The sequence below is a fragment of the Strigops habroptila genome, chromosome 7 (assembly GCF_004027225.2).
Source record: "Strigops habroptila isolate Jane chromosome 7, bStrHab1.2.pri, whole genome shotgun sequence".
Lineage (NCBI taxonomy): Eukaryota > Metazoa > Chordata > Aves > Psittaciformes > Psittacidae > Strigops > Strigops habroptila.
Genome location: NC_044283.2, coordinates 31,353,555 through 31,588,027, shown reverse-complemented (window position 1 = coordinate 31,588,027; position 234,473 = coordinate 31,353,555). Strand labels below are relative to the sequence as shown.

Here is a 234,473-nt window from a genome sequence, read left to right as displayed (position 1 = left end):
TGAGCAGTGAAGGAGCCTTATATGCTACAGCATTTGTTTTCCTAGAATGTCTGGTATGCATTGACAGAGCTGAGGTACTGCAGTCTAGCCTAATGCTTTCCAGTGGAGACTTCTCTTCAGCTCTACTGCCTACTTACAGCCCACCTCTCCCCACCATTCCCAAAACTGTTACTCCTGACACCAATTCTCAGACCCCTTTTACGAGCATAACATTTTGTTCTGTCAAAGCTACTCCTTGCTGTTAGCAAACTGGTGTACCCAGAAAGGGGAATCGAACCACAGCTTCCCAGGGCTGTGAACATTCCTATCATGTTCCTCTAGTTTACTAAAGTCAAAAAGCTCATTAGCTCAAAAAGAATGAAAATACAGCTTTTGCTTCAGTGTAGGTTCTCTTTAGCAGTTGTAAAAGAGGAGAAAGAGCAGAAAAAGTATCCAAGGAAGTATTCTGTGTCTAAATTTTCAAAATTTCCACTTCTATCTTTTAATTGTCTATTAAAAGGTCAACTTAGAAAGCAAAAAACAGAGCTATTCAAACCCAGGAAGTACTTTGAAATGAATATGAGCATATGCTTGCTGTTTTCTCAGAGTAGGTCTGAGAATTGGGAAATCGGCAAGGTTTCAAGCATTCAGCCAAAATCCATATACGTGTGTGTATGCTCAGAGAGAGGAAAGTTACTGTTTTCTGTTTGTTAAAGTGCTCATTCAAAGAGAATGTAACACTTCACACTGATAGTGGCTCTTTGATACTTAATTGGGGTGGGGTGTGTTGAATACATAGTGTTCATCCAAAAATCATCTTTTCCAAGTACCTGAGGGCCATCTTAACCTTTGTTTAGTGCAGGATGAGATCCACCTTCTCATTGCTACATCTTCAGTTAACTAAGACATTTCTCCTTAACCCTGCCTTAACATTAAAAAGATTGCATTAGAAACATAATTTTGATTTCCAAACATTTATTAAACAACCCTTGGACCAAATGTGTATGTTTGTTTGTTTGCAGAAAAAACAAAATATGGCCTTTGCAAAAAAAAAAAATCCCCGTAGCTCACTTTTTCCCATCCTTCAGCAATGCAAAAGTACACTTACAATGTGTGTAAGTTTCTTTTACTTGTCTCCTATAGAATCTAAACTTCTTTCCTCTCTTCTGTTCATTCTCTTCTTAATGACAATGAGATCTTTAATCTTGCCTGTTAGTCGTGTTTGCATACCTGTGAATGCCTGGCTGAAGGAACCTGGGTAGCTCTGAGGTTCTGCAGAAGTTCAGCAAAGGCTCTGAGCAGCAAAGTGGTGTAGTAAGGCACCTAAAATGGCAGTTGGGTCTCTAAATCTATTGCGAGAATCAGCGTCCAACCTAGTTTATAAACAGGCTGTACTGAAATATTTAATGAATATATCACCCAACACTGTGGGCAGGAAGATAAGTAGATTCCTCTTAAAAGCATCTGGTTCTCACAAATGATTACCTGATTTTTAGTGCATCAAGCTTTGTTGTCCCTGCAAAAGGTCCCAAATAATTTTCAATCCATGGAGGCTCATGTAAGTGCAAGATTATCTTGCCACAGGAGCCACCAGGCTGGTACTTTCTGCAACATGATAGTTCATATTAAATTAGCTAAACAAAGTCAAGTGACATTCGAGCAGAAAGGCTTTTATGTTAGTTATATCCTGCACTAGATGGTGCTCTGTACATTTATTTTTTACTCAATACCCTGCTTGTAAACTAGTATAAACATTTGTCGTGATTAGGTTAATTATTAAATGATAGAAAACAAGTCAAAAATGTTTAAGTGAATGTAGTCCTCAACTCACTTTTGAAATCATACATGAGTTCCTAAGGTTACCTAAACCCTATGGAAATTCACAGCTTCTAATTATCTTGAGGTATGGCACATTTAAGCAGTTAAATTGTGGCCTCTTTAAAGAGCCTTGCATTACAACACTAGTTCGTAACTTCTGCTGATTAGCAAACAGAAACAAAACTGTGCAAGTTCCCAACACTACCTCAAGTAACATATCTCCACTACTGTATTCCTGCTATGGTTCCTCTACTGCTCTTTCCTGATAGGATCTCATTCTATTTTTCACAACTACCCTGAAATTCAAGGGAACTTTACTGCAGTGAGGCCCATCTCTGTATCATAACACAAATAAAAAAGCATTTGAATGCTTCTCATCATCAAGAAACTGAGATTTTGTGAGCACTTATGGCACCAGCAGGATGAAATGAGTGCTTATGGCATAGTGAATTCACTGCAGGGAGAGCCGGAAATCCCTTTCCTGCCAAGATGCCATACCCCCATCTGGGAAAAGCACCCTTCCTGGAATTGCTGCGTTATTCATGTGGTACTCAGCAACTGTAAAATTCATGCTGCATTTCATTACTAGAAAGTCTTGCAAGTCTCCCTCTTTAGGCTAGTATCTAAGTTTGAATTACAGCTGCTTGCAAGATGCACAAACATTTTATCTTGTGATGAAGAGGATTTTAATGATTGTAATGCACCTCCTTATTTTCTAAAAACTTCAAATGACTCATCTTAAAGATCCTGTGGAAGTTTTTGAAATAAGATTAATTCAAATTATTCCCATCCTGTGTCACTGAATCCTCTCTACCTCTGTTATGCAGCATACTTAATTAAAGATGTCATCACAGTTCTTATCTGTTCCTCTTACTGAGACTTTCTAACAGGAGCTTAACAGCTTCTGAGTTGGTTTCATTATCCCTCTGAGTACAGAAAAAAAGAAAACAGAAATATCACATCCATCTGGAAGAGCACAAGTCACTCTTAACCTAAAATTTCTAAGCAAAAAGTTCTAGAGTATTGAAGGAAGGGAAGGGCTTCCTTTTTGTGTTTACACAGCTTGGGAAAAAAAATCATTAATAACACAACTTGAAAGAAAAAGTCATTAATATTTGCAGTCCATGACAGTAACTTTAAATTCTACTTTATATTTCTCTTTAAGTCCCCAACACTAAACTAAAGCTCTTGAGCCTCTAAACCTGGCATAAAAGTTTCATATATAAGATACTAATTGGACACTTTCCCAGCTATGTAATTCTCAACTTCCTTCTTTTCTCTCCCCAAAGGAATGAACAAGATTTATCTCATGCAAGCCCACTGAGTCCAGTAAAGTCACATCGGGAATGAATTAAGCATGTCATTTGCTCTTCAAGCAGATCATTTATATTGTATCCCAAAAAACCCCCAGTTTTAACAACAAATCCTTTCTATTATTCTACTTTGTCATTAAGAAGGTATCAGCTGTATTCATTATATAGCATTCTATAGGGAGTGTAGCCCTGTAAGTCTGTATGTGCTCTGTAATTCATCATATACTAATGATCAGCAACCTTCTCCTGTGTTACCAGAACAACAAAACCAGCTGTGCTTGTGTACACCTAGAGCTGGAAAGGGCTAGAGCTAGCAAGCAAGGAAGAGGTTGCCCAGGGCATCTCAGACTTACGTGATGCATGCGATAAGAGGCTATACATCCTGGCAGGGACGTTGGAACTAGATGATCTTTAAGGCACCTTTCAATCCAAACGATTCTATGATTCTATATATAGGTGTCACAATGTCTTTGTCATTTGTACACTAGTTAACGCTCAGACCCAAAATTTGTCCGAAATTAAAACATCCTGCAACTTTTCAAAGAACACCATCACTAAAGATGAGGAAGGAGCATCAGGCTGTCCAACATGGGAAGAGGTCCTGATAAAAATAGTAGTGTTACCAAATTCACTTTTGAGGTCTTCTGGTACATCACGAAGTGACTGTAGGGCAAATATAGACTTCTTTAATGAACAGCACTACCATAATTATTTCAGCAGGTGAAATATAATGTATCTGAATATTTACTTTTGGTTTTTTACTTGATGGGCTGCTCCTTCCTCTAAGACAGCTTTAAAAAAATACTGAACTCTGTATCCTAGACTTTGCTCATGAAAAGCTCTTACCAGAGAATACAAAAGACTGCCTCTTTCACAAGGAAACATGCTGCATTATGGTTCTTTATAATATCACTGAAGATACAGGTATTTGTGAAGAACAGTGGAAGCTGATGCCAGGCAGCTGCCTTGTCTCTGTTATTCACCTCCCCTTTCCTTTTTCTGTTTTTTTTTTTTTACCTACAGTATCTCCTTTCACTTGAGTAGTGCTGGAACCAAAAATGTAAAATGAGACTTGAGAGAAGTCAGCTGCTAATAAAAGGTTCCACTGTCCTTTGTTGCTGACCCACTAATCTAAATGCAAGCAACTCTGATGTGATACCAGAGAAAGCCTTCATTGGGGTGTATTTATGCTTACTCATTAGAAACAAAGAAGTTTCAGTAGAATGCTTCTTGGAAATGTAGTGATATAAATCTTCAGCTACAAATGCATTTCTTAGATTCTTTTAAGCAAAGCCTGTATTATTCTCTGAAAGAAAAAGGTACTACAGTACTCTTTATTTCACTGCCTATTTTACCATGGAGTCCAATCATAGTGCAAAGAGAACAAGTGACCAAAATTAAAACCCCTTCTCTGGGATATACAAATTTGGAAAGGCAAGGAAAATCTGGAACCCTTCAGATTCATGGATCTCATTTTCTTAACATGAAGAAGAATGAAAATCAAATGTATGCATTTTCAGTTTGTGAAGCCTAGAATTCATAATGTAAGAGTGAGAATGTTCTCCCCCATCACCTCTGATTTTTTCTGTATCACGTAGCAAGTCACTGAACTCTTTGGTACGCTCCTCATGTATGAGAGAAACAGGATTTAACCATTTTACAGAGCACTTTGAAACCTCCTCAGGAAACATGTAATTCAGGACTACACTTATTCTGTTCCTAGCCTAGGCTACTAGTTCTCCCTGATCCCTGTCTATAATCCGGAATGCTCAGGTTTTTCACTTGGATGAAATCTTACCAGCAGCATTTCCTAAACTGAATACAACATAGGAAGAGAGGTTAAGGCTTTTGTGCAGTGTCTGCATACTGGTTTAAGGTAGCAGAATGGCTCTGTTTCAGAAGCATTTTTCACAGTGATTAATTCAGTCTCTGGGAGAGATGTCCTGCACAAGTATTTTAGGGTATATTTAAAATGCCCAGAGTTCTCCCTGCAAGATTACCTTTGCTAGCTTACATCCATGCTCTGCATTTAAAGGAAAGAAGTGCTGACTAGAGCAGAAGGCTCCACTATACTTTGCCCTTACTGTCTTCAGTTTCTGGACTGGCATGATTAATTAAGGAAGTCTGCAGCTTCAACTTCCAGAGAGACAGCAGCGCTGAAGAGCAGGAAGTAATCAGCACTAGGCGGCACCACCATCCATTATATGCATATTCACAGAGACAGGATCGGTAACTCTAAATAAAAGCACTGCCTGTTATAGCCATTTTAAACACACTGCAAGCTGCTCATTGTACACGGCAAATGAAATCCAGCAGTACACGTCAATGTGCATAGTATGGTATTTCAGTCAGTTTTCTGTGATACATACAAAGTAGGGAAAAAATCCAGGCATACAAGGATTCCTTGGAGAATTCTAGTAATACATGGGGGCTTAGAAAATGCTATTTGTTGCTGCAGTTTGCATTTCAGATGGTGGAAAATTATAAAAACTGACAAATGCCCACTAATAGGAGGCTGAGCAAGAGATTGTGGTTAAGGAGGGCGCCATGTGGGACAGCAGGGATGAGTACTCTTCCGCTGCACATTCCAGGTCTGACTCAGAAGCTCGTCACAATAGAAAACATACATGTGTTTATACTCCCTTGTGCAAATAAACTGACTTTTGCCTTCAAAAGACCCAACATTGCATCTTAGTGGCTTATCTGCTAGCCTTTAGTTCCGCTAAAAGAAAGCAAGTAGCTAGTGAAGAAAGCAACATGTTTTTTCCTACTCCAATTTAACTTTTCCTCCTACTATCCAGGACTACTGGCCTATCAGAAAAATGAACTGAAGTAAAAACAAAGAAAGAAATAGATTGCCCAGACAATGCTAATGTTAATGATTTTGTAACTTTATATGTTTGACTTTTTTGTTACAGTTCATTATACTTCCAATTATACCTTAAGACTGCACAATAGCCAAAATAACACATGTAAAATATTAATTCAAAATTTATGTTTTATTAATAACTTTATTTACAGTGTCTTTACAGTATGAAATAGCAACAACACATAATTTCATAGATAAATCCTACTGCCTCCCAGGTGAAGAATGCTGTAGACACATAATGCATACATGACCTTTCTCATTTCCCTGCAATTTTCCAACAAAATAACATTGTTCTTATTTCAGATACACGCAATTCAACAGTGATCTTGTCCCATTTGTAAAATTGAGTGGCTTGAACCCTAGACAGGACTAAATCTTCTTATGTAAGGCCTGTCCAGACTTTAAAACTATGCCAAGAACACCACTCATCCAGGCTGTTGCATTTAAGTCGTGGGTTCTTTTCCCTAGCAAAGTTTTTTTGGTCAGTTAGGAAAAGTATTAGAGGGAGCATGAGACCTGCTTTAAGGAAAATAAGAATTGGTTCAGACATGAGTTCATGTAAGACCCCTAAGTGATCTATGCTGCAATGGAAAACATGGACTAAAACATATTAAGTACAAATGAGACACCCCCCCCTCCCCCCATTGGATTATTTTCACTCTATTTTCCATATGTATTTTCTCATCTTCTTCTCTTTGGCATGTGTTACCACCTGGGAGGGAAAATATCCTAAACGTATTTTCATTTTCTTGCTCCCATTGGATGCATACCATTTCTTAAAAATGACATGCAGAAAAGGTTTGTTTTGTGTTTTCTTTACTTGTTTTAGCACTCTTTTCCATTCAGTAACCTTTCATGCATACAGAAGAGCATTCAGTTTGAATCATCAAATCAAAAGCACATGCTGTCCCTTCATCACTGTTGGAATTCATCTGTCCATATTGAGAGAACTGGCAAAGAGAAGAGGAAGGGGTTTCATTCTCTGGTTATCTGACATTAGCAGTTCCCTTTTGAGCAGTAAATGCTAAATCCTGCCATACACTGCTGCAACACAGCTTCCTCACAGCATTGTTTCGTTCCATCCTGGCTCAGTAAGGCTCAGATGGGGACATCTCGTTGCCACACAGAACCAGTTTTGAGCTTTTCCTCTCTATTTTGTCATAGCAAGTTTCTGTTTAGCACCCACTACCTTTATCACAATTATTCTAATTTCTCAGTTGTTTATCCCATTACATATACCATACCTACTTCTACATAGGACAACTCCAGCCAGTGTGAACACTGGCATAACTTGCAATATTAAGGTGCTGTGTGTCTAATGCAATGCACATTCACATTCATGGAGATCTGAAACCCATAGAAGCCTACTGAACAACCAGAAAAATCCAGTTACTGATAGAACAGTAAGCAAAGAGGAGTTTGGAACACTGCATTACACTGTCTTGTGAGCTCAGGAGCACCTATAAACAGCTTACAATGCATTAGCTGGTCTGCAGAAATTGTCAGCATGTATTTATTACTTTGCATTGCTACAGGCAAACCATGTGCAAGTTAGCTTAGCATTCTCTCTTGTCAGAACAAGTCACATCACCATGTATTTGCTGCTGGCTATGAGCCTATTCATCCCCAGGTCCACATCTACCATTGTGCAAATGATACTTGCTGAACCCCGCTAACTTAATCGCACATCCAAGCCTCAGACTGGGGAGATGTTGCAATAGCAATGTGATTTTTATGTTCCTTAATCACAGAAAAGTGACAGAAGCAAATAATCTTCAGCACCATTTAAACAGCTGATCTGCTACAGGTAAGAATGGAATTGGATTTACTTCAGCAAAATTTTATTTCTTCAAAACATTAAGTCTATAGTGAGCTAGTGATGAAACCACTGAAAAGTAGGAAAAGAAGCTGTCTGTGTAACCTTTTCCTTCTATTAGTTTCCTTTAAATAAATCTTAGTGCAAATAATTTTTCTGCAGACTTCTGTTAACTGCTTATATAGCTGAAGGCAAGCGAATCTTGGAGTTGTTGCAGAGGCATAGCCCTTAAAGGTTCAGGAGCACTTTTTTTGTGGCAGAAAACACTTTCAAATAGGTCTGTGCAAGTGTTCTCTTGGAATCTTATCTTCACCTTCATTTCTTTCGCAGATAGTTCCTTGAACAGAAAGATCTTAACAATGACTTTTAGAAGAAAAGGTGTTTTCCTTTAAAGAGAAAAAAAAAAGAAGAAGAAAAAAGCAAAGAAGCAATAGATAATAGAAAAAAAAGTAAGAATGTGTGGTGCTGGCTGCTTTTCATCCTGCACTTGAGACAGGAAGTCTCCATTTTCTGTTCACTGTCTCTAATAGCTAGATTATCTCCCACTCGTTCTCCAGCTTGTCTCATCCGCCAGTGTCTTGTTTGGAGAGCTCCTCCAATGTCTCCTCTAACTTGCTATGGGTGCCACAGAAGTTTGTTGTTAACCATCATCTTTTTTCACGTCAAACAGTCCCACCTGCAGAGACATCCAGCTAGCATCTCTAGGCACTTTTTTCACAGGTCTCTTCCTCTCTCTCTCTCCTCTGACCAAGTCATTCGTCAAATTAGTGCCCTTGTGGTTATTTAAACATTAGCTCCAGTTCAGCATGACTGAAAACCAGGATTCTAATTTTTCTTTCTGTTCAGTCATTTCTTGACATCTACAAAGAACACCACTATGACTCTCTTAGGAAGTGGGCAGGTTTGAATGGAAATCTTCAGATTGTGGCAATATGTGAATCTCTCAAACATCTTCTTCACATGACCTGTGATTTAACCTTCCCTAGCAGCCATCCTCTTAGCCAGTATACTTCTTCAAGGTTTAGCCTCTCCTTTGCTGTACTATCCCTTCCTCATTGCCTTGACAAAGGCAAGTCAATTCTCGATTACAGTTACTTGGATTGAAAGTACTGTTTTAAAGAGAGCTCTGCTGGGCCGTCATGTTCACTGCACAATCTCCTCTTTTTTTCCCTCTCAGAATAGATAAATAGCCATATTTGGTATTTTTGCATAAATCTGCTTCGGAAGTCTTGCTTAGAAAACTGCATATGTGGAAAATACCAAGGGGTAACAACTGTAGATGCAGAACAAAGAAGTTGTCATTCTGTGTATGGCTATGTAAGCTCACTGAAATGACACTGAAGAAGTGGGAAAAATCAGTCAGGTTTTTTTTCTAACCAGAAAAAATAGAAAATTCAATAGTTTAGAAGAACAATATGCATATTCTCAATCACTAATATCAGGAAGGAAAATAAAAACCTCCTATCTAATTTCTCAAAATATCGATAGAAATAAAATGGTTAAAGTGATATCAACTCCATAGAAGATAAAACTTAATGTTTTCCTTACTACTTTTTTGGCATAAGAAAATGCATCCAAAAATTACTGAACAGTCTTTATGAATTGTTAATAGAAACCATGAGCCAATTCTTTAATGTGCATTTAAGAATAATGGAAGGAATTCATAATAAATAATTAATAACACATACAGTGTAAGGGTTTATCTGACAGATAATGGCCCATGAAAGCAGGAGTTTTATTACATTAGGGAATCAAGTGAACTACAGTCTAATATTAAAGCATTAAGAATATTTTCTAGTTCCCCACTTTGAAAGTATAGACTGAACCTTGTTTTAGTGAAAAGCATATGAAAAAAAATTACTTACGGGACTAACTTAGCCCAGAGATCTGTGATCTGTTCACCAATACTTTCTGGGGTGACACCCACAGTCTGTCTGATTCTTTTCTGAACTGTGAAGGAGAAATACCAAGGATTCTTAGGATGATTTAACTTGTAGCCATTACATGTAAAATCACTAGTAAAATTACAGGATCGAGCCCAGGTTACCATCCAAAGAGATTTTCAACATTTTCAGCAGGACTACTCCTAATGATTTTCTCTAGCATACATCATCAGTATGTTGTCAAAGCAGCAAGTATACAGTTTTATTCAGGTAGGCCCTGGGCAGAAAAGAAGTCATATGAATGTGAAGTGTGTGGTAACAAAAATTAAGGAATATTCATTAGTAATTGAGCCTCAGAAGATAATGAAGACTTTCAACTCTAGTGCTATATTTTTCTTCAACCAAAATTGGCACTGGCCTCCAGAAAGGTTTGCTTTATATTATGCAATACTTTAAATGTAGTCTGCATAACCAAACAAAAGGGAACAGTACTTACCACTTGCCAAAGAAATTAAAGGCAGTTATCGGCATCCATTACATGTCTCCACTGGCCCTCTCTCCACCTCAAAAAGAAAAAAATCTCAGCAGCGTACATGAACCTCCAGCCTGCTAGAATTTTATCTGACAGAAGTCGGCCTCCCAATGCCAGAGAATCACCCATGAACACACCGCTGTGTAACATGAACAAATCCACAACATGGTGTTTTCCTAAATACAGCAAAGATAAGACTTATCACAGACTATAAATCCACCACAGGCCAACCTGTTGCAGTGTTCAGAGCTGCAACCCCAAGTTCTGGCACCAGTTTGCTAGCCAGGTGCCCCCACTCTCCACCACACCACAAGCATCAGTATCTTGGACCAAAATCTCTTAACAGCCAGCCTGAGAAGCACCTGAGTTGCCAGTTACTAACACTGCAACTACAACCTTCTTGGCATTTAAAGCATTTAATTATTGAGTAATGCTGGAGCAGGGTCTGCTCTTAGACTTGGGCATTTTTCAAAAGCATAACAGGAGGAAGGAGAGGTCCTCTCAGCAGCTAAACAGGTAGAGCTTAGACATGGAGAGTCCTGAGGACAGGACTGAATCCCTGAATTACCTGGCATTTCCCAGGAAATTCCCTTTGTCACCAGGCTGGAGGCTAGCTGGGAGGAATGCCTTTCATTGTGCCTGCTGAAAGGTTGTTATTCTGAACAAACTAATCCACATTCATTGGGCCAGTGAAGCAAGGCATCGCTCTGCAATGCAACAATTAAGGTACCTAGCTGGGAGCAGGGAAATCTGAATTTCAGTCCCTGTTACAAGACTGCTTTTCTAGCCAATTACCATATAATATTAAAGTACATAAGCAAGCATTAAGAGTCAGGAGCAGCAACTGAGTTCCCTAATAACCTATTCAAAACCATCCATTACCCTGGATACCAACAGGACACAGACTTGGCCATCCTGTGCTGCTGCATTTTTACTGTTACTGATACTCAAGTTACCTGGTACTATTTCAGATTATTTACACCTGCTGCCACCATATCTATTATTAAAGACAGACATACACCTGTCTCAGAGTAAGTTTTCTTTCCAGCCCCTTCAGAGGCATTTGTGGAGCCTACTCCTGACAAACTCCTATTGCCAAGAAACAATATAAAAAACTGTCTGCCACTCCATTTCTTCCATTTCCCACCCATTGTGATACTCACCTCTTGCTTTGGCCTCTCCAATTCTTTCCTGTGCTTTCTTCCTCTTTGTGGTCTTGGTTACCTTCCCCCTTGTCATCCTTTGTCTTCCATGTCTCTTTCTCATCTCAGTTGTTTTGCCTTTCTTCCCTCTTCTCTTTTCCTTCCTTCCTTTTCCAGCACTCAGTGACATGATACTGAAGTCTTCCTCCTACATGTATGAAACTCAAAGTGCATGGACCAGAAGAGCTGAGGAGGAAAAAAAAAAGAAGGCAGAGAAGCAAAAGTCATTTCATGGCTACTTAGCAAGAGAAGAAAGGGCTGTCATGAGGTTTTGATCAGAACAACTGTTTTCTAACAGCTTTTGGTTAGAATCCCAGGAAAGGGACTTCCAAGAGCAAATGATGCAAAACAATGTAAATTATATGGGCCTCAGTGTCCTCTCTAGTTCCTTTTCCTTCCTTGCATGGAGATTATTTGGCCACTTTGAAATCCTGCTTGATGAGATTTGACAAAATTCTCCACCGTGTAATGATTTCAGCTATCACCATCAACCTGAATATCATCTTCCAGGTGGGAACATTTTAAAGGAAAGCCAGTGCAACTGGCATTGAATTCCCTCATTATTATCTCATTTTGAATGAATCCAAGTCTCAGTTTTTTAAGTTGATCTATTCCCTTGATTACTGCTGTATGAAAGGTGTCGACAACAACAAACCCAGGAAAAACGAAAGAGCCATCAGAGTGGAATGGTTGCAGCGAACACTGAATGAACTGCGATCTTTGGTGGGATAAAGATCAAAGTGACACGCTTTCAGCTGTAGCGGTCTCTCGATACTTTCCAGACCATCCCCACAGCGACAAAGAGGCATTTTTAAGTTGTAATTGAGATTAGCCTCGATACATACAGTTGGAGCCATGCCTGTGAACTTTGATAAAAGGCTGGCTATGTAAACTATCTCGCACTCAGTTTCACATGAGCAGTAATCTAATGACACCACAAAACTCTTACGATGTCCCTCACTCCACACGTCCAGCCACAGCCATGGACTCATGCCAGGGTGCTTCAACTGTGCTGCTGAAGGGTTTGCCTCCCGAGGTCTGTGGCACCATACAGACCCTTGCTAAAGATTGGCATGATGCTCAGCCTTATAGCCTGAAAACGCTCTTGCTCTACTCCAGCTCACCAAATGTGCAATCACGTGCTAACTGAAAGCCCATGCATAATACTGGCACGCTTTGGATGAAGCCCATAAAGATGGGCAAGATTGCTTTTCATGGATGGGAATAAAATATTTTGTTTGTTACTACTAAGCTAACCACAGTAAAAATAAATAGTTCTCTTTGATGTGGTGATGAAACAAAGCAATCATGCTATATTCCTTTTTTAATTATTAGGTTGAAAGATGCAGTGTCTTCCTGGCATGTTTAATTCTGAATCACATTCATCATATAATATAAATAGCCAGAAACTGTATATAGTAGTGGAGGGCGGAGGTCAGGGAATTAGCTTGATGTCAAGAAAGCATTTCCTATGGAGTCACCCAATCTGTCCTGGATACAGACTCCTCCAGCAGCACATGAGGAGTCTGAAGGCTGCTGTGCCCTTGCGCACCAGACACACTGGGTAAGTTGTCTCCAACCTTGCCGGCTTATGAAAGCTTCTCCTCTTTGGGCGCCACATAGGCAAAACTTACTTTTGGGGGCTTTGTAAAGATTAGTAAAAGGTTTTCTCTCTCTGCTGCTGGCTATGGGCAGCACCACCCCCTGAGGACATCACTTTAGTGCAGCTACCCCATGGGGTCTGGGAGACTGCCACGAGATGTACTTTCCCCACTGAACCTCCCAAGAGGACAGATCCTGGAAGGAAGCATTGGCTCTACTACCACTCAAATCCAGAATGCTAAGCAAAAAGTGGCAGCTAGTAATACCGTGGACAAAGTGCTAAAAGGCAGTTAAAGTTGTGGCCAGTTGCTACTAAACTCAAACCCTTTGTACGTGGTTTGCATTTGTCAACTATTTTGCACAAACGCAAAGATTACTGTAAGTCTGTCATGCGCAGCTTAGGCCATCAGGAAAATTAAGACAGAACCGCCTGGGGTGTTTTGTTGTTGTACCCTGCACCTTGCCTCGCTGTTGCTGTGTGCCACGATGCTAAACTCAAACCCAAGGCAGCTCTCAGCTGACTTAGCAGGAACAATGTGCGTTTTCCACGCTGTTTTGGATGCAGCAGCGGGGGCAGCCAGCCGCCCTGCAGAAGCCCGGGCAGCCCGGGCCGTGAGGGATCGCACGGGGCCGGTCGGGGGAATGCGGCCCTTCCTGACCTGCTGCTCCCCGGGCTGGTGATTTACCCGAGGCCCGCCCGCCGGCCGCGAAGGCAGCGGCCCAGCCCTCCAGCAACCGCAGCCCTCGGTCTGCTCGCCCCGAGCGCCGTCTGTGAAGCCACACGCCGTTTAAGAACTAAAACAAGGGAAGGTTTTGCCGCCGTAAGCTGTGATTTGAAACGAGTGCACCGTGCCCGGCTGGAGCAAGGTCACCGGCTGCCCGCCGCCACCTGCCCCGGCCAGGCTGCGCGGAGCACCCGCCGTCCGCCGGGCCCCGCTCCGCACCGGCACCGCCGCCATCCCGCGCACGAGCGGCAGCCTCCCCGGCCAGCGCCCGCTCCTGGCTCCCGCGCGGTATTTTTAGTCGCTGACCCAGTTCCCCCGCTCGGCTACCTGCGCCTCCCTCACCGCCCGCCGCAGCGCGGCCGGGCCCCCCCCAGGGCGAGCGGCAGCCCCCGCCGACAAAAGCACCGCCCAGGGGCGGCCCGGCCCCGCGGCCCGGCGCCAGGTGAGGAGAGCGGAGCGCGGGGCCCGCGGCGGGGCAGGTGCGGCGGGAGTGCGGTTGCGGCGTTTCGCTCGGGACGGCCCGACCCGACCCGACTCGACTCGACTCGACTCGACTCGGGAGGGGGCGCGGAGCCGCTGGCGAGGCGGCGGAGGGGCGCAGCTCGGGACGGGGAGTCGGGGGCTGGTGCAGCCGCCCGCCCGGGCGGGCTGGGCGCCGCGCTGCCGGGGCCTCCTGGAGGCGGAGGGGTGCGCGGGGCCGGCGGCGGGCGAGGCACGGCGGCTCGGGGGAGCCTTGCGCTCCATAACGCAGCTACAAGAGAGGGGCGGCGGGTAAGCGCCGGCGTAAGTACCGACTGCTCGTGATAGTTTAAAAGAACTATTAGTGTCGTCGTCCCCCCGTGCGGTGCGCGGGGTCGGCCGAATAACGGGGCGCAGGAGCGGGACCGGGTGTGGGTCGGGAGGTGCGCGGCCGGGACAGCGGTCAGTGCCGGGCTGGGGACGCCGCCGCTCGGCGCTGCTCCTGCTTTCTTTTCTCTGTTTGGCAATGAGCCGCCTGCCACGGCCCCGGCGAGCAGTGCAGGTGCGGCGGCAGCGCGGCCCGAGCCGAGGGACCTTTCCCTCAGCGGAACTTCAGGGGGGCGTTAGTTGTGCGTTTGGGTCTTTTTGTGCTTAAAGATACGGGATTTGTGCATTGCTGGTGGAGCTTTTTAGCTAATTGAGTGCTGACATCGCGTGTGGAACGTCTGCAGTCTGATCGAGCTTGCTCTGGTGCGCCCGGGCTGCTTTGGTCCTTCGGTAGGAGTACCAACGCTCTTGAGGTTTCAGAAGAGTATCTTTAATGCTCGCTCCTCCGCTTGCTGCTATTTATACCACGCAAGGTTCGCAAGGAGAGGAGAGCCAGCATTTGCAAAGGACCTTGAGCTTAAACTTGATACCATTGTTCCAAGGCCAAGGAGAGAGTGCGGATATTTAAAATAAAACGAGGAAAAGCAAACACGCTCCTCTAAACATGCCTTCCTCCCCCCCCTGTTTTTCTACTGTGTGATCAACGCATAGAACTGAGATCCCCTTGTTAGGGATACGTATGGTCTTTACACACGGCTCTGAGGGTCCGCCACCAGGACTGACGCTGTGATTCGGTGGGAGGGTTGGTTTCTTTGCTTTATGCCTGTGATGTGATGGGCAATGTGGATGCTTAAACCCCACACCGGGGGGTGATCCAAAAGGCGAACTCTCGCACTGTGGCAGATATGTGACTTTCACTTAGGCAGGTAAAATAAACCATTCTTGGTCATTACCTGTGCATTGTAAGGTTGGTAACAGTCTAAAAGTAGTTATAATAATACTGAATCTAACAAATTAAGTGATACCTACACTATTGAATAGATACTCATGGTTAATAATTCTTTTCCTTCCTTTTCTAAGTGAATTCAACACACAGTAATGCTTCTGTCTCTAAAGTGTGTGTGTGTGTGGGTGGGGGAAGTGGCAGGGAGAGGTAAGCTTTTAACATGTTTTTTTTGGGAGCAGAAAAGCTTTAACCTGCTTGATTTATATCACTGAGATTTTCAGAGTGGACAGTGGTGAAAAATGTGATGGAGTTCACTGTCTGGATTACTAAATAAGATTGGTATTAAAAACTGTTTATTCCTCATGACATGCACCACACTCCTGTGGAACTACAGGGATGTGTTGTAGCGGCCAGCTTGCATGACTCCATACCAGCCACTGGGCTTAGTTCTCCTAATGCGCATTACTGTGGGTAAGCGATAGGTGGCTTTTTCAGCTCTGTTTTTATGGAGTGTAATTGTACATGTGGTAACAAGGCTGTACTTAAAACTCATGTAGTCACGTTTAAACTATTGCAGCGTTCGGATTTCTGGTTAGATCAGTCTGATTCAGAGCTGTGGCTTAAATAGCAATACTAATCTGGTGACTCTGATGCTAAAACTTTACTTAGCATCATTTTTGATCCAGGGTAGACATGGTTCTGTGTGTAAAGGTTCCATAACTTGAAAATATTTGAAAAAAATGTTAAACTTTAGTAGCTGGCACGTTAAAATGGGTTTCCTGGTATCTTTTTTAGCAATTTAGATTCCATAAATAGCAAGCCTTAGTGTTGGATGCATAACAACTGTTCCTGGTTCTCAGGTGTTTTACTTGGTCAATTCTTGGGTATTAGTTGCAGTTGTGAGCTTAACTCTGCAATAACACAGTGTAAAGGCCTTGACAAAGTCAAGTTTTGACAGAGTAATGACATGCTAAATGCATTTGGGGCTCCTGTCTCTAACTCTTGCATTTTGTGGTTTCAAACTTTTGTGTGCAATCACGTATGGAAGAAGTGGGTTTCTTTTTTAGGAAGAGCCAAGATTCTTGCACAGAGGCGGATTGTTATGGAAAATGACAGCTCTAAGGAGGCTGTTTTATTTATTTATTTTATTTTAACTTGCAGGACTTGGTATTGAGCTGAGATCTAACATGGCAGGTAGCTGAGGATCTCAACAATCTAGCAAAATAATTACTTATAATAGGAACTGTGGAATGCAGATTAGCCAGATGATAGTGTGGGACTGATTTTTATAGATATAAAAAAGAAAAGCATACATATGTTGTATACATGTATATGAATTTCATAAATGTATAAATGTATACATTTTTAATGTATATAAATGTGGCATGTTACATATTCATGTAAGATGCTAAAGTGTGTCACTGCTGTATTGTGATTGATGTTGAGAGATACCTGTGTGAGTGAAAGTGCCGCATGTGGTATGATCCAGCAGAAGCTGCTGAAGTGATTGTCTGCCCCAAAGTCCCTATCTCTGTTATTTGTTCTCTTAATGCAGTTTCATATCCTGAATTACTGTTTAATGGAGAAAATCGAGCCTTTTTAAAGTTGCCTTTGTCCTGTGAATTCAGATGATTACCTAGTGAGCTTGTGGAATGCTCAGTCTGTGCAATAGCTTGAATTAAAGCCGGACAGGGTTAATTATCTTTATTCTGCTTTATTTGATTTCTTGTAGAAAGGGAAACAGGAGTTAGTGCTCTTCAGTGTTTGTGAAGTTTAACTGGCTGTTGTACAGTTTGTTTTAGGCAAACATAAAAGTAACAGCCTAGTTCTTGAGGGAGTACTTGCACTGTGGAGTGTTTTCCTCTTCCTAGTTTGTGTATGAAGATGTTTTTAGGCTCAGCAGTTGCTCTGCTAAAGGTATGGCAAAAGTTGTTTCCTGCTTTCCTATTTTCTCTGTTGTCACAGAGATTATTCCACAGAGTACATTGTCTATGCATAGGTATACTTTCAAGGGATCGTTTGATTGGAAATCATCAAAATTGGACATGCATTTCAGTTTAGGTGCTGTCCCCTCACACACACACCCGCCCCCCGTTCTTTTGCTTATTTTATGAATTTTGGTGTCTCAGATTGTGTTATTTAGTGCCACTTTTCTGTATCTACAGTATTCTTTATTGGTAGTTTTCTCCTATCTGTCTTGACATTAATTAAGACTTTAATTCACCATTTATATTATGAGTCAACTTCATTTAACAGTATCAGGATGTTGTCCTGCTCTTGAATTTCTATGATGTTCATTTGAGGAAAAAATGAAGAATTACTTGAAATTTGGTTTGGAAGACTTAACGCTCATCTCTGCCACAGTCAGTGCTGTTTGGAGTGTCATGTCGTCTGCAGTGATGTCACTTGGAGATTAAACTCTTGTTTTGATAGAGCTTTATGTATCACAAAGCAGGAACTCTCCTGCCAGCTTCATTACTAGGCTTTAAACAGTGCTAAACCTTCTGTGGATTTTTGCTGCTTCTGTTCATACTTGAATAGTGCTCTTTGGGATTAGCAAACCCAAAAGTCACACTTCAGAAAACACAGCTTTTAGTGAGTACTCTTCTATCAATTACATCAGTATATAATTTTCCCAGGAACTGTAATAATTAAATACGATCAAAAATGAACTGTTTCATCTTGATTTGTTGGCCCAGATCTGTCTGAAAGCTGACTTCTGTTTGTGGAAGACCTAGGAATTAAACACACTAAAGCTCAAATAAAACCAAAACCCATTAGGGTGAAAGAACAGGTTGTTTGAACAACCAAATCTTGCATCAAGGTGCATGCGGTAGTAGGGTTTCTACTTTGTGGAATGTAAAACCAAACTTATGTTAATGATCTTCTACCTTCGTTCCTGGGAGTATGTACTACGCACAGCATTGGACTGAAATAGTGAGCTTGGTCAGCTGGTCTAAGAAATTAGCACTGAAATTATCCTCTCATCACAGAGATCTGATCCGGCTCGTTAGAAAATCTTTTCAAGATATGGGACAACTGTGTTTCGTGTGCTTGAGAAAGCCTCTCCTGTTGTCTTTAATGTCACGTACAGTTTGCAGTGTAAAGCACAGTGCAGTTTGCTGCAGGTGTTCCTGTACTTTTTTTGGGGGGGTGAAGGAAAAGAGGAAAAGGAATGCTTGTATTCGGTTGCCTCTGTTCACCTTTTGGGTATCAGTCATTTAGTCCTGTGCATATGTGATTATTTCTGAATCATACCTGAAGGTCTTGGTGGTTCTGTGGTTTTTTTGTTGATGCTGACTGTCTAAGCATGTGAATATTTTCATGTTGATGCTGTCTCCACTGAGTCTATCTCAACAGTGTTGCATGACAGCATAAACCTCTCCTTTGATATTGCTTGTTTATGGGTGTTTGATGCCGGCCGCTTCTAGATGTACTGGCCTAGTGGTTTTTGGCACCATAATCAGGCTTCATCTTGTGCAGCACTCTTTCATCTGATTTGTGCGCTGGTTATTGCTTTCCTCCCATCGGTAGGCAAGGATCTTAAAATCATTACTCCGAGCTTGACTACTATCTAATCTTGGGAAGCCTATTGATTGCAATATTGCACTGTTGCAATGCTACCTAATCGCATGGTTTGTCTGCCAGTTCCACCTCTGCAGGACACCCTTAATGCTGACTCGATAGTTCTATTGCATTGTAGATGTCTAGGAGATGTCTGTAGAAATTTGGTGTTTCTTGATGGTATTTGGACACCTCCCTGTTTCAGGTATGCTCTCTGCCAGATATTTGTAACTGGATGGCCTATAATGGTGTCCATATCATCTCAGTTGTCCTTCAGGTGTAAGTTTGCAGGAGTTAAACTCTACTGCAGATTTCCACTGAAGAGAGTGCTATTTTGTAGATTTGATTTACTTCTCATTTAGTGATACAAGCCAAACTTAACAGCAGTTGATACAAGCCAAACTTAACAGCAGTTTATTCTTTTATCTTTCAAGCAGTGTGGAGCCTGGACTGTTGTTGTCTGTGAAATCTCATCCTTTTCAGGTCTCTATTACCAGTAGCTGACATCAACACTGTGAAAGTACTGGAAGAAAAGCTGCCGGTAGGATTCATAGTTCATAGAGCAGCATGTGTTATCACATAACATGTGGCTCAACTTAAAGAATTTGTTGCCAGCATTGTCTTTCTGAGAAGTAATTTTCCCTCACATAATAGAGTATTTGTAATGCATGTTTTTGGATGCAATGAGGGTCATCTTATTTGGTGCTCAGTTGCAGGTAATTGGACTTCTGTCAAGTTTGTATCTATAGTTGGGTTACTGGAGTTCTTCCTTTGCAAGCTTTCGCTAAGTGAAAGGAATTTTTCACAGATATTTTGGTCTGGTTGTGTCCTTAATTGTGTCTCAGTATAAAAATGTCTCAAAGCTACAGATGTCATATGTATTGCATCTGTGTTTCCTCTGGTTTGTTTCATGCTCGTAAACAGTTCATAGGACCTCTTCAGGAATTGTTATAGCTGAGCATTATGAAACTGAACCGTCAGGGTGTTGTCTTTTACTATAGTAATGTAAATAGCCAGAGCTTTGATGCCAGAAGATAATAATGGCTGGTTCTGCAATTGGCATGGGTTGGTGGCCTTGGGCAGCTGGATGCCTTTAGGTATTTGCACTCTGGCTATCTGCCTAGAAGGATGGCAGAGGCTTGCCAAGCGGTTAGGGAGCTCACTTATTTTAGTGTGCTTGAATCTGTAGTTGCAAAATAAATGTTCTTGCTCTGCACAAACTCATCTAATGAATAGCTGCTTCTGATCATCATTTAGAATTGTGCAGAGCACTGCTTCACCTAAGGTTTCTTTGTCTTTTGTAACTCCTCAATGTACTAACAGCAAGTAGTACAAACCTCATGAGCTTGACAGTTTTCTCAGGAGATTATCAAGGCTCTTGGTCATGCACTTCATTATGTATACCACTTGTGGAAGGAGTTTGTGTATACCTTATTGCACAAACACACAGATGAAGATATCTGAGTTTCTGCCTGTGGTTAGGACTCTTCACTGACTTTCTTTCCTTTCCCTGAACTTACTGGGTTTGTGTGCCTTGGATTTCATGCAATAAAATGTCCTGCTGCTGAGCAAATGGGCTCTGAAGTAAAATACCATAAAGCAAGTCTTTAGTGTCACAGATTTCTCATAGGCTTCATAATGGTTGTATTGGGCATATCTAATATTTATTTGTGCTTCTGTGCTCTAATAGCGCTACATCTCAACACTTAAGATGTTAGTAAATGTGGTTCCAAATTTCAGCCAGCTTGAGCTGGTGGTTCATTTAATAACTTAATTGCAAGGTGATAATTAAATAGCAGCTGTCTTCAATTTCCTAGATGAGGAGGATATATCATTAGATCTTCTGAAGTCTTGCTAAAAGCTGCCTCTGCTGAAAGGCATTGCAGCTTTAGCCTTTACTTTAGCAAGAAGAGTATTGAGTGTGATTTTTATTTCTTGTTGTATTGGACTAGTAGCTTCCCTGCTTGCCCAGTTGCCTGTGGGCTTCAAGCGCTGGGGCTGATGCCTGCCATATAAGTTGAGGTCTCTGGATTTTTTCAACGTGTGGCTTTTTCCACTTGCCCAAGCCTAGTGGCAATCAGTATTGTAATTCTTTCGCTCTGTGTCCAGCTATCTTTATAGCCGTGTCTCCTGTAAGCTGAGCTGTTGGCATCCTGCGGGTCACTGCACTGTTAGGCTGGTGTATAAGCCTTGTTCTACAGTGATGTGTGTCACAAACGTGCATTTGCAAAAATGCATGTTTTAAATAAGCATTGTGGAGCCTTGAGAGGAGTGACTAACATACCCAAAACTGAGAAGAGCAAAGGTGATGAACTGCAGTGGTTAGAACAGCCCTTCTAGCAGAATGCTTGACACTTCAGTGGTGTAGCTTGGCATGTGGGCATGCCTCCAGCCTCTACCCTCATGTGGGGTACCCTGTAGGTAAGTTGTCATCTAAATATAGTAAGCCTAATGGGCTATTTTTGGTGCAAAGTAAGTGGGAAAGCTTTGGCTTCTGTAAAGTCACTCCATCATAGGCTTTCACATACTTTCGGTTGTTTAGCTTTCTTACTGAAGACCATGTGGAAGCTGGGTGGGGGACTTTGGGATCAGCCTTTCTGTAATGGGATGCATATCATTGATAAATAAGTGCGGTTCTGTAGAGGTCATTCCATAGTAGCCACAGAAGTTATATTTAGAACTTGTTTATATCTGATTGGTGTCAGAGTAAAGCTACTGTTACAAACTGATTATTTATAAACACACAGTGAATGCCAGCTTCCTGTACAGGGGCTGCTTAAAACTTTGTTCTGAAAAAAATGATAGGGAAAAAGGTTTGTAGGGAAAAAAAATAAATCAGTTGCAGTGTGTTCTTGATGGCTGTTTTCTTTTGCCAGTCAGTGGCTTCATATAAAAGTGGTTTTATGCTTGTTGATTGTAAATATATCCAGATGCTCTAGGGAAGTAGGTTTCTCAATATCCAGGCTAACCATGGTCTCCAGGTAGCAAAAGGTGGCTTATAAAACAGTTGCAAAAGTACTGTGCTGGCTCCTTCCCTGCACCTCTTTGGCTGATCTTGTTCCTCTCTCCCCCCAAAAAATTAATCTAAAAATGTAGTATTTGTGTTCATCTCATTGACTCACAGCTAAATAAGAAATAATTGTAGTGGTGCACAGAGGTGCCAATTCGTGTGGTTTGTTTTCTGGTTTTGTTTGAGAGATGCACAATTTCAGAGAAATCTTAAATGGCAAATTGAACTTTTTTTGCCTTGAAATAACATTGAATAACAGGGTAATCATACAACCTATGAAGAAGAGTAAGTGTAGCAACCCTGTCCTCGTTCATTCAGCTTTTATTTGTCCATTATTTGTTTTGTAGATGTGAGTGCACTTTTGTGTTTTGTGGTTGGTTTGTTGTTTTGGGGTTTTTTGGGGTTTTTTTTTTTATTATTTCTTTTAAGACCTTGCATTTCTTTCCTTTTTTTTTTTTTTTTTTTAATTTTTTAGTTTTATTTTTTTGTTGTTGTTGTTACCTCATTGTCACAGAAATGCTTCAAGTTTGTAGAATATTGGTTACCACTGTTTGGTAGCTGGGTTTTGATGTGGAATAACCGAAGGAAAACTTGCCTGTGAAATCTTCAAAACTTTTTTGGCTTTCCCAGTGCGAAACAGTAGCGTTTTTAAAGACAGAAGATGACTCTGTAGTGCCAGAAGGGGAGAATGTCACATAATGTGCATCTGTCCATGCTTGAAAAGAAGTCTGTCACTGAAGCGATTATGAATATTCCAGTGACTTTTACATTCTCTCGTATTTCTCCCAGAAATCATTTTCAGAAAGTGGCGAAATGGCCTTTGTACTGAGTGTGCTGCCTGGAGAGCAAATTTAATCTCTCTGGACTAACGGCTCCTTTTCTACAAACCAGTGACTTCGAGGTTAATGTTTAAATATTTAAATGGATTTGGCTTATTGCCACTTAAGTAGAACAGCGTGTGCTTAACCCTGAGACTCACACAGTTCCCTGGGAAGCAAGTAAAAAATTACTCAGTAGTGCAGTGATCTGGTAAACTCAAAGATTATGATTTAAGGCTAATCCCAAACAAGGGTATCCTGAAGGAGAACTTTTGATCCAATTTCCCTATTACCTGAGGGAAAGGGAATTTTTACAGATGCTATCAGAACTTTTTAGATTAAATAGGAGCATTCATTTGTGGGTCCAAGTCCAGCATAAACAAGCTGGTGTAGACTCTGATAAAAGTAAGCCTAAAAGGTACCGATGTACATGAAGGAATTTGAAACTTGTTAAAAACTGGATAACTTGTTCAAATTCAGATAACTTTCTTTTTAGTTCGTTTTGGGTTGGAATGCAGGGGTTAAGCGAAGGTTTGATGACTAAAGCTCAAACGTAATTTGGGAGTCTCCGTAATTATGACTTGAAATGGAAAAAATTAAGAATGCCAAGAGCAATCACACTGGCATTCTTCAGATGTTTAGAGCTCTTTACCTTAATCCAGAGGACTGCATTGCCTGTGTCTGGAAGAGGGGTGAGAGCTTTGACCTTGGGACTGCATCTCTAATCTGGTTTTATTCTGACCTGAAGCTTACCAAGAACTCCACTAAAAGCATCCCTCTTGGGGGAGCGCTTCCCACCTCTTGTGCCAGATGATGCAAACACAAGATCTCTGCCAAGTATCCCAGGTATTTTCTATTAGTGGCCAGGTCTCAGCTGTGCTGCATTGGTGACTGAATGTCCTTTGGAGTTGAGGGAGTGAAGCAGTGTATGAGGTGTGCTGAAATAAGCTTCGCTGGGCAAGGGGAGCCTCAGCTTGCTTTGTTGTACAAATCTCATGTTCAAATCAAATATGTGAATTTTTCAACATATATAGATGTGGAACCTTACACTTAAGAACTCTTAATGAAAATAATTAATCCCATAACTTGAAGCCTATGAAGTAAATATTTGAGGTTGCAACAATTGTATTACAGCACAAAAGTGAAATACTCTTGGCTGGTGTTACAGTTAACTGCTTGAGCTCATGTTTGCATATCCTGAAGAATGGAATGACACAGCACAGAATATGGAATGGTGGAATTGCAATTGCACAGCACAGAAAGGAATGGCCAGCACAGAATTAATACATCACGTATTACCATGTGATTTATGTGGCCTAAAGGGGTGTTGCCTAAGTAAATGATTATGAAATACACACAGTGCCAAAAAGCATGCTCCTGTCACCAGCATGAGTGCTGTAACTCAAACTAGTATGAACACGTTACTCTTTTCTATCATCTGTGTCAATAGTTGGAGACAAAATGTTATGATAATTTAATGTATTTGGGGATTTCATTATAAACAAAATAAATTTCTACTTAAATGGCTGTTTCACTTGCCATCCCAGCATGGGAAAACAGACATGCTTTTGGTTGACCAACCTCTTCATGTCATCATCTGGTGGTTCAGAGGAAAAAGGAAGATCAAACTACAACCATCAGAGTTTACTTTTGAACACCTTACAGATGGATAATACAACACTAAACTGTTGAATCCAAGAAATAAGACACTAAATAGCTCAGCTAAAAACTGTCTGTCCAGGAAGTTTAATCGGTTAACAAAGTATGAATGGATGGGGGTTTTTTGTGGCCTTTTAAGAGACTTCAAGTTGATTTCATCTCTTACAGCTTGAAAACTCAGTTGTTGAACTGAATAAATTAAATGAATGGAGAAAGCTCTGGTTTTGTTCAGAATGAGAAATTATTCTGAAATAGTTAACTCTTCAACTTTGTGTATGCGATGCCAGTGTTCTGTCCGTGTTTAACGTATTGTCAGTGAGCATGTACCACTTGAATGGCTTAATTTGAATGATGAATATGTTACAGTGGAGTTTAATGTAGCTGTCATAATTTCACATTTAAATTGACTTTATTAAAATGTATTTGTTTGTATTTATTGCAATTCTTTTATACCCTGAGGAAAGAAATACTTTCAGAGGGTGAAAAAACCTTAACACTATTCTACATAGGTAGTGTATCCTTGCTGTTCTTTTTATTTCTTTTACTTAATGATAAATTGAGAAGGTTACAGTAAATAGGTGTAACAGCAAATTACACACTTCTAGGGTAAATCTAAGGTGTGGTTAAATTAACTGAGTAAAGGAAAGTCTCCAGCTTTTTGGAAGCACCGTATTCATCTTTCCTTGCCGACAGCAAAAAGGAGTAAGAGACTGCGGTTTATGTCGCTTAAAAAGGTGAGGGAGAACTGTTAGTTCTGTAAGGCAAAAGTGAGTAATTGTTTGATATGTTGCAATATGACTGTTCTGAACAACTGTTCTTTCCCCAGGCTATCTGAAGGTAGGCTAAGATTAAATGTGTGCAAGCTGTTCTGCAGACTTTTTAACATAAGATTGTCTTCTAGAGTAGCTGCATGTTGTAATTTGTGATGCACGGAGAAAGGACGGCGGCAGAGGGGGAGAACACCTGCATGCCCATGTGCATTTCTCTTTGCCACCTGGAGCACAGGGACAGCGTTTGGCCACCCCAGTGCCTGTGTGCTGAACATCCAGCTCCTCGTGGAGCCCTGTGCAGACAGCACAGGTGGCACTGTGCAAAACTCCCGGCACAGTAACTGCTGTGGAGTAAGTGTGTAGCCTGGCTGCACATTTGATTTGTGGTGGCCTACAGCTTTATGAAAACCACAGTTTGTGTTATTTATGAGTCCCTCAGTAACAAAAAGGGGAGTTTGGCAAGTCCATCCTCCTTGTGTGCTAGGCCAGGTAAACTAGTTGCTTACTTTGTTGAACAGAGCTCTTGTCCTTCACTGTAAATAAGGTCTGAAGCACTACAGAAAACAGCTCTTTGCAAGTGTCATCTGTCACATCTGTGAAGTCTTTGTCAAACCTGCTCTTGGGACGTGTTGCTAGCACGCAGGGAGCTTTGAATTCAGTGCTGGCAGAGTCTAAGGAAGATTCTTCAGCCTGAGCCTTTTATTGCTGCGTGGCTGAACTGATCTTTGAAAGATGAAATCTCGTGAGAGGACTCTATACGGTCTGGCTTCTGTGGTTTTTTTTTTTTGGTGTTTATTTCCCCCCCCTTAATCTTGCTGTGATTGCTTGTGCTCTGATGTATGCCACTGAGGAGACCTTTTGATGACTAATCTAACTCACCTCTTTTAAAAGGCCTGTGCTTTGGCTATAGTAAGTAGCTTGTGGTGTGTCTTTCTTTCCCTCATGCCCTAGTGTGAGGTGCTGCTGTATTCCAAGTAACTTTCCAAATATATTGCTTGAAGTTGTTTATCCCATAAATACAGAGGCATGCTCTTATATGTGGCTCTTACAGTTTATCCTCTGCTACTTAGAGGATAAGAAGATTACTTCTAAAGCTGTTTGTCTAAATGTAGTCCAAAATAAACATTTTAGTTGCAAAAGTTATATAGAAGGTGGTAATCTTTGTGAGGGAGGTTTGGCGGCTTCTATCAAATGGTTAACTGCATACTGTTATCGATTTAATGTTCCCTGGTGTTTTAAATTGCACAGCTAAAACAGAAGCATTAGTGACTTCCACAATTAATGCTAAAAACATGCCAGGCTGGGAGAGAAATGCCAGAAAAACCCCTGCAAGTAGTTTCCATATGTTGCTGACACATTATTTCCTGGAAGGCTTATTGACGTGTTGGCAAAACTTCTATATGTATGCCATTTTCTATTAAAGTTTGGGAAGAACAAGCAGTTCTTAAAATGGAGAGCTGGGATGATAAAAGGCCTCCACTTAGTGGGTTTTTTTTTGTATTCTCAGTATTTGAGGTGCTCTTTCATCACTGATCTTTGCATGCCAAGGCATTGCTTTTTTGTCTATTGCTAACTTTAGCTAAGCTACTAAAACAGGAGCTAATAGTATTTGATTTCTAAATAGAGGGGAAAGATCAATCAAACTTTTACAGGTGATAAAGGAAATCTCATGTGTTTCCCCTCATGGGAGGAGAGAACACCTATACCTAGGATAGGAAAAAGTGGGAAAATAATGTAATATTGCAGAATGTATTTAAACCGACACAGTTACTGACTTGAATGTATTATTAAATCATAATAAATACTCTGTCGTAATAGAGCTGAACTTGCAGGTAGGACTAACTAACCTACAGGCGAGCATCCAGTACTCAAGGATGGAGCTCAACAGCAGGGACAGGCAAATCTGGCTGTTTCAAAAGCTGCAGTTCAGGTGGTAGCAGGGTACCTACCTCTTGCTACCACCTCCCTTATTCAGGGTTTGGATCAAGCAACTGGGTAGCCGTGGCTTCACCTTAGCTTTTAGCTCTGCTGTGATTTTTACATTTCTTCCTGACGCAGATATGCAGGGGAAGAGGCTGGATGCAGAAGTCAGACCTGCGTATGGGTAGTAATTTATTTCAAAATAAATCCCAGAAGTAGCTTCTGAAGGATTGTAGTGCAATGGAAATAGCTTAAATTTATGATACTATTTCTTAGGTTATCTTACAACCTTTTAAGAATAGTATCTATTTTCAGTGCCCTCCATTCTAATCCTCAGATATCAGAGGAGGAAGGGAGGAATTAGTTTTAGCTTCATGCCTGTATTTCTATACCTCATGTCTTTACCTGTGGCTTTCTGTTACCATGGAGCGGGACTGGTATTTTAAGCTTTTCAGAAAAGCATTGTTTTTTCTTAATAAAATGTCTGTATCTTATTGCTAATGAGAGGTGAAGAGTATAAGGAAGCATGTGAGGAATAGTGTCTAATACACTTAAGCAGTCAGAGGTGGAAACTGTGGCCGGTGTCAGGTGTCCTGCAGAGCCAGACAGGGTTAGCCTTAGCACAGTGAGCTACCATCTCCAACCAGAAGGTCTGGAAAAATGTATTAAGCTGAATTTGGTGAAACATTTAACAAAATGGGAACTGTAAAACTGCTGCGGGCTCTGACCCTCACCCCTGCCTGTGTGTGAACACAGATACGCTTTTCAAACTGAAACAGTTGTCAGAGCTGACTAACATGCTGCTTTTCATTGCTCTCCAAAACTGATCCTTTCCTCAACAGATGGAGCACAGGCTGTGGAGACAGCAGTGGGGACTGCTCACTTCATTTCCCTTACTATGATATGAGGGAGCACAGGATCTGAAGTGATCACCTAATACTGATGGCTGCTCAGGAATGGGCTTTCATCCATGGGAAAGAAGGAGGAGCAATTGTATGAGCCTTGCACATCTTATCCTGTTCTTGGTGACCCTACTGTAGATGAGACTGTCTGACAACTCATTCGGATGCTTGAAAAGCAAGTGTGTCCACCTGTGTCTTACAACTGAGGCTTCCTGACTTCTAGCTTCACTGCTTTACCAGTGAGGCTTTAGTTGGTGAAAGCAGATGATTTGTATTTGCATTAGTGCTGAGGTTTTTCTTGTGTAGGAAATTGCTGTTGCCACTTAAGCGCTTAACCAATATTGTAAAGCTCGCAAGCACCTTCTACTGGGAGAAGGAGCTAGTGACTGGTATTTCTCTGTATATATTCTTTCTAAATAAGTGTGACAGTACTGACATCTTGTTTCTGAATATGGTAGATATTAAGCAGAAAGTGGTCTTGTGACTCTCATTCACCTCTTTGTTTTCTTTTTCCTAGTCAGTAATCTTTGTCATCTCTAGCATTCTGCTCTGGGAGAGGACTTTTTTTCAGGCACCCTGTTTCAGGATGGGTCTCAAGTTTTTCTTCCTGCTTTGAGTAAAACTTTGGGTTTTTTTCAGGCATCCATAGCTTTCTAAAGGAGTATTTCAACTTTTGGGGGTTTATTCTTGCTGTGGGGAAAATATGTGGCAGCCTGCAGTAAGGAGAGTCTGGTTTTGGGGTGTCCTCCTTATCCTTATGATGATACAGTCCTAGCAGTTGTTGCTCTTTAAGTGAGTGCGCACCTCTGATTGTTGCAGTTGCATCTCTTTAGCTGTTAAAAGCTGCTGAGGTGGTTCCTCTTGTGCTGGATGAGCTGTCAGCTTTCCTGGACCTCAGCTGGCTCTGTGCATCTTGGCAGAGAGGTGGGATGGCATGACAGGGCTGTCAAACTCTAGTGTCTCATGAAATGTGAGATACATGAAACTTGGCAGCCTCAGTTTGAGAGGCCTGGTGGTGAGACCACAGGAATGTTCTCTAACTTGGTATTCTATTTCCCCTTCCATGCGGAATATTTTGAATGTATCGACCTTCTGCGTACGTGCAGGATGAATCTGTCCAGGCCATGTGGTGAATTTATGCAAATACAGAGTCTTGTTCAGTGAGGTGTTGATGCTCATGGTTGCTGGTGCACGGATTTCAGTTTGCACTGCCTGACTTTGACTTTGTTATTAAATTATTTGATTCAGAATAGAAGCAATTTTCCTGTGGTTTGTTTGGGATCCTAATTATTTGCTGATCTGTTGATTTGCATACATATTTCATGTTGAATCCTTAACCTACTAGGGACCTTAGTAAATATATCTTGTGTTACTCAAAGAACTAGCATTTTATAGTTATGTACTAGAACTGATATTTTTTCCTTGTGGAATATGTGAGTTACGCTTAAAGAATAAGGTGGAGATAGGCATCTGATTCATAAAGTTTTAACAGTAAGCTCCAGTGTGTTACTGCACTAAATCTGTGGCTATGATAAATCTTGTGATTGTTTTGTCAAATAGCTTTTAAAACATATTTTTCCATTGTGTGATTGTATGAGCAAACATACAGGTACTTGGCATATAAATAAACCTGAATACCGAGGCTTATTCCATTTTATTTCTGCATGTGGAAGCTAGTGCTGAGTAGGCTTGTTGAAGTAAGCACAGTGGGGTAGTGCTGCATCTTGTGTCCACTCCATTCTGTGCAAAATAGCTGAAACATGCTTTAATGTGATAGGATGAACGTGTAGAAACAGGCTACTAAGCTGGAGTACCAGCATTAGAGCTGAACAGAAACCACTGATAGCTGCAGTGGTTCCTGTGTTAGTAAAGATTACTCTGCTTAAACCAAAATATGCTCTCTAGCTTGTTATGTGAATATCACTTTATTCTCAAGGTTTAAGTTCTTGCAATGGAGTCTCTGGGAACCAAAATAGATTTGAATCTCTCAAATATATTGGAGATAAAAAGCATTCTCGTGTAGTATCCCAAATGCTGCTTCTCTCATATAGCACATGCTTGGCTTGGGTTTGGTTTGTAGTGCCACCTGGTATGTGAAATCACAGTCTCCTTGTAGTACATGGAATTAATGGTTTGTATACCTAAAATAATTTTTAGGAATGTGTAGTTTATCCATAGCACTTAAATTTGTTAGTTGCCAACTTTTGGCCTTTGGATGGGAATAATTGAACCCCCCAAATTCTCAATCCTAGTATACAAACTTGGAATTCGGGGACACAGTGAGAAGAAACACAAAACAGATTTTGTTAAAGTAAGACAGAGATGGGTGGTAAACTAGTAAGACTTTTAAAACTGTTAGAAACTGAACTTAAGAGGCATTTGCTTTTGCTTCCCCCTTGGGTGGGGAGAGGAAGACTGTGAAACAATTAAGGAAACAATTCAAGATACTTCAGAACAGTTACTTCTGCTACCTTTCACATCTGCTGTTCTCTTTAATACAGTGACTCATGAAGAAAACAGTCAAAGGACTCAGTCTTAACAGCTTTTATTGATGTGGAAGGCTTGATTGTCTGACATACAACTCGGTTTTTAGACTGATATGTATGCCTCAGTAGAAGCTTATGACCTGCCATGTGATCATTTGAGCATATACATTTTGATCCTTTCTGCTTAAAAAAAAAAAAAAAAAAAAAGACTCTGGAGGTCTGGTTTTTCTGTAAGACCTTCTCAGTGGTCACAAATGAAGTGCCCAAGCCACCAGTTGGTCTGTGATGTGGAAGATCAGAAAAACAGAACTGACTTGAGTACTTGCTACTTGTAGGCAAATTAAACCTTGGCCTTCTGCATGGCAGTTGTCCTAGTTGCTGGGGACCATCCCTCCTTCTGACTTTTGGCATATACCTAGTTTTGACTGGGAACTTCTTTGTAGGTGCAAGAAATCCATCCCAAGGAAGCACGTTACACCCAGTGTATTCCTAGATCTATTTTGTGGACTGCTGTTCCTCTATTTTTTTCAGAAGACTTTTGAATAATTTTATGTCTAACCACCAAATACTGCTTTGCCACCCTGAAGGCTTAGTAATACATGGACTTTGCAGAGTACTGAAGCAAGCGGTTTCCAGGTACCAGTCCCTTCCACCCCTGCTTCTTGTGAGGCAGTTTCCTCTGGAGAAAGTTCATAATGCAGCACTAATTGCTGGCAGTTGACGTTTCAGAGCAAATGACTTGTGAAAACGCCTCTGGTATGTTTAACTTGGCCCAGAGAAAACAGAACCCCAGTGGTGTATTTGAAGGGAAAACATCACGGTAGAAACAGTTTCCTTTTCCAAGAGCATCCCCCAATACCTGATGAAGGAGAGAGAGAGCACTCTAATAGATACTCTCTAAAATTAGAGAAATGGAAACATGGGGTCTGGGTATTGGAGATCTCTTGTGGATTCTTCCTGGATGGTCTACCTCAGCTCTGCTTTTTTTCCTCAGCATTCAGCAGTTTGGGCCGTTTTCCTAGCAAGCTTCATGACTTTTCCCCCTATTTATTTTCTCGGATTACTCAGCAACGGGTGTGTGTCTGTGGTTTGGGGTTTTTCTGTTTTGTTGGGTTTTTTTCTTTCCTCCCCCCCCTTGCCTAGGCAACCCTCTCTCAATTCAGGCTGCTCCAGCATTCTGTGATTTCGTTTACTAGGGAACTTGTATCAATGAACTGTACATTTGGAGTCCTGATTGAGCAGGACATTAGGATCCTTGTTTGTGCACTTGGAATTAGTGGATTTCTAGATGCAAATCTATAAACAGCAACACTGTTAACATGCTTTGGTGAACTTGATGATGGTAGATGAAATCTGTCATGCAAACTTAAACTTGCTGATACTGCTTTGATAAAAAAAGCTGGTTACCCTTCACAGGACAGTATTCAGTTATGCAAGTTCAATTAACTTTTACTAGGTACCTAAGCAACTTATTTTAACGGAGTTTCTTCCTTATTCCCCCAACTCCCCCACTTATACTCTGTGCAGCCTAAATAGCTTTCCCAATGTTTTCTTGCTTCTTTAAGCTGAAACACAGGAGGCAGAGTTGCTTATCCATGTCCCAAATTAACTTCAACTGTATGAAGTTATCGAAGTACACTTATTTGTGTCAGCATGTGTTCTTTAATTGGTAAGTACAACATCTTCAGAATGAAGTTCTGCTGTGATGCTGTTGCTGTGCAAAAGGACAGTCCTAACTCAGTGGTAGAGTTCCTTGTACAGTAAGTGGAAACTGTTCTTGGCTGGCTATATTCTTTTCTTTTTTCTTCCATTTTGAATGAATGCCCATTTGTGCACAGCAAGCATCTTTGAGTCCACAAAAACTGTGAGCTGATTAAACTTCTGACCTGGTTAACATGAGAAATCCTAAGCATCTTGATTAATTCCTCAATTTGTACTGCAAAAAGATATCATGGAAGAGATCTTTTTCAGTTGTTAGAGACCCTGTTGATCTGCTTTTTCAGATAAATTAATCAAGTTATAGATTTGTTACACAGAATAATCTGCTAGAGCTAAGTAATACTGCTGTACTTACTGTATCTTGCTTCACTAGAGATTATATTGAGAGAACTCCAAATGATCTGTAAACCAGTTCATATTATATGTTGGTGTTAAATATAGCTAGTTGCTGAACGGTTTTAGGTGGGGACCTGAAAGGACACAGGAGCAGATGATTCTTTCTGAGGCCTTAACTATCTGATTACATCAATGCAGTCACTACACTAGCCAGAATACTGATAGTGTCAGCTACATGTTGTGTAGCACTCATGCTAGAGCTGGGGGCACAGATGCTTCATAAAATAGTTCACGAAGACAGAAAGTTTTGAATCAGCACATAACCTTAGGTAGTCTCGCTGTATGCTGCCTAGCCCATTGTGGTATATTTGTTTGGCATTAAAACTTGATTTGTAAAGGCAAATATTTAATGCAGGAATTATTTCAGTGGTAATGGTTAAAGCCATCTCTGCTCTGACTTGCCAAATGAATGACTAAGTTGTGGCTCACTTAGGACACAAGAACTATTTTTTTTTTTTCTCCCCCCCCCCCCCCCAACGTTACAACTGGTATTTTAGCCACCACCTTGCAGCACGGTGCTGCTTCTGCAGAGTATTTCTGCCATTTTTGTGCTTTCTGTTTTGTGAAAGCCTTGTACTTGTCAATCAAGAGGAGATTAGCAGCAGACAAAAAGTTTTCACTTAATTGTCTGTAGACCTAATACTCAGAGGCCATATTTTAAAACAAAATGTAAAAAAAAAAAACAAACCCAAAAACCAGGGGGGAAAAAAAACCAAACCCAAAAAACAAACCCAAAAGGACAAAACCCCCAAAACACCAGCAGCAATACCCATTTTTCTTGAGAATCCAAGGTGTAATGACTATTCTGTGCTGCTTCCCTGTGTACTTGCTTCTATACTAGTTTTGACTTCAGCTAGGATGAGAAGCAAGTAAAGAATATGGAGCAATTTAAGAGGATTGACAGCGAGGAGGAACATGTAACGGAGAGTATAGAGGTTGCTGAGAGGACTGACAAGTTATTTCCGGACAGGTCAGCCCAACTTCTACTTTGAATATTTGAAGGTTATTCAAAGGAAGATCGGCAGCAAAGGTGCTGACGGCTGAAATTTCCTTAAAGAATGAGAAATGACAGTAAAGAATGTACAATGAGAGACCTCGTGAAAGCTGATAGGTATCTGAAGACTGTCATGAAACTTGAGGATGTTCTTGAAGAGCAGAAACCTTATTTGCTCAGCTTTAAAGTTTTGCTTACTTGGTGTATGCGTGTGGCTAGCACACAATTCACAAAGCTTTTTTGTTCTTTGTAATCTGTTACCACTGTTCTTCCTACATCGATAGTAGATCTTAGAGGGAAAATTCCTGTCAGTAATCCTGGTTCGCTGTTTCTTAACTTGAAGATACCAAAATGCATAAATGTACCCTTTGAGTGGTAGTAATGGAGAAAATCAGTTTAACTGAATTCCAGGAAATGGAGAAAGTGAACAATATTTGTAACCCTATCTAGTCAAGCTAGATACACTTGGTACACTTAAACTTGAACACTGATTAGGCTTGTTGAACATAGGCCTCTGACAGTCTCAGTCTTGTTTGTGCTTAGCTATTCAGTCTTCCAGAACGAAGGACTTTAATCTTGACCTTCCAAGGAAGTGGCATAATAAGTGTGCTATTGTTTGGTTTTGTTTGTTTGTTTTTTTTTTTAAGGTCCAGCTCCTTACTGTCATTTTGACCTGAAAGTTTATCCTTCTTTGTACAAGAACATAGGCTTCTGCTAAACAATTTAGTTGTGATAAAATAGCTACCCCCCTGCCTAACAAATCAAACATAAGACAACCCCAAAGCATCTTCTTGAAAAGTTGATGGCTAACAAGGAAGTAATAACTTAATGTCATTCATACAAGTTCCTAAAAAGTGACAGATTGAATATTGATCTCATGGAAAACTATGCACAGCCATTGTTTATGCTGGCAATGGATAAAGGAACGATAACAGAGTATATAACTGACCATGTGTGCAGTTATGTTCTGCACCATACTTTGAAACCCCTGTGAGTGGTCTGTGCCACTTTCAGCAATGAATGTGGTCTTAATGAAGCTACAAATGAGAGCCTGATTAAGTCATAAGAGAGTTTAGATATTAGGAAAAATTCCTTCACGAAAAGGGTGATCAGGCATTGGAACAGGCTGCCCAGGCAAGTGGTAGAATCACTGTCCTTGGAAGTGTTCAAAAACCGTGTAGACGAGGCCCTTAGTGACATGGTTTAGTGGTGGCCTTGGCAGTGCTGGGTTAAAGGTTGGACTTGATGATCTTAAAGGTCTTTTCTAACCAAGCTGATTCTCTGATTCTATGCTGGAATATCTAAGTGAAGTGTGAGTCTTGTTGGTATTCTCATCTGCACAAATAGGTGGTTTTGGTTTTATTTGATCATGCATTTAATCTCAAATAATAAAGTATATGTGTTTACTTGCACTGTCTTAATAGCTGGAATTTCTCACTGGCTTGTGTATGCTTATCTTTATTACTTCCCTGAGTTTCATCTTGTCAGTTGCTGTAAAAGAGAGTAGAGGAAAGGCATGTGCCTTTGCAGAACTTCCTGGTCTAGGGTGTTGCACTTCCATATCCCGAAAATACTAGATGCCATTTCTAGCCACTGTTTTCAACTATCTTTATTATGTAAGTAAAAGATGGACTTAATTAGCTTGTAAGAGAAGTCCCTGGACCAGTCTTCCACTTCTGAATATGGAGTTCTGCTGGAATTTACCTTATAATAAAAATCATAAGCTGGCAATTATTAAAGGAAGAAAAATTGTGTTCCCAAGACACTGAATAAATCCATTGGAATGTCTGAGTGTATTAAGTGCTTACAAATAATAGTCTGAGCTTGGAGATGGAGGCAACAGCCTAACATACTTAAACACAGGCTAAGAAGGATGGCCAGGGTTTATGAACAATTAAATAGATAAGGAATCTTCATCTTAGGAAAGCGATGACTACGGGCAAGGAGAAGAAGGGTCCAAAAGCAGCTGAAGCTTTCCAGTGAATCAGTGCTCTGAGGAGACTACAATGACTGGAGGCCATGAGTCTGGGGAAAGTGCTAGCATTGCTCTCTCTAAACACCCATTTAGTCACTAGTAGGAGCAAACTACTAGGGTAGGTGTACCTGTTGGCATCAGGTTGTATGCTTTAGTGTAGTCTGATAGTATTGTGTCATAGTTTGAACTCCTTATGGGAAGTCAGCACCTCTTGCGCAACTTTAGGATGTCTGATTTCTGCAGCTGTATGCTCAACAGCCTTTCCACTTCTTTCATACCTTAGTGCCAAGATTTAGTATTCATGCTCCTTTGTTAATATCACTTGTATGTTATGCTGGTGCTCCAGTCTTGAAGCAAGCTGGCAAATAACCAAGTAGGAGGCAAGACCTGATGGTCCATGCCAGTGAAAATGATACTACTCCTTCAGTCAAATGTGCCTGCATGATCGCTTGCAGATGTAACTTGCACATAATTTCTGCTTACCATAGCAAGTGTCTCACATTGATCCTGTTTTTTAAAATACGCTTTGAGTAAAGCACATAGATGTTACTTAGCTACCCTGTGGTGTTGGAGTTTTTTGTTATAAACACAGCACCTTCACAGTGCCAGCACTAATGATACTGTGTGTTCTTAAGCAAGCAATGCCATTAGCACATGAGCACTTCTAGGAGTATGGTGTACTTGTAATGTTATAAATGCTTGGGAGATGTTTATTTTAGGAGCTTAACTCGTCCTCTCTTCAAATAGCTTGAATTCGCTTGGCAACAGGCTTGTTCGCATCAGGATGTGGCATTACTGAGGCTGTACAGTGAGCTCTGAAATTGTGATTCTGTGCAAATGCAGTGTTACCTGAAATCACGTGTTTTCCCAGTCCTTGCTGATGGAACCACATGTGAGCAACACTGGACAGAGCATGTTGGGAGGGATGCCTGGTCATGACAGACTCCCTCTATGCTGGATTCTGCTATCTCCGCCTTCAGGTGTATGTCTGAAAAGGTCGGACTTGTGTGATTGTGTCATGTTCCAGAACATGATCAGGTAAACTGGTTGTAGTGTAATGCACGTTGTTGGACATATGAAGTGCCTTAAATGATTTCTGACTTCAATGACTGTGCTAATCCTGGCTATGTGATACTGTTTTCTGCTGAAATATGGATGCTGATAATGCATTTTGTCTGGTATCAAAGCGTGTTCAGTTATTAGAGCTCTTTTAGACTGCTTTCCTGCATGTCTGGGCACACCCTCCCCTTTCAGATTTATTCCCTATCCACCCTCCTTTATACAGGCTGCACAAACATAGCTGATGGGTTTGAGTAAATGCCATCTGATGGTGTGCGTGAAAGAACTGAGTGGGGCACCAGGAAAAGCGTAAATTATTACTGTCTACATTGTGACATTAACACAAACTGACTTGCATTCTTGTAGTAACTTGTAAACTTGTAGCTTGGATTATCGATTGTAATTGATATGGGTTTGATTCCTGTTTACCCAGTACTGAATGAGTCATTGTCCTGCCCTTTTACAGTACATCCCCGGGTGCCCCTTGTAGGTTAGTGTAAGTGACAAGATCTTGCTCTGAGCCCAGTTCTGCGTGTTGTGGAGTATTTCTCCTGGATTTGGGGCTGCTGGCAGCTGACCTCTTCTCCTTTTAGAAGAATCTGCTTGACAAGCTCCTTTCCCTTTTTTCCATCATATTTCTGTTACCCCAAGCTCATATAGCTGTTGAGGAGGAGGCAAGCTTAGACCTCTGATAATGAAAACTTCTTTTGCAATGTGTGAGCACTTGAAACATGCAACTGAAATTTGGCAAGTTGAGCTTTACTGAAGGCACAAAATAGCTGAACTCTTTCGTGCTGGACTGCAGGGTGTTGTGGAGGCCAGGCATGCATAATGCTTGTTGATGTAAGACAAGCTCAAAATGAGTTTATTAGTACTATTAGAGACTTGCAAGTCATTATTTGCCAGGAACAGTGTATTCTTGGGAAGGAATGTTCTTGGGAAGGGTGACAGGTTTGTGCATCTGCTACTGGCCTCTCCTGTGGAGGAGATGCTGGCTGAGATTAACTTTTCATTCAGCCTCCTATGGCAGATCTTAAATCTAAAGAATTTCTCATTGCCAGGAAAAGTTCTCATAAGCCTGATGAACATATTAGTATCTGTAAAGTTACAGAATGTAAGTTTTTGAGGACTAATGTTCATCTATGTTCTAGATTTTTATATGCTATCATTAACCCTTAGGAATACCTCACTTTTTATGCAGGACACAGGACTCTAAATGTGGATGTGAAGCTGTATTTTTAGCTAGTTTAGTTGCTCATGAAAGTATTGATTACTAAAGTGAAAATTTGTTTTAAAAATAGCTGAATGAGTTGTTTATTACTATATGTGCTCTGGTTATGTCACAGTCCAGAGCACTGAGTGAGCAGACTTCCATATGTACATGTACACATTTGTATGTGCAACTGTAACACATTCTGCATTCCTCTACTCGAGTCTCAGAACGAGTTTTATTTTTCTTGGAGTTTCTTCAGTGTTGATTGGATCAACGTTTGTTTAGCTGCTTTTGTTGTTGTTGAAAATTTTGGCATTATCAGCTGTGAATGCTGTAAGCTAACATGTCATTCTTTAAATTCTTGGGATCTCAGTCTCACTAAGTCTTGCCATATTGAAGTTCCCTGTTTACTGTAGTGAGAAAGCTCTTGAAAGAGGCAAGACTGCTGGTTGGATCTAAGCTAATGCTGAATCAGAATGTAGTCTTTAACTTTTTGTTGCATGACTATGTGAGCAAGCTGTGCTATGGGCTAGTCTCCGGACAAGTAGAAACCAGTTTTAATGTGTCAAAACAACAGTGAAAGCAAAGTTTGCAAATATTTTTCAGCAGTTGATTCTGTGATTGACTTAAATCAATGGAAAATTATTTAGGCCAGGTTCTTGCCCTGCCTTCAGGGAAGACTTTCTTGGAAGAACTCTTGAATCTGCCTGAAGTTTCCTAATGGAAGTACCCTCATATTCGAGGGTACTGAAATTGTTCATGCTTCTTTAGGGACTGAATAATAGTGGGTAGGAAAAGGATGTAGACCAGCCTTAAGGAACCAGGAGATTTAAGGTAGCAAAGCTGTTTCATCCCAGGGGAGGAGGAAGGTGCTGTCTGATCTTGGTAGTTTGTTGGTTCCTTGTTTCATGATCTTTTTATCCTCAGTCTGAAGCAGATGTTTGGAGTCGCATGTGAAGACAAGGTCGTGGGCCAGAAGCCACTCTGTGTTTGGCCCATCATGAGCATGCAAATTCCTGCAGTTCTAGAACTGTCTTGAGTGCTGCTTTTATACTCAAAACTGTTTACAGGCTGTGCAGCCTCTCTGGAAGGCGCTATACTTTTCACTGATATGAGACAGGATTTATTTTGAATGCTGTGTTTCCAGCTGAAGAAAATAAGGTTTAAGGAAGAATGTCAGCTTTTCAAAGGATGCATTCTTCCTTCTAGTAACTTACCTTTCACCTTTTAGTGTGCTGGATTTATTTTACACTTTCCAAAGTATTTGTTGCTAAGAGTTTGTTTTCTTTCCCCTGCTGTAGTTTTCAAAATGGTTTATATGGTTTCTGTGAGGATTGAAATTTCTTTGTTAGACAACAAATCAAGAGTTACTTCTCAAAAGTAAAGTTCTTCCCAAAGCAGTCACTGATTCCTGTACAAAAATATGGTCAGGGAATTATTCTTCAGTGCGTCTAATCAACATCAAGATAGCAGAAATCTTTTCTTTCCCCCTTTGATCTTGTAGCTTCCTCGGCCTGTCTCAGGGTACTGCAACAAGTATTGTCACCCTGGTTGAGAAGGTTGATAGTGCAGATCAAATATTCTGTTTTTGTCAGCTCTGGATTTTTAGTCTTTAGGAACTCTGATACTCATTGTGGTTAACTTGCAGTCAAATCATTTCAGACTTTAGCATGCATATTAGTGTGCATTATTCTGTCCACCCTGTGTATTTAATTTTGATGTTCATGTCCTGCTGCTTTCTTCCTACCAAATTTCAAATATGTCATTATATCAGTATCCTCATTTGAGAATGTCACACTCTGGTGTCTGCATTCTAGTTAAACACCAGTGACCTGTTTGCTCATTGGTTTTGATGGTAAGTGTCCTCCTTCTTCCCATTTTTTGTTTGGACAAGTGTTGAACACCACGACACATCTGGAGTGATGGATTCAGTTCTACAGTTTCCCTGTTCTTTGGTTGGGAACCTGACCTTTGTCAATGAACATATCTTCAGCCTGATTCCCTTGTTGGATCCAGTGAACTCTGTCCCTCCCATTTAGACTTGCTCTCAAAGTGACCCTTCTTCCTGCCAGATCAGAAGTTCTTTATAACTCTGGTCTCATTTGTGGTACTAGGAGCCTTTCATGTGGAGTCGTTCTATAGAGGTCATCTAGCTGCCTTGGACAGTTTGGATCTTCTCTCTTATTCATGTCCTTGTGGTTTTGGTACCTGGGTACAGTCTTTGTGCTTGTTAGGAACTTGTCCTTATATGTTGCAAGGGCTCTTTGTTTAGTTGTTTGGGTTTTTTTGGTTTTGTTTTGTTTTTTCTGTTTGGTTTGGTTGCTTGGGGTTTTTTTGACTGTGGTTTTTTTGGGTTTTTTTTTTTTTTTCTTGTTGTTTTGGTTGGTTGGTTGTTTTTTTTTGGGGGGGGGAGTGGTGGTGGTGGTATGCTGCTGTTATCTCCATGCCCCTTCCTGCTTATGTAGGGGTTTGGGTGAGGATATGTGGCTCTGCTCTGCTGGAGAGGACACTGCAATTAGTTCCCCACTTGGCTAATCTTCTGTCTTCTTTATAGAAGATAGAGGCTGTTGCTCTGTAGAGAATTGTCCTCCAGTGGCTCTAAAAGGTGCAACGTGCATTTACCTATTGGCTATCCCAGTGGCACAAGGATATTGTACTGATGTAACCTCAGAGCTGATTATGAACCTCACCATCTTTTACTTATTTCAGCTCAGATGTCTTAAGACAACTCTTTAAAGAGTTTGGGATGCCTCTGCTGTGTATTGCTTCCTCAAAAGTCAAGAAAAAGGCCTTCAGTGCAGAGAAGAACTGCTGTCTGAGGTTGTTACTGCACTTTGCTATGTGCATCAAGTGATGAGTACTGAAATTTTTCTTCACTAGTGTTCTTAGTATTGCTCCTATGTTTTCGTTCTGGTGTCTGTTCTAGACCTGAGCTTATTTAACTATTACTGCAAGTTAGATCTCTCAATTTCCTGTCTCCATGCAAACTTCTACATAAGAACAGTGTCAGCCTGAAGATGCACCTAATGCTGTGTCCTGTCTCCAGCAGTAATGAGGGCCAAATGCTGAGTGAAGAGTGTAATAAGAGGATGAGTGTGTGCTGATTCTTCTCTAGAGTTCTCCAAACTGCTTGCAGCTTGTGGCTGAGAGCTTCTGGAGTCAGTTTGGTATTCAAGTGGAGAGATTGTTTTTACATGGCTCTTACCTGCTTGTGTTTCAGCCTGTGTAAGCTTTTGGCTTCCAAGCACCATGCAGTAAGAAGCTTCATAGCTTGACTATCTACTGTGTGAGGACCCATACCCTTTTGTTGGGTACCTGCTATTGGAAGAGAGAAAATTAGTGGTTCATTCTGTCATGTAGTTTCTCAAAGAACTTTTTTCCTGTTGAAGAGCCAACTCTTTTGGGTGGTTCTTTTGTTTGTGTGGAAGCCAAGCAAGCCAAGTAGCTGAGAATGCAACCCTAAAGTGACATTTAATTGCAACTGACCAGAGGGTTCAAAAGTTGCTCGGCAGTCAGGGAAGCAGAAATGACTTGTGAAAGTTAGCATGCATGGACAGCATCGTTGTAAAAGCCTAATTTGCTTAAGGGGGTTGGTCAAAATGGCTGCACTTGATTCAAAAACTAGTAGCTTAATAATGCTTGCAATCTTAAAATCTTGGTTTAGCTAATAGTTTTTAATTTAACTTTTTTTTTTTTTTTTTTAATTCCAGAATTTTTGAATCCTCTTGGGAAACATGGAAACAAAGATCTACTTTTTAAATATCTTTCAGGACACTTGACATGTTCCAGAGAAAAGCTGTTTTTGAGGGGTTTTTTGTTGGGTTTTTTTTCCTTCAAAGTTCAGAAGAATCTGTATTCTCTGGGATTTTAAATAAGTATAAAATGAAAACAGTTTAAAGTTTAGCCTTCAAAATGAATGTTGAAAAGTCTGATGACAAAGCAGAGAATGGCTTGAAGTCTTCCTTACTTAGAAGGGATGAAAATGGAAATAACTACGCATATCACAGAGCTGCACCTTCTGCAAAGAATTGTGCCACCGAGACAGACAGGAATTCAACTGACCAAAATACAGTGACTGAGCATGAAGATGATACCATCATTCTTGAAAATAAGAGTGACTTCAAAAGTATTCTTTTAAAACAGCAAGGTATTGAAACACTTCATCTGCAGAAGACACCTGGTGAATGCAACCGTACAGGAGCTCTGTTGGGAGATGCAGCTGCTGCATGCAAGTCTTCCATGACTGAACAGACTTGTGAGTGCCCTTTGAACTGTGACTTGAAAGAAGCAACAAACTTGCTGAAAGGTAATGTTGCTGTGGCAAAAATGCAAAATCAGAGTATCAAACAATTGGTGCCTTACAGTCAGGCTGACTCTAAGTGTGTATTACCTCCTCCTTTTTCAGAACAGAACACGCAGTCCCTGATAAATGACAGGGTATGCTGCCACCTGAGCATGTTGGATGTTACTAATGTTATAGGTGAAACTCTGGGAACTGATCAAAATGATGACATGTACCCGAGAGAAACACTAATCTCTTCTGAAGTATGCATGAGAGAGAAACCTGATAGAACCAGCTCGGAAAGAATTAATTTCCCCTCTACGATAGTGGCTTCAGAAAGCCCAGATGCCTGTTCAGAACCTGAAGTTTATCGTTCTTCCCCTGCAGGCATCAAGCACTATCTAAATAACACTGACAAGCCTGATAAAGAATCACAGGAAACAGAAGCAGAGTCTGTAAAACTAGCTTCTGGATGTATTGATCCTTATAGGCAAGATGCATTATCACGTGTTAATATTAATGAAGATGACCAAGTGAAATCCTCTCAGGATACGCCTGACCACAGTGAAACTGGGAATTCCAGTGCTGAAACATGCACGGATAGTCCTGAAAATAATGTGCCCCTTCTCCCACTAGCTAAAATGGATGAAGAACAAGTATCAAAGAAAAGCAGTGAACTCTTAACCAAAGAACAAGGTATCTCTGGAAATGCTGCTCTTCAGGATACGTGCAACACCTCTTTCGTGTCTTGCAGTGTACCAAAATTAAAGAGGGCTGTTACACCTGATCTGAAATGTGAAGCAACTTTTGTAGTCTTCAGTCCTATGGTTGATGAAAGCGATCCAGCTCTATGTACTTCAACCCCTAAAGAACTATCAAAAAATACAACTTTTTCTGTTCCAGCTTTGGTGGAACTTGGAGACAAGTCTCCCAAACTGAGACCAAATGAGGCATTTGTAGGAGGGCATAATAGGCAGCCTTCACGTAAGGCTAGTTCAGGTCAAACTGCAGGAAAAACAGTGGGCAGGTCTCCTATTACGTCAACAATAACCAAAGCAAAGAAATCTGAGATTGTTAGTTTTCCCAGGCCTAATTTCAAAAACGTTAAGCCAAAGGTTATGTCCAGACCTTCGCTACAGTCAAGAGACAGTGCAGCCTTAAAACAGTCTCCCCAGTCCCCCCAACTATTAGCTGTCTCCTCGCCCTCACTGGTTGCTTCCCCGAGGCAATTGTCCCCCTCTATAAAAGTGCTGAAAAAAAAAATAGATCTAGCTAAAGATAGTGCAGTGGAATTGCCTGTGAATAAGCCCCATAAGCTACATCTTAACAAACACCTCTTCACTAGCCAAGTCGTACATGCCACAACACATCCCAGAAACGCTTCCCACAAGGCTTCAAAGACACCTCTGTTAAAACAGAGTCCGGAAGACACTGGCAAAGCAACCTCTACCCATTCGGCATGCTCCTCTGTTTCTGCTGTGCTTCCAGCATGTGTAGAGAACTCAAAAGAAATGCTGAATGATAAAATGGAAAGTTCAAACTCCTTAATGCAGCCCTGCGCTCAGAACACCTACCTGACCAGAGGTGAAAAAGAGCAAAGCAGCAGCATGGGAATTCTTCTGGAAGCAGCCTTGTTAAACGATGTGGCAAATGAAACATTTGACCTGCACTCTGTTCCTTTGGTAAGCTTTTTTTCTTTACATAATTATACGTTTTGCACACTTCGTAAAAGGGAATTCTGCATTGCACAGTGCTGAATGGAAATTGGGGAATGGGTTTTGTGTCCATAATTGTAACTGTAGTGTTGATTTCTGAGGTGAAGGCTCTCCCTAATAAAGTAAGTGAAGAAATGTGGTTTTTACAAACTGGTTGCACTCAAGTGCAAATTAGTGTCTTCAGCTTTCTTCTTATTCCACGGTATAAATGGTTTTTGTGGTAAATTCTTTTTAAGACATTGCAGTTGTTAAGATTTCTAATAAAAGCAAACAAGTCTTAATTTAGTCAAACTGGTAAAATTGCATAGCAGAACTTGGTAAAGTTTTTTGAAATATGCCTTTTAATATGCACATTCATCAAGGTATTTCTAGTGGTGCTGTAACTTTAAATAGATGTTAAAGATAAATTGCTGGTTTCAGTATTCTCTTTCAAAACATGCTTTAGAACTAAATTACGCTTTTTAAATATACTTACAGAAATGTTGTGCCTATATTAACAATAATATGAAGTCACATAAAACCTGAAGACCAACAAGTTGATCAAGCGTTTTATTTGTAATATCTGAATTTAACTGTCTGCTTTGAATAATTTGGGAGGTTGTTTATTTAAAGGAGAACTGGGACTCATTAGAATAGTTAAGAGTAGTCAGGAAATATTTCCCATGCAGAGGGCATATACCTGGTTTTGGGCAGTCAGCCAGCTGGAAGGTGCAAACTTCCTGGCCGGGAGGTATGCGTGTGCTGGTTGGTTGGGAAATATTTTGGGATGAGTCAGCTGCCCGTCAGAAGAAACGTGCTGCTTCCAAATACTCTGAAAGAAGCTTAAAAGAAAAGGAACTGTGGGAAAGAGGCAAAGAGCTTCAGGATTGCGCTGACTGAGATCTCAGGAGGCATGGTAGGGACACAGAGGTGGAGTCCTGATGCTGTATGGAGTCCCTCCTGTTTGCTTGTGTATGCAACAGCTTCTATTAACTCAGCTGTTACTGGTAAAACAGGAGTTGTCTGAATTTTTGTCAGGCTTTACTGATTTGCCAGAAAAACTTCAGTAAAGCTCAGTATATGGAGGAAGCTACTTCAGGTAAAACAGAAGCAGCTATCTATTTTTGAAACATTACAGAAGAAATTAATAGTATTTTAACTTGAAAACATAAATGAACATGGAAGCAAGGATGGTCTATTTAATTCTAAAATCTTTCAGAGCTTGGATTCTGCTTCACTTCTTCCTTGTGGTGCTGAGGGTTGGAAAGAATGCTTTTTAATTCACTCCCTTTCCAAGATGGAAACCTTTGTAATATTAATTGTTCTTCTGGTACCTGGAAAAATCAATAGACCAAATTCTATAAAATGTGCAGTAGACCAATCAGCTGGACTAAACTTAATAAATGGTCTTCTCGAAAGTACAGATTAACTTCTGAAAAAGAAGTTGAGGATTGAAGTCAGAAGTGGAAAGTGCATTCATATAACCAAAGTGCTGCATATCAGCTTGAGTCACAAAAAAGCATATGAACAGCTGTACATTTTTATAAGTTTACCAGTATAAGCTTAACTTTAGAGCATGAATGGTCATGAATTAGTGCCTATATAAAATGGAGCAAGAATTCTGTATGAAATGTAGAGGAATGCTACATGTAAACAGGTTATTTTAAACCTGCCCTGGGTCCACTCCTGAATTTGTTCTATCTATGGCACCTGAATGTGAAAGTTTTTAACCTGTTTTTGTGTTGTAACATAAGACCTAGACTAAGAAACCTGTTGTAAAGGCTGTGACATTTCAGGTAGTACAGGACAACTATCTTGTTAGTGCATTAACTTGCATAGTTGCTTGGTAAAGAATTCATCTTGAGATTGGGTGCAGTCATGTAATTGAATGGCTTAATTGGAGTATGGGGAGGAAGAAATTCTGATGTAAAATAGCCTCTGTAACCTCTTTAGTGTGTTTGTCATTAGCAGTGATTAGCTTCAAACTAATAGTTTCGTGTTGCTGAAGGCCACTCAGGGGATGATATTTGAGGTTTTGAACTGCGGATGTGGATGATGTGACAGCAAACAGCTAGGCATATCCCTTACCTGTGTTGTCAGTATTTCCTCACAGATACTGGAAAGGGAGATCTTCAGCTTCTCACAGTGGTGGTGTGTGGGTTTTTTGTTGTTGCATTTTTTGGGTTTAGGTTTTCATTTGTTTTTTAAAAAACAGATGCCTTCTGTGAAGGATGGGACAACACAAGGGAAAAGCATACCGAAGAAAGGTCCAGTCACACTACGGAGTGCATCAGCTCCCAAGGTTAAAATGGTGCCATCTGTGTTGCCCTTGAAGAGAGGATGTGAAAACAAAACTATCAGCGCAGTTAAAACACCTTCTCACAAAGGAGCTGTTCAGTCATCAAGCTCTGGTAAGAGAGTTTTTCACTGGAATATTAACACTTAACCAGTTTCTTAAAATTAGGATATCGTATTAAATGCTCTTTTAGAATGCTACGGAGCTGTATTTTTGGTGCTACATACTATTCTGTCTAAATAGCAAATTGCTAGTACAGGGGGTGAGGTGAAAAAAGGCTGGAGACACCTCATCAGTGTAAAATCTCATCTTGTATTTAGGAGAGTATGGTACTAATAAAAGAAACAGTATTTAAATATTATTTATAGTTTGGTTATATAACAGAACTTTGCAGAATTACAACTAGAATTATTTGAAAGATGTAGAACTGAAGAGGAGAAAATACAGGGCTCGGGTACAAAGCATTTACGTTAAGCAATTGTATGCTGTCTCAACGGGAATGAGCCCTTATTTCAGGACATATTTTGTTCAACCTAATTTTAGTACAGCTCTATGTCCTCCCCTTTCTAGAAATATAATTGAAATAGAGACTAGTGCTTGAGCTGCTAATTAAGCTCAGACTGATTAATACCAAGGGTGTGGGGGGGATCTTATATCTAGTCTGTAGGCTGCTGTTTAAATCTGGTAACTGGAAAATACGTTCCATAACTGCATTGTAGAGTCAGAATGCTCTTCTAGGTTATGTGCCTTTTTTAACCCAGCATGGCAATATTGTTAATGGCAAAGGTAGCCTGGCTATGAGCGACTACACTACAATACACTGTAATTTGGAAAGTGTGCACACCCAGCTATACCCAGTAAAACCTGTTTGGTTTTTTTTTAACCTACTCAATCTAAGATTATAAAACAGTCCAGACTACTCCTCCTAATTATGTACAGGTGGTGAAGCATGATAAAATCTGTATCAGTAGTCCTTTATGGGATGAGTCCCTTAAAGAAAGTGGATGTAGGCTATTCACTGAATTGCGACTTGCTCGGTGAACTAGGTACCTGCCTGTAAGCCACCAATTTCTTGGAAGACTCGTCACCTCTCTAAATACCAGTTTATAGAGTTTTCCTATCTGTAATTATAGTCTTAGAAGAGTTGAGATGGATATAGATACAGATGTATATTTGTCCCTTAGCTTATTAATCCAGAGTAGACTTATGATACTATCACTAGAAATAAATATAAGCATGGCTGGGTTATAGGAATAACTTCTTCCTTTGTAAAAACCAACCAACCAACCAAAAACCAGATGCACTTTCAGAAGAAGTAGAAGGCATTCACTGTTGAAAAGAAAAACCTCTACTCCCCAAATTTCTTTAGCTAAACCTGTCCCTTTTTAACTTATGTTGAAATTACAGTAGTCAGTAGAATACCTTCCAAATTTTTCCTATTGGAAAAAGGCTACTTAAGGTAAAAGCATGAAGCAGCACCTCAACATGTCAAATTTGTGGTATGATCTATGAGACTGGAATTCTAATGCTGCACATGAGACTAATTTTTATCCTCCTTGCTCTCTCCCCAGCCCTGCTGCCAGTGTGCAACGTTCCTAGCACATCCTACTCTCCATTTTGCTTATGCAGTGTTTTGGTGCTGCAGAGTAGAATTTGATGCATTAAACTGTGTCAGGTTAAGTTCACATCTCTTGCTAAGGGAATTCTTAAACATGGTTCCTTGCTCCCTGGTAAACCTAGTACTGGCACAAATGAGAAGATGGCCGTGCAGGGTGGGAGAAGCAAGGATGGCTGAAAGGAAGGAGTTACTTGGTATTGCTACCAAAGCCCCGCTGTATTATGTGGCCACACCTTTTAGGTAAAACCCTGTCTGTTGCTCCCTGCCCCATCTGTTTCTGAAGATTCTTGAAGTAGAACTGTACATATGCTGACTGTGGCCAAGCAGCAGCTTGTAAACCAAACCCAGTTGCCCGTTTTAGCTACAGCCTTGCTGTGGGGAATAACTGTTTCTTCCAGTTAAGTAATTTGAAGACTTTGGCATTAAACTCGTGTGTTGGTATAATTCCAGCAGCCCAGAAAAATAACTCGGTAGCTGTACAGTTGTTTGCTCTCAGGATTTCTTCAGTCTACAGAGAGACTAGCTGAATCCAGGATGGAAAGGACTTCTCAAGGTCACCTAGTCCAGCCCCCCCTGCCTGTAACTGGGTCAGTACTGAATTCAGACTAGGTTGCTTAGGTATTTGTCAATCTGAGTCTTAAAAATGTCCAAATCCTAACGACCTCATTGCTTCCTGAGGTGCTAACATATTTGTATCTAATTCTTAACCAGTTGCTGGCTGTATTTGGATTGCTAGGGAGGAAGAAAAATCAGTGTACTGAGTCCATTAAATACTCCGATTGTATAGCTCTATGTCATCTCTCATATGTGTATGTTGAGGGAGAGAAGCAGTCCGTCTGTCCAAAATGTATTAGTATATGTATTATTCCCAGCATAATCATGAGCTTGTGAGCAGTGGATTGTGTCATGTACTATCATTTCAAGGGGGAAGTGGAAACTTCCCTACAACCAAGAAATAAAAGAAAAAATGCCCTGTATAAAACACTAATTATAAAATCCTTGCAACTTGGCAGGATTTGAGATTCTGGTAACATTTTTTTCCCTTGTAGATATAAACCTTAAAGATTTTCAGTGGTAATGCACTAACCAATAGGAAGCACATCTAAGGAAATTCCCTGATTCTCTTCTGAACAAAAGACAGTAGAAGGAGAGGAAAACTCATATCTCAAGTCTTATATTTTCTTGAGGTTCTTTGCAAAGCATATTAAGCTACAAATAACTTTTTATTTATTTCAAAATGGTTGCTGACTGCTTTTCGCCAGCATTGGTGTATCTTGGCTGGAACTTGGGAGTTTTTTTCTGAATTAGAGATGGGTTCTCTAAAGGGTGAGCCTGACTTGATTCAGTGTACTGAAGTGGTTTCTGAAATGGCAAAGTCTAGAAATCACGTCACAGTTGTGAGATGCATCAAAATTATCTCTGTAACTATTTCTCCATAATGTGTAGATTTCTGTAATACTGGATGGCAAACAGTGCCTTTTGCTATGTTACTTTTCTGTTGGTGGAAACATTTATTAGAATTCAAGACGCATAATAAGGTGTTTGAGTTACCTGGTTTTTACTGGAAGGCGTATGTAATTTTAGAACCCTGGTTCAGGACTTTGAACCAGTCCTGAAATGAAAGCAACTACAGGTTTTGTTCCCAGCAAACACACACAGCCTTCTAATTGGATGTACATAACCACTGTGGAGGAGTAATACCCAGATAATGGTTGTGGTATTATGGTTTGGGAAGAGTGATGTCCTTCACTTGAAGTGGAAGGGGACTGGAGAAGCCAAGGAGCTTTGGTGGTCCCATGGAACATCACTCAAGTTCTGCTGTCAGCCTGCCCCAGCAACTGCATGTTACCACCCATGCAGCTGAGTGGAATTACTGTGACAGTTTGAGCCACAGGAAATTGATTTGTGTTTGAACAGCATAAAATAGGGATATAAATTATTTACTTTAGATCTAAAAATGTGAATGCTCACCACTGCTGTGTTTTCTCCTATTGCTGATTACAACCTACCTGTAAGTATGTAAAGGAAAGGAGCTTTACCAGCAAGTAAGAGTTCTGATATGCTATAACTTCACCTACACTTCTGCCTTAAAATTATACCATTGCTTGAAATTACTTCCCACTGTATGAAACTTCACATTGTTATTTAATCTTAGCTATGAGAGCTCTGTCAAGCCTTATGTGTAACTGAAACTATTTGGGAATATGAACACATCAAAAATACTATTCCTCTATTTACTGTTAAAGACTTCCAGAAATTAATGGAAGCCACGTAAATCATCATTGTAACCAAAATGTCTTTCACTGTCTGACAATTACTTCTGACATTTTGGGTACCGGTTTGTCTCTGACTTAAGTCACTGATACCCAATTAGCGGAGTTATGGCCCTGTGCTTTCCTTATCTTTTCCATGTGCCTAATCCAGTGGTACTCCCTTCTTTCTCTTGCTAGTATTTTCGTAGAATTTAACTAGAGTAATGAAAGCTTGGATAGCGAGAAGCTTGACATCTGTTCTGAGTTTCCTTGAAGATTTTAGACAACTGAGACCTTGTGAAAAGTTGATGGTACTGAAGGACTTTCTCCAGCGTTTTGCAACTAACTAAAGCAAGGGAAAAATAATTCCCCATATGCTATAGGAAATGTGTTTTAAGTTGGGTTAGACCACAGCAGGGTTAGTGATACTTTGAAATACTGATTTGCTTGTTAATTCATAATTGCAGAATTCCTTTGGTTGAATTTTGGCTTGATCTTACCCTTAAATGTGTAATTTGGAGAAGCTTCCAAAGCTGAAACTAGAACAAGCCGTGACAGATTAAGACTGTGTTCATTATTCAGTGCTGTTGCTGTTTATTGCACAAAGGCAGACTTCTCATATGGAAAATTGAAACCACATGGTTTCAATGGGTTTTCATACAGCTGGAAATGTATATAAACTTAGTAATTCAGGACTTTTTGGTATAGCCTTTTGCAATACTAGTGAAGCAGAACCAAAACAATTCAGTTCCAGTAAGCATTCCCACAATCCTTGAGTCTCTGTTCTGACACTGAACCAGGAGCTAAACCAAACATGGTTACTGCAAATCACTTTTCACCTTGTATTATTCCTGCTATCTACCATGTGACTCTTTAAAGTTGGATTGACATACTGCCAAGAGGAGGAAGCAAAGTATTTTAAAAGGCAAACATAACTTCCGGGTTCTCTGGCCTGAAACAGTCAGAACTTTTCTCAAAATGCTGGAGTATGGAGTTACTTATAAGGCTATCCATATACTTTTCTCATGAACAAATCTGAAATGCACCAGGCTTAAAATTTAGTTTCAACCAGTCTTTTTATGCCTTCTGCCCCCCCCCCACCCCCCCCTTTTTTTTCTTTTGCAGGACAGCTGGTTTGTTTTATGGATCCTAAAGGCAGGTTTCTTATATGCAAACTTATCCAAGATTATTATTTATCCTTTTATTATTTTTCCAGATTATATGGTCCCCTTTTCATTTTCTGTACTGCATATGTAGGGGTTCATTACAGTAATTAAAGCCTGTGTTAAAAGTGAGCATGAAGCTCCCATATTCCCCTTCAGAGGTGCAGGAAGGAGGAAACCAATATATGGGTCTCCATGGAGCATAAGGTCTGTAGTCTATCATATGACATAAAGCTTGTCTATCATCCCTCTTTGGTCATCTTCACCCAGATCGCTCCAGTGCATAGTGACTATGTATCTCATAACCAGTTCTCTTCTATTGTCTTCTAATTTGCAGTACGAGGTGGGGAAAAACTTACCCTGTGTGTCTGAAAGCACTTTTCTCTAGCTGATTAGTTTGTAAGAGTTCAGAAAACAACGTAAGTTGTGAGGGGTTAGGAGCCTTGCAGGTCATCCTTTCTCTAATTGCTTGAGTTGGACTTCCTGGTGATGTTTCCGCTCTATTTTGCCATCTCTTCCTGACCATCCTCAACAGGAATGGTTTGCTGGAAGCTGCCTGGAGCTGTGTACATCCTTGTGCCAAGTATTGACCTCTAAGCCTCTGCCCCAGGTGTGGGTCATTCAGGTACAAAATGGTCAATTCACAATTTGAAGCCAGAAAGGAGCTCTAAAATTATGTAATCTAAACTCAGTCAATTTGCTTTTGGTTTTGGCTACATGCGCTAGTAGAAAAACTTGCTACATCTTTGTCACCAATTTTCTTTTATTATTTTTCATTAACAAGGAGCTCATATCATGGGACAGATACTGCTCGTGTTTTGCAAGCCTTAGGGTTCAGTATAAACACACCCATTTGGAATAAACTATTTCCTATTTAGTTTTAGAAATCATATTGACCATGGGAAGTGAGTAAAAGCGGAAGGGTTGTTGTGTGTGAGGTAATATGGGATCTGTTATAATGAATGATTTCAAAGCAAGTTGATTGGTTTGTCTTTGATTTGGTATCCTTGGGTGTGGTCTTCTGAGGTCTGGAGGAAGGGGAATAGGAGGGTGGTGGTGGAAATATTTGAAGATGAACTTAAATGATCTTTATTCCAAAGTCTGTGGTATTTCCAGTATTCTGTTGACTTCCAGCTTGCAGAATCATAGAATGGTTTGGGTTGGAAGGGACCTTAAAGACCATCTAGTTCCAACCCCTCTGCCATGGGCAGGGACACCACACACTAGAGCAGGTTGCTCCAAGCCCTGTCCAGCCTGGCCTTGAACGCTGCCAGGGATGGGGCAGCAACAGCTTCTCTGGGCAACCTGTGCCAGTGTCTCACCACCATTATAGTGAAGAATTTCTTCCTAATGTCTAATCTAATCTACCATCTTTCCACTTAAAGGCATTTCCCTCTTGTCCTATCACTACATGCTGTCCCTCTCCAGATTTCTTTGAGACCCCTTTAGGCACTGGAAGCTGCTCTAAGGTCTCCCTGGAGTCTTCTCCAGACTGAACAACCCCAGCTCTCTCAGCCTGTCTCCATAGCAGAGGTGCTCCAGCCTTCTGATCATCTTCATGGCCCTCCTCTGGACTCTGGGAGCATTTCATCCTGTCAGCTTTGTTTCTGGTGCCATCAGTGGCCATTCTTGAGGAATTAGTTTTCACTGTTCCTAGACTTTTTACAGGTGATTTGTGACTAACGCCATTGGGGTTTTAATGTGTTATACCTGTAGTAAGAAGCATGATCATGCTTTCAGAGGCTTATAGTAACAGTCAACATATCAATGCTGTCAGAAATGTGGATGCATCTATAAGAATATTCTCTTTAAGGAGTGAGGTGTGCACTATTTCCCTGCAGGGAAATTTCTTGGTACTTCGTCATTTACTTGCAGGGACATGCTGGTCTGTCTTCAAATAACTCTTCACCTGTATTGGTTAGTTCTGAATTCTCTGAGGGAAGAGGTTAAGGAGGAGAGAAATAGGAATCCTTGTCTTCCTGAATTGTATTTATGTTTTGCTACAGGGAGGTTTTTCCTTCGTGCAAGGAATGCCCAAACTCTTGCAATAGAAAACTCAAAATATTTATAGATAAAATGGGTAGAAAAGCTGCAAACTATCAAAAAATTCTCAGTGTATAACATGAAGGGGTGTGTGGTACGAAGAGCTGGACAATAATGAAAAGCATAATAGGATGCAGTTGGTGGTTTACTTTTGCCTCAGCTTTTCCCATAGTATGTTGATTTGACTTCTTGTGCCCACTATTCCTGAGCAAACAGAGCTTTCCAATAGCTTTGTAAAGCTAGCGGCTGGGGGGGTTGTTTGTTTAAGTTGGGATGCAAACAGCTTACGACAGACTCCTGCCAAAGCCGGCATGGGCAATTTTGCCACCACTGTGCAGCTGCCTGGGAAGCTGGTGTAAAGCTCCTGTCTGGAGACTGGCTTTGCCTGGGGTCGTAGGGGTTATCAGTGTGACTGTGCAGGCGTGGTCTCTCATGGGGCTGCTCTAGTTCAGCCTACAGAAACAAAAACCTAAAATTGAGTCAATCCAGCAGGCAATATGGTGGCAGACAGTACTGGAGGTGGGAGAGCAGGCATGAGTTTGGACTTGAGGCTGGGAAGGAGAAAGGCTATTTCCAGGTGCTGGAGAGGTTACATGCAGGGAGTCGAGCCTGAGGGAAGACAGGGAAGGGAAGAGTCTCTCAGATAGTGAAAGGATTTAACTGGGAGGAAGTCTGCCATGTTTCAAAAATGGGACAATAGGAAGGGAAAAAGTCAAGTTCGACAGTAGACGTACATGAATGTTGTTCTCTCCCTCTGATTGAAAAAACCCTGATTACTCTTCTGACAGCAGGAGTGTATAAGAGAATGAAAAGGGTTGGTTTGGTGGTTGTTAGCTAATATAATGCACTGATGATCAATTTTCCAGTTTTAGTCCAAGAATATTGAGCTGCAATAGGAGGAATATCAATACCTACCCACATGGCTGCTGGCAGCCCAGTTATTTGGCACTAGCCTGCTGCTGGTTCCTTGATATCTGTGCCAAAGAGGAGCACTTTCCTAAGGATTGTAGGTGAATGGAAACAATACTGTGGAAGTCTGCACCAGATGCAGAATTGAGTCTTGCCTCACTATGGAAACTGTTCTCTGGTCAGCTGTTATCCCCTAAACAAATCTCTTTCATCTAAATATTTCAAGACCCAGCACTTGAACTCCATGTCTTTGTACATGTTTATGTTTAGCAGTTGAGGCATTACTAGCAACATGACATAACTGTGTCCTGCCTTTTCTTCGGTGATTTTGGTTGTAGTTTGAGACTTCGAAAGGGAGAGATAACTAGAAAGGGATTATTTGTATATCTTTAGTAGAATTATGAAATGTGCTGTAACCTCTCTTTATTCCTCGAATGAACAGTGATGTATATATATTTAGCATAATACAGTAAAACTAATATAGCTGAATGGCTAATCAGGCAACCTGGGGAGCTTGCAGCCATCAGGAATCTGTTAGTATTGAGCTTTACACTGCTCAAGATAGCAACCATAAATGCTCTTACAACTATGTTAGGATCGGTCTGCTGGAAACAATACTGAAGTCTAGTTTGTCATGCGATGATTTATTGCTCCTTTCAATAGATCCAAAAAATCATGTTTTCTTGAAGGTTTACTCCCCTTGCTTTACAAAGACCTTGTACTGTAGGTTTAGACTGGGCTTTTTCATTATGCTTGAAATTATTTTTTTTTTTAAAAACTACAAAGTTTAGCACTTCTAAAGTAAAGCACTCTGGATTTTTAAACTTGCAGGGAAAATCAGAAAAACACAAGGCACCACTATTAGCATATGTTTATACTCTCAATTTGATATTTTTATTTTTTTTTTAGACTCCAGTGCTATTGAAGGAAGCCTTAAGTTATTCTTGACAATAACCACCTATGAGAGGGGTTCATATGAGAGGATGACTATTTGAGTGAGGGTATGAAATCTGACTTCAGAGCCTCTTGAAAAATGAGCTTTGTTCTTTGTTTATTTCCATTCCAATACAAGAGATATTTTAACATACTTGAAGTAATGTGGCTGTTGCATAGAGACTTTTTTTTCTAAAGAATTGCCAACTCATTACTTCACTGTAGAGGAATGTGATATTTCTAGTATTCCACTTCAGTGACTAGATTAAATAACTGATGAAAGCCTGCTACTTTGATGCTATTGCTTGTTGTCTTCATAATAATGGTTCACTAAATATCCTGGTTTTGTGCTAGTTTCCAGTCCTTTTGTTTATATCCCATATTTTCCTGCTTCTGTCTTCAAAACCTTTGCATTTAATTCTATGTGACTCCTTTGTTAGGGAATGATACTTAAAAAAATACTTTGTAAAACCAAAGTAACACTTGGAGTAGTTGCTTAATGATCTTGTGTCATGACTTAAAAGAAATTCTCCCTCAAGCTGGACTTTTGAAAAGTGTGTTTGAGTACTTGAAGTAATTACTTTAATAGAAGTGTTATAGAAGAGCACCGAGCAGTAGAAGAATTAAGTAAAGAGCAAAGGTCATCTGTTTGACTGCTTCTGAAATTGGTCATCCTAGAGTGTGCTGTGCTCGCTGGATGGGTTTGAGTTCACAGCTGGCTTACAGCACTGCTGCGTTCCTGCGTCTGCAGAGAAGACAGGCTGGCTGCAAGTCATATATAGAGATCACACTGTACAAGAAGAGATTGAGCGTTTTCACATGCTTGTTCACTGTGAACAAAACAGGATTTTGTTCCTGTACCTTTTGAACTGGATGAACAAGTCCAGCACAATAGCAATCAAGCATGCTACCCTCGTCTTTAAACAATAAAATGCAGCTGATAAGCTACCTTTGTTCCTTTAGCTGCCTTTTGAAATGTAAAGCTTTAAATTGCGAGGTTGAACTTAACATGCATCATTTGTACAGCAGCCCCTTTTTTGTTTGCTTGGTTGTTTGGTTTTGTCTCTTTTTCCCTTGTTCTGTTTGTTTGTTTTGAGGGAGTGAAGTTTGTTTGGGTTTTGCACCTTGTTTTGCTGAGAGGCTATTCAGGAAAGGAATTTCTGCCTGCTCTGGATTACTTACTTTATGTTAATCCATTAATGAAATAAGGTGTTATAAAACAATATGGAAAGTTTTATAAAACTGTCAGATTTGTTGTATGAAGTTCAGATGTCACAGAAATAATTTTGGTCAAAGACAAGTTATTTTATCAAATGTCACAGAAATTTTTTATTTTGGTCAAATATAAGCTATTTCAGGTATGTTGTCTGGAGCACTGTGTTAGAGACATGTTTTCAGTCAGGGTGAGTTTGGTGTTCTCGTACCGCGGCAAAGGCTGGATGCTTTTCAGTGAGTTGGATATATTCAAGGGTCTATTGCAGTAACTTACAAAAAATTCTAAAACATAGTTAGTAACTTTGTCTTGAAGATCTACAGTAAAGCCATATACAGAGTCACAGCTCTACATAGTAATGCCACACAACTGGTAAAAGTGCACCTCAGAAGTGAGGTCTGACATAAAGCATGTAGAATGACTCACTGAAGTTTGTGTATTGTGTTCAGTGACTAGTACTATATCATATCCTAATACATGTTTAGTATGTAGGACTTTTCTCTCATTACTGAGTTGATCTGAACTAGGAAATAGTTTGGACATACCTTCCTTTTACTGGTACTGTTCCTGGTTTTGCATAATGTATGTTTTGAGACAAGTTATCTAATCCTGTCACACCACCTACTGTTGAAAAGCAGACATCGGGCCTAAGTGTTTTTCTTGCCTGAATCTTAATGTGATGCCCTAATGTCACGCTTTCTTGGCCTTAGTGCAAAGTGATTGTTTCTTGGTCTTTGGTATTTAGGAGGTCCTGCAGCAAAACTGATGTTGAATAAAGTGGAATTGCTAGCTAATTTTGTTGTATTTCAACAGTCTCTTACATAGCTAAAGTAAAATTGAAATGTGGCTTATAGTGACAGGAATAAAGGGAAGGGTGTGCCCTTTAAATAAAAACTTGATTTTTCTAAGTCAAATCTGAAACACTCTAGTTGTCTTTCCAAGTAAGAAATTATATCTGTCAGTCTTTAAAATGGCAGTAACATCACAAGTTTTGTAAAATATCTTTTGTTACCAAAAATAACAGAATACTTAAAAATTCTGTCTTCCATATGTCTGTTTTTGTACAAAATTGAAAACCACTTCCATAGTTATTCAGAGGACTGTAGAAAAAACCTTGATGTTAGAGCTGACAGGAGCCAACTCGTTGCTGGCAAGATAGGTCTGTGCGTACATAACTTCCTTTGGGCCACTATAGTTTTAGTCTGGGTGCACAATTTTCTGAAATAAACTAAAAGCTTATTTTAACTAAGCAAATTTTCTTGCAGAAAGTGTACTTGTGTCGTTAGTATTACAAGAGCAAGCTCCCATCTGAAGATGGCACACTGGCCTCATATAAATACGCTTTGTATTGGATTAATTTAGCTATTGGGCATTTGTATTCAACAAGCTCAAATGAAAACAGCATTTAATGCAAAAATGCGCACCAGTTGGCCACTAAGAACTTGGTCCTGGAGGGTGCTGTTTAACTAGTCCTGCAGAACTAGTCAGTTTTCAGTGTATTACGTGAGTACAGCACAATTTGATACTCTTGTGCTGTTTGTCCTTGAAAGGAGGGAATCTCTGGTTTGGGGTTGGGAACAAATGAAATAGTCTTTCTTGGATTGTCTTTGAGCTAGAGATTATATTCTTATGGAATCGCTAATACATCTAACCATAATACACAGAGGTACGAGAATGCAGGAAAAACTTTGTGCATGCATATTTCTGCCTTGAAGGCTGGTCTTTAAAGCTCTTGACTTGTTCCTGAGGTCAATATGCAGGTAAAATGGGATTCTTTAAATCCCTGGAACTGTTTTTCTGCATTTACAACATATTTTTACCATGTCAATATGATGTAGATTAAGCCTTTTTACATGTATTTTTAATGCGTAAATATCTTTGCTGCTTCTATATATATGACAAGTAATTTTTTAAGATTCTTTCCAACTACTTTTGTTCTTTTCTCTCCCTACCCCTTCCCCTGCAATTGACAAGTATAGGATCTTTGCCAAGAGAGAGGCATGCCTCCATGAAAAATTCTCCAGTCTCCTGGGCTAGCTCCGGTAAACTGCTCGCCAAATCCAAAGTGCCTGTCAAAAGATCAGTGCTTGAGAGAACTCCTAGCATCTCATCAGTCAGCAGCACTCAGAGTGAGCCAAGTCTTTTCAGCAGTAACTGTAAGTATCCATCAGGGTTATATGAGTTTTAACTGATAGTCAGCATCAACTGCTTGTTGAAAAGAAAACAAAAATAATCTCTTTGAAGGGAGTCCTGTCTGACAAAAGGCCTGTGTTAATTCTAGTTGTACTACATAATAGCTCTAGATCTTAGACTTTTTGCCTCTTACCTTACAAATTTCCTTCTTGAGATACGCCACTTGAAGGAACTTTGAGCCTTGGGTTTTGGTTTGGTGGCTAGAGGTTACACTAGAGCTTCTCTTCCATCCTGAAACATTACAAAAACAGCGAGGCTTGTGTTCAGTGAAAGCCTCCTTGTGTTTACATGTAGTGTACTAAGTGGATGGTGTGAATGGATTACCTGTCATAATAAAGCATGTTACAGGTTTTTGATACTACATGCTCTTTTTGGAGTAGATTTTATCTGCTTTCAGAGTTTTAAGACAAAATATGTAGATGAAATCAAAAGCAGGGTAAGTCAAACTCCTTTTAGAATGTTAGATTTTTGCATGTGTAGACTTCTATAATTTCTAAGGTAACTGTAAGCATTGGTGTATGACCTGAACCAATTCCATTTTGATTAAAAGTAGGGAGAAAAATAACAGAACTTGTTTTACTTTGAAGCTCTACAAAGGGTCTGTACCAGCAGTTGTGGGAGTTCTAGGGCCAAAAATATGAAGGACATAACACACAACTGACTATCAGATGTAGTAGTATTCCCTGCTATACATATTCAAATGAGTACATTTAAATATTCTGTCCATCTGCATCATCTGTTATATCTTAGAGACTGGGTGAAGGCCTTTACTTTGTGCCGGATGACGTTTAAATCTGTCTTCAATGGACTGAAAAAAGGGAATGGTGATATAACCTATGTCTGTAGTTTATGTATGCGCATATGCATACATAACTAAATTTTCTCTTGGTTTTTGAGTTTTGGGGGTTTTTTGCCCTTTTGTTTTTCTTTCCCCTGGAGTGCCTTCATTAAAAAACTAAGATTTAACGTATTCCTCAAAGGAATAAGAGTGTGTAATAAAGCATGCATTGCATATTCCTGTGTAATCAGGTCGGTTCGGTTACTGTGACAGCCATGTTGACTTTTGCTGTTCAGGTTTAGGATTGTATCTGGAATTCCTAAGCAGCTTTGTTCTCTCTTCATTTTACTCCCTCGTGTAACAAAGGAAAGGGTCATCGCTTCATAACAAAGAAGTGTATTCAGATTAAGTATCCAAACAGATGACTCTCTATTTAGCCTTACTTGGTAGCTGGTTTAATCTGTTTTGTCCACTGCCTTCCAGCTTACAGTTTTTCCACTCCGATTCACAAAGAGCAAGCAAGAGCAATATGAGCTGTTGAACATGGCTGCAGGTTCTCTGGCTTTAAGCTTGCTTTGATCTTTTTTAAATGACTATACCAGGAGGACTCCGCAGTTGCACAGAAACTAATTTTTCTCCTGTTATTTTCATCAATTCTACACTAACACCACCGACTGATTCAGGAAGCCACTTTGATATTACCTTACTGACATTGCTGGTAGTGGGATCTTACAGCTTTTGTATTATTCCTTTGTTAGCCACGTTCACTGGGAAAAGAAGTAGGTTGTATTCCTTTTTATTTCTATTTTAAAGCATGTGTTTTATGGAGGTTGGTAAATGTATGCAATGTTTTGACTTGCTGATTTTCTGTGAGATGATTTTTCTTTAGTTAATTTCTTACGCTTGAGAATGATTTATGTCTGATGGTCACGTTTTGTGAGTATGAGTTTAGGTTACATATAATTTATAGGCTAATAAAGTGAAGTTTTTGAGTTTGAATTAAATTGGAAAGAACTCACGAATTTACCTCATACTCTAATATTAGAGTACAGTGCTGTTCTTGTTTTTTATACTTTTATTTACTCTACTATACAGTAATGTCAGGAAAAATAAATCTGTATTTGTAAACCTAAAATGTTTTTATTGGATTGGTGGGACACATAAAGATCAAGATGGGAGCCTTATGCTGTGAATGTCATGAAATTTGTGACTAACTATTGGGGTCCTGTCAACAGTATTAAATTTACAAAGTTGCTTGGCTTGTTTTGCTTAAGGAGTTTGCCTTGCATTAGCAGGGAAAAAAATACAAAAGAGAGCATTTCTCCTGCTGTGTCAGCTCAGCCCTTTGTTATGGGATGTCCATGGATTAGTATTTTCTTGTGTCAGCATTAGGGTTTTTGGTTTTGGTTTTTTTTGTCTAATGAGCACTTGAGTTTTATGATTTTTTTTTTAATTTTTTTTTTTGTCTAAAAAGACTTACTATTTGAGAAGTTTGGAAATCATGGAGTCTGACATGCTGTGTTAATAGAAGTGTATTTTGGACACAAGCTGTCAGTTCAAGCATTGAAAAATTCTTTTTTTTTAACAGCAGACAAATCTCAATTGCAGTGCTGAGTTGAAAGTACTGTATTTTGAACATACTGAAATGTTTAAACTCTGAGGTTAAGAACAAGAATCCAGATATGAATTGCATTGGTATAATTGCATGAAAAGGAAATAGTGTTTCAGAAGTTAAAAAACTGATCCTAGCAATTGACCTGGAGCTGCATTTCTGTGCAGTCAATACGTGACTAAATTCTATTAAGAAGTTGAGTTTTTAAACCCTTTAGATTTTAGCTGTGGTGAGATCACTTCATACCTGTCCATCTTTCATCAAGATTGCACTAGTTACTCCTAATTCTATGAATAACCATCTTTGAATCATACAGTGGCCAAACTTTGCAAGTTTGCCTTTTTTTTTCTGCACTCAGCCTGGTTAGCTGATCCCAGAGCTCATAACAGGACAAAACAGTGCCCTAACTAGTCCTGGGCACTGGACTAGTTAGGTGTCCAGTGTGTGATCACTTACCCAATGTGTTACTTATATGTCATGCTTCTCAGTTAGAAGTAGCACAGCAGTTTGTAGGCAGTTGTTAGCTCCTTGCAGTGAACTCTAAGCAAAAATCCTTCAGTGATTTACAGAAAGAGTTAAGGACTGTTTCAGGCCTCACGCTTCACTAAAATGAATTGGTTTGAATCCTCTGATGTTGATGAGGATCAGACACCCACAGAATAACTGTGTAATCGATGTGTTACACCAATTGTTCCTAATGTATATATTTTTTTGCAAGTATTTAGCTTCTGTGCTTTTAGAGAGGCTCCAGCTCTATTTAAAAAAAATAAATGAGGAGGACTTCAGTTGCATATGTTTCTAAAAGGGAAATTAGTTCTGTCCCTCTTTTAGGTTGAAAATACATTGATTAGTGGCCAAAAAGCATCTTTTTGAAGCAGGTGTCTTATGTGGCTTATGCTAGTGCATTTAAAGATGCTAAAATTATCTCAAGACTGTAAGTTCCATCTTTCAGTGAACAGTATAGGGTATCTAGTTCACATTACCTTTATAAAAAACAGCCTCATTAGAACACTAATCTGAGGCAAACCTGATATGACCCCACTCTCTTTTTCTTTAAACAACTACAGAAATAAGCAACAGTGCGACAAACTATTCCAGTGTAACTTAGTTTTTGTTTGTCTTTGGTAAATGCAATGTCAATTTCTTACTCTTTACTGTGTCAGTATACATAATTTTTTAGTACCTGAACCGAAGTGTTCTCAATCTATACTTACTTTAGAAGAATTTTTCCCCCCTCAGAAAAATAAAACGATGCTTTCCCCAAAATTGTTTTCTTTTTTTCTAGGAAAAAATCTTCATGGTGACAGTAAGCCCAAATCTCTCTCATGTTCTTTTGAAATGGAACCAAACGTCTTCTGTAGCTACTGCTCTGTTAATTAGAAACCCAATTTTGACATGAGGTAGCAATTGGTTATTCTCTCACCTTTCCCAGTTTGGGCATGTCTGCCTGTTTTTGTAGGGAGTACTTTGCTGTGTGACTTCAGTGCTCTCGGGGATGGACAGTCTTCTGAGGTCAGCTGTCACTGAGGAGGTCACTGTTACGAAGAGAGTCTACAGGAACCTTTCTCAAAACTTGTTTAGTAGCTGGCAAGGACAGTTGGGTTCACGCTGGTTTAGTGCCCTCCAAAGAGGATGGAAGGGATGCAGAGTCCGCTGGTGGTTTGTGCACCATCATTAAAACGGCAGGCTCACCTTGAATGTGAGAGAACAGGGAAGGTGTTGCGTGAGGAAGTTGGCTGAGTTTTAATTGGGTTTTATGATTTTTAACAGTCAGTTCTCTGGCCAGAATGTTTTTGTGTACTGTTGATACTTTTTCTTGGCTTAAACTGAAATGTGTTTTGTATTTGCTTTGTACAGCAAGATCAGACTTCCTGTTATGTATCTTGATCAAAGACTTTCATATATATTCACTCCTTAAGCATAGTTCAAAGCTGTATGTCAAGTTCTGAGAAGTGTTTGTAACAGTCACAGACTGATCTGTTACAGTTCATCAGTCTGTACTGGATGTATTGGAGGTGGTAGTTACGTTTTTATTCCAACTTTATCTCCTAACTTTAGCCTTGGGTAAAATGGGCTTGTTTAAGGATTTAATTTTCCTAAAACTAGATACTGCCTAGAGCAAATTCTTTGTCATTCTGTGTTGCAGCTGCAAGTGCCACAGTCATTATCAAGAATGGAGAATGGCCTAAAAAAACAGCCTGTCAGAATGGTACTTCTGCTCCTGTCCCTTTGAAAGCAGTACCAAGACCTAGGTTACACTCGTTGAAGTCAACCCCAAAAGGTACATGGGACTTCTTGTAAATAGAATGAAACTGTAGTTACTACTGTTAAGCTACTACACTGTGGCTGCTGGTGTTTTGCAGGGCAGACCTGTCCTGAATTTATCCTGACTATATGGTTGCCCATGTCCTCATGCAGACTTGCATTACCTTCATCCCTTTCAGGACAGAAAGTACCTTGGGGGATGGGGATGTTTTTTTAAATATAGTATTGGATGAAGTATCTTCTTTCGTAGATGGACAACACTGTCCTATCTTTCCAAGGGAAGAGTCCCAGAAACAGCTTAGCTCTTCATGCAGCTTTTTCTTGATATTCTTTTTACTGGCTGAAGTGGAAGCAGGTTTGCTCTAATTTTTAATGGACATAAGACAATTGTGTTTCATCACCTGGTGCTAAAGGAAACATTAATTTACCTGTGCTTCCTGGCTTTGTATTAAACACTATTATAGTTCCTATTCCTATTTGAGCTAGGACCCCTCAATCGGCCAGCAGTGCTTCTTCATTCAAGCTAGAAACAGCAGTTGACAACTCATTCTCTGGCCAAAATTAAAGACACAACAGGAGCAGATAAATAAGCTTGCTGTCTCTCTCTCATAAATCCTAGTTATAATCAGCTTGCTTCTGACCGTCTTTGTGGTGAACTGGTTATTGTAATTGGATAAACCTAATTAAACACAATGCTCCTGCTTTAGGCTTAAGTCTTAAGCTGGTATCTGACATAATTGAGAATAAATAGAAGAGATGCCTGCCAAATGTCATGATTTAAAATGGTAAACTCTCAAAAGAAACAGAGTTTGCCACAAACTATAGATCACTTTGAAACAAACACAAATTATATGGATGTCTGACAAGCTGGTGCTTTCTTTTAAGATCTAGCACATGCAACACAACTGTGTTGTGTTGCATGTACTCAACATCTGAAGTGATCGGGGTTCTAGAAATGTGTCTTCAGCACCTGCAGGAGCAGTGTGGCCAGAAGAATCTGGTATTCCTCCCTTGGCTCAGTATTACTTGAACTACTCTGGTATTTTGAGGCCTTCCCAGTTCAGCAGGATTATTTTGAAGCAGGAGACTTAAGAAAATGATTAGGGTCTCTGGCCATGTGACCTGGGAGAAGAGGTTGAGGGAGCTGAGCTTGTGTAGTCGGATAAAACGGAGAGTAAGGGGAGATATTGTTAACAGTCTGCAATAACTTGAAAAGGACAGCTACAGAGGTGATGGTGCCAAACTCTTTTCAGTAGCGCCATATGTTGCGGCAGTGGGAAATGATTGCAAATTGCCGAGTGGGAGATGAAGCACTGCCCAGCAGGGCTGTAGAGCATCCCTTCCTGGAGGTTTGCAAGGTTCATCTAGACAAAAGCACGGTCAACTGATCTTGTCTTGGTGGTGGCCCTGCTCTGAATGGGAGGCTGGATAGCTGGCCTCTGGAGGTCCCTTTCAGACAATCTTTATGTAGCTGTGTTGTATTTGCTGCTGTTTGGAGGCTTAATTCAATCTTACTGTGAAGTGAAATCTACTAATGTTTTCTTCTGCTTAGAAGCTTTATTAAAGCTATGTCTTTCTTTCTTCCAGTGTGAGTTGTGATAAAGTTAAATATAGCTTAAATTTTCTAGGTAGTATCTCTGAGTAGATTTGTGCATCTTTTGCTTAACTGCAAGTATGTAATATTTGGCATGTCTTTAACTGCTGACATAGTTATACTGTTAAACCTGATCTAAGCTTCTACTTCTAGGAGCCAAGGCCAGGTCTGTTTCACTGAACCAGTGCACATCAAAATCATCTGGGTCACTGTACTCAGCAAGGAAAGTCAGTGAGACTAGAGGTAATCGGCTGTTGGGTAAAGTCAGTTTTTCACTTACATTCTTGAATCTGTCTGTTTTGAGAAAGAGTAGCTGTGCTTTTATGACTTCAGAGTAATTGAGATAGTAGTCTGCTCTTTTTCCTTGTTCAAAGTATTGGAGACTGGATCTGCGAAGTATACCTTATGTATTTATATCCTTATGTATCGGGTCGGGCGTATGTGTGGAAATCAGGGCATTCATTGTCCACTATCTGCTTTAAACTTGCATCCCATGAGGATTCGGAATACTTGATATGTCTGTTAAATGATCTGTCACCTGCTTTATAAGATCATATACTTGCAAGACAACCCAGACTAGATTTCCCAAGTTTGTGTTTAATTTAAGGAAGACTCTTGTGAGAGCATGTTGATCAGGTTTGGCTGTTGAGGATAATATTTATCTGTATCAGATGCTTGTTTTATCTTCAACTTTCAATTGAAATTAGTAATTTTTACCAGAGTGAATCAAAAGAATAGATAAAAATCTTGGGGCAGGCTTTGTAAGATAAAATGTTCACATTGGGAGCAAAGTTACATATGTGTGGCTGAGGTGAGGGAAACAAGTATGGAGCAGAACAAAGCAGGTTGTTTGCTATTGAAACGTCTGTTAGAGGACCACACACTATTTGTAAAGTGTGAAGAAAGTTGATAGGTGTTGTCAACAAATCTTTTACAAACTTCTGCACATGGCTTTTGCACTTAGACCTAGCAGTCTGAAAGTGCTTTAATTTAACTAATAGTCTTGAAATGAGGTTCTTAAATCAGTTTTCATATGACTCTAAAACAATACAGTAAGGGTAGATTAACCTCCTCGGTGCTTTCATTTATATCTAACTTGACTGACAGCACATTTGAGAGTGCTGCTGTTTTATTTGTATAAAGGAGGTATAAATTATCTGGAGTGTATAAGTGGAAAAAAGTTACTATGATGCCAGTATAGACAATTGTGTTTTATTATCTGTGGTCCTCTATGAATGAGTAGAATAAAACAGTGCTGCTTGTCTTAAATGAAGTATGATAATTGTAATTGAAAGAAAATGTTTGGCTTATTGGGAATTCATCATGCATTTTCCAAGTAGTTTAACTTTACAATGCTAAATCTTGCTGTTGAAAATGCCATCAGCCATCTCAAGAAAGAAACTGAAATAGTCAAGTTTGAGGAGCTTATGTGGAACTGTCCCTTACTGGCTTCGAGTGTAATTCCCTCTTTTTTATTTTATTTTCTTTTTTTTCCCTTCCCCTAAATATCATAGGCACTCCTGGAAGAAATGGACACCAAAGCCTATCTTGCTTGGGTTCTGGTGAGTTTTCTTAACACATTTTTACATTTTCTGTGTTGCAACTTAAATTAGGTTTATACATTGTATTAGTATATTGGTTCTTTTCTTGGAAGAACAGTTTTGCAATTAGTAATTCCATAAACCATCACTGGTTTCAGTTTTAAGGGGTATGGAGAAAAGTCTTGGGGGTTTTTCTACTTACTGTGTTTGGGCTAACCAGCTCTTAGAATATGCAGTCTGTGCTGTCACTCTCTCTGTTTCCACTAAAGCATATGGAGGTTTTAATTGTAACAAAAAAAGTATGGCAGTGACTCTTGGATGTAGTTTTTGTTGTTTATCCACGCTGAGGTAAGTAATGATTAAAGCTCATATGTTTTGGCTTTAAAAAAATAAATAGAAGAATCATGCAGCATAACAGGTTTTTCTGGAAGGTTCACAGTAGGTACACTTTTTGGTGTGAGCTATCTGTGTGTCACTGCAGACTACACTTGCATAAGAAGTTGAAATTATCGGAGTGTGTTGATGTGTGTGTCTGCTTGTATGGCAGAGGGAGGAATCACAGCTGATTAAGCGGCAGATGGCATTCCAAAATCTGGCAGAGTTTTAAGGACTTCATATTGGGTTTGTTTTTGGTGTTTATGCCAGTCAGGACACCTGGTGCTAGTTTTTATCTGGCAGGAGACAGAAAAGTCTTCGGGTGATGTTGCTCCTTGCAGCAATTTCCAGGTCTTTTCAAGCGAGCTGGCAGTCTAAATTAGTTGCTTGAGCATCAGTGTGTATTTGCTGAATTAAAAGCTGCTTGTACTTAATTACTCATTGAAAAGCCCTCTTTTGAAAGATACTGAAGACCACTGGAAAGCCTTGTGTCCCCTGAGTGAATAGCAGATGTCTTTCTGAAAGAGGTGCTGTAGCCAAGCAGATGTTACAAGTTTGAGTCTGGAATTACTGGGTAAATGGGTTCTGACCTGTAACTCTGGTACTGTGGCAGTATGTTTTTAATTTCCTGTAGTCAGAACATTGAGTCCAATGCTTTTGCCTTTTAACTCTCTCGGGTGTCAAATGTCTACATATTAATTGTGGCTGAGTAGTTTGCTCGATATCTTGTGTTAAGAGTCAGGGCTTCTGTTGTACAGCAAGCATAAGACTTTGCACAAAGTGCTTATTCTGTTTGGCTGAACTAATGTTAGTTTAGGTATAGCCTGACACCAAGTATCATGAGCTCATGTGTAATGCATTAAGTAAGGGTGTAGAGGATGCTGCAGCTAGCAACATAATGTCTTAATTAGCTCAGTTGAGGAAACTCACGATAAGCAACAAAGTCCATTTCTGCACTAGAAACAGAGAATTAAATTCCTATTCCGCTTGCTTATGATAGTCTTAAAATATAACTTTATTTTCCCCTAAATTTAGCGTGGCACTTCCTCTGTTTTCCATCCAAAAAAGTAATTACTATTCCCTCCCCTTTTTACTAGTTTAATGTAAGTTTTCTTGTGATTCATCTTTTCCAGCCTAATAAAGAATGTTGCTACATAGCCTTACAATATTATATTCAATATAAAAAAATGCTGTCAAAACACAGCTACAAACTCCAAATTAGCTGTAATATTTAGTGATTCTTTAGCAAATGGTCTTTAGCAGCATACTTTTGCCAGTTGAATAGCTGTGTTTCAGTGTTTGTCTTAAGCCTGAACTGTTCCTTGTACTGAGTCAGCTTCCAAAATTGGATGGTAAGTTAGACTTTCAACTTAATACTTTCTAACTTGTACAGAGTATTAGTATAATTTCCCATTTATGAATGTAAAGCTTTCTGATGGAGTACTTTTTCTTTTTTAAGAAAGATTTTTTTTCCATCTTCAGTTGCAGATAGTTCTTACAGAATAAAAATATTGTGTGGCTGCTTGAATGTTCTGCAGTACAATCAATGTCTTACATTTTAAGAAAAGACAAATGATCTTTTTGAAATGAACTGAAATAATGCCAGCTGGTACCATGTAGAATGGGGCCTTCTTTTTTTTTAGTGGACTTGATATTATAGTGAAGCTTTTGTTCTGGTGATTTTAGCTACTTTAAAGCTTTTGTTCTTTTATTTCAGTGCCACAGTTAACTCTACAGTTTTTAGCCTTATTCAGTGAGGAGGTCTAACCCAACTTCTATTTCTTACCCATGTGCTCTGTCTGAAGTCATGACTAATTTAATGCAATAGGACTCTGATAATTGATTACAATATTAAGGCATTAATTGTCTGCTTAGTTGTTAATGTTGCATTTTTGCATTACTTCAAGGATGGAAAAATAACAGGCGTTTCTAGGGTATGGTCTTTGTTCTCTGACTGTGGTCTTTATCCATTTTCCATTCACTTACAGCAGTGATGCAAAGCCAGAATCTGGTTGACAAAGCAAGGCAAAGCATACTTTTAGTATGCCTGTAAAATTGGAGAGACTTACGTATTTGCAGCTGTTCATGTTAAAACATTCACAAAGCTCCATTTTGTGATTTCTGTATTTTTCACGGGTGCTATTCCAGTGGATCAAGTAATTTCTACAAATTCTGTGGTCTATTGCTTCAGCACTGGCTTTAAAAGCTAGGGCAAAATTAACTTACTGGGCATAATATATTTTATTATACTTCTTAACTTGCTAACTTAGAATAAGAATGTACATGTGTACTTGCTGTAAAGTGTTAATTTAAATAGGACTGAAAACGTCGTTGCTTGAGAGATGTAATTTTGAACTAAATGCAAAAATGCCCCTACAAATGGTGGAAGGGAATGTCCTATAAGGAGCAACTAAGGACTTTGAGCTTGTCTTGTTTGGAGAGAAGGAGGTTGAGGAGTAACCTCATTGCTCTCTACAGCTTCCTGGGAAGGGCAAGTAGAGAGGAGGTGCTGAGCTATTCTCCCTGATGTCCAGTGATAGGACACATGGAAATGGTCCAAAGCTGCACCAGACTAAACCTCCCCTGGGTATTAGGAAGCATTCCTTTACTAAGAGGGTGGTCAAACACTGGAACAGGCTTCCTAGAGAGGTGGTCAATGCCCCAAGCCTGTCAGTGTTTAAGGGGCTTTTGGACAATAACCTTAACAACATGTTTTAACTTTTGGTCAGCCCTGAACTGTTCAGGCAGTTATACTAGGTGATTGTGGTAGGTCCCTTTCAACTGAAATAGTTTATTCCATTCTAACACAAGTGCTGATATGATTGATCACAGAGCAGGTGGGACTGGGGAGTTCATGTAAGTTAAAAACAAGTCAGGAAGAATAGTTCTTTGGTGGCAGTTCTAGCCCAGGTCATAAAACTGAGGCTAGCAACATGCAGAAGATGGAGCAAGCTGCTTCTTTCTCAGCATTTTGAATGTTCTTTGATGGCACTGTTGTAGTATTCATTTTTAACACATTTTTCTACTATATATCAAACATAATTAGATTGTTGCTAGAGAATATAGATGGCTCTTGTTTTTCTTCCGTACCTATCTTTCCAAGGTTATTAAATGTAAAATTAATTTTCTTCAGGTAAGAATGAATGTCCGTTCACATAAAAAAGAAATCCCCCCCAGAACCTCAACAATTCTGCTAAAGAATACATGTTGCAAAGCTCTATGTGAGAGTTTTTGAACAAACAGTATGTCAATATTGTCTAAACAGTAATTTTTAGATTTCATGTATCCATTAAAAAAATGCATCATATGGTAGTTTGTGGAATTTTCCCATGCAGTAAAACTTCTCCTGTTGTTGAACCAACTCTGCTTTTCTTTCAGCGTCCTCTAAAAATGTACTCCGCAGCTCATGGGAAATAAATTCCCTTAAGAATCATACAGGAAACAGTTTGATGGGTAAATAGCTTAAGTATTTTAAAGCTCTTTCCTGTTCTGCAGTGGAATAAACTAGGTACCTTCTGCGGTGAAGTTAAAACCAGGAGGAAGATTTCACTTCTTAACAGCTAATAGTTTGTCCCGTGCTTAAAGCACTCCGGGTGTAGAAAAGCAGTGTTTAACTGCTTGTTAAAACTGGGCTGTGCAGGGAGGATTTCGGTCCAGGTCCTCCATGCTGCAAAAGTAGCATCTCTGACTAGTTCTAACTAGGAATTTCAATATGGATGTGCTGAGACTGAATTCTCAGTGTCTCGCATTCAGAGCTTCATCTTTTGAAGATGACTTGGGTTTGCCGGCTTTTTCTGTCTCTACCCCTCTCTCCAAAAGAAAAGCCTAGAAACTTTGCAGAAAAACTTGAACAGTTTTGTGACGCAGGAACAAAAGGAGATTCAATATTAGTTCAATGTAGTTAATACTTTATATGTTGGAACTTCTATGAGTTCAATAGCATAAATTAGTCTTTTTTCCTTATTTCTTGAAAAGAAACAAAAAGGTCGGGCTTTAACTTCTTTTCACAGATGTAGTACTGTGCATTGGACTATTTTGTTGCCTTTCTAGCTGTAATAAAAAAAGCCAGCTATAGTCTTTTTTCAGATGGGGTTTTTGGGGTTTTTTTTTTTCCATCCATGTGAACTGTGAGGACTGTCTGAATGATTTGTCTCATGTGATCTAGCCTTAGAATACCTTCAGGCTAGTAAGGAATGTTGTTATAAACAGGCAGCAAAGCTGCTTAAGCGGTGTAGCTATTACGTGTGAACCAGCTATAAAAGTAGGTCTTCATTTTGCCATTTCTATATAAATAAATGCAAACTTAATCTGAATCTGTGTGAATTTGACTTTCTTAATGAATACATTCATTAGAGAGATGTGATGATTTTTTGATTTTGAAGGGTTAAGGGAATATCTGTAAACCTGCGATAACCTTTGAAACCCAATAGCTGTTAACTTTCTTGGCCAGATTTTTCCAGCATTACCAAATAAAATAGGATCTGACAGCTGGATCTCAGGATTTAATTCCTTGGGTGAGAACTACTATGCTCCAGAAGTTTTCAAAGTGAAAAGGCTGGTGCTGATGTTCAGAGAATGCCACCCTAAATTCCGAAGTCGTCTGTTTTGGGTGGTTTGGGATGTGTGTTTGTTTTTATCATTTTGTTTTGGTTTTAATAACTGGTGTTTTCCTGCGATAGCATGTTTGTCAGACTAGAGACTAGGATGCAAAAACCTGAGATGCATGACAACACAGTTTTAGTGTATTCCAGATTGGTCCCTATAGCTGTCAAGTGTATCAGTGTATTTCCATGCATGTTTCTATGTTCTTCCCAAACTTGATCTTCTGAAAATTAACACTTCGAGAGGTTGTCTCTTGTTCCGTGCTGAAAATCAGCACTGCTCCGTGTGCCTTCAATAGATACCTTACGAAAAACAATGAATTTTGAGACCTCAGGGTTTGCTATGGAGTAACACATGGGCCATCTCTGTTCAAATGGTGGTATTCTGTTGGCAATTTCTCAAATCAATGATCTGCAAATGTTGGGATTATCTTTACAACCTCAGCAATGAGGACTTTATGTGGATTCTGTCAGTTTTCCTACAGCAACAGTGTCATTCATTAAGGCCTTTTGTAGCATAACCCAAATGGTTTTTACACTACAAGGTCTGTTTCTTCTGTTAACGCTTTAAAGGAAGGATCTGTTTTCTGGAATGTAAATCAGATATTTCAGAAATGTTTGTTATTATTTAATTCCAAACTTCCGTGAGAATCTTGCTCCCCAGCTCCATACAGCCCTACTCCAAACTCTTGGTGACGCAGAAGTATGCAGACTTTCCATGGAGGGACAGTTTGTAGTTCACTTCTGTGGTGTTTATTCTGATGTTGGGAGGAATGTCTGTAGTTCTCTTCCATGGTATTTATACTGATGTTTCACAATAACAAGCCACACAGGAGGAGAACACAGAGCTGTGGTTTTCTCACACTTGTGTAAACATTAAATAGGCCAACCTCTGCATGAGTAGAAGGGGCAGCTGGAATGAATATCCACAAATGGTATCAGCTCAATCCAAGGGATGCTTAAAGAAAATTTCCCAGTGTTGAGAGCTGGAGTTCGAGGCTTTTCTAGCATGGAAGTCTGCCCTAATAGTTTTAAATGATAGGCTGCATTGTTAGGATTAGCTAGAATTTTAAAATACCTACATTCTCACTTCCCTCCTACCCCCCAGTAACTAACAGAGCAGTAAGTTCTTATTTTATTAAGACACTTGGGAGCTTTGGCTGACCGTCAGTCATGTACCTATAGCAAACTATTTTTATTATTCCAAAGTGAGTTGCTGTATGTAATGCCAAATTGTATCACGTTCTTGAAAATGCCATCCTGGTACTTGGTTCTTTCTCTACTATCTTCTTGTTCCTTCCTTCTTCAGTTAAACCTAGATATGGATCTTTTCTGATGTTCTTAGACTTGTTTATTTTGTTTGACTCTCTGGAGTTCCTTAGGTTGTACACAGAACAATGTTCTATGTGTTTGCAGTAAACAGTGAGTAATGGGGTGTCATTCTGCTGGAGTTCTTCCTTAACTTTGAGGTGTATGAGGTATCCCAAAGCTGACTCTTAATATCCTTTTATAATATTTTGTTATTTTGAAGTCATCTGACTTGTTCCACCTAGCTTTCTTTAAGGCCTTTCTTTCCCCATATTTCTTAAGATATTTTTCAGCAGACATAATAGCTGCCCATATTTTTGTCATTGACCCCTGTTAGGGAGATCAGTTGATGTAATACTTGACAGACCATGGAAATGTCCCAGAGACATGTTACTCATGGAACTTGTGTCTAAGATGGTTAAACAGCTCGTAACACTTATTTTACCTCTTGAGGCCTGAACTCACAAGGGCTTATGTATACACCCAGCCTGTTGATACCTCGTATTTTGGATGGGGCTTAGAGCAACCTGGTCTGGTGTAAGGTATCCCTGGCCATGGCAGGGGGGTTGGAACTGTATGATCTTTAAGGTCCCTTCCAACCCAGACCACTCTGTGATTTTATGGTATTTTAAGGCATGTTACCCTAATGCTAATGACATTATTCACTGCTGTGGAGTAGCAGGGGTTTTTTCAAAGCACTGTTGGATTTAGACAGAGGTAGTCTTGACAAAAATGCCATTTTGGAGGGGACATCCTACACGTGGAAAATAACTTGCTGCTCCCTTAAGCTGGAAATTAAAAACTATTCTTGCGGTGTTTTGTGGCTGCTCTCAATTCTGCAAGAGTAAATGCCACCATTGTTGTGTGAGAGACACACAGGTAAGCCTAATTCCTGTAGCTGTTTGCCTGGGAATCTGCTGCAGCATCACCTTCTGTTTTACAGGCTGCTAAACTTATAATGATTAAAAGCTTCTGTGCCCTAGAAGAAAATTAGATTATTTAGGATTTTAGTTCCTGCTCTGCAACAGTAAGAGGTTTGCTTTTTTCTTCAGCTGAGGATTGGAGCTTAAGTCCCGAAGCTGCAGGCTGCACTGGGCATGGCAATGGGTACTGTTGCCTGCAGGAAGGTTAGCTTTTCAAACTGTCACACTGGCTAGAGCAAGGTGGTCACAGGAAAGTGGAGAGAGCACAGTCATCTTCCAGAAATAAAACCGAGGACACAGGTGACCCTTTGGCTCTTAGTAGGCTCCTGCTTCTCACATAATCTCTTTGCATAAGCAATCACATATCAGTTCTTCCTGAAGTAAAGCATGCCAGTAAAATCCATCTGCTCTGCACTGCCCTTGCTGTCTTATGACACAGAGACAGGTGTCCTCTACGTGGGCTTCTCAGATCTAAAGATCTAGCCTCTGATTTAGACTTATTTGCAGTGAGACACTTAACTGTGCTCTGATGGCTTCCTTTGTGATTGTTGGATGTGGAAAGAGGGACAGAGACAGCAGAAACACATACAGATACTGCAGACTTGGCCTCACAAGGCTGAATTGGAGAGCCTACAGATGCCAGTGCCCTTTGCTCCTTTTTTGTCACATTGCTAATGTTCCCAGGGAGTGGCAGATGCACTAAATCTTCTGGGGTTAAAATAGGTCTAGGCCCACCATCAATCTGATGCTGTGGTGTCATCAGGTATTGATGCATTTAGCAACCCAGGCTGAATTACATGGTCATGACAGGATAGAGCCCCTCTGTCTATGTTGATCACAGATTTTGCCCTTGGAGAAAAGCCAGCAATAAGGTGCTAGTAAATAAAATCTGTGAGTCCTTTTGTTCTCTGGGCTGTATATCACTTCTTATTTTATCCTGCTCCTTTCTGGTGCTATTTTCCATCACTCTTATCCAATGTCAAGATAGAAAAAGACCTCTCTGATCCTCATGTTATGCAGGAAATGTAGACAGTGCATGTTCCTGGCAGGCTATGCTAAGATCCCATGAATTATTTCCTGGCTTTGTACCCTGCCAACACAAGGCACTTGATGGTCATCGTAGGAGTACAGACATGGACCTGGAGGTGCTTTTTTCCTGAGCCAAGGAAAGAACAGATGCACAGCCACCACAATGGAGTATGCAGTGGTGTAACACAGGGCTCTGGAACAGCTACATTGGAGGAACCTCCCTGTGAGTTAAATCTCTTCGGAAGCTATTCAGATAGGGATGGGCAGTCCTCTTGCTGGCTGCTGTCAGTCCTCTCTGAGTGCTGGGTGCTACATGAGGCTGACATGCATTTATTGCTTTTTATTAGTGCTGTCAGGTCTACCTCTGCATAAAGCAGACATTTTAGGTTTCTGGGGTTTAGCAGGATTCCAATCCTAGAAGCTAGAAAGGCATTTTCCTCAAATCAGAAGTTTTTTAGAAAGAGATACTGTGATGTATCTGTTTCTTCATGGCCTATTTCCACCCAAAAAGGGTGGGAAAGAGGAGGCAGTGTAAGTATTGTTTGTGTATCTCCGTAAGAAGAGTTTTGGTCTCTGCTACAAGGATTTTGATGTCCATATAGTGACTTTATCTGCTTATATTTTGCCTTGTGATTCATTCGTTCCTCAGTCTCCAGAGTGGTTCATTACATCACATTTGCCCTCTAGAGATTCTTTGTTCTGCTTCTATTTCTAGGAAGGAAGTTTTGATTTCAGTGCGTACTTCAGCTTCTCTGGTTTTACAGGGTAAGGAAATGTTTTTACCTTTCTCCCAGGCACTATTGCAAGGATGGGGAAAGGGGAGGGGTTGCTTTTTGGGTATGGGTTTTGTTTGGGTTTTTTTTTGTTGGTTTGTGTGGGGTTTTTTGATGGGGTGTTTTTTGGTTTGGGGTTGGGGTTTTTTTGTGTGTGTGTTGTTGCTTTTGATTTTGGTTTTTTTCTTTATTTCCCCCTGAACCTAGCTGGACTGTTTCTGTCTTTGTGAGAGCATCAAATTGGGATGGTGTGAGAACACTTACTCACAGAGCAGTTCCTCCCTTGGAGAGCTGTGAGGGACAGAAGGAAAACCAAAGGGAGTTCCTGTGGGTGCCCTGGCAGAAGGGTAAAACCTGGTATGGCTGGGCATTGAATGGTGTTTGATGGCTGGCTGTAGGCCCAGTCAAAATCTCAAGATGGTTTCATTAAGAGAGCATTCGACAATAGTGATCTAATATTTGAGGAGATGGGCTAATGAACTAGGCTGAATACACAAGGGTACCCCAGTGTGCTGTAACAAGCCTTCTATTTACTGCTGAGCATGGTTTCCAAGTCTCATAATCTTCCAGCTCAGAAAAGAGGTGGTGTCTTTGATAGTGGTGTTGGACTGGGAAAGGGTCTGGATCTGCAGGCTGTTGGAAATACAGATCAACACATGTTGCTAGTGCCAAACCTCTTCAGACTAGAAGGAATAGGATTTTGTAGCACTAATGACATGCATGCCCTCCTGTGTGCATAGGCTGCCCTGGGAACCAAACAAAAAAGCTAATTTACTGTCTTTGTACTTATTTTGAATGGCTTTGTGCGGTCTGAAGACATATTGTAGTACTTCAGAGTTGGTGGTACCTCACTGTGCATGGAAATAAATATTTTGGTACATGATCGTAAAACATTCAGCAGTATTCTCCCACAGTACACTGTGGAGGTTGGCTTAACGGGTCTGACAGTCTTGATGCTGAGCTGCAGCTCTTTTGCTGCTCTTACAATGAACTGCTTTATTGTCACTATCTTGTGTAATGTTAGGGATACCCAGAGACCAGGATAAAGAGACAAATGCTATTTTCAGTTGTAGCTGATGTGGTAAGTAAGCACTAGAGAATTTAAAATGTTACACATCTTAAGCAAGAAAGACATGCTATTAAAATAGAATAGATTTGTGGTAAGCAGAGGACAGGTAAGGCACCTCTGGGATGAGACCTGTCAGTGTGATTACGTTTGCTTTGGGTTATACCTACTTCAGAGCAAGTTGGGCTAATTGTTTCTAGAAAAAATGTCAGAGGGACAGGTGCTAGAGAGCATTAACTGGAGTTTGGTGAAATGGTAGAAGTGCAGAATCACTGGAAAAGTACCTAATTTTGTTGTCCCTAAAAAGATACAAAAGCTTTGGAGGGCAGCTCTTCAAGCAACCGAACAGAAGGTATGAGCTGCTACTGCCTTGTCTCCTGCATTGGCTGTGAGATACCTCGGGGGTCCCTGCTCCTATGGCTGCCTGGCAAGGCAAAATGGTGAAATGTTTCTTTCCACACAGGAAGGTGGACAGTGCGTATATTTATAGTCATGGTTATATGTGAAGAATGTGACATTTTCTAATACTTGTAAAACAGTTATTCCTCTATTTTTTAGTTTCTAAATCTACTTTTCTGTTTTCTAGTTTCTAACTGTCCTTTCATTTTATTCTTGCTAGTGGCATTTGAAAGGGACCAAGGTATATGTAAAACTTTTGAACTCATTAAATAGCAAGAAGAAACATTTTTAAGAGGGTTAATTAGATATGGAGAGAGCATCTAGGAACTCCTTCACCCCTGCTTGTTTGCTGCAACGTTTGGGTGCCTTCAAAACCCAGCTGGCAGAGATGTGTTTTAATATGAAATTGATGCCCGATTCCTTGCTCCTCTTCTCATAAATGGAAGCATCTGCAGTGTTGAGCTGCCAAGCTAAATAGTATTTCCCTTCAGCAGATGTTGAAAACTGAATTGTATTTAGAGAATAGATGTGTTTCTAGATTTGTTAAGACTTTTAAATGTTGACATAATATTTAATGCAAAAAAAAAACCCCACAACAAACCTTTGTTAAAAAATGTTAGCTAATAAATCTTTTGATAAATTCATGTCAATCGAAAGAAACTGTTTAAAAAAAAAAAAAAAAGTCATCCTGAAAGGATTCTTGGAGAGGAGAGCTGAACTATGCCTCCAGGAATATTCAAATAATCTCCTTAATGTCTCCAAAGAACAATTACATGGTCTGTGACATTGCTGGATGATATATTCAGCTGGGGAGACCACCCACTTCCTCCTCCTCCTTCCTCATCCTCCTCCTCCCTTTTCTCCTTTTCTAGCTCCCACAGAGTCCCATAGCAGATTAAGCATCAACACGGTGATGTAATTTAGAGGCTGTTGGTTTTCTGAATCACTAAGTCGGTTTTATTCTGAGGACAAGCTTTGTTTCCACAACATCTGGTGAGGAGAAGCTGCCAGCAGCATTTACGCTGTGGATATCTGCCTGTGCTGATTTTTTTGCTTGTCTGTGCATAAGGAATGAGAGCAAAGGAATGGAGACTTGACTACTTCTTCAAGCCTGTTCTCTTTAGCAAGAACTGCTTACTTCTACTAGTAGTGATTTAAAAACATACTATGTGACAGTACATGGATGCTATTTCTTGCTTGTTTATCTTCCAATTGCACTGAAGACATGTTATGGTCCCCGAAATTTTCCTTATCCAACATGCGTGTAAGGCTGACAGCAAAGGGGTTGCTCCGAAACATTCGTCTACCTTCTGGCTACAAGAAAAGCACTGTTATATTCCATACAGGTTTGTGTTTTTTTAATATGATGATTAGAGCATGCATTGAGGGAATATCTTCTTTACTTCAACAGCAGCAAGTGGGCATGAAAGTTTTTGAATTTCATAGAGAAGCCTGACTTTTGAGCAGAGTAGTTTCATGTTCTAAGTCTGTGTGTTCGTGCACTCATGCTGAGCTGCTCATTTGGAAGCTGGTTATTCTGTTTATGAAATGCTAATTGGAATTTGCTCTTTCTTCTCACAAGTCCAAAAATAGTATCAGGAAGTCTGTGCTATTAAATATTTATCTAATCGTTTTAATGATTTTCTGCTGGGAACGCTGTCTTCTGTACCTTGATTGGGGGGGGTGGGCAGTGGAATGAATACAGGGGCTGTTGTGATGTGGCGTTCTGTCTGTGAGAAATATTTGAATACTTGTAGATATCTGTTACAGTACATGTCATGTTAAATGCATCTTATTTGCAAGTAGGACAAGCAAACTTTAATGCTCACTTGCGTTGGTATAAACCTAGAAATTATGGAGTGTTAGAGACATTCAAAAGAAGTGTGTGTTTAAACATCCCCCCTCAAAAAAACCAAAACGAAAAACCACCCAAACAAACAAACAAAAAAAACCCAACAAAAAACCCACCCGGAAAAAAAAAAGAAACAACATCATCATAACCTACAAAACCAAGCCAACAGCAAAATCACCACAAAATTCTCAGCTGCATCTGACCTGATTTTCATCTTCAGTGGCAGGTAAAGCAAATAAAGCAAGTATCTGGAGTGGAAACAAGACTATGGAAGCTGAGGTTTTTTTCCAGGACATACATGGTTTTGATAGAGGGTGGCAGTTGTTTGTTGTTAGTTTGTTTTAGCTAAGATACACAATGTCTAAAGAAACTAGTGGCAGCCTTCGTATTACATAAGGTGTTTTCTGTACTGCACTATTTGTAATTTTCTGTCATTTTCTTAGGGAGGAGCAAGCAGCTACATAAACTAGTTTAGCAGAAACTCTTCCTCTCAGGCATTTCCTCTCTCTCTCTCTCTCCTGAACGCCACCCTTTTTGCTTTTATTTTATTTGGAGTTCAGGTCTACCAGTCAGCTTTCCTTCCTGTCCTGGCATTTCATACAGCAGCTTGAACCATTTGCCTTATTACTTATCCCTGGCAAAGTAAATCTGGTGTCCGAGTTCCTCCTGGATGATAAATTCAGTTATGAACATAATATAGGCCAACTATGGAACATAATATAGGCTTCTGTTTGCAGCTTGCTTGCGTGGCTTTAAGCTAGGATTAAAATACCTTAATGCTAAAAATCCTTATATAAGGGAGTCTGTGCATATACCTATATCCTTTATGTTGCTAACAGTGTGAAATATCCACATAGTACATATTCCAGGGGCAAAAAGCCTAAAAGATAAGGGGAGGAGATAACGTTTAGTCTTACAAATGTTCATTAACTGCTACTTAAATTTGTATAATTTTGGAAAACTAAATATCAGTGCATGTATCAAGGGAATTTTACGATTATAAGAATCCATTTGTGGTTTTATTTCGTTTGAGCGGATGTGAAAGCAAAACCTGCCTGCAGGATGCCTCTGTTAAATACAGCATGTAAAATAGATTGCTAGCCCTGTGTTCTAGTTAAGCAGCACTTCACCAAATAAGAAGTGCTGAATAGACCATCTGTGTGTTTTCTCCATGTGCAATATGACAGGCTAATGGTACAGCATTGAAAGCTTAGAGGGGTTTTTGGCTGGTCTGCCCCTTCTGCTTTGCTGTCCCTATGTCTTGTAGGAAGTCAGCGTGTTAGTGGAAAGCTGACCAATGTTTAGCTAGAGCTGAATATTACAAGCAAGTAGGGCGTCTGAAAACCAGGTCATACTCTAGTGCACAGTGCAAGTACATATAGATACACTGTGGGTTTAGACACAGTGGAATGCATCGAAGCTTGTTAGTGATTATTTCGGGTTCATAACTCCGCAACAGTAGATCAGGCAATGTCAATGTATAGCATAGGCGTAAAAGGTTCTTGGTTTTGTTTAACAAATGCCAGGAGGAGCCATATTTGGTTTTGCAGCACCAGTGTATCTCTTCTTGCAGTGGTTTAGTTGGATTAAAATGATGTGATGACATGCGGCTTCTTTCCAAGGTCACATAAGCAATGAGAAATAGAATATATTGGGGACTGTGTCAACAAATAAGGGACAGAGTAATTGAAAAAAGGAATTTTGGGGTCCACGTAGGAATGTGAATATGTATGAGTGTTATGTAAGCAACATTCAGTTCTGGTTTTGGTGTAGATTGCACTTTTAATAGGCATTGTCATTGTTCATCTGTTGCTGGCTTTCATAATAGCATAGACAAACTGCCTTGTATGGCTGCAAAGCATCCTTGAGGTACTTAGGGCAGATGTTGAAACGTACAGTTTTAAAGTAGTCTAGAGTACAGGTCAAGTTGGCTTTTTCTGTTACCATGTCCTAGCTGACAGTTTGAGGTGCAGTAACTTGGTGAAGAGTTAGGATGTAAGCACTATTGGGAGGAAGAGGATGGAACTCCCTCTTGCAAGGTTCAAAATACCCTCTTTTGCAAGTTGCAAAATACCCTTTGACTTGAGGGTATTTTGTAGCAGCCTGCTGCAGTTTCTTCACAGTGTATAGTACAGCTCGATGTACGGTTACTTGCACTGGTGTTAAGTTAGTCTAGATTAGTCATTGCATTTATAGTTAAATGGATCCTTTACCTGAAGTGCCTTTGCACTTCTTACATCTTGTCCATGTGGAGATGTCAGAGTAACCGGAGTAATTATGTCTTGGAGCATAAGCATACAGCTTGTTCAGGGGAAACCACATAGTTTTCTTTTCCCCTATGAATGAAATCCAGAGGAAACTTGCTGTAAAATTTAAAGTGGTTTTTTTTTTTGTTTTTTGGTTTTTTTTTTTGTTTGTTTGTTTTGTTTGTTTGCCATCATTCAGCTTGTTGCCTTATGTCTAACTTCCATCACTGTGTGCTCTACACTGCCTCAAGGTCATCATATCCAGAGGTTTCTTCTCCCTTTAAATGTAGGCAGACATGGAAGTGCCATTTTTCTCAGCTACTAGAAGAGTAGTACACCTGCATTGTTAGCTGTGTATAATGAATATCCTCTTCAGCAAAACCAAAAACATTGAAATTGTTCAGGAAATACTTTATTTGCCTGTCCTGTAACTTGTTAACACTTCTTTGCGCCAAGTAACTGCAACTAAAATCTCAATGCTTCAGAACTGCATAAACATGATAGATGTGAGTTAAGCATGAACCAGTGTCTTTCAGTGATGAGATAAAACATTTGCTTCCTTTATCAAACCATTAAAAATTTTTACTGAAGAGTGACTAAAGTGCTCTTATGCTCTTCATGCATCAGTGGTGTGCCAGAGTAAATCACCATCTCTGTGTGATTCTGTATCAACTGCCAGAGAAAGACATTATTTTATGAATGATTCAAAACATTCATTTTGAGTTACTAGTGTGTTCTTTTGCATGAAGATAAAATTCTAGACAAGGAACTGGTTTTGCAAATGGAGGTCAAAGCTTTTGTACCTTTTATTCAGAGTTTTTCAAGGATTGTATACTGAACTGTACTGATGCTTTTGTGGTAAACTGTTTCCATCCAGCCCTTCATGCTGCTCTTCCTTTCTCTTTTTTCTTTCCCGAAGCAAACTGTACTTAGTGCTCTTATCTTGCTGGTGACTTCCATTGCTTTCTAAACCTAGTTACTATCTTACTACCATGAGAGTCAGAGGTGTCTCAGGACAAACAGTAGGCAATGTTATTTCACAATACCAATTTAAAAAATTTCCTTCTTGCTTTGCTAGTAACGAGAAAACATTACACACCTGTTTATTTAAGCAGATGACATCCTTTCCCAATATGATGCCTTCCCTAAATCCTGCTTCAGATCACATTGGGAACTATGAAATTACTTTTGCGTTGCAAAGTAGGGCTCTTAAAGGAGGATTCTGAAAGCCTCAAGTGTCACATGTTGCATAACTGTTCATATGCCTTTCCTGCCCACCTCAGAAGAATAACTGAAATGCTGCTCAACGTCTGACACTACAGTTTAATATAGAACTGTAGAAGGATACTCAACATACTCAACCCTAGTAAGTATTCTAAATCTAAAAACCTGCTGGAGAGATTTGATACAGGTCAAGCATGTTAAATATTTGTGTCACCTACCAAGGAAAAATAGAGTTCAGAAGTAAAGCCAGCTTATCTATTCTGAGCAAAAGAAGTTGAATAACTGGAAACCATTCGTCATGGGAGATTCTGGATTTAATCATGTTCCTGTTGAAGTCAGTGAGACTCTCTGCTCGTGACTTAATCTGTTGAAGACTGGGTTCTAAATGACTTGCCTGATGTGCTTGATTTCAATCTTAACAGGTCATAGCTTCAGTAAGCATGTAGGTGATAGCTAAATGGAGGTTCTTATTTTCAGGTGGCAGGGCTCTGTATTTTGGAGCTTGTAAGTATAGTTTGTACTCTATACCAGTCTCATCCAGTTATTGCATTTACAGTAGGTATAAAATGAAAATAACAGTAGTTCTTGGATAGCAGAAAGAAGCTGCTAAAAAAAAAAAGACAAACCCAAAACAACCCAAACCAAAAAGAAGCCCCACAAAAAACCTGTCAAAAACCACAAACCACCAAACCCCACACCAAAGTCAAAAGAATAACTTCTCTGTGATTTTAACACTTAAATTGTGCATATATTTAATAAAGCATGAAAATGAACGTAAATGAGAAGCTTTGCTTAAAAAAAATCTTTGAAGAAAGAAGAGTTGGAGTGCTGTGAAAAGCAGATGGATGGCAACTTTTGCAGTCTGGTTTCACTGTAGTGAGCGATGCTGGATTTTTATTCCTTCACTTAAAAGAGATTAATTATGTGTGAAGGATGCCTCAAGTATTTGTCAACATGAAATAAGTAGAATTGCTGCTTCAAACTCAACTTCATAGAAGAATAGTTAATTGGCAAGTAAATATTAAAGACCTAGCAAATTATCTCTGCTAATATCATTTCATATTCTAAGTGTGTATTTGTTCCCACTTGATATGCCTAACAGATGAAAAGAGTCTGGCTGCAACCTGTATTGCTGTGAAGTAGATTGGGGTTTGAAAGTGTCAGGCAGCTGTAATTACACTTAAAAACCTGAATAGCTTTTAAATTACTTCAGGGGATTTCCAGTGCGGTAAAACTGGATTTAAAACTTGTCAGAGCTGCCTCTACCAGTTTTGCAACTTTTGCAAATGAATCTGTTACTATAGTAGAAATGGCTTGCAACATCTAGACAAATAAAGTGTTACTACTTATTCAGTCCTTTTAATTTGATCTTTTTAAGGCATAAGGCAGTAGCTTTTTTGAGGAAAAGAATGCCATGGAATTTCAGTGCTAGAATGCAGTGTTTTCAGTATTTGCAGCCCATTGGCTGACTGGTTTGTGTCACTCTTATTTCTTTGTTGGCACAGAAAACTCTGATGTGGGTGGGGGGTGGAAGGCAAAAAAGTTTCTTGTGTCTTCAATTAGTCAAATATAATCATATGTTAATTACTATGAAGTCAGTACTATATAGATTGGGACTGCACTTAGCACTCTCATTGCAGTCAATGGCAAGCAATAACAATTTCTGTTTATAGATTGGCTGTTAATTTAGTGTCCTGTAATGAAGCAGTGTCTTCACTGTTTTTTAGTATTTTAAAAAATTCTATTCCTTGAGTGGCATGATGCAATGGAAGAACCTGGGTCCAAAGCTGATAGATTTGATGCCCTTAGAAAAAGTGTGATGTTTCAAACACCTCTTGGCTGGTTCACCAGATGTGGTACCAAACCTACCTTGTTTGGAAAATTATTTGGAAGCAGATCCCATCTCTCTTGACTTGTCTTCCTGCAGAACAAAATTCAGTGAAGGCTGCACTGGTCAAGCTGGCTAGCTTGGTGAGTTCACCTGTATGTCTGTCTGTTCTTCTCTAGACACATCTGCTGTCTGTGGTGCAATAGAGTAGTGGTGTTGTCAGAAAGGTTTTGTTTTTAAGAGGAGGTTTAGCTATTACTTTTAATGTGGTAATGTGGTAAACTAGTGCTGCAGAATTATTAATGAGTTAGGTTAATGATTTAGATTACAGTTAATATCACTAGCACCTTTCTAACCATGTCTACCAACAGTGCTCTTTCCCATTCCATTGCCTTTTCCTGGTCAGGGAGTAGTTTTTCCATTCTCCATCCTACAGGGAAAAGAAAATAGCATTTGATCTTCTGAGAAATGAAAAATATCCACAGTATAACTTACATAGAATCATAGAATGGTTCAGGTTGGAAAGGACCTTAAGATCATCTAGTTCCAACCCTTGTGCCATATTTAAATCTACTCTAAAAAAAAAAAAAAAAAAAAAAAAAAAAAAAATCCTATTCAGTTTAGCTGCCCACATACTCAAATGTAGAAATAACCCACCTTAAATAACCTGCCTTCTATCTGGCTGAGATGTTTTTCTTTACAGTTGCTATTTATGAACCTTCCATTGGTATCATCTTTACTGATGTCTGGTGCATGTAGCAAGGGCATTAATAACACTATGTCCTGTGTTAAACTCCTGGTTAAATTTATTTTTGCTGCTTCTTGTCATGGTAGTATGCTGCATATGCATTTGTGGCAACTAAACTTCTTCCTCAAGATGCTGGTGTAAACAGTTTGTGATGTTGTGGAAAAACTTCAAGTTAGGCAGGAAGTAGGACAGCTGGGAACATCTGTGGTGAAATTCTTCTAACAAAACCTCATCCTTTTCTTAAAGAGAACTAGCAGTCCAGTAGAAAATTTGTGAAAGTGTTACAAATAGTACTTGTTAATGAATTCACTTCTTTGATATTTTTAGACTCATATTTTGGTGGTCTTTGGTTTTTTTCTATGTTTGATATCGCTAATATCAAGCACTTAGGTTATTAAAAATTTTATGTTTGTATTTATTACAGGAATAGACTTTGTGCTAAGCCTTTTCAAATATTTGAAGTAGTAAACAGGAATATTGGAAATGCTTCCAGCAGAAGAATGAGTGAATTTACCTATTAACCCAATTGCAAATTACTCCTAATAGAAGGCTAGAAAGCTTTGCTTTTCTTAGGCGTAAGCATGGGCTACTTGCTGTATAATCAATATAAAATCAAGGCTCACTTATTTCCACAAATCTTACTGTATAGCACCTTCTTAACTTGCTTATCGAACTAAGAAATTTTGCCACCTAAAAGAAGGGAAATCTAATACGAAATGAGTAGCATAACCCTATTAAACCTACATTTCTGTGTCTCGGAAGGACCTCTCAACTAGGACTTAGGGTCAAGGAAGACAAGATGCATATGTAATGTGCAGTGACAATTTTTCTTGCTGCATTTGTTAATGGCACAAGTAGAGGTGTTTGTAGCTAGAGATCCTTCATGGGGATTAACCTCACATATGGGGTTTTGGTCTTTTTGGTAAGTTATGGGCATACCCCAGTTTACCTGAGATATCTGCTCCTCAAGAATATTTCTGTAGTCATTTTTACTTCTCTCCCTGCCCACCACCCAATTACGCAAAAATATCACTCTACCATCCTTGTAGTTCTTTGTTAGCTTAAAGAGAAGAGACTCGGGGGAACATTGAATGCAAAGAATGATGTGATTAATGTTTTAAATATCCTCCACAGGAACTGCTTGGTCTCCACAGTAGGCATGGCAAGCAATCGCTCCTTGAGGGGAGCACTGGTATCTGTTGGGCAGCCTTTGCCAAAGTAATCTTTAGTTGCACAGTTTGGGTAGGAGTCATTGGGAAGAGAAGTCCCTTAACTTCCAGGTGCCATCAGCAGGTCAGGCAGCGGAAGGACTGTGCGCCTCTCCAAGGGTGGAGGCATATTACATCTTGTGGCTAATAGAAGTGCTGGGTGCTGCCCTGTTCTCTGTTTTGTTTTCAGCTTGGCAAGATGTTTTCATGTGAGCTCCACAAGATTGTGCTCAGGTTGTTCCTGAAACAATGGTGTGCAATGTTCTAGGCACGTCCCTGGGGAGACATCTTTGCTGCTTAATAACAGGAAAGCTGTTCAACATAACAGGAAATACACAAAGAGGTACTTAACTATGATGTGGTGACTGCCAGGAATTGTGTAAGTGCATTTTGTGTGTCTCTTTAAAAGGGGATGTTCCAGTAGCACTTAGAGCTGGTATGTGGCACTTAAGATGCCACATTTTCTGTCTTGCAGTTGCACTGAAGCATGGAAGGTTGAGTTCACATGGATGATTTTAACCAGCAGCAACTGAAGTGGTTCTATTAAGATGCTGTTTTATTTTGTTGACCAGCAAATTGTGCTTCACAGCTAGGGTAGCTTTAAAGTACTATTTCAAGGTTAATTTTAGACATGTGTTCAACTATGCTGGTATTCCTTGAAACATGCTATGCAGCTGCCTCCTAAAACGCGTTTTCCTGAAGTTGTGATCTTGTCTCTAATTTTGGTGGCTGCTTAAATTTTCCTTCATTCTGCAGAGACTTTACTTCATGTTAACTGTGGTGATAAGTGTAATCAAAAGGATGAAGAGCACCGGTGGATGATCCCATAGTGAACAATGTTGAAGATGCTCTATTAGCATTTTCTACATGGCTACTAAGAGTTCTAGGACTGATTTTTTAAAGGGATTTGGGCAGTTGAACATTTTAAACTTTTAACTTTTCTCAGTTTGTTTCCAACCTAAAAGCTTAATCACTTGACCTATAAGCTTCATCACTGAAGGTTGGGGTTTTTTTTAATCCACAGGCAAAATTCATGTACTAGCTTGGCCTCTGAATTGCTTTATACTTTATTTCATACTCAGAAATTTGTGACTTCTCTGAACAGTGTTAGCTGTTTATTTTATAACTTGCAATTGCAAACTGCCGTCATCTATTTTTGGAGGAAAATGTTGGAATTGAACTTTTTAGTGATTTTTGTTAAAGTAGTAGTATTATGGATAACTTACACTGATTATAGTGCTTCCTACATTCTTAGGAGTGCTATCACCTCACATTTTAAAGAACAACCTCAGAGAATTTGAGTCTAATCTGAATTTTTGTCTTTAAATGGATGTGGAGTTTCCTAAACACAGGAAGCTGTGGTTGGGTACGTTTAGAAACAGTTTTGGCACAAGTGCAATAATACAAAATTATTAAAAAAAAAAAAAAAAAAATACAACTGAGGCTCTTTAAATTCCTACTGCCTGCCCTACTTTTTCTCCCATAATATCCTTTAGGCAGCATTTCAGTGCCACGCTGAAGTCAGTGACATTTGTTACAGTCATATAAGATCAGCTCGCACTAGTGTGATTGAATAAATAGCTTCTGAGTTCAAACTAAAAGCCACTCTGTCCTCTCCATCCAAGACAGCTGCAGATACTGTAGAATAAATGATGCATATTAATGTTCTAGTCTTGTGGTCAAAAATGTGTTTTACAGGTTTCTTTTGTACAGTTGTTTTCAGAAAGATTATGGTTCCTTGCAAATTACTGAGCTTTACATAGACTCTTACTGTGAAAGACTTTGAGTAGTTCAGGAAAAAAGAAAAATACTAAATTCTTGAATCTAATATTAAGCTGAGCTAATATATGTTCTGGCAGTTAACTAATCATGTGTGGGTTGTGCAGGAAGAATTGCTTCATTGATTTAGAGGCAGGCATAATTGATGAAGTGAAGTTCAGTGATTCAGTTAAAGTTCCAGATAAGTTCTGGGTCAGTCGGTTGTGATTTTCTTTGCCTTTATTGCAACAAAGTGGACCTCCACAGTAAATAAGCAGAATGTGACTTTCAAACTTAAAAGCTTAATTCAATATGCTACAAGAATCCTGTTTGGATTTGTTTGGAGTTCTTCCTAATCTTAGCTGTTAAAACCTAGGGTTGTTGGAGCCAAGTTTGATACATAGATCTAGAATAAATTTATCATGCAAAAAAATAAGCTGCTAACTTTCTCTTACTCGAACTTGTGAGCAACAATGTTTCTCCCAGTTCCTTGATGTTTATCCCTAACATATTTATAATGCTTGCTAGCCCTTTTGGAAAGAAGCATGTTAAAAAATAGTTGGAAAATAGTTAGACTGTATACATATCTGACTTCCCAGAATGTAGGAGACTGCAGTGCATGTGAGAGAGCAGCTTCTCAGCTAGCCTGTTAATATCTGGATAAAATATGTGTCATGCAGAGAGATTATAGTCAATGATTTTATCTGTGTGAATTCAGATCAGGCTTGGGCTGGAAGAAAAGGTATAATAAAAAAATGCAGGGGGGTGTATTGTGGTAATACTTGAAACAGTTGAGCAGTCTGGTGAAATGCCTTTTATGTCTAGGTAGTGCTTACCTTGCCTCAATAAGGAGTGATGTAAATGGTTTCTGGAGGCTTCTTCCAGCCCTGTGTTCCTGATGCTGAGCAGGGTTGGCTGGACTATAGTATTAAGGAAAGAATGAGTTCAAGCATTGCAACTCGGACAGCTTCTTCCTTTTTGACGGTGTTTCAGCCATTTCACCCCTGATTGCATGCAAAAGCTGGGATCTTCAGAAAGGCTGGAAAAGGAGGAAGGTTGTCTTGACGTCATTCTGCTTGCTGGTGTTGTGTGAGGGTTTTCCACACGTGTGTGGATATATAGCGGGCTTTTTCCTGTAACACCACACACGAACACAGACACTGTCCCTCCTGAAAGTCTTTTCCTGGATGTGATGATACCCTGCATCTAAGTATCTGCAAACAGGGAAATGGGTAGCCCTGAGTGTATTCAAGAAGGATGTAGGGGTAAGGAGGGAGGGATTAGGATTTGCACTGCGGAGGCAATTAGCGGGATCTGGAAAGGGCTTGCAGATGGTATGAACTAACCATGATGGAATTCCCTGTTCAACTCAACTCTGTGTCCTGACTTTGTAGACATAGGCTGCAGAGCAATGGGAAAAAATATGTGATGTCCTGTATTTGTGATGAAGCAGTAGAGGGCACCAGACAACAAGGAGCAACTTCTTGTACAGGAGGTGGAAATGAAGAGAAAAGACAGAGGAGAGGAAATAGGAGCAGAGAGGAGTGACAAACATAAGTCTTCAACATCACTCTGTGCTTGGTTCTTTGGGCAGGCGTGTATTTCGGGGATGACAAGGCACAGCTGCAACTGTAAGAAGGTATGCAGAAAAAAACAGGAGTGCTTCAGATGTCTGTTTGCTTACTCAGAGCAATACCTGAACTGGAAACTTCAATGTAAACCCCCTAGGTAAACAGAATTGCTAACTTCCAGTATAGCAATTTTTTTTTCATTGAAAATCTAGGGAATTCAAAGATTTAAAGTTGCCTGCGGTATATATAATGAACTGATGTAGCAAAATTCAAATACCTAAACCAAAGATAATAGATTGAGATGCAGTTCACAAACTTTAACTCAGTCCTTATTGGCCAAGGCATCAACACACTGTAACACATCCTCATGCAATTTATTTTCCATCCTGTCATTTGTGTCCTTAAAAATGGATGACTTGCTGCAGTGGGGTTTTTTTTAAGGTGGATGAAGAGTTGTTTCGTTAGGGTGCATATGGCCAATCCATCTCATGTCAAAACATCCATGCACTAGGCTTGACGTTATTAGTACAATAAACTAGTTCTACTGTCTTCTTCCTGCTTTGCTTTCCCCTCAGAGGTAAGTATCGCTGTATGGTTAACTGGCATGTGTCAGGCTTTGTCCTATTTCATAATGAGCTAAGAAATCAAGCATCAATATTGTTCTTGGTTGTTGAGAAAATAACCAGAACAACCCTGATCCACTGGCAGTCTCGCTGGTGAATGTTAGACTTGCCTTCTGTAAATTGCATAGCATTTCAAATTTGATTTAGTTTGCAGTCATATCTGAGTGTAGAGAGGATTTACTAATTTTTTTTGTATCTTTGTAGTTGACGTGTGGCTCATTCACGCTTGATATGTACTAGCTAGATGAAAACCCAATTCAATTCTAGGTGTTACAGTTCCAGTAAACTTGACTAATATATTGTGAATGCAGTTTTAAAACAAAATCACTTTGTATGCTAAGTGTTCAAAACTCAAATAGTGCTTCTGTAAGGTAGTCGTGTGGCACATAAGGTAAGAAGTGTTATGGGCACAATGCTGAGATTTCAGAGTATTAGGCTTGCATGTGTACTACACATTTAACAGGCAGACATCTATCTGATAAGTTTATTATACACTTAATGTTCAAGTCTGGGACTCCTTTAAGTCCTTTGTAAAACATGACTTGTAAAGATTATCCCTTCCAACCTTCTGATCTGCTAGAAATTTTGGACATTGCTATTTTGAAGTTTTTGGGGGTTTTTGGGGGGGGGGGGGGGGGGGGAGGTTTTTGGGGTTTTGGTGGGAGGTGTTTTTTTTGTTGTTTTTTGTTCGTTTTTTTTGGTAATTCTTTCCTGCCATCATCATGGACTTTGCCAATGCACCGCTACTCAGGTTGACAAAACGCATGGCCATTTGATATCATCTCACCTGACACTAACTTTGTCATCATTAAGACTGGAAAAGAAACAGTTACTGGTGAAATGACAGAGAAATATGTAGCACAAAGACAGTGTAGGGCACAGTTCAAGAGAGTCTTGATCACCAGGCTGTCCTCCAAAACTTGCTCTTTAAAAAATGCACAGGCTGGTTGATCAGCCAGTTGCACCAATGACGCGAGTTGGGCCAACACTTGTCTTTGTGCTTTTATTTGGAAAGCCATCAGCACTTTAGAAGGTAATGCATTTTCTCAGATGTGGTTTAGGTATCTTTAGAAACATTATAGTCGTAACTCCTTGCAAAGCTTCGGTGTGAGGTTAATGTAGGTTTTAAAACAGAAATTATAATCTTCAGAAATGTGAGTAAGGCTAATGCAACATGGAGATTCTGTATGCTTAATCGGTACATGAGCAGAACATGCCAAAGTAATGGCAAACGAAAATGTGTCGTTAACATGCTTCCTCTAGGGGGAAAACCACTGTGTTCTGGGCAGTCGTTTTGACAATGTGCTAAAACAGTTGTATAAGCTCGAGAGCCGTATACCATAGCACAGGTGACATCTTAGGGAAACAAAGACATATCAGTGTTTAAACAGAAGGCATGTTTTTGGTTGAGAAATACTGATGTTTTACTGGATAGTTCGTTTTAATGGTCATGTACCCTCAGGAAGCCCACTTCAAAGGCCGTATGTGGGTAAGAGTCTGGGGTAGGAACGGAAAGGATGATATACTGTGGCTTATCTAGGAGCCTTAGTGCAATGTTGCGCTTGGATTTTTGGTATTTTGCTTGCCTCGGATTCATGGATGCCCTCAGTGTCTCTTCATGCAGGGAGAATGCTCTGTCTCTCATCAAAAGATGGCAGGGGCATGCTCGTAACCCAACAGAAAGTCCAGACCATCACACTGTCGGGCAGAGGGCTTGCTACAGCCTGTGGGTTACCAATTCAGAGCCTGAAGGAGTACAAAGTATGTGTCAGATTGACTGGCAAGGAGTAGGCTAGCACCTGTCTTCAGAGGAGCCCTTGTACAGGGTTCTTCTGAAGGACTGCTTGTACTTGCTGAGCCTTTTGTGGAGATAGTGTAAAAGTACTTTGTGGTCCAGAGAAGAGCCACAAAGATGATCAAACAACTGGGAAGCCTGCCATATGAGGAAAGGTTGGGAGAACTGGGTTTGTTCAGCCTTGAGAAAAGAAGGCTCAGGGGAGACCTTATGACCACATTCCAGTATTTGTAGCCAACCTTTGAAGAAGATTGTAGGGAGGCTTGAGTTTTATATGGAGTCATATGGAAAAGATGAGGCATAACGGGTACAAGTTAATCCTGGGGACATTCTGATTAGACACAAGAGGGAAACTTTTCACAATTTTCACTATCAGCCATTGTAATAATCTCCCCAGGAAGTGGTGGGCTTCCCAGTGTTGGATGCTTTTAAGATTCAGCTGGACAGGGTGACAGGACATCTTGTCTAGGCCATGTTTTTGCCAAGAAAAGTTGGACCAGATTATTTTTGAGGTCACTTCCAACCTGGTATTCTGTGATTTTGTTCAGAACAACTTGAGGATTTGATGACAGCTAAAATAACTGGATGTTCTGGGCCGGGGCTAGTGCCTGACCATAAAGAAGGGAGACTCAAGGGATTACAGGAAGAATAAAGGAAAGGGAGAGCTGCTGTGCTGGTTTAGGAAGCATTTACTTGTCTTGGGCTTCAGACCATGTTGGTGCAGGGGGAGATGCAAGATGAGAAGTGCTGTTAATCTTCCCCAAGCTGCTTTGAGACAAGACCAGCTAAGTAAGTAGCTATAAAAGTTCCTGAGATACAGCATTCTCTTAAGCATTTCAGTTGGGCAATTTTTTCAGGCAGAACTCTGAAAAATGAAGTCACTTTGCTGAGGACTAGAACTGACTCATGACTGGTGTGCTTGAGGTGTGAACAGAGCAAGTTGGGGCTGTCTGCACCAGCTTAAACAGACCGGCCTGAGGCACAGCTTAGAATCAAAACATCACTCCTTCAAGAGTCTGCATTTGTATAGTCATCAGCCTGGGCTCAGAGAGGCACAGCAGGAGGTGTGTGTTTGCCACTTACCAAACTGGATGATGTAGGCAAAAATTACAGTTGCCCAAGCTGTGGAGCAGCTGGGAAGGCTGGAAGACTTGCATCCAAGTCTAGTCTGTCAGACACCGTTAATATAGTTTTGTGACTGCTTTCCCTATATATTTGTGTGAAACTGCTTCCTGCATTTATAGCCCAGAGCAGGAGCTTTGGAAGAATTTAGGGTGGTGATTTACAGCTAGCCAAATTTCCAGGTCCTCTCAAAGATAACGTATGTACTGCTTCAGACAAAACCTAACAGCTTCCTTATTTGTATGGATGTTCTTAAGTTTCCCTCTCCGAAGTGCTGTAGCTTATCATAAGGCAAACTTTAAAATCAAAACCATGAGATTAAATTGTTGATCAGTCTTTCTGTTGCATTGCTCGAATAGCTTGTATGCATTGTGGCAGGAGGCAAGGCAGCAAGGGAGGGTGGCAGGAGAATTGTAGAGCCTTGGTGAGGCTTTAGAATTAGCTGTGTAAAGATTAACATACAAGGCAAAGTTAAGTACTCGCTTAAGGGCTGGTTCACATGTGAAACTGAGATTTGATAACTCCTGAAGGAAAAACCCCAGAATCAGACCCATGGGTCACACATTACTGCATTAAAAGGACGAGCTTGCTTAGAGGAGGAAAAGATAAACACATCCAGAGCAGAGGTCAGCAGTATAGGTCCGTGTTCTTCAGGCTCTAATAAAAGCAGGTGGACTTTCAAATTTACTTTAGTATTTATTGGTGTATTTGAAGAAATTTGATCAAGCTTAAAACTCCACTGAACACATTTAATTATAAGCGTTTCATGACTGTTAATCCTTTAGAGGATACACGTTTTGTAATGCTTGCCATAACTTGGTTCAGTGTGTGTTGTGGGATGTGTTGGCAGCAGTTCCCTTAGTTCAGTATTTTAGTTGTAGCTTGACTGATTTCATAAATATGAGTATATATCTAGTTTCAAGGATATACTCTTATCCAAGTGTTCTCTCCTTTTATATGTAGCAAGTACTCTGTTCTGTAGCCTTCTCTAGTTTTTACTCTTGTTTTCGTTTTTAATTTGGTCTTTCTCCTTAGTTCTCAAACTCTTTGCCAGCTTAATGCCAGGAAGTTCAAGGGGTGATACTTGGGTGGTTATTATGGTTTGTCAGACCAGTTTGTTTTTTTTTAACTAAGGGAGTGTGTTCAGCTACCAATTATAATTAGATGTAAAACAGATGTTTTGAAAAAGAGGAAAGTTAGTACATAGGTGCAACTAGATGCTTCCTCTTTCGTGTTTGGGAAGTGAAAATATCTGGTTGCTGTTTTAAGTCTGACCCCAGTCCTAGTTGTATGAACTGGTCAACCTCACAGAACATGAAACCACCCGAAAGTCAAAGTAATGGACTCTTTTTGTATGATTGACTGTAAGCTTTGTGTAGATTCTTTTGGTTTATATTTCAAATGTGCTGTATTACTTAACGCTGTAAAACAAAACTGTTACTATGGTTTAGCGAGTTTCTGTGCTGACTTCAAAACTGTGCATGGTACTTTTCTCTGGATGGCATCCCTTCCTTCCAGCGTATCAACCAAACCACACAGCTTTGTGTCATCAGCAAACTTGCTGAGGACGCAGTCAATCCCACTGTCCATGTCAGCGACAAACATGTTGAACAAGATCGGTCCCAGCACCGACTCTGGAGGGGTACTACATGTTACCTGTCTCCAGGTGGACATTGAGCCGTTGACCACAACTCATTTGCTGCCAGGAAGTGTCTGACGGGGTCTTTGCAAGTGCTTCATCTCTGTTGCTAAGATTTTTAGCAACCACTAAGGTATGGTTAAGGTTGGAATGAAGATTAATACCACTGAGTTGAATTACTGCGGGTGTTGTTCTAGGCATGCAGAAGTACTTCTGCTAGTGCTCATACCTGGCTCTCTTCACCTACCTAAATATTTTGTCACAGATGTTACCTTGAGACTTCAGATAATGCTTCTTCAGTCTGTTTTGTATACTGGTCTTCAGTGGTGACTGTATGTGAATAATAGTGCTTAGGAGCTCTTGGGATAGCTATCCAGCTAGAAATGGGGCAAAAGGCTGAGGGGGGAAGAACCACACCTGTGCCTAGTAGTTGTGCTGGGGAAATCCCATCAGAAGGCCCATGTCTGGCCTTCTGGCAGGTGACAGAGACTTGGAAAAAAGCTTCACCAACAGTGTTGTGCCCTCCAGGGGCTGTTACAACCTCTGCAATGGCAGGACAGTCAGGGGATACCTGGAAGCTGTGAGGTGCTGTGCATGGAGGGATGCATCTCTGATACCTTCCTGGTCCTATGAGTATGCCTGGACTAGTGCAGAGGGTGAACTGGCAAGTGAACAAGTAAACTGATTGCAAGTGGGACTCCCCAGTTTGGCTTGTTGGCCAGCAGCACTGTGGTGAGCTGGAAATCCTGCATCTGTGCATGCATGGACTATTGGTGTTCTTAGTGATGCTTCCCAGCCCAAACCAGTGCTGATAGAGATTACTGTGGTTTTGGATGGATAGTATGGGTCCTTTGCTCTGGGGTGTTTGTAGGATCGTCACTGCTTCCAAAAGCATCTTGGAGTCATGACAAGGCCAAAGGTGTGTTGTAAAAGCTCTCCTGAGCTCAAACCTGGGTGCTGCTCCAAGTCCTGCTCTGCTGGGTGTTGTGCTGAGTACCAGCTCACCTCTTTGAAGGCAGAGACTGACGCCTTCTGTAGACCAAGATCTACATTGTGTTGGTCACTTTTTTTCCAACTGAATCCAATGATGGGGTAATTAAATTGCATGTAACAAAACAGCTAAGAGCCTGGTGTCATTAATCTACCTGGTTTTACATGAAGCCTACACCTTTTATGAGTTCTGTGCTTAAATGTAAGAAGCCTTAGCTTTTCTCTGTAAAAGTTAAGACTCAGCCCTGGTAGCTAAAAGGCTTATCCTCCTTAGCCTGCCAAAAAACCACCTCATTAGTCAGTTTTCCCATATTGCTCTGGTAACTGTTTATTGTTTGCGCACTAGAGGGCTTCCTCAGTATCTGGGTTCTTCAGAGGCTGCTGAAAAAGCATTGCTAGCTGGGGGAATGAGGAAGGCGTTCAATGAGAGCGAGGCAGTGTCCAGCATGCTTACAAGTGTACTCCTGAACTCTCACTGCAAACATTAGCAGAAGGACAGGTGCACAATCACCTTGATGAATATACAATTGAAATAACTAAGCCCTGTCAAACTGTTTGTCTTTCAGCTCCTGCAGGCAATTCAGGCTCCTCTTGAGCCTTTGTGTTGGAAAGGAAAGGCTGGCTGCGTTCTCGCAGATTGTATGGCTGTGTCGCAACAAACCTGGTTACTGATGCCCAGGCATACTTTGATTGATGCACAGATCAAGTGACTGTTGGGAGTGGCTTTTGGGGTGACGTTCCATGTACAGTGATGTCAGCAAATGATTTTAAAAAATTCAGGTGTGGCATAATCTGCCAATTAAACTGATTAGTGCTCTGGCTGAGGCCTGAGAAGGAGTTCTGCTTCAGAGCTGTGCTTATTGAACTCTTTTACTTACTGCCTTTGTCTCGCCTTGTACTAGACTTTTACCTGCAGCATGCTGTAAACTGAGGCAGAATACCACACCAAGAGCTATATGCTAGCTCTCTTGCTGTCTGGGAAATCTGCTACCAGCTCACCAATGTCCCTGACCACTTGGAAGCTGTGACGCTGGAAGAAGACCTGTGACTCCTGTGGGATTAGGATGGAGTGCCTCGCGGCTCTGCTGGCAGAGCTGAAAGCTAGCCAGGAGGCGATGCAGGCTGGACAGAAAGAGCTAAAGCATGATGTGGAAACATCCCAGAAGGAAATCAGAACAGTGTTAGCACTGCAGAGGAGCCAGCAACAGGTGAAAGAAGATCTCCAAGCGGAGGTGAAGTCCAGTCACTTGGATATAAGAACTGTGCTTGAGGAAATCCAGCGAGTAAGAGAAGAAATGGAAGCTCGATTAAATACTCAGGCTGATCTGGTCTTACTGATCAAAGAAGTGAGCACCAATTTAACATGTGTAGACAAGGCTTTCCAGAAAATGGAGGAGAGGCAGAAAGTTTTTACCAGCCTGCATCTTCCTACGAGAGAAAATGTTGAGGAAGGATTTTTCTTTGAAAAATGCTTATACAACTCACACATGGGTTTTGAAAAACCTGTGGAAGCTAACAGTTTGGATGAGGAATGTGAAAAGAAAGTGCTTAGGGGTAAGGCAATGGTGACTGCAAAAGTGTGGGGAGAGAAATGAGGTGGTTCCTACTTGTTCTTGTCGAGTAGTTTGTTCAGGCTATTGGGAATGCTTTTAAGAAATGTTATTTTTTAGAAATTTAATCTCTTGCTTAAAAAAAAATAATTGTAGCTAGTGTAGACACTACTATACAGATCTTCCTAGTACATGGTAACAAAGGAAGGCTTCAATTTGGCTCTGCAAACCAAAAAGTGGTTGATAGATGGTTCGTCTAGTAATCCAGTAACAGTGCAAAAGATAGGCTTAGGAAACCAGTGGTACCAGGCAAGCCCTGAGATAGTCAAGTACAATGTCAAGTACTGGGGCAATACCCCAGCACTTAAACATAACTTTAATGAAACACACCCTAATGGACAGACAGTTGTGTATTTCTTGCTTCTGAATGCCTATTAACTAGAGAGCTGTTTATGGGAAACAGTTTGCTTTATGGAAAAGCTTGGGATGGGTCTAGTGTTCTCCCCAAAGAACTAGAGTTGGCTGCTGCCATCTCCATAGTGACTGTAGAGGGGGTGGGAGGATTTTTGGACCTTTTCCAAGGTCATGGGTTATTCTTTTTGCCAGCGAGGTATCGAATCTTCTGTGAATGATTCAGTGATCAAAAGGCTTTGCAAAATCACTGCTGATTTTTGTTTTGGTGATTCTTTCCAGTTACTGTGCTATATGTGGTACTTGCAAATCTGATTGCAGTCTTCAGAAACTGAACATTTCAGCTAGATTTGGTACAGTGTTTTCAAGCCTGGAGAGGAGTCCAACTGAAGGGTGGAAATTGTTTTGCTTTACAAGTCTGACTGTATAAAGGTGGCAAGTAAAAAGGCCAGCATGAGGAGGACTTGGGCTGGTAACCGGTACTGTCTTTAATTTAGAGTTCATCGCTGATGTGTTGTATCAGTAATTAGACTCATGATGCTTTTGTTTTAATGAAAGCATGGCTTTTGTTTTGGCATGACAGCATGCCTTCTATACAAATCTGGAAACACTCTGTCATTGCCCAGAGGTACATAGGACATAAATAAGCATTGGAGTGTCACTGGTGTTAATCTGTAGAGGCAGCTCATGCTACAGAGCGTTCATGCTAGCATAGAAATGCTTTTCAACATTTGAAGTGGCTGTGTGTAGCACATGTCTATGATAAATTGCTAACAGGAATGTCACTGAATTTCTCTAGTGCCTGTTTTTTGTTCAGCTTTTTTTAGTATAGTATCCAGGGCTGGCTTGGTTGGATGTTTGAATGAGCTTCTAGGAAAGGATTGAGTAGTCTGGGCACCTTGATAAAAGCAGTGGTATGAAACTGGCAAACTGATAAAGGCTGGCTGAATGCTGGAAACAGTGGATATCTGGAGTCTTGTGTCATTTGTGGTTAGCTGTTTTATCACTGTATTTATTTAAATAACTTTATTAGGTGTGATAGGTATGATGTAATATTTTTCCAGAATAAAAATTGTCTGCAAACATCTGTTCAGGTTTAATGCAGCTCTGTCAAGAGTCCTACAAATGGATGTAAAAGCCATTTCATACAGTTAATTAAATGATGACATTAGCATCTGTATCAGTGAATTTACCCAGTACCCTTAAATCAAGAAGAGTGCTCTAGTTCTCCACTTATTTTGAGTGGAGCATTCAGGAAGGGAGGTGGAATAAATGAGAGAGTAGGAGTATGTGAGCCAGGAGGGCAGGGAAGGACTGACTGTACATGTTTATTCTCTAGTCCCTGCTGTTTTCCCTCTCTCCTTGATTGTCTCTTGTGATTTTTGAAGGAGCTTCAGAAGGTAACCAGTATTTTCCTAGACACAGTATCCTCCACAAGACTGCTGGAGATCTGACATGATTACTCTCAAATGTGAACTGTCGTTCATTTAAAGAGGTCTACTCAACGGGCATTACGTCTGCACTGTGAGAAAAGAAGTGCTCACATTAGTTAAAATGGTGGTAAAAATAGCTAACTAGAACTGACAGCCAAGCTTGATCTTTTTCACCTACAGATTTGTATTTTGATTTGGGTTATCATGTTGATATACCTTTTAACAGCTCTACTTTCAAACTGCAAGATGGTATTTTTCTAATTGATAATATAACAGTCAGCATCTCTGAGCAGAAGTGTAGTGAAATCTCCGAGAACACAAGAGCATCTGGACATGATAAAGCTGACAGTTCCCTAACTACGAGGGATGACAGAAAATCTTGCCTAGAGAGGATGTATTTGGAAAATTAATAGGATCAGGAGGCACTTCATACCTGGTTCGATAAGAGAGGCACAGAGAACATAAGTATTTTGAACAGGAAACTTGTTTTCAAATGCTTTGAAAACAAGTGAAGACTGTGCAAGACTGATGCAATGGGTGATGTGTCAGTCAGGCTAACATTAACTGAGAAGGAAAGCTTTTGTTGTTAATACTGTCTCCAGTTGTGTGATTGAACCTTACACTACTGAGACTATTCCAGAGTCACTTGACAACCTTCAAGTGCTTGGGCTTCAGAAAGTATTCAGGAGTAGCTACTTCTAGTTGGTTAGTTTGTCCCCCTTCTTTTCCACACATTCCTATGGTTCTTTTCTCTAAATCTCACCTCTCAGGTTTTTTCACTTTATCTTGAAGAAATCTTGTTAAGCTGAAACTGTACAAAGTAATCTGCTTAGATGTTTTCATTAAATTGCCAAGGGATATTTATGTGTTGCATCAGCCTTTTATTGCAAAAGTGTTTGCTCGTTCCCTGTGTGATCAAATGGGGAAGATGGGGCCTATCTGCACAGCAATACTGTACTCCCTTTCCAGTCTGAAGGCAACAGAGAAGCCTGTAACCTCTGTGATGTTTACAAGTCAAGTGCTGGATTATGTGATGTGGTTTGCTCTGACATGAGGTGATTGTGTACTGTGAAGGGATTGAGGTTGCAACATAAGTAGGAATATTAAATCAGCGATGTAATTCTTGGACCGTGAATAGTTGCAGTGAAAACTTGAAATACATTGCATTTTAGAGCATCCTTAAAAGTCTCATCCTTGTGGCTGAAATCGCTGACACTGAGAAATGCTGCAAGACTTCTAGTTAATAGAGCTCAAACGTGAGCTGCAGAGAGGGGAGTTTTTATAATGAAAATGTTGAAAGCAAGAAAAAGATCAAGTAAATGTAGGGAAAATGTTTTGGTTTCTATTCACCAATACTTCAGAGTGAAGGAGATACTGCATTTTGCAAACAAACGTGGTCAACTCTTACATTAGGAATAGATTACTGGTTAGGTACAATGATGGAGATCTTGCATTTTATGACAATATTCAGAGCACAGTGTGACGAGTATGCTGAAAAGTAAGCCACAGAATATATGAAGGTGAGAATGAGCTGCAGAACATTGTATAGAAGATTATGGTGCTAGGAATTAACCTGGCAGATGACAGCACTCTGCAGTGCTACTGAAATAACCCTTTCTCCAAGTTAGTGTTTCAGGAAGTGTTTATAAGGATTTCTAACTAGTTTCTTTTGCACTTGTGTTTTAAGCGTTGGTGAGACTTCAACATGAAGTGTGTATTAATTAGTTATTGTTGGTTTTTCAGTTGATAAGGGCAAGCAGCGGAGTCCCAGGAGCTCATACATACAGACTCAAGCCTCCTCAGATGTGCATTCGCCTGGCACAAAAGCAGCCGAGCTGACACAGTACAAAACAAAATGTGAGACTCAAAGTGGAATCATCCTGCAGCTGAAAAGATTCCTGACAAGCAGCAACCAGAAGTTCGAAGCATTAACAGTTGTGATCCAGCACCTGCAGTCTGAGGTAAAAACTCACAGCTAAGCAATTTTGGCTTTAATTTTTTGAACTCTTCTCAACAAGGGCTTCTGAAAATGTTAATGTACCGATACAGAACATCTGTGTTTCCGTTCCAGTGATTTCTGTTTTCCTGTGGAGGTAGCAGTAAACCTGCTTCTGGCATCAGTTGGATAGAAAAAAACCCCCCGACACTGGGGTTTATGTCCTCTTTGCAGCTTCACATCCTTTTTAAAAGATGAGGTTTTGAATGTTTGCAGTCATAGGGTCCTTCAGGCTTGAGTGTCATTCCAAGTATATACTTCAAGTTCTGCCCTTATAGGAAAGACTAGTTTCAACAGGTAATCTACATGACCTTGCTTTGTTATCCGTCATTGGATAGAAGAGTGTACAAGGGGTAGATATGTTTTTGAGCTATTCAGAATAAAGCATGAGTTATAATGGTTTTATTTATTGAATCCAGTGTTTCTGCTGGTGTCTTAAAATTGTCAACATTTCATTAAAAAAAAATAAAATTAGAAATGCACCTGGAATTAGGGTGGAATTAATCTGATCTTGTTTAATGTTTATTTGTTCTAGTCTGCTTGACATGCATAATGACCGTATGGGTTTGATATTATACTAGAAACTTTTGGTCTGCTTTGAAAACCTTTGAGAGAAGAAAACTATGAAGTTAAGGAGATTATAACAGCTATGGATTTATACGGCAAGTGTTGATGCAGGCTTTAATAGCAGTTTCTCTTGCATTTACAACTAATGTTCCAAGATTGGTATCAATTTTATTCCAGCTGTTCTGATATATGGTGAGTTTTATAGTCTGGTATATTAAAGGATGGAGTTGTCTTAGTGTACTGCTAGAAGTGTAACATTCTCCTTTTGTGGGATAATATCTGCTTGTTCTCATATAAAAATACTGCATTTAAGCCCAAGTCCAGTTCAACTCTAAGAACAGTGACTCTTAGCCAGATTTGTGAGTTTGGTTTGGTTGGGTTTTTTAAACTCTTGAATGGAACACCTTTCTCTGCTAAGGAACTAGTTTAAGATCTTCAAAGCAATTTGATACAGGGTATTTGGATGCTTGTCATCTGATATGAAATTGTGAAATTTATATGTGAAATTCTCACTGCTAACCTGTGCAATCTTCTAATTACTGTATAATAAGCACCTTGAATAATGGGAATGGTTATTTAAAAGGGGGGGGTGAAGTGTTGAGATGAAGGGAAGAGAACTACATACAGGAAACTAGTCATTTTGCTCTTCTTCCTCTTCATTATTCCTTTGAAGGTGGAAATAAAAAAGAAATTGTATTTCTATCAAATTGTGTAAAATTAGTAATCTTAGAGTTAAGTCTAAGCAAATGAAGCTGGGCTAAATATGACACATTGATGTATTTTTATACCTGTTATTGGTATTAAGGATTTCTCTCCTTTCCCAGGGTAAGACAACACTTGTTGAAGAGTCACTGTCTTGTGTACTTACTATAGAGCTGAGAAGGACTCTTCTGCCATGGTGGTACAACAAATTCTCAGAATCTGTTGGTTAGCTGGGGGGAACATCCTGTAGGATTTCAGTGTCTCAGGGAACACTGAAGAGTTGGTTTTGTGGCTTGTAATGGTTTTGCTTGTTGGGATTTTTTCCTTTATGGTGATGTGTGGAGTCTGGTATAGCTAACTTAATCTCAACTGGCCATGCATTTATTTTTCTGGAGTATCTCTTGGGGACCCCTTCAATGTAGTTTTCAAACTCTTTGGGTAAACTCAGGGAGAAACTTGGAGTTAGGTTTTAGCTCGTAAGGCAGGGGCTCATAACTACTGCAGAGCCAACTGAAAGTAGCTTCAGCTTTTCTGATTAAAAATACAATAAAATCATGCTTAGCTGATTACATCAAGAACGGAGCTGTGCTTCCATTTCTCCCAGTAGAACAAGCATGAAGTGACATAATGCAGTGTAAGCTGGTGAAACAGCTTGCTTGCTGTAACCAGGGAGAGGTCCTGCCCTGGACTCCCCAGAGCGAGAGAATTTCCTTAGTAGATTAGTGATATAGGCTGTCCTAATGCGTGGTCAGAGCCAGTTTGAGGGTGAGATGGGGTCAAGGACAGGCCGCCTGGCCAAATGGAAAGGAGAGCTGGAGTGAACTGTCAGGTCACTTTGAGGCTGTGCAGCGCAGCCCAAGCTTCTTGGTAAGACCTGCCCCAGCCTCTCCTGCTTTCCCTGCAAAGCTGAAGTTACCGGGAGGTGATTCAGCTGTTGGGTTTATTTGGGTTTGCTTTCCTTTTTTCCCCAAGATGTCCCAATGCATCCCAACTGCACAAATTTGAAGTTTAAAATTGCTTCTTACGAGCTCATTTGAAATGAGATAGAGCTGTGAACGAAATCAGGGCTTGCTGGCAGCGACTTGTGTCAAGAATGCGGCTAGCCCATCTGGAGTGAAGTCGATAGGCTGCTGTTGAAGGGTTAAAGGAGATTAAGCAATGCTGCTGTGCTTTTTCTAGCCGAGCAGGAATCTCTCACAAAACTCTGCCTGGGCTCAAACCTGTTTGTTACAAGCATTATCTTGGAGCTGTCAATATTAACAGCTGCGTCTGATAATACCTTCACAGTCAAGCTGTCAGGCTTTGTCCAGGGGGTTTCTGTGCTTAGCTACCTTTACCACGAATAAATCTAAAAATTTAGAAATTAAAATTTCTTCTGAATTTAAATATCCTAAAAACCTGGTTACTACATCACAGGAGCTACTGAGACACTGGTTGAAAAGCTGCCTTGGCATCCAGAATACTTGATGGCAATGAATGGTGTGTGGCTGATGAGAACACCATGCTGTACTGAGTTTTTCTGTTTAGACAGCTGTATGTGCACGGGCAGTGTAAGAACCATGTGTGAAACTGGGCAAATCACAAAAGCAAGCCTAGTCTTTTTACACTACTGCACTCCCGCTCAGCCCCTGGTAATTCCCGTGACTTCATAACTGTTTTCCTGTTTGTTGAGTTCACATGAGAAAGGAAAAGTGGCAGTACAGAGGAAATGGTGAAATCAGCCTTCATGCATGAAGTGCCAAGGAAAGCTGTCTTCCGCTTGCACCACTGCATTTGAGTTGATCTTTTAGCAACCCTTGTATTCATTTCGCATATGAATTTTGAATGTATTTCTCATCCCTTCAGTAACAGATGTGTTCACAGAGACTTTAAATACATGGTTTAGCCTATGTGTGCAAAGTCAGGCTGTGGATGCACTGCTACAGCCTTGCCCTCTCTTCTATGGCCCTCATGTCTGCATGGGCTGGTGCTTGCCTGGCCTTGAGGAGCCAGTTTAGGCATCAAGTTGGGAAGAAGAAATGATGATGGGTCTAGTTTTATAGGTCTGTCCCTACCCAAAGTGTTATGGGTTATGCCCCTGCGCAGTGCTTCACTGTGGGAGTGAGGAGCCACCAGCGCTGGGGTGGCAACATGTACCTCAGAGGTCTGCAGCTGTGGGTAGAAGTCAGATGCTCCCTTGGGAAGGAAAATCCCAAACTGAAGGTTTTTGTGATGTTTTGCAAAAGTACATCACCCGCCGTGGCAACTCCTTCATGAGCCCCTGCTTCTGCCTCCTGAGTGGTGCCCTGCCTCAGGGCTGCTGCCTGCGAGGCTCTGTGACCGCTGCAGCTGGTAAGCCTCAATGTCTAGCTTACTGCCATATAGAAACTCTTACATGTTTGGGGGTGGAGGGTGTTAGTTTTAGCAGCGCAGTATCTGCTTGGTTTATATCTGGTTTTGACTGTTTAAGGGAGGTTCAGCTTTACGGTGAAATGGTAATGTATGGTTAGTGTGACACAAACAGATTTGTGACTGTTCAGAGTGTGAATTGACAATATTGACAGGTAGTATGACAATACTACCTTTTCATCCTCTCATTTTAATGCATAAATTGCCACATTCAGAACTACTCAGGCAGTTTAGATGGTACAGTGTTTAATTACCATAAACACCCATTTCTGTTCTTCTAGTTTAATAAATGAATCTAATTAAGTGTTTTGAGAGCTCTCATCAGATTCTGCTGTAGAAATGAGCTTCAAATTTGTGTCTGTGCCACAGGGTGCTAGAGAGATGAACAGAAAGTAAGAGTTTCTAGGAAACTAAGAAGCACGCTTGGAGTTGTGCTTCTCTTGGTATGGTTATGGGAAGACTGATATTTACAGTTCAAACTACTTTGGAAGTACTGTGGTGACATCTTCAAGAAGTTTCCTTCATAAATGCCATTTGAGAGGATATCAAGTCTTGACAATAATGCAGATACCACTAATTGTGGATGTGACACAGGAATGTGTTAGAAATTGTGTGGCTGGAACAGGCTTCAGTATTCTAGGTGGAAATAGGAATTAACCATTAGTGTATGAACTGCTATAACTGGTATTTCCTGACACGTGGATGACTGCAAGAGTTGAGACAGTAGCTTTCTTGGGAACTTCTTAGCACTTTAAAGAGGGGATTTTATCCATCATGGAATACATGGTCACATGTATCAGAAAAATTTGTCCTGGCCTTTGCAGAAGTTCAGCAGAAAATATTTATCAAATAAGAAATGCAAATCTAGCTTAAGGAGCAGACAAGTACCCATTGCATCACTAACCCCAAAACCATTTACAGTGAAAGGAAGAGGTTTGGAACAGTCAAATTTTTGGCCTATAAATCCAAAATATACTGGCAAGCCTATTGTTTAGGGCAGCTGGCTTTAACTTATATTTGTAGTTTTGATTTTCTAGAACCTAACATCAAACTTGGCCGGTTGTCATTGGGATTTTCATCCAAAGTGTACTTCTCCTCTTTAAATCTGGCCTCCCAAAATATGGATGTAATGTTTTACAAGAGAGAATAAGGATATTTAATTTTTGTTCAGATTTAAAAAATAAACCACAAGTCAAAAGAATTTCAGGAATCCAACTATTCTCTATTCAGTAAAGGAGAGTATTTCAGTAGTAACACAGTAGCTTCCCCCTGTAAAGCAAAACCTAGGCTGTGGCAGCTTGCATCTGACACGTAGCTGTTGGTAAGCAAGGAAGCTTCTAATGATTCTCAAGGTCCCTACAACATGTGGCTGCTGCTGGACAAGAGTCTTTCTGGCAACAGGTTGAAGATTTGTGAGTTCTAACATCACAAAAAGATTTTAATCCATTAATTACTGTGAAACTAGGCTCTGTTGGAAATAACTTTTTAGAAGACGCCTCAGTTAAGCCATATATCGGGTGCATTTGGGTATTCAGGGTGGATAACAGCTGGAGAGGCTCAGGAGTCCCTGTGGATAGCTACTTCTAGCAAAAGGTGTCATGAGAAAAGACATCTTTGAAACAAACTTGGCATTTCAGGCGACCAGCGTTGCTTTCCATGGAGAAGTTGATCCTTGTGACTGCCTTCTTATTTCTCTTTTTTTCTTCTTTTTTTTCTCTCCAAGAAGATGCAGAATTAATGACAGTAGCAAACTGGATGTATCTGTTACAACATCCAAATTAAAGGGAGTAGTTAGTGGAAGAAAGAAAGGAGCATCTTTGCTTCTTGTTTCCCTCTTTAGTGTTGTACCGCCTTTTATGATTAAACTTTAAACAGCCTTAAACATGGAATGACATAAAGAAAATACAGTAATATGCTGAAGCATAAGATATCATTCTAAGATTTCATTGAACTTTATAAAGATAATTATAATTTTATAGACACGAGAAGCTAAGTTATGACAGTATAACTTGTCAAGGCTGCATGGTAACTGATGGAGACTGTGTAATAACTCAGATGAGATGAACAGAGACAAAAAAATTAGAAAATACTAAGTAGTAAGCAGTTGGTAGGGTAAACTTATTTATTATGAGATTGGAATTTTTATAGGGAAGGAAGAAGTCATTCTATTTGACAACTTGTAAAGCTGTTGCATGAAGGTGGACATCACTTCTAAATGGGAAAACAAAGATCCCATGTGAGTATAAGATCCTATAAAAAGCTTGTAAAAGCATAAAGAGCCTGCAAGTATACAGCTCGCATTAAATATATAGTGACTCATAGGAATCCTGTTTGGCTGGTTCTCTGCTTTAGTGTTTCACATACTAAGCATCAGGGAATAAACATCTCACTCTCCATAAATGTATCTAGCCAATAAAATATTAGAAATAACAGCGAGTCTCTATCAGCTGATCACGTAAGTGTTGTATTCTGAGGCTTAATTGAATTCTTTTGAAATAATAAGTGAAGGTGAAAACTGACTGCTGATTTCATTTGGTAAGGAGGCACTGCATAACCCTAACAAGGCCAAGAGTAATTTGGAAGTAGTCATTTCACTGTATATTTATTGATTTGAGATGGTTAATGATACTTTCACTTTATTGCAGTAATAGTCTGCTGCTCCTTTCAAAAACATACATGGAGCAGAGGATGCCTGTTGTTGGGCCACTTCCTTGGCTCAGAATCTGGTAGTTATCTAGCTCATTTCTTTAGCTTGCTTTTGCATCTAAGTGATGCGAAAGAAATGACATTTCAGAGGGTTTTTAAGTGGAGTGAGGGACAGGTGAGTTTAAAAAAGGAAAACATTCTAAAATTGCTGACTTCTAATTAGAAGATTTCTTTAGAGGATTGTTTTTTGCCAGCAAAGAAGGAACAGGGTCTGGTAGGAATAAAGTGGTATAAGGACCAAAATAAGTGAAGTAAATGTCATACTGCAAAGCGGATATGAATGGCCCTTTTGTTACCCCTCATGATTACTTCCAGGATATAGCTGATGATACACGAGTTACTGGATTTTATGCAAAGATGTGACTCAGTTTCTACATTGTATCCAATGGTGATGCTCATCTTTTCATGACTGGTGCAGCACAAGGATGGAGTAGACTCCAATTTCTAATGCTGTTCTGTAAGAGCAATACCTCTTCAGATGAGAAAGCCTCATCCTGTATTGACACCTGTTGACAACTGGGACTGTACCAGTATTAATCAATATTTAAATGATAATCTTTTCTTCCATACAAACTAAGTTTATCTTCTGTAAGGTCTAAGCACACATTAGAGGAGTGCTTGCAAATAACCACAATTTATTATTATGTTTTTTAAATGCTCAGTATTTCTCTCTAAGTTTGATTTTAGGAGTAAGTGCTTGTGGTTTGACAGCACATGGCTTTCAAATATCAGGCTTTCCTTTCGCAGAGTAAAATTAATTTGGCCCTGTATATGACTGTAAAACACGTTTAAGTAAAACACATTTAAGTGTTTCCGTTCTTTGCTGCGCTGATAAATTTCTGGTTTACGTGCTTTGAAGAAAGTTTATTTAGTCTGGTCTAATGAAATGCTTCATAAGAAAGCATTGCAATGTTTTTATATTTAACACTTAATGTTCTCCTCCTCTGAGTTTTGGCTTTTGAAATTACTTATCTACAAAGCGTATTGCTGATAAAACTAGAAGGCTGATTTACAGCCTTCCAGTTCAGACGTGTTTCCACCTGCCAGTTCTGCCTGTGACAGGTACAGTTGCTGCCCTTTGCATGAGACTTGGAGCTGCCTGCCCGCATGCCATGGAGTGCTTGGTACCAGCATTGTCTGGGCCTTTCCCCACCTTCTCTGGCAGGGACCATGTCACATCCCAGCGTTAAGAGGGAAATGTTCCAGTATGGCTGCTGTGTGTTTGTGTCATGGGAAAGTCCCATGACACAACCTGATTCCCTGGGATATTTCATGACTTAGAAGAGGGTTGTATCTGTTCCATTGCCACGTACCAGTGCTTTGCAGTTTTTGGTTCCAGCAATGCCTAATGCTTATTCTGAACCTGTTAATGGCTAGAAAATACAAGGCTTCAAATGAGTACAATTTTGAGGAAGATCTGTAAAAACTAATTTGAGAATGAAAAATGGAGTGAGAGCATTTTGTGAAATGACAGAAGCTTGCTAAGAAGTTTGGAATGTCAGAGAGCTCCTGGAGGAGGTGATAGGTTGCATGGTGTAGACTGGGCAACTTAGGTTGTGATAGGTAGCTTATCACATAGATATTGGTGTGACATAGCTGCTTGAAATTAAAACCAACCAAACAAAAAACTAAACAAACCCATATTTTGGTATATAAATGCAAACTTTTCAGTGTTGGTTTTTGTGAATTCTTCCTTCTTTAGTACAACTCCAAAACAGTAGACCTTTTGTTTCCAGAAGGAGTGTGGTGGTTTAAAATGCGAATGGGGATGTCTGGCTAATTACTATCAGATGGGTGGTAGCTTATTTGGCCACACATACTGAAACCCCACTTTCTGCCATGGTTTTGCTCTTTTACATTCAGTAGGTGTTGAAGGACTTGTTGAAGGAAGCTCTTAACATGGAGGCAAAACTTGCAGAATAGGGTGCTTTAGCCAGGCAGGGCCTATCTGTAGCTCTCAAAGCCCTGACTTGCAGGCAGAGCGTGGGGCCCCCACAGCTCCTGGATTTGGGTTCTGCAAAGGAGCTGTGGGGTGCTTGAGTAATAACCACCCATTCCAGCTTGAGAACTGCTCATAACCTGAGCTCTCAGAGGTATCTTGTGTCTTACTCGTGAAGATTTGGTATAGGTACATAGCCAGGAAGGTTGGTTGCTTACATGCTTGGTAGAAATACCCTTTTTGTTCATTCTAGGATGTGGACTTCCCATAGAGCTTCCTGCTTTCAAAGCACCGTGATGGAAACTTTTCAGACATTGATGTGTCTTCACCCTCATTATCTAAAGTGACCCTAGGCTGGTCTGTTTGAATCTCAAGAGGTAGCAAAACCAGCTGGTTGCCAGGAAAAATACTCTTAAGCCTGTATCTAGGCTACATAACTGCCAGTAACACAAACATGAATGACAAATTCCGTAATTTATTCCATTCCTGACTTGGTCATTTATGTGATCTTGAAACTTCTGTGTTCTCTAAGCCCCTACCTTGGACCTCATCTGTTTCCATCCAGTTGTAGTGGAGCATACCTCACCTTTTCAAGTGTCCTTGCTGTGGGCACACATCCCTCTGGACTTATTTGTCAGAGTTTCAAAACTGCCTCATCTTTCTCAGAACGAGAAATGTCCAATCTCCTTTGTGCTGAGAATTTTTCTGTAGCATGTGATAGCAGAGGTGTGCACCACTCCAATACTGCCTGTGGCAAGGCTTTTGTCCTCAGCCTTTGTTCTTGTTCCTTCCTACAGCTTCCATGTTTATGGTGGTGGGAAAGTTTTGGCTAAAACTCAACCGGATTTCTTGTGCTCCTACAATAGAGTCTTTTAAATTAAGAAAAACAGCTACCCAGTAATCTACATGATCTTGGCATAAGCTCCTAAATTGTGCTAGAAACAGCTTTAAAATTGTATGAAGACCTTCCTTGGGTCTCTGACAGCTAAAGGAGGATGAACCCTTTTGTCAGACTTATCTGGATAAGTGAATAATGCCAAAATTGCTCGATCCTGTATGCGCCCACCTGGTTCTGCTCCTTCAATTTCTGGTATTGATTTTTCAACTAGAACCTGGTAAAGGATAAACTAGAAGGTTGCTTGATTGTCCTGGGTTCAGCTATAGCAGTCATTTTTCTCCTGCTTAGTAGCTGGTGCAGTGCTGTGTTTTTTAACTTTCAGCCTGGGAACAACGCTGATAACACCGATGTTTTTAGTTGTTGCTAAGTAATGTTTATTCCAACCAAGGACTTTCTCAGTCTCATGCTTTGCCAGGGAGGAGGGGAAGCCGGGAGGAAGCAGAGACAGGACACCTGACCCAAACTAGCCAAAGGGGTATTCCATACCACAGCACGTCATGCCCAGTATATAAACCGGGGGGAGTTACCCGGAAGGCCCAGATCACTGCTCGGGTCGGGCTGGGTATCGGTCGGCGGGTGGTGAGCAATTGTATCCTCTCCCCTTGTTATTTCACTAATCGTTATTATCATTGGTGGTAGCAGTAGTGGTTTTGTGTTATACCTTAGTTGCGGGACTGCTCTTATCTCAACCCGTGGGAGTTGCGTTCTTCCCATTCTCCTCCCCATCCCTCCGGGAGCGGGGGGAGGAAGAAGGGGGGGGGGAGTGAGCGAGCGGCTGTGTGGTTCTGAGTTACCGGCTGGGCTCAAACCACGACACTTGATATTCCAGCCCAAGGAACATGCATACCCATCTTTAAATACTGAGGATGCCCCTTACTGGATTATTCAAGTGGGCTTTGGTATTTCACTGTATTTCAAGTCTTGGAAACGTTCCTGTTTTCTTGCGGAGACCCCCATACCTGGAGGTTCAGTTTTCTCCCATAAAAGTGTGCTAAATGAGCTGCTAGTCAGTCTGACTACTTCATATGGTTGCTTAACCATACGAGCAACTTATTTAAGGCTGGCAGTCTCTATGGCTAGCTCTTTCTGAATATATTCTTTCGTAGGAGGTGATGATAACAAGTCTGTCTGGATTTCTTGATTTGCAGAACTATGAATGGACAAGCTGGAAGTTGAGGCACAAGGTTAAACAGCACCAGTAAAAAGCAACAAGGCTAAGAGCAGCAGAAAGCAATAAACATTAGAAACAATATACTAAGGCAACATTATTTGATTTTTATTTTATGTTTTTAGTCTCAGCCTCTGTCAGTCCTTAGTATATTCTTATCTCATGTGCCCTTTTCTCATCAAATTGCTTTAACTACAAACAAATACAAAATGTGTGGATTGTGAAGTGGGTCTTGTGGAAACACTAAGTAAAACCATCAGTGTTTCCAAAAGGCCTGCAGTGTGGTCCAGCCGCTGGGCTGAGGGGGTGAAATTTGAGTTGTTTTATTAACAGAGCGGGCTGGAAGTAATAATGTTCAAGGATGACTTTTTGAGAATTAGAATAAAGAATGAATATGCAAACCAAGGGGAGGGTGAACATAAAATCTCCTACGTGTTGTTTGCACACTACTTTGGTAATAGACAAAGTTACTATAAAAGCTTTGGGAAATCCCATCAGGAGCCCACAGCATGAAAATGAAAGTGCTTTGGTAGTTACCTCGCTTGCACATCTACTATGTGGTTGTGTCCTGGCGTGCTAGGATGTAGCTCTAATCCCCACTGCAGCTTTCGGGTTTTCATCAGTGGATGCTGTGTCCGTAGCAGGAGCTGGTGATGAGTAGGAGCGAGATGACTCATCTCTCCTTCCTGACCAGGGGAGAACAGGGCGAGTCCTTTCCATAGCTGAGCTCTCTGCTCTCCTGAGGATTTGCTGTGGAGGGGAGGCGTGGTTTTCAGTCTTAGCCCTCTGCCACTGCAGAAAGCATCCAAGTGCTTAATGTAAAACTGCAACGCAGCTACTTAGTACCCCTACCAGTGTGTCAGTGTCCAAATAACTGTTAAGACTGCTTAAACTGAAGTATTAAAAGGGGATCTTTCCCCACACAAGGTCAAAAAGAAGTATTTCTGTTAAAGGTCTTGCCCTTTCTTCTAACCAGCCTTTTCAGCTGCAGAATAATTTCCTATAACTTGCAGCAGATGAGAGCACATAGCATAAAAATTTCTCATTTTGATTAGTATTATGTCAGATCTTACTACATCACTGGTTTCTGGGTGCTCATTCCTTCTATTTTTTTCTTATGAATGATGCATTTGACTGCTTTATTTGCTCTGCAGGCATGCAGTGAGTATTGCCTACCTCCAGGACAGGGTGCTTTTAAGATGTTAGCCTGGGGTCAGGCTGTCGCCAGAGTGATGTGGGGCAAATGGGGAATCTGCGGTAAAGGTGAGATTTTCCCTGAGGAAAACCAGGTGCAGGCATGGCCGTGCCAATGTGCAAACTCATCTGTTGTGGTCAGTGGTGGAAGAGTCCACGTGATGTTGGGGCCAGCACATTGTTATTGTTTTTCTCTAATGTATCCTAGCTGAAGGAGAAGCATGCAAAGTGAGTTTCAAGCTCTTTGCCTGCGCCGGGGCTGTGAACGTGAGCGGGGGCATTGACAGCAGCAGAGCTGCTGTATCTGTGGCTCTCCCATTCAGCTCGGGCCTCCCGTGGCTTATTTTTGCATCAATAAATTAAGTGTGAAAGCAGCGTATAGCAAGATTGGAACGGCTAAAAATAAGGTCCATTATCTACAGAGAAGGGCAGCATTCCCTTTTGCGATCCCGGCTGCCGTTCGAGCAAGAGGAGATCGATCAGTGTAATGTCTGGGGCTCGCCTTCTATAAAAGAAGGGCTGTGGCTTTAAGTAAGCGCTGGCTGCCTGTGCCAATTGCAGAAGCTGCAGTATCTGCCGCTGCCGGAGCCATCGGCACGGAAGCGGGATAACCTGCGGAGGCAAGGTCCAGCCTCGCCGCTCGGCCGCAGCCGGACCCAGCCCCGCTGCCGGTGCCGCCACCTGCGCGTCGCCTATGAGGGGCGGGGGGCTGCCGGCGCTGGAAGATGGGCTGCTCTAGCAGCAAACTGTGCCTCTATTCCCAGTGTGCTGCAGCAAGGGTAATCGGGGTTTGTTTCGCAGTGCTTTTCCCATGGCAGGGAGCTGGACGGGAGCGTGGAGTGAGTGAGCAAGGTGAACGCGCCCTGGCCGCGGGAAGCCCGGACCTTGTCACCTCCGTGCTGTGGCCGTGGGTGCGAGGTGCTGGTCGCCGAGTCGCGGAGCGGCTCTGCTGTCGCCGTGCCCGAGCCGCAACCTGCGGTGCGGGTCTGGGGGCAGAGGGGCCTGGCGGCCGCCTTCCCCCGGCTGGGGGCAGCTTCTAGGCAGAGCAGGGAGATGGGTGCTTCTGCGTGTGCTGAGCACAGATTTGCAATGATTCTCTCAGTATAAAAACCATCATCTATCTTAAGAACTGCCAGCAGTGGGCTGGGTTGTATTCAACTTTGCACAGGGCTGTGCCTTTGCTTCATGGAAGGCTGAGCATTTAGCAAAGTTCTTGGGTTTGTGTTTGAGTAAGCCTAAGATAAATATTTAATGCATGCCTCTTTCACATATACCATAGTTTTGTGCCCTTGACATCTATCAGTTGATTTGTTCTGGAGGCTTATATTGCTACACCCATCATAAAATATATAATTAATTGCTGCAAAGTGATTGCAGTGTTATCCTGGAAAAAGCTATTCTTTGTTTCAAAGTGTAACTTCCTTAACAACAGGAGAACATCTGTGTATTTTGTAACAGCAGAGCTGTTAAATGATTCATTTCTTGGCTGCTTGCTCCTCCTGTTTTCCTACAGAAGACATGTAAGTTAATTACTGGAAGGTGCCCTGCTCAGATCACTAGTAACTCATTTTGGGTTTGTGTTTTTTTCCTCTGCAGAGGGAGGAAGCACTGAAACAGCGCAAAGAGTTATCTCAAGAACTGGTTAACCTTCGAGGAGAACTAGGTAAGAGTTTATTTTTGTACCCTTCATGAGAACAGAAATGCAGCAAAACAGAGCTGCAGAAAGACAGATGCCCTGGTATTGTAATGGCAGTCATTTAATTCCCTGCCTGAGTTCTTCTCAGATGCATTTCTCTGGGGCCTGACAGTGTGACCCCAGGTTCACCGGATTCCTGGCACTGATCTGACAGCGCCTAGCGGGGCCTCCTTGAAAAACACACATCTGATGACCAAAGCACTCACTTCCTTAAGAATGGGAGGATGGCTGACAGTACATGCACTTCTGTTAATCCCTAACTTATTTGCATGCTGTCATCTAGAGAATTGTTGGCAAAAATCCATAAACCTGTAAAATATGCTGTGCAAAATCTACATTTTGCCTTAATGGCTTGTAGGTGAATGAGTGTAAAATTAACAGAAGGAAATGCTATCAGGCTAATGAGATTCAATCTTTGAACTCATCCTACTGGACAGCTGTAATGTGAAATTAAGCTATTATGTGCAGGGGCTGGTTGTGCCAACTTTGAAGCTTGATTTAACTGCATTTAATGGTAACTTCACGTATCTTGTTTGACCTCAAAGCAGAATCATCTTGTGGAGTGCAAAAAGTCACTGGGTTGAAAATGATAGCACTTGAAAGTGAAGTTGGCATTTTTCAAAAGCTTCTGTTATGATGAAGCCCCTTTAAAAAAGAGAGAAAGAAAAGAAAGCTTTGAAAGCAGAAGTAATACATGTGGAGCAGTTTCAGATATGTCACTTGTTACTGAAAAGTTGAAAGTGTTTATTTTCACATGCTTTGGAAGTTGAGTGTTGCCTCAGCCAAACTTGAATGTGAATGTAGGTCTTGTTACATGCAGGTGGTGTATTTAATGCTCAGATTTATTTTTTAGCCCTGGTTAAAGCGGGCATTCCCTGGCAACTACTCAGAGTTGGAAGCATGGTGGGGAGGGAGAGGTCTTCACTTCCCCACAGCTGAAGCAATGAGTACAGCTTCTCTACTTGCCACTGTCACCCAATTTAGAGGGTGATGTTAAAATGCAGCTTTTGGGGAGCTTTATTTGGTGCTGCACAAAATTGCAAATGTGTGAATGGGGAGTATGACAAGCAGAGAAAGCCTTACAGCCTGAGTAGGTAGATGAGAGTACCAAAGATACTGGAGGAATGTGTAGCATTTTCTTTCTCAGAAGCATAGTACTAAATAGTACTAAAAGGCTGAGGCTTTTCTGGAGGTTGGTGCAGTCTGGCATCTATCAAGCTGCAGCTTTTAACTTTCTTACTGATGAAGCACCTGGCTTACTGCTCTGCAGTAGTTGACAGGTTTTGGTAGTGGTGGCTTTGAAGGAGCCTGGCCTTCCTCTGCCTTTGCATCCATCTGTCCTGCCCTGTGCCAGCCCTGCTGCCTGGGCAGCTGTGCGCCCAGCTGTGCGGTGAGCTGCCTGGGGACCTGAGCCAGCTGAAAACTGGTGGCTCGAAGAGCTGTTTTGCCAAAGCTGCCTGGCCTGGCTCACAGTGGGGCTGGAGGAGCACTGGTATTGGAGCAGGAAAAGGGGGAGAAGCAGCAGGATGGAGGGTCGTATCCACCATCATCTGCAGCCAACACTTCTTTCACCCTGAAGCGATGACAGAACCAGAATCTTAGTGTGGAAACAGGCTTCTTGCATTCCCACAAGCTTGTGTTATAAACATTATAAACTAGATTTATTTTATATGTGCATACATGTGACTTTCTGGGCAAACCCGTTTGTTTACATTATAATGAAAATGACTTCACAAGGGTTGCTGTAGAGCAAGAAGCTCTTTATCCTTCCATGTGCATCTTCAGTATTATTTTTCCTTTATCAACTTAGGTACGATGTTTAGCATTTACTAGGAAAGGGAAAATTCAGCTTAGATGGGCAGACCAACTTGGGTTTGGGTTTTTTGTTTGTTTGGTTTTGAAAGCTTAGTTCTTTCCAAGGGTGCCTCTCTCTTAAATGAGCTTCCTGCAGACTTGTTACCTTCCTGCTTTGATTAATAGCCCATATATGAGACTCCCGATGGTAAAATATGCCATCCAGTAGGTAGATAACTAGAAAAAAACCCTTCAAATGCAACAGAGCTTGATGGATGTGTGATCCCCGAGTGCACAGAGCTGTCAGCCAGGGATGCTGGCTGTCATGCTGCTGGACGAGGTCATCAGCCGTTCCCCTCACAGAGCGGATCTTACTGGGTCAGCTCCGCAGGAGCATCGGAATGGCAGCCTCGGGCTCACTTCCCTTTGTGAGCTTTCCAGACCATGGTTTCACTGAAGCATTTATCTTCATGCAGCTCTTTTGTCTTAACCACGTCACATGTCTAGCCTGTCTGTACTTCTGAGCTTGTAAAGGGAGTGGATTTAATCACAGAAATTAAAGAATATACAGGTCTTCAGTTCTGTCTTGCTTTAAAAAGATTTGTTTTGGGGTTTTTAAAGTTAAAAAACAAACCGAAACAAATTCATCCAGCCAGACCCCATTCGTTGACAAGGCGTGGGAAAAGCATTCTTGTAATGATAGCTTTAGCTAAAAATAATCTGTTTAAATACACACCTGCTAATCAGCTTTCTGTTGCCACTGTTAAATGGATATAGCTGAACTTAAGGTTTCCATGGGGTATTTTGATGGAAGTACTGTGAATTTTGATTCACAGTATTATCTAGGCATAGATTGGCTCAAAGTTAAGTACCTTTAGAATCTTATTTTGGCCATGCGGACATGCATACATGTTCCATGGGGTCCCGACTGCTGTGTTGTTAATGCCTGATGGTTTGCAGCTTGGGAACAAGCCAGTGTAGGAATAGGAACCAGGCATGCCCAGCTCAGTGTAATGTGTGTCCTGTGCGTTGCTGAGTTTGAGAGGAATGTGAACTCACCTGCAGCTTGCACCCTGCACAGTTTGGACTCCTCAGTTTCCAAAGCTCCTTGATTTACCTTGCAAAACCAAACTGGCCTGCTGTCAAAGTGTCTCTTTTGCTGGGTTATTGTCAATGGCCGTTTCTGCCAAAATGCCTTTTTGTTTAATGATTTAAATATGCATTACGATCCCAGAATCTGCCGTTTGCAGCGTGTGGCTGTGCAGAGCGCGAGGTGGATGGTTAACAGGCACTGCTTTCTGCTATCAGCAGCTGGAAGCATGTGCAAGGATTAGCAATGATAATGGTTTGGGCATGGGCTTTTCCAGAGTTCACATTCGTTAGCAGGGGGGTTCTGAACTTGGGTTTCCTTAAAATCTGCAGCCACAAAGACTGTACTTTGCGGTTTGAATGTAAACACCTTAATTCTGAGAGCCTGGAGTAGGTACAGATGTCGTGTTTGTCACCTGTTTCCCTTCGTAATTAAGATGCAAGCTAATGTGTAAATCATTTCTGGTTACTTGTTTAATTGCCTAAGTAGAGATTGCAAGAGCTGCATGGTTCTGGAGAGGTACGGAATGACTCCTCTAAACTAATTGTGCTCCAAACTGTTTGAGAGCCTCTTTGGAACCGCGCTGGATGTGATCCAGCTCAGTGCTGCTACGGAACTGCAGGTGCAAAGCTGGCTCTGAAAATTGCCGTTTGTGAGCCTTTTCCGGTGGGCTGGAGAGGCTTGCATGTACCCAGTGCAGCCAGCCACGTGCCCGACCTCTCTCTCTCCCCTACGTTTTCTGCGTTGCCATTTGTAAGCAATATTTCTTTCAGAATACCTTCACGACATTTTTATTAATAAATGACCTTTAAAATGTTTTGGAGGTTGGGTTAAAAGAGACTCTTGTGATTTACGGACAGATGGAGTGAGTGTGATTTGGTTTTCAGGTTTTGGCAATCCCTAAAAACACTTAATAGAAGGTAGACATTTCTATCGATTATTTGAGGCAGTGCCTAACTTGCCACAAGTTGTACACTCGCCTGCCTGCTGGCACTGTAGTGTTTGCAGCATTAGAGGATAGGAGCTTACTTCCTGGCAGGTGTGTGAATGTTTCACACATGCATTCAACCATACCCACTTTAGTGTAGCTTACGGCATGCTTTTTTTGGTCTACCTGCCTCTTTTCAACTTGCCCAAGAACAAAACCATGAAATGTGGCTTAACATCCTGTACCGTTAGTCTCATTATAAAAATAACACCAAGAGAAACTTGGTCATAAACTTGAAAGCCTCTTTTGGTAGAAGAATTTCCAATACTGAGAATCTGCCAAAAACATCAATTAATTGCTAGATAACAATAAAAAAAAAAAAATGTAGAGAAGGAAATGAGCCTTCGTGTCTATAGTAGACTCAGTGATCAGTGGAACATACACAATAGATCTTGCAGTGTGAAATAACAAAGGTAGAGCAATAAAGTAACACCATGCTAAATACTTGATGTTTTCTGGTAATTACCCCTTTTCACATCCTCCACATCTATTAAAATGCTGCTAGTTTACTGTTCTAGTGACTTCTATTTCAAAATCTCAGACAGTCTAATGGCTTTTCATAAATCATAACTAGAGCAATGAGTGAACTAGACCATTTTATGAAGATAGCTATTGTTTCAAAACAATTTAATTCAGGATTCAAGCAAAAAAGATCCATTGTGGTTTATCTTCTTAGAGCTATGGTTATGGTGACCTTTAGGGAATTCAGGTTGAAAAATGTTTTTATGTAAGCAGTTTAGCCATAGGGACTGAATTAGATGATGAATGTTTTATAGCTAGAATAAGAAAAAAGCTAAGTATTGTGAGAAGGAGGTACTGCACAATTGTAAGGTCTTGTCTCTTGGCTACTTCTAGTGAAAATATGAAATAGGTTTCTTGGGGATACTAAGGCAACTCTTGCAGTCTTGTCCTTGAGCTGGTGCTACTGTTCATGTGGTTTGGATCTGCTGCCATTTGCACAGTTGCAGGGAGTTGCCACATGCCTGGTTCTCCACACTTCTCTTTCACAGGCATTTGGTTTTATGGTTTGGCACTTAGAATGCTTTGCAATGAAATGCCCAAGATGCAGGTGGCCACTGCCAACTACTACAGGTGAATGTTAGTTTTGCACGTCAAAACCAGCACTTCTGATCTGAAGATACGCTATTACCAAATGTCAGAAACTTCCTGTGATGGCCAGAGGCCGTGGTTCTGCCCAAAGACCGAGGCTCTTCATTTATAATAAGCAGGTGTTAGGAAGTTTAAAATCACAAATTAATATTGCTCCCTGTTGTAATAATATAGGGAGAGACAGTGTTGTCTGACTGGGAGGAGAGGCCAGGACAACCAAGCGGAGGAAAAATATTAATGGCTTTGCTATTTGAAAAAAGTAAATCTTGCTTCTGGCTGCCACGTACTCCATTGCATGTGCTCTGTCTTCAGAGCATAAAACTGTTTAGTGTTACAGATGACATTGAACAACTTAACAGATAAATGATGGCACATCTCTTCATCTTTATGGCTTGATTTTTCTCTCAAGTGCTCTTGGACCACTTGTCTCCTGTTGGGGTTTTTTGCTCAAGTTCTGTGGTCTGTTCTAATGCGTGGCATAATGTAGATGTGGAATTGCTGAGGGAAGCACTTTAAGAAGGGAAAGGAAGCACAGTAGTTGTGTACACAAACTCTGAAGTGTGCCCTTCACTTGTCTCTGAAGTTGAAACAGAGATTTTGTGTGTTCTGTTGGGAAAGCACATGTTCCAGTTACAGATTTTTCTTCAGAATTAAGCACCAGTTCAATGAGAAAACTCTTGAGTAGCCATCGAGGTTCGTTAGTCAAGAGTTTTGCAGCATCTCCTTGCAGTGGATGGCTTGCCAAACTAAGGAATTAGTTGTCTTTTTCATGGCTTGTCCCTCTGTTATAACAAGGCAATGTACAGTCATAAAATATGTGATTTGGTCTGGAAAATCATAGGGCTGTGCGAAGTATTTGCTGCAGACACTCGAATCTCAACTATGGGGCAAACTTTGGTTTACTTCTCATGATTTCAAATTGACAGTTCTTCAGTGGGTGCTTTTGCTGAAGCGTCACATGTGCAGTTTCTTGCACTACCATAGTAGCAGGGGCTCACTGGTTGTGTAGAGAGGTTCTGCTCCTTGTGTGGATGGCAGGGATTCAAGTCAGGCTTGCAATGTGCAAGGAAGCACTGGAGCCACCAGCCCTGTGGAGGCCAGGCGTTACCCTCAAGGTAACCCGACATTCAACTGCCAGTGCCAGTGTTAAAAGTTTTTGTTTGCCTTTGTAACGTTAGTGTTCTCATGAATGTAAACTGCGAACTGGCCGAACAAGAACTGATGTGTCTGTTTTCTTTGACAAAGGCGTGGTTTGCTATTTGCTTTTTCATGAAGTGTTTTGCATCATCTGAAGTTCTGCATGCTGGTGTTTGAAGATAAGACATAGGCAGCACATCATTTTGGCTAAATAGAGGCAAAGGAATAGCTCTGGCTTTACAAATAAAGAATTGGATGCTTGCTTCTTCCTTTCTTGGTTTTAAAGTGGATCACTTGAAGCATTTTGCTACAGTTATCACAAATGAGGCATATGAGTTGCCTGCTTCCCAGCTATACTACTCTTACTTGGCTCAGAAAGTAAGGGTCAGATGCATTCTGCATGTGGTTGGCTGTATAATACCTGTTTGGCTCGCTGCCTGTTTCCTTGCATCGTAAAATAATTTCCCCTATGACATTTCCTCTTCCCCAAAACGTGACAATGTGGAGTAATAGGTTCAGTAACTTTAAGCCATTGCAATGTGATAAAGTGAATGCTAATTTTTTAAATTTATTTTTCCCCAAAGGCAGCAGCTATTCATTTGTGGAAGGAGTACAGACAGGGCAATAAAACCCTTTCTTGATGCTGGTATAGGAAGTATAGAAAACTCTGTGATCTGCGTGGCTCGCACAGAATGTTGTGGTACATTTCACTTGAGCCTTTAGTTGCATTGTTGCCAGTCATGGGATGAGCAGCTTGGCTCAAATCTGTCCTGATCAGCAGCGCTCTCACACAGACCTAGAGCAGAGCTAAGCCTGCTGTTATAACTAACTCAGGTAGACACACACACAGATTGATCCCCATGCAGTCCAGCTCACGCTTGTGCACTCTCTAGGTCAACTGCAGGTTCGGAGTGATGGCAGGAGGGCCAAGACTTCATTACAGTTTCCTTAAAAGAGAGTGCCACTATCATTCATCAAGTTACTTGCACTTAATGAGCCGTAGCAAAGAAGGAATCCAACACGTGTAACTTGAGGCACTCTGCAGGGGCAGGCTGCTTTCCCTAGAGCTCAGCCCAGTGCTGCTTTGGGAATCAGTCCTTGAAGACGCTGTGATTTATGTATGTTAAGGTTCAGACACAGCTGTAATGAGAACTTACTGTACTGCCTGTACAAAAATCCTTGAATCTTCCCATGCTTTTACACAGAGTTTGTATTTGGACTGTTCAGGCAGTGTGCCAAGCTGCTATAAAGTGCATGTACACATGACTTGTCCCCTATTTGACTAAAGATCAAGTTAATGTTTGAGTTGATTTTTCTCTTAAGTAGACTTTCATCAGACTAAGTTATTTTCAGCCCAAGCACTACAGTTTATATAGAAGCAGTTTTGCATAAGCTCAGTGACCCCACACTCGTGTTGGAGGTCCTGCTCCACCTTGCTTCCAGGCTTTGGGTGCAGTTGGAACTGCATGAGGCGCTTGGTCCAGTCATATTAAGAGTAGGAAAGTGACTCCTCCTATTTGGGCCTGTCTGGCTGGAGTTGGGAATGCTACATTTCAAACTTGAAAGTACAAGTTACTAACTTATGTTTTGTCTTGTAATCAGCTGCAAATCTGTGGGGACAAACCCAGGCAGTCGTCTTAGCTGGCCTGTGTTAATATAAATGTAAAGAGAATTACACAGCATTTCTTTCTCTTGATACTCTTGCACTTTCCGCCTGAAACTGTTCTGTATCTCACATATTTAAATCTCTCAGGCACATGCATGTTAGCACGTTTCAGATTGGCAGTTCTGTATCGGGCAGCCCAGGTCAGGCTAGAATTGCTTCTCTGCCACACGTCTGAGTGTAGCATGTTGAGTGGATGGTCTTCAGGACATTAAGACTTTCAAATCTAGCTAAGTGGTTTATATATCAAAAAGTGAAGTACTCTGATAAATATGCTTCTGAAATGGGATCAAATTAGGTGAAGTAGGAAATCCAATTAAATTTTTACTGGAGCACTCCAGTGTCTCCTGAGACATTCATTCCTCTTTGTCATAACAAACCATCACACTTGTGCTTTCTGTATGAGTTCCTGGCTTAACTAAATTCAATTAATTCTCAGCATAAGAAACACTGAATTCAGTATTTTTGCAACGATCTTTCCATGTGTCCTTGGAGGAGGCACTGATTTCATGGATAAATTATACTTGTCTATGTATAACCATGTTGCTGTGCAGTGTTCACTATCCTTAATACTTGTATCGAAGATGGTGAAATTAGCATTGAACTTGATCCAGTTACTTTTTTCTTTTTTGATGTCTTTAGTAACCACTTCTGCAGCTTGTGAGAAATTGGAGAGAGACAGGAATGAACTGCAAGTTGCTTATGAAGGGTTTCTGCAGAAGTTAAACGAGCAACATCACAATGATTTGGCTGAGCTGGAGGAGAGGCTTAAGCAGTTCTACACCGCAGAATGTGAGAAACTCCAAAGTATATGCATTGAAGAAGCTGAAAAGTACAAAGCGCAACTCCAGGAGCAGGTTTGTAACTTTTGAAGTAGAAGTGTCCTCTAGCAATTGCTTTCTGCTATACACGAGCCTTCACAGAATGCTGGGTTTGCCAATAATGGAGTTATTTTTAATCTAATGTGAAACTCCACTTTGTTGCAACTATGACTGTATTACTGCACTAAGCTGTCCAGATCTTAAGCTTGAGTTTAAATGTGGTGGAGATTCCTTGTGTTCTGCAAACTTCAGTGACTTACAGACCTCCACTAGATACATGAGGCAGCTTGAGTTTTAAGACTTACAGAAACACACCTGGCCTGGACCTGGCTTTGCAACAACTCCATGTGTGCAACAGATGCATATATCAACCTGTTGGTAGTGGTAAACTGTAAGGTATGGTTCTCACCTATTAAGTGTTGTATGTGGCTTAGCTTCTCCTGTGACCATCTATTAAGTGCTTCCTAGATCACTTAAAATGTACGCAACGTATTGCAAAAGTCTTAGGAACAATACTTTAAATGAGGGTTAAGTTGACACATGTAAGGGAAAAAAAATCATGTTGTCATGTTGCAGGTGGACAATTTAAATATCACACATGAAAACTTTAAGCTGGAACTTGAAAAGAGCCACTCAGAAAAAGTAGAGGAGCTGAAAAAGGAGTATGAATCCTCTTTCTCAGGCAAGTATTTAGCATTCAAATATATATGCTGTAGTACTGCTAGTCACAAACAGAAATATTCAGGCTTTTCCATCAATATGTCCACTTCATTGTTCTTGGCAGTCAGCTATCTTTAAAAGCCCTGGCTGAATTCCTTCATTTGGAACTCAGCAAGTCTCATTTTACACACAGAAATAACCATGACCCCACTGTAGATGAATGAAACTTTGAAAACGGTTTAAGAGTGGAGATGACTTTTTCTTTCAGAAATAGGTGTCTGAATCTGAGTCTGCTCTCAAAATCTCACCCCCTAAGTTCTAGAAGGAGCACCTCTGAATTTAAGTTGAGAATAAGTAGTGTTGTGTGCTTTCCAGACTGACTTGGGAATGTTGAGAAATACTACGCACTGCTTACAGTCTACTGGGGCAAAGGTGGTTTATCAGGGAGGGGGTGGTGAGCGTGCTCAGTGTTAAATGGCATTGCATCTAATTGATGCTTTCCATCCTCCCTCCAACTCCACTGATAGCCAAGTTTCCAGTGATACTTTTGCATCATCAAAACTGGTGATGCTTCCACTGCAGCCACAGAGCAAACACCTCTGCGTGGCACCTCCAGAGCGGGAAAGGAAATGTTTTACTAGAAGCTTGCAGGAAGGCAGTTTAAGCTTTTGCTGTGTTTCCCTTAAGAAACTCAGCTTTTGTCAGATGTGGCTCCTGCTGAATGCATGGAGCCAAACGCTTTCAGCATTGACACACTGTCAGCTAATGAAATAGATATTCAAGGGGGCAATCAACAAATGGGAAGCAGCAATAAATCTGATACTTTGTACATGCTTTGGATGAGTGGATGATAAATGGCCTTTCCGTGCTGTCACTGACTGCATCTGTGCATATGTGTATTGGCTGGCTTTTCAACAAGAATCTTCGTGTCTTACATGGTATTAAAAATCTGCAAATTTGTTGCATTTGTTGCAGAGCTCAAGAGTGCTCATGAATCCGAAAGGAAGTCGCTTGAAGATTCCTTTACGAAGAAGCAGGAATCGCTAGAGGTTTGTTAAGGGTTGGGGTCATTGCAGTGGTCTGAAACTGAAGAGGCGGTTTGGAGATGTGCACTGAGTTCTTGCCCTAACTATACCCTGTCTTCTCATTTCAGAAAAAAATCGATGAATTAAAATGTGAAAATGACTCCCTGAGTGAGAAGTTGAAATTAGAAGAGCAAAAACAAGTAGCCAAAGAAAAAGCCAATCTTGTAAGTCTTGATCTTCAAAAGTAATGCAGATGAGCAGATCTCGCAAGGCTGGGTTTATTTGATTGCATGTGAAAGGTTTTGCAATCAAAGACTTATGGGGCACCCATACTTCATTTTCTGTAGATGGCTCACCTGCCAGAAGTTTTTCTCAAGCACTACAATGTTGGGTATGAACTTTACCATTATAAATCTGTGAAGCTGTTAGTCAGTGGTATAGTTATAGCCCAAGTTAAATTGGAGACCTACACGCACACAGAACCATAGCTTTCTTCTGGGCAGTCGTTAAATGTTCTAACAGCGCTATGCCAGTGTGTGGGTTTATATCACTATGACAAAACTCACCTCTTGTGCTTGAGTCTTTAATGCATTTATTCAAACATTGGTTCATTGCTGATTTATCCTTCACGTAAAATTTCATTTTGTCCCGCCTTTCCTCCCAAGGCTGCTGTTTTCTGTGATGCTCCTGGGTTTGCAGTGTACTCTGAGAGAGCTTTCTCATGCACTGGGAGGGTTAGACACAAACATGCTTATCTTTCTAGTTACCTGGAAATAACTGGAATACCAGTAGTATTGCTTATCGCACCAAGAGAAATTCCATGCATAAAAACTCACTCAGAATGCTGCTAGTAGAAGCTGCGCTAGTTTTCTCTGGAATTTATCTTTTTCCTCTCTAACCGTTTATTCTAGTGGCAGGATAGAGCTGCTGCAGGAAGAATCTGCAACCATGTTATGTTGCTGTAGTTGGGCAAGATGATACCAAAGAGACCCTGTTGTACGCTGCATTTGGGAGTTTGAACTGTATTCCGTAGGCATGCTCAGATGTTATTTAATTAAAGGAGCAATAGTCAAGAGCCTTCACATACCTGCAAATGCACTTAGCCTCCTGATGGCATCATAAGCTTGAGGCTTCTCTATGGAAAAATACCGATTTGACCCAGTATTCTTCTGTACTAAACACAAATGCTGCACTATCACAATTCCCATGAGCCCTTGGAAGGCAGAGGTGTGTTTCCAGCTCTCCAGTCTTATTTAGTGTCACTGGATATTCCCAGCTTTTGTGCTAAAATCTTAGGTAGGCCTTTCAGTCTTTTCTTCAGGCTCTGTGTTCTACTGCGAGTAGCTAAATGGGGTGGCTCAAATTTAACTTTAAAAAGACATCTTAAGACCACTGGGGCAGCAGAGAAAGAAAAAAATAACTTCAGAACATACTGTAAGCTGCATTTAAACTTCTCAGGATGGTTTTTTTTTTTGTTTTTGCTAGCTTCTAGATTCCATGTAAAGCCACAAAAGGGAGGAACGAACTTCAAGTTGTCTGCTTCCTCCTGAAGGCAGCACAGCACACCCCACCCTCACCCACGCTTCTGTTCAGAAGCAGAAACTGAACAAGATCACTAATGCTGCAGTCCTTAAAAACAGGCAGGGGAATGAAGTGTGTAGGCGATGAGGCCTTGTTACCTGTGAGAGGTGCTGGTCCTGTCCTGGTGAGACTGTGCCCCACAAAACCACAGGCACTGCCCTCCCAGCCTTGGGTTTCTGACACAGCAGTGAAGCTGTTACTCAGCGTGGTACACCAATATTCTTACCCAAATATGCTGAAACAAGTTCTGTTTGTTTTTAAAGATAAACTCAGTTACACAACACACTTAATCACTGGTTAATTTCTCTTTGTATTCCACTACCTGGAAATGGACTGACACTTGCTTTATTTCTCTTAATTTCCTAATTTTTGCCTGTGACTTTGCCTTTGAAATGTAGAGAATGTTGTTTACTCTGCAGTGTTTGAATGGGTCCTTACTCTGGAAAAGAGGTCCTTGAGGAAACCAGATCTGACCCTGCCCTGTCCCCCTTCTCCTCCCAGAAAACAAAAAAAAAATAGGGAAAATAAAAAAGTCTGGAGTTTCTGTACTGTGCAGTACATGGACGTACAGCAGGGCAATTGCATTGCTGGGCTTTAAGAAGAATGCAAACCCAAGAATTTTCAATTTCCACTTACGAACCAGCTATCTTCAGACTCAAACCAGGGAAAATCACCTGCAGTCAAGTCCACAGCTCTCAGTTTCTAGTGCTTTTTGAACTATTCCAGTGTCTGAAAACTCTTCAAATGTTTATTCGTAATTACTTCTTGGGATGTGTTATGAGTAATATGAAATAGATTTTGGAACTCCTAGCCTTCAAGGGAGCCTTGGGGCACTCCTGCAGAACACGTTTTGCTGTGACAGCTTTAGTGCCTGGCTTTGACTTACAAGGGTTTCCATGTTTGTGCATGAAGTGTTTTCTGAAGAGCACCTATGGAGAACTGCAGCCGTCCACCTACACTGAAGGATGCAAAATCAGAGGAGAAAGTGATACCAGATCTTTTTTATTCTGAACTGTTTCATTGATTTTGCGTGGAACAAGTAACTGTTGTTACTGTATTTATTTTCTTGCTCTTTCTAAATAGCAGCGAAACGCTTAAATTGTTCCTGAAATCCAGGGTACTAAGCAAACTCTGTGTAAACCTTTCAGAAAAACCCACAGATTATGTACCTGGAACAGGAGCTTGAGAGTCTGAAAGCAGTGCTGGAGATCAAGAATGAGAAACTCCACCAGCAGGATATAAAGCTAATGAAGATGGAGAAACTGGTGAGTTTTCATTGGGGTACCATGTCTGAGTTGTGTTTGGTAATGAACTCGGGTTGGTCAGGCTTATGAGCAAGCATCAATTCCTTTGTTTAAAAGGAAACATGAAACGATGGGACATGTTCACACTGCATATTGTTCAATGACATCTGCATCGGGCTGTAGGGTGAAGAGGGGGAAGGAATCACCAGATGCTGTAAATGACCTTTTAGACTCAAGGCAACTACTAGTTTGCATAAACTATTGCTAGGTTAGTCCAGGATTATCTGGGAGCCTCTTCCACATCTCCTTTCCTCTTCCCTCTCTTCTCCTCCATCCCCTAGGGAAAAAAATCCTTACCTACTATGTTTGCTTGAGTGGTATGGGAGATAGATTGCACTGTCAGGAAAACATTAACATGGAAATGATCCTCATTAAAGATGAAGAGGTCAAATATGAAACAGAATGTTTTTATCTAGAGTTAATTAGCTTCATTAAGGTCAATCATTTTAGCTGTTATCTTTAAGCCATTTGTTTGTCTGTGTGGATTTGCTCCTGACGTGCATAATTCCACATGAAAATCAATTTTGGGGGCAGAACATGTAATTAATTACGTGGCATGCTCTAGTTTGTGGCAGGACAGGGTCCTTACCCTGGAAAGGGCCATTGAACACTGCCGTAATGCTTGCTTAAACAGGATTTTAATGGAGAAGTACAGAAAGACTTTTGGACAAGTAGGAATATGTTCATGTCAGTTGTTTGGTATTGTACAGCATTATATGTTGCCCTGGTCTACAGTTCCCAGTACATCACTAGTAAACCTTCATCTTCTCTGACAGATGCTGGTCACAGTATGTGAAAGCCCTTGGACCATCCAACCATTTAATCACTGTTTGTTCCTCTACTTTTGATAACATCCTGCAGCAATGAAGTGGAATCAGGAGAGCAGCCAGGAGAGCTGTTTCCACAGGGGAGCTGTTGAATTTGTCAGATTAGCACGTGGGTTCTCGACAGTCTTCTGCCTGCAGCAGCTTCTAAAACTGCTGCCCGCTGCTGGCAAAGGTTTCTAGAACGTGCTGGTTAACTAGTAGATCCCTCATCCAACCCTCCTTTGCTGCCATCTGATCAGCACAAGGCGCGAAATGCCAGTGTTATGCAAGGATCAGGTATGCAGGATCTGTTTGACTGTTACAGAACATGAAGCCACGATAGCAGGTCTGCCTCACATTATGCCAGGCTTTTGCACTTACTGTAACAAGATCTGCAAGCTCCAGATTATGAACATCTGTGATAGCTCAGTCGCTATCTGAGTGCATGTATGAGTTTTATTTTAAACTGTGACCTTTTTTCCTAAGCTGGAGAACAACACAATCTTAATGGATAAATTAAAGAAGGTTCAGCAAGAAAACGAAGAATTAAAAGCTCGGATGGACAAACACATGGAGCTTTCAAGGTGAAAAATATCTGTGAACTTTAAGATGTTGTTATGAACCAGGAGAAGGTGTTTCTGTGACTAGAGAGAAAATTCTGTTTAATTAGTGACTGGGATTTTGTGGTACTCTGTAAAAGAACACATCCCTTTCTTCCCCACTTGTATCTGCACATGTGCATGCCTATGTAGAAGAGGCAGGAACAGATCTTATGGGTTAAAGGCTTGCTATGTTCTTCAGTGCCCCAAACCAGTATTTTGGGGAAGAAAAGTCAACTCAAAATATCATCTTACCATGGATTGGCTCTTTAAGTATTACAGGCTTGTGAGCTAAACCTGCTTTTATTTTTAACCGTGCCAGTTGAGTGGTATGTATGTCCCCAGTTTGGATCAGTGAAAAGACCGGTGTGTTTTATTAGCAATAATAGGAATATCTGACATGAATGAGTCCAGTGTTCTCCCAGCTTCACCTACTGCTTAAATGGATGGGCAAACTCTTCCAGTTTGAAGGCAACTACGGAAATGCAGCCTCTATGTAGAGCTGAGCCTGCAACAAGACCTGAAGGCTCCAGGATGGCCATTTAAAAGCATCTGTCCTTGCAAGTAGGACATGTCTTGCTTTTCAGATGCTTTTTCTGGCCTTTAGGGATGTTTCTTATTGGGATTTTCTCCTGCTTTCTGCAAGCTACCAGTTTAAATCCAGCAAGGATGAGAACAAGGTAAATCCTCCTTTTAAGGAAGTAAAGTAGTTGTAAGCCAAGCAGGAGTCTATGCAGTTTCAAACCTTTCTTTAGCACATAAGTTCGATACCGTAAGCTCCAACTTGGGTTCTGTGTTCTGATGTAAATCTTATGTTTGCAGGCAACTCTCTACAGAGCAAGCTGTTTTACAGGAGTCACTAGAGAAAGAATCAAAAGTGAACAAGCGCCTGTCAATGGAAAATGAAGAACTGCTGTGGAAGTTGCACAATGGTGACCTATGCAGCCCCAGAAAACTGTCTCCCAGTTCTCCATCTGTGCCTCTTCAGTCCCCACGGAATTCTGGTAACTTCTCTAGTCCTACAGTATCACCGAGATGACATCTCTTGAGAGAAAGAGGGGATTGCATTTCATTTGTGATCTGCAGAACCAATCCTCACTTCAATCACAAGAGCTGTATTAGCCAAGTATGGCAACTAAACATAACTGGAAACTATTTGGTGCAGAAGTGGCGGTAAGAGACTGAGAATATGGGAGTAAGACATTCATGTTGCTCTTCCCAAAAGACTTGTTTATGACCTCTATGGACATTGTTGCACAAAGCACTTACAGAGCAAGGAAAGACTTGTTCATTGCCTTTTCACCTAACTATAAGGAAAAGCTCAGGGGCTTAGAGATAAAGATCACCACCTTTATAATACGTTCCTTATTACAGACACTTTTTTTTAAGGCTGTGTGTATGCGTGTGTGCGTGCGTGTGCCGTGGGTGGAACGGATGTAACACACTGTGCGTGTGTCTAATGCTGCCTTCTTTGCTGTGTACGTAATAAAGGATAAAAGCTGAAGACTATACATTGATGTGTACTTCCTTAACGCTGTTGTCAGTATGCATGCTTTTAGCAGAGAGTACCCTCACCTCGGAATGAGGAGAAACTGCCACTAGTACTTAGGTTAGTTTCCTTCATCTTTCTGGCTTTGGCTCAGTAAGAAAAAGGCCTGAAAAGCTTTGTCAAATTAGCGTCTTGGCTGACCTGAGTATGCAACTCTGAATTAATTTTAAAACCAAACTGAACTGCAGCCGTATTTTGCATGGATTCTCAGTTTAATATCCATGCACAACTCTGCCATTTACAAGGAGATTTTTTTTTCCAGAATACAGTGGATTTTGGCTTTCAAGCCACAGGGTTATAGTCAGAACCATGGTAGCCCTCAAGGTCAGAAGTTACCAGTTGAGTTGCAGGTTTAGAAACCTAGATCTTTAATTGTACCTGCTGAAAAGGAATCACGTATTTCCCCAAAACAGCATGTCTGCTGCTGAGGCAGTCTGCTGAGGATAAACTAGATGATATAGATTTGAAAGCCAAAGAGAAAAATGCAATAATTGTCACTAGGCATATTCTTAAATCAGTTCTCAAGAAGAATCTGAAGTAATGTGTGAGTTCCAATATATCTGGTAACACACTTTGCCTTTTTAAGCATTAGCATTTATATTAACATTCTTCAGGGTTTGCTAAGTTCACCTGACGAGAAGGGGGAAGTGATAGCCATGTATTTAGCTTGCTAATTCTGCCATAGCTTCCCTTTTAGATTGCAGGATATCAGTGTGTTGCCAGTTCATGTGGCAAAAGATCCTATACAAGAGATCCTGTAGAGAAAAAAATTGTCCGGGCTGCTGGAACTGGAGGCTGAGAGTGTCAGCACTTCAGGAAATGTGCTCAGCTTCAGCTTCAACAAGGTAATCACGTAGCCTTGCTACACCCTTAGTCAGACCTGTTTAAGATGTCTACATTATACCTACTAAACACAGGTTCGACTTCAAATTAGTATTACAAAACAACATCTTACAAGCTTACAGTAGCTTGGGGTTTACAGCACCACTTCCAGGACCATTGGTACATGACTGCTTAGCTAATGCTGTTAGCCAGCTCTGCTAGTAACTGTTCTGGTAAATGGCATCTGCTGTGTTTCCCTCCTTTTCAGCAGCTTGGGGACAGAAATGAAGGGGGTGGAAAGTGTTTGGGTAACTCAGCTGGAGAACCACTTCAAACAATTTTGCCCAAGACTTGAAAAATCTTGGCTAGTAATGAGGAACACAAAGATATAAACAAGACTGTTAACAGTGCTCATACAGTAAAACTTGTACTATACTTAAACTTGTGATTGACTATTTAATCATTAAATTTACTTAATTTTCCATAATGTGCAAGCTGAGGGTGCCATTTCTATGGAACGTTATGCTCTCTTTTAATCCTCTGTAAGGCACTATACAGTACCACTTGTTAGTGGTGTCAGTACTTAAAATGTTTTCTAGGGGTTTCAAATTTAACGATGAAGATCCTCTGCGGGCTACAACTGGGCTTAAAGTGTATCTTGGAACATTCTTATTTTCTATGGTCAAAGAGATTTGATTAATTACATGTATTTGAGCTGAATGCTTAAATAAATTTTTTGTACCGATTGAAGGGTTTTTCTCCTGCTTCTGTTAATCACAGGATCTTTGATGTAAGGAGGAGGAATGTTCCTCCAAGTACTAACAAACAGTACCTGCTCAGCACAGCGGAACACCAACAGTGAAGTGTCACTGCACAAATTATTAATGTTCAGCTAACCCTTAGAAAAATTTAACTCTACCCTTGCAAATCTAATGTAAGCAGAAGTTACATAGAGCTTGCTTGTGATTATTAGCAACTCAAAACGAGCTGGGTATTAAAAAAAATAAAAGGACAATGCAGGTAGCATTACAGAATTAAGTGATAATAAAATACTTGAGTACAGTTGGCTTAATATAGGGACCTAATGTGCATCTGCCTGGTAAAGATATCCTACAGGACTTGATATTAAAATGCTCACCTTATTCAGGATTTTGTTTTATGTGAGAAGCCACACAGAGTTCAGCAGTTGAACAGCTCATGTCACAAGAACAGTTGTCTAGCCATATGTAAGATCTTTATTTTCTTGGTTGTGATGTTAGTGCCTCAAATGAAACATGCAAGGAGATTGCATATGAATGTTTGAAGATCAAATACAGTGTGCCCCTTCCTGAAACAGCAGGGGAAAGCTTATCCTGCCTACTAGCACAGAAAAGTAAGTGTGTCACGGTAAATAATACCAAGACTGGTAATTTGTTGATATAGTTTTCTCCGTGATACAGGAGCCTCTTCACCTCTAAACCTCTTGCAAGTAGAATCTTCAATGGTCTGACAAAGAAAAGAAGAATCCCTTTATACAGGAATCAGACTGCAGAATACATGGTTAGTGTTTGTCCTGTTGGTTCAAAAGAATTAAATAATTCTGTTCATCTGTAAGCACCACTTCAGTATTTTTCTCAGTTTGAGTATTAATATGTCAAGCTTTAACTTAAATACCATTTGTTAGCAAAGGCTGTGTTTGATCCAGTAACTTGTACGTAGTTCTTGATAATTTCTTTAGCATAAAGTTTCCTTCAAGGAAACACTAGAAACCTGCTACCATAAATATATGCCAAAGTTCTAGTGCTAGTCAAGCAATTAAACAAGGGATTATCTTCAGGTACTAAGCCATACTAGTAGTTCCCACTGTAATACTACATTTCAAAGTAAGTTGGTTACATTTATATCTGTCTGCACCAAATAGCGCCTAGCCATTCAAACTATTCATAATATAGTTCAGTACTTTTCTTTAAAGGTTTTGCAGTTAGTTAAAATTTGAGGTGAATCATTTCCTTATGCTAACTGAAAACTTGAAGCTTCCCATTACAAAGACACTTGCAGGAAATTCCTTCTAGACAGCGAGTAACCACTGGTCTTTAAAACTGTAGTTGCCTGACAGCCAGGAAATCATTGAGGGCTGAGCTGGAGGTAGAGGTCATCAGAAAGTTGGAATAATCATTGAGCCCTTAAGAAACAAATACCTGTTGTCCCTTGCTGCTACACCTTACCTTAGCAGAGCGGTGACCAAGGTATGGAAGTAGTAGAAGTAATAGTGGCAGGTTTAGGCACATGACTTTGACAAGTCACTTCATTTCTAGGGCTTCATTCTCTTCCCTTGTGTCACGGTTCACTTATGTGGAAATATGTAATTGCATCAATGTAAAAAAGAATCAGGCCTGCCCAGGAGGCTATTAGTAAAATAAGAACTATGTAAAATACACAGTAAACTAATTTTTATTGTTTACAATTATGAACATTATTTTGATGTTTGCAGGGGGGAAACCAAACACCAAAAATTCTTCCTTAAAGGCATTGCTTCTGTAGCTGTAATCAATCAGTGTTGAGAACTGGTTGTGATCAGTACATGTAACTATTACACCCGAGGGTCACTACTCAAGCAATGATGCAACAATGCATTTGCATCAGCTTTTCCTCTCCTGCTGAACTGTCACCAAGGAAGTGATGCTACCCCATGATCCGCTCTGCTGTTGAACCAGCCTGAACAGGTGACACATCTCCCACTTGTCAGCTATTTTGAAGGAAATCAGTTATTGATTTGATAGTATTGGAAGTTGTATCTTACACGGAGTCCGTACTTGAGGCTAGGAAGAAAAAACATTGCCAAAACGTCCAATAACATTGTTACCAGGTTCTTACCTCTTCTCTGGAAAGTCTCTTTCCTCACGTTGATAACTAAACCCAGGATGAGGGCAGCAGTTGCTTTTTTATCCAGATGTAGTTCTGTGTAAATGAAACATCTTTTTTTTTTTTTCCTAAGAAACATCAGTTTGCTAAGTAAATTAAATACAATCAAGTTACACTTGTTATTAACCTGAGAAGAGATTCTGTTGTGTAATCAAACATTATTCTAATGTTGTATTTGTTGTTTATTTGGGGTTTTTTCTGTATATGATACTATATAAATAAATGCAAGTTTTACCTTCAGCAAACTCCTTGCTACATTATTAGTAAGCATAACACCATACATCTGTTGAGGAGTGAATTCTCAGTAAGCTACATAGTGTGAGGTTGTAAGAATGCAACAACATAAGAAAAATCCACCATAGCCAATCACTTACAAGACTCTGGAAGCGCCCTCTAACACCTTAATATGTATTTGGTATTAATCTTCCCCAGGAATGAGAATTCTGTGTGTTTGTCTTTATACGTATATGAAATGCAAACACACACACACACATTTATGTTTTCATAATATTCAGAAATTTAATTAATCTTGCAAAATAAACATTTGCTATTGGCTAATTCTGTAACAAGAGGTGTTTTTTGTTTGGTTTTCTTTTGTTGTTTTAAACATGTACAGTACTCTCAACTGTAAAATTGCACAGCATCAGAAGAGCTAGACCTGCTTGGTGAATTTTTGAGGATATTTAATATCCTCTCAGTTCTCACATACACAAAAAAAGCACAAACCATACAGCAGGTTAACCTTAGGAAAGAGTTTGAAGAGTAAAAGACCGTATGCAAAGGAAAGCCCAAGAGCACCTATTCCTAAATATAGTAAGCCCTGTGCATGTTCAGGCTTAAACTTTAATGCTTCACCGTAGGTTTATTAACTCACTATTGCTGGATGTAGGAAACTCGGTTTTGGCCTGTCAAGCTACTGAATATGGAATGCATTGACAACACATGAAAAAAAGAGACAGGGATAGAGAAAAATGTCATTTAAACATTAGTAAAGAAAATGAATGGCTATAATGTCAAATAACATACAGTTCATTCCATGTCCAGAAGCCCTTTGGATCAATTTAGTTCAACTTTAGTAGCTACTGTTGTTTCTCCTTGGAGGTTCTGAGCTATACAAATGTAGTTTCCAGCATCTCTGGCTTCAAAACCCTCAACAAGAAGAATGCTCTTTGAGATTCTTGTGGTATGTCCAATTCCTCTGTTTATCAATCTCCAGAAGTTTTGGATAATCACAGGCCTCTCAGACTGTTCAAAAGAAACAAACACACACAACCAACCACATAAGAAAATACATGCTTCTGCAAAGTGCATTTAGTGACACTTATCAAACCCTGAACCAAGAGAGAGCAGAAGCCTATAGCCAGAAGTCAGCCTTAAGTGAGGAAACTGAAGGCAATTGCAGCAACATTCCTGCATTAAATATTTACCTACCACTAAGTTAGTTACACCAAATAAGGCTAAATACAGGGGCTCTTCCACTCAGGTGCAGATACTGTGTATCTTTAGATTAGCAATGGCCTGCCAAAGCTCTGCCTGGAGTATATAAACGGACTTGGTTGCAGTTGTGGGCCACTTACTTACTAGGGTTGCCTTTGGGTACTTGATCAAATGGGCAAGGTATCCTGGGGGAGACATCAGGAAAGAAAGAAGTGTGAGCTTATTTTCAGAGTGAATTTCAGCATGTCTCAAAAAGGAAAACAGCAGCAGCATCAGTTGACCAAGCTTTACCTAGTTCTCTTTTAGCACAGATAATAGCTTTAGATCATCTGTTGCAAACTAATTCCTCCACCTCTAGTTTCAGAAATGCTGTATTAGGTAACATACAAGCAAACAGTAACAATTCACAAATCCTTCTATATTAATCCTCACATTACGCTTTCAAGAATGTGTAACTTCAAAGCCAAAAATACAAATAAGGATGCTTAGAAAGATGTTTTTTATATTGTAGTAGTGTTACATATAACTGGTACTCCCCCACTCTCCCCACCCCCTTCTAAAAGGGAATTCTCTGATGGACTGTTTATCAGGTCACATTCCCTGGCATCTCACAAATTTGCAAAGGCCTGCATGAGAAAAACTGGCCCAAAGAATAAGACAGTCTTTCTTCCAAACTCCATCATGCTAGTCAGCAGCTTCTATCAGTAACCTGGATAAAACTGGTGAGAGAGGCTTCTGCTGGGAAACCATCTCCTCTTGCTTCATGAAATAGATGGTTTAGCTGTTTACCAATATGAATGCTACAAGGCTTAAGCTAATAGTAGCAAAAGGGTAAACTAGACGCTTATCTAGTGCCAGAGCGACAATCTCACACTTGCAAAATGACCAATCCAGGAGAACCTGCCAGTCTTTGTGAAGCTCAGGGGATGCCTAAGAAGTGACACACATTTACAACTAGCAAGAACTTCTTTTGATAACAATGGTCATCTCACCCAGAAATTCTTAACCCTTTAGAAGAACGCAAAACACTCAGCAGAGCTCTACCCAGCAGAGCACTAACCTGTTCCCAGCCTGAAAATCAAGTGCTACCTCACACATAATTCAAGCCTAAGTTAGTTCTTAGCCAAAGCAAGTGTCCCTAGTAAAAGCGAAGGTAGAGGCCACGTAAGGCAGATGCTATTTGCCAGGTTGGGCTCTTGCTAGCCCAGTTTTTGTCAAACTAATTGCCTTCTGCTTTGAAGCTAGTTTCAGGGAATCATATTAAGGAAGTGGATTGGTATGCATCAGTAAGCATGTACAGCAGGGGAACAAGCAAACGCAGTTGTCAGGGAGTGGCAAGGAAAAAAAAAAAGTACACGGGAGAGGTTAGTGACTACAGAGACAAGACAGGGATCTCTCCAATGTAATGTACCTAGGAGCAAACAGAGATTAAAGTGCTGCTTCTGCTCACGGATCAAGTGGTAGGTGACAGCCCAGGTGCTGGGGAACAAAAACTATCAATCACTGAGCTCCCTGCACTGAAAGCAGCCACAATGAAAGGAAACATCCAGTATATCTCAGAACTTTGCCAGTCTCTTTCCTTGCACAAAAGAAGGTCTTTCTCACCAGCACAACTGATGGTCTTCTCTCTCTTCTCCCTCCAACCCTACCTTTGCAGCATGTGACCAGTTCCTTAATAAATGCTAAGTCGCCAACATGCATCCAGTGCTTCTACTCTGCCATTTACTTAATCATTTTGCAGAAACGGGGCAGAAACCCAAACACAACTCATCCCTCCCTATCCCCAGGCACAGCTGGAGCTGAGACTGTTCACTCCAGTGGATAAGCAGATGAGTCCTTCCCAGGGCAGAGGCAGGTCACAGGCCAGAGCCTCTCTCAGCCACCACAGGTGGGAGGTGGGCAGTCGGAGGGTATAGTCCTCTGTGGATAGTACATGTGCCCTGCACCGCAGCATGCACTGCACACTGCATGTGTTTAGCTGTTCAGTCAGTGCTATAGTCTCTATCTTAACAACTACAGCAACTCTGGGGATTTAGATTTGAATTTTCTCAAGCCTAGGAAGCACTAAAGTCCAACCACGCACTTAAGCAGTTACCTCTGCTGTTAACCTACTTAATTCTTTGCTGCCTTAGGAACACCAGTACTGATACAAGGACCTCCTTAGCAAGTTCTGCATGGTCCCTTGACAACCCAGCACCAGGAGGGCTGGCAAGTGGAATATAATGCAAACCTTCAGGTCCTAGAGGATCCCTTTCCTCTGGTGAAGGGTTCCACCTTCCAGCAGTCCTTTCTTTGCTCCTGGACTGCTTAGGATAAACAGCAGCAGAATGAGGCTGGTTAAGAAACAAGTCCCTACTGTAACTGGTCAGGGTGGGTAGAGGGAGAAGAGAGGGGATCACCAATGAAGCCAGTCAGATACACCTAAAGATGCCAGTCAGATATAACTTCTGTTCAAGAAAAAGGACTAAAGTTTTAAGATTCACTGGCTGTTTCCAATGGGTTCTTTCAGATGAGGCTGGGCAGAAGCAGATTTCTGTGCTTCTGGATGTGGGCAGCAATTAAGCTTAAAAGATTCTGTGCTGTGATGATTCATGTGCCTGAGCCACAGAGATGGAAGGTATATCAAATGCAGAAGCATCAGTGAGGATTTATGGCTTGCTCTAGAATAGCTTCCTGACGCTGGCTGGCTCTGACCCTGTCTGAGGCTTTTCTTTGTAAATGCTGCCAGAGGCCAAGTGTCTCTGGAATGGAAACCTGAGGGAGGAGTGAGCTTTGGTGAGCTTGATCTTTACTAACATGGGCAGAGCTCTCCAGCTTTGTTCCTGTGCTAATTCAAGGCTCTCAGGAAAGACAAGCTGAAATTCAAAAGGAATGTGCTACCTCCTCCTGCCAGCAAGCCCAAGCTAGCAAGAGGCAGACACCACAATCTGAAGGAATCTTTACTCCAACTCTAGACACTGACTGGCATTGAAAACGTTGCCTTTAGGAAGCACACGCCATTTCAGCCAGGGCATACATCTCTTACCTCTTGCCCTGGGAACTGCCACCTGAAGTTCACATCTACATCCGGCTCACCAAGGACTGTGCAGATTACATGAATGCTGTCACTGACGTCTGCTCTATTGGATGATGCTGAAATTGTGGTTGAGGGCGGGCCCTTGGGAACTGAGAGAAAGACAGTGTTTAGAAGCAGAAAATTAGTTTCTGAAGTTAAATACACTGATAAAACTTAAGAGTCAATTTTTGCCTCAGCTTGCTTATTGCTACAGGTAAGTGATGTACACCTGCAACTCTCCCCTCTACACTGGGAAACTGCTGGAATTTAAACCTACAGTTTTATCACATATACTTCTAATCAAGATTTTAAAATTCTGTGATTACTTAATTTTTTTTTATTGTTTTCTAAACAATGCCAGTAGAATGTCAGTGTAAGCATACAGAAAACTGCACCTTACCTTCCACATACAGTAGGTGATACTTGATGGAAATCTGAGGTGCTCCCTGCGACTCTGCTTTGCAGTAGACAATACCCTTATGATCAGAAGTAGGGTGCTGGTAGACAAAACCCTTCTTCACATCATAAACAATATTAGTTCCATCTGTTTCAATTTCTTCTGCTGGAAATTCCCTGTGCAGAGTTACTTTTGCTGAAGGAGTAGTAACACGACATGGGATGACTGCAGGTTTATCTGGGTTCAGGTATACAATCTCAAAATAACTGGGAGTAGGTACAAAAAGTTCCTCTTTATCTGTGCAGAAGAGTTGATACAGTTAGAATAATATATACATCTTGGTTTAACAGAAGAGAAAGTACACATGACAAGTGAAAATAGCTACAAGTAACATTAAAAATTACCCGATGCTTTTTGCTTTAAATATGCACACACACAAGAAAAAAAATAGCAACTTTTCTAACCTGTGAGTATATATTTACATAGCTTGCATTAAAAACATTAAATCAAGAAGAAAAGCGAAGTATTCTTCATGTAATCAGATTTTTTTAATCTTAAGAAAATCTTTGGAATTCCTTTTCAGTAAGTTTCCAAATACTCATGTGGATCTAATTCTGCTCAATCGCCCACTTTTAAAGGGTAACACACATAAAAACACCACCACCACTGGTAAGATAAGCACTACTAGAAAGAGACATTCTTTGGAGCTACAGCCTTTTCATATATACAACTTTAGGCAAATATTTGATTTACTTCTCTAAGTAGCTGAAATAGTGCTTTTAGAATGGAAGTTAAAGAGTACTTCCATATTTGGCATGCTGCTTAGAAATATAAAGCTGAAATTCCTCTTTCTAGCATGAGCATTTATATAACAACTTGACTGGAAAGTTCATTCCAGCCTTTCTAAAGGAATGTATCCTCAGAACATTAAGCACTTCTGATCAATGGCTTCTGCAGAGTCTCATGGCCTAACTTAGCTCCAAAACATATCACAAACAATCCTAGCTTAGGATTTTGTACTAAAATATTTGCTAGCCAAGAATGGTTTTGCTCTGATCAGGCAGCAAAGGTTGTTTTACCACTCAGAATGTTCTCCATGAGAAGGACAAGTGAACCATTTGATTACAGCTCTGATGTACCATGTAGCAGTAAACTCTGCACAGTCACCTACTACGACCCTATCCATGCAGTGTTAGGGCTACAGTCAACCTCAAGCTCTGTGGGACAACATATATACTTAAAGAGTGTTTTGCCTCTCAACATGTTACAAAGACTCTTGGGAGAAACTGTGACCTTACCAAGGTCAATGAGGTCAAGATTTTTAAGTCACTGCAGGTAACTGGAAGTGGGGGGGGAGGGGGAAGAGTACATGTGGTCATCCGAACACTGTGACAAGATTAATCATCTGCACAGATTTATTTTCTTCATCCAGACATATTTTCAAAAATTAAGCATTTTTTAATTCAATTAATTTTGTAGAAGATCCTCAGAACGTGTTCGTATTTCCAAAAGTATTTGCTTTCCATTGCATTATACATTATTTTGGGTACACATTTAGCATAATCCATAGGGAAAACAGACTCATTAATCACACTAAGCAAGTAATCTTCTGCTCACCAGCACTGTCTTCCTTAGCAACCACTAAAACTGTGGAAGAAAAATCCTGACAGTGAAATCACTGATGTAGCTTTATTCCTTACTAGCAAATATATTTCCATTAATAATCCCCCAGTGAGTTAATTACCTGTGAAAAAGATGTATGTTGAGCCTGTTTTAGTCTCATCCTTCCTGCATTTGTTACCATTGCACAGCTGAAGCCAGCAGCTATATTCACCTGTGTCTGCTGCAGTGGAGTTTGCGAGGATCAGCTGACCGTACCTGTCAAGCTGCTTTATACTGGAGAGAAGAAAAACAAAAGGCACAGAAAAGCACAAATATATTTCCTCGTACAGTTCTACTTTATTTTTTTATTCCTACTCTGCAACTGACCCACCTTTCACTTCCAGAGCTATGTTGAAACTTCCCCTTTTGCTCAGCAAATACCTGCTTACATGAATAGTTCTATTGATTTCAACTACACACAAGCACTTGCTAGCACTTGTCTTAGTTCATTCTTGAATTTCTTGCAGTCCCCATTTTGAAACTGGGCTGCGACTGCTATGACGATATGTTCATCTATGTTTTAGCTCCATTTGTCCAAATATAGCCTGTATTTTCATGCTGCAAGTTAACCTGCAAGCATTCCAGTCCTTTTTTGATACCGTTAACCGTAGCACTGCTTCAATAGTATATAACAAAGATAACTCAGGAGCAGTAAGTAGCAGGTACGTTAGTATGAGTTTGATGATTTATGCCTGCTTTCAGTGTGGATGCTTTCCCATCTTTAACATACTTTTCCAAGTTTCCACTTGCAAACACCATCATAAAGAGCTTCTAGCCAAGCTTGCATTTGTTCTGCAAGTCATCCATTTCTCATTGCCTACTCCTTTGCCCTAAGCCAGCTCACTGACATACTCTCACTGCAGTTTCCTCATCACCCCTCAGCTACTACAGAGCATGACCCTGAGAACTGCCGGAGGCATATTGGCAGTGTCATCATGTATCTACACAAAATACAGCCTATGTGATTATTTCAGACTTGATTTGCTTTCTTCTCCTTCTCCTGAATTTCCCAGATGCATCTCTCAGAGAACTGACATTTACAGATGTGCAACTATTTCTAAATATGTAGATATATGTAACGTAGGTACTGACAATGTTTCTAAGGGTCAACGGTCCTCTGTATGAAATCCAGCAGGTACAGTCTCATTTGTTCTTTTTCATTTTAAGGTTTGCTTTCCTGACTCTTTCTTGCCAGATGGTGTTACAGTTGGTAGTCTGATGTGCTGCCTTTTGATGGACTGCAAAAGCAATGGACCAACAGTACCAGTTCTCAGGGAACCCTGTCAGAACAGCCACACAGCAGTACTGATGCACTTTACTGCTGCTCTGACCCTTAAAAAGGTTATTTTCAACCAACTGCTTTTACATGGTAGCACATCCAGAACATGAAGGCTTCCCTACTTTCCTTTGCAAGATATCTAGTTACAAGGCCATTTCTGTTCTAACCAAGTCAGGAGAGATCTTTCCAGTTTTAGGCATCTGATAGCAAAATTCTTTTCAGTGTTTCAAACAGGATCTGGACAAATACACAACTTGCATGAAGGCTGAACAGCTCCTATACGCTCATTCAGCTGTGGATTCTCTGAATATTTGTTACTCTCTGAATACTTGTTATTCTTCTACTTCTTTTTATTAATGTGGCACTCTATAAGGCAGACACCCAACTGAATCCTTTGGTTTGGGGATTAGCATGCTTTGAAGAAATTCTTATCCTCTAAAACACCCTGTTGCTGCTTAAGAGCGTACTATAGACATCCCTGACTGTCCTGTATGCTCTAAATGCCATGTTTTGTTTACATCTGCATTGCAGGCAGAATAACTGCTTAAACAGAGAGGCCACTACTTCCAGCTGCATGCACTTCCCAGACTTCCAACCCCCTGAGCGTTCTGCAAGCAGTTTGCACTAGTTCCAGCAATCATAAGCAACGGTTTGTGCAACCCAACGTTCGGCCTCCAGCCAAGGCCAGTAGCTTAGAAATGAAACACACACCAAATACACAGCCTAAACAGGGCTAACTGAGAATTCTCTTTTCCATTAAAGCCCTCGGACAGCATCAATACACTCAGCCACTGTGGGGCAGTTTTGAAGCCTCCCTAAGGAAACAAGCAAATCATGTTTCCTACTTGCTAATGTGTTTCCTACATGACCTTGTCCACTTCCGCTTTTTAGAATCATGTAATTATGGAGTAGTAGCATTATCATTTTTAATATATACACTACCGTGCATTATAAATTATCTTCAGTTTTTGGATAAGCTTTGAGAGATTCCTATTCATGCAAGAGATCATGTTGTGTATCATAACCAACAGGAAGAGAAATCCAAAACATGTCCTAGTCTGTATTATTACTTAGTTTCACAGTTCACATTTGATAGGCTATATGACTATATTAGTATAAAATATTTTGCAGGTATTCAGTACTAAATGTCAACACTACATAGATATCATTATACCAGGACATTTTTCCCCTCCAACCATTAACGCAGACACTGAGCTATAGCTCAAAATCTCAATAGACAGAAAAATAAGGTCAGAGTTAATTAATTATTGTACAGTGTGTGCTACTTAACTGAGAACTTGCTATCCAGTAATCAATGGAAATAGCCTAGCGAGGTAGTCATCCACAAGCATGCACTAACAAAACCTGGGAACTGAGAGCTGAAGTGATGAAACTTGTGACATGACCATATTAAGCAGACAAAACAGGCCATATGAAGTAAATTATAAATGGTAAATCCTGCAGCTGACCAATACTTCCAGGATAACTTTTATTTCATTAGTATTTTAGGTGCTGGGAAATCTGACTCAAAAGCCAAAACTCCGCTGTGCTCTACATATCATGAAGTAAAAACCTTGCACATACAAACATTTCAACACTGTTTAAATAAACTAGAAAACTACCCCAAAATCCTATTCCACATATTCACTTTATTAAGCTTTAGGTATTTGAAGTTTGAAAGATCTTTGCCAGAAAAACTATGCCAAGTTTTGAAGCTTTAAAAAAAAATTATATAAAGACAGAAATCAGTGTACACAGCATTACTTGAAGAGCATCTAGCAAACTCCTCTCAAGCAGCTGTGTTCATACTGACAAAATAGAGCTTATCTCAAACACAGCTCACTAGGAGAGGACATAACATCTTGCTGTTTAACACCAAAAAAACAAACCTTAGCTTTCAGACTTCAGAGCACATGGAACAAAATGCAATTCACTTATACACATGAGCATAAGTTATGTCCCACTAAGCCAGGAGGAGCCCGCATTCACTGAAAGCAGTCTAATTTTGCCCTCTGCAACATCCAGGTTCCTCAATACTTGTGAGAGTGCTCCTGCCCATACATCCCCTGCACACACACTATGATGCACACCCAGCTCTTGCCCCAGCTTCTTCCACTGGAGCAGTTCCATTTCACATGAGTTTATTTATCAGGTGAAGTTCTGTGATAAATACAGCTGGTCTTCATCAAGGAAGAGACCCAAACTCCAGGTCAGGCAGAGCAGAGACTGTATGAAGTTAGACTGCCACCATCTAGAGCAGCTTTTTGCTATAACGCATGTTAAAAGGAAAATGTGCTTGCCCTTATTTTTCTTTCATCCCTCTCAGTTTCTGATCCTTCTCATACATTGCAGATCCAGTTTCTGGCTGAGCCTACTGTCGCTAATTTGTTATGCAGAGTCTTACAAAACAGCATTCCAGCCCTTCTGTTTTGGAGGTGCATGAGCTATCTCTGACTGTTAACAGCCCCCAGATTTTTCACCAATTCAGCCAGTACACAAAATTTTCAGACCAGAAGTTATCTGCAGGGTGTATTTATGCTGTACAAGACAGCATTATAGATAATAAGCTAGTCCTGAATCAAGCTGCTGTGCATCCTTAACTCAGAAGCCAAGTTTGCATGATTCTAGCTTCCTCCCCAGAGTTGCACTGCATGCTACAGTCTCTAAAGCAAAGTAAATAATTTCAGTGTGTACTGTTGTTTGCTCCAGTTAGGACAGTGAAAGAGGATTTCTCTTCTGGCTCAAAAAGAAACAGCCAAACTACCTTCTCCTCCTTTCACTCAGCATCTTTTCCTCCACCCATATGATAATTCTAGTATGTTAACAGCTACAGACCTATTAAAACCTGAGACTCTCTGGTACAGCAAGCAAAAATCTCTTATTTAACAGGTTGTAAAGTACACTCACAAAGACCAAATCAAAGAAAACATAGCCACTAATACCACAGAAATGGCTTTTCTAATAATAATCTCTTCCTTCTTTGAAAAGTCATATGGCCCTCCAGGCTGCTGTATTCTCCTTACCATATGGATGAGTAAAAAACATGATAAGCATGGCATGGAAACAAAACATCTGGCTTTTATCCCTACTTCTTTTTGCAACCACCCATAGGAAATACATTATGTGGGTGCTAAACTTAACTATTTGCAAACCAAAACACCCTCTTATCCCACAGCTACAGACAGGAAAACAGAACACAGTAAGCCTCTTCAGTGTCAGCTCCTGCCTTGGAACTCTGCTGTTAACAAACCCTCCAATCAACTAAGCTACAAATTCCCTCACTGCCCTGAACCTTAAAAGGTCTCTTCCTCCTCCCGTAATTGCAATTCTGTTACATGTCAAGGTCCTTAAAGCCTCCTCTCTAGTAGCAGCTAGGGGACATTAGCACTTCCCAGGAGATATAAAAACCCTTGCTTATTGTTAAAATTCCCACTGGACCAGTTGAATCTGTGCATCCCTCCTCTTATTTAAAGGAAACCCAGGTATCCACCTGAGCACCTGTTGCTATAGAGACAACAAAAGAATCACAGTCCTTAGTCCACAGCAATTGCATGGGCCTCATCACCAGTGTCCCTTCTCCACACTTATCCTCTGGGCCCAGCAACAGGCTCCTTGACTTTCCATTAGCACCTCAGACCTCAACCACTTCCCCCCTGCTGCTGTCACCAACTCTGGTTTGCACCAGTGCCCCAACTCCAGCAAGACCAGCATGGAAACACAAGGTAAAAGTAGTTAATTTTTTAGCCTAGTTAATTTCACCCCACACCTAATTGGTAACAAAGGCATTACCTTACAGTTGGTCTTTATGCACTCAAAAAATGTTAGAAGATACAGGACATAGATATATCTAGATGATTAAGCCATTTTTGCGGTAGGTTACTCGCTAGTATTTTTTCCGATTTCCCCCCCCTTTGCCTTACATTCAGCTTTGTGTTTTTTAAATAATGAATGTAATTTCACATTTTGCCTATTCCAGTTGGTTCTTTGTGCATGGTCTTGTACGCTGAGTTACATCTGAGCTCCTCTGAGTTAACCTCTGCTGCTGCCAATACACTTACCAACTGAGCTAACTAAATAACATGCTCTCTTTATGACATTTCTAGTTAAATTCAAATGAAAGCTTTCTAAACCCACAGAATACAGATTTCACATTCTATAAAGCAGACTTTGTTTCACATCCTGGGATAATTACCAGTCATGCTAAAAATGTGACAAAGCTATAACTGCACATGATTCTGCGGTCAGTGTCGCCATAAATTATCACTATTCTGTGACTTTGAAGTGTGCTACTCATCTATGCTTTCAATTTCTCAAGTTAATTACAGGACCTTCTGCTTACATCTAAAATTGATGATTCAGTCTACACTTACTGCCTCAGTAACTTATTTCAAAATATTTCTTCTAAAACAAAGATCATCATATTTCAATATAGACCCTTAAGCCTAGCATACTTCTAAAAGAAAATACTTAGGCAAGATATAGCCACCCGGCCAAAATGTTTTATAGCATTTTTTTTGCATGACATTATTAATTTCTGTAATATGGTTTAAAAATTACAAATACTGTGAACATGACTGAGAGCAGAAAAGGTAAATTGCTGAGGCAACAGAACCCCAAACTACTTCAAACTACAAAATGCTAAATGACACAATTAAGACAATGCACATCTTCCCCCGCCCCCCCCCAAACTACCTTAAATCCTTAAATACTTGTATTTTGTCCCATTTGCATCACTAGAATAGTACTTTATTTTGCAAGAGAGGACTAGACAGTCAAATAATGAAGTAGCATTCAGATTCCTCTCCAAAAATGTGAATACTTGCCTTGCCTTTGCGAGTGCCAGATGCTAATACTCAGACAGCATGACCTGCTATATATACAGGACCAAATCATGCCACCGACCTATTTGCAAATGCACAAAACATAAGACACTTGAAAACAACAAGAACCAGCACACACGCAGCTCCTGTTGATGTTACTTTGCAGGTTCAGCTTTGGCTTGCTGAAGGCCAGGTCTGTCCTGCAGCTGATAAACGCCACCTACTGGAATACATCCAGATAAAACATTGCAAAAGAAAAAGCAATAGTTGTTTAAAACAGGCCACAAGATCTTCTGAGAGATGCTGCTGCAATTAGCCCTCAGAAGAAACAGGCTTGCTGCTGTAACTTACTATGACAGAAGCCTTGCACTAGCTACAGAGGTTTATTCAGCCAGGGTAGCTCTTGAACTCCTCAGCCGTCAGGGGACAAGCAAATAAACACTCAAGAGAAAAACAGGCTTATGAATGTCAGAAGGACATGCAAGAAAACCCAGTGTATAACTGCCAATCTTCAACACTCCTTAAAAGAGAATTGGAAAGTTGAAGAATATATCTGAAAAATTAATTAACTGGGTGTGATTGTAAAGTAGCATCATACCTGTAAATAAGCAAAATGGATCACAGAGATTCACATAACCTCAATCAGTTATTTACAGAAAGCATACACACTTTTACTTAATTTAGGAACAACAGGACAATAGGAGTTGATTTCCTCATACCTCTGTGCCTTTCTCACCTAATAATGAAAGAAAAGCTCCTTACAGTTCATTTTTAGGGCATCATTCCCAGTGCTCCACAGTCTCCTCACTACTTGTCTTTCATCTTTAAGGAGGTGATCCTGTCTCTCTACTCTGCTCTCGTGAGACCCCACTTGGAGTACTGTGTGCAGTTCTGGTGCCCTCAACATAAGGACATGGAACTGTTGGAGCAAGTCCAGAGGAGGGCCACAAAGATGATAAGGGAGCTCTAACAACTATTTATGCAGTTTCCATTAAGATGTCACTAGATGGAAGAAAAAGCCTTCCTAATCCCAAGACAACTACCTTCAGCATTAAACTCTGCCACACCACAAACCTCACAATCCCTCTTTTTTTTTTTTTTTGCATACAAAGATAACTCTGACTGAAAAAGTGAATACTACTCTTACTTGCTCCTTATCATGGTGGTTGGTGTATGTTTTTGCTAGTTGAGAGATTCAGATGCTACAAGAGTATCATGTTTGAGCCTCTTCAGAAAATTAATCTTACTGCCTCAGGCGGTAGCTACATTGGCAATCAGTATAGGCCACCAGTAGCAGGTGTAGTAGAGTCACAGAGTTGGTAGTGAGTACCTGACATCACATATATTGAGAGCTTTACTTTGGACTGGCTCTAATACAGTTCCCTGTCCATGGCTGGAGCACACTGGTGTCCTGCTGGACCACATCTTCTATTTCGGATCCATCTGAAGGAAACCTAGTTCACACATACAACACTATTCCACAGTGTGGATCACAGGGCAGTGACTGGTGAAGACTGAAAGATGCTCATCTTTTTCTGTTGATGTTAGAAACCACGAGATGGAATACCTTGATTGTAAAAATGTAAATAAACAAACAAAAACCCCAATGGGGTTGGAAGGAGGCGGGGGGGGGGGGGGGGGGAAGTTCTGGATTTCCCCCCAGCCCCTCAAAAAATGAAAAACAGCTTACCTGAGTCTGGAGTCTTTAAAGGTGTCTAAGTATGAAGGATAGTTCCAAGTAACATTACTCCCCTTACACCGCAGTTCTATGCTTTGTCCTGCAGACAGGCTTAAAGTGGGAGCTAGTTTCTGGAAGTGACCTTTATCCATCACCTGTGTCAATATGGACTGGGACTTCAAAGAGGAGTCAGCAGATTCTCTCTCCTTTGCTTTAGAAGTTTTGGGTTTTACTTTTTTGTTAACAGGCTTAATTTTGTTTTCCCCAGGTTCTTTTGGATGCTTACTCTTCACAGGCTGTCCAATAACTAGTAAAATAAAGAAAAGGTAGCAATGTTACTGATTAGGAAAAGGTTACATAGTCTTTTTTCACAAAGAAATCTTCCTTATCACAGAGAATAACTAAACTTTGTTCTTCCTATAAAGCATTCATAAAAAATGAGTAAGAGTTAATTTCCATAAGTTTTTGAAGTCTCTGGCATGACCCATTTTCCTGAGGAAAAAGGAAAAAAAAAACCCCAGCTTTCAACAACATGTGGAAAATCTATACTTAATAGTTGACATGAGCAGACAAATATGTAAGGTATGAGAACTTGACAAATGGGAAGGAAAGAAATACAGCATTTCTGTCTTCAGTTACTTTTGTCATTTCTACCTCATGTCATTGCCATTTAGTGCACGACACTACACAAGTTCTCCACCTTCATAAGGATGTCATACCCCCATCAATTCTGCATGGCCTTTTCACACACCATGCTACCAAATGAAACACATGAAGAGAAACTTGCAAGTGTGGAACTTCATGATTATTTATAAAACACTGATAGCGATGTAGTTTTTTTCTTCTCAGTTAAGTACTGCGAAAATACAAATTGCACTTAAGTCACTTAGAGGTAGTATTTAATTGATCACCTCTCTGCAACAGCCGTTTATTTTCACAGTCCAGATGAAAACGGAACCTTATTTAGAGGCAAAAAGTAAGATTTCATTACCTGCTGGAGACAACAGGGATGCCCAACTGCCTTTAAAAACAAAGCAAGGGAAATGGGAAGGAAAAGTGAGGTATCGCTAACTCAAGAAAGGTAAAATACAACTCCCACTTCAACTGACAGCAGGAAGCACAGATCTTCTGCAAGATGAGTATAAAACTGCTGTTCCCAGACACCAAAAACTCCACTAACTCCCTCACAGCTAATTCACATTGAACACTGCTTTTCCACATGAAAATGCCTGGGTATTTTATTGTAGAAATCAATCCAAAAACCCCCTCTGGAATTAAAACCAGCCCTGCTGTATACTAAGTTGGCATGAATTAAAACTGGTACTGGCTGCAGTACAAACAGCAGCACTTCCAGACTCCTGCCACTGATGGCTCCCATGACGCTTCCCATACCCTGCCTAGATATCTTGTGCTGCTTCAGCCTTCCACTTCTCTAAGTCCAGGCTGAGGTACACCACATCTCTTTTAAATGGCACAGAGCCTTATGAGCACAAATTTTAAAACCAGGAAATTCAATCAACATAAGAAAACACATTTCACAGTGAGGGTGATCAAGCACTGGCACAGGTTGCCTGGAGAGGTAGTGGAGTACCCATGGAGATACTCAAAACCCAACCAGACAGGGCCTTAGGCACCCTGCTCAAGCAGGGGTTGGACTCGATGATCCCAAGAGGTCTCTTCCAATCTCAGCCATCCTGTGACTCCAGGATCCCAGCACACAGATACAGTAAGGCTGCCTGTGTAGGAGCGGTTGTCTTCTGGTCTCACACCAAGTAGAAAATAAACTGGAAGACAGCAATGCTGTAGTCATCGTGGTTTGCCCAATGCATTCTGAGCTCTGACTCTCATGTGATAATTATTTTTGAGAGGCACACATCCAGTTACTAAGGTACTTCTCTCCCCGATACACAAACATTTTCTACATTATGAGTATTGGTGAGGTTGATCACAAAGATGCCTCGCCACCTTAAAATGAGCCACAAGCTGAAGTGATCAAACAGAAATGCCCTCCAAAAATCATGACATAGTAAGGCAAAGAGTAACGTTTTATAGTTTCCGTAAGGGAGAGTGAAACAAATATTTATGCTTCTCCCAACTTATCTTCTCACCTGTGATGCCACTGGCCATGCAAAATTGACAGGCTTGGGGGAATGATGGTAGCAAAGGACAATTTCGGAGAGTGGTTGCTGTCTCCCACGGCAGACCATGAAGTAGGGTTTTTCTAGTCACTCAGAGCACATTGCCCTAGCGAGTGACACAGTGCATATACTACAGGGGCAAACAGTTGGTGCAGGAGCATTTATTCCTGCATTACATTAGAGAGGCTACAGTGGGTCAGAACAAATGCCTGTCTAGCCAACACCTTTGCACTGACACCGCCCAGCGTCAAATGTCAACCAAGGAACAGGGCAACCAACTCTGCTCCTTTCACACTAGTCTCCTACCTTCCAAGAGCCTTTAGCTTAAGGGATCTGTGAACTGCAGTTGCCACCGTTTTGTTGTCTTTGGTGCATTCTTCCTTCATTGATTAGACTGGTCAATTTTCAAAGCTACATAAATTATACATAAATATTAGATGCCTCCTAGGTTTTGTACTAAATGAATAAATATCCATTGTTTCTCCAATAACTTTCTCTGCAGCATTTGTACTTTAGCAGAATTTTAAGTGTCTTTTAAACATACCCCGCCTGGATTGACAAGTCCTACTCATTTTCCCTATGAAGAATACACATCTGACAACAGTTCAGTTACATCATGAAAAGACAAAAGCAGACTGCACACCAGATTCAAGATACAGTCAAATCACTGTTGTACATATTAGTGGTGTCTTCTTTCCTGTCTAAAGAGCTCAATACTTTTAAAGAAAGCAATATTAGAAGCTGACTTTCTCTAGAATAATCCAGTGTATCTCCAAGATCACTTTCTTAAGTAGTAATCATTGGTTAGAATTCCTAAGTAGAAAACCATCAATGTGTATATGAAGTTCGAACCATTTGTGTTACTCTGCATCTACCAACACAATTTCCACTGCCCAGTCTTTCAAAATAGAGTAATCCTTCTGTAGCTCTTCACTGAGAGTTTTCTTTTCTTTTAGCAGATTTATGAATATGCTGAAGAGCATGTGCCATCCCTGTGAAATTCAACTGGATAAAAACAATTCTATGCTCACATTGCAAAACCTGAAGATTAACTCCTACTCTTTGTTTTCTATTAGTTATTACTCCACTAGAGGTCTTCCCTTGTCTTGCAGCACCTTTATTCTCACGGAGCCTTTAGCAACAGGCTTATCAAAAGCCTTTGAGAATCCAAGTACATCAACCAACTCATCCATGGCCACACACTGTAACTATAAGGTCCTTCAGAAAACTTCAGCAGACCTGCAAAACAAAACATGCTTCCAAAGGGCGGGAGGTGGACAGCCATATAAAGCCATACCGATTTCTGTACTTCATTTATTTATTCATGAGTTCAATTTACAGAATACAGAGATCTGACTTGTGCCTGTACCTCCCTCAAAAATCTTAAAATACTGGCATATTTCCATTTCCCTGGAAAGGAACAGTTACATGATGGGTTATGCATCAGAGTTAAGACTTTGGCAATTTCAGATTCAAATTTCTTTCAAGTCTCAGGTGTGTATCACCAAATCATGGCACTTAAACACTGTTCATGTCGTTGATTTTCTCTAAAGCCAATTATTTTGGCATATTAACGAGAAATGTCCTCTAGTGATTCTCCCTGAAGGCAAAGATTCAGAAATTCTCAGGCAAAGATTCTCAGAGCCTCCTATTACAGTGCTCAGTAGGACACTGCACTCAAGGTTTCCACTATGCTTATCATGCCACCATTTTCCATTAAAACCTCCCTAAGCATCTCCATGGGTGTACACAAACAATTAAGTCTTTCAGTTTCACTTGTTTCACTTTCTGCAGGTGTTTTCTTATCCCCTGTTCCTACCAGCCTTACAAATTCTGGGGTCATCTCTCCCTGCCTGACCCCAGCACATCAGAAAAAGGGAAGGATTTATGGCTGGCTTTATCCCTTGTGCAAGCTGTTTCCCACACTCTTTTCATCTGCCTTATTCTGGTTTTTATATTTAACCCATATGTGAGTTAATGAGCCTCCTCATCTTATGCAATTCCCCCTTCCAAAATTAAATGCATCAGTTGTTTCTTTGGCTTTTATTATTCCTGCAAGAATATTAAAACCACAGCCTGGCTGTTCTAAAGCAACATCTGAATCCAATTACCCAAGCACTGCTCCAGATCAAGTCAAGAACTGCTGCTTTTCTCAGGGGTTTCCCAAAATCATCATTCGTGGCATCTAAACCATTGCACTCGGCATCAAACCAGACATGTGTGATCCAACCTACACAAGGGTAAGTAATTCTTTCTTTTGCTTTTCTATCCAGTCATTCCTGCCCCTCTGATTTTCCTTAACAGTCATTCCCCCCATCACATTGGGTAGTCAGTTACCACATTAGTTGTTCTCCACAGAGCTGGTATTTCAAGTCCAGATGACTTTTACTGATCAAACCCACCAGGAATCAGATTTAACGCTAAAGCTTTCTTCAACACATACTGCCACTTCTTCCTTGGATTGAGCTATTCCATCTTTCCTGTGTAATTTGTGTCCTAGTATTAGAAGGTCCCACTGACAGACCTGATACACAGATAAGCATCCCCATTTCAAACTGGCTGTTTCAGTTCCCTGTTGTGCTTGCCAAATCTGTTAGAAGCACATAAGCTTTGGTCCAGCCATCCATTTATTTTTACCTCAAACCCTACTGAAATGGGACTATTTGTTTAAACTGCTCTTTGCCATCTCTACTGCATCCCACCAACCTCAATCCTGACACTTGTTTGAAGGCACATGGATTTTAAAACCTCACCCCTAGCAAACACATCAGCCCAAACTGTGTGCTCTTCCACACCTGACACTCTGCCTTTAAGAAACTGCTAAGGACTCCGCTATGAAAGCTTTTCAATTTTAAGTGCCAGAAGCCTGGTTTTGATTTTCTCTAGACGAAGGGTTTCCTTTCTGCACAAGCTCCCTCTGTTCCACGCTTCTGTAGCTCCCAGTGAGTCTGAACACCTTCCTCCTACACCACACTCCCAGCCACACAGTGAGACTCTTGTCTGTCTGACCTTGTACTTCCCTGCAGGTGACAGCAGCGGCATTTCAGGAAACGCCATTGGAGGAGCTTTTACATTCCTACACAGAAAACCTAGTTCTGCTTCTCTGCTGTACCTTCTGGAGAGGTGAGTTTCCAAACAAGCCGTGACCATGCTCCTCCCCAACACTCCCTGTAAGCCTGTCCAGATATCTACTGACAGCACCACTTCTGTACCTCACAACCCTGACTGCTATCATCACTCAATTGATAAATACCAACAAACAAACTGGTACATAGTCTATCAACTATGATAAAGAGGACACACAATCAAATCCCTCCAGGAATACAAAACTCACCACCGATTCCTCCATTTCTTTACCCAAACTGCAACACTTTCCCAGGGGAGGGAACAAACTCAACAAGCCTATTTATGTAAGTACATGTTTGGGATACTTCATCGTCTCACTAGATATATGTGCAAAGCCCTCGGTGTTTTAATCCAGCAAAAGCAATTCTTATTAAAAAAAAAAAATAATAAGACTTAGTAGAAAAATATTGAGAAAAGTCCTCCTTTCAACCTCTGATCAGCTCATAATGTCAGTTCTAAGATGCACTGTACTGATTTCCTCTGCAGCAGTACATTCAGGGTCCCTGTTAACACAGCCTCTAAAGCAGGAGACTGCATTGATACATCACAGAAATACACTACACAGCACTTCTGCTCCTGGTTCACAGTATTCCACTCATCCTAGCCTTTACTGTTTGCTGCCCCTTGTTCTCACAAGGGGCAGCACACGCATATATCACACTCAAGAGATATCACACACACAACAATCCCCAAATGAGTGTTAGTCCTAAAAAGCATCCAGTTTAGACTTCAGACAGACATCACCTATGTCCACATGCATGTTCCACCAGTTTCACAGCTGCACATGTTCTAACTCAATAAGGCCCCTGATCTTATTCAGGTGCCCACCTAGAGAACTGCAGAAGAACAGAATGAGCAAGGTCTCCCACAGGGACAAAGGAATCGTGTTCACTGTCTGCCAGACCTACCATTCCATGCAGCATGCCCCATGCTACATCTTGGCAGCATCAGAAACGTTTCAACTTTCGTTAATACTGATTAATTCTTTCTTGAAAAAAGCAGTAATAAATCAAGTGTGAAGTTACCATAAAGAATAATTTTTAACCACCAGGATTAAGATGAGAGGCAAGAGCCTTTGTGATTACAACTAATGTAACAAAACAGGTTGGACACATGTCTAATTGTGGTACTTCAAATGAAAAGCTAATCATCCAAACACTCAAATGGACAATAGACGGTGACGCATCAACACGCATACGGACAAACTGGAGGGGCATATTTCACTGTTCATTAACAATACAAGCTAACTTAGGATGGCTATTTTGAAATCACAATGTCTACATGAGGACATACACCTCTGGCTTTAGCCAAGGAACTGACATTAAACACCCCAGGTTAATTTCTCCTGTAGCTAAGCTCCTGGACGACATAATGGGAACCACTCAGTCAAACCTTAACACAAACCAGACAAACTAAGAACATAGGCCTGGGAAATCTTTTGCCCGAGTTACAACCCATTTCTCATTCTGTGTTTTTATTGTCTATTTCTCAAATAGGAAACACTTTTCTTGATGTGGTAGTGCATACCCAGTGAGTGGATCTTTCAGCAGAAATCATCTCCTGCGCCACTCTGGTCTGGAGTTCAATTCCTTTGCACTTAACTCGTAAGAAGAATGGGGCTAGAAGGACTTCTGGAAGTCCCTTCCTGCCCCTGTCCAGTTGCTCAGAGCCTTGTCCAACTATCCCAAAGCTAGAGACCCTACAGCCTCCCCTAATAACTTCTTTCAGTGCTTAACAGTTCTCAGGGTGAAGGACTTATGTTCTTACAAGAACTTTTTCCTGATGACCTCCCGGGCTGCTTGTGGTAATTACCTTTCCTCTGCCTCTCACCATGCACCTCAGAGCCCGCCTCAGATTTCTCTACAATCCCTTCCACGGGCTGCACAGGCCTTCTGTGGTGAGAAACAAGGGGATTTTTATTCATTCTAAATATGTTTTAGTAAGTTTATTTGCATTTTGCAAGATAGAAACAGCCTCTCTCTTGCCTAGTTAAAAGGAAGAGACTGTCCTTTTAAGTTGCGACTGTCCCTTCCCAGTCAGAAACTTGCCTCTTTCCCCACCACGATTTCATCACAACCTGAAACTGAGTTACAAGTAGAGCCTGGTTCTCTCTACAACCCAACAACCGTGCACAAAACCATTTCATTTACTGTTTAAACCCAAGCACCTCATCCAGCACTGACCCTCCTCCGGCTCTGCACAGGGATTCAAGCATAGACTCAAACGTCGACCCTGAAGAGAAAGGGCGGTGGGGGACGGCCAGTGTGGCGGCGAACGCCTCTCCCCATAACTTCAGCACGGACTGAAGCCACATCTTCAGTCTCCAGCGCGAGCCTCGGCGGCTCGCTGGCCGCAGACCAAGCGCCAGCCGCCTTCCCCCCGCCTCTGCCCAGCAGGACGGCAGCCCCGCCGCCCCCGAGATGGCTCTGGCCCAGCCCCAGGGGCTGGCATGGCCCAAGGCGGGCAGGGGCGGCCGCGCTGAGTGCGAGGGAGAGTGCCCGGCTGCAAGGAAAGCCCAAGGCGGCTCACGAAGCGGGGGAACCCGGCGGGGCAGCGGGGGTCGCGGCTCACCGTGCGGCAGCATTTCCTGCAGCAGCAGCAGGCTGAGGAGCACCCAGAGCCGCATGGCGGGACTGGCCGGGGCTCTGGGCTGAGGCGAGGCTGGAGCGGCAGTGGGAAGCGACCCCGTGGCGCCTCGACGGGCCGCAGCGCGGGGAGGAGCCGGCCGGGGCCGGGCAGGGCGTGTCGCCGCCGTGCTGCCCCAGGGCGCGCCCGCCGCCCGCGCTGCTCGGCGGCGGGAGGGAGGGAAGAGGGATCTGCGACGCCTCAGTGGCGAGCCGGGCTCCCCGCGAGTCGGGGCACCTGCTGCCGCGCTTCCCCGGTCACTCCTGGGCTCCTTGTGTCAGCGTCCTCCTTCTGCAGCTCCACCTCTGCCACAGCTCCTCACCCGGCAGTGGAGGACACTAACACAGCCTACCCTCAGCACCATCAGCCCCAGCACCCTCACACAGGCCTGCATCCCAAATAATCGTGACCCCAGGGACAGCTGTGGAGGTTTATTGCTGGAATTAGCTCATCGGTGGCAGCTGCTGTTTGCCATACGCAGCCTTGCACAGGTGGAAGCTGTTTGTCTTTGGGGCTGTAGCTGGACCTGCAGAGACGAGCAGAGAACTACATAGGTTATATGGCACTGGTGACCCTAGGGGTGGAGAGCAGGCACAGGTCAGTGCTGGCCTAAGACAGCAAAAGTACAGTCAAACTATTGCACTTATTCCAGCCTGCCACAGCAAAGAGATTTCCAGATGCTTGCTCAGGAAAAATGGAAAACCAGAAGTATCTGTGCATTGCTAGTTGTGGTCCATAGTCCATGATAGAGTTTTCATGTACCATATCTCTTCATTGCTAAGAGATGAACATGGCAAACTTGACATTTGCTGCATGTGTGTTTATGCCCACAGTGAGCTGTCAAAAGCTGTTTATCGAAATCTGAGGGTTTCCTTGGAGAAGAGAGGTGGAAATGTGACTGGAGAGGCCTCAAAGGTAGATGCAGGGCAGGATGAAGACACTGGACTGAGAGGAAGAAAAATAATGGCTGACAGAAGTCACAGGCAGATCCCATAGCAGACAAGACCACAGTTCAGTGCAGATAAAGTACATGGGGAATGGTGTCCCTGGCCCCAGTTCCAGGTCCATAGCAGATTTAAGAGTAGAACATTTACAGATCTTAAAGGAATTCTGGGCTTTATCTGCATCCGTAATAAAAAAAATTAGCAAGAGTATACATAATGCTTCCCTACCCTCATAAATACATACACATGTAGAGTTCCAGACCTGCTTGCCTGAGCCTGCTCCAAGACTTCACCCTGGGGTACCTGGTTAGCAGAAAAACAGCCAGCAGGGCCCAGGTGTGGAGTAAAATGATGACATGTCATCATTCATGTAATTCTACAGCTCTATTACAATTCTGCCTAGAACTTCTCAGGGGTTTTACGCAATGACCTGAGTACACATCAGCATAACCTAAACATGTCATCAGTTACCTGTAACAAATTAAGCAAAATGATATTTTTGTTGTTACAAGGTATTTAAAGTCTTTCCTACTTTAAACAGAATAGCACTGTTATATTTTGAAAAGAGTGGGTTTTTTCCCCGTCACCCGCAAAACTGCTAGTTAGAATTCTTGTGTGCCTTCCTAGGTAAAATTTCCCTTTTCCTTTCATACACATGGTAGGTCAATGATCTAATGATGACTGAGCTCCAAATATTAGTATATTTTGGAAAATGTGGTAATAGCACTTTGAAATAGCACTCCGACTGCATTCATTTTAAGACATATTTAAGCTGGCAACCTTTTTCCTATATAGATATGTATCATGAAGAAATAAAGTGATTTTTACGAATTTTAAGTTTCCTACTTTTAAATGGGTGTGCACAAAAAAAGAGTTAGTCCCATCGGAGCTAATGTAAACCTACTTGTAATGACCCTAACTCTCCCCATGAATAAAGTGATAGCTTAGATACATCTTTTCAGGCCAATGCTTTAAATGTGACACTTGCAGAATGACTCTCATTTTCATTTAAATCAGTGGCCCTATTACCACTGCTTCATGGGATCAAGATTTTCAAGATCAGTCTTAGTAAATCTATGTGTACAATCATTAATCATTCGAAATCTTTGTAAGGAATTAGATAAGAGTTGCAGTATACTCATAGAATAGTTAGGGTTGGAAAGAACCTAAAGATCATCTAGTTCTAGTTCATGCTTTTATTCTCCCGATATACCCACACTACTATTCAAAGTTGAGGAAGTTCTTTTCTTTTTCTTCACCTCCCTCCCCCCAAAAAAGAGAAAAAGGAGACAACAGGTTTTTTATCCATCCAACTCTGAGATTGGATGCCGCCAGGACAAGGCTTGGTGCTTCAGAAAGTTGAGCACCATGAATGCTGAGGACTATTCACTCTCTCTGGAAATCAAACCTGTCATCATCTCTGGTTTGGCACTATAAGAAACAGTGCCCAAATCAAAGGGTGTTATTCTCCATTTCAGTCACTTTCTGAGGTCTTGAAAGCAAGTATGAAACAAATGCTGCTACTATCCCCATCTCCAGAATACTGCAAAAATAAGATTTAAACACAAAACATGTTTTTTTCTCCTCTATAAAAATCAGATGAGCTATCATGTTATTTATTTTAAATGAGTTATGGTTTGTATGATATTATGACATTAGGTATCTGACATACTAATGATCATTTTAGTGTTTACTAAAACTGCAGTGGTGGTTATAGTTAGAGAGTTAGGTTACAGCATGAAGTACAAGTAATATTCGGCTTTATTTAAAAAATATGGAACAAATGCACAATCGTTGTCCCATGAAGCACATTTTACAGTAAATGAAGAGCAATGTAATTTCCATCAGAATTTGGAGTAAAGGTAACTAAAAATATCAGTGATTACAATTGTATTGTAAAAGTGAAAAAACAAGCACCATATTCTTAAATATAAGCATTTTTACATTCATAAAAATTCAAGACTTTTCATTTTGGTAGAGCACATCAATGAAATATGAATTTGTACCTTAAGTTGCATCATAATCATTCTATCTGCATTTTATATGCTCAGCAGCATATAATACAGAAATAATCACTACAATGTACATATGAACAAAGAGAAAAGTTAAAATGGATATGAGCACTACTGTTTCTTAAAACATAACTACTCTTAAAGATATGTAACACGTTTCATGCTTTACTTTCTGGTAACACAAAAGAAAAAAATCCCTCCTAAACATTCAAATCCTTTTATCTTTTGTCCTGACTCCAACTAAACTTGGTGAAGCTGGAGTTTACTTGGCACCAGGCTCAATGAAAACATACAAAGACAACAGAACTTGTCCAACTGACAATAAAAATAAAGATATATATACACATAGTTCTTTGTAATGCATGTCTATGCAGAAAAATCCTTCAACTTAGCTAATGTTTCCAAAATTTCTAAAACTTGAATGGAAAACTGATCAGGAGATGGTAAAGGCATTATATTTAGCTTTGGCAAGGTCCAACTACTAAAAATGCAGAGGTCCTCAAAACATATACCAGAAAGAAATACTAAAGGCACAGGAAATTAAATACAAGAATCCTACATTATATGAAATTCCACCTGCTCTTTCTTTACCTAACACTGAGTAATCTCAGTGCTTTCAATGAGCAGACTGCAAGTGGTACAGACTTCCTGGCAAGTCTAGGAAGAATTAGGGCCCAAGAGCATTAAAAGGTGCTTTTAGTTTCTGTTGTCTGTAATCAAGTAACACATGCCAGCTGTCATGTGAATTAAATTCTTATTGTACAAAATGCACCTCCATATCAAAGGCATCACACCTGATTAAAACAATTGCACAGTCCCACACAGATTTCTTGCACTGTCATGGATTTCACCCAGGTTGTTCCGCTTTCGATATCTCAGGATGCTTATGGCACATTTGATATTGGCACTTATTAAAACCTCCATGAAAACAGTATGCCTTTTATTTCTTAAATATATATATCTCTCTGCATTAATTTTAGTGGGAAGGTAGCTAGAGTTGTACATTTATAATCTAATAAAATATAGAATATATATTTAAGCTTTACCATGTTTTGATTCTAAATTTGTTGTATAATTTTAAGTTTCTGGATGGCACCGTTAAATTCATAAGTAAGTACATAAGTTACTCTCTATCACTATTATTGACATTTATTACTGATAACACTCTAACAGCAGGTAATATAAATGGATTTAACACCTTGTGACATAAACATTATACACAGATTTCAGGAATCTAACCAGCATTTGTTGTGCAGGAAAAAACATACTATTATTAACAGAACAGTTTTATCCAGGGTAACAGACAGTGAAATCTAAGATACCTTATAAAATTTCCTATTGCAGGATTAGGACTGGAATACCAGAAGATCGCCTAGTTAACATGAATTATACAGAAATGCTTTATTACTCTTATCCCTTAGAACAAAAAGATTTGTTCTCCCTTAAATATGCTTTGGCTTACTTAAATCCAACTGGAGAAGAATAATTCCTCTATCTAAAGGCACATCCAGAATGTACCAATACAAGTAATGTTTTTGGAGGATTTTTTCTACAAAAGAACAAAACCCCAGTAAGCTACCTCCAATAACAGATATTTTGAATTAATACATACCATTATTATCTGTACAGAACAATTTACAGTATGAACAACCATGTTAAAAAATAACAACAATCATTTAATTCCACTGGACTCGTGCTTTCAGCTGCTCTTTCTGAAAATAAAGACATACAGTAAACGCAAGAACAAAATCAGAATTTGTTTCATACACAGCTCCTGTGTAAGGACTATCATGCCATGTCCTTTGCTCCTGCAAAGTCCCACTGAAGCATCTGGAATTTCAAGACTGCACAGATTTCTGGCTTGTCATGTTCTTACTCAGCCACTGCCTAATAATGACTTTAGCTATACACAGATATAAATAAGCTGTGCACGGTTGAAGCATCTGAAAATACCCAATGAATTTCCTTTTATATCTTATTAGTTAAGTGGGTAGTTCCCATGCTGCAGCTGCTCGCATCTCCCTTAACAACATTTGTACAGGCCCATTCTTTTATTTTCATGTAATTAATTTCTCTAACTGGGGCAGGGGGTGGTAAAATATTCATACAGATGAAAGGGGGAACTGTCAATACACAAAGTGCTGATGCATCCATTAGGTAAATAAGCTAGACAAGGTATTTTATTTAATTATCTCCAGAAGCCTTAGCTAATAGTCAATGTTTGTTATATTGACAGAATCCCTTCAAAGGAAAATTCCAGTGCAGTATAGAACTTATTTTAACCAGTACACCAAAAAAACTATGGGATAATATCAGACAGATACAAACACGTGGACAGGCATGCAAACAGATATTCTATATGTTGGCCTTGGGTGCGAATGGGGTCTCACTTGCACATCACAGAACAGCAGCAGTTTGCATCTTGGAAGCCTGGCTCGCTTGCTCTGCAGCATCAGCAGCCATAGGAAAAAGTAGGTCTCTGCTTCCCACATGCTGAGATGTGTAAGGAATTTTAAAAGAGCTGTGTTTCACTGTAGGCTTGTAAAGACATCATGCAAAAGCTTTACCTGAGCACTGCTGGCTCACTCCCACAGCAATGGCATTTTTTGCAGCTGAGGATTTGAGAGTACTGGGCAAGGCAAGTTAATAATGTCCTCCAAAGTGTAACAACTGAAGAGGCCATGCCCAACAGAGTTGCAGCTGATGAGGAAAAGCATCAGCTTCTCTATTTCAGATACTTGTCAGATTAAAAACAACAGAACATACATTCATTTAATTAATTTTCTGGTTACTTATAAATAAAACCTTTGTTTTGACATATCTAAGAATTACTACATTGGGTTCCTTTCAAGAGCCTGGAAAGTCTTACATTTCTACTATTTCAAGCAAAAGCATACAGTTCTTTTGTCATTTTTGGCATAAAAATGGGCCCCAGTTGAGAAGTACAATGAAAACTAAAACAGCAGATCCAACTGACATAGACAGCTCTTTCAGTTACTGAATAGAGGCATTGAAAATTATCAATAGCTCTATGAACTGCCCTGAGAATTCCTGCCCTTTTCTATCAACCAAATATTTGCATAGCATATCATCTATTTGTATTAGTCAAATATGAGATTTGAGTCTTTCTTTAATGGCATTTGTAAAGCGATAATCAGTTGTGAAAAGAAGCAGCTGTAACTTATGATCAATTCTGGATGGATTAGGATATATTAAAAAGCAGTATCCCGTTGCCACCTACCCTATAGTTTCTTCTTATCCACTGTGCCACATCCATTTTTGAGGACCACCAATAGCAACGGGCCTTAGGACAACAGCAGCTGCAGTTAGAGGATGTATATGCTGGAAACTCAGTTAAGATGCCTCTTGTATTTTCCTATTTCTACTCCTAATGCTATGTAGCCAGTAGAGGCCACTGCTGCAACAGCACACATCCATCCACTGGCTGCCGCCAGCACTGCAAGACCCTCTGCTCCCAGTATAAGCTGAGAAGGGAGGCATCAGTCTGAAAACCTCAGACTCACTCCACGGTGGGATACCAGCCCATTGCAGGGTTTTCTATCAAGAAGCATTTCTTCTGCCCTTCAGCGTTTAGGCATACTACTCTTTTACAAAACAGAAGTTGTTTTAAGATTAAAAAGTGTTAATCTACTGCTGTGAAAAAGAACGGGAGAAAGACAGAAGCAGCTTAACTATCTTCTTTTTCTTGATTTTTTCCTTTTTTTTTTTTTTTTTTTTAATTCCAGCTATTTTAAAAAGGTACTTTTCATTCTCAGCCAACATAGCTCTCATGGCATCTAAAGTTTTTATAGCTAACAATAGAGATTAATACCAATGATGAGTACCGGCAACAGATGGCCACTCTCCATGAGAAAGTCCAAGACAGTTCGTGCTTCAGGGAGTAATTTTTACAAATACAGTCTTGCAAAATAACATCATATTGTGGAATCCTTCATTGGACTTGAGACTACTACTAACTGACTGAGAAAAAGTGTTAAAATATCTGTGTGCCTTTGGTAGGTAGAGATCAACCTAAGTTGATCAACCTAAGAGATCAACCTAAGTTGAAAGAAGGTTGAAAGAAGGTTGAAAGAAGAACAGTTTCATTTTCACCAACTTTAAAATAATTTTTCACCCAGGTGCAACAATTTGGATATTCTACCCACATGAATGGATCTGTGGATGTAGGCTTGGCTCACGAAAAACTGCTGTGCTAACATACGCTAAAGGCTTCATGAAGCACTGAAATACTGTTTTGACAAGGATTTTTTCCAAAGCCTGGTCCGGTGTTTCTATCTGAAAGGAAGGCTGGGATTTTGTTCATTAATTTTGCTTGAGGAGAAGCAATGTGTAACAACTAATCTCAGAAATATCAGCTCTGGCACATGATAAAGGAGAAGAGAATATACAGGAATAAGTGAGTAGTAAGGAAGAAAACTTGACAACTGCTGTATGTCAGTACCAAATCACATAGTCAGGGATAAAATCCTGGCCCTTTGGAAATCAAAAGCACAATACTTGCTAAATCACATACGAATGTCACTGTCAATACTGTGACCAATACATTATTTCCCAGATGCTTTTGCAGAAAAAAAAAAAAAAAAACCCACATAGGTCCTCTTGGGAGTATTATTTTATACACACAGCATCTCTGAAAGGAAAGGAATTCATATAAGTAGAAATCTGGAATACTATTTAGAGTGACTCAAAGCCTTTGAAGTACCTTTACCATTTGAGTTCTCTATGACTACTGATTAGTAAAGGTAAGCAATTATTTCTTTTTACATATATATAGGATCTTCTACTTTTTGCAAACTATCAGATCTGTACAATTACCATTCATTTTGCAAATACTTTCCAGGCTTGTCTGGAATTTGTCTCCCATGAGAATTACTTCTGTAGAAAGAAGAGAGCTATCAGATTGCGACCAAAACATGTAACAGACATAAGGAGAAGGCACGAAAGGCACTTCAGTTCACAGTGCAGTGTCAAATATTCAGAACTTCTTCCAGGCAGTTCTAAAATTCTTTGTATTTTATGATTGCCAGTGATTTTGGATGACAGTTCAAACAATACATCCAAAAATTTTGCTTGCCAAATGGTATTTCTTTTTTTTTTCCTTTTTTTAGTTTAAATATTAATCTCCATGCTGTCAGCTTTGAAATGGTGAAGATGGATTAGCAGCTTGTCCAAAATATCAGACAGGCCTTGTAGTAAACACTTTGAAGAGGCGCAACATTGGCAGAAAGCTTTTGAAATTTCAGTCCACAAGTAAAATGTCAATGAAAGGTTTAAAAGACTTGCATGCTGCATAGATTAACATTCACTTGTCCTTTCATGTGCAAGAAATTGATCACTTTCATTTGCATTTTCAGGTTCATCCACTTCTTCTACAGGGTTCTTTTCTTGCAACCCACTATTTTCGGAACAAGATTCATCATCTCCATTGCTACGATGACCTTCAAGACTGTGTCTGATACCATAAGCAAAGTAAATGAGGAAGCCTTCCAAAAGGGATTAAAAAAAAAAAAACAAAAAAAAAAAACCAACCCACGTTAATAGGGTTTTCAGGCAAGTAGCATATCAAGAAGTAGTTAGTTATTACTCTCTGGCTGAATATATTTTCCAAAACAAGTTTCTTCAGGTATCGGAATCAGAGCTCATGCTTCAGATCTTTTCTGTTTCTATGGAAATTCCAGTGCATCATCTTTGCAAAATTAAATGCTCTAGTAGGTCATGGAAACTACTGTCTCTAATTTATATCTAGATTGAATTAATACAATTTTCCACATCTCGAAAGAAAATGACTGGTATACCTGTTTGTAACAGGTTTCTGCACAATTTTAGCTATATTAAGGGGGAAAAAAAAAAAAGTGGCTTATTGAATTAGTCCTGTAACTTTGATTCTTCCTATTACCTCAAAACTGTATTTGCTGTTTCAACTGCATATAAATACTGCTTCTGAAGCATGCTCTGGTTTTGATGAGAAATATCAGCTGACTTTTATTAAAACAGAATTCTTTCCAAATATTTAAAGGAAGAGAATCAAATGTTCTAAGATGGGATTCACGAGTTCTAATATAAAAAGTGACTGAAATGAACAGAAGTACCTACCAAGTGCCATCCAGAAGCTAAATCTGATCCAAGTGTCTCCACTTAGTTGTACCATCAAGTAAATATTTACCAGGATACTTAATGATGGCAAAAATGGCACTAGTGGAACCTAAAAGGAAATATTTAGTACATTTGTATTAAATATAGTTTCTGGCATGTCACACTTCAGTTACACAACACAAACTAGAGGTGACACATCTAATCATCTAATCAGTAAAAAAGAATTGAGGTGGATTTTTTATTGGAATATAGTAACATTTTCTTTTTCACTAGGTTTAACCACCAGTTTCTACATATCTGAAACTCTTGAAATACATTATGTTTAACATATATTCTCTAAGGTTGTCTAGAAAAACTTTGCAGTTTGTGCTGAACATATACTAATGAATTCTTGTTTCTACAATTGAAAAATATTATATATTTTTTATACATCCCTTCTTTCTGAAATGCCTCCCAGCTCCACTGGAGTCCTTGACCTTCACCACCATACTTTATTATTTCCAATCTTAGAATGTAAATGAAAGCTCAAAATGAAAGGATTATACTCTGGAGGGTATGAACTGTACTGTGGTCTATGGAATTGCCCACAACACAGACAAGTGATTGTACACTAATCAGTTTCTGAATAGTTTTCGAGTTTCTAAGTGCTTAAATTGAAATCTAAAATTGCTTGGGTCTCAACAATACACACTTTTGAGGATGGACCTAAAGGAATATCTAGATGATCAGTGCTGTCAGCCCCCTTGTTGTAATAGCAGCTGTTCACACCAACATCAGTGGTACAGCCATTTTCTGCAGCCAGGCTCCTACGCATGTCATACATTCCATCTGTGGGCAGTAAAACTCTTTCTCTAGTCCTGAGAAGGTCTGGACTGGGCTGCACAGGCTGATGATTCAACCATGACCATCCACTACTCTTCACCAAAAAACCTGAAATAGTGGCAATGCCCCTCTCCCACTTGTTAGAATACATCCAAACCTCTCATTAGAGAATGACACAGAGAATATGTTATTCACCATAAAGGCCACTTTGTGCTGGTTCTGAGGCTGCCTTTGGATGAGGAGAATGGTAACTATGAAGGATGTCATGAACACAGCAAGAAGGCCAATACTCCAGAGCTCCAAGTTAGCAATGGAATGATTCATGTTTGTAGTGAGGACACTCAAACCACAAACCAAGCAAGCTGTGTGAAGACAAAATGATGGAAATAGGGAAAAGGTCACTTAATCTCTGCATTGATGAGGAAGGTAGTTTTAAGAAGAATAATAGCAGGTCTTCAGTATGAAATGTTATGGTGAAAATGTTTAATTAAAGGAAAATACACCACACTACAGATTAGATCCATCAAGAAGTATAAAAGCATTCTGAGAATGACACATTAATTATGACTGAAAGAAGGCATGTTATCACTGGATTTTTAATTTTGCCTTTAGTAAAATTCCGTTATTTCTGTTAACGTATTACATGAGTTTGGACAGCTGAATACTTACCTAACAGACCCACTAAAAAGCTAACTGTAGTTGCAGTCTGCTCAGTAGGTAAACTGGATGGATTAATCAGGGCCTGAAGACTGAAGTGATTCTCTTGTATCATATTTATCTGTGATTCACTTACTGCAGATTCTCTTTCAGATGCAGCCAAAGCTGCTTTTTCTGGTGAATATTTTGGTTGCTCATAGCTTAAATTGGGTTGGTACCTATGATAAAACAAACAACATAGTAAAAAAATTTAAGCTTACTTTGGGATTTGAAGCAATATAACTCTAGGAGTGTATTTAAATAGTAAATTATTTGCAGTAGAGGTTTAGAATTTCCCAATTCTAACTGCACTGCAGCAGCATATATTGTTAGTCACTATCATATATAAACAAACTATGGCAACTGAATTTTTTGCTGGGGTTTGGGGATTTTTGGGACATTTTTTTAAGCTACATAAATGCACCAAGGAGTCAGATATATGATCAGTCTCATACAAAAATAGGGGACAGAGTCTGGTGGTCAATGCCAGGGAAAGGGGAGGGGGTCTTTCTGACATGCTTCCTGTACTGTCAGAGGCCAAATAACTGGCATAAACGAAAATTTTACATCTGCTTTGTTAAAATGTAAGTGTATTTTTAAAAATACATATGTTAAATAAGTCACTATGGAACAACATAATCTTCTCTTTTAAAGTGTCAATTATTGCAACAATGAATTTGAACTGAATTCAAGCTGCTTCTTAATGATTTTTTATATGTATATAGCTAATTTTTAAACATTGAGCTATCTAGCAAAAAACACACTCTGTAAATGTCATTGCTGTTTATATACTGACCAACACGAAATAAAACACAGTAGAATACAAAAGGATGTTTTTGACTCACCTAAGAATGAGGACACAGGTTGCCACAAGTGAATAAGCAAGAAGTGTACCAATAGACATCATATCCACTAAAGCCTTTAGGTCAAACAGAAATGCCATTATAGCTAAAAAAAGAAGAGAAAGGAAAATGCTGAATTTATATGAGGCTGACAAAGAATCATAGAATGGTATAGGTTGGAAAAGACCTTTCAGATCATTGAGTCCAACCGTAAGTGCTAAGATTTGATCAAGTGATTTGTATTGGACTTACATGGACATAAGTGTTTGCACACAGGGCTTCTTGAATTGTGGCCACATTAAAAATACATTTCCATAGAATAAGGTTCAGATCCTGCAACAGAATCTCACTGAAGCTGAGAGGATGGATTCCACTGCAAAACTAGGGAAAAATGATCTGACCCAGTAAGTCACCAGTATGTAAAATTTCTGCTGAGGTGAGAGTAAGCTCTATGTAAAGTGGACTTTCAGGATTTGTCTCAAATAAAATAGTTTTGTAGGGTTTTTTTAATTTATTACCTTACTAAAAAAAAAAAAAAAAGTTAAGTTCAAGTGGCCTTCAGGAAAGGCCAGCAAATTCTTGCAGGAATTAATATTCAGATCACTGAAATCAAAGGCAGAAAGTTCCATGAGACCACGTGTAACTATAGCAGTCTTGGCGTTTATAAAAGCTAGTGCCAGTGTCTTTTGGAGATTATGGAATGTCTTTTTTGTCAATGCTGTTTGCACACAGACACACATAGTACATAAAGAAACTGGCACAAGCCATCACTAAATGAAAGGCTAACACTAATTGATTTGAAATACATGCGGTCAAAGAACTTCTTAAAATATTTGTATTTATTAACATTGACATGCAGAAAGAATCTAAAAATACGTAATCTTTTGATTCCTCAGTAACCTCAACATCAAAAGAAACTATTAAACCTAGTCTTTACACACTGCATGTATATGCGCATAGATTTTTCTATATTCAGAAATACTTTATGTAATCTTTATGTGCTTGTTAATATATTTGTAGACAAGAAACAACGGTAGCTGAATTTATGGTGAAACCTTGGACTGACAAGAAATCATTTTGCTATGTGCGGAGTTTTGCAATCATGATTGCCACCTGTGAAAAGGTAAGTCACAGCAATAACATGTGACAATTGCCTCAGCTCTAGTCTTTGCCTGATAACTTTAATTAAGGGGCCAAACATCTAATCTCCTTAACATTTCTTAAAGCTATGAAACTACCCATGGTACGAATGAAAAGACAGATGATATAGGCTGTTGCATACATCCGTAACTATTCTGTCAAAACTATTTATGGCCACAAGTTACCAAATATGCATCTTTTTAAAAATAGAAGGAGAAATTACTGCTTTTCTAGCAGTAGATAAAGCTGTCTTCAGGCGAGTTGTTGGCACACCAAATTCCCCAAACTGTCTAAAAGCAGTGCAAGTGATGGCTGCTGCACAGCTATAGTCAGGGCTGTGTAACTACATCAATCAGTTTACCAGCTGGGCAATATGGTTTTCTTTCTCCTCATTATTCCTGTGATTTCAGATAAAGGTGTTTATTTCATCTCACTTAACTGCACTTCCAAATTATTATAAGGGAATACGTCAATACTACAAATAACAAAGTCAAAACAATAAAAGTAATCCTAAGCAATTCATTTGTACTCTGACCAAAGGGAACTGATAATACTGCTTCATGTGGGCACTACCCAGACAATGCCAGTGCCTTCCCACATTATTGTCAAGTACACGGCATGAGCAGTTCCAGTCTTGTGGCATCTGAGGATGACCCTGACTATAATATTTTAGTTTCAGTTCTGAACCTCTTATTTTATATCAATTTTAGCCAGAGTTGCTAAATGTTATAAAGCATGTATTTCATATCTGAAATACTTTTAAGACTTATTTATTTGTCTTTCAGTTAAATACATATAGAGCTTGCAGTTTTCCTGCGTAATTAGACATCCCACCGAAATGACAATGAAATCTGGGCACAGTTACATGTACCTTTGCAAGAAGCGTGGACAAAACTGAAACACTTGTATGTTAAGAATTTCTCCTTGTGAAATATTAAGAATTGGCAACAGCTGCCAAAATGCTGTTTTGCTAAAATAAGTGTGCATGTATGTGATACACGTATAACCCCCAACACACACACATACCCCTCAACCACAATTTGGTAAGCCTATATAAAACCAGAATAGTTTTCTTTAGCAGAAAATGAAAAAATCTTTGCATTTTACACCAAAGTTCATCTGGCTGCAAATGTAGATTTTTTTCCTCATGTCTTATAATAAAAACCATGAGTTATTTCACCCTCCTCCCTTTATAGGTGTGATAAAGATATAGGTGTATATCGAACAAGGAAACCCTGTAAGTAGAGCACCAGCCTAAGGGACCCAGATTAAGTAACCAGTTTATTCACCACACAAGGGGCCACTATTAAAAAAAAAAAAAAATTAAAAAATCATTGTGAATTCTGTGACATTAAGGACATCACCACCACCATGATTGGCATGATTTGGAGTTCTTACACCCTTTGATTACTCAGTAATTTTATTCCCATTGTACATGCAAGGGAAGTTAACAAGCAGCCCTTTTCAAAAATACCAAGTACCATGCACGTGCATAGAGTGTTTAAATCTCAGTTTTAAGTAACACGGGCTTTGAGAGCTTACCAGAGATGACCCCTGCTGTCAAGGTGGCATAAACTGGTGCCTGCCTCTTACTCACTTTGGCAAGAAAACTAAAGAGTAAACCATCGCGTGCCATGGCAAACAGAATTCGGGGCAAAGGGAACATAGAGCCGAGAAGACTAGAACAGAAAAATGTATAGTTCAAATACAGGTTATTAAAAGCACAATGCTTTACTGGTAAACCCAACTACACAAAAAGCTTGGAAAAGTTAATGGGTTTAGGTATAGTTCTGGTTTAGGCTCTGTGTTGCTGCTCTTGGTTTTTTGTTCGGTTGACTGATGTTCTTGGGGTTGGGTTGCTGTTTATTTTGAACCTAGGTTTTTAAAGCACTTGAGATTAACGAACAAATACAAAATCTGTGGTAGCCTGCTTCACCTGGCAACAATCAGATTTGACCAATTCAGTCCAAAGCAAATCAAAGCTGCACAACAGTGGTTTATTTCTATATATGCATTTGTTTAGCAGTGCACCTTTCTTTACAAGGATCAACTCTTAGTCTCACCTGCTACTGCACCAGACGATAGAGTAGCAACTAGTGGGGTCTTCGTTTTGGAACTGATTTGAGCTAGACATTTGAAAAGCAACCCATCCTTCGCCATAGCATAGATTACACGTGGCAGTGGGAAAATCGATCCAAGAAGACTAAGTAAAAAGCAAACACATGCAACATGGCAAACACAGTACATGCAGAGTTGAATCATGGACAAGATAAACAATGTTAATTAATGGCATGTATAGAAATAAAAATTATGATTGTAAGACAAAATCAGAAAGCCCTGTATCCCAAGATACTACAGATCAGACACAAATAGAAATGTCTTTTTCCATGTAAAGTTGATTGCCTCCCCTCCCCACCCTTTTTTTTTTATTAATTTAAGCAGTGGAATTGCTTCATCAGAGAAAATTCGGATTAGCAAAATAACTTGCCATCACTGTAGTTCTTGGGTATTAGTGGACCTGAATCTTGTTCCAGGTCACACTAACTATGCAATTAAGCTTTAGTATTCCTGGAAAAAGTCTGTCAGTCAGCAGCAGCAAATCAATAAGCATTAGCAGCATCTCTTACACTCTACTTCCATGTGAGGCTGCTGATTAACAGTAATTCAAAGTAAGCACCATGGGCATGTTATTTCTCTCGATTAAAGCACCTCTAGCAAGCTTCATTAAAGATTGTTTTTTTGTTTTTTGGTTTTTTTTTTTTAAGAAATAAAGCTAATTAATTTAGATTTGTTATTAGCAAGACACAGAAAGCTTTCAAACTGTTGGTAACTTGAAGCTCCTTTTAAACATACTTCTTAAATTAGGTGGTTTCTTTCCCTCCAAGTGAAATAATTGTAATTAAGAAAATCAGAAACACTGAAAGGACAAAAGGCAAAATCATAGCCAGTATAACCTCTGCGGCAAGCACACTAGTTTTTAACCAGGTGAATGGTTGCCTTTCTTACTTTAGGGAATCAACCGTACCACTTACAGAAGGCACAGCTTTTACATACCACAGGTGCGAAGTACCTCCAATAATGCTCGTGATACACTAGCATTAAGGTTAGACACACAGGAGAAGTTTCACTGCACATGAACTGATTTTGAAGTATGAATGGCCCTTCCAAAAAAGAATGTTTCCTGAACCAAGGTGACAATTGATTTTTCAAATAATGATACTGTTAAAATCCCCTGCCAAATTTTTTACTGTGGTGGCTTTGTAAAACATATTTATCCTACCCCTCTGTAAGTACATTCACATAAATAATGGAAATACTAACAAACATCTTTACCCTGACAAAGCAAGTTCACAACATAACGAAATAAGAGGTAAATATATGTACCGAAAGCAACAATCCCAACTTTTTTCTTAATTATACCACTAAACTGACAAATATGAAATACAATTTCCTTTTTTTGTTCTAAACTGACATCAGTAAACAGTCTGAAAGATTTACCTCCCCATATGAGTAAATATAATTCTTCAGAATACGCTGGAGAGACCAACAGCTCAAATTTCTGAAAAAGCATTTTACTATCTCAGTTCATTTTGGTTTTCAGTATTAATTTCTTTAAGCTAGTTTCTGCTTATATGTCACTTTTACTATTTATCAATATAGAGGAAAAATTCAGTAAAGCTCTCCAAACTGAAGGGGACCATGACAACTGGACAGAAAGTAACTGTAGTCCCAGAATGAACTGCATAACTATGACATTCTTCACTCAGCCCTACAATTCTTTTAATGTCCTCCTAGAACTATTCCCATTTTCTGTCATAGAATCATAGAATAGTTCAGGTTGGAAAAGACCTTAAGATCATCCAGTTCCAACCCCCCTGCCATGGGCAGGGACACCTCACACTAGACCATGTCACTCAAGGCTCTGTCCAACCTGGCCTTGAACACCGCCAGGGATGGAGCATTTACCACTTCTTTGGGCAACCTGTTCCAGTACCTCACCACCCTATTTCCTCCTACATCAAAATATTCCTTTCCTTTAAACTACTGCCCACAGCCAGTGTGCTCATCTTCAGGCTAATGCTTACAGAGTTATCTTGGAGTGCTCTTAGCATTAGTGGTGCAACAAGCATGTCATTTTCCATTGTGGAAAGGCAGACAGTATTCTTACCAATTGAAGCTCATGTAAATGACTCCTTACCTACATAAGCTCAAGTAGAGAATTGGCAGCAGCATTTTTCTATCCCTAAATTCAAGTATCAAGCAATTTTCTACTCTGTGAAAGGGTTTATTCCATGTTACGTTACATGGGGTGTAATATAGATGAACACATACTAATATACCTCCTGCCCTCCTTAATCTTTTTGATCAAACTAACATGTTAAGTTTTTACATCCATACTTTCACAAGGGGCAATAAATTATAATATTTTCATAGCTATAATCTACATCTCAAATACCCACACAGAAACCACAGGAAGGGTTGATGTCAGAAGACAGACTGGCTACTGGAGGAAAACAGAGACAGGCAACGAAGATGAGGAGTGGAGCTAGTTAATCATCTCTTCAATTTTGCCTGCAAATACACAGAGCCCATAAAGCTGCTGAGTCATTAGGAGTGGACAGCAAGAAAGGATAAAATGGGTGAGGTTTACTTTATCAGTTAATAAAGATAACTTGCAGGTCATATGTCTGAAAATACATGGTTTAATAAAAAAAACCAAACAACTTTTGGATAATAAGCCAAAGAGGTAGAGTTCAAAAACAGTACAGTTCAAAAAAGGAACTTGGGTTAATGCACCTACTGTGATCAAGACCTGCAAAAGTCTAAAACATGCTTATAATACTTATTAGTAATACTTTGAATGAACTGAGCCTTCAAAATGAACGCATGAACATGTATTTAAATACTCACATATTATGCATCAGCTTTTCCCAATAAAAATTAGTATTTCAATGTCTTTACCTTGTAGACAAAGCACAGAGCGATCCCACTGCCACAACATATTTTGCAGGACCCCATCCAACATATTCAAAAGCTGCTGGTAGAGGATTCTCATCTAGTAGGTAGTATGGCATCATGAGTGTCAGTGCAGCTGAAACCCCAAAGTAGGCCATGAAGCAGACAAGCAGGGACACCACAATTCCAAAGGGTATGGCTTTCTGAGGATTCTTGACCTCTTCTCCTGAAAAAGGAAAAAAAATGCCCCCCAAAAAAGTCTTACTCATTTCCATCTTCAGCTTTAAAAGATAACATCAGAGACAAATCATTCATTAATCTAAACCATGGGAATCACATTTATAATAGAAGTTTTAAAAACCTGTAGAAAACAACCTCAGCGACACAGAACAACTCTCAGTATTTTGTTGCCAAAAATAGCATTGAAAGTAGAGGTAAACTAAAGGACATGAAATACAATGTATATCCAGAGTATTCAAAGCCTATCATTTCTAGTTATTTACCTACAATTTCTAAGTTCAATGTACTCATTCCTATTAGCCATATACAAGCCAGCATTTAGGAGAAATACCTCATCTTAGGGAATTGTAGAAGTGAGCAGGTGAATAACAGGATTTGGGCAGAAAACAAAATGTATACTAAATACTTCTCAGACTTAGAAAGTAACTATTAATTTATTTTGAACAGAATTAAGTATACCTATAGACACACATAAATACTATACCAGTTGTTGCAATGCAGTCAAATCCTACAAATGCATAAAAACAGGTTGCAGCACCAGCCAATGTTCCTGTGAAACCATATGGCATAAAGCCACCACTCCCATATATACTTGTCACATTCTCATAGGATGAACGATTCCTATAAAAAAACAGAAATACAGCAGAAAGATAACTTACTTTTTTAACTATTGGTAGGTCAAACACATCCATCCTCCTCCCCTACCACTCTGGAAATACATATTAAAATGCTCTTGTCAAGACCGAGTTCTACTTTACAAAGCATCACAAGAAGACATTTTGATGTCAAGGTTTGTAAGACAAAAATAACAGTAAATGGAAGAATACCTGAATCAAGTAACTATTGTCTTACTCTCTTTGCAGTTTATGGAAAAATATATTAACACACTAATGGTGTAGGCAACTCTTGTCATACTCACACACTACAGTTATTACATGTTTTAAGGACAAGAAACCAGTAACCTCTCAAATAGCTACAGACAACAGTATTGAAATAAGATGATTTTTTAAAGGAAACTACAAACAAGAAAATGGAAAAAATATTTTTAAAGGAATAAAAAGTTTTATCATTCCCAGCAACAGACCTATTAGTTGATATATTACCTGCAATATCACTATTCCTTGTTGCACAAGGAAGTTGTGAATGCTCCATCCCTGGCAGTGTTCAAGGCCAGGTTGGACGGAGTCTTGGGTGACATGGTTTAGTGTGTGGTGTCCCTGCCCATGGCAGGGGGTTTGGAACTGGACGATCTTAAGGTCCTTTCCAACCCTAACTATCCTATGATTCTTGATTCTAAAGCAAATATAATAGAAAATTGTTTAGAATATGGGCAAGTAAATTGATTTTTAAAAATATTACTTTGTTACTGCAGTAAGGTTTATGAGATATTCTTCACTTATTTTCCAGTTGTCAGCATCTCCTTTCACAAAACCAGAAATCATAACGAAGAGTAGGACCAAGATGTTAATAGCAGTGAAAATTTTATTCACCCATGCAGACTCTTTTACTCCAAAAGATAAAAGACCTATAAAATAAAAATATTTTATAGATGTGAATGGTCCCTTAGACTAATAAAATGGCATTTTAAAGAAGATAGACATGTAAGTACTGTAATTAATACTAAACAGCATTAGATTTTATAGTTTTAAAAAGCAGTAGCACAAATTTACTACTCTGACAGCAGTGCAATTGGCAAGTGTATTGGAAACCACAAAACAGACAGCTTCTTTAATTGTATCAAGTATTTGTCATGGTTTAACCTCAGCAGACAACAAAGTACCACACAGCCGCTCACTCACCCCCTGTCCAGTGGGATGGGGAGGAGAATCAGAAGAAGGTAAAACCCATGGGTTGAGATAAGAACGGTTTAATAATTGAAGTAAAACATAATAACTGGAAAAAGAAAGAGGAATAAACCCCAATAAACACAAGTGATGCACAATACAATTGCTCACCACCTGCTGACTGATACCCAGCCCGACCCAAGCAGTGATCTGGGCCTTCCAGGTGACTCCCCCCAGTTTATATACTGGGCATGACGTGCTGTGGTATGGAATACCCCTTTGGCCAGTTTGGGTCAGGTGTCCTGTCTCTGCTTCCTCCCGGCTTCCTGTGCCCCTCCTCACCGGCAGAGCACAAGAGACTGAAAAGTCCTTGGTTGGAGTAAGTGCTACTTAGCAACAACTAAAACATCAGTACGTTATCAGCATTGTTCCTAGACTAAAGCCAAAACACAGCACTGCACCAGCTACTAGGAAGAAAATTAACTCTACTGCAGCTGAAATCAGGACAGTATTTGAAACTATTTTGAGCAATTGTTACTTATGGCTTTTCTGAGATTCCCATTCATCTCTGTTTTATGGAATGGAGCAAAAATAGGTACAAGAATTCTACGCTTAGTAAAAACAGATTAGTAGAATCTATGTGTTGCTCATTAGATTAACAAAATAAGCAAAATTATTAGATTAATAATGTAATCTGTTCACTCTAAGATTTTCATGGCATATCCATTACAGAATAAGAGTCCTTTTGCTAGTCGTTAATAAAACCTTTAAAAGAAATGTATGCCTCATTCCTAAACACTGGCCCACAGAGATTCTAGAAAACAGTCTGATACAAAATACACATGCTTTAGGTTGCAGAGTAGTGCATTTAAACAATCTGAGTTTTTCCATCGGGATCCTACTGTGTCATTAGACTTGTAACAACTGTTATTGTACGAACAGTTTAATGGAAGAGCAGGCAGTGAGCAGATCAGGAAAAAATAAATACAATGGAAAAGCCTCTAGTTTCTTTGCAGTCTAAGTGTCTCCACTAGTATCACATACATGCTTTCCCTCATTATTTAGAGATTAAGTCTGAAAATTTTAAGCCTTTCAAGATACTGTCTAGAAAATTTCTGACTGCTAATGAGACATTTTCTATCTTAACACAGATTTTATCATATGAGCTGTTCAAGTTTTCTTCACCAATGGCATTTTTATTGGAAGTAGGTGTATGCTTTCTTTAGCTCGGTCTTAGTCAGGTAATGTCTCAATTGGTCTAATGCAGTAGGAAACATAGTATGTATATTTTTTTAAGTCCTTTGTCCAGGAAGAAAAAGTAAGAAATCCCCAAACCAGATTTCTGTGTACCTTCCCTTGTGCTGAGCACATAACATTTTCTATAAATCATTATCTGCTGCTCCTATGACTCAGCTTTGCACAGCTCAGAATCCAATTACTGTATCATGCTCAGCCTTGAGCCATACCCACTGCCCCTCCTCTCAGCAGCTGTGAATTCCACCAGTTCCTTCACTGGTGGTTGGGCTGCTTAGCACAGAGACCTGCAGGGGTAATTTGCCACACAAGTGAAAAGGAAGTGAAGGAGGAACGGTCTTGGGGATAAAAAGACAGGACACAAATAAAAACTTGGGAGCAGTGGCGAACCACAGAAGAACATCTCCTGTCAGGAATCTCTACTTCTTATGGTAGGAAAAAGCAATGGAGAGAACATAAAAAGTGGCAGCATCTATACTAGCATTATATATTTTGGTTTGTTTCAGTGCTCTGCTTTTAAAAACGTTATTTTTTCCTTCTTCCTTTGGAAGAAGTGAAACTGAAAGGTCAGTTCCAGCTGCACCCCAAATTCATTCCCACCAGACCTGAAGATGTAAGGTTCTGAACTCTGTTTGTGGCAGCTCTGAGCCACAAACATGGCAGGATGCTGGACTAAACCTTGTCTAGTAAACAACCTGATCTTCCTAAGTGTGGGAACTCATCTTTTTTTGTACAGAGACCTAATAAAAGCTTCAGATGCACTGCTCGTCATTCCTAGAATGGCAGTAGGAGTTGAACAGAAATGTTTTTCTAAGTACCAAGTCCAAAAAAGCCACTCAGAATAACAGAACAGGAGGTTATACCCATATAACTTAGCTTCAATTTACAGAGAAGATAAGCTCCAGCTTTTGTTTGATCTAAAGAGAGACTGAACATGACAAATATTTGAGATAAAGATAAGACCTCTAGTGAATACTGAAATGCTTCTAGTATTGCTGACAAAAAAACCTATACACTTTAGAATACACTTACTACTTCCTTCACTCCTATGGCAGTAAGAACATTTCCTTATGGAAAGCAACTGTTACATGCAAACATGCAGATATTTTTGAGCTTTCTGATCCCTCAAAAAGCATATAGTTGTATAGTTGGTGTAAATTTTTGGGATTTAAAAACATGATAAAGGAGTAAAGATGAAAAAGAAACAGAACTGAGTAGAGTAGACCTAAAAGATTTTGTCAGGTTTCAAAATGGTCTGGTGGGCCATACCAGTACCTTGGGGTGCCCTTTAGCCCAAACAAGTTCTAGGCTAAACAACTGTTTTGAAGACTTAGAAAGGAGAAAGTTATTTTTATACTTAATAAGTTAACAATTTAGAGGGAAAAAACCCTTACAAATATACACTATATGTGCAATGTTATTTAAGAAGAGCACATAACTTCATCAAACTACAGAGCTTAACCTCAACGTCCCTCTGAAAGCTTTCGCCGGTGATAAAGCCATAAAACCCACACAGAACTCGGTAATTTTCCTATTATCAATCTGCACGATGTGTTTTATAAAAAAAGTGCTGACAAGTGATTATTTCATGTCCCAGCTCCAACAAGAGAAGAGGGTGCACATAGAATTTGATTATATACATTTAATTCCCAGAGTCATTGTGTCAATACACAAATGTGCATCTGAACTTCTTAAACATTATTAAGGTATTTCTGATAAAACACAAACTACAAGTTAGCATTTTTGTCTGTAAGACATTGCAATCACCATAAATGAAGCCATATATTGTCTTACCTGCTAAAAGTAATACCAGGAATATAGCAAAGAAGTCAGGATACTCTGCTAGCCCAGAGTAATTCATTTTGAAGTAGGTTCTGAAGAAATGACTAATCTGCTTTCCAAGAAGTTCATCAAAGGTGCTACTCCAGGCTCTTGCTACACTTGATGTACCTTCACAAAATATATGCATGTTTAGGATTTTGCATACATACAGTGGGATACAGTTACTTCTACTGAAAAAGAAAGAAAACTAAGCAGTTGCTACTTGCATTTAAAAAAGCAGAGCTTGTGTTAAAACAGTAATTTTATTTTGCTGAGGAGTTTTAACGTTTTAGAATTTTTCTATGTAGTTAAATTATAACATACTATTCTGTAACTAAAACATACAAATTAGCACCTTATTGATTCCCAAAATATTGCAGAAATTACTTCTGTATCATTTATATCTGATGTCATTCTGGAAGATACTTATTTCTCAAGTTACAGTATGGCATATGTTAAACAATATAAAGTAATGTAAGAAAGCAGTTTCAGAAAGAACTTTATGAAAGAAGGAAAGTTTGTCCCCCCTGGAAATAAAGCCAAAAAATCGCTAGCAAGATGTATATTGCTAGTTAGTATTTAAGATTAATACTCTCCTCTGGGAGAGAGTGCATGTGGCTACAGCTAAATACAACCTTATTTTTACAACTCTACTCTCATGCACTTTAACACAATACTCAGGCATATTGATTTTATAGTGATTTGGGCAACAGTCCCATAGTTAGGTACACATATACAGCTAGGTGTGCTTATACACAATGTAATGAATGCTTGGAACACATACCTCTGGAAGAAAATGTTTTTAAATCAAAAAACGTCATCTCTGCTAAAGCACTGAAACATCAAATGTTATTTGAATACTTGCCATATAAGCATTGATTTTATTCAGATTTGGTCTACTGTATTTTATGGGATCACCTGATAGGATACTATTTAATTAGCATGAGACCATAGTAACAAGTTAGTGCTTAAACATCATGACATTCTTGAAGTGAGATAGTATAGTGATGGGATCCCTGTAAACATCTTTGCTGTGTATATTCAGAAAAAAAAATACTTATTGATTTTACTGAAACCATTTTTGCTGACCAAAGACAGCAATGAAATCCCATTTATTCTTGTGCATCGTCACTGAACTGACACAATTTTTATAAGAAGTATGGAGTCCATGCTGCTAAAGATACACTGTTTACAAAAGCATCTTGCATAAAACCTGTTTGCAATGATGATGCACGGGAGGAAATAGCCTAACCAAATTACTTTGGTCATTTCATCTCAGCAGAAGTAAAAAGCAATAATAGCTAAGTATGGAGACAGAAAAGAAAGATAGACCCAAATCTTACACCTGCCATCTCAGAAGCCCTTGAGACCCATGTTTGTTCTTAAGCTTACCTATAACATAGGATAAAATGAGATTCCAACCAGTGATAAAAGCCCACAGTTCCCCGACAGTTACATAAGTATACAAATATGCAGAACCAGTCTTGGGAACACGAGCACCAAACTCAGCATAGCAGAGACCTGCCATCACAGATGCCAGCGCAGCAATGAGGAAAGAAAGAACAATGCTAGGTCCAGATTCAGATTTGGCTACTTCTCCAGTAAGGACATAAACACCAGCACCAAGGGTACTTCCTACTCCCAGGGCTAAAAGGTCCATTGTTGATAAGCATCGGCACAACTTGGAGTCCTCAAGACTTTCACCACTGACATTCTTCTTCCGCACAAGACACCGAACAAAGGACAAAGCCGGTCCACAGGGCAACATGGTGAATGTAGAGCTCTGAAATAAAACATAACCATTATAGTACATAAAAAGGTAGAGCAGACACTGGTGAAAAACAATGAAAAAATGTATTTGCATAAAGAGCTTTAATCACATGTACTAATTTATATATTTACACTCTTCTGTGACATTAAATAAGATGGCATATGCTTTTCCCCCAGGAAACAAATTAGGCATTCAGTATTTCTAATTTTATATTTAGCACTTATTTCCCTAGGGAAAGATATCCATTATCTTTAGGTTCACTACACTGCTTTAAAAAGAAGTAATTGTTTCTATTCATCTGCTAATGGCAACTCCTTAACCATTTCTAAAACAGAACTGGAATAGACTTCTATGGTCTCATGTCATGAGGACTTTTAAGATAAGGATCAACACCAATATAAATAAGGATTTTTAAGACCTAAAACTCCAACACTAAGGCTATAAACAGCAAAAGCTTTAAAATACAGCATTCTGACAAAGCCAATGCAATCTCCTTTTGCCTTCAAATACATGGCTTTTGCCTTTAGAATTTGCTTCAGTAAAAACTACTTAAAAGCAGATTAAAATAGTGTTTCTACTCCCTCTCACACCAATGAAGTTTCCCAGAACTAATTATCTTTACAAGAAATCTTGTGCAACTCTCATCTAACAAAACCTGCTCATCCCATGCCAACTGCGGTTCTTCAGTATTCTGAGTGCACATCGCGGTGTGGAGTGCGATCAGCTCTTGCACGCAAGGTCAGATTTTGTGACCAGCTAGCTTCTGGAGGCCAGTAGGTGGGCAGCACTTCTCTGGCCTGTAATACGGGTGCCTGCTAAGAACAGCCTGCTTCCCAACTCAAAAAAATGATAGCTGAGGGTCCAAAGCATTTGTTTGGGAGGCAGGACACTGACATCCCATAGAGAATAATATCTCAGAGAGGTAACATTAATGTACAAGTTCTGGTTTTCTTTATATATTTGTTTGGATTGTATTGTTGATGACTAAGAGTTTGGTAAGAATTAAGCGATACCATCTGCCATCTCCCCAAACTGATGTTTGTCTTTGCAACTCATACCATAAATATCTATACTCATGATTTGTTAAGTGGAACCCTCCAGCGAACTGAGAATCTTTTTCATTTAGGCAAAATATTCTGCTGTTAGATTCCTCCCGACCTTTATCAGTCTCCTAGACCAGTAAAGGGCATTTCTACTCACTGTAGTTCAATCCACTAACAGCAATGACTTTGCATCAAGACGGATAGCGCACTTAACAGTGTTTGATGTAAAACAGAGTCAGAACCAAGAAAACTGCCACCCTAATACTAGATTGCTTGAAAAAAGTCCCCTTGGGTATGAAAAAGAAAGGGAGAGATATCTCTGTGTGGAACCATTTCATTTCTATTCCTGTAACAGGTCCAAGGTCAGTGTTAGGAGGCAAAAGCCAGGTTTCCAAAGCTCTGCTCCAGTTAGGCTCCTTTCAGCCCATCAGCATCCCAGAGATAAGTATCTGCCCATGGTATGTAGACTTCATCTGCTAAGGAGATTCTGCCCATGGTATGTAGACTTCATCTGCTAAGGAGATTTCACACATCAGCTTCAGAACTAAGATGATGTGCATGTGGCAAACAGAAGAGATCTATAACCTCTTCTGAGGGGAATCAATATTTAACTGTTCAGGCAAAATCCCCTGCTGTAGCTCCTCAACTCTTCAGTAAGAGCAGCCCTTCCCTGGGCCTGAGGCTGAGGCACTCCACTCCCCCAAAGCCAGGTTCATCTATCATGGGGTGTAGTTGGACAAGTATTGCCAAGGCCACTGTGGTTTTTTCCATAATGACACTTCTGAAGCTGTAGCAGTCACTTAGGAAGTCATACTGATATACTTATGAGGCTGTACAGTTTCACCTGTAGCCCATGGCAACAGGTAGCAACACTCTTGTGGACTCCATGCCCTTATAATTTCAATGTTGCAGAAACATGGTGGGTTTTTCTGCTGCTGTGTGCCAAGTTCAATGTTGTATACCTCAGATGTGGCCCCCTTTCCGATTTGTCTGAGACATCCCAAGATGCTGGTATTGATCACTTCATAGAATCATAGAATGGTTCAGGTTGGAAAGGACCTTAAGATCATCTAGTTCCAACCACCCTGCCATGGACAGGGATGCCTCACACTAGACCATGTCACCCAAGGCTCTTGATAAAAAGGTGCAGCAGTGGGAACTGATGAGCTTATGAAGGTATTTGGCCTCCACACAAGACCAAATGACATAGGTAAGCAGTGACAAAGTGTCTTCAGACATCACTGACAAGTGTAACCTTTTTCTGGAGATGCCCCTTTTAAGACAGATCCTTTACTGCATTACGCATTATTGCAAGAGAACAACCTGGGCTCTGGCTCAGCGCTGACGTGCTGACTCACAGGCACAGGTTATCATAACACTGTGGCTGAGCACGTTCCATACTCAAACACTAACCTACTGAAGCAAAGGAGGTAACAGCTGTGTGTGCCTGTTGGTGGCAGCATTGCACTAGATAAATTTACACTGACTGCAACTGCGCACACTTTAAAAGGGTCTTATTCCTGCCCTGGCATGATTGGCCAGATCTCACGGTTTCCTTACCTGTTGAGCTTTAAGACAGACAGGAACATGAAGTAGGGTAAGTGAACACAGAAAAAAAGTGGTCTCTCCTACTTTGTCTCAGTATTTTCCTAATTATTCCTTTTTAATTCCTCCTTTTCCTGCTGCCATCTAAGCCTGCCTCAATCTAGCAGACTGTTGTGGCCTCTGCTTCTGCTTCACCTCTGCTGCCCGGAACTCCACCAGCACTGCCTGGATGCTTGGTGAACATCCTGCACAGCTGATGAGCACTGACTCTTCATTGAGCCTTCCAGGAGAGGCACACCTGACAGCTTGGGAAATGGGGTTTTGGTAATGTATTGGGTAACCAATGAAGGAGGAAATAAGCTCTCATAATCCTCTGCTTCTGACAGAGCTCACAGTGTTTCTGAGGCATCTCTGAGACACCTGTCCTACATTTCTGGGAGCAGACTTGGATATCTGCCTGCATTTGAACAACAGTGTTAGGCGTGGAACCTAAAAGCACAATTGGTCAGGCCTGAGTTGTTCATGTGGTTTAAACAGAGTAAAGATTGAATCCTGAGCTTATACAGAGTTCAAGCGTAGGAAATTAGTGATAAGAAACCAAAAAGTAAAATGCCCTTGCACTCACCAGCAGTGTGAGTTATTTCTAATTAAGCTGAGTAGCAGACCGAAGCTGTTGCTTCTCCCATGCATGCAAACCTGTGCTAGGATTCCCTTCAGTGAAGTCTACTTTACAGAGACATTTCTCACAAGCAAACACCTGTGAAGTCCATTTGTGACTGACCTTGGCACGTTCCTTTTGCTGTGTACAATTGAGGGGGCAGCTCTCTGGCTCTGCATGTGCTGGGTCACTGCACTTCTGAAGCCTCTTCTGGACTAAGTTTTTCTTTAGCTACAGATTGTTCTATAACTCAGAATACAACCAACAGTCCTCTGAAAAAGGGCAGCCCCAGTTCAACTGCTTTAGACTTGAGGACCAGTGTTCAGCCAATATTCAAGCCTCTTCCTTCCTTGAACACATTCCTAGAAAGAATCGCAATGTCATCCACATTGCGGTTTGCACTTTTATCCCTTCAAACTCATGCAACAAAGAGACCGGCAGGACAGACGGGAAAGGAATTGAACAGATCTATCTAACATTCAGAGAGGGGGAACCCCAAAAGCTTCCTAATGTCTAGTGGACATTCATGGTATTTATCAGAGTACCTTAATAAGCACAGATACTTCTCCAATCCCTTTTGTTCTTTATTCTGTTGTTTGTTTTCTCTACAGTAGCTGCTGACAGACCCTTCTTTATTTCAGTCTTTCCTGGCCAGTAAACCACATAATTTACTGCTTGACCACCACTCATTTGAATGCTAACCCAAGAAGATGAGTCCAGCCTTATAATTTATACCAACTCTTCCATTCAGCTGAATGGTCAGGGACATTTAATGGTCACCTATTGTTAGCTCTCTTCTAACAGGAAAAGTTTGGTGTCAAAAAAATTTGTAAATACAAACACAATCCAAAGGACAGTCTCCCTCTGCAAAGTTTGTATTCATCTTTAATACTCCTTTGACTGTTTCACAGTCAGGTAAAATCTACCATTTTTGCAAAGTATTTTCTATGTAAAAATAACCTCACAGCCTCCTGCCCAAAACAAAATGCAAACAATAGATAGATATTGGAGCAAAAAGTAACTTATATCATGTATTACCACACTCTTCCATTAAAAGAACATTTCAATATAATTACGTGTAATAAGTGTTTTAAGTTAGTACACATTGAACAGGTGGGAAAACCCAAAGTTTTACTGCAGTTGCCATTCAACTTTTCCTTCAAAAGTTTCCATTAAAAGCTCTAATAAAAAAGATAAAAATCTCAAATGGAAAGCAACTGTTATAAAGCAATACAAAACCTCTAAAAGTTTTAATACTGTTATTGAGATGTGTGTTTAAAGATTACTGAAGCAAAAGTAACTTAAAGATAGTTTACTAATAAACTATTTTGCTGAGCTAATACTATATACTATAATATACTATCAATTTTAGGTGCAGTAGTTTAACATTTAAACAGCATACCGATAAGGGAAAACACACTTCAGTAAGTACCACTGAAAATGGGAAAATACAAATATATACATGTTATATATAGATTATACAGCCTCATTTTCATGAAAAAAGTAAAAGTTTACATTTTGTTTTCCATCTGTAGGATTTATGAGAAACTTTGTTTGCTCTGAAGTACATTTATCCTTATTCAGAATTGCACTATTGCATTGATTACATCTAGTACAACAATATATGACAGTAAAAGAATTCAGAGGTGAAGCGAAACTAGGTACAGTCTATGATTTGTGTGTGTACACACATACACAGACAATACGTGGTTTTACAGCAAGTGTCCTAAAAGTTGATGTTGTGCCCAAGACTTTCACAAAACTCCTAATGCCTTGGAACATTTAAAGTAGTGTATTTAAGTAATACTTAAAGCCCTAAAGCTGGAAAGCAGCACCTGTAACAGAAGTCTAATAAACAGGAGAAGATAGTTTTGTCATTCAAACCAGAAACACCTTCCCGTCAGACTGGTAAGAAAAACATAAATTGCATCTTCTATATATTAACACTCTAATTTGCACTTTGTCAGAGACACAATAATGCTGTAATGTAAGCTAAATTTAATATTGCATACCACAGCTCTTGCTACTCAAAAAGCACATGTTAAAGGCAAACTTTCCTACGATAAACTACGTTGCTTTCAGGTTACTTCATTCAGCAGCAAATTTCATTACAAACCTGATCAGAGCAACTTCTGCTGAGCAAACTTCTGCTCTTCTTACCCAGTCCTGAATTTCCACTGTCTTAAATGGAAGAGCAATGACTGAAAGTGATTTTATTAACCTATTTGCTTTAAAAGCCAGCTGTAGGTGGTGCGAGAGCTGTTGGTGCTTGAGGGGTGGAGGCTCTGCAGCCGGGGTGATTGGAAGGCTGTGAGCTGGGCAGCTATTTGCCCAACTAAGGCAGGGAGGGAGGGAGGGAGGGAGATAGTCTTGCTGCTGTTCAGATAAGTAACATCCACAGTCTTCACAACAAAAAAAAAATCCAACTGGAATGCCATTTAAACACACCTATGTGCTTGCATATGAAACGCATACTGTAGTGAGGGTACCCACCACACCTTCCCCCAGGGACTCCCTTTACACATCCTGACGGAAAAGCAAAAATGTGGATGTTGAACTTGGTCTCCCACTGCAAAAGCAGTCTTCCTACTGCCCATGTAAAAAGTAAACTGGCTTTGAAGCATATTGAAGGATACTTTGCAGTGCTTTGAGACCTGAATGCAATAGCATAGCATGAAAACTGCTTTTGCTACGTTTTAGAATTATATATATAGTATTGCTATGGTTAGAAACAACACAGAAGATAGTATATTTACAGAAATTGGTTAGAGCCCATTCGGTTGAACTGGGGTAGATGCACCATATATTTTCTTCTCCTTTATATGGCTTGAAATATAAAAATGCCAAAGCCTGAAATTAGAATAGTCCAAATATTCCTGTGACACAACCAATAAATAACCCTCCATGTCTTAAAAATTAGCTTCCAGAATAAACCAAACCCCAATGGATAATATACAGCTGTATTTTTATTACTTCCAATGACAGACAACCCCACCCCAAACATGTAGCAGCATTTCCAGTCAAAATTATTTACAGCATATTGTTTCCCTTGAAACACTTGTGCTTCAGTATCTCTTTTTGTTCACTGAAAATACAAGCCTCGCAAAGAAAAGCTCTATGCTTCCAATCATTAAAAAGTCTTTCCTAAGAAAATAAGGAGAATACCACATCTAGTGGGGCAGCCCCCTGCAATTTGTTCTCAGCTTTTAGTTTTTCCTGACTGTAAAGTCTGCCAGCGCTCCAGGGGCACAGAAGGCTCCTCGTCTTTCATGAAAAGTCCTGCTTCCTGTGGCCACATGCAAGGGCCAACTACAACCTTTCTTCAGCAATTCCAGATCCAAAGAGAGGTGGCTCCTAGAAGAGCATTCTCCATGGGGGTGGGTTGTAATTCAACACCTGGAGTCCCGATGTCATTTCTTACATTACCCAAGGCTATTCTTTTCTTAAAGCACAAAAAGGTGTGAAGAGAAAAGGTTGTGTTTGTTGACTCTCTAATAACAATACTCATTCTTCCCCTCGTCTCAGCAGCGGTGAATTCCACCAGTTCCTTCACTGGTGGTTGGGCTGCTTAGCACAGAGACCTGCAGGGGTAATTTGCCACACAAATGAAAAGGAAGTGAAGGAGGAACGGTCTTGGGGATAAAAAGACAGGACACAAATAAAAACTTGGGAGCAGTGGCGAACCACAGAAGAACATCTCCTGTCAGGAATCTCTACTTCTTATGGTAGGAAAAAGCAATGGAGAGAACATAAAAAGTGGCAGCATCTATACTAGCATTATATATTTTGGTTTGTTTCAGTGCTCTGCTTTTAAAAATGTTATTTTTTCCTTCTTCCTTTGGAAGAAGTGAAACTGAAAGGTCAGTTCCAGCTGCACCCCAAATTCATTCCCACCAGACCTGAAGATGTAAGGTTCTGAACTCTGTTTGTGGCAGCTCTGAGCCACAAACATGGCAGGATGCTGGACTAAACCTTGTCTAGTAAACAACCTGATCTTCCTAAGTGTGGGAACTCATCTTTTTATGTACAGAGACCTAATAAAAGCTTCAGATGCACTGCTCGTCATTCCTAGAATGGCAGTAGGAGTTGAACAGAAATGTTTTTCTAAGTACCAAGTCCAAAAAAGCCACTCAGAATAACAGAACAGGAGGTTATACCCATATAACTTAGCTTCAAGTTATCTTCTCTTCAAGTTATCTTTTACAGAGAAGATAAGCTCCAGCTTTTGTTTGATCTAAAAAGAGACTGAACATGACATTTGAGATAAAGATAAGACCTCTACTGAATACTGAAATGCTTCTAGTATTGCTGACAAAAAACCCTATACACTTCAGAATACACTTTTTACGTCCTTCACTCCTACGGCAGTAAGAACGTTTCCCCATGGAAAGCAATTGTTAAATGCAAACACAGAAATATGGAGCATCATTCTCAACCATGATAATAATCTAGGCATTTTTTTCCCCAAACCATCACTCTCTAGCAAGTCCATGAATGACTTGAGAATTACCTGTGTGGATTTTAGTTAACACCCTCAAGACCTCTGAATCATTTCTGACCACACAGATCCACTAAGAACTGTTGTTAATACATAAATTAAGTGATTTATTGCTTAATCATAGAAAACATCCCTTCTACCTAAAAAAAAGTAGAAGCTGTGATTGCTTCATAACCTGCTGAATACAGAGACTCCATTTCTACTTAACTTTTAGAAGTTAGCCATTCTCAGGCGTATCTTCCTCAGGTACCAGGACAAGATACTCCCACAGAAAAGCTGAGTGTGAGGCTAGCCTAGCTTCAATCACTTTCTGGTAGAGTCCAGCCAGGTTAATGATGATGTGCTGGAAACACTGTCTGGGGTATCGCCATATGCAAATAATAAAAAACCAAACACACACCCCCCAAAACAAACAAACAAACAAACAAACAAAACACCAAAAAAACAAACCAACAAAAAAACCACAAAACCACAAGATCAACCATCCCCCAAAAAACCCAAAACAAACAAACCAACACCCCCAAACCAAAAAAGCAAACCTTAACAACTACTGTCAGCTACTTTCTAAATGTGGACGTAGAACTGAAGACTATGCAGATCGTATAGATGTAGTTGTAACAGGGACAGGGCCCAGATTTAGAAAAGGGAATTGGAATTCTGTGTTTCTGAGAAGGTACAACAAGCGTAAGAAAGTAGTTTCATTTCAAATTTGCATTCCTATAAATATATTCATTCCCTGTAATCATAGTTCTTCCTATAGCATCGATAAAACACCTAAAAAATGTTTTATGGACATTTTATATGCATTGTTTGCATTTGTATGGATACACATTTCAACCTGCAGTGTGCAGAACTAAGAGAGCGCTATCCAGGACATGTTGTCATATTCAGAGCAAGACAAACAATTCTTCGTATTGAATACACAAACCTGGTCAGACTGAAGCCAACAGCAAAATTCCAAATTATATCATTGGGATCAGGATTTGATTCAAAATAAGGACTTTGAATTAGGGAACACGAAGAATTAGATAGTAATGACGGAATGAACTAAGCCTTACTCTCCCAACTATACACAATGAGAACACAAGGATTGTTCACACTTTTCCACAATAAATATTTTAGGGGTATCACCTTTTTTCCTGGATCTTTTCCCACTACCCATTGCAATCCCTAGCACTCTTTCAATTTATTCACTGTATGATTAAGAAAAAAACTCCATCACCCTTATTATTTCACAGCAGAGCACCATCACTACATCTTACATGGATTTACTCCTCAGACAGAACAGAAAAGTACCCATGCAAGTTATTTCTGGAGTTCTATATTTAACTACTTTGTCTAATATACAGGATAAAGCAATCCAGTGAATGTACCATAAGGTTTCTAGAAAACGTTATGATCAAACAAAAATCCACTTCCAGTACATCTCCAAAACTTTCTTTGGTACTATTTCTAACTCTGAGGCACCAACTCCTCTGGCATTGCCTCTTCAGAAGTGGATCTTCTTTTTAGGGAAAATGCCAGAAACAATATTATAGTAAGTCAGATTAAGTATTAGCTGGATCCCTCTTTGCTTTCTGCCTCTCCTCATTTTTGTGCTTGACTTTGTTGTGGCACAGATTTGTCACGGACACTAAAAATTCGAATCCTTCAGGGCCAGTATAAATCAGTTCAAAATTTCATCCTCAATCCTTAAATTAACAGTAGAAACTCTACTGACATGCTTCGGGCTGGAAAGTCACTCACAAGTGACAAAGATGGATAGGAGCTGCGCTGCTATGGTTCATTTGACTTTCTAAAACTTAATCCTGGGACCGGGAGCACATGGCAGCTACACTGCTAAAGGCATTCCAAACTTCAGCTGTCTTGACTCCTGGCCAGGTGGTGAAGTAAAATAGTTTGTGTCTGTCCTGCCCAGATCTAGAGCTACTGTGGGGTAGAGCAGAATGTCCTCACTACGTACTGTTTGGTTCAGAGGTCCTATGGACACTTCAGACATAGCTTTGTGTGTGTTTTCAATCATGTGTTCACAAAGCTACAAGATGACCATGTTGCCACCCAGTTTTTGTAGGTTGAGCCAAAAGATGTATTTGTGTGCCTTGGTATGTGACACAGAAACACGAGCGAAGTGTTCATGAAGATACAGGCTCTGGTGGGGTACCAGCAAGGGACACCAGACCCAAGGCGCTTCCGCACGAGGCTGAGCACAGGGAGTGCTGTCTGGGGGCAGTGACCTGCTGTACATACCCCGCTTCTCTTGGAGGAAATTCTTGTTTCTCTCCAGAAAAGCGCTGCAATACATCCATTTTGTGTAGTCCACTTTGGCTCCAGTTTTTTTCCAGTTACAAATCCAACTGTATTTTGACCAACAACATTACTTTATAGCTTAGGTTCTGGCTTCTTTTCTGCTCCTTAGTAACTATATCACACTTGGATTAATCTCAAGCACCTCATCCAACAGTTCTCTGACTTGCTGTTGACTGACTTGTCTCACACATACAGCCTCACAGCTATGGGCCAAAAAGCTGTGGACTTTTACGTAACTAGAGGTGCTAACTGGTTATGTAAAACCTATGCTTAACAAAAGCATATCCATGTGCTTGCCCATATAACTACTCATACCACAAAGAAGTTAAATATGAACAAAAGTGCTTGCAGGACTGGGGCCTTAGTGAACCATTGCAATCCGTCAACAGTGCTCTGCACGGCATGTGCTGCTTTGCCTTGGAAGTCAGAACTTTGCAGCCAACCGTAACAAACATAACTTTTGACATGTACAAGAAAAAATAGCAACGTGGTTTGTACAGTTTGTGCAGCTCTGATAGGATTTAAGAAGATGTACTAGCATTCATAAAAGGATTCATCAAGTGCCAGCAAGAATCTTTCCTATGTCAAGATCAATAAACTAATTAGCATTTTTGTGGTTCTGAGAATAAAAATCCAGGTTATCACAAAAAAGTTAGTGCAATCTCTGTGCTAACCCACATAACATGATCATAAAAATGCAAGAGAGAAAGAACTGTTATAAAGCTCAACATTAATGTAGGATATCTCTATGAAGTTACAACAGGATCATTTCTTAAGAAAATAAATTACAATTCAACACTTTTTAAAGGGCTTCATATTTATTAAAATATAAATATATTTTAGATTGCTTCTCATAGTTTAAGAGGATTACTGAAACTAGTTCTTACAGAATGTCGTACAGATTAAAATAAAATCATCACCAATTCTCTCAACTTTTCGGTAATAATTCTCTTTCACTTTGTATTTAGAAAGAAAAATACCTCAAATCCTGCCCTTCTGTAAGAGAAATGTAATATACCCTATTAAAAATAATCATATACCATTAGACTAATACAGGCATGAAGAATAAACCCACAAACCTTCATTTCATAAGAAGGGCTATATTAGCACAAATTCCTACTCACTACTTTGACCCAGGAATGAGTCATTTAACCTAACATCAAGCATGTCCCAGGCAGCTACTAGCTATCATTTGCTGAATTCTAAATAGTCCCAAAGGTCTAGAGAACATGTTTGTAGTGGTGACTCACAGTGCTGTCCCCGAGTCTAAAATCAGACTTTTGGAAAAGCCTTGGAGAAGGAAAGTAACTATTTAAAGCCATACTCTCTAGAAAAAAAAATAAATAATAAAATCCACACATACTTCTTTTGGCCCAAATCCACACCTTGCATACAGGATAAATATAAACAGGAAATTTAGATACAAACATTTGGAATGTATACAAAGAAAATCCAAGAAAAATCAAAGTTAAAACTAACACATGATCTGTAATTGAAAATAAGGTGCAATGCCATGTCTTGCCAAGACTCAAAGGAGGTGGCCTCACATCTCCCCAGAGACCTGCGAAAGGAGCATAAGGAATGGCTCCACACTGCAGCTTGGAAGGAGCATGAGGAAGGCACCACAGACTAGTCAAGGCGTGAGTGCATTTCCTCAAAGGCATGAAGTTACTAACAGTTTTTCAGTATGAACGAAGAGAAAGATCTACCAGAAAACAAATTAAGACACTGTGCATTTTTTGAGATGTAAGTTATTGGATAACATCTTATTCTGCTTTTTCACAAGGCTGATGGAACTTGCAACATCTCAAACTGAAGCAAACTTTAAAAAAGATAAAAAAAATTCAATTTCTGACAACAGTCCATGTTTGAGTCAAGTGTGTGGTGACATCCTACTGACCATGTATATCTTCTTCTAATGGCAATTTAGGTAGGTAACTGGGAAACATTTCACAGTAATTATCCATGCCTCTGTGAATACAACTGACATTATTTTAAAGTAGTACTTAAATGTCAAAACTTCTTTAAAAAACAAACTTACTGAGCTTTTTATCCAAACAATGGGATTCTGAGATATTTATTATTAAATGTTATATCATTATTTACAAAGATAGTACTTTTTTTGAATGTTTCCTTTACAGTTTCTTAAGGTTGCCCTGTTCTAGTTATCATTTTCTTCATTACCTGAATTAACCAACTGAAAATTTTTCCCAGTCCTTCTGCAATATAGAAGTGTCATCCTTCAACTTAGTCTTCACCCTGCCCCAGCCAAATAATCTCTTTCCTCAGTTTGCTGGGATTTTTTATTGTTATGGGAATATCTGTGAGGGGGTTTTGATGGTGGTGTTTTGCTTTGTTTTTCTTTAAAAATCTTTCAATTGGAAAGGCTAAAAGTGTTCTTTCTTTTTTTTTTTCCTGTATCAAAAAAGGAAAATCTTTCCAGTTACCATCTTTAATGAACGTTCAGTTTTCCTATAAAAAAACAATTTTGCCTGGAAAATTTCTGTTAACTCCATTTCTACTTCATTCCTGAAGTATGTCATTAACGATCATTTTCCATGCCAGAATGGGAATGATATGAAGGTTGCTGGTTTTATTTACTCTTTTTTTAAGCTGTTTTAATCAGTAACAGGGCTTACCTTTCACCCCATGGTTACTAAGTTTCCATGACAGCCTCTTGTGTAAGACATAAGCAAAAGCCTCTTACAAGCTAACATCAGATCAATTCCATCTATTCTGTCCTCTTCAGAACCAGACAAAATACAAAAATAAACCCCTGACAAATTAGCAGGGAAGTATTTACAAATACAGTCCTGGAATATTTTTTTCCTGTGCTAATGGGAAGATATGAGCAGTGATTTTGGGATCATAATCAAACCCCAAGCCTCGCCCTGCTGAAAATGGCAGTGATTTGCACAAAAGCTGGTGATTAAAAGGGACTTAGCCACTGATTCTACAGTGGAAATCATGGGAGCCCTTTCACATGCGTACACTTCTGAGGTGGCTTCTAAAATTTCTATAAAGTCTACATATTTGGTGAATGGCTTTGGAAGTGTGCTCCTGTGCGCTTCCACAGGGGAGCCACAAAGAGAACAGCTCAATGGCTTCAAAAGTGACCTAATTTCATGGGACAAGAAAGGAAATTATGCAAAGAACTAATGATTCACCTCATTGCTCTCCACTTCCCAGCCTCAGCTGGCTGGTTTGATGGCAAAAGTGGTATCGGCACCTCTCGGCCCATTTGACCAGTGCACCATACACTAGTGGGCTTCAGTGGATCTTTTTATTTATAAAAAGGCCCCAGTGAAATTAATTTTCTGTATCAAATTATTGAAAATTGTTTAAAATAACTAAATTTTATATAAAAAAACTGGACTTTCTGCCTTTTCTCTATCGGGGCCAAGGAAGGAATAACAGAGAGTAGAGGAGAGAGAAAGGATGAATGTGTCTAATTTAAGACTAAAGGAAATCATGGATGACTTTTAGTTCCCCTGTGGCAGGGGGGTTGGAACTAGATGATCTTTAAGGTCCCTTCCAACTCTAATCATTCTATGATTCTACCATGCTGGAAATAGCTTCGCTTACAAAAGTATCACAGAGCAAGGGAAGGGCAATAATTCCTATTACACGTCTTACTTGTTTCTATTTGACTTCCTATCACACATGGAAAAGCTGCCTTCTTAAAGGGTTTAAAAAAAACCAAACTAGGTCACCTCATCAATGTGTCACGAATTTCTCAGAATGGAACATCTAAAATGAAGTACTTATCTGCCAATTATAAGAGTTTTTAAAAGTCAAGTTTGCTTTCTCTTGGTTACAGAAATCCAAGAATTAGATTCACATATTGTTTCTATTCCATATTTCATTTATCTTAATTCAAAGGCGGTAAGAAATAATTTAAGAGATTCTTACATTAAGGTTTTGACAAACCTCTGCAAGCAAATATTGCTCCAAAGTAATGGTGAAGTATTTAAAGTAGGATGCATTGCTGGCTCTGTACTGGACTTTTAATATTAAAATCACAGAAGTATTTTGCTTCCATTCTGTGTGAAAATGGAACTGTGACATGCCCAACACCACTGGCAGACATCACTCACACCAGACAGAACCAGTATGCTGAGTGTGCTGCTGCGATTTATTTTAGGCTTATATATCAGAACAACATAAACAGGAATAGTTAGTTCACACAATATAAATAAGCTCCATCTGCAAGGCTTGATTCCAGAGGTGCTAAACAGCATTCTGTGTTCTGAAGTTACTGGTGTTAAGACCACCCTGCATTCCTTGGGGGTACTTTCTGCACGCTCTAAAATCAACCACCACCTCTTTCAAATATGAAATCTCCAAAATAAGTCACTGCAAAGTCACTATAGTAACCCTGTTACAGAGCATTACCCTTTGACATTAAATGTAGACACTTCAGCCAGACGTTCTGAATATACACTGTCCATGTCAAGATCATATAAATCCTAATGTCTAACATTATTTATAACTGAGGCAACTAATGCCAGAGAGTTCCCTCTTCATTCTTGGCTTTAAATAGCACCATTACATTTAATGCATCAGGAACAGAGCCTGTAGAACATTCTAACCTTCAGCTGGGTAATTTTCTGAAAAGGTTTTCAAGTTTCTCAGTATTTTTTAAGCAAGTCAATAAACAGCTTTACTGTGTGTAATACCTCACATGGTAAAACATGACCAAGACTTCAAAACACAACAAAACACAAGACTGACCTTTCTAATCACACAGTAGGATCTTGATCACAGATTTCCAAGTGGCCGACCAACAGCTATGAGAAGTGACCCTATGTTAGCGCTGCGACTTTCCAGAGAGCCAGAACAGGTTTAGCAATAGCAATAGCAGAAGAGTCATTTCAGCAGAACATAAAAAACCCCATGTACGATAGCATAAGCATAGATTCATAGTGACAAATATTCTGAAAATAATAAATGATGTATGGAATAACACCGCAAACATCCCAAACAAAGCCCAGCTTGTATGTGTGCATGTGTGTATCCGTACTCCCAGCAAGACAGCATGATGGTTCTTTAATTGCAACTTTATCTTCAATATAAACTGTCTAGAGGGTATTGGAAAAGCTAGCAGCTTAGCAGTTCCAGTTTTTCCAGGAGGCTGTTCAGCTCATAAATATCAAAAGTCTTTTGAGCATTAAACTGCATTTATTGTACCTATGAAGCTAATTCACTGGCTACCAAAAGACACAGAGGAACAAACCACATAAATGTTGCTTATAGTAAAAATACTTACAGTATTAACTGATGCGCTAGATATGATAAATTACTCAAGAACGTGCTTTCAGGATAATTTGGATAACATAGCAACTGGAAGCCCATCACTTGCCCCACATGCAGACCTGATGAAATCCAGTTTTCCAATTTCACTCTGTTGTGGCAAGAGTGAACTTACAGCTTTTTATTCCATCTTTAGTGAACACACAACATTTCAACAAACATTTGATACTACTTCCTCCTTTCAGTCACTTTCTTCCCTTGCCACATCCATTGATCCTGAATAGCAAAACCAGCTTCTGACTGAGGTCAGGGGGTGTCATGCAGGTAATTATGAATTCCCTCAAACATCCTCCTTTGATATGTATTGAACATTAGCAACACAAAACATCAACCAACCAAATTCTCTTATGTTTTCTTAAACTGCATGTTCACATCTTCTTTCTCATCATCCACTTATTTAAATGAAACAAGATGCTTCTCCCCTTGTTTTTTCCTAAATCAACCATTTTTTCTAAATCCATAAAAAAATTAGCCTCATCTCCAGCCATGTTGTAAATAAGTTGTGTGGAAATACCAAAAGTCCATACACTGCAAATAACTAGAGTAGTTATCACCAAAGAGGTATCCTTCCACATACTGTATGTGTACATGAATGCACTCTACAGTATTTTCTTGATTGCTTCTCAGTGCCTACTATGCCAAAGGATAGCTTATGTATGTGTGACCCAGCCTTCATTGTTATTATGGCACATGGAATAAAACTGTCCCCCTCCATCACTTTCTTGTGACCTCTGGAGGCATGGCAGCAACTTGAGTTCCAGCTGTCTGTCTGTGCAGAGACAGGATCCAGCCACAAACCAATCCTTACTTGCCCCAGGAGAAAAAGGTGGCCAGGACAGATTCACTATCTCAAGAGCCAAACCCAGAAGGAAGGTTGCTAGTCAAAATGCAATGATCTAGGGTAACCTCGTGGGAAACTAGTGCCAGGGAAGCCATCTCATTTTAGCAACTCCTTCAAAAGAGCTCCTAACATCTGATACCTTCTTGTTTAAGAGAGTAACTAGAATACACACAACCCTTTCAGGGTAAAATAATGAGTGGCATACAGCTGTAAGACTACTGCTCCTTTATTTCTGCCCCTAGAAGCCCAGCCTGCAATGCACATGTGTTTCTCATGCAGAACTCCAGTTCACAGCAGCTGAAGAGGTTAAAGCAGAACCAAATATTCCCTGTGCTCAAACTCCCATAACTACCAGTTATCTTCTTTTATTTCCCCTTAATCTTGGCCTTTTCTTCCCCCTCCCCTTCCTCTCCCCCGTGTTTCACATACATACTAAGTTCAAATATTCATTCCTTTCTGCCTTCTTAAATTATTATATGCAAAGAACAGAGTCTCACCTTAAAATCTTTTATGGACCCACTAGATTGGCCTAGACATCTTTTTATCCAAGTATCCTTCCATTTAACTATAGCCCCTCATGAAAACATAGCTCTTCTAGCACTGGACTATCATGCATACCCCTCCAAATAGTAAGCTTGTTTTTCAGAAGTAGTGTGCAAACAGTATCACATGGCAATAGTAACTTTCAGACACATTATCAGTTAGTGCCAGAGTCCATCTTGTAACATTAAAAGTGAACTGGATGCATTGTTAGTAATAGGAGACCCAGAAAAAAGTCACTGTCATTTTGCAATACGTGATTTTCGACAGGTACTGAGAGATTGCCAGGGAACTCATTGTTACTGACTGCCCTATTTAACTACAATTGTGCTGATTTTGTGACAAATTCAGAAGATAAAAGTAGTCTGATGTGTGTTCTTCAAAAAGTAGTAAAGACTTCCATCTGTTTCAGTAGAGGTTGAAACAATCTCATAAACATCTTAATAAATTTGAAAATTTGCTTGAGTAAAGTTAGCATTTTCCTCAGTAGATTGGAATATCAAAAGCCATCACATAACACATTATATTTAAATCATCAATTTTAAGTATTCCTTTCAAAAAATAAAACTCACCTCAGAAGAAACTTTAAAGATGTTTTTTGTTGGTCTTTTTGTTTTTAAACATAGAACACTGTACTAGATGAATGAAAGTAGAGCAATTTGTCAGACAGGAAACTACTAAGATACAGTAATTGCTCCACTATGAAAATGTTCCTTAAAACATTTTAAATTATTTCTAATTTTATAAGAATCCTTTGACTTGATTCAAGAAAAATCTACCAGAATTCTAATGATCAAAAGACAAACAATTTAGAAATACTTTGATGATAACAGAAGGAAAATCACTGTTGTACTTCAGCATTTCTCCTCTGAAGTCTAGAAATGATTGGGCAAAGCACCAAACACCTCCCGTTTCACAAGCTTTATATAGCCTTCTCAAACAAAGCATCCCGAGTTCAATATCTGGTATTGAACTATCTAAAACATCATCTATCCATATCCTGGCAAAGAGAGGGAAAAAACAGGAGAAAAATGCAGCAATTACTAGTCCATGCTTCATCCATTAAAAACAACTGGTTTTTTTCCCAGGTTATTGCATTTGAGGTGATAAAACACCTTTGAAAAAATATCCTTCTCAAATACTATCAATCTGGTATACTTAAAATACAAATAACAAGCCCTAATTAAAGTAACAAAATATCATGGAAGTTTGGAAAACCAAGGTGGGAAGCCTGGGTCTTGATAAAAGGATATGAAGGGCAAAGAGCTCTTTAGGACTTTCTGGATTAAGATGACCTCTGTACTTACTAGCAAAGTTTCAGTGGTACACAAATTAGACATTTTTTTTTATGCTAGACAAATATAGTTTTAAAAATCTATCATGGTATGCACAGCAGAATTTCCTGCTAGAACAGAAGGTAAAAATCAGCCTTGAAAATATGCCATATATGGACCCACCTGGAATTAACTGGCATCTTCTTCTGGTTCAGTCAGGGGTTTCCCTAAAGGCTAACCTCTTCTCTATTTCTAAACTCTGCAGGTACAAAACTTTAAAATAGAAGACAAAAATCAATCAAACCTGATTCTTTGCATAGCACAGCAGATATTTATGGAAACCTGCCATAGAAAACTGCCTGTTATGTACACAAACATTTGCATTTACTCTACCTCTCAATGACAGTAGAGGTTCTATCTCCTCGTAGTTCTCCAGTAGTGCTAATAGTCATCCTAACTCACTCCGATTATCCTTAAAGATGAACTGGATGGTGGCAGGCTACAGTCTCTTTTTGACATGATGTTGAGAGAAATATTTGCAAATCCTGATAGTAAAAGTCTGAAAAAAAAGTGATGGAAAAAAAGTGGAAAAAAAGTATTCTAGCTATACAACATAAATAGATACTTCTGACATTTTCAAGGCAATTTATTTTACATGTCAGATATAGCCAATTAATATTCTAAGCAGGAAGAATGAGACTTCACAAGGTTACAGTTGAATGTATTTCACTTACTCTAAAAAAAATTCTCTACAATCATAAAGAGGAAAAATAATTCTAATCTCCAAAACATGAGAACTGATTCACTATCTTCAAAACAGACCTTAAAAAGTGTTTTTCTGATGGAAATTTGAAATCCCACTATAAACTCCAGACAACTGTGCAATGGCCAGGAATATTTTCAAAAGGATGTTTAGGGTAGGAAACAGCAAATGAATGAATCGTCCAGAGCAGAAAAAACGGTTTTACTTTTGAAAGACATCAGTGAGTTCAGCACTTGACTGCAATGTTTCATGTGAAACTGGTGAGTTGTTATGCCAAAACATGAGAAAAGGAGAAAAATGCAGTAGAGCTACTGAGCTCAGAGATCAAACAGATCAGACAGCTATTTTGTCAGAATAAAAATCCTTTTTTTTTTTAAAAAAACATCTAACTTTGCTCTCTGCTGTAATAGCTGGTGTGAGTGTGTGACATTAGAAATTTTGTCATGACCTAGACATAAATCACCCAAATGGGCAGAAAATGCCTCCGAGAAATACTTTACCATTCCATGCCTGTCACCACAGAATACACCGAGATCAATGATGTAATGACAATGCCATGAGTCCTTTAAGAGTTAAAGTAATTTCATGCTGCCTTTCATTCTACCTGTTCCCAAAGCTCTATAATGCAGACTCTGCAAAAATCAAACCCCTCAGAAAGGTATTTCATGTGATCAAAGTTCTATTCTGCTAACAGGTTCTCTTCAAAGAGGACACATAAGCAGATCATGAAAGTATCATTCAACTGGGGAAACTGTTGAAACTATGAGTCTGGCTCTTCCTGAACTTAGCTTAATTCAATTTATTCAAACTACTTTTTTTGTTCCTCCCCTTTCTTCCACAATGGACAAAAGACCAAACAAAATAATGTTCACAGTCTTAACTGCCTGAAGCTAAAACAAAACACATTTGGAGAAGCTTGTATAAAGGAGAGGAGATGAACTCTAAGTGAATGCGAGGAGCGTTCAGAGGATTTCCGTGTTCAAAGTTTATTAAACCGAGTATATGGCATATAAAGAAAGAACAAGTAACAAGCACATGCTGAATAAAAGGCTATTCGGAAAGTGCAATCAAAACTAGATGAGAAGCCATGGATATGGAAGAGTTAATTTTTGGCATTGGTATGAATTCTGAAACAGTATAAAAGATCAAGGAGAAGCTACTGGCAGTTTGGAGTATGACATCTCCCCCTCCCCCAGATGAACTGAACAACTCCCTAAAAATATAACTGGATATTACATGGACTCTTACACGTCTTCATGACACCTATGCTTAATACAACTTATCAATGCCCAGAGGCAGCCCAAATTATTATACAACAGAATGCCCACTCTGCTGGGAAATATTTTTAACACTTGGATGAACTGAAAATCTTCCTGTAAAACAACAAAAAAAAAAAACCCAAAACAACAAAAAACCACCCCTGGGCTGTAGCTGATGAGCAATTTTCTTTTCATATCTGTCAGCAGTGCTTTCTGTTATAGCTAAGAATAAAATGACTTGGTGACCCCATTTATTTGGATAATTCTTGAGGTTGATGTGGCTCAAATTCATGGAACTAATTTGTCTGGATAACAGCTTTACAACGGTTCAGAAAAGTCTAGACATTTTCACTGTGGGAAAAACAAAGATGCACAATCACTTTTATATAAACTTTAAAAATAATATCCTGCAGTCATCCTTTCATATTGCGAATTGTACTTCTAAAGTCAACAGCAGACAAATTGAAGCAGTTGAAAGTAGCTGTGTTTGTACAACACTGGAAGGTATCAAGGGAGATAGAAACAGCCTTTGATTCAACTATTTTGCAATAAATTACACAGCAAAGAAAAAAATTGGTTATCTGCAGCGCTATAGACTCCACACAACTTAATTTTTAAGGTAAGTGAAATTTTACTGAATGATAATATGATTAAAAAGTAAAACAATTCTCAAATAACTAGTTAATGATGTAATCTCCTATCGACACTGTCTGGGGCTCAGGCAGAAGAGCCGTAAAATTCATGAGAAGTTTGAACACATTTTCTAGCAGCCTAGCACAGTTTGACTAACCACAGAAAGAAGAAAAAAGGAGGCAAGAAAAGAAGCAAACATTGTATTTGAGTTTTACATCATTCTCTCTCACTACAGCTACAATTTTAGCTTAGAATTAGGCTTTAAAACTTAGCTCTAACGTATATTGGCCTTACTCCATTCTGGCCTGCCAAACTATGTTCCAAAACTGGTTTAACTGGAACCGTGTTCAAACACGGGTGCCAAGCTGTTTTAGTTCCAGAACAAGAGGGGAAGGAAGAGTCAGCATTTACTTCTTTAAAAAAGAAAATACTTAATTCTTTATCCTTGATCCAGAAATTCAAACAGTTATGTATAATCAAAGAGACTGAAATCCTTTCAAAATTAAGAGCTTCGTTATAAAAGCACTTGAATTTACAACAGATTGCAGCCACATGGCAAAATTATTCCCATAAATACACTTTGAGTCCTAGTTAGTGAAACAAAAAAACCCACTTTTCAGCCATGCTAAGATAAAAAATATCCCTGCAATTATTTATGTTGCAGTAACACCCAGCTCAGAATAAAAGCCTGTCCAAGAGCTTAATGTAAGAAAAATCAACAGTATGAGAAAAGTGGATGTAAAACAACAAAACACAAGTAAAATGCATAGGATGGTGGGTTCATTTGTCTTCCTACTGATATGCAATCAGTTTTTCTGACTCTGCCAAAACAAGAAGAAGCTCCAGTGTAGCCATTGCTCTCAATACCTTCAAACAAGAATGGAAACAGTTTGTAAAGTTCATCTTTCAAACACAGTTTAGTTGATTTAGGCCAGAAAATGGGATTTTTCACCTCACAATTCAAGCTTGGCTGGCTGCTTCCTGTAGAGTTACTTTTTCAATAGTCAACTGTTTGCCCAAGTGGAATCCAACTGGATTCTTTCCTGTCTAAATTCTTACATCCAGGTTTCTTTCTTTGGTGCCTCTTAGGTTATACAGATTCAACATTTTCCATTACACAGCAAACGCAACTCTTTCAAGCACTGTCTTTACACCTCCCTCTTTTTTGGCAGAGTTCTATCAGCTAAAGATCCACAGTCACTCTCGTATAAGAAATTCTCTTCTTTGGGTACTAAATTTCATGAGAGCACACATGCATACCAAAACCAGTCCAGCAAAAAGAGTTTTTGTTTGACTCAGACTTCATAGTGTCATACTTAGTTCAATTTTCATGGACCACTGCCGACAGAGGCAGATATAGGCAGATATATGTTTATCTGCCTATAGACAGGCAGATAGAGGTGGGTAATGAAATGATGCTAGAATCTTATTGCTTTTTCTGACCAGAGTGAACTCAACACAGAGCAAATGCATCAGATCAGAGCTTAGAGAGCAGTGAAAGATACCTTGAGTCACCCTTGGTATGTTTACATTGGCATTTTTGTTCAGATCAGATGCATATTTTCAAAGCTATTCTCCCAGCCACCCTGAGCATTCACTGCGTTTTGGTTTGCTCCATGGAGCAATCTGAACCATCCTTTTGGATAAAAGAAAATTTGAATATGTGCTCCAGAACAGCACCTAATACATTTTAACTTGCAATGGAAATTCAGGACCAGACAAAAGCTAAGCTGGTCCTCCCAGTTCTTTCACACATACCAAAACATAAGTGGTGTGGTCAGTAAATCCACAGCACCAAAAGTTTTCCTCTACAGTTTCATTCCTGTAAAGCTGCCTGAGTTGCTGAAGTAGACACTGCAACTGAATGCAGATAACAGTGAATCCTCAACTGCAAAGGCTGCAGGCTGGTCTGCCAACCCACCTGAGTGCAAAGGCACTTACCAGACAGCTAAGTTCTGTGCTGCCACCGCTTCATCAGCAGTTACGGCATAATTTTAACTAACACCTCAAGCTGGCGTTTCCGTCTGAATGTGTACCCTGACTGGATGCTCACTCCTGCTTTTTTCCCTTGGGCCAACATGAACATTTCTATGGCTGCAAAGTGAATTAAACTGGGGAAGAGAGCCACAGTAGTACTCAGTTGGTACAAAGAAACAGTCGATTTTGACCCAGATTAGTTTCCTGATACAATTCACTGCAGAGCTGCACAAATTCTGGTACTGACATTACTGCAGCGTACATATAGAGAAGGATAAACAGCTGTAGCCAAGTGGCATTACTTCTCTTGGTGGCCATGCCAGCTGCAGTATTTGTTAAATGACAGACTTAAAACAGAGCTCCTTTTTGGTGCAACCATAACTCAAAGTAAAGACCAGTTTATTCTCAAGCAAAGCAGAGCTCACAAGCAAGCCAAGAACCTGAAAATGCCACAACAGTCTGAATGGCAACATCGAAGTCTAGAATGTAACACTGCAGCAGTGTTGATGGCAGGTTACTCATAATAGTGTGTCAAACCTGATCCCTTCACTGGAGAAACACCTACGAAAGACAAATCCATTTTAAGTAAACTTGGACAGCTCATTTGTTTCAGATTACTGGTACGTGTTAGGGAAATAGAGATATTTAGAGAATACTGGTTATAAAAGTTCCGTTAAGTCTTATTCCATTCCAAGTTCTGTGTAATGAACTGAATACTTGACACCACACCCTGCATCCTGATGTGGCATTCACTGGTGGGAATGCCAAATGACCATCTCACTCCAAGTTACTTGATCTGAAATTCAAAAATGAGGCTTCTACAGAAATAATACAGACACTATTAGTTCTGCTTTGCTTCTAAGAAAATACTTCCCAAGTCCTATTTCAGCATGCCTTTATTTCAGTGTGAATACCCTTATTTCAGCACGAACTGCAGGAAAAAGCAGCTGAGAAAGATGAGAACAGCAACCTCAGAGGCTACATTTGTATAGGAGGGGTTTATTATAGAATCATAGAATGGTTCGGGTTGGAAAGGACCTTAAGATCATCTAGTTCCAACCCCCCTGCCATGGGCAGGGACACCTTGCCCTAAACCACGTGGTCCAAGGCTCTGTCCAACCTGGCCTTGAACACCGCCAGGGATGGAGCATCCACAACCTCCCTGGGCAACCCATTCCAGTGCTTCACCACCCTCACTGTAAAGAACTTCTTCCTTATATCTAATCTAAACTTCCCCTGTTTAAGTTTGAAGCCATTACCCCTTGTCCTACCACTACAGTCCCTAAGGAAGAGTCCCTCCCCAGCATCCTTATAGACCCCCTTCAGATACTGGAAGGCAGCTATGAGGTCTCCACGCAGCCTTCTCTTCTCCAGGCTGAACAGCCCCAACTCTCTCAGCCTGTCTTCATATGGGAGGTGCTCCAGCCCCCTTATCATCCTCGTGGCCCTCCTCTGGACTTGCTCCAACAACTCCATGTCCTTTTTATGTTGAGGACACCAGAACTGCACACAGTACTCCAAGTGAGGTCTCACGAGAGCAGAGTAGAGGGGCAGGATCACCTCCTTTGACCTGCTGGTCACGCTTCTTTTGATGCAGCCCAGGATACGGTTGGCTTTCTGGGCTGCAAGCGCACACTGCCGGCTCATGTTAAGCTTCTCGTCAACCAACACCCCCAAGTCCTTCTCTGCAGGGCTGCTCTGAATCTCTTCTCTGCCCAACCTGTAGCAGTGCCTGGGATTGCCCCAACCCAGGTGTAGGACCTTACACTTGGCTTGGTTAAACTTCATAAGGTTGGCATTGGCCCACCTCACAAGCGTGTCACCCAAGGCTCTGTTCAACCTGGCCTTGAACACCGCCAGGGATGGAGCATTCACAACTTCTTTCGGCAACCCATTCCAGTGCCTCACCACCCTCACTGTAAAGAACTTCTTCCTTATATCTAACCTAAACTTCCTCTGTCTAAGTTTGAACCCATTACCCCTTGTCCTATCACTACAGTCCTTGATGAGAGTCCCTCTCCAGCACCCTTATAGGCCCCCTTCAGATACTGAAAGGCTGCTATGAGGTCTCTATGCAGCCCTCTCTTCTCCAGGCTGAAGTTTCCACAGCTGTGTTCCCAGCTTCTGGAGGAGACTGTTATGAAAGCTCATCCCCACCATGTGCTGAGATAGTCTTAACGTATGAGCTTGGAATTCACATAAGAGGTACTGCTGAATTCTAGGGCTCATTTCTCTAAATCAGTACTAAGCAGACTTTTCCCACTTCCCTTCTGACATAAGTTTCCTACTGGTAACTGCCTACCTGGTTCACGAGTCTTAGTATATGCTTTTTAGTACAAAGTATATATCTCAGCATAGCAAACGGGCTGTGGCAGGCATCCAGCCAGTATCTTCTTCCTCCCATCCAAAAGCAAACTGGTATACTGTACAAGCCCGAAGTCACACACAAAACAGTCATACACTCATCCTTGTACAAAAAGTCTTTTGGTTGTTCTTTGGATGCTGACTTGCTTGACAATTTAAGATTCACTACAGAAAACAAATTAAAAAAATACCACTCTGTATAAGCAAGAATTTTTTGTTTGTAAAGTTCTCCAACATTACATTGCCAAAATTCCCCTAGTCTTTAACACAATACAATGCTGCCATGTTACCTTAATTAGAGAGCAAGATCTGAGAAGTGGCTGAAGGTTCAGACATGCTTTCTTGATACAGGTCTTCAGTGATACAAACAAGGAATGAAGAGAACCTCTCTAAATCGTCAAATCAATCCCAAAGGCCAACAAAACAAGCCACAAAGGATGGGATCAACATTTTATGATTTCTATTCTTCACTGCTTAGGATGGTCAGGAGCTTCTCACTAAGCAGCCGGGTGTGGGATCATATTCTGAAACATCAATTTGAATGCATGGAATATACTGCTTCACATTTTGCAATCTTGAGTGGGATTTTAACACTAGCGTTTCATCCTTCTTGGACTGAAGCATATCCCACTTCTCCATTTCTCAAAGTGCAATACAGTATCAAGCTTTGCCTCTTTAGACAGGAAAAGATGTTCCTGGTAATGGCTCCTACCTCAGAGTCTGTGCTAAAAATTTATCTTTCTGTTCTGCCCAGTAATTTACAAGCAATACTGAACCAAGCCAAATAAATTTCAGCAGAACTGTATCAGTCATAAGAACTGCTAATGTCAAGGACTGCAGTATTTCTGGTGGGGCAATCCAACCTTTCCCCTCCTAGACCTCTAAAATAGAAGTCTGTGGTAAAATATTCAGCCTTATGCGAGTTCCCTGGCTGACCCAGTTCCACACCCAGGCAATTTCTATAGCCCATCCAATTAACAGATTTGTTTTCCAAGTTGAGTTTTGTGAAGATTTTGTTGTTCCTGAAATCGTGCTTGCTAAATTTGCTAAGAGAAATGCGAAAGTTCTCCACTTTCAAGCCAGCAGCCATGCTAGTTGTTTATGAGAACGCCACTTCACAGAAGTAGCACTGTGAACAAAGTCACTACATACCACTGTTTCAGGTCTTCCTCCAGCCTTTGGATGACTTTTTCAAGGGGTTTGTTTACCATCAAAGAAGATGCTATGTACAGCACTTGCAAGCTTATCTCCCTAGAAAGCAGATGCTCCAGCAACTACTACAATTTTCCCTTTTGATTCAGATGATCTGTTTTCAAGGGTTTGCAATCTCCTCCAGAAAGGTGGAGAAATTCAGTGTTGGGTATGCCCTGCTGTGCATTTGCAGCATCCCGTTTCTCTGAATATAGCAGGAGTCAAATTCAAAGAGTAAGCTTCATTGCTTAAGAGTTCCAGGCTCCTTTTCAGCCACCACTTCCAACCCAAGCTGTCCCTCCAGGGAATGCTATGAGCACCATTCACATCATTCTGTGTTTCTGCTGCCTTTCTGCCATTTGCAAACAGTTGCAATTAAACCAACTCACAGCCCGTGTATTATCAGCAGTGTTTCTTATCAAATCCTTAGAAACCATGTGAAACATTGAAACCCACACTTTTATTATCTAAATACAAATATACTAAAGTATTGGATTTCATTGTTCCCTGACGTAGATTAAAGATACTTATCCCACTCACTATCTTCTACAGAAGTAATTTGTACCAATCATCATGCAATAGTTTGGACAAATATACCATAATACTGCATGTTTCCATAAACAGGCACAAGAAAATAATTTTGAAGGACTCAGTTTATAACATCCTACCAATAAATGGAAATGAGAGTTGAAAGGGGGTGGGGAGAGAGGGAAGAACAAGAATGTTTTGCAACTTTGGTAATCTCACTGGTTCCTATGGAAATATTCCCTATTTACAATGACAAAGAGAGATCAGAATCAGGCCAAATATGCAGTAATGGAACTACAGTTATAGTAAAGATTAAGAGATGCAAAGTAGGAACTATCCAAAATCCCTCATAAAAAAAAGTTTCACATACAAGGCATTTACCAGGCAAATCTAAAAGAGCATTGGCAAGAAAATGCAGTTGGTGTTATCTTCTTGATTAAAGTTATTACTTTCTTTAGCTCCTGTCCAAAGGGATGAAACTGTGGAACTGAACTCTACAGGAGTTCCTACGTTGCAGGAGAAGTATGATTTTAAATTCCCAAACTTACTTTAAAAGTTTGAGTGATGACACACTCCTATGACCAAAGTTTTGCAACTAGTGCTTTCTTCAGTAAAACAAAAACAACAGATGATGGTGTAAAAGGAAGCAAAGACAAAAATCAGAGAGCATAAGTGAAATTAAGTATCCCAAGAAAAAAAAGAATAAATAGTTTCCTAATTCAGTTCACTGTAGAGTACCACAAAGAGCTGTGTAGGCACAGAAGGCCTGTTACTGAAGCAGGAACAAGACAGGACAGTGGCCTGGAGCACCACACAAGAGCTGCTTATGCTGACATGGCTTCAGTCCGAAATGCAATAAACCGTACCTATGAGCTCATCCAGGCTGGGAAGCTACTTGTTTCATAGAACATAGTGGATACATTTTAATTAGTTGCAATGAAGTAGTGTAAACATTCACTTTATAGAATCAGAAAGCAGACTTAGTTTATTCTGTGTGGATAGAAATGCAACATCAACAGTATTTTACTGCGAATTCTGCTCTTTTTGTATCTGGTTCATTGAACTAAGTGCAACCCATCTGTTACCACACAGGACAGACAAACAGTCAAATAGAAAAATAACCCTCTTATTTAATACATATCCAAAATTATTTGCTTAGATGACTAATGAAGTGGAGTGTATAGGCAATCAAAACCACAGAAGGCTTTACTGAGTACTACAAAATTGTAGGAAGGTTCATAAAAGTTTATATCCAGGACAATTAGGAATATAAAATGAGATTATTAAGTCTGATGTTGAAACTAATTGCCTCAGAAAAAGGCACATGCATGTAGTAACTTAAAATGGTCTAATAAAATATTTCTCATAGTTGGACATTGCATGGGAGACTGCAAACAATTCTGGACTGGATACCCAAAAGCAGTGTCCCACTAAGAAATAAATGTTGAGAAAATTACAGCAGATTTCCTTCATTTAGGAAAAGTAGGGAAAGTATGTCACAGGGCTGATTTTCCCCTCTCAGACAGTTTCTTTGCTCTCTACCGTGCAAAACTCAGACAGTGAATACCTTGCTGCTGTAAGACAGTCATTCTACCAGAACGCCTCATAGCAAATGGTAACTTGCTACCACATGGTTATTTTTCAGTATCAGGCTATACCACTGTGACGAAAGTTAATTTTCATGATGAAAGTACGTTTTCATGAGACAAATCAGATTTTTCCCAATGACACATGAACATCGATTCTTATTTTTAACTCCTGGAAACTTGTAATTATTTTAAAAAAATCTAAAGACGTCTCAGCAACAGTTGGTTGATGCAATTCCCACGAAAAGATGATACAATTTCAGAGGCTGGACATTCAGAAGAGAACGGGGAAAACTAAGCAGAGATGGAGAAATTAATGAAAAGAAAGACTGGTAGGAAAGTCATATATGAAAATCATATTGTAATTGGTAGACCTACAATAAATCTAAGCTCTAAAATCCAAATGGATGATTTTGGGGAGTATGTGTGTGTTTGGGGATGGCAGTGAAAGATCACAGGTTAGTCTTCATGATGATCTTGGCCTAAAGCACCCATGAACTCAGGCTCTGATGTGACCGACACGCACTTCAGCAAAATAAAATAATTGTTATTATTGTTGTTGCTAAACAGGCAAGCAATAGCCAACTCTAAAACTGTATTGCTTTTAGTTTAAATATATATATATACACACACACTTGAGAAAGAAAGAAAGAAAGAAGCAGAGAACACACTAATTGTGAAGTGACAACACTTTCTGTATGAGAAAACCTATTTAGGAACAACTTATTCCTGCAGAAGTATGCATATAAATAATTCTGGTGTCCCCAGTGGGATTGTTCTAACCTATTTATTATATTGTCAAGGAAATTTTGGCTAGCAAGTCAGCAAGAATAAAACCGAAGACCACCAAAGTATGCTTTTCTTCCTAATGTTCTGAGAATACGTAAACAAGTCAGCGCTGAATGTTTTACTTACACCGCATGTTTAGTTTTCATGCAAGCCAGAGAACAATGCAGACCTGATGTGGCTCATAACCTGAGCTCTATGAAGCACAAGAACTGATGCAAGATGTGACTGAAAATCTGAAGCTCCCAGGTTATCTGATTTTATCACATGCCTTAAACAAACCTCAGGAGCAAACTGTTCAAACTCTCAGGAGCAAACACCATGTGAATCACCATTGCTTCCCTATGCGGCATCTCATCTTCAGCCACCCTACAGAAAACAAACTACCTCAGAGAACCGTTGTTATACTCTCTTTTTTTGCCACATAAATGACATGTTTGCCACTGTTCAGCCTCTATATGCCCCAAAAGTTCTTCCATACACAGCAATCTCTCTTGGGTTTTCCTAAATCTTGTGTTGCACCAACCATGTATTTCCCTGAGCAGAAAATGGAGAGCTCGGCAACATGGGGAGCTCTGCATATCATCTCAACTAAATACCATTAATGTGCTTAAATTCCACTTAGCTGTTTAGACCTCAAGAAGAGTTCAAGTAGATGTGCTAGATCTGGTTTCAGGCATTCAATACTGAAATGCAACAAGGATGTAGACTTCACTTTCTCTCAGGTATTTGGATCTTTCATACAAAGGGACAAATAACAAGAATCCATTTGGCTTGGGACAAGGTGGAAGGAAAATACAAATACTGGGAGAAGGCAGTTATAGATCTTAATAAAAATACTTCAGCTCTGTAAGCCTATTTCCAGCCATGTTTTTAGCTCTAGTATGGTTGGGGTATGGGACTGTAGGCATCATTTGTTTACACCAGCACAACTCTTTACAGACCATCAAACTATTTCACACAAACTCATGTAAACATGAAGTAGCAATCTCTGGAAAAATGGAAAACACAGCACTGTGAAAATACAACAGCAACTCACCTTTGAGGCTTCCTTAGGAGTCAAAAGTACTTTTTATGAAGTAAGTTGAAAAGATGTTTTAATCTTTATTCATAGTAATAGGATTCATAGTATTCATGTAATAATATTCACAGTAATAATATTCATAGTGTTTGTAGTAATTCATAGTATTCATTTGGGCCAATTCAGAATGGGGTACAATTGAAATAACAGAAACAATAAGATATCTTTAAAAGGATGGCAAGGCCAAGAACAAGAACATTAGTCACCTTAAAACAGTGAAAATCCCAAAGCAGGCTTATTAGATACAGTAGGTGAAGTCTCCTCATAGATGGTGTTTTAAAAAGTACCGATTTCAACTTCTCTGGACTTCTCCATCTGAAAGTGAATATTATAATTGCAAATTTTACAGTATTTCTAACCAAGCACTGTGTACGTATTGGTAATTCATATAACTGAATTTTACATTGAATCTTCTTGTTGATCTAGTTCTAGATAACTGCATTTTTTCCTCTTATTAGTTTTCCAGCATAGAAATTTACCTAGTACATATTCATGCCTTCTTGAAAAATATTTGTTTTGAAAAACAAATCCATAGATCTAAGAGGTACCTTCTACAAAGATGCCTGAAGGAAGCCCCCAGCTCAGCACTTCCCTCTTCACACAGGAGGAGACCTTGTTACACTTGCAGAATGGCCCCTCCTTGAGTCTATGTGAAGAAAGAGGGTGGACACAGCTTCAAAGCAGTACATAGGTGTAATGCATCCAGGTTTTCTAAAAACATATTGCTGAGGGACAACAACAACAGCAGAACAAATTACCATGTACCTATTATTGCAGAAACGTGTAAGAATTTTTGCTGACCTACAATTCCCACACAACAAACTTTATGTTTCATTATACATACTTTTTCAGTACTACCCTTAGAAGTTCTCCCTCTCTTCAAATCCCTACAGCAGAACAATTAAATTCTGCAACTGACTGCACTCAAATACTTACTGTTAGCTTTAAACCTTAAACCAAGTTAGACTGTCATTATAAGGATCAAAAATACTGCCTAGTCATCTAAACTATTGCTTCAAAAAAAGCACACTGCAGCAACGTACCTTTAAAAAGAATCACACATTCGTGCTAATTCTATATATCCACAAGCTTTTTCATCTAATTCACAGTGCCAAAAGTATTTCATGGCAAGTCACATCCCATTGTTTTGTCTCAACTGCACGATAGTCCAAAAACCTTCAAGGGCAGAATAAAACCCATATTGCATCGAATCACTCATAAACAGTGAATTCAGAGGAACTAATTTAAGTCCTCATGGGAGTAATCAGATATCTTCACAATATCCAAATGTTACATTTTCCTTAACTAATATGGAGATGTTTCTCATTCTAAGGAAACTGAAAAGAGGACAATAAATAATCCCCTCCAAATTCCATTTCAATTATTATTTATTCCATAACCACAATGCACATGGCACTGCACAAACAAGATAAAATAAACACACTCTCTTTCCCATCTTGTCAAAGAGCTGCAATCAAACTCCAGCCAAAGAACTAACTAACCTCAGATGAAATGGGCATGAACCAGGGATTAGCTACATGAATTCACACAGCTATAGAACGGGTTATCCACATTGTTCACTGTTTTCACAGTGAAGAAAATGAAGATTAGATTTCATCAATCCAACTCCCTTCCCCCAGAGTCACATAAAGAAAAATGTTCTTTAAAGCAAAAATAAATTTATCCCACACATTTCTTAAAAAATAAAATAAAAAATAAAAAATCACTTCATTCTGGAATCAAAAAGCACAGGTGAAGTTGTTTATTAAACACAGAAGACAGTAGTAAAGTCTGGCAAAATCACTTAGTACAGTTTGTCTTTTCCTTAAATCCGATCTCAAATGATTCCTAGTTAAGTTCCCTGCAGAAGATGAAAATGTGCTTACTTGGATTTTGCCATTTGACACCCTTCTACATTTGTTATCTTCCTACAGCAGATAAACTCACCAAAATTGCAGTAACCAGTAAAGTTGGATGAATCTAATAAAGTACTGTCCTTTATTGGTAGTACTGACAAAGTTTTCAGAAATTAAGTAATTCAGTGAGAACAGCCATGCAAGACTTTTAAAACCTTATGTTACCATCACAAAAAGGCAAAACAGCCCTGCCCCTTAGTTATACAGGGGACTACAGTCATCCTATGGCCTAATTTCTTACATAAACTAGTTTTAGATAATGTCATGCTGTTTCTAAAAGCCATAACCTAAACTAGGACAGCCAGCTGTTATCAGAGCTGTGGTGTCCTTCCCATTGCTATTCCATACCATTCAAAAGCTCACTGCTGTGTCGGCTACCTTTTGAGAAGCCAGATCTGTCTTGGGGCTTCTGTTAACTTTACAGTATGTAAATGGAGGTATAGAATCATTTAGATTGGAAAAGACCTTTACAATCATCAAGTCCAACTGTAAACCTTGAAAAAGACCTTTACAATTGCGTCCAACTGTAAACCTAATACTGCCAAGTCTACCACTAAATCATATCCCTAAATGCCACCTTGGTGTACTTCAAATAGGAAAACAGGATAAGAACAAGAGAGTCTCAAAAAAATCTGTATATATTAGAACTTTTTGAGTAAAAAGCTACATTTTAACCAAAGAGTATACTTGATTTGCCTCTGTTTAAATTTAATGCTTAGCTCTTCATAACAAATAGTGGGGGATGTGTACATATATATACAGCCATCACACAGATGTGGGAGTCTATGTAGTCTCTGACAGAATCTTCATGGCCACAGTAAATAAAGCACAGCTATGACAATTGTCTGTATGTCCTATTCCAGTAGCACCTCTCCCCTAGTTACACTCAATAAACACAGGCCCAAAACCAGTCACTGAACTATAAATTTTTAGACTGTCATAACCTGCCCACCCTCATTTCTACAGGGGTTCATGGTCAAGTCAGACTGATATAACTAAAGGATATCCGTGTACAAAGTTACTGTAGATCACATCTTGACATTAGGAGTTCTATGACAATCATCTCACAAGCAGAATGCTTTGTTCAAGGTAATAGGGCATTTCTTCTCCATTTGTTCTGTGTAGAACAAGATGTCTCAAGCTAACTGCTCATTCTACAAGCACTTGTAATGTATTTTCCTGTCAGTATCCTACATACATTCAGAAATCTCTCATTCCACACACAGTCAATCCTACGCAGGAGCTCATGAAGACAATGACAACATTCAATGCCTTTCTAAATGATCTTCCCCTTGAAGTACATCCACTCAGATAAACTGCAATTTTGAGATCAGGCAAGATAATATTGTGGATCTTGGATGACTGTCAGCAATGACTAAACCTAGGAATCCCAGAAGCCACTTTTACTAGTAACCTTTATAACTCTCGCTGGAGTTGTAGTGGCAGATCACTTATACAAATGCTTTTCCCAGCAGAAAGGAGGATGCATTTGTCATTTTCTAAAAGATCAACTCTTTGCTTCCAACAGCTCTGTCACTTGACTTTGCAATACCAAAATGTTAAGTTACTAAACCAGTGGAGTGAGGATGATTTTTACCCAGGCTGGATGATGCACAGGAAGCTTAAGAACTGACAAGATTGAGGATCGTGACACTTGAGAGATCAAAGGCCATGCGATAGATGGCAAAGGTGTCATGAAAGTGAAAGCTTTCAGATACATGAAAACTTTCAGACACAGAAACACGACTCCACATATTTTTATGTACTTTTGAATAATTTCAGCAGCATATAAAACAATTTTTAATATCTTAGTATGTAAAAAGCTAATGTGAATACATGAAGTTCTGCTTTAAAGTCACAAATATACATACAAATGGCATTGCAAACTGTTTTCTACATCTTTGGCTAGATGGCATTAATAGATCACTAACTGCCTGGGAGGTACATGAGGGAAAAAAACAAAAACAAGTGGCAGAAAAGTGCTCATTCTAGTATCAAAGATGAACAATAAGTCAAAGACAGGACTTTGTAGACAGCCTGCAATGCACACTATATTTTACATTAATGCCCTACCTAATATTGCCTATGTAAAAGGAAAATTCCCTAATGGGTTATACCTTGCAGTATTTCATCCTATGAGCTGGGGAGAATTCTGGTTAAAAACAGGACAGCAGGCAAACCAGGAGAGCATGCCACGTTTTGTGGCAAGTTTTTTTTTGTGTCATATGATAGCTGTATCATGAAGGTCAAATGCCAAAAAACCTATAGGACCAACACAGATGAAGATGATCAAAAGTTTTACGACTAAAGCTCAGAGTACTTTATGATCTTATAACCAGCTTGGGGAATGAGATTTAGCTTAAGCTTTTTTGATCATTTGCAGTTTTTCCCTTTCATTTGCCGCTGCCCTGAACATAAAGTCAGATGCAAAATGAATAAAAATCTGCCAAGGCACAAAAGGAGAAACTAAATCTTCACAGCACTTTTCAATACATGTCATTTTGCAATGAACATGTCACAGCTTTTCTCAGTCACTCTGCAGTGCGTGGAAGCTGAAAGGTAGAAGCAACGTGCATTTTCAAGCAAGCTGAAGACCACATTTACTTAAGCAGATGTGTGTCTTTTTCCCACAGGTGCATAGCTCATCTCTGTCCCATTTCTGGTCCCTACACTTGTAAAATTAAGTTTCACATCTTTTCATTTAAGACACATTGGTTTTTGCAATTATCTCCACCTAGAGGAATTCTACTGGATCCTTATATCCAACATACTTACCCGGAAGTTCTGTCTGGTTTTACTCACTGTAACAGCCATCTGCAACCACTGATTTACAAATAGAAGCCTCCTCCTTCAAAATACATTGTTGCCAAAACACAAAGTGACAAATTTCTTTAAAAGTTTTAAATTATTATTCCTTTTTATCTTACCTTTTTGTACTCACTGCCACTTACTATGCCAATATATTCATATAGAAAAAAAAACCATAAAAGCAGCTAATAAATGGCATCAATAACTTAACACATTGACTCCAAATCCATTGTCATCCTTAAAGTACCTTGTTACCTAGAATCTTCAGCTTCAAAAAAAAAGTTAGAATTATATAGAGAAAGGTTGAAAACATGCTAAATACATTTATTTATTAAGAAAGCTGAAACTGATTTTGATTTAATCCATAAGTGTGTACAAAGCTAGAAGCAACTACATATTCATGCATCTTATCAAGTACCTTATTACTGAGGTCAAGAACCTAGGTCAGACCATTTACGCATGCTCACACTAGCCAACAAACTGAGATTTGGGATCAAAACTTCACTGCATTAAAACTTTTCAAAATGCCAATATTCATCCAAGTCTGAGGAATCCAAAGTTGTATTTTAGTAACATGACTTAGACAGAGATTACTCCATGCATGGATAATCTTCATTGCAACATATGGCAAAAGACTAAAAAATTTACATCATTCACACAAAAAGTCACTGCACTTTTCAAAAGATATCATTACAGCTACTTATGTTTCTGTGGGCTTGTTTTATTCCTGTTCCAATTTGTCTTAGAGCACAGTGGGGCTTAGAAAAATTGTGTGGGCAGAGGTAGTGTCAAATGGAATCAACTGCAGCAGTGGACAACTGCTTAGAGGGGTAGGGCAGGCACTATGTCTTTTTCAGTCTGACTATATAGTACATTATAGATGTGAATGAAACAAGTTTAGCTTTTGTATAGGCTTTATGCCAATTTTTACTGTCAATCTTAGTGCTTTAACACCATCAGGTAACACAAACCAGAACTCAAAACATTTTCCACACTGTGTAATCCAAATTCTAATCCAATATCCACTGTGCACTGAATCTGCACAGTGTCAACACAAACTTTTCATAGAATTTGTTCTGTCTTTCTAGCTTAAATAAACTACCATCAGCTTGTTCCAATATATACAAGTTCTGTATGATCCCTTGTTTCACATTCCCCATCTCTGAAACATCTGACTGCCTCTCAACGTATTTGTTTTGGTTTTAATTAGGAAGAACACAAAGAGAAATGTGTTTGAAAGCTTTTAAAATAAATACACATTAGACATTAATATACTTGAAGCAGAGGGTAGGCTTGAGGGAGCTCCTTTCACAGCTTGGGCCAAACTTGAGGAAACTTCTATCCCTTTCACAGGTAAGTTACTTTTGCTGGAACGATGTGCTAAGCACCAGGATGACAATCAGCAGAAGACACACTGACTGTCAGAACCAAGTTGTGTGATACCTACACTCACCCAAAACTAATTTAGTTCAGCTGAATTAATGGAGTTGACCCAGAAGCAAAACTTGCAACAGATCCAGAATGCTCATCATCCAAATCATATCATAAATCTCAAGTGATAACCAAAATTTTAGAAGGAAAAATTTTGTTCTGCTGCTTCAGATAGGTTAAATTTTAAACGTCATTGTATTGGACTAGCTTTCTCCAGCTGCCAGTAGCATTACACATGGGATGACATATACTTCAAACACATTTCTATATTTAAACATGCAAAGTTGGCAGAAAGTTAACGTTTTCTAAACCGCGATTGTTCAGCTTTGATTCGGTAAAATGCTGCAGAGGTAGCACCTCCAGGTAAAGGCAGTGCTTGAGCAAGCTTGCCGGAAACCCAGGGAGGGCAGTTTCACCCATCTACCCCTCCAAACCTTTACAGTAGTAGCAGATGCTACCCCAGGACCAGCGGACAACGTCCCGCACCTCTCGCCCAGCAGCCTTCATGGGCGCCCGGCATGCAGCGTGCCGCTGCCCGCGGGCGCCAGAGCCCCCCACACCCTTCCCGGGGACACCGAGCGCTGGCGGGCACGGCGACCAGAGTCAGCGGGGAATCGCCAGCGCCGTGTCCCCCAAGGCAGACTTTAAAAGGCCGCAGAAAAGACCGTGGCCTCCCTCCCCACCTGGCACTAAGATTAGCTCCGCGGAGCCCCCCTCAGAGGCGGTGGGCAGAGCCCTTCTAGCCGCACACCGGGAGCCAGGCGAGAGGCGCCGGCAGCGGCGCTTCCTCCAGCCCCTCGCCCACCCGGTCCCGAGGTAAAGGAAAGGCGGGAGAGGGGCACCACTTACGGGGCTTGGGAACGGCTCCCGGCGGCGGGTCGGGGTGCGCTGAGGTGCGGTGGCAGTGGCGGAAGCCGGCGCGCTCCTCCCGTCAGAGAGCCCCCATGCCCGGCCGCACCACACGTGCGGAGCCGGCAAATCCCGGCCCCGCCCTCCCCGCCCCGCCCCTCCCCTCCCCTCCCCTCCCCTCAGGAGCCAGGCCGCTCCCTCAGCTGGGCGGCGCGGCGATCACAGTGTCTTCCACGAGGGGCCGAGCCGTGTTTGCCGCCGTGTCTCTCGGGGAAGAGGGGCCGACCCGCGGCTGGGGCCGGTGCCCGCCTCAGGGCCGTTACAGACCCCCCGCACCTCCTAACGGCGACCGCTACAGCCTCCCAGCGGCTGCCTCCCATTTCTCCTTACCCACAGTCGCCGGGGTTTTCTAACCTGGTTTTGTCCCGAGTACTTTGAAGTTCTGCATGTGAACAGCGCCTGTGGGCGGCTCATGATCCCCCTCAGAAACAAATCTCCGCGCGGGTTAAACGGGCGAGCATGTGGATGGGTGCCCCCCTGACCTTGTGTTAGGAGGCAGGAGGAATGGCTGCCTCAGAGTCGGCCGCCTTCGAACTACCCTGTCCCGCTTGCGCGAGGTATTTTCCAGGGCAGCTTTCAGGAGCGTGTGGTGGGGTGGTGCATCACGCACTGTTCCGTGTGGGATTTCGGGGCGAAGCGCCAGAAAGCGGTGGGAACGAAGGGGAAAGAGCCACCGTGGCTGTGTCCTGGCATGCTGATAACGCTTCGGGAGCTTTGGGGGTACATCATAGGCAAAATTTGGCTGAGAGCAGCAAAGTGCCACAGGATGGCATACAGTACCAGCCTGTCACATGTACGATGCTTCTTTTCATTCGGTGTCATCCATCGGCTTAATAAACTGCCTCTTCCTACAAGCCTTGTCGTATTTGTTTGAGATGCCTGGGACTCGGCAGCTCTATCTGTCCACAGGTTGGAGAGTTTTTGTGCTCACTCTCCTTCAGCCTAAACAATTCAGATCATTCCCCTGAGGCAGATCTCTTAAAAAAACTCATTTTAAGACTAAGAATAGTCTTAGGCTAAGAATAGCTAACACTAAGAATAAGTAACATTAAGAATAGCTGGAATAAATCTTACAGTCATCATCACTTTCTCCCTACAGCTATTCTACTTACATAAGCCCTTTCAACACTATAATCCTAGTAATTGTTGGGAATACCTTTAAAAAATTTTGCTGTGGATCTGCTCATGTCTTTTCTGTGATATTCTGTCTCTGTATATGGTGCGTATGTGCATATATACATGCATATATGTGTTATATATACATATACACACATGCATGTATCCCTAACTGTAGGCTTTAAGAAAACAGAGGTTGTTCCATGAACACCAGAGCTAACAATACAGCTGACTTACAAAAAAAAGTCTTTGTTGTCTTTGAGTTTTTATGTGACAACTTTCCAACCATTGGTTCTCATGATAACCAAACCTCGTGCTATCAGTGGATCACATGTAACTAATGTTTCACTGCTGGGGTAAACTCTTACATAAATTTCTTGGATCTAAGTGTCATTTGCTCTTCAGGCAAGGAGTTATCTGTCTCAAATATAATTCTTTCCACAACAAATGACAATATTTCTTTCAGTTAAAAAAATCATACTTAATAGTGTAGGTTCCAGCTATTTGACCAAAGGCCTTTCCTTCTGCAGAGATTCCATCTGAAGCAGTTGTGTGTACGTGCATGTCTTCCTCTGTCAAAACTGCCTGTAAAATCAGAAATTAAATATTTACATCCAGTATTAATGGGGTTGTGAAATGCTGCCACCTAAACAGGAGGAATGGCCAAATACTATCTCAGGCCTAATTATACCACATTGCTCTGTTAACAAGTGAAATGTCTTTTCCTGCTCCCTCAGTCACTGTGGTGGCTTTGAAATGTTGACAGACCCATAACTGCTTTTATAAAAAGCAGCAGTGTCACAAAGCCCAGCAAGCATGTTTCTGGGAGGTCTGGTAGTCCTGCACAGTCACAGCTTTCCTTTTCTTCTGTGCAAAGTCCTTTCCTGCTGACTGTGCAGCCAAGGTAAAGTGCCTGCTTTGGAACAGTTCACGTTTGGGGGGGCTCAAACTAAGCTTATCAACCTTCAGTTTATTGCTAGCCACTTGTAAATGTGTCAGTTCTGATTCAAATATTTAGTATGTACTAATGTATCACATAATTAAAGCAAATAACCATTATTCCTGTCTGCTGGTCTTGCAACCTCACAGGGAATGCATGTATCCTACAGTCAAATGTGAAATTGCAGCTCACAAACATACTCACAGTCCTGCTTTAAACCAGCTAGATCAGAAACAGAGTCATGGAGTTCCATGCTGACAACAAACACACCCAATAATATTTTCTTTATTTACCAAAGCTTCCTGGGCATGTTTGGAGTCATCAGTCAGCTCCATATCTCCATAACTACAAGTAAACAGACAAGAATTAGTCCAGGTGAATGAAGTCCCTGCCGCCATCACTACGCTGTTACATACTGACATATGGAAAAACTCAAAAGTACATTTCTTGTCGTTGTTGAGACTAGGACATTGTATGGTTTCTTTCAAAAGTAGATCATTCCCCATCTTTAACCTGGCTAGGTTTTGCCTTTCTCCTTCTACAGGGAAACTCTTACAGAACTGCAAATCTGAAAGAAGCCAAGCATCTGTAACCCTAATTGAGCTCTCATACTGTGAGTCTCTTACTTCATACCAACCAAACCATTGGCAATCAGAAAGTTATTTGCTCTTCCTCTTGCCATGTGTGCAGGACAACAGTTTTGACTAAATGTTCTAACCCGTATCAATAAATCATGAGTATGATGCATAAAATCTTATGAATAATACTGAAGGGTACTTTTAGAACAGCTGGATTTGTAAATATGAAAGCTGTACTAAGTCCTCTATGTGATTATACCACATTACATGTCAGAAATCAGATGCTAAAATAATTAAGTGCCACAGAGTAAGTTAGTCTCACCAAATTTGTGATACAAAGCTAGTTTTGTGAAATTTCCAGTTACCTTGCTTATTATTGCTGCACTCTATGTGCCGTTGCTGCACAAATACCAAGAGACCATTCTTTACGCCATTCTTCAGCTGATAATAGCAAGATTTTTATCACGTACAAAACTAAGATAAAAAATGGTGGTTCATCCTCTTTTTTTCTCCCACTCTTCAACTTTCTAGTTGAGTGATATAACAGGAAGGTAGGAATGGGTTCTCATTCTGTAAATTATAGTCTTTTTCCATGTTAACATATTCCTTTCACCTTCCTGTTTTTCACTACATTGGTTTTTTTTAGTTGTTTCTATTCTGAGTATTGATTGTCTTGTGGGATGTATTGATGGGAGGAAATCTTAAAGAGGTAAGTATTAATATACTTCGTGAACACATGTAGTAAACAAACTCTTGAAGTTTAAACATGTAATTTTCCATTTAAACCCTTAAAGTAGCCTTATTTTCCCAGTTCTCAGTCTTAGTGGGTCAGTCCGCAGAAGTATGAAAGAAATAATAACCATTGAGTGAGAATGAATGGGGTAGTCACCTATGTCTATGGTGGTACAGGAAATGAACCTGGAGAAGAAATCCATCATATAGTGGAGGTGGTATGTATAGAGATAACCACCTCTTTTCCTCTGAATTTCAGATTGTTCTGTGGATTTTTGTGAGATTTTGAGAGTTGGGTTGTGTTAACAGGTATCGGTACTACCAATTTCTACAATCACATCATAGAATCATAGAATGGTTTGGGTTGGAAGGGACCTTAAAGCTCATCCAGTTCCAACCCCTCTGCCGTGGCCAGGGACACCTGCTACACCAGGTTGCTCAAAGCCCTGTCCAGCCTGGCCTTGAACACTGCCAGGGATGGGGCATCCACAGCTTCCCTGGGCAAGCTGTTCCTGACCTCCTAACCACCCTCATGATACAGAATTTTTTGTAATATCTAATCTAAATCTACCCTCTTTCAGTTCGTAAGTCCTAACCATAAGTCTTAAAACACTTTCTTCAATGCCTTGAGTCTGAAGTTTGGGAGAAAATTTCCCTTTGCATTTTAAAGGAAAACCTGGAAAACATGTATCTTGATCCAAGTGAGGCTCAGAAAACAAGGCTCTGAAGATAATTAACATAAAATTTAACACTGCAAAACCTGATGGCTTTTAAAAAACTATCCCAATTTTTGAAGTCTGACATGCTAACTGGTTCTAAAAGATCCAGTTTACGGTACTGATTGTAGCTAATGTGTATAGCAGAATATAGAATATTAGCCCTGACTTATCAGTCATTCATGCATTATACAGAAAGGCTCAAAGAAGCAAAGAGGCAGGGTAGCAAAGAAGAAAAAGACAGGGAAATAATACATTTCTTTAATCAACACAATATTCTTAACAAAGATATCACACCTTATAAAATAAAGTTCGCTTACAGGTACTTAGCTATGGGGTAGGTACATTAATTCTAGTAATAATATTTTCAGGGAAATTTTATCTGAAGAAAGGTGCTTAGTGGTGCCTTCAGTGTCCCTGTGAGCTGTGCTGGCTGGTGATTTGCTGGGAAGGGGCTGGGCTCTGGCCTCCTCCTCTTTCTCCACCTAGTTCATGGCAACACTATTCACGGTCAGTGATTCTGTGAGGAACACAAATGACATAAAACTGAAGGCATTCTTTCTTGCACACAGGTTAATACCCATGAGGTCATGACAGAATCACTTGGCAGAACAGAAGCTTCACGTTTTGGCTGCCCGGAATACATTTAGCCACTAGACAAATAAGGGCTTTTATTATGCAGGACAGATTGTCCTTTAAACTTTTCAAATACAAACACAGAGGGGAAAAAAGTTTGCAAAGGAAAAAAAAAATCCAAGAAGTATTTTTAATCTGTGTTCATAAATAAAAACCACTGTATTTTTATTAGACTGGACAACAACAAAAGAATATTTAAATACATCACAGAAAAGTAGTGTATCTCTGTAAATAATTCATTATGCATTTGCAGACAAAAAAGGTATGAAGATTTAAAAGTACATTTACATGTACACTGGATGACAATTTTCAATCTTTCCAACAGTTTGGGGGTTTATTTTCTTTAGAGATCTCTGCTATATAGAGTCAGAAATGAATTATTGCTTTTCCATAACAGTAAGGAAAAAAGTTCTGGCAGAACTTGATCTTCATCTGCATAAAGCAGGCCTACCATTTGAGACTTCAAGGGGATGTGCCAAGGGGCGTGTAAGGGGGAGTGGCAGGAAAGCTGCTCTGTTTTCCAGTTAACAATGTTGAGGTAACCAACAACTACCTCTAGCATCATAAGGCAAGCCTCAGCTGTTGAGCAATTGAGTCCATGTGGGTAAAACTTCCAAAAGCAGAAGGCACGCATGCCAAGAAACTTGCCCAGCCTCATCAGCAAAGAAAACATATTTTTCGTTACAGTTACAAGCAGGTTGCTTACATATTAACCACTGCTTTACAGTCTCCTGTACAGATGCTGTTCACAGGCTCAATGTATTCTCTTCTGGGGTCAGAATTTGCCTAAATGCTTAAGGTTTGATTAGTCATAATGAATCACATGAGTTTCCACAGAAAGATATATTAGGTGATTTGCTGGAGCCAAACCAGACAACATGAGTTTTGGCACATTTAAAGAATGACATGTGCCTTATGGGACTATGAGGGTTGGATTCTTTTCATCTCTTCTACTTTTCTACATGACATCAAATGGACACCTTAATTTGAAAGAAGTGGAGGAAGTAATCACTCAAGTTAGGATGGGGTTGTGATTTTGGTTTTTGAGTCTTTCTAAGACATGAAATAGGCGCCAGATTTTCAGTCTGATCTGTATAGAGGGGCTCGGTGAGTTTGGAAGTTGTATGCATTATTTATGCATATATGCATTACTCAGTGGAGTTCTGTATGAAAGCAGCATCAGCCTGACCATGGAGGTTTGTCTGGTATGGAGAGCAGTAAAAAGAGAACAATAACATACAGCAGTATAAATGAATTGCTAAGGCTGTCTTACTGAGCTTCTGGGATTCCACTTGAGAACAAACCTCTAAGTAAAGATACTCTTTTAACAAACAAGTCTTTGATTCCAGATTCTGGTAACTATTCACGTAAAGCTTTGTGTCACTGCTGTTAGATTTTCCTGACATGCAAACTTGGATCTTTTAACATTTGGTCAGGCTCTTCTGCAGTACATGCCAATTGTGCAGTGTAAACACATTGTGAGAAACATGAGTTGCACCATAACTTTCAGTCAGATAGTTTTAATGTCAAAGGCAATTCTACATCAATGGCATTGGTCTTAATTAACTTATAGTCTCACTTTGACTTGCACCATACATATTAGTTTTTGTTCTGCAGTTTTCCCTGTACCCTAGAACTCGTACCTACCAGAACCTTTAGTTCTCCTAAATCAGTTCCTGTGATTCAGCATGTTTCTGTCACTCAGAGAACTGACCAGAATTTTTACAAAATCACTTTTCGGAGTAAAGCAATACTTTTAATCAGCTTTCCCAGGAAGGTTCCACTGACCTTTGGGTTGCTGTAGTCCCCAACACAGCTATTCTTCCCCTTCTCTGTGACCATAGATGTGAGAGAAGAACTTCCCACAGGAAAAGGGTGGGAGAGAGCAGCCAGATGTGGAAGACTTAAACAGCTCTTTTGCCCTTGGAAAAGAAGGAGTATAAATATATACTGACACATTTTTAAGATCAGCTCTGCCTAGCGTGGTGGGAAGAAATTTGTCTGAATCATTCAGTCCCGGTTATACCACTGGGGAAACCATAATGTCAGCACACTCTGCTCCATCCTGCATGACAACAGCATTCATTAATTACTTTAATATTCCCCAAGGAAAAGAATGTTTACAACTGCAGCTTGTGACTGCCTACAGAGATGCTATAGATTCTATGACTAGGTACACTGTGTATGCCTTTGCCTATCTGTGTTTCCATGTGTATACCTTATATATAAGTATACATTATACATATATGTACTCTGAAGCTGATAAAAAGAACAACGTTTGAAGCTATTTTTTTAGTGAGATGAAGCTGTATTTTTAAGCGATAAGGAAGAATGCAATGTATTTTGGATATTGCACATAATTTCTCTTCATATTTTATAACATTGGGTCTTTCAAAGTTGTTTCTTCAAAGAAAAATTCTGTTCACTTCCTCTTCTGAACAATGAATAGCAGGCACCAACAAAATGGTTGAATTGTTCCACTCCTGTGGTTACTCTTCATCAGTAAGAGATGACATGATCTTTGAAAATGTATCCTGAAAAGTTCTTTGAACCTATCAGAGGAAAGCCAGTAGTAAATCTAGAGTCTTATTCATGTGATGGATTTGTATATACCACCTTTCTTCACACTGCTATTCATTTGCTTGAATAACAAGTTTGATTCATACACTATTCTTTCTTCTTTTGATACCTAAAATGTGGTGATGGAGCAACAAATGATGGAAGACCTTATTCTTCTCATGGCAACAAAACTTGTACTTTATCCATTTTAACCACCCACATGTGTAATTATTGTCCTTCAGGATGAGGAGAGCTAATGTCATTCTTTATGCTGAGGAAAATCTGTCTTTAGTCAATACTTATTAAATTCATTAATCAGTATGAAAGGCTTCTGTGAAACTGGAGGAACTGTATCTTCTCCTAGGCTTAACTCTGGTCAGTGGTGAACTCCTACATTTCTATCGGCCTCTGAAACAAATATAAGACTCTAGGAAGACGTTAGAGTGCTTGTTTTAACCAGATAAACTTATTTGAGTAAAACGTTTTGCTGGATGCAAACTACGATTGGGAGTGGAAGAAGCACGTTTGAGTTCAGAGTTGCAAGCATGAAAAGATAGAGGACGTGATTCTGGTAATGTTACAAGATTTGTTTTGTTACTTATGTTGTATTAATGTTAAATGGGCCCAGTGATTCAAATAGCAGAGAGAAAGGCTTAATTCGGAACATTTCCTATCTACAGTAGTACAAACAGATTTACATTCTTAAATGATGCATTTTCACACTTGTAAGGACGTCTGTAGAACTCGGGAAGAATGCGTCCCTCAGAGCTGATTCAAAGCTGTAGCCACTTATGCATGAGGAATAAATGGTCTATAGAGGAGAAAGCATTGAATCTTGGCTTTAAGTGTGAGTATAGAAAAGCTACCTCAGCCATACGGTCACAAAAGCTGAGATTGTTAGCTTTCTCAATGCTGACTTTCTAATCTTTCAAATTAAATTTATTTGGTTTAGTACCTAAATTAGCTGCAATATTTTTAGGAATCTTCTTGCACGTAGTAATCAAATCACTATTTTAGACCCCTTAATTGGTTAGTGGACTATACCTGCACAGAAACAGGAAAATGTATGTATACTTGCACTATACATTTGTGTATATCCAAGTTTGCATTATAATTTCTTATTCTTTGGCTGATCTTTACATTCGTTAAAATGCCAATGCACAAGACACAATATAGTAGGCGTAGTAAATATATGGAAACTGCAAAGAGAAATCTAGTCAAAGAGCTGCCAGCTGTCACAGGAAGATGGCCCTCATCAAATGCTGTCTTGTGATGTATATATACTGTACTGCAATCTGCAGTGTAGAAACTCCCAAAAGAGAGTCTTTATCTTGGCAAATTGAAGGCTGATGAGAGGTATGATTGCAGCATATATTTCAAAGGGTAAGTTTTGGGGAGAGAGAGAGGAACTGTTTAGATTGGCAAAAGATGTTGGCACAAGAAGCCCACGGATACATTTTTGCTGGGACTTATGAGTCAGTATCTAATTTTTTGCAGGAGTGCTGTGGAAGGGGGAAATAAAGTAACTGGTCTTAAATGGAGCTAGCTGAATTCATGAAGATCAAATAATGGAGTAGTTCACAATAACTGGGTACTAAATATGATGATCCAGAAGGTCCTTTCAGTCCTTTGTCTTTCTGAAAGGGTGAATATATTTTTAATTACTCAAGTAGTTTTGGAGAGCACTGTCTATGTTTGTAACATTGCCTGGGAAACATTAGGCCTGAACACAAGGATTTAGAAACAATTAATATTTTTATTTTTATGTATGCTTTTCATAAGAATGAGCACACATGGGTTGTATTTATTTCCCAATAGAAAGAGCACAAGAAAAAGGGATCGTGTTAGTACTACCCAAAGAAGCAAGACATCCAATACAGAACAGAACTAAACTAGCTATAACAGCACTATAACCATTTGGATTCACAGCTCAGCTCTCAATGCTATATAAGACATAGAACTTAGCACCCTTGCAAGGGGCTGTTGGACACTGGCTACACTGGTCTAAAAGCAATTCTTTGGAGTGTAATTTGATTCATTGCTGCTCACTGTCAGAACTAATATGGAACATGACCTATTAATCCTGGTATGAAGACCTTCCAGTCCCAAGCTTTGTGGTATCCTGATTGCTTAAAAAATAACAGATTTCTAGGGCTATATATATTAAAAGGGCTTATCCAACGAAAAGTAGATACCTTGCCAAGAAAAGAAAACACCAAAAGTCAAAGCATCTAAGAGAAGGTTATCTTGAATCCCAGTATTTTCTTGCATGATTCTGCAAAAAGTTGCTGAACTTTCCCTCTTGCAAAATGCAACAGATTGACTTCAAATAATTCAATTAAATATAAATATTTTCAAAGATCATAGAGATTGCAGTACAGAAGCTATGCCTGTACACTTGGAGATTTAGAGAAATTGTTCTCTGAAATTTATTTTCCATTTAACAATAGGTAATGAACACTACAGACAGACATTTCTGAAGTTCAACATAGGTGAAACAACAAGTCAGGCATCTGTTTCCTGAACACTGGTCCACAAAAGTACTTCTACCTTGTCAATTTGGCAACTTGCTTTGCTCTTCCTTCCTCCCTCTTCCCCTGCCCATCAGATGCAGTCAGAGGCAGTGGAGCTAGCTCCACCTCAGACTTACTGTGGGATTGCTGGGAGGAAATTTCTGTAGTGGAGCACTCCTTGAGAGTGGAGAAAAATGTGTTGCCAAGTGCTATTCTCTTCTCTTCCCCTCTGAAACAATCCCAACATTTTCCCAGAGCATTCTGTTCTCAGGAAACCCTTGAGATGCCCTCATTCCTCATGAGAACCACCAAATAGTATGCCAAAAATCTTAAGTTCTGCATGTCAGAAAGCAACCAGTTCAGGAGCTGGTCCTTATCTTTACTGTGCTGATCATTCTCAGCAAGAAAGAAGGTGCCTATGGGACACAGAATATTGACCTGGAGACTAGAAAAAACCTCACATAGTTACTCAGTTGTGTTAGGAAAGGGCTGAAGATTTTGTTGGCAGGAGAATAGCTTTGTACTTTCTGGGTATGTCAGACTCACCAACGGGTTCTCATTCACTCTGAATAATACAAAGGCAGGTCGGCAACCACAGCAGGTATCCTGGTGCAGCTTGTCAAACATGTTCACAGCACAAGAAGCTGTGATATCATATCTGCGGTAAGGAAGACACTACATCAGAGGGTTTATCACCTGATCTTTATGTGAGCATCCAGGCTGACAACTCTGGCCCATCTGAGATGTCTTCAACTTTGAGAGGCTATCACAGCAGCTGAATCATTAACCTCCTCCTCAGCCACTGTCCCTGCAACACCAGAAGAGACAGAAAGGGGAAGAGACAGGCACCTTTTGCTGAGCAGTGCATGAATACCTCTACCAACTTCCAGGACTAGTTCTATATACATCACGCTGACATACGAGAACAGGAGTCTTCAATGGTAGTTTCCTGTGCTTCATAGAGTACTGTCAGCTTGGTTTTGTGGCAGCTATGGATGAAGTTTATAGTCATGCTGGTAATTTCCTAATGAAAAAAGGTTCCTATAAGCGTGCTTTTACCCCCCACACCCAATCATGTGTTTCCCTTTGCCAAAGCGACACCACACCTTGGGATTATGGAAAATAGTTTTCATAGATGGAAAATAACCCACATCAGCTACAACTGGAAAGAATGCCATGTGTTCTGCTTATGAGTAAATCCATGGTGAAGTAGCATTTGCAACATCTCTCCTTCTTTTCATCTGTTTTCACTAACATTTCCTGATCACACCACAGGCTTAATTCAGGGATATAAGGACATTTGCTCTGCTTAGGCCTGCTCTTGCCCTAAGATTCAGCTGTGGACAGCCCCTTCGGAAGGAGTGTCTGAGGCTGATAGACAGTAGCAATAGATAAAGCACAACAGGCAGGTATAATTTTGCTGGCATTGGACTACCAGTACCTAGTTTAGCCCTCAGAATCCTCCAGCATGAAATAAAGCACTGGAATAAATGTTCTCTTTTGGCTCTATAGGAAGTTGGCCATAAGCTTGCAGGCTGTCTGGATACCCTGTTGTAGCAGGGAGACCTATGCTGGAAGTAGTGGCTGGCTCATTGGATGCTGATGTACCCCAGAGGGAAGAAGGTGCCAACAACTTTGTCTCTGAAAACTTAAAAATTTCAGAAGACTTGCCATCACAAGCCTATGAATGCATCAGTTAGGTGGGGACAACGTGGGTGAGAACGTAAATACTTCTGATTTTCCCACTGTGAATTTTGGCAATGACTGAAAGTCACTGTGTTCTTGGGGATGCTGCCAACGCTGACCAAATGATAGTAGGAGCTGCCTGTGGTGATCATACCAACAATGACCATATTACTGTGGAAAATGGCTGGCCAGCAACAAGAATGTGCAGTAGTGAAGGTCTACAAACTGGTATTCACCCTCTTTTCCACAGAGATAAATGATGAGAAGGTATATTGGTGCTGAAGGGCAGGCAGTAACTAGAAGAAGAGGCTTTCAGATGTGAACCTTCATAGGTACAAGCTCTGCCGCCCCGATAGTCAGCTCGAGCTTCAATGGTACAGTCCCACTCCTAGCTTTATAGAGACACAATCTTTTCTGACTCTGAGGACACCACAGTGGACTCCAACCAAAGCCCAGACCAGGACCCAACATTCTGCTATTAAAGGAGTATTTCCTTAGCAGATTCTTCCAGCTGCACTAGCAGCAGTTTCTGCATGATGATCAAATCTAGGTACGCGTTGGGGTCCCTTTTGGCATGGTCCAACAGCATCAGGCCAGCTGCCATAGCCTGGTATGCAAAACAGCAGCAGTGAGCAGTAACATCTCTGAGATAGAGGGAAAGACTAGAAAGGATGAGACTCTAAAGCACTGCACTTACATGAGCTAGTGATGTCTAATGTGCGCAAGGCAGATGGCTGGTGAGCATAGACACAGAGAGGTCTGCCCTCTGTGGGCACCAAGAGCATGGAACAGCTGTTGAGCCAGTTCTCTTGAGACTTGTACAGATGTAGATCAGCAGTACAGATGTGACACGGCAAATACAACTCGCTCAGTAAATTCATGTTGTGGCATGCAGCAAAAATACAGTGTAGACATATGCCTTGTGTGTTGACTGTAATCATTAAGTTAGTTAACCGTTAACCTCAGAGTGGACAGTTATGTACCGTATCTGTAGCGATCTTCAGTTAATGATACATCTCATCTCACACATGGATTTTCTAGAGATCGCATCCTTTCCACTCAGACGAGAACCTTTCAACCATGATAATTCATGGACTCCGACTGGGACCAATGAGCAAAAATTTGTTGGAACGATACCTTGGACATTCCACTCTGGGAACATATTACATCAAACACTGTCTTCTCAGGCATAAGCCATGAAAATAATTGAATAAAGAACACAAATCTAATACTACACATGGTGAGAAACTTTCAGGATTTAGAGAAAAGACATTTCCTGAGCCTCAGAGCTTTCAGCCCAGGAATGCCAAAAGTGATTCAAACTTTCTTCAGAACCCACCCCAAAATTTAATTTTTTCCCCAAAGAAGCAGTAGTGGAACCTAAAACATACTGACCAGGTGGAAGTGAAACAAAGTGAATTAAAATATAAAGCTGGACAAGTTTTGGAAAAGCACATGTGAATTCAATCATAACACTTTTCCAGTCTGGACACTGAGGTTTCTATGACCCTTGCTGAATCAGCTATTTATCAAAAACTAAATTACTTGTCAGTAGCTTAGAGATTATCACATAATCTGAACCTCCTTTTCACAGAAGTTTAGTAAGCGAGACTTCACTGACAACTTTCACAGTGTCAACTTATCTCCTTAGTACTACAGTAGATAAGCAGCCAAGACAATCACTTGAAATTCAGGAGGAACTCAAGAGGCGCTAGTCAGCCAAAACTGATTCTGGCCACTTACTGTGATGGCTTGTGAGTAAAATGGTAGGAATCACATCAGTTTCAGGTGTTCTGCATAGACATTCAAAGAATTGTGTTTCACTTTAGCACTTTAATAATATTTAATAATATTTTTGGAAACAAATGCCATTTTTCTGTTTCCCTACATATAACATTGAAGCTTCCGTAAATTCTGGAAATTAATCAAAAATAATTTACTGTCATCACACACTCAGGCATAAATCTCATAACTGAAAAGGCCATATTTGCTTCGCTGAATTATAATCATCATAGGTCAATGAGGACTTTCAGGATAAACTAACTCTTTAGTATTTTAAACATAGCTTTAGCTAATTCCTGTACAAAGATCATGGCATACAATTCCTCTGTTATTCACTTATTTTTTTCTTCTCTGTTCTGTTTTACCTAAACCCAAATATACTATGTCCATTTCTTTTTCCTCATGTTGGGAAAAATGCTCTAGGCGGACCATTAATACAATCCCATAAGTTAAGAAAACTTTCTTTGTGAAAATGTTGGAAGCTGCCTTGCTATCACGATTTTATTTTTCATTGAACAATACTGCTTCAGACTACACACAATTGTGGTTTGCTTTGAACTCAGTAGTCTCATTCTCTTCTCCTAAATTGTGGCTGAGCCTGTGACTGAACATTTCAATGGCAAGGGTTGAGAAGATAAAAATTTATTATTTAAAAAAATAGATATTTTTAATATCAATTAAGGGAATACTTCCTGGCTAGGATTCTGGATAATATATTGTAAAGGTAGTCAGAGTGCCACAGATACTGCAATTTGGAGAATCCCTACATGACTCTCTAAGAGCCTGGGTCAGCTGCCTAACACCTCTTCTCAAAGAGAATTCAATTACTCACTGTCACTCCTGACTGACACTTGACTCTGCAGTAAAGCCACTTGCAAAATACCCAATTCTAATTTTTAAGTGGAAGAAACACATTTTTCTGTTAGTTTAATGAAAAATAAGTTCTTTAAAAATTAATAAATCAGCTTTATTCTAACTTTCTCTACATAGTTGGAGATTTAACTTAGAAGTGGACCTGCTCAGAGGTATTCAAGCATAGCTAATCTATGGGGGGAGGTGGGGGCCTCTCTTCCAAGTTTTCTGTTCCCAGTATAGTAATTGATTACAGCAGTGTCCTGCTGAGAAACCAAGATTAATCAATTGCTTTTCACTGGATTGTCTAACTGGCAAAAGAGAGTATGTAGAAATATCTTTATATCTTTATATATGGATTTGCATAATGAGGTAAATCCATAAGCAATATTTGCACTACTTCAAGAGTTTAGGAGCTTTGAATCATCTTGTGGAAGAGTCTGTTTCCCTACTGGCTATATTGAGGAGTCTGTTTCCCTACTGGCTGTATTGAGGCCAGAAAGGAGCCAGTCTTTCCATTTCCATTTCCCCCTTACAATCCCTGCTCTAACAACTGACCCATTTCTTTAACTGCTATACATTCCTTTAATTGCTATATGATATATACCAGCTTAAGTATATCACAGCTGACCTCCCAACACTGTACTCTCCAGTTGGTTGTCCTAACATGCTTTGTTATGAAAAATACAGCATTTTCAGAGTAGCTGGATTAACTATTCTAATCTTGTTGACATGGTCTCTTGTAACAGTGATCAGTTCACCAAAATCTTACCAGTTTCCGCAATTGGAGGAATCCTCATATGAGTAACTGGACATATATCCTGAGTGATGCTAAAACTTCATCTGTTATATTTCCCTACTATGTCTTTCAGGCCAGTTATACATCTAGCCACATACCATGTATCATGTATGATGTATCATATGTCATGTATATCTCATATATCATATACCACATATCATATCAGTTTGTCTGTCTGCAGAATAGGATCAAACCTGTTCAAATTTCCAGACATCTGCTGGTATTCTTTCCTGCATAAATTTGCTTTTCTAAAAATGCAACACTGTTTTGTAACAAGGCAAAATCAAAGATTGTTTTGAGTAATTCTTGAAGGAAATGTTAAATGGTCAAACCTAGTAACAGTTAGCCGAGTTAAACAATAAAATGAAAGCTACTTCCTGCATCCTTTACCTTGTCACATGCAGCTCCTGCTTGATTAACTGGGCGAGAAGTTTGTGTGTCCAAGTGCATTTGCCATGAGAAACTTACATGTTCCCTGAAAAAGTTCAAAAGTTATGAAACAAATATAAACACACTGTTTCTAAATAGATGGTACTGATTATCCTGGGCGTATACACTGTCAAGACGCCTACAGATTGCACCTTTGGCTGTTTGGTGGCTATCAGTAGAGCAATAGGTAACAGGCAAACAGGAGTTTTGATGCTACAGTGTATGAATGCCTGCCACATCTCATGAGTGAGTGAAATTACCCCTCCTCACCAACCCTGAGTCCAACTTTTCCGGTTTTGTTTTCTCATTTCCCCTTTTACTCTGTAACTTGGTTCCCTGTCACCACTCACTTTCAGCTGGCCCCCTCACCTCTGTATCACGCAGGAAGCCAGTTCATCACACAAAAATAACTGAAGCTAGACGGCTAAACCAAAGCAAACAGTGCAGCAAGTTCACTTGGCTTATAGGCACCAAAGCCAGGTAAATACCAAGCCAGAGCATAGGCAGAGGGAACTGCAGAGCTGGAAGCAGAGGAAAGAAGTTAAAACAAGCTAGTGGACTGCCTTGCTGCACTGGCAACAGTTAGCTCAGCTCAGCCATGCTGTGAGCCTGTTACAGATCCACACTATAGTGTAGGGCGGGCGCACCTCTTCTCTGCGATCTTGGCACCAAAGAAAGTTCATCTGGAAAAAAAGCTGCAGCACTGCAAAGCTACAGTGCCTGCTAAGGGCACGTGCTCTTAATGTGGTTTTGTGTTGAAAAGAGGGGGGCTAAAAAATCTTCAAAAGGCTTCTTGTTTCTTCAGCAACATCCTTGCACTGTCGGTCTTCCTACAATTCTCTTCTTACATATTGGAAATGAAGCATGTGCTCTCAGGTTTTACTGGATGAGACTGAAAGCTGACTGTACTGCTTATGGATACAGAAGATCCACTGGTAGCATTCTAGCCCTCAGTGACTTGCCTTCTTCGTGTGATGATAATCAAGAACTTTGTTGGCAGTCGCAGCAGAGAGGCCAAAACCCATGCAGGCATGTTAGTTTAATTTTCCTGCCCCTACAACTTAGTTGAGTTAGAGCAGTAGGCTATGGAGTGTTATTTTGTCTTGCTACCCTCTACTGTGCACAGAGGATTTAATTTCCAGGATTGTTAAAGCAGCAGTTTCCATGAGAGTGAAATGCAAATGAAAAACGTTAGAGAGTGCTCAGAAGGTTGCGCTTACTGCAGCTTTCCATGACAATTGCAGTCGGTGTAACTTTTATCTAAACCCATGTTCTGTTTATAGCTGCTCTTGCCCATTAATTATTCTACCAGCCCAAGACAAGGCAAAACCTCCAGCGGGATGTTGAGCAACT

At 40.0% G+C, this 234,473-nt stretch overlaps 3 protein-coding genes across 16 annotated transcripts; 1 reads left to right on the top strand and 2 right to left on the bottom strand.

The window, feature by feature from the left end:
* The first annotated feature begins 40,686 nt into the window (after positions 1-40,686).
* On the top strand, positions 40,687-131,767 carry MTUS1 (microtubule associated scaffold protein 1). Of its 7 annotated transcripts, none has more exons than XR_003992292.1 (16): positions 40,687-40,776; positions 41,667-43,920; positions 46,148-46,343; positions 58,339-58,515; positions 63,089-63,223; positions 64,955-65,059; positions 66,316-66,363; positions 100,558-100,775; positions 113,969-114,035; positions 122,493-122,707; positions 123,248-123,353; positions 124,307-124,380; positions 124,485-124,580; positions 127,086-127,202; positions 128,018-128,631; positions 129,469-131,767. XR_003992292.1 is itself a non-coding variant. In XM_030492422.1 (16 exons), the coding sequence occupies exons 2-16, from the start codon at positions 41,869-41,871 to the stop codon at positions 129,683-129,685; spliced, it is 3,906 nt and encodes a 1,301-aa protein (XP_030348282.1). In that variant the 5' UTR covers positions 40,687-40,776; positions 41,667-41,868; the 3' UTR covers positions 129,686-131,767. The 7 variants fall into 7 exon arrangements, 6 of the variants coding, with proteins under 6 accessions (XP_030348282.1, XP_030348281.1, XP_030348284.1 ...); XM_030492422.1 differs by having other exon boundaries at positions 64,955-65,044; positions 128,534-128,631; XM_030492421.1 differs by having other exon boundaries at positions 128,534-128,631.
* Positions 131,768-133,429: 1,662 nt separating this feature from the next.
* On the bottom strand, positions 133,430-156,216 carry PDGFRL (platelet derived growth factor receptor like). Of its 4 annotated transcripts, XM_030492429.1 has the most exons (7): positions 156,082-156,202; positions 148,259-148,553; positions 140,552-140,703; positions 138,811-139,104; positions 138,381-138,520; positions 134,945-135,163; positions 133,430-133,954 (listed from the first exon to the last, which is right to left on the bottom strand). In XM_030492429.1, the coding sequence occupies exons 1-6, from the start codon at positions 156,134-156,136 to the stop codon at positions 134,975-134,977; spliced, it is 1,125 nt and encodes a 374-aa protein (XP_030348289.1). In that variant the 5' UTR covers positions 156,137-156,202; the 3' UTR covers positions 133,430-133,954; positions 134,945-134,974. The 4 variants fall into 4 exon arrangements, with proteins under 4 accessions (XP_030348289.1, XP_030348290.1, XP_030348288.1 ...); XM_030492430.1 differs by lacking the exon at positions 134,945-135,163 and having other exon boundaries at positions 156,082-156,216; XM_030492428.1 differs by having other exon boundaries at positions 133,430-135,163.
* Positions 156,217-158,817: 2,601 nt separating this feature from the next.
* Positions 158,818-217,745, bottom strand: SLC7A2 (solute carrier family 7 member 2). 5 transcript variants are annotated; one of them, XM_030492629.1, is made up of 13 exons: positions 185,894-186,047; positions 183,901-184,139; positions 180,153-180,543; positions 178,734-178,889; positions 175,261-175,426; positions 174,386-174,522; positions 173,668-173,887; positions 170,248-170,384; positions 167,569-167,671; positions 166,697-166,902; positions 166,223-166,389; positions 165,206-165,314; positions 158,818-164,595 (listed from the first exon to the last, which is right to left on the bottom strand). In XM_030492629.1, the coding sequence occupies exons 3-13, from the start codon at positions 180,526-180,528 to the stop codon at positions 164,408-164,410; spliced, it is 1,965 nt and encodes a 654-aa protein (XP_030348489.1). In that variant the 5' UTR covers positions 180,529-180,543; positions 183,901-184,139; positions 185,894-186,047; the 3' UTR covers positions 158,818-164,407. The 5 variants fall into 5 exon arrangements, with proteins under 5 accessions (XP_030348489.1, XP_030348492.1, XP_030348490.1 ...); XM_030492632.1 differs by lacking the exons at positions 183,901-184,139; positions 185,894-186,047 and adding an exon at positions 217,723-217,745; XM_030492630.1 differs by lacking the exons at positions 183,901-184,139; positions 185,894-186,047 and adding an exon at positions 211,267-211,382.
* Between the last annotated feature and the right edge of the window lie 16,728 nt (positions 217,746-234,473).

Excerpts from the sequence above, each read along its gene's own strand:
- MTUS1 (XM_030492421.1), top strand. The coding sequence starts at position 41,869 with ATGAATGTTGAAAAGTCTGATGACAAAGCAGAGAATGGCTTGAAGTCT. Across the intron at positions 114,036-122,492 it reads TAACCTTCGAGGAGAACTAG|TAACCACTTCTGCAGCTTGT; the intron begins GTAAGAGTTTAT and ends TGATGTCTTTAG. Across the intron at positions 123,354-124,306 it reads GTATGAATCCTCTTTCTCAG|AGCTCAAGAGTGCTCATGAA; the intron begins GCAAGTATTTAG and ends CATTTGTTGCAG.
- PDGFRL (XM_030492428.1), bottom strand. The coding sequence starts at position 156,136 with ATGCGGCTCTGGGTGCTCCTCAGCCTGCTGCTGCTGCAGGAAATGCTG. Across the intron at positions 139,105-140,551 it reads AACATACATCTTTTTCACAG|ATAAAGAGGAACTTTTTGTA; the intron begins GTAATTAACTCA and ends TCTTCTGCACAG. Across the intron at positions 138,521-138,810 it reads TCACCTACTGTATGTGGAAG|TTCCCAAGGGCCCGCCCTCA; the intron begins GTAAGGTGCAGT and ends TCTTTCTCTCAG.
- SLC7A2 (XM_030492632.1), bottom strand. The coding sequence starts at position 180,528 with ATGTTGCCCTGTGGACCGGCTTTGTCCTTTGTTCGGTGTCTTGTGCGG. Across the intron at positions 175,427-178,733 it reads CCTGGTATTACTTTTAGCAG|GTCTTTTATCTTTTGGAGTA; the intron begins GTAAGACAATAT and ends TTTATTTTATAG. Across the intron at positions 165,315-166,222 it reads AGCACAAAGTGGCCTTTATG|GTTCCACTAGTGCCATTTTT; the intron begins GTGAATAACATA and ends ATTTCCTTTTAG.